Source organism: Cupressus sempervirens, chromosome 10 (genome assembly GCF_028749045.1).
Source record: "Cupressus sempervirens isolate cs-2001-9-10 chromosome 10, ASM2874904v1, whole genome shotgun sequence".
In the NCBI taxonomy this organism is placed as follows: domain Eukaryota; kingdom Viridiplantae; phylum Streptophyta; class Pinopsida; order Cupressales; family Cupressaceae; genus Cupressus; species Cupressus sempervirens.
The window spans coordinates 736,577,666-736,866,023 of NC_143127.1; the positions used below are offsets into that span (position 1 = coordinate 736,577,666).

At 34.1% G+C, this 288,358-nt stretch overlaps 1 protein-coding gene, 1 long non-coding RNA gene and 1 pseudogene across 2 annotated transcripts; 1 reads left to right on the forward strand and 2 right to left on the reverse strand.

The window, feature by feature from the left end:
• Positions 1–54,952: 54,952 nt before the first annotated feature.
• LOC149535961 (26S proteasome regulatory subunit S10B homolog B-like) lies at positions 54,953–190,622 on the forward strand (annotated as a pseudogene).
• Positions 190,623–193,034: 2,412 nt separating this feature from the next.
• Positions 193,035–231,872, reverse strand: LOC149535962 (very-long-chain aldehyde decarbonylase GL1-9-like). The gene is made up of 2 exons (XM_089804215.1): positions 231,232–231,872; positions 193,035–193,882 (listed from the first exon to the last, which is right to left on the reverse strand). The coding sequence occupies exons 1-2, from the start codon at positions 231,460–231,462 to the stop codon at positions 193,340–193,342; spliced, it is 774 nt and encodes a 257-aa protein (XP_089660341.1). The 5' UTR covers positions 231,463–231,872; the 3' UTR covers positions 193,035–193,339.
• On the reverse strand, positions 194,610–195,912 carry LOC149535963 (uncharacterized). Its single transcript, XR_016356908.1, has 2 exons — positions 195,312–195,912; positions 194,610–195,203 (listed from the first exon to the last, which is right to left on the reverse strand). It is a non-coding gene; the product is annotated as an uncharacterized LOC149535963 (long non-coding RNA).
• Positions 231,873–288,358: the final 56,486 nt, after the last annotated feature.

Consider the following 288,358-nt stretch of genomic DNA (forward strand, 5'->3'; position numbering starts at 1 on the left):
GGTGATGGTGATGATGATGATGATGATGATGATGGTGATGATGATGATGATGGCGATGGTGATGATGGCAATGCTGATGGTGATGATGGCGATGATGATGGCAATGATGATGGTGATGATGATGATGATGATGATGATGATGATGATGATGATGATGATGATGATGAAGAAGAAGAAGATAATCAATGACTACAAACATCATCACCCCTTTTGTTGATGATCTTGCATTCCATATATAAGGGAAATTTGTTCATGTTTGTGATGTTGCCTATTTTTGATGTTGTCTTCTAAGTTATTTGTAGCAAATGTGTATCATGTAATTTTTAGCTAATTAAGGTAACTGATTAACATATTCAGGAAATTTGATTACATATTTATTGTGTTCATTTCTAATGGTTACAACATATGTTATTTATAATTACCAATGTTTATATTGTGTCTGATTGTCACCCTTTTTACAAATACTCAATTGACTACAAGTACATCATCACCCCTTCTATTAATGATCTTGCATTCCATATATAAGGTAAATTTGTTCATGTTTACGCATATCATGTAATTTTTAGCTAACTTAAGATAAAAGATTAACATATGCAAGAAATTTGACCCATTTGGCATGGGTTGTGCACAGTGACATGGATCAGCAGGTATAAGTCAATAAATAGACATAATTTTCTTATATTCTTCTTCTTTATCATTGAACACATATGTTATAAATAGACATATTATATAATCATATAATGCATATATAGACAAAGAAGGTCCATATAGAAATATAATTGTATAATCAATTTCAACTTACTACATTTTATATTTGTCACTTTCACTTTCCATTTGATGGATCGTAGGACCCACCAAATAGCTACTTATCAGATTTATCTACATCGAATGAGGGAAATGAGGAAATGGTAGATGAAAGCTCTACATGTAGTACGACTAAAATAGGGACATCAACTAGAGGTCAAAAGAATAGAAAAAAAAATTGATAAATGCATGCAATTTTTCCTTGCTAATGGGGGGTCATGTTCTTATGATGATGAGACCAAAGGTGACATCAAGGTGCCCTTTCAGTACACACACATTGAGAAAGAATGGGTACCCAATGAGCTACCTCCAATTAACACAGATTTTTGTGTTAATGAGAGGATATATCGCATTGCTCCATCCTCATTACATGGTTTGGGCCTATTTTCCATAGATGGGATAAAGGTATGTTACAACAAAGTTGTCGAATTGTTCAAGTATGTCAATCCATGTTACAATTACAATGATTGGATGCAGATTGTTTGATATTAAAAAAGTATGTGTAGGTATGGGGTATCAGCTAATTATATACAATGGAAAGAAAATGATCAAAGTAAAAGATTTGCTATGTACATTGATGGAAGACCAAAAGCCATAGGTAATATTGTAGGTTTTATAAATAGTATGCGACCTTCTTCAACTAGTAAGAAACACAATTGCATATTTGAGGCGCATAAGGGGAATGAAGTTTTTTTTTGTGCAATAAAATCAATAAGTGCAGGGGAAGAACTGCTAATCGATTACCATTTAAATTGCATAGATACAAACAAAATTACTATCATGAGGGTTGTAAGTACTATTTACCATTTTGTTAATAAGTTTTTTTTGTTGTCTATTGCTTTTAGTTAGCTGAATTTTTTATGTTTAATCTTTGTGATAGGATGATATGGATCCAACGGATGATAGAGGTCACCAGGATGCTACTCCCCCCCTTCTTCAATGAGGGTAAACCTTTTTGAAATTGTACAAATTAGATAGTTGAATTTTTTTATATTATTACGTTATTTTATTTACAGTTTTTGAGTTTTTATGATAGTTTTATTGATATTCCTCTCACAATTTGATGTTCAGGATAAGAGTAAAGCACCAACAGTAAGTACCGAGCCACCAGCTATGCCTTATGATGAGGATATTGCTGAAACTCCCAATTTCACAAAAATGTTGAAGAAAAGTTTTTTTTAAAATAATTTAGAAGTAATGAAATTTTTTGATGAGGAAAATATGGAATCCGAGGAGATGATGAAGAGGTTATCAGATTTGACAGCACAAGCTCATCGTTATGAAGTAAGCTCCAATGAATCTTTAGTTATAACAAAAGTTCAATAAATATTTATATTTTATAATCTTTTATGTTATGAAGTAAAATATGGAATATGTGCAAAAATACTTTATTGATGTAATTTTTTTAAAGAGTTGTAAGAAACTTTAACTACTAAATTCTTGTTATACAAGATTTTTTGGCAACTGATCCACAACTTGGTCAAGGACAATGTGATAAGGCTGGTAGTAGCAGAGCTCTGACTCCCACTGGTAAAATAATCTTTTAGTTGACTAGTTAGAAGGAATTTTTTATTTCAAACATTCAAAATTTCTTAACTCTTACTTTTATTATTTCAGAATGTCTTTGCTAACAATGTATTGTTCAAGTCATCTAGTGCAGGAGACTCCTACGAGGTTGATGGATGCCCATACGAGATTGCCAACTACAATGTCAACAACAAGGGGACATCTAGCTAGTAAATCCTTGTTTTTCTATATTTGGTTTTGTGTTAATTATGAGTTGATAATATGTACTTTAATCTTGGGTACATCACATAGTGTATTATTTTTTGTGTGGTAGGAGATGCATCATCTGGTACTCGGCCAAATGTGGATCATAGTGCATGTATTGGTGATAATTCACCATCATTTCCTAGAGCTACCTATGTTTCTAGGATGGGAGCTATGCAAACATCGTTGTTGATTGACAATGATGAATCAATGCCTTTGAAATGTCCTAAGATTCCAGGTACTTTAAATAATTATTTGTTATATTGTAATAAGGATTTTCTTGCAAGACATAAACATGATAGGAAGTGGTGAATGCAAGGGCTTTTTATGTGGAGTGATGCCTCATGACCTTCTTTAGTATGTTGTATTTTGCAAGTTGTTTAATTATTATGGAATTCCTTTTTATTAGGGGTTTAGTAGGATCATTTAAATTATCAATGACCTTTTTTCTATACCAGTAGTTCTCTAGTTTAGTAATTTGGTACATTGTAATTTCATGCTTTTAGTAGAAGATACTATCCAATTTTTCTATAGAGAACCAAAAGTGGGAGTCTTCTTTCATAGTCAATGTTTAGTTTTCAATGATTTCCCACATCATTGCTATTGCCTGTTAGAGTTTTAGAGTGCTCATTTTCAGCTTCACTATCTATTTTAGCAATATTTGTTATCCATAATATCCCAGGTATGATCAGTGACAACATCAATTAAGAATGACAAAAAATGAAGGTCATGGCAAGTTATATGTATTATGACCTATATTTTTATTCAAGGTATACTAATTAATATAGTCACAATACATTTTTAAGATTCAGAACATTAGCAATAGAACCCTGGTAGAGTTTGACTGGTTTTAGACATTTTAAAATTTTTTCCAAACTTCTTTTTTGGTCAATTTTGGTCAAGTTGATCCTCCAACCCTGAAATAGATCACTAAAAAGATGAAATGTATCTCATTTTATGTATTTGTTATTCACCATGAAAAGTATTCTTCGCATGATTCATTTTAATGGTTCTTACTATTAATTATCCCATGACATTTTTTGTAGGAAATGATACATTTTATAGGAGGCTTTATGACCTCACGTTGTCAAGATTCAGGCCCACCATACGTAAAAGGTGGAACATCATAACTGAACTAATTTTATCCAACTATTTTTTTTCATATCATTAATCGGTGCAACATTTTTCCTTTCATTTGGGTCTTTTCTCATACTAGCTATATCTAACAATTTTGTGTTTTTTCTTAAAAGGTGGAACTAACAAGATAAAAAAATTAAAAGGTGAGCTCATCAAAGATATAGAGAATGAGTTTGATAGTAACATTTTTTATCATAAGCAATTGTTACAAAAAGCTTTCAGACATCTTAAGGTCGTGAGGGACACATATAGAAAGAGTCTTGTCCTAAACCCAAAGTACAAGCGTCCTCCCTTTGTTTTAGTGAGGGACTGGAATGAGTTCATTTTGGATGCAAAGGAGAAAGGCGAATGTCCAAAAGAAAGTACACTAGAAAATCTAAAAAGGTATGCAATAGTATTAAGTACTAGTACATTAATGAGCAAATTTAGGGTTCAACTTTAGTATCAACAATTTCAACTAGCTCAATTTAATCTATCTATTGATGAAATGTATGTAGTTCATATGCTCACACAATTGCTTTCACCCTATTATGAATGCTCTCTAAAATTTGGGCATCTAATAAATTGTGGTGGTTGATTGCACATAGAATGCCCATATACAACTGTGTATATCTCAATCTGGGCATAAATCTTACATAAGATATAAATAGTGCACTTATAACTTCACATATAGCTATATTATGTCTTGAAAATATAGTAATGCTCAACTAAATGTACCACAGTTGTATGTGTTAGCAGTATAGGTGATAAATGATGTTCACTCAATGTAATGACAAGTACAATTTTTTTTGAAAAACTTTGCAAGAATTTTACTAATGGTCACTCTCCTAAAAGTAATAAGCATCGCATTCAATGCCAGAAACACAAGTTAATGAAAACTGAGCACTCTCTTGACAATATGGTGTAGTTAAGTTATAGGATGCTAAATTGGTATTGTACCTGCAGGTGTCTAGGATGTATTTTGTCCAGCTACACTAGTACTCGATATCTACTAAGATGCATACTATCTGAATGATGGTCTACCAATCATATAGTTATGTGCAACAAAGATAAATAATGGGTGAGAGTTAATATCAAATTCGTGAAGTTTCCACAGTCCTTATGATTTCAAGATTTTTTTCCCTTTTTTATTAGACCATCTAGATTTTTTGTTGCCTATATTTTGGATCAAATTCTATGATTCACCATCAGGAAAAATGGCAAGAGAAGAACTAACATTGTTCATAATCCATGTGGTGGCAAAAACGCTATCAAAAAATAACTGAATATGATTTTGGCATGAATGTTTTGGTTCACTTTTTTTTGATCTATCAGATTCATTATCAAGATGAGAAATGATACATAGATGGTAGTTGTTAATTTTCTATTTATATGTTTGTTTAGTTTAGTTTATGTTCTCATAAACCATACTATAAAAACCCTTTGATGAATATTCCTTAATTCAATCAAAATATGTTTTACTCCCCAACCTCTTAGCCCAATTATTTCCTAGACAAATGTACCACATACAAACATTTGCATGTGGCACTAGCATCCCGCAAAAAATTTGCAACTAGGTTGAATGCTGAAACATTCCACTTTCAAGTGTTTTGGCAGTGTAACACCTCTGTCAACCCTCCCAAGCATCATAGATGAGTCCAAACCTACTATATTGATGGTAATTACCTCTATATTTTTGCTATTAAATTATTGATTGAGACTCTCTGAAGCTCCTTAAAAATTGCTCTAACATTTATCTGCATTGTTGCTCCTCTCCCACATGCAACAGCATATCAGAATTCTAATTGCCACATTGAGATTATTGTTGAAGTTTTGAGATCGCCCTTTCTTTCTTGCAACATTTCTGTGAAGGCAACTCTGTCCTTGGACACTTGGTCTTCCTCTTCTAAAGGATTAGTAATTTGCACATTTGAAGCTTTCTTAGGTGATAATACCTTGCCTTTTATTTGGTATCTCCATCTATCTTCGTTGTCCATGGAGGTGGGAACACCAAAGTGGTGATTTGACTACGACAAGATCCTATTCAATCATCACAATACAAATAGAAACCTCCAAGACTTCCTAAATTAAACCACAATCTTATAATTAATTGAAATTCAAAGATTGTGTTTCTAAGTGTGTTGTAGGATTTGAGCTCTCAAAAGATACTTATCCTTTGTAGTGGTTCACTTCCCACAATCTACAAGTCATGCAATTGCAAGAGATTGGATCAGTTTTTTTTTATTTTTTATTATAGATTGTTCCAAAAATTATCCCCTATACATCATGAACTCCATGGATAAATAACATGATTACACATGTCAATTAAAGGTATGATGCTATAATTTCTTCCCTTTTTTCATATTTTTGGTGGAACATACTACTTTATGCTAAAACCTTCATACCAATATATAATAATTGACTAATTAGTACTGATCTTTATATCTATATCATCTAACATATTTCAAACTTTTCATAGGTTGCAAGACACATCAAAGGCAACAAAGGTGAGTCTAGAAAAGGTTGGGCAACACAAACTTGGCTCTAGGGGATATTTGAAAATCAAAGCATTCGTTGTAAGTAGCAATAAATGAATTGCAAAGAAAAATTATTTATAAAATGAAAATAAAATTTTTAATTAATAAAAAAATGCAGGGCAGTGATTTTAATCTGGAGGCCACGGAAGAACACAAAAAAATTTCCTTCAAGTAAGGCTATGCAGCGATGGCTAAACACCTACAACAAGCTTCCATTGCCCCAACTGAATAGTCTCCTGCATCATGTGCACAGGTAAATATGCCAAAAAAAATTAGAAATTGAATACTTGAGAAATAATTTATTTGATAATAATGTGCATGACATTGTAATGCAGCCTATTAATCGTGACACAGATCATACACAGCATCATGAAGCCCCTGATGTGCATCGTACTATTGATGGAGGTGCTCATTTGTTATTTAAAACTAATTATGTAATTATTAATACAATTTAACATCTTTAATTGAAATTGGTGTAACCTTTTTGTGGTTAGGATATAGAATCATGTCATGTTGAACAAGTGCCAGAGGATGTTCAGACTCATCAGTAGGTAGATCACGTCGCACATTTAGGTAAAAAAAATCTATGTTTTGTTTTTTAAAATTAATTTTTTGATTTATAGTTCTTTTACTTAAATAAAAACTCATAATTCACTAATATAAAATGGTGTGAATTTAACTCATGAAGTACTTTGTATTGCAGCGGACCCCCCTTTGGTGCAGTGGGCTCATGATGTTCCTGAACAGATGAGGAGGAGACATGTGTTAGAACAAGTAGAGGAGGGGGATGAAGAGGACATTGATATTCCTCTTAGAAATTTTATGAAAAAAATAAATGGAAAGAAAGCAAAAAAGATATGATTATTCATGAATGACTTACTCTTGAATATTGTTAATGAATATTATTCATTAATGTTGGGTGCTAATGAATATTGTGTTAATGAATTATTCATGAATGACTTACTCTTGAATGTTGTGCGTTAATGAATTTTGTGTTAATGAATTATTCATGAATGTTGTGTATTTATGAATTTTATGTGTTAATGAATGTTATCATGTGATTATAATGATTGAATGTTATATTTTAAAAATGGATGAATTGAATGTTATTAAATGTTAATGGGGAATTTAGAGTGATGTTAGAGGGGGGGAGGGGCCAAATGAGCTTCCACCTTCACGTGGTTGGCCCTATCAAATAGAGAATATTTAACTATGCTTGAAACCAAGTGAAGCTCAAACTTTAAAGATAAGCTTATAGTTAATAGTGACAACCAATTAGCAAGTTGAAATGAAGTTCTTCGTTATAGGTACCTTTTTAGTTTTTAAAGCATGATGTCATGTTTTAATATTGTATAGTTTTTTTTCTTAAGTTAAAGTATTCTTTTACTATAACAACATAATTTATGACCATTTTAGTAACTATTCTAACATCGCTTTATGACAAATCCTGTTTTGGCAAAGATGGCGATAAGTGTTGCTGCCTATTCCTTGGGAGATTGGATTGCACAAGTCTGTATCTCAACATTATTTGCATGTGGTAGAGATTCATACTTACAACCATTTCATTCTATATTTAAAAACATTGATGATAATATTGCTTGTTTTAATTTATATTTTTGTCTATAGTCATTATAAACGTTGCAACCTTAGTCAGCTTTTATAGGCTATGAAGAACATAGTTGAATACTACAATAATTTTGTGGTTAGGCAATGATAGTGATTCTTCTAAGCCAAAAGATGAGACAAATATGTTTCATCTTAAGATGGCAGCAGAGTTATTCATGTATGATTCCTTTCTTTAATAGTGATTTGGATGTTTGACTAGTTCTAAATATGTTGTTATAGTGCCTATTCAACCTTGTCAGTGTATACTAATTTTTTGTAGTGTAAAGTATATAATCAACATCTTTTTGCAGCTCAAATGTTCAAACAGGTTGGGAAATACTCTATCCACATGCATATTCCATAGCAGACTACCTTTGCTTGTTTTTAGTAACCTTGGTTTCTTGGACTTTTCTGCTGTGGTCATGATCCTTCAAACTATTTGGTTATAAAAATATCTTGTGCCAAGATAAGTATTGCAAATCTGAAGGTAGTCTGACAATAACTCATAGCAATTTTTTTTTAATAGGATCAGTTGATTTTGATTTTAACTAAATAAATAACCATCTCTAGCAATTTTTCTCTAAAACATGCTAACGATTGTTTCTTTTTTGTCCTATATTTTCGGTTTAGAAATGCTTGTTGGTCCTGATGGTGAGCTTCCTGATAAGTTGCATAACTTGGAACCACGTCTGATAAAGCATGTTAGCAATGAGATAATGGACCAGGATCCCAATGTTCGGTGGGATGATATTGGTAAATTTAATATGGCTGAATGAATTGATGATAATATTATTCATGTTTATTTCTATGTACCCATTAACATTAATACTTATTTTTACAAAATTATACTGAAGCTGGGCTAGAGCATGCCAAAAAGTGTGTGACTGAAATGGTCATATGGCCTCTATTGCAACCTAATATCTTTCAAGGCTTTCACTCTCCAGGCAAAGGGCTCCTCTTATTTGGCCCTCTTGTAAGTTAGTCTGATTTATTCTCTGTTCTTTATATGTTGGAAATTCATTTTTTTTTACAATAAAGTACATTTAATTTGCTCTTAGGGTACTAGGAAAATGATGATTGGATAAGCTATGATAGGAGAAGCCAAAGCTACTTTCTTTTATATTTCTTCTAGTTCATTGACGAGTAAGTGGCTAAGTTCCTAATAAAATCATGCTTTCAAGTTCTTTTATTGTTTTGATTCTTGAATGTAGAAAGCCTTGTATAATTTTTTTTCTAGGGAAGCACTTGTGCTTAACGGAAGTCTTACATAATAAAGATAACATCAAAAAATATAACAAATGGTTTCTATTTGTGAGAAATTAGACACATATAAGGATTGCATGTGCAGGTGCAATTTCTAAAGCATATACCATGGCAGGAGTTAATGACCAACAAATTTCAATAACAAAAAAAACATTTTCCTATGATTGATTGCTGGAATTAAATATTGATTTAAGAGGAGAGCGCAAATTGAAAGAGGGTATTGAGCATCTGTTATTATTTTCTTTTCTATTTTGGGCGGCAATACAATATTGTTAGATTAGGGTATTGGGCATCTGTTATCATCATATTAGAACATGGCAAATGGTGTGAAATTGCACTTTCCTTAGTCGTGGTTGCATACCTACAACACTCTTTCGTTTGAAAAATGAATAGAAATACCATATCTAGTAGCTTCTCTATGTTGTATTCATTTATTGGTAATGATTCAATGTCATGTCATTTGATGGTAGCTTCTAGAGTTTCATTTAGTTGTAAGGCATTTCTTATCTTTTCAAGTTTGTATACTCCATTTGGTAGTTTGGTATTAATTGATGATGTCTGGGATCTTCTACCTTCACTGTAGTCTTCATCATCATCCAACTACTTGTTTTTTATTTTCCATGTTATCCTCTATTTCCATGGTCTTCAGCATGGTTGTGTATTTTATCTATCTAGTTCAAAGACTCTATGGACCTAAGGTGGAAGCCATTTAGAACTAACAGTTGGAGAGATCGTGTTCCCCCCCGTAAAACTAGAAAATGTCACAAGTTTAAGGTCAAGAAGGAAGAAGTCATAAAATTTTAAGTAGCAAAATATGCTTAAACATACATATTTAGTTGATTCTTTGGTGAAGTTTCTTATTTCAATTCAATTGATTTTGGTTGTCAACTAAATTCCTAACTCCAATGTATATTGTATTTCAGTGCTACATTTTCATAGGGATCTAAGTAAAATGATAGTTGACTATTATTTATATTTGAGAATTTGTGTTGTGCCTTACTATGATATTACTTAAAACTTATATCATTCAGATATATAATGGTTTCACAATTTATTATTGTTTTATATTTGCTTGTTTTATCTATTGGCACATTATATCAACATTACTTATTGTTATAATTATTGTAATATCCAACAATAACTTCATGAAAGAAGGATTTAGCATACTAATTTTTTTTGTTAGCTAGCATTTGTTAGAGAAAATAAACATATGGTCATATACATGGATATACTATTTTCATAACTTAGGCAAGAACCTACAACGCAAGGATAAAATTGTGAGCCTCTTATGATTTTGGGTTCAAATCTACTAGAATTTAATAAATAATAATAATTAATCTTAGCTTCGACCTCTTATCATTCAAAAAATAAACATAAGAATTTACTGATATCTTGTACTTACTATTTACATCTTTCACTACCATAACTAGATCAGCCATTTTTAGTTATTAGACTCTTTTATCTAGTTAAATCATGAGTAATCTATCTTGCGAATGATTCTAAAAACCAAAACATGCATTTCTCAACTACAGTTACCAAATTTGTGCTCTTATTTCTCTACAAATAGATATCAAGATATCTAGAAAGTTAATGATGCTCACATTGATAGTGAGGGATTATGCTTCTATGCTCTTCATTAATCTACAAGCTTTCTTGTAATACAAGAAACCATAAAATGGGGTTTTTTTTTTTTTTTTTTTTTTTTTTTTTTCCAGTTTTATCAATGCATGTTCTTCATCATTGGGTCAGGTAATCTATCCACATATTTCCCCTATGTGGTACTGTGATTACCACATGTAATTGTTATTTTCTAGAAATTGTCCTGAAAAATATTGTCCAGAAAAATGTATCAAGAAGATTTCATGTCTTTCTCATGGAAACTTTGGTTATTAATAATAGTGTAAAATTGGCCTCATTCTTTTAACAATTATTTTCATGCTATCCGTAGAATTTATTTTATCATTTAAGTTTCTTGTTCTTGCAAGATGAACTACAAGATGCAATGTTACTAGTGTTTGCAAATAAGTAGGATATTCCCAATGCAATGAATGCTGCAGAGATCATGATAAACTTGGGTTGTATTCTTTTAGGCAGCAACACTTGTGAGTATTACATTCTTTATAATTTTTAGTATTAAAAATTGTAGATACTAATAATCTATTATGCTACACTATTTCTACTTTGCATATAGTTTATCATCACTCTAGTAAACGAGAAAAAAAATGGAATGTAAGTGTTTCTTGTGAAACAACTTGTATCATGTCCTAAGGTATATACAAAGCATCTGTGATAGTTTATTAGAAATAAATCCTTTTATTTTAGTTCTTATGGCTTTTGTTTTATTTTGCAGGTTTGAAAGATTACAGTGAAATAGGGTTCAAGAATTTTGTATTACAAAAATGTCTTATTTCTTTATTGATATAGATAGATTGAGGAGGTAAAAATTTAGTTTTGATGCATACTCATATGTAGGATGCAAACTTATTTTGATGCGACATTATGTGTGTTATCTTTCACATTTTACTATCAATTTTCTATCCAATTTAATGACCCAAAACTACTGAGAAAAATTGTGAAGGTCACAATTGCTATTAAAATCTTGTACTACCTTTTTATGTTTATCACTTACCTATCTGCAACTCCAAAATTGATATTGACAATCTCTTGCCCTCACTTAGCAACTAAACTATTTAGTTTTATTGATGTAGCTAAACTATGAGTGCCTTTTGTTTTCTTGACAAATTGTAAGCTTTCAACTTTTGTGAAACCATTACGGATGCAAATGAACAACTAGTGAGGTGTCAATTTTAAGGCAATTTTTTGTTTCTATAACGTACAATTCAATTGCTAGAAATATTTCATCTAGATTGTTAATTGATAGATTGTTAAATTTTCATGTCATTTTCTACTTTGGTTGGGTAGTTCTCCTTGCATTTGTAAATCGTAAATCTTGCTGCAATATTTAGCCTAATGACAGTTTGGTATTACATCCAGGGTGATAACATAGTTGACTTAAAACTTTGCATTAAAGAAAACGTCAAGGGATAATATTTGAATTGTGGATATTTGTAAATTATGTTGGTTTTAGACATAGTTATAGTTATAGTTATATATGCGCTCTTATGATGATGTGATTGGGACTATAAGTTTTTTTGTCATGTTTATCTATTTGAAAAATAGATGAAATTATTGGCTTTCATTCCTGATAAATAATTCCTTTCTAATTTTATTCTTCCCTGTAGGAACCAAAATTTAGATGTGTTGTGCCAATTATTGCAAAGGCTTTGCTCTCATAGGAGCCTTCTAAATTGCACAAAATTTGAGTTGTAAAGCATAATTGCTCGATGGAGACTCAAGATATTGTGCAAATTTCATCCTCCTTCCCATTGTTTTGTATGAAATAAATCATGTGACAAATGAAACAATGGTGTGGAGGTAGAAATGTGCATGATACCTTAACTCTCATGTACCAAGAAATTATGCTTTAGAATCAAGTTTTGTGCAGTTTAGAAGGCTCCTATGAGAGCAAAGCTTTTACAATAATTGGGATAGCTCATCAAAATTTCTACATATCTTGGTCTCAATTTCGACACAAATACGTAGAAGGTAAGGTGTTTTGGTCACAATTTTGACACCAAACTGGTCGCCTTTGACGTCACTTGTGTGGCACCAGCATAGAAAAGTAAGGGGTTTTGGTCACAATTTAGATGCCAAATTGGTGTAGGTTTATGTTGAAATTTTGACCAGCGGTGCCCACAAATGAGAAAATAATAGTTCGGGTTGGACTAGGGAAATCGAAAAAATTCAGGTCGGTAGGTCCACCTTTATGAAGTCAAAATTTTGACGCAAAATGTATGTGGCAAAAAACTAACCAGAAAAGATCGACAGCAAGCTTGGTCTCCTTATCAACCTACTCTTGTCAAAATTTCAACCTTTTTGTGTCAAAATTTAGGCCTAAATTTACTAGTGAGTAAAGTGTCAATGTCTTGAGTCTGAGTCTAAATTGCCCATAGGATGGCCTTTCTTCTCATCATTCCTTTAAACTAACCTAATGTGGAAAGTCATATGAACAATGCACCCATCCAATGGCTAGGTGATTAGGTTTTGGAGGGTTTGTTATGTGTTTCCCTAATGAGAAGAAGGTTTACATATTCTGCTAATTCATCTTTCATTGTTCTTAATCATGTTGAAGACAAGGATTCATCTCATGTAATAGTTTTTCATGGAAGATATTGCAGATGATCAAGATTGAATGTAAGAGAAGCAAATGAATCATCATAAATGGTGAAAGAACCCAGTCAAAGGTGGTATGACTCTTGTTACAATGAAATAGATGACATATATTTAATCTATACATCTACATTACAAAGTTGACAAGTGAAATGGTGTAGAGGCTAAATCCAAATTGTTGGATAAAGACCAGATCAATGGATGATGTTTTAAAATTGGAATTATAAGTATTCAATGATGAATTTCCTCAACCATCAGATTTTAAAAAATCTATGCTTGTCTTTATGTTGCTATGCAAAGTTGCATGAAAGATAATCATAGAGACATAACTATAGAATGACATGTGTTCATGTGAGTCATTTCCTTTTGTAGTTGGTACAGTGCCAAATGAGGTGACAAGTGTCTTTATTTGATTGGTTCTATATGAAACATAGTTAGGATTATGAAGAGATTCTTTTCATCGTCAATCTCCAGATCAATCTATGCTCGTCATTATGTTTCTTTTTGAAGTTTTGCAAAAGATAACCATAGCAACATAATGACAATTTGACACATGTACACAAAGGGACCCATAGAGGGAAGTGCAAAGTGAGAAAAAAAGGAGGTTATAATAATTTAATCTTGATCATTGATTTGAGATCAATGACAAAAATTCAAAGCTCTAGTGACCGTTATAATATGAATTATACAGACTTGGCACAAAACAACATAATATGAAGAATTGAAGATTTCTACAGCATTTTTTTAAGTTGCATGAAGATGAATAGTCATCGTATGTTATTAGAAGTACCATGGATCTAGATTCATTGATAGAAAATTTTCCACATGTTTATATCATAGGATAATTTCATATTTTATTCTCTTTTCTATTTCATGAGTGTTTCTCTACTGAACTGAGGGATGAGAAAAAACTATAAATGCAATCTCATTTGACAATACAATGGTGAGAAAACTTGATGGTGAGTTGGGTCTATAATTCCATTTAGCCTATTTTCTTGTCATGTTTTTTTACCCATGCCTAAATTAGTTCTTCATTAAGTGTTGAAAGAAAATCATATCTGATTCTATGATAATCAAATGGATTTCATTTCATTTTTGTAACTACAATAAAGGTGATAGTTTCATAACATGTGAGATAGTTTCATTGGGAAGTGAAAGATAAATGTGTATGAATCTATTAGTTCCTTGTTGGATTCCATTTAATTCAAGGATAATAGTTAAAAATAATTCCACTTGTCTTCGTATGCATTTATTTTTCCTTTTCTCTTCTGCATTTAGATGGTTAATTTGCATTTAGAATAGAAATAAGAGTAAAAAATGTCAAGATAATATACTACAATCATTCCATTGGTGTGATAGGTTATTCAAATATATTTTTCTTGAATTATTTGTGTCTATGAAAAATTTGGTTATCCTTTACTTCTCTCAAGTTAAGAGCTTATAATGTCAAAACTTTCGATCTCATAAAAACATATTCATTTCTTATCATTGCAAATCATAAGGGAGTTGTACCTAGTAATTCAAAGGGTAGTGATAGAATACATACACTGACCCATTTGTTGGTAAACATCCTTTTGTCTCCTTAAAACATTTGATATCAAACAGTTAGGTTATAAAATCTAATAGGATGACAAACTATTAACCAATAGTTTTTTATGACTCTACTAGGGATTTCAAGTGAAAGCTTTGAATAATTTCCCTTCATATTAATTTGTAATCTAATTCCACATATTTGAGTTACAAATAAGGTCTTGTGGAAGTCAAGTGTTTTCCATAAGAACCTGATACCAATTTTTCAACCTCAACCTACTAAAGAGAAGAAGCAAATTCAAAGTTGAAGATTGGTAAAGTTTCCTTGATCACTAGGATTAAGGATAACTTTAAAAACACAAATTTCTAAAATATTTGATACATCCTAGATTCCAAATATATCAAGAGTGATAAAGAAAGAGGAAATATTGATCCAATATACAAAGTGCTCAAGAAGGCCAACTTTCCTATCCTAGAAGATCTTTGCAGCAAAGGAAGAGCACGTGCAAGGGAATCTGTGACTAAACAACTCTAAAATACTCACTTGTCTACAATTGTTCCTCATAATAGAGCACAAAGAAGTCAATATTATTCTCCTATTGTTGTTAGGACCTCTATTCCTCCTAATTTTTATCCTTTTTTGTTGATTGGTGCAACACTTCTAATTTATGTTACCTTTTAGGCAAACCAAAATATTATACCAGAAATTATGACACTTCCTTGGGGAAATGCTATTGGTCCTTTCACCCTTGGAGAAAATATTGATCTTCCAAGAGCATCAAGAAAGAACTTTCCAAAATTTAATGGTGATGGTACCATCTCTATAAAGCATTACCTAAGGGCTTTCCATAAAGCCTATGGTGTAGGAAATCCTCAACATGAGGATGTGGTTGTCTAAATGTTTGTAGATACACTTGTAGATAATGTTTCTGATTGGTTTCAAGACCTACCTACAGAATGCATTGAAAATTGGGATACTATGAAACAAAGTTTTGAGGAATGTTACAAAATTACAAAGGATGTACAAGTATTGTTATTTCAATTGGAACATATAAAGAAAGAACCATTAGTTTCTCTGTGATATTTTAATGCAAGGTTCAATAAACTCATCAAAAGAATGCCTACTACAAGTGCACCTACAAATGATAATAAGAAGGCTTTCTATATTATCTCTATGCCTTCTAATCTAGGATATCAAATTAGAAGAGCAAATGTAGCAAACTTACAAGCTACTTAGACACTAGCTGTGGAGATAGAGGATGACATGAGAGCATCTAGTAAGTGGAAAAGAGAATTCTAATTTGGAACCATGAGTAATATAGCTAGTACTTCAAACAATATAGAAGCCATGCTTTAAAATTTTTCTAATGAGCTCATTTCATTGAAGAAAAAAATCAATAGGCTTGCTCATTCTTTCCATCAACCTCATTTAGAAGGTTCTAGAAACCCAAATGGAGGTAAAAAATTGCAAATACAACCTATTCAATAGAGATTAGCAATTGAACCTACCCCAAAAAGACAAAATATGTGTGCTTTTCATTTAAGGGAAGATCATGATGGAGATACATGTGCCGATATGATTAGATATAGGAAGATGGTGGATAATAAAGAACAAAAAATTGAATATCTTGAAAGTGAGGATGATCATACTCCTCGTGGTGACTCTGAAAACTATTTCTTGGAGTATGAATTAGATTTAAAGGTAGGAGGTGACTATTTTGTAACTATAGAAGGACCTTAGTTAATAATAATGACTAGAGGTTAAAAGAATAGAAATTAGACCATCATTTCAATTCTTGTCAAAAATAATGCACCATCAAACAAAGTTGATAAAGATAGTGGCACAGTAACTTCAACTGCACAAAGGAACACAAAGGTAAGTAAGCTAATTCCTTTGACATCACTCAATACTATGAAGAGGTAAGAATCTAGATATCTCCATTGGATTACTTGAAGTCTAATCCTGATCAATCAAAAATATTAGTTGAGCATTGTAATAATAAGGATGGGGGCCATGTTAATATTAATGCTCATTTTTATCATCACAATAAAGCTAGCACTAGTGGAACTTCTTTGACTAATGAAGATTTTGCACTCCCTAAGTTGTTTAAAGAAGAAGAACTTGTTATCTTAGCCACATGCCCAAATAAAAAACCAAATCCCTTCTACATCTCCTTGTTTATCAATGGAAATAGATTGAGTAACTATATCATAGATTCAAGAGCCTCTTATAATGTAATGCCTGCTACTGTAGAAAAAGATTTAGGACTTTAACTGACTAAAACTTTTGGTAGATGTTATTCAATGGATGAAAAGCAAGTGCCCTTGCTTGGACAAATAAAAGATTCTCAACGTTCCCTTGTTGCCTATCCTTCCAAAAGGCCAAAACTCACTATTCTAGTGGTAGATATCCTTGCAAGTTATGGCATTCTCCTAAGTAGAATTTTCTACAAAGACATGGGGGGAGAAATAAAACTAGACTAGTCTTGTGCAACTATCTAAGTTGGAGATAAAAAGGTGAAGCTAGAACCAGAAGAAAAGGAAAAATTTACTGTCCTAAAATCAAATGATCCTAGGTCTTAAATCTTGTATCATGAAATATAGTTTGGTAATTATATGTTGTTCTCTGACAACCTTGATATTTGAAAAGAATCAAAAAAAACTAAAGGTGATCAATTGTGGACTTTGGAACTTGATGGTAGTTGTGCTAATGCTGGTTTAGGTGTAGGAGTAGTGCTAACATCACCTAGTGGGGAAAAGAATTTCTTGGCTTATAAGTTAGATTTCAAAAATACTAACAATACTAAAAAGTATGAAGCCCTTATCCTTGGTATAATTAAAACAAAAATAAAAAGGAGTTAAGATACTCAAAGCTCAAGGAGATGCAAAATTAGTGGTGAGACAAATCAAAAGCCAATACGCAGTAAAGAACTTAAGATTGAGGAACTATCATAATAAGGTGTGGGATGAAATTGAGGGTTTAGATGGTTTTTCAATTATATCAGTACCAAGGGAATTCAATTCAAGAGGTGATTCTTTGGTAGTCTCTGCATCATTTCTCTTACCACATTGTGATTTTAAAGATTAGATCTATAAAGTAATTCTATTTAGTAGGAGATGATTTCCACAGCTAGTCAAATTGTGATGTGAATATCAGGATTTAACTGTGTGATTTTTGAGTCAAACTCGATGACCCATGTTTCATGAGTAGTGATTCAACATGAATCCATCTCTCATGAGAATAAATGGAACACTTAGCACTCATTGGATCTAGGTGATGCTCACAGGGGTGAAGCACCGGGACTTCCCAGGAGGTCACCCATCCCAGTACTACTCCAGCCTGAGCGCGCTTAACTATGGAGTTTCCTCCATAGTTAAACCCAAAGCTTGCAAATGGGGTTGCAAGCTTTGGGTTTTACTGTGGAGGAAACTCCCTAGTTAAGCACGCTCAGGCTGGAGTAGTACTGGGATGGGTGACCTCCCGGGAAGTCCCAGTGCTTCACCCCTGTGAGCATCACCTAGATCCAATGAGTGCTAAGTGTTCCATTTATTCTCATGAGAGATGGATTCATATTGAATCACTACTCATGAAACATGGGTCATCGAGTTTGACTCAAAAATCACACAGTTAAATCCTGATATTCACATCACAATTCTATTTAGGCCCACTATCCCTGATAATGAAGATTTTTGGTAGGTGTTTGAAGATGACAAGAACACACAACAATTCATTGAAGGAGAAGAACCTTTTGCAATATTTTATTTTGAAGGAAGCATTAATGCAAGTGGTGATTCAATGACAGTTGACAAAAAGAAAATAGAACCTAATATGATTCAATTGAAAGGTAATAAGATTTCACCTCATCTAATTTATTTAGAAAATTTGTTTGATAGGCATGATGCATACATAAATAGAGAAAGAGATAAGAAAGGAAAAACCTATGGTGAATATGATGGAATCAATATAGGGATATAAATCAGCTCAAAAATCATAAACATAGGAAAGTGTTGCACACTAGAGGAGAGGATAGAGATCAAGAAATTACTCATTAAATTTCAAGATGTATTTTCTTGGAGCTATGAAGACCTTAAAATTTTCATGGGTGGAAATTTCAAACATGAAATCCCTCTTAAACCAGAAGCAACACCATTCAGGAAGAAACAAACAAACTATAACCCTATAGTTGAAGGAGCAATCTTCAAGGAGATTGAAAAATGTTGCAGGCTAGGATTATATATCCTACTCATCATTCCACTTGGGTTACTAATATTGTGCCAGTGAGGAAGAAGAATAAGGAGATAAGGATTTGGGTAGATTTCAAAAATTTAAATCAAGCCTTACTAAAAGATAATTTTTCTCTCCCTAATATGAATCATCTCTTACAAAATTTTGCAGGATCAAAAATGATGTCCATGTTAGATGGGTTTCTAAGATATAATGAGATTCAGAAAGATGAAGCACATTAATTCAAAACTACATTTACATTGTAGGGGTTGATAAGTGGTAGGTCACAATCTATTCGAAGATGCAATGAAAGGACAATGCTTTGATTCCCATCGAACCCAAGCTTCACACCATGGGTTACTTTTGCCTACAATAGAATTCATTTTGGCTTAATTGATGTAGTGCAAGCTTTCAACATGGTATGAATTTGGCCTTTGGTGATTTGAAAGATAGAATCATTTTCATATATCTTGATGATTTGATAATATTTTCTAAGAAGAGAAAATATCATATCAAAGATCTAGAAAAAGTGCTACAAAGATTTAGATATCATGGTGTCTCACTGAATCCAAAGAAGTCAATATTTTGTGTGACAAAAGGAAAATTGCTTGCTCATATTGTGTCTAAAGAAGGAGTGAAGATTGATCTAGACTAAGTTAAATTCATCTCGTAATTAAGTTTGTCATTAAATAAAATTGGAGTGAAGTCCTTCTTTGGCCAAGTAAACTTCCTCAGAAGATTTATGCCTAATTTCCTTGAAATTATTAGATGTATAGTTTATATGATGAAAGGTAACAAAAATTTCACATGGAGTGATGCTGGGAAAAAGGCTTTTGAAGATATCAAGGGTGTTATTTCCAAAGCTCTTGTGCTTGTCCCTCTAGACTACACTAAAGAATTCATCATATATTGTTATGCCTCAAAACATACTATGTCAACTATATTGATGCAAGAGAATAAAAAAAGAATACAAGCTCCAATTATTTTCATGAGTATACCATTGAAGAATCAAGAACTAAGATACTCACAGATGGAAAAACATGCATATGTAGTGGTGAGAGCCCTTAAACATTTTAGGTCTTATGTGCTATACTCTCATTTAGTGATATATGTGCCAGATCCTGCAGTAAAAAGTATTTTGATGCAACAAGAGGTTGGTTGTAATAATAGAGGAGTTTGGATAGAAAAAGTCCAAGAATATGATATATAAACTAAGAAAACCAAACTTGTAAGAGTTAATGCACTTTGTAAAGCCTTAGCAAAAGATCGACAAGTCAAAGAAGAAGATACTCTAAAAGTTCTTATGGTAAGTCTTTAGGATCATTGGTTCTCAAACATTGCTCATATGGTGAGTGCCCTGATGGATTGACTATTAAGAAAATAAGGGATCTAAAAAAAAAAAGCCTTGAACTATGTGATTCATGCTGCTATCTTGTACAAGAGAGAAATTTATAGAACATTTTAAAGATGTGTGGATAGGGAGCAATAGGTAAAGTTGTTTACATCTTTTCATAATGAGGCATGTGGAGGAAACTTCTCTTCTACTATCATTGCATTTAAAATTTTGAGGCAATGCTATTATTCGCCTAGCATGTTTAAAGATGCATATAAGTGGGTGGCTAATTGTGAGAAATGTAAGATGTTTACTAGTAAACCTCAGCTTTCATCCCTACCTCTTAGGCCAGTGATAATTGAAGCTCCTTTTCATCAATGGGGTTTAGATTTTATAGGTCCAATCAATCCTCCTTCCAGTCAAGGACACTCTTACATACTGACTGCCATAGACTATTTCAATAAATGGGTTGAAGCAAAGCCAATGAAGAAGACTTCATCAAAAGTAGTATGTGAATTTCTCAAAGAGCATACATTGATTAGGTTTGGAGTTCCTGTGAAAATGATAATGGGTTTTGCATCTTATTTTTCTTCCTTAGATATCATTGAGTTTTTCTATGATACTGTTATTCAAGTTGGTCATCCCTCTTATTATTTTCCTCAAGGAAATAGACTGGCTGAATCTAATAATAATAATCTAGTTAATATTTTGAAGAAATTGGTCTTAGATAATTAGAAAAGTTGGCATAAGAAGATCCATGATGCTTTATGGGCTGATAGGACTAGACCTAAAAGGGCTATTGGTATCTTACCATTTATATTAGTCTATGGAGTGGAAGCTAAGTTGTAATTTCCTTTAGATCTTGTTACATGTAAATTAAAGACTGTGATTAAAGAAGATGTTTTCAAAGATGGATTAGAGAAGAGGATCTTGTATCTTACCAAACTGCAAGAAGAAAGAGAAGAGATGGTTAATGAAATCACTGAAAAATCAAGGAAGGGTAAATAAGTTGTTTGATAGAAGAGCAAGGCCTATAAAATTCATGGAAGGTGAATTGGTGTTGCTATGGGATAAGAGACATGAGCCTAGAGGCATGAATTCAAAATTTCAATCTTTGTGGAAAGTGTCATTTCAGATCATACAAGTGAATTAGAATAATTCTTTGAAGTTGGTATATCCCACTAGAGAAACCCAATCATGTTCTTATTATGGGTAGGATTTGAAGTCATATCAAATGCAAAATTGAAAGCAGGTAACCCTTGAATAGTAGTTAGATAGGTAGGTTTTCCTTTCATGCAGTTTGCTTTATCTTAGTTGCTTGCTTTCCTAGATAGTTTGTTGTTTTTTTGCTAGTTTACTCTATTCTTTTTGTTTCCAAATTTTCACCTTTTGTGTGGAACCAGATATTGCTAGAGTAATTTCAAGAATTATCATGCTTAAATCCCTAGATAGTGCCAACTATTGCCCAAGTTTTAATTCATATCTTTTTGCTCTAGGGTTTTGAGTCAAGTCAAGTGTCAATGTCTTGAGTCAGATTCTAGATTACCCATAGGATGGCCTTGTTAGACTAACCACCAATGTTCCCCCTTGGGATTCGTGACATGGATTAACTACATCCTATGTTCTATAAGTCTAGTGGTTGTATCGGGCATTGACAGGTTGATCTTTTGGTACAATGACAACTATAGCTTGTAACAAGTGGTTTTAGAGCTTGGTCATAGGTTCAAAATCTCCTCAAGTAATGCTATGGAGGGGATTGTTGGACTAACCATCAACATTCCCCCTTGGGATTCATGGCATGGCTTAACCGCCTCCTATGTTCTATAAGTCTAGTAGTTGTATCAGGCATTAAAAAGTTGATCTTTTAGTGCAATAACAACTCTAGCTTGTAATATGCCTTTCTTCTCACCATTCCTTTGAGATAACCTAATGTAGGAAATCATATGAGTAATGCACCTATCTAATGGCTAGGTGATTAGGTTTTGGAGGGTTTGTTATGTGTTTCCCTAACAAGAAGAAGGTTCAGATATTTTGCTAATTCATCTTTCTTTATTAGAAATCATGTTGAAGATAAGGATTCATGTTGTGTAATAGTTTTTCATGGAAGATATTGTAGATGATCAAGATCGAATGCAAGAAAAGAAAATAAATCATCAAAAATGGTTAAATAACCCAATCAAAGGTGGTATAACTCTTATTACAATGAAAAATATAGATTATATTTAATCTATACATCTACATTGCAAAGCTAACAAGTCAAATGACTTAGAGAGTAAATCCATATCATTGGATGAAGACCAAATTGATAGATGATGTTTTAAAGATGGAATTATAAGTATTTAATGATGAATCTCCTTAGTTGTTAGATCTTAAAAAATATATGCTAATCATTATGTTGCTATGAAGAGTTATAGAAAAGAAAATCATAGTAACATAACGACAGAATGATGTGTCTTCCTATGAGACATTTCCTTTTGTGGATGGCATGATATCAAACAAGGTGACAATTGTCTTTATTTGATTGGTCCTATATGAGACAAATTCAGGGTTATGAAGAGATTATTTTCACCATCAATCTCTAGATCAATCTATGCTAGTTGTTATGTCACTTTCCAAAGTTGTGCAAAAGATAACCATAGTGACATAACAATAATTCGACATGTGTATACAAAGGGACCCATAGAGGAAATTGCAAAGGGAGAAAAAAGGACGTAATAATAATTTAATCTTGACCATTGATTTGAGATCAATGATGGATAGTCAAAGCTCAAAAGGCATTGAAAACTATTTTGAATGTGAAGATGGATGTAGAAGTGGTCCTAGAGTGGATTGAAAGCATTGAAAACTATTTTGAATGTGAAGAGACAATAAAGGCTCAAAAGGTAAGGGTGAAAAATTCAAGATTGAAAGGACAAGCATTAACTTGGTGGAAGTTTGTACAAGAGGAAAAAGAGAGTTAAGGGAAGATACCAATAGCCAACTAGAAGGTTAGGGTAGCCAAAATAAAAGAGAACTATTTACTAGAGGGTTATGAGATCCAAATTCACAAGCATAGGTAGAATCTCAAACAAAAGGATCTTGATGTGGCTACCTACACTAAAGAGTTCCAAAAACTAGCTTTAAGGTTAAGAGTACAAGAGGCAAAAATTATCAAGGTAGAAAGATACCTAAATGGGCTTAAGAGGTTTATCTAAGAAGAATTGAGTTTGTTCAACCTCACTATATTACAAAGTTGCATCCAAATGGATAGGAAGGTGGAAGAAAAGTTGGGAAAGAATGGTGACTCAAGCTCTAAAAGAAGGGATAGCAAAAGAGATTTTAGGGGTAACTCAAGAAGTCATTTGAGTGGAAGAACAAATGATCAGAGGGGATATAGAAAGTCCAAATGGACTGAGAAACTGATGGAGACACAACCCAAGTATAGAATGGACATAATAGGAAAGGGAAAAATTTATTAACTATGAAATATGCTAATACACTCAGTGCAGAGAGAATAGACTCCAAAACCTACCCTATGGGCTTACAATAGTATAAATCTGGAGATAATTTCTTCTTCCAGTACCTTCGCTCAAACTCCACTCTGAACTACCTTTTACAATGCTAGAAATGTTCTTAAATAGACCCCCAAAGGTTAAGGATTAGGAATACATTCCAGAAAGTGCTAGTTGGCATCCATCGCCAAAATAGAAGGCTCCAAAAGTCACATTAGAAGTCGGCACAAAATTAGACGAATCCAGAAATGGTAGCCAAACTTTTGGGAGGCATAACTTTTGAACCGTAGCTTCGATTGACAAACCGTTTACATTTCTAGAAAGTGCTCGAACTGCTTTATAGCCCTATGGAAAACTTTGCTCATCCCCCATTTTTTAGGCCTGTACAAGGTCATTTTGTGCCTTGAACTTGACTTTGAAGCATTCTTAGGAGGTCTCCAAAAATCAAAAAACTGCAATAACTTTCTAACCATGGGGCCTTTTGACCTGATTCTTTTTTTGGAATGTTCTAAATTACAATTACCATCATCCCTCCAAATTGAACCTTGTAACTCACCATAATTATGGATCAATTACATTGTCCTATTTTTTTGGCATTTACATGTATTCTAAGGTGCTTAAAAACTCTAACCCGGAACACTGATAGTGGAACCTTTATTTGACCCAAATGGGTATCCAAAAATGAAAACACATGAAACAAAAACTATATCTAAGTATATTTTTTTGGGTGAAAAAGGATTGCCCTTATACCTCTGGATGCTCCTGCATCAGAAACCTAGTGAGGCCAGTCAAAGGGGAGGTGACAATAGAGGAAGAGGATCCAATAATGGTGGCAAAAGAAGGTATGGAAAAAATAGAAGAGGATCACACTTCAGTAACATGAAATGCCACCAATTTGGCAAGTTAGGACATCCTACCTATAGATTTCCAGAGAAGGCATCAAAATCTTATGGAGAGAAGAAAATAACCTATGTCCAAGATGAAGAAAGTTATAAGTGGGTGAGGTACACCTTTTATTAGAAAAGGGTGAGAACCTAATGCTGAGGAGAGTCTTAGTTAAAGAGCCAGTAAAGGAAGAAGCTAAGAAAAGGAGAGCACTATTCAGAACTACATGAAAGATACTTAGAAAAGTATGCAAGTTGATCATAGACTTAGGGTCTACTAATAATGTGATATTGTAAGAGGTAGTACATAAGATTTGTCTAGCAATAATCCCACATGTGTGTCCTTATAGGGTAACTTGGTTAAATAAGGGGAAGAATATATTAGTTAATGGACAAGTAATAATAGACATCACTATTGGAAAGTATCAAGACAAGATCCTATGTGATGTATTTCCCATGGATGTTTTCCATCTTCTGTAAGAAAGACCTTGGTAGTATGATAGAGAGGTAGTGCATCATGGAAAGGAAAACAAATACTCTTTCAAGAAGGATGGAGTCACCTATAGAATACAATCATTGTTGGAAGAAGAAAAGGTAGAGAAGGCTACTACTAAAACATTATTGATGAGTGGGAAAGAGTTCCTCAAATATTTTAAGGAAGGTGAAGGAGTAGGGTATTCCATCATGGTGAAGCCAAAGGAGGAGAATTCATCAACACGAGCATCTATACCTGCAAAGGTACAAGATCTACTAGATCAGTTCAAAGATATTATATGTGATGGAGAACCACCAACACTACCCCAAATGAGAGCCATAAGTCATTAAATTGACTTCATACGATGTGCATCCTTGCCCAACAAGGCTGCCTACAAGATGACACCAAAGCAGAACAAGGAAATAGCAAGGCAAGTCCAATAATTGCTTGAGCAAGGGCTGATTAGGAAGAGCATCAGTCCATGTGTAGTACCAGTTGTCCTAGCACCTAAAAAGGGAGGTAAGTGGAGAATTTTTATTGATTCTATGGAACTCAATAGAATCATAATTAGATATAAATTTCCTATTTCTAGGATAGAGGATCTAACGGGTAGTCAAGGTCGAGCTAGATACTTTTCTAAAATTGATCTTAAGAGTGGCTATTATCAAATTAGGATGAAGGAGGGTGATGAATGGAAGTTTTCATTTAAGACTGATGAGGGTCTCTATGAGTGGTTAGTAATGCCATTTGGCCTTACCAATGTACCAAGTACCTTCATGAGAGTTATGAATTAAGTCTTGAAGTATTATATAGGGGTTTTTTTTTTTGTATTGTACTTATATGACATCTTCATCTTCAACAAGAAAAAATAAAAGCACATGAAACACTTAGAAATGGTGTTCAAGAAGCTTCAAGAGGAGAAGTTGATAATGACGCTTGAGAAGAGTAAGTTCATGAAGGAGGAGCTAGTTTATTTGGGTTTTGTAGTGTCCCAAGGAAGTCTAAAAATGGACAAGAGCAAGGTGGAGGCAACATTGAGTTGGCCTACTCCTAGGTCTATTATTGATGTCAGAAATTTCCATGGCTTGGCACAATTCTATAGGAAGTTTATGAGAAATTTTAGTGAGATTTTTACACCAATGAATGACACCATCAAAGGAGGCATGAAGACCAAGTTTACATGGACCAAAGTTGCAGATGAGGGTTTTGAAAGGTTGAAAAAGGAGGTTGCAACCCAACTAGTATTGGTCTTGCCAAGTTTTGAGAAACCATTTATGGTATAGTGTGATACTAGTAACATAAAATTTGGGGTAGTATTAAGCCAAGAGGGTAAGCCTATGGCATTTTTTAGTGAGAGACTCAATGAAGCCAAGAAAAAGAATTCAGCATATGATTTAGAACTCTATGCACTTGTTCAAGCCCTTAAGAAATGTAGAAATTACCTATTACCTAGGAGTTTATTATCTTTATTAACAACCAAACACTAAATTTTATCAATTCATAGGAAAATATTAGTTTGAGATACATCAAATGGATGAAATTCTTGTAGTCCTACACCTTTACTATCAAACACAAGAAGGGCACAAACAACAGAGTGCCAAATGCTTTGAGTAGGAGGTCATTGATAGTTCAAGAAGTCAAGTTGTAGAGCATGGGACTAGAAGGATTCAAGGATATGTATGATGAGGATACTGATTTCTCAGAGGCATACAAGGTATGTACAAATTTGTAAAATCATTTCATAGTCAACTTTTTGAATATATTTTGCAAAATGGCTTGTTGTTTGGGGGTCAACAATTGTGCATCCCAAAGGGATCCATGATTGAGATTATCATACATGAAAAACATAATGGGAGCATGAGTGGGCATTTTGGCCTCAACAAGAACCTAGACCTGGTGGAAAGGTTCTACTATTGCCCCAAGATAAAGAGATGTGAGGAGGTATGTAGACGTATATGTCAGAAGCCAAAGGGCATGTCATCCAATGTAGGACTTTATCAACCACTACCCATTCCTAATAGGCCTTGGGAATGCATCAACATGGATTTCATAGTGGGATTACCTAGGACTAAGACATGGTTAGATGCTATGTTTGTGGTAGTTGACAGGTTCAACAAGATGAGCCATTTCATCCCATGAAAAATAACACATGATGCTATCCATATAGCCAATCTATTCTTTAAAGAGGTGGTCAAAATTCATGGGCTCCCAATGAGCATTGTGGCTAATAGAGATGTCAATTTTATGGGGAATTTTTGGAAGTCCCTATGGAAGAGGTTGGGAACAAACTTATCTCACGGTTTTGCATGTCATCCCCAAACTAATGGGTAGATAGAGGTCATGAATAGGGTCCTAGGAAACCTCTTATGGTGTCTTACCAATGATTATGGACAAAGTTGGGAGCAAGTGATATCTCAAGAAATTTTTTCCTATAATGATAGAAAAAATAGAATAACTAGTCTAAGTCCCTTTCAAGTAGTGTATGGCACTCATCCAAGGGGCATAATGGAGTTAAGAGAACTACTAGCACATGACATCACCAGTCAACATGCTGATGATTTTGTTTAATCTATGAAAGAGATACATGATCAAGTTAAACAGACCTTGATGGAGGAAAATCAGAAGTTGAAGGAAAATAAGGATAAAGGGAGGAGAGACTTATAAATTTAGATAGGGGAATTGGTCATGGTATACTTGAACAAGGTTAGACTACAAAAAGGTATTCCAAGAAAATTACAAATGAAGAGAATTGGGCCATGCAAGGTGCTAGAGAAGTATATGTCCAATGCTTACAAAGTTGACCTACCAAAGGACATGTCTATCTCCCCCATCTTTAGTGTTAAAGAATTGATACCTTAATAGGGGCCAGATATTGATGAAGAGGAGTATCATATAGAGCTACACAAGGATATATCAAACTTGCAGGTACCTAAGAAGAAGCAACCACTAGTGGAGAAGATATTGGATTCTAGGGTGAAAAAGAGCACAAGAAACAAGGTGTACGAAGAGCATCTAGTGAAATGGAAGGATACTCCTAAAGCCAAGGAAAATTGGGTGGCTGAGAGTGACTTCAAGAAACATGGCATCAGCAAGGAGTTCCTCTCACCATAGGTGTCTTAAGCTTCTTCTTGGAGGGGGAGAATGGTTCACGAGCACCTTGGGGTAAGGCAAATACCTAAGAAAATTTTGGCTTGAAAATGGTCTATCCAACCATTTAGTGAATAAGGACTAAGTGTAAAGTCCCAAGGCATGGTTAGTAGATATGATTAAGGAGAAGTGTTTCTAGTAATTAGATAATGTTAATCCTAAAAATGCTAAAATCACTCTATAGGGGAAAATGTAGAACAATTCCTCAAATAGGGAAAGAGGTGTTTAAGGGTGGTCCTTAGGTGTTTTAGGTTTACTTTATAGGGGTTGAAACCAAACTAGACAAGTTTGGAGACCTAGAATGCAAAATTGTAAAAAATTGTCAAAATTGCTCATTGACAACTTAGCAATGGCAATTTTTGCACTATTCTAGGGAAAGGAAAAATGGGTGGTTGTAACTCAAAACAAGGGAAAAGGTAGTTATTTTAAGTTTATATAAGCAATTTCCAACCCATTTGAAAGGGTTGGTTGTGTGGATGTACAGATAGTTGATGGAGTAATAAGGGATTGCTAACAAAAATGGGTGTTTGAAGGATTTCTTGGATAGTTGGATTGTTGTGTTTACTATTTTGGATGGATTAGTTATTCTTGATCATGTGAAGAATTTGTGAAAAAAATTTCCAATCATTAGTACCCATTTTCATAGGTTTTTAAAAATGATTCAGTTTCTTGCTTCATGTTGTCTAGTTTTGAGCAATTAGCACAAAAATGACCAAAGCTTGAGTTCCCATGGTTGAAAACCTATGGCCTTTTGGAATAAAGTAATGATCTATATATTATATGTAAATAATAAATAAGGAGTTTGTGGGATTCAGTTGGCCATTTTTGCAAGCAAGCCCTAGGCAAGCAAATGAAGGCTTGGCAAGATGTTGTGATGCTTGCAAGTGAGTTTTAGATGGAACAGAGGATTGACACATGCCAATATTGAATGAGAGATAGTAGAGTAGGTTGTTAGGTGTTCAAAAATTATAGGAGAAGGTTTTATCTAAGGATTATAACATTTGTAAGATTTTTCTGTCATTGCACTTGAAACCCTCATGTTAGGATAAACCACAGATAGAAATAAAAACTACATGCAAATATAACCAATAATAGAAAATAATAGAACACACATAAATGAACACAAGGCACCAAGATTTAACATGGTTCACCCAATCCCTGGGCTACGTCCACCAAACAGCAAGTCCGATCTTATTACAATCCAATGATTACAACCTGATTACAATCTGTAATCCCTTACAGCTCAATACCGCCGCAAGAACCAATTTCGTATCATAAAATTATGAAAAATACCCAACCCTAAGCCCTTTTATACAAGTATTAAACCGCTTTAGGGTTATAACATGTCGGCCATATGTCGGCTACTGCCCAAAAAAAAATTCCACTATTTATGAAGTATGTACAGTACTTTCCTGATCAGTCACCACAATCTAACAATCTCCCAATTGGAGACTGATCTTGTAGCAATACCACTACCACATGGGGCTCCCACTAGATCAAACCATCCTAGACTCTACTGTTCTTTTATTCATGTTCAGTCTAAAAGACCAACCGAAGCTAAAGAGGAGTTCAACTTCTCCCTTGTTACAACCTTTGTCAACATATCTGTTGGATTGTCATTAGTATGTATCTTCTCCAGCTTTAACTGTCCATCCTCCAAAATTGATCGAATGAAATGGTACCGCAACTGTATGTGTTTGGTCTTAGAATGCAGAGCTGAATTCTTAGCAAGATGAATGGCACTCTGACTATCTGTGAACAAATAATTATCCTTCTAAGGATGTCCCAATTCTTCCAAGAAGAACTGAAGCCATATCATCTCTTTGGCTGCCTCTATAGCAGCAACATACTTCGCCTCTGTAGTGGAGAGAGCATTAATCTTCTGTAACCTAGAAACCCAGCTCACGGCTGCCCTACCAGTAGTAAAGACATAACCTGTAGTACTCCACCTGGTATCAATATCCCTAGCCAAATCTGAGTCAACATAGCCCTGTAAATCAGTAGTAGAGCCCGCAAAGTGTAAAAACTTATTGGATGTTCCTCTCAAATATCTGATAATCCACTTGACAGCATTCCAATGCTCAAATCTTGGATGACTCATATACCTGCTAACGACTCCCACTGCCTAGTGCATACCATAGCATACATCAAACTTCCTACAGCTGAAGCATAGGGTACCTTGGACATCTTATCCTCCTCTTCCTGTGTCTTGGGACACATCTCCTTAGTCAATTTCAAATGACCAGGTAAAGGTGTGCTGACAGCTTTAACATTCTCCATAGAGAAATGTTGCAACACCTTCGAAACATAATCAGCTTGAGATAGCATCAATGTTCTGTTCTTCCTATCTCTGCAAATCTTCATACCAAGGATTTGTTTTGCTGCCCCCAAATCCTTCATAGCAAATGCATGTGCTAATTGGCATTTCAGCCCATTAATATGATCCATGTTAGACCCAGCTACAAGCATATCATCAACATATAAACATAAAATAATGTAGCTATCATCATCCAACCTCTTAAAATAAACACAGTAATCTGAATGACACCTATTATATCCATGCTCATGCATAAAACTGTCAAATTTTAGATACCATTGCCGAGGTGCTTGCTTCAAGCCATATAAACTTTTCTTCAATTTGCACACTAAGTTCTCCTTACCTTTGACCTCAAAACCCTGTGGCTGAGCCATATATATTTCTTCATCCAAATCACCATGAAGAAAGGCTATTTTAACATCCATCTTCTCTAAATGTAAATCTTCAATAGCCACAAGACTTAAAACAGTACGAATAGAAGTCATTTTAACAATAGGAGAAAATATCTCATCAAAATCAATTCCCTTTTTCTATGCAAATCCTTTTACAAATAACCTAGCCTTAAATATTTTCTTACCTCCTTCCTCTTCTTTCAACCTATAAACCCATTTATTTTGTAAAGCCTTTTTACCTGCAGGCAACTTGCACAAATCCCATGTCTTATTTTTCATCAAAGAGTCCATTTCATCTTTCATTGAAGACTCCCACTGAATCTTAGTATCCACCTGCACAGCTTCATCATAACTTTCAGGTTCACCTGCATTAGTAAGTAAAATAGAATACAAAGAGGGAGAAAACCTTTGTGGAGGTCTAATTTGCCTTGTTGACCATCTAACATTCACTGGTGTGTGTGGTATTTGTTGTTGCAGTTGTTGCACATCATGAGGAATGGCTGGAACATCAGCTTTTGGAGTATCATCCAGCACTACATAATCATCTTCTTTCTTCTCATGTTGCTACAACAGATCTTTGTACAACACTTTCTCATTGAATATGACATCCCGACTTCTAATAATTTTAAAATTTTAAAAATCCCAAAGCCTATAACCAAATTCATTAATGCCATATCCAACAAAGACACATTTCTTTGATTTAGCTTCTAGCTTGGTTCTGTTTTCAGAGTCTATATGAGCAAAAGCTTCACAGCCGAAGGTCTTGAGAAAAGAATAACTCACCTTCTTACCAGTCCATGCTTCCTCTAGAATACCACAGCCCAAAGGAGTAGAGGGACCTCTATTAATCAAATATACTATAGTATTGACAGCCTTTGCCCACATGTGTAAGGGCAACCCAGCATGCAACCTCATGCTCCTTGCACGCTCCATTATAGTCCTGTTCATGCGTTCAGCCACTCCATTTTCCTGTGGAGTCCTTGGAATAGTTTTTTGTCTATGAATACCATTAGTGGAGCAAAAATCTTCAAATTCATGACTGCAATACTCACCACCATTATCAGATCTGAGACATTTTAATTTCTTACCAGTCTCATTTTCAACCAAGCATTTCCATTTCTTAAAAGTTTGAAATACATCATATTTCTGTCTAAGGAAATACATCAGATTTCTGTCTAAGGAAATAAACCCATACTTTTCTAGTTGTGTCATCAATAAATGTAACATAATAATGAGAGCCACCAAGGGAAGATGCCTGGGCTAGTCCCCATACATCTGTATGCACAAGCTCTAATTTCTCCTTTTTGTTTTCCTTCACTATCTTAACAAAACTCACTCTCTTTTGTTTTCCATACACACAAATTTCATAGAAATCCATATTCACACATTTTAGACCTGGTAAAACTTTCCTTGAATGAATTACTTTCATACCTTTCTCACTCATGTACCCAAGTCTATTGTGCCACAGCGTTGTATCAGAATCTACAGCAGCTATTTGTTCTCCCTGCTCAACTGCAATAATTGTTCCTGAATATTCATTTTTCTCTGAAACAATCAAAGTAGAAGGAACAATATGACCTGTACAAAGATATAAGGTGCCTACTTTCACACCTTTTTCTACTACAAGGGAACCTTTTGAAACTTTCCAATTTTTATCATTAAAAGTAACTGCACAACCCTCATCACCGAGTTGCCCTACTAAAATTAAATTTCTACTTAGTTTTGGAACATGTCTTACCTCATGTAGTAGCCAATGATTCCCATTCTGCAACTTAATCTTAATTTTTCCCTTTCCAACAATCTGACAGGTTTCATTATCCCCCAAATAAACAAGACCAAAATCCCCTTGGACATAATCAATGAAATAACCTCTATGAGGTGTAGCATGAAATGAAGCACCAGAATCTAAAACCCATGATTCATCAACACTCTCTCAAGACAGAAGCAAAGCATCCTCTTCGGATTTTTTACTTACCACATTTGCCTCCTTGTCTCCATTTGATTTATCTCCTTCATTTTTCTTTTGATTCCAGCAATCTTTCTTTTTGTGCCCTGGTTTCCCACAGTACCAACAATCATTTGGTCCTCTCGATTGAGATCTCCTCCCCTTTGACTTTCCTCTTGATTTCCCACGATTTCCAAAGTTACTTCCTCTTTCAGCCATTCTGCCCCTGCTTTGTGCATTTAAAGCACTTCCTGATGTAGATCCACTTGAGGATTTTCTACGAGTTTCCTCACTTAAAATAACACCGATCACATCATCATATTTTAGGGTACTAGATCCAAGAATAGAATTACTCACCGCCATTACCAAGCCATTCCAACTTTCAGGCAAAGAACACAAAATCAAGAGAGCCCTAATTTCTTCATCAAAATTGATACCCAGAGAAGATAATTGACTAGTAATAGTATTAAACTCATTTAAATGATCTGCAACAAATCCACCTTCTTCCATTTTCATATTAAATAAATGCTTCATGAGAAATACCTTATTTGAAGCGGAGGGCTTTTCATACAGTGTCGCTAGGGTTTTCATCAAATCTTCTATCGTCTTTGCTTTTGTAATATTAAATGCCACCAATGGTGCCAAGCATAACCGAATGCTTCTGAGTGCCTTTCTGTCCAAAAGATCCCATTCAGCCTCTAACATAGTTCCCTGATTCTTGGCTTTTCCTTCCAACGGCTTCCATAAATCCTTCTGATATAAATAGTCTTCCATTTGCATCTTCCATAACTGGAAGTTCTGCCCATTAAACCTATCAACCCTCAACGTACCCTCATCTGCCATCATTCCCACTCAACTGTGAGACTCCCACTTAACCGTGAGACTTTTCTGTAGAGGATAACTGAAAGAAAACCTTGCTTTGATACCACTTGTTAGGATAAACCATGGACAGAAATAAAAACTACATGGAAATATAACCAATAACAAAAACTAATAGAACACACAGAAATGAACACAAGGCACCAAGATTTAATGTGGTTCACCCAATCCCTGGGCTACATCCACCAAATAGCAAGTCCGATCTTATTACAATCCAGTGATTACAACCTGATTACAATCCATAATCCCTTACAGCTCAATACCGCCGCAAGAACCAATTTCGTATCATAACATTATGAAAAATACCCAATGCTAAGCCCTTTTATACAAGTATTAAATCGCTTTAGGGTTATAACATGTCGGCCATATGTCGGCTACCATGTCAGCTATTGCCCAAAAAAAAAAATTCGGGGCCCACTATTTATGAAGTATGTACAGTACTTTCCTAATCAGTCACCACAATCTAACACCTCAAAATAGGGGTTTTCTAGAATCATACTGTGCAAATATTGTGGAGACCTAAGACCTAGAAAATATTAAAGCCTAGTTTAATTGGAAACAAAGTCTAGAAGACATCAATAGACCCTGTTAAGATATTTTGTGAGTTAATGAAGGTTCCTTACTTTTAGGAGGGCTAATAGGGGCTCTTAAGACTACAAGGACAAACTAAGCAGTAATGGCTTGTGGGTGTGAAAGTTAGAAAAATGGTGCAGAATGACATAGAATGTGTCAAGAACCTAGGAAGGAAGGTTCAAACTTGATTTTTACCTACTGGTGGCATTTGATGGAGTTTTGGCTTGTTAGGCCCAAAGATGTATTTGGGAGTCAGAGGATGGAACCTTGAATTGATTGGAGAGTTTCTTGGTCAAAGGGGATTAGAAGAGAGTCCTCTAGGTTAAGGTTAGAGAAGGGACCCTCAGAAGGCTAAAAGTAGCCTTGGTAGAGAAAAAAGGCTCTAGGTGAAGCTCCCCATCAGATAATTTGAATGAAAACCAAAATTTGGGAAGTCAACCTACAAACAGTCGAACAACATGACACAATCAATACTTGATATGTGAGCATGCTACCTCTAAACACTACACAAGGCTACTACAATCACCTAAAAATATGCTACAATGATGCTTAAACAATGAAAATTATGAGGTCATATTTAATTTAATAAATCAATATTCCCTCCTAATTCATCTCATTACACTCCTTCAATAATGTAAACTTTCTATTCTCACTGAACTCTCCTCTAATATGAACTGTTCATTTGGTTTGAACTTGACCATTGATTAGTTCTGAGATTATATAAAAGAGATCCTTAGCCTCTCATTTTGGAGGAATTTAATTGATGAGTATCAAATCATTGTTGGATTTAGCACTCAATTATTTTGCATTCAAATATTCTAATTAATTCAATAATTAAATTCAATAATTAGGATAAGGGTATTTAATTAAATCAAATATATTTAATTCCATTTTCATGTGTATTTATTTAAAGGGGGGTGAATTTAATTTAATTAAAGTATTAGGACTTTATAATTAAATTAATTTGATTAGAAGGTTAATTTAGTCAATTTAAGTCAATATTTAGGAATTAAATATACTAGGAGATTAATGCAAATTAGGGGTTTTCTACATTTGACACTTAGGTCAAGTAAAGATAATAAGAATCATAAATTCCTAGTAAAATAAGACTTAAATGATCAAGAAATTGATGTTGTAAGATTGATTCATTGAAATTGGTTCAGAATGCCAATGTGCTAATTTTGGGGTATTACATTTGCCCCTCTTTGAATTGATGTGTGAGCAGTGCATTGATTCAAAGAAATTAAAAGTTTGAAGAATAGAACAAGAATTGAGATTGATTCCAAGATTGATGATAAAAAACCAATTGATGAGATTTTTATGGTTATCTCCAAAATGAATCTTAACCCTTTGGAGTCCAAGTAGAACACCTAGATATTGGTCCAAGAGAATAAAGATTGTCATGGTTCATGGGATCATTCTCAGAGTGAGACTTGACCCTCAAGAGTTAGAGTTAGAATGCCCCAATACCTATCCATTAAAAGATGACAAAATTAAGCACAATTCATAGGATTGTCCCTAGAATGAGGCTTAATCCTTAGGAGTTATGGATAGAATGAATCAAACATATCCATTAAATAATGACTAAATGAAAGCTTAGGATTATCACAAGAATGAAGCTTAATCCTCTAGAGTCCAGATAGAACACCTAAATACTAGTCCATAAAAGATATAACAAGACCTATCATGAGTCGTAGGATTATCCCCAAAATAAGGCTTAACCCTCGAGAGTCTAGATAGAATGTCTGGATACCTATCCACTAAGCTACAATAAGGACTGCTATAAGTTTGATTAGCTAATCAATAAATAAGATAGATAGCATAGGACACTAGATAGATTGAACTAAGATTCCCCTAGTAATGAGATTCTCCTAGTAATGAGGTCATTAAGTTCATATTAGATTTAAGCAATATTTGATCGATTCAAATGATGTAATCATCCTCTTAGAACATCAATTTATTGATCATTTAAGTCATATTGTACTAGGCATTTCTAATTTTGATTATCTTTAGTTAACCTAAGTGTCAAATGGAGAAAACCCCTAATCTGTATTAATCACCTACTTTATTTAATTCCTAAATAGCGACTTAAATTGGCTAAATTAACCTTCTAATTGAATTAATTTAATTATAAAGTCTTAACACTTTATTTAAATTGAATTCACCCTCCTTTAGCTAAAGACACATGAAAATAGAATTAAATATATTTGATTTAATTAAATACCCTCATCCTAATTGTTAAATTTAATTATTCAATTAATTAGAATATTTTACTTTGAGGTTATATTAAATTGAATAAGTCAATATTCCTTCCTAATTCATCTCCTTCAACTCCTTCAATAATGGAAACTTTCTATTCTCACTCAACTCTCCTCTAACTTGACGTTCATCTGGATTGATCTTGACCATTGATTGGTTCTGAGATTGTATAAAAGAGACCCTTGAGCTCTCATTTTTTAGGAATGCAATTGATGACTATTAAATCATTCTTCTATTGAGCACTCAAGCATTTTTCATTCAAGATTCCATTGCTTTCACATTTTTTTTCATATAGATTACAATGCAAACATTTAGAGTAATTTTCTCATTTCATTCTTAGATTAACTTGTATACATCTTAGCTTAATCTCTCATTCATATAGATTAAATCCTTCATTCTAGTTGGTCTGGTTACTAAAATCTCAATTCTAAGAGCACATAGTAAAACTTCATCTGGATAGAAGGCAATGTAATGCCTACCCCTAGGTTGCATTTTTGTTGTCATTGTTGAGCTCTTTTAGGGCTAGTCTCATGTTGATGGTTAGTAGCATTGTTTTGAGACTATCAGATATTATGCTCTGGATTTAGTTTATTATGTGATGAGATCACTTAGACTTTATATTTCATGTATGCATGATGATCATTACATTGCTTTCAGTTATTGATGATAATTAGATAGATGGTTTATTATCATATGTGTTTTCTTATGGATACTTACCCCATACTTGCATGTGTATGGTGTGCGTGTTTGTTCTTATGTATGGTGTGTCTAGTGTGGTTAAGGAAGGGAGTCGTAGTCATATGCTAGTTGGGATCTACACGATGCACCACTTCCTACCATTGCCTGTTTAGTTTAGTATATATTGTGCTTGTACATCCATGGTTTTTATACAGGTTGCAGGTACTGGGTATCGACTTCCCTGAATTGTCAGGATGAGCGTACCCTATTGCATTATCTCAATGGTAAGAGAGGGGAGATAAATTCTCAAGTCCAAATCCCAACCCTTTAAGTCATTTGTCCTAATTGAAAATTAGGACAAGTATCTGAGTTGAGTATCCTTTGAATACCTCAGATGATGCAATTCGTGATATTAACCCTTGGTTTGATTTTGTATGTATTTTGGCTATGATGGGTTTTTTGTATTTTATTTTGTGAGTCTTTGATGTGTTTTCTATTAATTAAGCCTAATTAAAAGATTTAATTAATGGTTTAATTTAATGGAAAATTAATATGATATTTTAATATTTATTTTATTTAATTAATTGGAAAATTAATTAAATAAAATAATTAAATTTGAAGATAAAAGTTATAAGTTTAAATTTGGAATGTGACAATATTTATTTTAATAATATATTTGGAGTTCATTTTTAAATAAATGACTAAATAATATTATTATTAAAGCTAATAAATATTTTAGCAATTAAGTTTTGAAAATGAAATTTAAAAGTGGAAAATATATTAAAATTATTAAAAGATTAAAGGTTGTGCACATGATTAAAATATAAATATATTAAGATAAGAATAAGTGGAACTACTAAAGTTAGTGCATAAGATTTAATAAATAAATAAATTAAATTGGAAAAGAGTAAAGTAAATATTATATTAATGATTGTGCATTATTTTAATGTTTGCTCACATAGGAGTTTGCAAATTCTTGAGAGTTGTCATGTGGACAACATAAGAGTTTGCACTCTAAGTATGCACTAGTTGTCTACACTTAGGAGTTAGCATTTTATTTGAGCACATGGTGTCTACAACCTTATGACTCATCTAGAAGGTTGGAGAAGACTCATGCTTATCTTCTAGTTGTTTCTAGACACATTCTAGATGCATCTTAGAGGCCTTTAAATAGAGGCTCTCTTAGTGTGTTTAGACAAGCTTCAAAGCTTACATGCATTTGAGAAGCTCATATGCTTCTACATGCTCATATGTTTCTACATGCTTCTATGCTTCTTCAAGCACTTCTAGTCACGTGGGAATTTCGGTTGGCTTGGATCTTGGAGGAATTGCGAATGTTGGAGAAGGAAGGGATTTTTTATGGACTTCTGAGGGATGGCAAATTAGCATTAGTGTACAGGTGCACTCGTGATAATCACATATTCTATTTGCACTCTTTCTCTTCCTGTCTTCATCGTGTCTGTTATATGTGTCTGAAACTTCTCTATGATTGAATCTGTAATTTGAAATTGGAATCTAGATATGTATTTATTTGGTTGCAAAAGAAATCATTAGAGAACTCATTAGAAAACCCTAGCTTCAATTTAAGAAAAAAATTAGATCTAAATCGGGTTTGGGTTTGAATTTATATTGTGAAATTAAATAGGCAAGATTTCAAATTAAAATAGAAATTCTAAGTTGAAAATTTGAATGGTTAGATGTAATCTTTCTATCAAATTATATTTTCAAATGCGTGCAGACAAACCTATTAGATGGATGAATGGGTAAATTTAAAGAACAATTACCTTTTAGGAGAAATTCTTAATTCATCACAAACTGCCCTGTCGCTACCCCTTGGATAGACCCAAACTCAGTCATTCATAACTTTTTATTGTGATCAAATTTATTCAATCGCTCTAGTCAAAATTGGCGCAACTTGGCCCTCTCCAACATATTTCAATTTCAACCTGATCCAATGGTTCATTAAGGAGATATGGCCCTCGTACTGGGATTGTTTTATTCAAGGACAAATATTTCTCCATTTCCCATAACCAAGAGTTCTTTATGCTTAAACTTCACAAAAAAAATATATCAAAGCATGGAATGAATTAAAGATATTATTGAAATCTTCCCTTAGTAGAATCTTATTTTTATGCATTATTTTTATATGATTTATTAACTAATCTAATTTAATTAAGATTAGTTAATACTGGAAGAAGTATAATTAATCTATTTATCAACCAACATAGGAGGTATTTAGTTGAGATATTAATATTGGAGATTTGTTATAATTTTTTATTAGTAAAGTAATAATTTGAACATTGATGGAATGATACATAGTTGACTCTTAATGAACGAAACTATTATCAGCTGATAATCATGTAGTTATTGACATAGCTACTAGTTAATTTAATTGTAGAATTAATTAGATTTAATTGATAATAGAGTTTTAATTGTTTTATCAAGGGAATATTAGTTGAAAGAATGACGAATGTAGGCATTATAAATTTATTAATAAGATTTCCAATATAGCTTGTTATTAAATATTAACAAGTTATTATTATTGAATTATGAATATGAATATTTGTGTACTAGATTATAGTTGACTTTTAACTTACAAATTATAGTTAGTGATTAGTCAAATGATATTAATTGGAATGTTGCCATGGACTAGTAATTGGCTCTCTTATAATTTAGACAAATAATGATCCTTGATTTATGATAAAAGTTGAAGTAATATTAAGAAGAGTCATTCAATTTGTGACATTGATCTTAGCAAAATAAAGTGAATGATTTTATTAAGTGTCAAATGATTTAATATTTATCCTTCAGCTATTCTTCGAATATTATTTTTAATTAATGGAAGGATAATGCTATCGGGGAACAAACGGGTTGACTTGTAGGTCAAATGATTAAACTTAGACCTAAAATTCAACCTCTACACTTAATTCAACTATGTGATTTTAGTAAACCAAAACATGTGTTTGCATCGTGTATTCTCTATGGTTCTTATTTTGAGTTTTTGGGTTGATTAGTGTTGACCAGTCTTAGGTTGTTACCAGAGGCTCGAGGGTTATGAAATGTGATGGCATGTTGATTTTATTTGGTCTCGATCTTTATAAACCCAACCATGGTAATGTTATCATGTGCTCTATGAAATATTTGTATTTATTGATTGTTATTGTTCATCAGTCTTCATGTGTGAAGTTGAGATGTATGTGTATGAGACACTTGAGCTAATCATTTTTGAGTCATCAATCAGTTATCCTTGGTTTATTTTCTAGTCCCCATGATGGGACTGAAGTGTTGATTTATTTATTGATGATGTCATGTTGTGACATGTTTGACTCAACCATTTTGGAATCTTCGATCAGTATTATTTTGAGATATATTTTGGTTATTGAGAACCAATGGATACTTTTGATTATCAGTGATACCTTCAGTTTCCAATAGAGAACTGTTGTGGTCATGATTTTCTATGGATGCTATTTAGATTCTCATGGAGATTTGATAATTCTTATTTTGGATATTTGATGCTTTTATCATGGATATTTGATGATTCTTATTGTGGATTATCTTTTGGTATTTCTTTCCTGTCGCTCGTATAGGAGTGGGGTGATTTTATGATTCCATGAGCTTAGGGTAGGTTATCTACTTGTAGTGTCGGGAAGTGGCTTACAATGGGGGTCGGGGCCCTAAGTGGCTGCTAGGGTAACTCATTGTAAGTTTGGTTAATAAGTGATAACATTTACACACTAAATGGGGATTAAATGAACCTAAAAAGATAATTGTTTTGGTTCTCGCCCATGCCTCGAGTGCTTGTATAGACTAGGATGGGAGTAGAGAGAATGCATGGTTGCGACCTTGCATTCCATAGTATGCCTCGTCAGTATGAGAGGATACTAGTGGCTGCATAAGGATCAGTATGGACCCGTGGAGTTTAGCTAACTACCATGGTAACTTGTACATGATATATGCGATGACACTTTTCCACTTGCATAGTAAATTTCCTACATGTCATTGTGTGCCTCTGGGAACTAGATATTGGTTTTGTGTTGAAATCTTTGAGTTAGTATACTTTTAGGATTCTTGGACTTAGAGAGTGTCTTTTCTATGTGATTTTGATAGCCTGTTTGGGACTTGGGATTATCTCCTCAGCACGGTGAGAGTGGACCACTTAGGTTCCACGTGGTCGGGTGGTAGTGTTTTTCCACTCTTATCATTTGAGATCTGTCTGAGACACCGTGGCTAGAGTATACTTGGTTGGTATTTATCTTCATTATGTTCTTGGATCATTATGATTGATGATATACCTTATGATGGATGTATTTACTGGAATGTTTCTTATATTGATGATTTGCATATGATAGATGATGTTATCTTATGCTTTACTTGCATGTTAGATTTCTTTCTGTATTTGATGTAGGATGATTTAGGAGTGAAATTCCTACTATATTAATACCAATGATCTCTTCGATGATTTGGAATGTTACGCACGGAGGGATGGCTAGGATCCACAATGGTCTAATGATGCTATTAACGGTTGGGAGGAACTGTGCACTTAGTTTATTATGTTTTGTGATATATGGTTATCTTTTATGATGGATGTTTATATCTTTATGATGATAATGTATCATGTATGACATGTGGTTTCATTTATGATGATGTACTTTATTTACATGGATGTTTATTCTTTCAAGCCTTTCATACCTTGTGACATGTACAGTGGATGATTGAGCAATCTAAAATGTAATTACTAAAAGGACACTTGTATATTTTTTAAGAATATTGGATGTAACATTGCTAAGGATGTGATGTTAGATGAATAGTTAATTTAGATGTGATACAACGTTACGGGATCTTTAAAGAATGTAACTGTTATGTATGTTATGTTTACTTTCATTTGAATTGTTGCTATTGCTTCCGTTACTATGTATAAGTTGTGAATGGTTTATATTTCATGTTTTAAAAATAAATAAAAATTGTTTTGCAAACTTAGTAAAATTTTAGATTAATTTTCTGGATCCCTTGACGAGGCATTACAGGAAATATATCACCTTGTGCAAACATTCAAGATGAATAATCTCATGTTCATTCCTTGATGTACCTAAAAACAATGATCATGTTGAAGCATGTGGTTGAATTAGAGGCCCATATTTAACACTCACAATTGTCATCTAACTTTGTATTTCCATATGCACACTTAGCTATGTCATCAAGACACTCTATAAAACATGTGCTCAACTACACATAGCCTCATCTTCAATCCTCAAACCACATGAATCAGACTATATCTATTGCTTTATCAATCTTCATAGAATAATATGCATCTTGACATCAATAGAAAACACTACCTTGAATGCAACATATGATTATTATATCATCTCTCCATTAATGCTAGGATACCCCCCTCAATAGGAATACCATCGACATTCATGCTAACAATCTCCCTCTTTAGCATTGATCAAAACATAGATGAAAAACATGTAAGTTCCATAATACCAAATACTTTGTTACAGTTGCTCACTATATTGCAATCAAATTTTGAAATCCTCTTCATCGATCAAATCTCTTGCTCAAGATCATTACTCCACTATTGACATTAATATTCTCTCCCATTTATATATGTTACTCTTCCTCACATATACACATGCAAAGGATTTTTTTTGTAAGCTACTCTACCCCATTGAGATTAATGAAAAAGGAATCATTATGTCATTTCTGATGCATACGATCTTTAATAAGCTCAAGTATACAAAGACATTGTTAAATCCCAATTATGAATATTCCTTCATGACTGAGATCAAACACAAATAATCCCCTATAGAGGAAGCATCAAGAACCCAATCCAAATAAAGAATAGGGTTCTACTACCACTGGATTAATGCAATCTTTGAATCAACCACCCAAAAGTTGGTAGGGGTATAACACCAAGCATACCTCTAAAATACTCAAATGTATCCTTCAACAAAGGCTTTGTAAATATGTCTTCTCTCTTCACCTTTGTGCTAATACACTCCAATCTAATTTCTTTCTCTGCATATTTCTCTCTCAAAACATGACACTTAATATATATGTGCTTTATCTTTGAATGTAAAACAATATTCTTTGACATATTCACTGTACTTTTATTATCACAATGTATGACAACAAGCTCTATAAAATCATTTTAAATTTCTTTCAACATTTATTTCATCCAAATGATCTGATTATAATTGTTTTTTACTATGACATACTCTGCTTCTATTGTGCTCTATGAAATAGAGTCATATTTATTGTTTTTCGAAGAAACTAATGTTCCTCCTAAGAAAAATGCTCCACCACTTGTATTCTTTCTGCCATTTATTCTACCTTCCCAATCCACATTAGTGTATGCACATATGGTAAAGTCATTTGAACTGTCATACCATAACCCAAAATCATATGTGCCCTTAAAATATTTGAAAATCCTGTCTATTTCTGCATAATGTGATTCTTTAGGATCATCTTGAAATCTTATCACAATGGTAATTGCATTAGATATATCAGGTCTTGTGTGTGTTAAATATTGCAAGACTCCAATCATAGATCTATATTTCTTTTTCTAAATCTTACATGTCTCATCTTTTCTAGATAACTTGTGAGTAGTTACCATAGGCATACCAACAAGTTTACAACTTTCCAATCCAAATATTTTCAACAGGTCTTTCAACTACTTAATCTGTTATAATAAAATACCATCATTATTCTGTACAATATACAATACCAAGAAATCTTTCATCTCACCAATCATGCTCATCTAAAATTCCTTCTTAATTTCTCTACCAAATGCTTCACTTGCTTCATCATTACCTTAGAGGATTATATCATCCACAAACACTTCAAAAATTAGTAAACCATTTTCAATCTCCTTCAAGTACAAAATGTTTTTTGTAGTACATTTAGAAAATCCAAATTTTGCCAAATACTTATCCAATCTTGCATAACATGCTCTAGGTGCTTGATTCAGTCGATACAATGCTTTCTTGAACTTACAAACCATGTCTCCCTTTTTCAAAGGAAAACCTTCAGGCTTCTCAATGTAAACTTCTTCTTCAAGTGCTCTATTCAGAAATACTAATTTGACATCCATTAGATTTCTTTTTTTCTCATAACTTCTCCTTGTTCATTCATCTTATTTTTGAAAACCCACTTAGTTGTAATAGAATTCTTGTCCTTATGTAGAGGAACCAATTCCCATATATCATTTTTTTCATTTTGATCTAATTCTTCTCTCAAAAATTTAATCCAAAAATCATCTTTGGTAGCTCCATCTACATTTTTAGGTTCTACTTGTAAAATGAAACACAATTCCTCTCTTTGTACCTTATTTCTTGTCATCTCTCCTTTGTCTTTGCTTCCAATAATATGATTAGTTGGGAGATTTTTTCCTAGATTCCTATTAGGTGTTATTGTCTCAACTCTGACTTTATCTCTAGGTCCACTCCTAGGTTCTTTTCTCTATTCCATAACTTGTATTTTATTCTAAAAATTTGTGCTAGTCTCATAAAACAACTCAATATTCTCTTGGTTAGCCTTTGGATTAGTATCTTTATCAGAATTATAGTCAAGCCCTCTTTTTTGAATTCTAAACTTCTCATCAACTTTAACATTTGTTCTCTCAATAGTAGTCTTATTTCTCTGATTAAAACATTTGTATGCTTTTCTTTTCAATGAATAACTAAGAAAGATACCTTCATCAATCCTTGAATCAAACTTACCAATATCATCTTCTCTCTTAATGTAGAACTTACTTCCAAAGATTTTTAAATACTTAACTTGGGGTGCATGTCCAAACCAAAGCCCATAGGGAGTCTAATATATACTCTATTCAAGGTGTATACTTCTATATTTATTGGTTCTCTCCAGAATATCTTTGCCACACTATTCTCAAAGATTATAAATCTTGTTTCTTCTATTACTAATCCATTTCTCCTTTTTAATATACCATTCTTTTAAGGTGTCCTAGGGACTGAAAGCTATCTTTCAATGCCATTTACTTCACAAAATATGTTAAACTCATTCAAAGTAAACTCTCCACCTCTATTAGATCTCTAAAATTTAATCTTCAAACCATATTCATTTTCAATTCTATTCTTAGACACATTAAACTTCTCAAATTATTCATATCTCTCTCTAAGAAATGTTATCCATATCATCCTAGTAAAATCATCAACAATAATCATGAAATACCTTTCACCATAGAAAGATCTTGTGTTTGTAGGACCACTTAAGTTTGTATGCAAAATTTGCTAATGTAGTAAACTTGTTTCTCAAAAAATAACTTTTATTCTTCTTTGACATAACGCATTCCTTTCATACCATGTTTTTAGGCTTCACAATTTTAGGAAAATCTCTAACAACAAGTGTAGTACTAGTCTTCACAATATTATCAAAGTTTATGTGACAAAACCTTCTATGTCATAACCAACTTTCATCAATTTTAGCAACTTAACATGTCATCTCAGTAGGATTCAACTAAAAAACATTACCTCTTGTTCTTGTATCTCTACCAATAATCTTACCATTTTTATCCTTTATAATACATGTCTTCTCTATGAACTATAATTGATATTCCTTTTCAACTAGCTTTCCAATACTCATAAGATTATGTTTCATACCATAAAAAAATAAATTATCGGTGTCAGTTTCTCAATCAATGGTAATAGATCATATCCTTGTTATGTGATAGGTTGCATTATTTCCAAATCTGACAATTCCTCCATCACAACTATTGAATTTAATTAACTTGTTCATATCTCCAGTCATATGATGAGAAAAACCACTATCTATAACCCAATCATATTTCTTCTTTCCTGCTTTTGATACAAAGACTCTTTCTTCTTTAACTTCTTATTTTTTAGGACTTTCATCCTTAATTACAACAAATAATATTTCATCACTTTCACTCAAAAATCTTTCCGTACTAGCTTCCAAATCTTCATCATTTGCATAAAGACATTCTCTAGTCTTCCTAGGCTTGAGATTCCTTCTATACTTCTTTACTCACTTAGGTAACTTAGAAGCATAATGACCATATTCATTGTAAGTCCAACATTTAGTGATTTTCTTACCTTCAGGTTATCTTCTCACAAGTAGGGCAATTCATTGTTCAATCTTCTTCTCTTCTTTTGATTTTCCTTTGTTGTTGCTAACATAATCTACACTAGTAATTGCATTTCTTATCAATGTAGGTCAAACACTTAATTCACTAAAATAAGTCTCAATTATAGAAAAATATTCACTTCATCTCAAACAAACCTTAGCAAATTCCAATCTTTCAAGAAGAGTCTCTCTTGTAAAATTCTTTGTGCAAGGTATAACATATTCAATTATTTGCATTATATTCTTATATGATGGTGTCAAAGTTTTCAAGATCTTCCACACAATTTCATCTTCATCCTTCTTTCATTAAAGGTATTTATTCATGCAACGATCTTTGATATTCTACCATAATAACTTCTTTTAGATTCATCTTCCATCAATTTTCGCTTCTTCAAATAAACATATCAAGTTTTTCAATTTGACCTTTCTAGCATTCTTATTACCTCAAAAGTAGATTCCAAGGCTTTCCAAATTTTTTATGTTGACCTTAAATATTTTACTTGAATGTACTCATTTTTCAAGAAGAGTTTTCAAAGTGTTTCTCTAGCATGCATATTACACAAACAATTCTCTATGGGATTTAGTACATTCCCCAAGCTTATCTTCTTCAACCACTTCATTCTCTTTCTTAGTGATCAACCAATATCCCAAACTCATGCATAGAAAATATGTCTTCATTTTCTCCTTCCAACTATTATAGTTAACTCATAAAACTTCAAACTTTCTTTTCTAAAATGACTTTCCAAAGTTCTCCTTAAGCTATTAAGATTTTACTTCAGGGAACTATTGTCCTGATACCAATTTTTAGAAAGTAAAGTCCACCAAGATAACTAAGAGTGGGGGGGGGGGGGGGTGGGGGGTAATTAAGTTATTAGATTAAAACAACTCTTATTAAACTTATTAAATCTAAAACATGTAATCAACAAGTGTAACAAACATAAGAAGATATGTTAGAAAGTAAAGTCCACCAAGATAACTGAGAGGGGGGTGAATCAGTTATCCAAATATTAAAACACTAACCAACATTATTAATCATTAATCATGTGAAAATATAATCAACAACCATAACAAGATACTCATATAGAATAACACCAGATATGTTAACTAGGGAAACCCTTGATCAAACGGAAAACCCTAGTGGGGATGGTACCCACATAATGATGTACTAATATAAATGTTACTTGTAAGAGGATGGACTTTGTTAGGAGCAAATGAAATACATTTGGTACATATCAATACCTATTAAGAGACTTTGAATCCTTGTAAGTATATTTGCAAAATTGGGGGGCCTCTGATCCTCACATACACTTCAACATAGTCCTTACCTACAAGATCATCCTGGAATGAACATTGGGTTGTTTATCCAAAAGATCCAATAGAACAACTTGTTACCTTCTAACTAGAAGGATTTTTCCTTGCTCTCAAAACAAGAAGTGGGCAACCAGACCTTTTAGTACAAAGGATTTTATGCAACTGTATGATCATGCAATTTAATCTAAATGAGAAATGCAGTTTAATCTAGGAATAAGAAAAAGCATTTAATCTATATGTATGCATTGTATTAAACTAGATGATATTGATGCTAAGCAATAAAAATCTATGATGACATAAAATAAGTAAGTATGCAATTCAATAGATATTCAATGCAATTCAAATTCCACCCTCTATAATGAGGGATTAGAAGTCTCTTAAATAGAATTCCCAAAATCCATCAACAATCAAGATTAATTGGAATGAATGGTTGAGACTAGAAATAATATTTAGTTAGAATGGAAAGTTTCCTTATGAAAAGGAATTTAACTGATTTCTTTTGAGTGGGATAAGGTATTAACTTATATCTTTCCTTTTCTGATTTCAATTAACTAAGAGTTTCCATTTCTGAACTGAAGAGAGAATATTGGAGAAGATATTTGATTTAAAGAAATTAAATATGACCTTATAATTGAGTGTTCTAAATTGAATAATTAAATTCAACAGATAGAATAAGAATATTTAATTAAATCAAATATATTTAATTCCTCATGTATATTAGCTTAAAAGGGGTGAATTTAATTTAATTATAGTACCAAGACTTATAATTAAATTAAATCAATTAAAAGGTTAATTTAGCCAATTCAATGAATATTCAAGAATTAATTAAAGTAAATGATTAATACAGATTAATGGTTTTCTACATTTGACACTTAGGTCAAGTAGAGATTATCAGAATTAGGATTACCTAGTGACATAAGGCTTTAGGGTTGATCAAATAGACCAAAATTGGTTAACATGGCAATGAGCCAATTTTGGGGTATTATTGTTAGGGGATTACAACCTTGTTAGGAGTAGTAGAAGGTAGAAGGACCCACTATCCAAACAACTTCAAGGGAAAGACCATTGAACTCACTGTTCAACTAGTCTCTATATTATTCCTTGTAGCATAATAAAAATGGAATAATCTCATATCCTTCTATGTCCTCTTGACTAAACCAAGCCTCTTAAGATCTTGATACTAGATCACCAACTTTGCATCCAATAATCCATGGGCTCGCTTACTCACATTTACCAAATACTTCACATATCACATGCTCAATTTGTACTTCATACTCATCAATTAAATACAGCATCAAAGGAAAATAACCTTCCTTTATACCATATCCTAAAAAAAATTCCTTGATTGGTCTTGAGGATTTCTCAATTAATTATAATAGGACTTCATTAAGATATTACAAAACTTTACATCTTTTCTTAATTACAAATCATTGTTGGCTCATAGTCTTTACAACTTTTCACATGTGTGATCTCAGAGCTTGCACACTCACTTATATAATCATTATACTATCTACTATTAGTTTCTAACTATTCTCATCACTATTTTATTTTAGTTAAGAGATACAAATCAATCATCAGAAATAACTTATTAGATACTTTATATGCTTACTGTCTTCTGTAAATCAAGCATGTCTTTAATTCTTTGTATGCACACTTATCTACATCATCAAGATATAGTGTATAACACATCCTTAACTACACTTTATCTAATCATCAATACATACTTTGTATGACCTCGTTCTTCATTTTCTACCTTGCCAATCTTCACAAAAACAATGCTATGTTGACATCAATGACAAGCACAATCATGAATGCAAGATGTCAATCATAAATAGTATCTCCAATTCTTAGGATACTCCCCCAAAGTAATACCATCAACATTCATGCTAACAATATAACTATACACAATAACACCAAATCTTTTAACTAGGAAAAACCTTGATCAGAGGGAAAACCCCGATGGGGATAGTAACCAAAAAATAATGTAGTAATATATAATTTCCTTGTAAGATGATGAACCCTATTAGGAGTTAATGAAATACATTCAATATATTAGTCTTGATTAGGAGACTTTGAATCCCTTTTAGGTTATTCCAACCTCATTAGGAGTTGTGAAAGTCAAAAGGATCCACTATCCAAATAACTTTAGGAGCAAGACCACTGAACTCACTATCTAAATGGCCTTAGTAATATCCTTCTCAGAATAATACCAATAAGAAACTATCCACAATAGGATCTTTTCCAAATATAGTCTCCCTGTCATCCTTCCTATGCCTTAACAACACCAAACACTTCTGTCATCAAAAAATATTCAATATTAGGTTCACTAGATCTCACATACAAGTTCACATACTCATATTCCACATAATTTTATTACAACTATGTTCTACCACAAAGTCCTAGAAATAATTATTGAGTCAAGCTTGAGTCTTTCTCAATTTACAATTACAATAAAGGACAACATTAAGATAATACATAATAGGTTACATTACATTACATCTTTATATCTTTTTGCAATTACAAGCAAACTGTCAGCTTACAGTCTTCATAACTCTTCAAAAGTGTCACTTTAGATTTCTCTCACTTAACCTGATCATCTTCATCATGTCTTCTTCCTTTTTACAATTGTAATTAACCAAATTCTATCCCTTTTAGGAGATATAATCAAAACATCATCAAGTACTTCTTAGGAACTCTATTTGAATGTTTCCTATAATAAATCTTGAATAATTATGATATGTATTCATATTTATGCATGTGCACTTATTCATGTCATTAAGACACTCTATAGAATACATCCTCAACTATGCATAGTCTCATCTTCAATCCCCAAACTACATAACCTTGATCTATTTCTATTGTTATGTAATTTTTTATAGAATAATAGGTATGTTGACATCACTGACAAACACTACCATGAATGCAACATATGATCACTATATCACCTCTCTAGTAATGCTAGGATATTCCCCCATAGGAATAACATTAGCATTTATGCTAAAAACTAGACACCTCAAGATTAGAGGCTTCCCTTTTTAGTCGCTCAAAATCTTGGTGCAAGGATAAATCCTAGTGGACTACCAAATCACCCCAATATTTGACTCACCATATGTGTTCATTTTTCCATGTTAATAACACTTCCATGACAAAGACAATATCTATTATGGGAAAATACTTTGTATGAGGTGAGGGGGCATCAAGTTGTTGGCCAAGGTATTGAGTAATGAGCTATGTCCTTTAAGTAGATATTGCTTTATGTGTTATTGAGTATGATAGAACCATGGAAATCAATTTAACATGCACATGAAAGTAGTCTTTATAGGGATTTTTCTTTAAAAACTTCATCAGTGTTTGTATTGGCAAGGTTTCTTTGTCCCTTGTCAAATTTTTTGAAGCTATGTGTTTGTACCACAATTGCTTTCAAAAATAATAGTTTGATTTTCAAAACTAAAACACACTCTACAATCACTATCAAATTTTTCAAATATACCTTTAAATTTAGTCAAAACATAGGTCTTTTAGGCACAAAGTTATTAAAATGTCTCTTCTAAACAACTATCGTACTTCCTTTCTGAGAAGAATTCTACCATACTTTTGGAATCTAAAAAATATCATTCTTCCCTTTGCAAGAAGTCATACTACTATATAGTTCATTGTCATACTTCCTCATAGATACTATTGTACTCCTTATTGCAAACCATCCTATGAAACTTGTTGCTGAAATTTTATCATACTACTTCGTAGACTTTGTTAGCAGGACTTACTACTTGCTAAAAAATTTCTTTGATTGCATCCTTAACAAACTTAGAGGTGTCCATACTTGGTTGTATTTCATTCCTAGGCTGAAATTTTCATGTTTTTCTATGCTCTAGGTTGAAAAGGATCACCTTTGCTATTTGGATACCTACTTGATTTGAGAGGTTGTTTACTTTCCTTTCCAAACATTTTCCATACCTACAAAATCAAAAGATGTAAGATCCTTTCTAGGACATGCTAGATATTACAGGCATTTTATAAAAGATTTCAATAAAATAGGTAGTCCTTTGTATAATTTACTTACAAAAGAAGTTGAATTTAGTTGGACATTTGAATGTGATGAAGCCTTCCTACAGTTTAAGAAACTTTTGACCATAGCCCCAGTTTTACAAGGCCTTGATTGGAATTTACCTTTTCACATATATACAGATGCCTCTAATTATGCCATAGGTGCAGTCCTAGCACAGAAATCCTAAAATCTTGAAAATGACATCTATTATATCAGTAAGAGTCTTCATGGCCCAGAGCTGAACTACACCATGACTGAAAAAGAATAACTAGCAATATTTTATGCCCTAAACAAATTTCAGCATTACATAACTGGTTATTCCATCTATATTCATACTAATCATGCAGCAATCAAATATCTCATGAACAAACCTGCTATAACAGGTAGGTTAGCAAGATGGTTACTATTGTTACAAGAATTTTACATAACAATACTTGATAAGCCTGGGAAAGCCAATGTTGTAGCTAATTATTTATCAAGAATCCATCATGATGATACTGACACTACTATGGTAGATGATGCATTTTCGGATGAGCATTTGTTTCATATTGCTGTTCAAATTCCATGGTATGCAAATATTGCTAACTATATTGTAGCCAATAAGATACCAACACATTTTTCTTATAAGGAAATAAAGCTGCTTTTAGAGAAAAGTTTTCGTTTCTCTTGGATTGATAATCTTTTGTTCTATACTAGACTTGATCAAGTTATGAGAAGATGTGCGAGAGAAGATGAGACGTATGAAATTCTACATGCATGTCATAATGAACCATATAGAGGACATTTTGCAGCCAAAAGGATAGCTTTCAAAATCCTAACAACTAGTTATTATTGGCATACACTTCATAAGGATGCAGTCAACTATACAAGGAAGTGTGACCAATGTCAAAGGATGGGTTGACCAACAAGAATAGATGAAATGACTCTTAATCCTCAAATGACATTCACACAATTTGACAAATGGGGAATGGACTTCATTAGTCCAATCGATCCTCCATCCAATGGGAAGTCCTATATTCTAGTATGCACTGATTGCCTAATAAAATGGGTTGAAGTTAGGGCTATAAAGCATGCCCATGATGAAAAAGTTGTTGAATTCTTTTATGAAGAGATTTTTACTTGCTATGGTGTTTCCAAAGAGTTGGTTATTGACCAAGGTGCATAATTTACTTCCAACCTGATCTCAGAAATAATGAAACAGTATAACATCGGGCACCAAAAATCTAGTCCTTATCATCCACAAGCTAATGGAAAAGCAGAGGTTACAAACTATGAGCTAGAAAATATTCTAACAAAAAAAATTCATTTGCATCGTTGGAATTGGACCAGTAGATTACAAGAAGTTTTTTGGGCTTATAGAACAACCTAGAAGACTACTACAGGATTCACACCATTTGAGCTCCTATATGGAAAGGTGGCAATGCTTCCAATTGAATTTGAACATAAAACTCTAAGGATAGCCTTGGCATTGGATATTGACCTTCCTGTAGCACAAAGAGAATGCCTTTTGCATCTTAACTCTTTGGATGAGATGCGTAAAGCCGCTTTGGAACATACTGAACTGATACAAAAATAAAGGAAAAAATGGCATGATTCTCATATTATTAGTAAAAAATTTCAAGTTGGTGATTGGGCATTATTATATGACTCTCACTTCAAGGATATGTCAAGGAAGCTGCAGACACAATGGTTAGGACCATATGAAATTAGTCATGTCTTTGAGAACAGAGCTGTGCACCTAACCACAATTGATCAAGTGCCTTCCAAATTGTTAGTCAATGGTCACTGACTCAAGTTATACAAAAGTCCACAAACAAAATCCAATTTCTTGCAACAATTCCAATAGCTAGATTCAAATACAACTCAAGCAACTCTTCCTACAGCCGAAGGTGTCAACCTTTCGACTATTGCTCTTCAACATTAGTTTTTAGTTTGCATGCTTATAATAATAACTTTATGTTCACATAAAGTTCATTTTCTATTCATGTTTTCTTTCCATCTCATATCTTTATCTTCCACCCATCCACCTCATCTCATTTCTTAATCTTCCATCGACCCACTTTCCACATCATCAAATTTTTCCATGTTTTCAATAAAATCTGCAAATGCTGATGGATGTTGCCACTAAAATTATTTTCACCACCTTTTTGGTATGTGCAAAAATTAACTTAACAGGTATAATATTTTCAAATTATCTTTCATTTATAAGTCCACAGATTTCATCAATTATATTTAATACTACATGAAATATATAACGGCGGTGTGTGCCAGTCCCTCACTCGTACTGATCTAACAAGTGAGGAAACTTGTCTAAAATTAGTAGGGGGTAGGGGAAGGTCATAATATCCAATGGCATGTCTAATTATCCATGATGATTTTCTAAATCTTTGCATTACCCCTTATTAATGAAAATTTGTTGCCATAACTATGCAAAGTAAGGCATTGTACTTCCTATTCTTGAATGATTTTTTTGTGTCAAGCTATGATGTGACCTATTTTTAAACTTTTTTTCATTTGAACCCTATTTTTGGATGATTTCGGCACAAAATTATGATTTACCTTCATTCAAAGTTTAATTATTGTACATAACAATTTGTTATGGCAATTAATTGCTTCCTAAAGTAAAGCAGTGTGATTAGTCTGAGGAATAAAGTAGACTGTGAAGCTTGAATTCAGAAAAAGGGGAGAAAATAGAGTAGCAGAGGAAGTGCTAAGAAATGGGTGGGAATTTGCAAAGGAGAGAGCTGGTAGAGAATACTATGTTGCTCTCTGACGTAGAAGTTGTGAGAATATTCAATGCTTGTGGATGGCTAGGTTATTGTTTAAGTTTAATGGCATATGATGAAGAGGCGGCTGTAGAATGTACCAGGACATTCAATGAGGGCAAAGCTTCTATTTGGGGCTTGACAATAGTTGCAATAGAGAAGCACATCATAGAAGTAACAGGGTTACCTATGGTTGGAGAGCACTACCCGAGCACGCATGATGCTAGGTTAGCGAGGGCCCAATTTACTGGACCACATGACCCTTAATTGGATGTAATGAAACAAGGATATAAGAGGTTGTCATTGTCACCACCATACCCTGAATTAGTGATGCACATTATCAGGTATTTTACTTGTGAAGGCAGATTTTCTCACTTGCATGCAAATAATTTCAAGCTACTTAGCTGTGTAAGGCATAATATTGTTGTGAATATTCTGAATTTCTTGTATAATATGCTTTGCATTAGTGTGGAAGAGACTCAAAAAGTGAAAGAGAATTATGTTACTCACCATGCTTTAATTATGTTGTTAATAGAGAGGTCTCTTACAGATGTATCCCCTTTAACATGGGATGAGTTTATGCAACTTAAAACCCTGCAACCCCAAGTTGGCCCTAGTGAATAGCATAGTGAGGAAAACATAGCTCCCAGTAGTGAGTATACAGAACAAAACATTCAAGGAGCTAAAACTGAAAAGACTCAAGAAATGAACAAGAAACTACCCCTATTTAAGAAAATGTGCCTCCACCTATACAAGAAATCCCTAAACCTACTACTAGCAAAGCTAAGAGGAAAAAAAAATTACCAAAAGAAACTTTTGTTCAGCAAGAACCAAGTCCTACAATTGTAAAACAAAAGAGAACAAAGAAGGGTCCTGTAGCAATTGATCCTGTGCAGTGACATCGAAGTAGAAAACTATATGTGTGCTCCCTTTTGATTGAAGTCTTTACTTGATGCAGTTTCAAAGGGATGTTGAAATTCCTAAATATGATAAGTATGATGGCAATTGGGATCCACATGATCATTTTAGATGATTTTACATTCTTAGCATAGACTTTATGCATGAAAGCACTTACCTCATGAGGCTCTTTCCATGAAGTCTAAATGGACAAACTAAGGAGTGGTTAACAAAAAAATCTCCTCCTCTTAAGTCATTTGATGAGCTTGTGCAACCATTTATTCAACACTACTAATAAAACATACAACACCTTGTTACTATGCTTGACCTATCCAACATTAAGGAAAAACAAGAGGAGCATTTTATCACATATTTGCAAAGATGAAGAAGATTACACTCTATATATCCTCAGTAAATCCCCCAAAATGAGAAAACTGATATCTTCATTAGTATTATTGTACCTAAACTATACTTTAATCTTAGGAAACAAGTTTTCCTCACATCCAATGACATGATTGATAGTGCATATCTAACTAAGGATTTCATTGTTAAGAGGGGTGATATATTCCTAAATAAAGATAAAAAATAGCAATGGGAATGATAAGGACAAAGAAAAACATTAGAGTAAAAATAAGTATCTTAATGATGGGGTTGTTGATGCACCTAAGATGAAGGAACTCTCTTTCAACTTAGCTAATGTCATCCTAGCTACCAAGAAAAAAGAAGTTGGTTAAAGTAAATCTCAAGCTTATGACAAACCTAAGTTGACTCACCTCCCTAAGCCTAAGAATAAATTCAATCCATTGTCTAATTCATATGATGTGATCCTAAAGACCTTTCTTGATAATAAGATGTTGGAATTAATAATGGGAGAGTAAAATCTGACAAGGGGGGTGAATCAACACTTTAAAACTTTAACCATAAAACATTCACCACACACCCATCTCATAGTTCAGCATGTAAATTTAAGTAATTAACTACACATGTTCATCCATAGCATGAAACAATAAGTTTTTTTACCTAGAAACCCTCCAATGAGAAGGTAAAACTAGAGTGGGGATGACACCCACAAATCTTTATTGTTGCAACTCTAAAGTGTATCCAATGAAGGTTACAAGAAATTTGACAATAAACTATGATCTACCCTATAAAAGGTCTGATGAACTAAAATTTGCCTTTATTTTGTGGTGTTTAAGATACTTTGTTGATACTCTATTTGTCTTTGTTAAAACACTTATGGACCTATGTTTACTAAACCTTTGATGAACCTATAGGGTAGAAACTATGTCATCTTTTGCTCATATTATATCTAGTATGCAGTATTTCATATAGTTATCAAAATGTGTGTTCTTATGTTTGAATTTAATTTGATAAATGTTTATTTCAAACATGATTTTTGTCATAACTAACCTATTAATGAAGATTGAAAGATGATTGGAGGGATTCAAAAGTTAGGCCTCAACAGCATTCAAGGAGAAGCGAGCGCTAAGGAGCAACCATGATGGACAAAGTTGTAATGGTTCCTAAAAACACAGTAGCGAGTAAGGAGGAGCTATGAAGATTCATTACCTTCTTTGCATTTACTTTGTGGTGAGTGGATGTTAAGACTTTATTATTCCCACCTTAAGCCATTATTTATTCTTCCCGCCTTCAGTTGTTCTTCTGCAGATCTAAAGTTAGGACATTTACTTTTATGTTATGGAATAAAGTGTTGATCTCCCATATATGTAGGAATCAACCCTAGTGTGTTAAGTTTTTTTAGGGAGTAAGAAGAAAAGTTCTAAGAGTAGACTGTTAACTTTTACAGTTGTGTTTTATAGTTATGTGTTATGTAAGGAATATCTAAATGGAATGAAATAGTTTTCTTTGGCTTTTATCCTATGTTAATAGTTTAGAGAAGCCAACCAAGGGGGGCCACTTGGGAGGTGGATTAGATTAGGATAGAATAGATTTATTTTCAAGAATTAGTAGTATCTTAAGTAGAAGTAGTAAGTTCCTTCCTGTAGCATTGCACTCTATGAATGTTCCTATAGAAAATGTGAGAACAATTTTAGTGGATGAGCCAAGTTGGAATATTTGTTATCTTTTCCATTGTATTTCTAGTATTCATAGAGTTAATTGTTTTACCTTCTTGCAGTAGTAGTGTAAGTTATTTTCCTTGCATTTTTACTTTCCTGCAGCATAAGCTTAGTGACTCATTAAGAGTCCTAGTTCACATACTATGCTGACCATTACAAGTATACATCCATGGGTTTATAAGATTAAATGCACCTCATGGTGGGGAAAAAATTCCTTAGTTTGAATATATTATTCCTAAGCAAGGTCTAGCGCATGACTATGATACACCTATTGTGAGGCAGTTCATTTTTGGCATCATTGCCAGGGATGGTGTCAAGCTAGGAGCATTTTTGAGTCAGTGTTTTTAGTTTGAGTTTTTTTTACTAGTGTGAAAAGCTTAATTGCATGCATTGAAGAGGAAGATGATGAGATGAACATGGTAGATTTCTTCAATGAGGTTCTGTTAATTTGAACAAAGAAGTTGAAGAAGAAGAAGTTGAGTTACCTTTTGAAGACACAAGTCTTGTATCTCCCACAGCATCATCATCAAGAGCTGAACCCATAGATATATCTGGTCTACAACCTTTCACTGAAGTATTGGCCAATTTCCCTGATAACACTACCCTGAATCCACTAGTTGTTAATCATCCAGTGCCCAACATTACTTTTTAGAAACAACCTCAAAATCCATTACCACTAGTCATGGCACAACCTACTTTTCCATTTCCACTTCAAAGTCTTGCAACCAATGCCAATATCAAGAACATACCTCCCACTGCTCTTCTAAAGTTCTATGGCCTTGCAATCGAGACCTTGATACTTTCTTGTTTGAGTTTGACATACTTCGTCATAGTTTTGACTACAACATTGATGACCATAAGCTTAAATTATTTCCAGCAACATTGAAAGAATCAACTTTATGATGGTTCATGGGCTTAGGAGCCAATGCAGCCACAACTTGGGATGAAATGCAAGCTCTATTCCTTGAGAAGTATAAAGAATATTGTGAAGCATCTGGTGCAAGAGGGGATAATATCTTTAGGATATCATAGAAGGAGGAGGAGACATTGGAAGACTATGTTTCACATTTTCTATATACATTGCAAAAGAATCCTCAGGACACATTGTCTGAAGACTCACAAAAGCTAGTCTTTTTGAGAGGTGTGAATGATGATTGTTTGGAAGCATTGGACATGATGGCTAGTAGTGATGTATATCAAGCTTCTTGGGATGACCTCAAAAAGATCTATCAGAACTATTCAAGCTCAACTATGAAGAAAGGTTGAGGACCACGTTCTACAGTCACTAAAGGGATCAGTCGAGGCATTTCAAAGCTTAAGATATCCAATCTATTGTCAAATTTCAAAAAAGACATTATTAATGATGTCACCACACAGTTGGACATGATGACTACAAAGAAGAAGCCAAATTACAACTAGTTGAGTACTATCCGCATTGCCAAAAGCAAAAGAAGGATTGTCAATGTAAATTGGTTGCAAGCATGGAAAACCAGCATCTTCCAACCAAATATGTTAAGATAGATGGAGATGATGGGCAAGTATTCTTTGTTGCTCAAAACCAACCATGGGCCCAATGTCAAGGTATGCCTCAGGACCCCTTGCAAAGTTCAAATTCATATGGTAGTCAATGGCAAAATCATAATACCCAAGGTCCTCCACAAAATCAATCCAATTGGAACAATGTCGGGCAAAATAACCCACAACAATCCCAATGGCCTCAAAATTCCCAACAACCCTAGCCTAATCAATAGAATAACTAGTGGCCATAGAACCAACAGAACTACTAGCAAAACTAGTAGAACCAATGGCAACCACCCCAAGGGAATTGACAATCTACGAACCAATGGAAGGGATCTCAACAATGGCCTAACCAAAATACTGGTGCTCCACAATTGCCCCCTCTAGTTCAATAGCCTACTTTAATGCCACCACTTGCAAATCTTGGACCTCAAAAGCAAACATGGTTACCTACACAACCTCAGCCAAATCTGAATAGCCAACAACAATAGCAGCCCATGTAGAGCACTGATACCCAGCAATATCTTGCTTATGCTTAAGGTGTTGCAGATATACATCTGAGATCTAGAGTGACTTTACCAACACCTAAGCCACCACTTATAACTAAAATACCAGACTCTCCTACAGCATCAGAACCTTCAGTTGCTGAACTTGTTGACTCAACTAGTGTTACCTTGACAATGCCAATTGAACCAACATTAGAACCTCCTTTTCCAAAACAACTGATACAAAAGAAACCTAAACAAACCAAGGAACAACCTTTTGACATTGTTGATCAGTTGAAAAATATATATGTCCAAATACCACTATTTTAAGCTATTAAGGACATTCTAGTCTATGGAAAAGCTATCAGGGAAGCCTGCTTGAATAAACCAGGAAAGAAGAAAAAGGACCCCACCACAGTCCATGTTGTGGGACAATTAGCTGATATCATACTAGGGAAAGTGATTACACCAAAATATTCTTATCCAGGAAGTCTAGTAGTGAATATTAGTAGAAATGGTTAGTTTGTTAGAAATGTTTTAATAGATCTTGGAGCTACTATAAATGTGATGACCAAGGATACTATGAAGAAGTTGCCAATAGAAGGATTAAGGCCTACACCAACCATTATATAGCTTGCAGATAGTTCCACAGTCACTCCTGATGGGATGATAGAGAATATTGTTGTGACCTTAGATTCTCTAGAGTATCTTGTAGACTTTATGATTTTGTCCCCTAAAGTCAATCTATCTAGTTATCCTATCATCTTAGGTAGACCATGGTTAGGCACAGCTAATGCATATATAACTTGTAGATCAGGGAACATGACCATATCAAATGGCCAAGCAATAAAGCAATTTGATTTATATCCTCCAGCCCAACCATTACTAGATTTGAGTACATCTATTTGGCCAAATTTAGGAGATGAAGAAGAAGAGTTAAATTCTATAGTACAACTCATGATGTTGCATAGACAGTCTTTTCTAAAATTGCAAGAAGAAGATTCAGTACTCCAGAATATCCTCACTAACACTTGTGTGGTAGAGAAAGATGTATCTAAAAGCTTTGTGTTAGAATTAATCACATATGAGGAATGTCATAAGAATTGTACTTTTCTCAAAGAACCTAAAATTCTTTGTTCACTCCTCCTTTGTGAATTAGAAGCAAGTCCATTCTCTAAAGTTGCTATGATAGAATCCACTACTACTATTGAATTGAGTAAAGGCCATAAACTACATGTTAATCCCAAATTAACATCCACATAGATGGAATAGTTAAAAGGATTGCTTCAGAAGCATGAGAAGGCTTTTGCATGGGACTATGGTGATATGAAAGGATTGAGCCCTAAACTGTGTACTCATAGAATATAAATTAATGAAGATTTTCTACCACTCTGTCAACCCCAGAGAAGGATAAATCCAAGCCTTAGAGAAATAGTCAAAACTGAAATCCAAAAATTGCTTGATGTTGGTTTATTCGTCCTATATCTGATAGTAAATGGGTATCACCTCTAGTTATATTGCCTAAGAACTGAGGGAAATGGATAATTTGTGTAGATTATAGAGAATTGAATAAGGCTACTAAAAAGGATCATTTTTCTTTACCCTTTATAGACCAAGTTTTGTATACACTAGCTACAAAGAAGTATTTCTCATTTCTAGATGGGTATAGTGGTTATAATCAAATCAATATTGCTCTTTAAGATCAAGATAAAACCACATTTACATGTCCATGGGGTACTTTTGCATATTCCATTTTACCATTTGGTCTATGTAATGCTCCTGCAACATTTCAATGAGCAGTTATCAGTATCTTTGTTGATATATCACATGATTGTATGGAAATCTACATGGATGACTTCACACCATTTAGAGATTCTTTTGAAGAAGCAATGATGAATCTTGAAAAGGTTTTGGTGAGATTTCAAGAACATAATTTGGCACCAAATAGTTAAAAGTGTTCCATGCTCATGCAAGAGAGCGTGGTACTTGGTCATTTCATATCCGTTGTAGGAATACAAGTGGACCTAGCTAAGATAGAGGTAATTCAAACATTGTCCATACCTACAAAATAAAAAGATTTAAGATCATTTCTAGGACATGCTAGATATTATAGGCATTTTATAAAATATTTCAATAAAATAGGTAGTCCTTTGTATAATTTACTTACAAAAGAAGTTGAATTTAGTTGGACATCTAAATGTGATGAAGCCTTCCTATAGTTTAAGAAACTTTTGACCATAGCCCCAGTTTTACAAGGACCTAATTGGAATTTACCTTTTCACATATTTACAGATGCCTCTAATTTACCTTTTCATCTTGAGCTAAAAAATACTCCTAATAATCTTACTACAAAGTGTGGAAAAGAAATTAAAGAAAGTATAGATGATACCCTAGCAGATTTACCAAACACTTCCAACCATAGGGATGAAATAGTTCCTAAGTATGTTGATTTGAATACTGTCTTAGTTATACATAGTTCAACATGGATCAATAGTTTGGCAAAGCATCTATGGTAGGAACAAAGAAGGAGGAAAAGGGATCATGAAGGAGAAGACGACAGTGTTGTCACCCTGCAGAAGCTCCTTTTTCAACTATATGGATAGTATTTATTTGCTGAAGCATTGTGGAAAGAAGAAAAGAAGAAGATAAATAAGGTTATAGTATCACAAAATGAGGAAATTACAAAATTGAAAGAACATCTAGAAAGCCAAACACAGCACATGGACCTTGCCCTTAAGCTAGTTGACCAAGCCCTTGCTTGTAAGCCACCACCTAGAGTCTATGCTCTCTGCTTGAAAGAGCAATTTCTTTTGTTTCAGTTAATGTTAGCTCTCAAGAATGTGAATGTATATTTTAAGTCATCATAGGGATTTTATGGGTTGTATCAAACTTTACCACCATGGCAGCAGAACTTATTGTGTGAATTATATGTTCATAACTTTGTTATTCCTGCAGAGACTAAGTGGAATCCTTTGCTTTACATAGGAGATGTACATTTAAAAGCTCTCATGTCATGGATTTCCAATGAAGAAAATTATGATAGGCAGTTGAATGACTATAGATATGAGGAGAGAGTAGAACCTTTATCTTTGAGAGTAGAAAGTAGTAAGCCAGAGGAGATGCTCTAGGATTGGTTTACATTGACCTATGGAAATAAGAGTCCAATAGTAAGGGAGAAGATATTTTCTGCAAGAACTAAGGTTTATGTTGAACATGGAAATTTGACCTACTTTTCATTTCAGAGAGCCATGACTGGTGTAAGGAGCAGGTGGGTGAAACTACCTAAACCTCTTAAGAAATTAGAACCACATAGCCCTATTAACTTTGAAGCCATGCTACACAGAGTTCCAAAATATTTAGAACTAGGAAAGCAGCCAAGATTGGAGTTGTGGTGTCCTTTAACAATGCAACCTCCAATGTTCTTATGGCCCTTATATGATATCAATGTTGATAGATTTGATAAGTTGCAAGAAGATCAACGAAGAGAAGTGTTGGAGAGAACCAGAGGATTTTACTACACTTTTAAGAGCAACAAAAAGGGGAGGATAGAAATTGGAGAGTTCAGGTCTCTAACAAGAAAATGCAATGCTTGAGGACAAGCATTAGTTTGGTAGGGGGCAGATGATGAGACTAAAATATGCCTTTATTTTGTGGTGTTTAAGATACTTTGTTGATACTCTATTTTTCTTTGTTAAAACACTTATGGACCTATGTTTATCGAACCTTTGATGAACCTATGGGGTAGAAACTATGTCATCTTTTGCTCATATTATATCTAGTATGCAGTATTTAATATAGTTATTAAAATGTGTGATCTTATGTTTGAATTTAATTTTATAAATTTTTATTTGCAAGCATGATTTGTGTCATAACTAACCTATTAATGAAGACTAAAAGATGATTGGAGGGATTCAAAAGTTAGGCATCAATAGCATTCAAGGAGAAGAGAGCTCTAAGGAGCAACCACAGTGGAGAAAGTTGTAACGGTTCCAAAAAACATGGCAGTGAGTAAGGAGTTATGAAGATTCATTACCTTCTCTGCATTTACTCTATGGCGAGTGGATGTTAAGACTTTATTATTCCCACCTTAAGCCATTATTTCTTCTTCTCGCCTTCAGTTGTTCTTCCTATTTTCTCTCCTATAGATTTAAAGCTAGGACATTTACTTTTCTATTATGGAATAAAGTGTTGATCTCCTATATATGTAGGAATCGACCCTAGTGTGTTAAGTTTTTTTAGCGAGTAAGAAGAAAAGTTTTGAGAGTAGACTATTAACTTTTATAGTTGTTTTTTATAGTTTTGTGTTATGTAATGAATATCTAAATGGAATGAAATAGTTTTCTTTGGCTTCTATCCTATGTTAATAGTTTAGAGAAGCCAACTAAGCAGGCCCACTTACAACCTTGTGAACAATTGCAACACTCCCACTCATATCCTAATTTTTGAGTTGTTAGAGTTATCTCCTTTGCACAAGGAGATCCAGTCCCTGCCAATATTGACGTGGATAAGTTTCAAGCTATGGTTAATCACATTTCTACTCTACATTACCTAACATTTTTGAAAAAGGATGATAAAGCACTCATCCACCTCCATAACCTTGTGTTGCACATTGAAGTCCAAATCTATCATATTTAAGTCAGATGAGTGTTGATAGACAATGGTGCAAGGTTAAATATTTTTTCTTTCAATGTTGTTCAACAATTGGGCCTCACTGTGTTTTCTATTAACCCTAGACACAAGATTATAATCAGGTCTTATCATGAAGTTAAACACTCCTCCAATGGTCTTACTATGCTAACTATTTAGGTTACTCCCATGGAAAAAGATGTGGTATTCAAAGTTCTTGACATTCCACTTATATACAAAAAATTTCTAGGGAGACCTTAGATACATGAAATGCAAAATGTTCCACCAAATTTCCATCAATGCATTATGTTCCCCTTTAATGGTATTGAAGTTTTGATTCCTATGAATACTTCTATGTTGATAAATAAGCTCACTGCTCCTGAGTCCCTAGTTCCAAATAAAATAGCTTCTAATGAAGCTAGAACTCACTTTCTAACTATGAGAAAAGTCTAAAAATGATGAGCATAGGTGTGGGAGAGTGTACCTTAGATTCTATTGTTGCATTACTAGTTTCTCCATGCTCTTATGGGAAAAAATTTCACATGAAGCCCTCATCATTGGCTATGACTATTTATGGAAAAAAATTTCAATCATAAATTCCATTAGAAGATAAAAAGGAATGCCAAGCTATTAGGGATTTGATATATAGAGAAGAAGAATTTGTTGATGAGGTTGCACTACTACAACCCTTTTTCCTAAGAGGCATAGGAAAGACTTTGTTTCTCAAAAAGATGGGTTACTCTAGACATGGACCTTTGAATGATAAAAAAAAATACTTGTATTGAACCTGTGAGTCATACCAATGGCCACAGAAGTAGAGACACAATTGGATTAGGCTATGGTGTGGATGGGATTCTTCCTATTTATGATGAAGAACCACCTAAACTAGTGATTCAGAAGACTAGATTCAAGCTATAGTTACTACTATTCTACAAGAAGATTGTATACCTTCTACCTCTATCCTTTGGGGAGAATATGCACTACGTAATGATCATGCTGCTAGGACTTCCACTTATAAAAAACTCACATTTAATGAGTTTGACATAGAGAATCCTAATATAGAATGAATTAGAAGAAATATTTATTGCCTTATAGCTCATGATCAAGGTTTTGACTCAAATGAATATGAACAGTATTCTCTTTGTGTTTTATCTCATGAAGTTGAAATAAATGTTGTGTATGCCTATACTAATCAAACTAAGGTAGTTAATGAATCTTTCATAGGGTTTGATGAGTTGAACTCTCAACTTGCTTTAGTGAACCATGCTAATTATCCTAGGTCATTTCTTGATTTGGGTACCTTTGAAGGTTTAACTATGGGTCCTAACTTTCTTTTCTCTAGAGACAATTCCCTTCATTCAATAACCTAGAACCTTCCACTTTTTTGTCCCTCATGCCCCCCATTGATATATACAAAATCGATGACCTAAAATACCATCTTTTCAAAATGACTGTGAGGTTTCTTGTTACCTAAATACTATCAAGCTCATAGTCTCTTCCACCATCAATTTTAATATCAATATGAATAAGTCAAATAACAAGTACCATGGTCAAAAATTAAAATGAAAAATGAAAAAAGGAACTTTGATGGTGGTAAGCACTTTATCATAGTGTTAGAGCCTAGGAGAAGTAAAAATAAAGATGTATTTGAGGGTGAAAACCTCTTTAAGGCACCCAAAGATGAGGTTCTTGGTAGTATACCTAGCTATTTCAAGATAGGTCATAAGTTTTGATTGAGCCTACGCATCTTATCAACCTTGGTATAAAAGAATCTCTAAAGATTATAAATCTAGCTTAGTCACTATCAACTGAAGAAAAGGAACAATTCACCCAATTTTTCAATGAAAAGAAAATCAATTTCACTTGGACATATGAAAACATTCTTGGCCTTGACACTAATTTTATCATACGTCACCTTTCTATAGGTCCTGGTGTCAAGCCTATTTTTACAAAATGAGGAATTGCATCTGTGTGTTGCCTATTAGTGAAAGCTAAATTGGAGAAACTCCTAAGGGGAAAATTTATAAGAAGTATAGATTATACCAAATGGTTATCCAACATTATGTTTTTTTCAAAGCATGACAAGTTCATTCGAGTTTACACTAACTTCTGAGATCTCAATAAAGCTTAACTTAAGGATGATTTTTTACTCCCAAACATTGATATGATAGTGGACATGACTACTAGTTATGAAATGTATTCCTTGATAGATGAATTTTTGGGATATAACCAAATAAAAATATCTCCTGAAGATCAAGAAAAGACTCCTTTCACTTGCACATACCTTTTGATGGAATGTCATGCCATTTGGGCTAAAAAAATGTTGGTGCTACCTATCAAAGAGCTATGACTACCACCTTTCATGATATGATACACAAAAATATAGAGGATTATGTAGGTGACACCTTAGCTAAGTCCAAAGAATAATTGACATTGGACCGCATGGAACAATTTTAGCTTAGGCTCAATCCCAAGAAATGTACTTTTGATGTCACCTATGGTAAACCAATAGGATACATAATATCTACTAAGGGAATTGAATTTTATCATGAAAAAGTACAAGCTATCATGGGAATTCCACCTCCTAGAACCATAATTCAATTAATAAGTCTCTAAGGACGTATGTAAGGAATGAAGAATCTAAAAAGAGACTCAATTATATTAAGGAATATTTGGCCAAACCTCCAATACTTATGCCTCCTATTCCAAGGTAGCTCTTAATTTTATACATTTCAGCTACAACTACTTCCGTAGGGGAAATACTAGCACAACATGATGAGAATGGGAAGGATTGAGCCATATATTACATCAATAGGACCTTAGCTAATTATGTGATCAATTACAATAACATTGAGAAGGTTTATCTTACTCTAGTATTTGCATCACAAAATCTTCATCACTACATGCTAGCTCATACTACACATTTGGTTGCTAAAATTGATTCTCTAAAGTACCTTCTAAGTAAAGTTGTGTTTATGGGTAGAGTTGCTAAGTGGATGATAGCTATATCCAAATTTGATGTTTAGTATGTTGAACATAAAACCATTAAAGGACAAGATATTGTAGACTAGATTGCTAATTTTCTACTTCAAGATAGTACTCCTATGCAGATAGACTTCCTAGATTCATTTATTATGTATATCACAGAAAGGAATTGGAAAATGTTCTTTGATGGATCCCATACTCAAAGTGGATTTGGTGCTGGAATTTTGTTCATTACATCTCATGGAAATGTGATTCCCAAGTCTTACAATTTATTTATCTCTTGCACACATAACATGGAAGAATATGAGGCTCTGACAAATGGTATCAAATTGACTATTGAGTGGAGAATTATTGAGTTACATATTTATGGAGACTCCCAACTTGTCATAAATCAAATAAATAATGACTATGAAACCAAGGATGACAATTTGATTCCATATAATAAATTGGTTGATTCTCTATGGAATTATTTTACACTTTTCACTTTTCAACAAATTCCTAGGGATAAAAATAAGGCTGCAGATGCTATGACTACTTTGGAATCTATTTTATAGTTAGAACATAAAGCTTGGTTTGAATTCTTGTGGAAGAGCTACATTATCCCACCTATTATTCTCCTAACAATGAAGTCATTTTTACTATTGTTGGACATGACTCTTCTTGTTATGCTACAAATTATACCTACCTTCATGACCAATTTTTTTGTGATAATGTTGCTTGCAATGAAAAATGCCAACTCATTCACAATGCTTCCCACTATACCCCTCTCTCAAGTGACTTGTATAGGAAGGGTCTAGATGGAATTCTCCTTAGGTGCTTAGAGACAAATTAATTTGAATGTGTGTTATCTGAAGTCTATGATGAAATTTGTAGGTCTCACTCTTATGGCCTTGTGCTTGCTCAAAAACTACTTAGGGTTTGTTACTACTGGCCTACAATGCAAGCATATAATGTGCATTATGCTAAGTCCTGCTAAGTCCTATAAAAAATGCTAGCTACATGGTAATTTGATTCATTCTCATGGATGTGAATTGAGACCATCTATCATGCATTGACCTTTTTAGTAGTGAACCTTTAATCTATTTGGAAAATATGTCCTAGTTCTTTAAGTAGACATAAGTTTATTATAACTACTACAAAATAACTCACTAAATGGGTTAAAGTTGTTCCACTTTCTACTACTACAGGAAGACATTTTTCTCTATTCATACTAAACAAACATCATTTGTCTCTATGGTATTCCCTCTTCTATAGTCACTAATAATGAGGGAAAATTTAAGAATAAGAACCATAGACAACTTTGTAAGAAGTTCAAAATTATAAAACTTTGGTCTTCTATCTACTATCCTCAAGGGAATGGTCAAGCTGATGCTTCCAAATAAATATTTCTAAATTTTTCACATAGAATTATACATAAATATAGGATAGATTGGCATCTTCAGATTAATTCTTTGATATGGGCCTATAGGACTAGCATACACATACCTAATGGGGCTACACCTTTTGCTTTTGTTTATGGTTTTGAGGTTGTTCTACCATTAGAAGTTGAGATTCCTTCTTTGAGAGTCTCTTTGAAAGGGATAATTATTGTTGAAGATTATAGAGCTATGAAGATACATAATCTTGATGTCCTAGATGTACATCGTAAGGATGCTTTTGATCATCTGATCACTAGCTATAATAAGAAAGTTCATCCAAGAGAATTTGTAAGACCTTGCCTGATCAAGGAACTCTTCAAAAAATGCTTCTTAGGAGAATTAAGCTTTAATATACTTTCATTAGATTATAGTGTCATTATTAGTTATAATGTGACTTATATATCCTTCTTCATAAATGATGGGTCCCTTGTTCCAGTTAATAAATTGATTAAGGAGGTGTCTTTGTAATTTATTAAAATTATCTAAGATTTAGTCGGTACCCCATGCATTTTTATTTAATAAATAGATTAGTATTTATTGTTTCTTTGAATTTATTTTGGAGCGGCCCCTTTTATTATGTGATAGAATTATAGTCCATGTTGATATAAGATTTTTTTGAAGTGAAGAACATGTAATGGGACAATCATTATTTTATTAGTAATGTCAAACTTGCTACCTACTGGTGAGATAATTGCTTATTGGTTTGAAAGATATTATTTAGTTGATTGATGAAGTGGATTTGAAAAGAGGAGATAACAATAGCACCTAGAGAAAGGTTGATTTATTTGGTATGTAAAATAAGCACTAGGACCAAGTAAGGCATTGATACTATTATGTATTGTTTATTTACTTAAAGTCTAAAATGAAAGATTACTCAAGCTAAGATTGGAAGAAGATCAAGTAAGAAAAGTGCCTGCCAAGCCTTGCCAAGTAGTTAGTGCAAGCCAAGCAAAAATTAGTAGAAGTTGAGTGAAAAACAAGAGGTGCTAAGAAAAGATGAAAAATAGTACAAGTTGATTGATTGTTAGCATATGTTGAGTAAAGTTTAGGTAGTGTCAAGTATCAGTAGACTTTAGTGTTAGCCAAGTGAACTAGTGTTGGCCAAGTGACAGAATATTATAGATGTTGAGTGATAAAAAACAATGTTAAATCAAATATTTCATGAATCTGAGCTGACTATTTTGTTTTCTTCAATTGTGTGAAGTATTTGGAAGATAACTATGATGAATTGGTGGCACAAAATTCAAGGTAAACCATTTTGAGGTGAATTCAAGGAAGATTATAGCAGAAGTTTCTGGAGGAACCAGAGCAGATTCATTGTATCCTACCTAACCCTAAAATGGATGACTGTGGTTAAGTGGAAAAGGATCTAAATTCTCTATTTATACAAATAGTTGGTCAGGAGAAAAGGTTGTCATGTGCAAGAACCTAAGGAATAAAAGGAGACTACGGTGTTGCTTCATTTAGTGGCCAAATAAAAGTGACCATAGTTCACATGCAAAACAAGAAGGTTGAAGAGTATGAATTCTTGAACAAGCTATGAGAGCTAAAGAGTATGAAAGCTAAGCAGAATGGAGGACTAAAATAGAGATATGTAATTTGCAAGTGAGTTTTAATTTGTTATCAAATCAAGCCTTACTGTTGCTTTCTAATCATTGTATCAGTCTAGGATAGATCTTTTGAATTAAGGTTGACCTAACAATCATTTGTAAATCCTTTAACCAGGTGACATTCTAATGGAATGGTCAAAAGTCCTCTAACAAGGCTCACTCCTAATAGGTGATTAAAATCCTTTAACTAGATCACATTTAACAGTGTGTATTGTAACCTTTAATAGGGTTGGCCTTTCACAAGAAGTCACTTCAGAAGAGTGAGAATTAATGGCATATTACTGGTGGTTTTTTCTAAATTGGGTTTCCATGTAAAATCCTTGTGTCAAATTATGTGAATTTCTTATGTTGTTTCATGTTTACATTTTTGCAAAGTTGTTTTGACCTAGGAGAGTAACCTACAAAGTTTAAGTATTGTATGATCTAATGGGTGCATGCATGATAAGGTTTTATGGATATAGGTCTACTAAGCATTGAAAAGTTTTATTTGTACAATTGGACCTTGGATAATTGATTCACCCCCCTCTCAGTTATTCTAAAGAATTCAAATAATTGATATCAGAGCCATAGTGCTTAAGAGGACTAGTCTGAAGGTACTAGAAGCAAAAGATCAAGATGTCCAAAAGAGAGGTACCCAAGCTTAAAAAGGAGAACTTCCCTACATGGAAAAGTTTGATGAAGCTAAACCTAGGAGGTCTTGGAGATCATGCACAATCTACCATCATGACTAAGCATGTTGACCTTGCTGGAGCCCTAACTGTCAAGGATCTGAAAAAGAAGAAAGAACACAAGCATGCTATGTTAGAGATTTCATCTTCCCTAAGCTACACTGAGTTTGATGACATCAAGGAATGTGACACTACTAAGAAGATGTGGGATGCTATGCAAAAGATCTATGGAGGAGATAAAAATGTGTTGAGGGCCAAATATAAATTTCTAAGAGGTAAGTTTGATGATATGAGAATGCAAGAAGGAGAGAATATAGTTCAATATTGTGCCAAAGTAGAAGAAGTAGTTAATGATATTAGATGATTAACTGGTAAGATTGAAGATGAGATTGTTATCAACAAAGTACTAAAAATCCTATTGCCCATCTATGCTATTAGAGTCTCTTCCATACAAGAACTAAGGTGCACACCTGGTAATGATATAACTCTTAAAGGATTGATAGGTAGACTCACTACCTTTGAACTCTCTAATTTTGATAATTTCAAATCTGAGAATGTTGAATCTTATTTCAAAGCTAAACTATCATTAAACTAACCTAAAGAGAAGAAGAAAGAGATCAAATATGTTTCTAGTGATAGTGATATAGATGAGGAGGATGTAGAACAACTTGAAGTATTGATGGCAAGGAGATTTCATAGAGGCAAAGGAAAATTTGAAGGTAAGTTACCTATCATGTGCTTTAATTGTAATGGGATTGATCATATTGCTACTAGATGTCTAGAAAAGAAGAACAATAGAAGTGGAGATAAATACAGAAGTAGAAGAGATGACGACAACAAAGATTACAAAGGCAAATGCAAGAAGTCTTGCTACATTGTTGAGGAGAAAACCAAAGATGGATCTGACGACCATGATGATGAAGTAGTGTATGTTTCAATAAAGGATAATTCTGACGAGGATGAGGAAATTGTACTAGTATCTTATGTAAACAAGAGTGACAGATGGATCATTGACAGTGGTTGTTCACATCACATGACTGGAGATAAAAGTAAGTTCATTACCCTTGATTATTATGATGGAAATAGTGTAAGGTTTGGTAATGGTGCACCCTGTCTAATAAAAGGAAAAGGATCAATCAAACTCACAGAAAAGATCATTTGTGACAATGCTTATTATGTAGGAGGACTTAACTATAACTTGTTGAGTGTGTCACAACTGAATAGTTCAATTTGTAAAGTGTGGTTTGAAAACAAGATAGAAAATATCTATGACACTAATGGGAAACTAATTGGGAAAGGTGATCAGACTAGAGGTAAACTATTTTATCTTGATATGAATGATGCTACTTGTCTTGTTGTAGAATTTGATGATGTGTGGTTATGGTAAAAGAAGTTATGTCATGTTAACTTTGATAACTTAGTATCAGTAACATGAAAAGAGTCAAATGTTTGCCTAAACTAAAGAAACCTGACAATATGATTTGTAAACAATGTCAATTAGGAAAGATGACAAAATATAGTTTTAAAATTAAGACTCACACCTCTAAAAAAATTCAAGAAATTGTTCTTACTAATTTGTGTGGGCCAATTGATGTGAAAAGCTACAAAAGTGACAAGTACATTATCCTATTTGTTGATGATTATTTTAGGATGATGACAGTTATGTTTCTAAAATAGAAATATGATAATTTCCAAATGTTTAAGTGGTACTTAGCTAGAGTTGAAAAGGAGACAGGTAGAAGCTTGAAATGTATGAGATCTAATAGAGGTGGGGAATTTACATTAAATGAGTTTAAGATGTTCTGTAATGATAAAGGAATCAAAGAACAAACTTCTACATGTAGGACCCCTCCACAAAATGGAATTGTTGAAAGGAAGAACATATATGTAATGGAATGTGCTAGGACACTCATGATGGAGAAGAATGTTTCTTTGAAATAATCGAGAGAATTTGTAAATAAAGCTATCTATACCTTGAACCATGTACAAGTCAAGAAAGGTAGTCATTCAACAACTTTTGAATTATGGTATGGATACTCACCCATTGTAAAATATTTTAAGGTATTTGGAAGCAAGTGCTATATTTTTAAGGATTTTAGGAATGGTAAATTAGATGCTAAAAGTAAAGAAGGTATATTCCTTGGCTATTCCACAAGAAGTAAAGCTTATAAGTGTTTAAATACTAACACTAACAAAGTTGTGGAAAGTGAAAATATGAAGTTTGATGAATATACAGAGGTACATGAAGCTAAACCTTTGAAGGAACCTAAAGAATACAAATCATTTGTATACTTTTATGAAAGTATGTCTATTGATGAAGATGTTGTAAATCAATAGCAAGTTGTAGTGACTGTTGAGTCACATACAATGAATGTTGAGTTGCATTTAGAAATTGAGTTGCATTCAAGAGTCGAGTTGCAGATAGAAGCTAAGACTCATTTTTATTCTAGGATAAGTATACATGAAAGAGATGTTGAGTTACCTAATAGAGAAGTGCACAGTGATTCTTAAGTTGATAGACCTATTGAAGAAAGAAGAGCAGAACCAAGATTGTCAAAGTATGTCAAAAGACATCACCCTGTTGAACAAATCACTAGAGATAAAGAAGCTAGACCAATGACAAGAAATAGGCTGACAAGTGATAAATGTTTTTTGAGCATGCATGAGCCTAAGATAGTGAAAGATGCCTTAGAAAATGAGGACTATAGTAAAGTAATGAAAGAAGAGATTAAGCAGATTGAGAAAAATAAGACATAGACTCTAGTTCCTAGACCAAAGGACAAGAATGTGATTGAGACCAAGTGGTTGTATAGAAACAAGTTAGATGAAAATGATGAAGTCAAAATGAATAAGGCAAGATTAATTTGCAAGGGGTATGCAAAAGAAGAAGAATGGATTATGGAGAAACATTTTCCCCTATTGCAAGATTGGAAGTATTAAGAACTCTGCTTGCTTACTCTACATACAAAGGTTTCAAATATTATCAAATGGATGTGAAGTCAGCATTTCTAAATGACATATTAGAAGAAGAGGTTTATATAGAACAATCAGAAGGATTTTTTTATGGTAACAACAAGAACATGGTGCGTAGACTACACAAAGCTTTATATGGTTTAAAGCAAGTCACAAGAGCATGGTATAAAAGGCTTCACAATTATCTTGTGAAGGTTAGTTTTGAGAAGACTGATGATAACAACAATCTATACTTGAAGATAGAAGGAGTTAAAGGTAGTTTACTACCTAAAATTTTTGTTGACAATATCATATTTAGAGGTCAAGATGGATTATGTAAGGCATTTGCAAATGAAATGAAGAAAGAATTTGAGATGTCTATGTTTGGAGAGATCAAGTTCTTTGTTGGTTTGCAAGTATATCAAATGAAGTATGGTATATACATCAATTAGTCTAAGTGTGTGAAAGAAATATTGAAATTTTTTAGATTGGAAGTGTGAGGCCTCACCCTGACCCATCGTAGCATAGTGATACATTACCCTTATTTTGTTATTCACGACTCGAGATGTCGAGACATTATCTAATGCTTAGAACATATTTTATTATTTCATGTTGTGTGATGTTATTTCCAGATATATTTGATGATTGTCATTTAATGTTCATGTATATGTATGTTGACAAAATCAGTAGATGTAGGATTGAGATTTGATTTATGATATTCTAATGGTTAAGAATTATGAAGGATGAAGAAACTTTATTGATGTATGTTTTAAATTAAGAAAATTTCTAATACGTATACATATATGTACATGTGATTTTACGGGATTACTGATGTGTGCAATGAGTGTGCAGATATTTAGCCAAGAAACCCTATGGAGGAACAAAACTGATCTCCATGTGCTAAAATTTGGAAACCCTGTTGTTTGTAATTATGTTCTTTCAGTGTCGCTTGACACTCGTAAAATGTTTATGTTCTTATTTTGCTAGTTAGATGGACCTATTTTATTCCTAGATTTTATTTTGTCTCTAAAACTCCTTCCTAAGGCTTTTAACATGTTTTTATTCTAACCATAGGGTGTGGGTATGGGTTAGGGGTCTTTTCCAACCCCTAAGCCCCTAGCTTTGACTTTTGAGGGCACTCAAAAAGTCCCTTTTTGCCTTTGTGCGAAAATTGCAAGTGGTTGTCATGAGTTGTCTTACCCCACCTCCTTTTAAGGTTTAACCATGGTGTAGGTTGAGTTAGGAGTTTCTAGTGTGGCTAGTGGGTGGAAATAGTTATTGCTCCTTTTGGGTGGTTGAGTTGGAGGCTTATTTAGAGGCCTTCCTTGGTCTGGGGGGGGGGGGGTGTGTTACCCAATCTCTACATTTAGAGATTTTTTTCTTGAAGCTTGAAGGAAGGAGGGATACTCTACTCAAATTGGTTCATTGTCATTACCTCTTTGTGAAGGTAGGAAACTCCCATCTCCCTTATTCAATTTTTATGATTTGTTTCATGTTCTTGTTACCTTGTTATTGTTCTACTGTTGTATGGTTGTGGGTATATTGGGAAGATTTGTAAACCTTGTTATTTTGCTTGTTTCCTTTCTTGTTTTTGTTTGAATTTTTTGAGTTTCCTTGCATGGGTGTTTTGGTATTACTCACCCTAGGAGAGGGTAGAAGTGACCAATTTTGGGAGAGGTTTGTTTAGTTGGACTCCAAACTGTGTAGAGTCTCTTCTCAGGATGAGAAGAGGGATAAAGGGTAGGGTGTTATGGGCCCTTACCCGTCAGCACAAACTTGGTATGAGTATGGTAAGTTTAAATGGAAGAACAAAAGTTCTTGGTTATTGGCCCCGATTGGGCATCTGAATTGGTGTTGTGCTTGACTTCTCCAGTTGGAAGAATCCACCTCTCCCTAGTCTTGATTCATTGTGAATCCTATTGTGTAAACCATGTATGATTATGCATGCTTGATGTTCCTTTGGTTCTGCTTGGTTGTCACCCAATCAGTTATTGGTTTCCTCCATGGCTCTTGAAATGAGATTCAGAAAACATTACAAAATTCTTGATTATGATCATGAAGAAAATTGGATAAAATTGTTATAATTGGGATTGAGATCCTATTGAAAATTGTATTTTTAAATCTTATTGTATATGGCAATGAAGCCAGGTTTTCTTCTTGATTCTTTCCCGGCTGAGCTTTGAATTAGGTTAGCCAATAAAATAATGGTTGAGTGTATTTGGTTCTCATAATATTTGATCATAATGTTCATTTGTTAGAGTGCTCATCAAAATAGAATAAATTAATTTGCATATATATAAATGGGAGAATGGAATCATAGAAAATGTCTTGATTAATGAATTTTCAAGTTTTAATTATGATAATGAAGAGTTGAATTGATATAGTGAGTTTCAATTTTGATGTATAAGTATTATGATGAGATCAATCAAGAGTAAACCATATATTACGAAATCAAAGATAGTTCATTTCTTGATAAATTTCATGGTGGTTACAATCAAATTTGAATGAGAATAATCCACAACCTTTTCTTTTATTATGTGTATAGTATCATTCACCTTCTAAGTTCTTCAAATATGATCAATTGGACTGAGAGGTTGTATTATTGATAATAATCAGAACATAGAACTCATACCATGTCCTTGAAGAATTAATATTAAACATACATGTTTAACTAGAGATTGAGAGACTTTACCTAATGTACTCCTTTGCATTGGTATACTTGTATTAAGGAGAAATGTTAATAATAGATTTATTCATATCCTTAGAAACTTGAATGAAATGCATAAATTAGCATGACCATGCCTTGTCAAAATTTTTTCCTTCAAAAAAAATATGCACTCCCAGGAGTAAAAACTCTCTGGAAAATACATGGAGAGAAAATTCATTGCTTCCAAACTATAGAGCATATTCTTGCTCAGATTCCTTCCTAAATGGATAAAGAAACAAAATAAATATCATGTTCATCTCTTGGGTGCATAATTTTGAATATATAAATATGTACATTGTTAAACAAAGTCAATACTAAGTATCCTATTGTTACCTATAAAACTTTATTGCATTTATAACCTAACTTCTCTTGGACGTCAGTTGAATGGAGGGTTAAAAAAAAAAAAAAGAGATAAAATGTTTTATTGCAAGTCAATGTCATCAGGGATGACATCACCCCCTGCACCACTCTCCCTGACTTGGTGCAAAATTCTAACCTTCTTGCCTGCACGTCTCCTCCCACTTGGCCAGCGCTTATCTCCTTGCATGGATGGGATGGAGTAATAAAACATTGTCAGGACACTTTCAACTGCTTTTCTTTCCATCATGCATTTGATATTGCTCCCATTTTGTTTAAGTTTTGAACTTTCTTCGTACCCCCATCATTGCTAGACAGTGGTACTTGCGTATGGAGAGTGGAGGATAGATCCTCTTGCAAATCAATTGCTCTAATCTTGTCCTTAGATTGCCCCTCCTTGGTTAGCGCTCTTCTATTTGGGAGATGTATTAGTTTTTATGTAAGATGATTTTTGTGTAGCCTTGGGTTTTCCTCTGTGCCTCCACACAATTTGTGTCAGTAGTGGGCGGCCACGTGGGTAGTAAAGGTGGGTTAAGGGTGTGGTAGGAAGGTGGGCGGCTAGGGTTAGATTGTAGGGAGTTAGTAGGTAGTTAGTATAGTTTGTATTCATATTAGTAGTGTGTTGGTATTAGAATTAAGTTTGGTTTATGTTATGTTGTTAGCTTAATTTTATAAAGATCATAGGTTAGATGATTAGGATAGTTTTTATTTTAGTATTAGTTTGTTAGGTTTTGTTTTTGTTTGTTAAAATTTGTAATTAGTTAGTTAATAGTTTAGTTGGAAATGTATTTTTTAGTTATTAGTATAATTGTAGATTTATAATGTAATATGTAGTTAAATTTCACATATTTAGTTGATATTTAAATTAGTATTACTAGTTAGAAAATGTTTTATTAAATTATTCGAATTTTTACATTTATTTTATGAAGAAAAGTTTCAAAAAAAAAATTGTTTAGATGGGTTACTTTTATTAAGTATTAAAATTAGTTAGTTTGTTTTTTTCAATTCTTCTATTTTAGATTTAGTTAGTTAGTTTTAAGTTAAAATTAATTTACTAGTTAGTTAATTTAATATATGACAAGTTAAGATTCGCAATTATAACATTTAAATTGATTATTGATATTAGTGTCTTACTATGTTCTAAATTAAAATTCATACACGCAATCTTGGTATAAATTAGATAATGATAAAATAGTTGGTAGATGTATCATTTAAGTCTGGCAAGTGATTAGTCGATAAATATTAATTTATTTAGTACGTTCTTTTATTGATCTAATATCAAAATATTAGATTAGAAGTTGGCGAGAAATGTTAATAATGATTGTTTAAAGTATTATCATAATTATGTAAAGTGATTTTTGATGACTATTAGTTATAATTAAATGTATGATTGATTAAATAAGAAAATTAAGATAGTATTCAATTGGAGTTAGTTTAGTTTTAAATTAATTTAATTGTTTTACTATCTTATAAAGTTTTGAATTATTTAAGTATAGATATTAGATTTAGATAGTTTAAGTTTTTAGATTTGTTTTAATGGTTTCTCATTGTTGAAAGTTAATGTAGAGAACCTGTACTAAAAATTTTATCTATCATTTCAACTTAGAGCATGCTTGATTATTATTTATTATTAAAAAAAAAAAAAAAATTGTGTGTGTGTTTTTGCTTTCAAGTTTTGGACATGACAGGAAGATTCAAAACCAGTTAGCACATCTATGGTGGCAAGACACAAACTGTCAAAGAATGATGATTTTGCTTATGTGAATCAAACATTGTACAAGTCTATAATTGGCAAGCTGCAATATGTAGTACATAGTAGACATGACATTGCATTATTTATTGGGATTATTGCAATATTCTCTACAATCTTTAAAGAGAATGATTTGATGGTTGTTAAGAGAATTATGAGATGTCTAAAAAGAACAAAAGACTATGGTCTATACTACAAGAAAAATAAAAAATTTGAGTTAGGAGCCTACATAGATGTTGATTGGGTTGGAAGCATTGATGACAAAAAGAGCACAAGTAGTGGAACATTTTTCTTAGGAAAGAGGTTGGTCACCTGGACCAACAAGAAACAAAATTGCATATCTCAATCTATTTTATGTGGTTATTGCAGTAAATTGTAAAAATGTGGTATGGATCAAACAACTACTCAAAGGTATGAAGGAGGAAATCACTGAACTTGTGGTACTTTATTATGATAATACAAGTGCTATAAATGTATCAGATAATCTTGTGATGTAGATAAAGACTAAGTACATCTCAATCAAGTATCATTACTTGAGAGAGTTAGTTCAAGACAAAGAAGTGAGGATAGAATATGTGAATACAAAAGAATAGATAGCTTATATATTCAAAAAATCTTTGCAAAAGGATGCACATGAATATTAGAGGTTAACTAGGGGTGATACCCCTATCCAAAGCTACTTAAGAAGTATGAGTAGTGCCCTACATCAACTGAGCTGAATGTTGTATCTTAATACTTGATGCAGTAGATATTACTTTAGGAGCTGCCTAAAGTAATGAAGGAGCTAAAGTAGAAGACTTACAATCACATGCAAGGTGACAAAGGGAGAACTTGGAATTAATTATATTTTCATATAGAGATGAAAATTCTTTGGCATTGTCGTCAAAGAGGGAGATATAAGACAAGGATAAATAAGTATAAGGAGATATAAGTATAGAAAGAAATAGATACATGAATACCTGAAAGAGGGAGAGATAGTCTAAAGAGGGAGATATAAGATAAAGGGAGCAGTAAAGGAACTTGACAAAGCTCACATTACCCTATATAGAGGAAGGACATATATTATATTGATAGAGGGAGAAATTTCAAAGATTTATTTTCATTTTGGTATTATTGTTGGTATTGGTTTTCCATCAATGCCAAAGAGGGAGAATGTTGATATAAGATTGATTTGAAGTGGACCTATAATGGAACAATCATTATTTTTTCAATGATGTCAAACCTACTACCTACTAGTGAGACAAGTGGTCATTGGTCTAAAAGCTATTATTTAGTTGATTGATGAAGAGGATTTGAAAAGAGGAGATAACAATGGTTGAGTTATTTGGTATGTAGAAGAAGCACTAGGACCAAGTAAGACATTGATACTATAGTGTATTTTTTATCTACTTAACGTTTAAAATGAAAGATTACTCAAGTTAAGACTAGAAGAAGATCAAGTAAGAAAAGTGTATACCAAACCTTACCAAGTAGTCAATACAAGCCAAGAAAAAATTAGTAGAAGCTAAGTGAAAAATAAGAGGTGTCAAGCAAAGATGAAAAAATTTGTAAGTCGAGTGAATTTTAATATATGCCAAGTAAAGTTTAGTTGGTGTTGAGCATTAGCAAACTTTAGTGTTTTCTGAGTGAACTAGTGTTGGTCGAGTGATAGAATAGTATAGATGACAAGTAATAACAAATGGTGTTAAATCAAAGATTTGATGAATCTAAGCTGACTATTTTGTTTTCTTGATTCTTGTGAAGCATGTGGAAGATAACTATGATGAACTGGTGGAATAGAATTCAAGGTAACCCTTTTTTAGGAAAATTCAAGGAAGGTTGTAGAAGAAGTTTTTAAAGGAATTAAATGGAAAAGTGGGTAGATTAATTGTATCATACCTAATCATACCTAACCCTAAAATGGATGATTGTGGTTAAGTGGGAAAATATTTGAATTCTCTATTTTTAGAGAGAGATGGCCAGAAGAAAAGGTTATCATGTGCAAGAACCTAAGGAAGACAAGGAGTCTGGGGTATTGCTTCATTTAGTGGTTGAAAAGAAGTGACTGCAGGGTGCATGCAAAGAAAGAAGGCTTAAGAGTATGAATGCTTGAAGAGTGAACACGTTATCAAAGCTAAAGAGTATGAATACCAAGAAGAATGAAGGACTGAAATATAGATCTGTAATCTCCAAGTGAGTTGTATTTTTTATCAGATCAAGCCTTACTGTTACTTTCTAATCATTGTATTAATCTAGAATAAATCCTTTGGATTAAGGTTGACCTAATAGTCATTTGTAAATTATTTAACCACGTGAAATTCTAATGGAATGGTCAAAATTCCTCTAACAAGGCCCACTCCTAATAGGGTGATTGAAATCCTTTAACTGGGAGGCTTTTAATAGTGTGTATTATAACCTTTAACATGGTTGGCCTTTTCTAGGGCATTTCTTCAAAAGAGTGAGAATTAGTAGCATGTTGCTGGTGGTTTTCCCCAAATTGGGTTTCCACATAAAATCCTTGTGTCAAATTGTGTGAATGTTCTTATGTTGTTTCATGTTTACATTTCTGCAAATTTGTTTTGCCCTAGGATAGTAACCTACAAACTTTAAGTATTGTATGATCTAATGGATGCATGCATCATAATTTTTATGGATATGGGTCTAATAAGGATTGAAAATTTTTATTTGTACATATGGACCTTGGATAATTGATTCAATCCCCTCTCAACTATTCTAAATAATTTTAATAGTCCATACATTGAAGGGAATATGATTGTAGTTATTAAACTTATGGATAATTTCATATAATTTATGTTTTGAATAAAGCTCCATTTTTATAATGAAATGTTATGGAAGCATAGGAACATTAGACTCACTAATTGATGTATATTCTTGATAGGGATTGGGACATTAGTTTTGTTACATCTCATATTCTAATTATTTTCTAAATTAATGTTGGCATTATCTTGCATATGTCTCGATTAGCTGATACAATTAGTTTTATGATTAAGCATCTTATCTTATTTTTAATTATCTCGTGATGATGATAATATACTTTTAAGAATCACATTTTGGTTAATTATTTTAGATATTATGTTTGGTGAATACATGAAATGACTCTTTGGATAGTCAGAACTTTTGAGTATATGTTCTGATGATACATTATGGACTTAGACTCTAATGTGTAGAGACTTACTCTTATAGTTATGTTAATTACTATACTTGATGACAATGTGAGTGTTGTCAGTTAGATTGCACCCTTATGCTAAAAAGTAACTTCCAGTAACCTAGTCAAACATGAGATGATCCTTGGCCTATGGGTATGCCATAAAGAGGATTAACCTCCAATATGAAGGGTCAACTTCCTTGAATCACCTCTTAGAAACTTAACCTTAACTTGGAAGGAAAAGGGGGGAGAGAGAAATCATAACAAAAAATGAAAATGAAGGTTATTCACCAAATCTTTAAGGGTGATGCAACTTTGATTTAACAACTCACAATTTGGAAAGATTGTAACAGTTTGATCATAGAAAGATCCTATTAACATTAGGAGCAAAAAATATCACAGGGTATGGATGTTTAGAAGAAGGAAAACTATGTTCACAACTTCTAAACTAGATTACACACAAATTACTCTAATTTATGTCATAAAAATACTTTTGATATGCCTCAAAAGCACTTAAATAATCAATGATTGATTAAATCACACTAACTTAAAGTTAAAAATACTCAAAAGACAATGAAATACTCATAATAGGGCCAAAGAGGATCACTATTATATTATTTTTAGAAGGAGAAAAAGCTTGAAAACTGCATCACAAAATAGGACATGAGCTACAAACAAGACTATATTTCCAAGGAGAAAGAACAAAATTGTATGTAATGAGATAGGATGCAAGAACTCACAAGTAGGTAGAATGTAAGAGCTAACTAAAATATGCCAAGGAGAGGGGTATAAATAAAATCAAAATCCTTAATCTACACCATCCTCTAAATTAGAAACCAATCCATGATTTCCATCAAATTAGCTGGTAGGTGAAATTTGTCATACTCATGAATCATGCTAAAATTCCTCAAATTTAATTGGTAGGTATATGCAACAATACAGAAAGCATATAATTTTTCCTTTGAAAACTTTCACTTCACCAATTACCAAACTCCCATGATTTTGGCATGATTAAATTTGACCATCCCTAATTTGCACCAAAAGATATACTTAAATAGAATGATTTATAAAATCATCATCTATTAAGTATTTACAATATGAACATGTTCAACTAATAAAAAGACCAACCCCCTTACACTCAACATGCATCATATATCCCCCTTTCCAAAATTTACAAAATCTCACTTAATTGAATCCTTTCAATTTTGCATTTGAAATAACATTTAAATTAAATGATTTATTATTATTATTTTATTAAATGTTTTACACTAATGGTAAAAAATGAAAAATTAACATCCCATTAAACCACCTTTCCAAATATCCCCCCATGTGGATAAATATCCACCTAGCACTTAGATATTTTAGCATATCCCCTCATTTACATCATTATACACCCCTTTATTATAAAACTGCTCATAAAATTGACATCATAAATATGCAAGAATTATTATAAAGGATAAAATATGTCTCTTACATGTTCAAATCCTTCAAAAATATGTCCAAGTTCAAACTGAAGATGTTTTGGGAAAGTCTCCATGACATGAGATAGTTTAAGTCAGCTTCTTGTAGCTCAAAAATTAGAAACAAAACTCTTCAATCTATAAAGTAGCATTTTAATTTTTATCTCTCCATTTTATCATTTTATTCTGTATGTTTGACCTTTGAATCTTTCTATACATTTATTTCTACAATTTTTAGATTTATATATGCTTTCTTCTTGAATTCAAGCTTTTATCACCATTACATGTGCCATTTTTACCATATAGCATTGATGCATTTGAAAAGGGTTTTATTTATGTAGGCTCATGGCCTAAATAATACCTTCATTCTTTTACTTATGCAATATTTTTTTGGCTCAGTTCATGGAAGCCATGGGCTACATTTTTTGAATGCACACCTTCTACTATAGGAATGACAACTTTTTCCTCTCTCTTCTACATGCATGTATTTTAAGGGCATCACTTTGATGTGATTGTGTGTTTAAGCAATGGTGCATTTGTATTCCTTTTTTTTATTACATGTTCATGTAAATTTTATTATGTATTCTTTCATGGCTACATGTTGAAATGCATGAGTGGGTGCCCAAGTGCTCAACTTGTATTTATCATATTGCTTGTATTGATGCCTTTTTTGTTGATCCATGAACACTTAAAGTTGTAATATGCTCCATTAATGCTTGTAGGGATTTCCTTTTTGCATCTAATTCTATGAGATATTCATGTTATATTTTTTAAATATTTCTAATTTTTCTTACTTCTACTACTTCATGTTACTGATAACAAGTTTGCATTCTACATTCTTCTTTTTTCTACAGGAACAATGCTTTGTTCTTGTCACCACTGCATATTTTCTTCTCCATGATTCATATGAAATTTATAACATGTTTCACTTTTTGTACCTACACATGCAACAAATAAATTAGATAAAAAATAGGCTTCTATCATTCGGTATCATCTTTTGGGTCTCTTGTGCATGCCTTGAGCATAGTCATCTAAGCATTTCATTGAGCATATGTATGCATGATATTTAAAAGATATCAAATGTTTCTTAGATCTTTATAGATCTAATACCCCTCATTATCTTCTTGTAACCCTTTTAGGTTCTAAGTTAAATGAGGTGTTGGAAGGAAATTAGAGCCAGTAATCAATAATCTGCATATTTAACTCAGGCAATGTATGATCCCTTGTATTTTTTCTTTCATTATACATACATTCATCTTTTAGCATGCTCTATGTGTTGGCTATATTCATAGCCTATGTGGGCCTATCTATTTTATTGATCATCATCACATGCACTTTCTCTTGTACACATTTGACATTTTTCTAAATGATTTTCAGAGCTGCACATATGATGTTGTGTTCTAGTTTTTAGCTTGGATTTTCAATTCAGCTCCTTTATTTTCATGTAGATGTACTAATTTTTCTATTATTATGAAAATGAACACAAATTTAATCATGATCATAATAATGAAAAACTATGGGATTGTAGAGGCAAATTCACCTAGTAATTAGGCTACTAATTGTCACCAATTGGAATGATGTGAAAATTGGGAAAATTTCTAGTAACTTCTACTTATTGCTTTCCTGTTAAGCATCTCTTTACTAGTTTTATTAGCTTGACCATTGGGCATAGATTCTCCTTTAAGTAAAATCGTAGCAAAAAACTAGAACTAAATTTGAAATTGAATATGTTCTCTCAGAACTTAGGGAAAACACAAAACTGAAACAACTCTACCTTACCCTAAGCTAATCAATCATCAAAAAATCTGCAAGCACATCTATTTACTGATTGATTGAAATAGCTTCCATTTTTTACCAACATAGGGTAGATTTCATGCATTAATGAAACTGAAATAGCACACCATATGACTAAAATAGTCAATTCTACTTTAGGTACATCATAAAAATCACAAACTAGATTGCATACCTTTTGAATTTGGTCAAAATCATTACCAGTTTGGGGTGCATATAGAGGTAGTAACTAATTTTCAATTACTAGCTCTTCCTCCTTAAAATTCATCCTGGAAAAATGTTTGATTGGGTAGCCCCTTGTAATGAAGAACTCTATCTTTTCAACTCTATCAATTTTCCTATCAATATTCACATCAAGCCTATTTGGAATATTAACCTCAAGAGAATCAAGAGGTGTGAAAATCATTTCATGTTCCTGATTTTGATAATGAAAGCATGAAAAATCTGTTAGTCTTTCTATACTCTCATTATTAACAATAACATAATTATCAAGCATTAAATTCTCTTGAACATGAACATTCGTAATAGTCTCCTCAACAAGAACTTCTTGAATTTTATTTATCTCTTTTGATGATATACGAGGGGTGTCTAATTCCAAGATGAAAGTTTCCAAATCATCCCAAAAAATATCATCATCATCATCATCATTTTCAAACTTGGTATACATAAGACTCTTACATACCTCATGAGGATTATCTTGAATAACCAAAGCAATCAATTGATCATATGCTTCTAATTTTCCTAAATTCAACATGAGCAAGTCCCAGTTTTCCTCTTTTTTAGCATGAACCTCATCTTCTTCCTCACTCACAAAACTAGGAAGTTTGTCAAAAAACAAATGGACTTTGAAAAATGTCAAATTTTCCTATATGAGAATCCTCTTGTAGAGAATCGTATTTCTCAACTTTAACCTATTGTTCATGAAGGAAATATTTAAAACTTGGAAAATCAAAATCATAAACCTCCTTCTCTTGTTGCATTGGAACGTCAGAAGATGACTAATCCTCTAGGATGATCTTTTTATAAGGAAATATCTTCTACAGTACATGCTCTTCTTCTTCATGGATGAATGTAGGTTCCTAGATTGGGTGCTCATTTGGATTTGTATTATTATTTTATTCTTTTGGAGGATTTTAACTTAGGAAATTGGGAATCTTAGGTTTATAAACCTCTTGCATTGTAGGTTGAACACTTGGGATATAAGTAGCCTCTTGAGCCTCAATCTCTTGTGCTGGTGAAAATAATATCCTCATTTACTCTTCCTTGACTGCAATCTAATTAGCAAGCTTCTCCTCAAGTTTCCTCTATTTTTGGTATTCTTCTTATTTTTGTAGCACAAGAAGGGCTTGATGAGCCTCCTTGAAAAAATTAATGTCTCAAATACCATGCTAGAAGTATATGGGTCATGCTCCCACATTTCATATTCCCCATATAACTCCTTAAGCCAAGAATTCATAAGGAGCATAATAAAATAAAATTCCCCACAATCCATTTTTTGGTATGGATTTACAAAATAGTTAAAAACCTTACCAAGGTTAATAAATCATAATCCCAAACTATCCCAACACTCCTTGAGCTCTCTAAGATTTGACTTGAGGTCTAATCTGATCTTTCTCTCTTGTTATTCTTGATAAAGAGCTTGGAACTCTTGAGCTATGATGAAAATGGTGGGTGGAATTTATGCATTAAATATGTCATCTCATCAATCCTTATCTTTCATGCATTTTGACTAATTCAAAATTTTAATTATGTCAGTCTCAAATTTAATTCTTTCTCAAACTATAACTTTTGTTGTAACTTGACAATTACTATGTTCTTCTACTTGGTCATCATTGTATAGCTCAACATAGACTATATTATCTTTCTCAGCATCAACAGGCTAGCTCAACCATTACTGTATTTGGTTGCTATTAACACTTCTTCTCATTTGTTTCACAATAGCTAGCACTCAGCTTGAACTATTCCGTCCAACTTCTACTTTAGTTCCTTTGTCATTTACTTTATATCCTTTATTGACCGACTAAAAATGATACTCATTCAAGTGTAACCTTTTGACTTGTTCTAACTCTAAGTTGCATCTAACTATCTTCTTCACTTCATATATTGATTGAACAAGACATTTTCTTGTCAAGAACTAACTTTGAACAAGACATTGTCTTGTCAAGAACTAACTTATCAAGTGTGTATTGTATTTCCATGATATTTAACTTCTCATCACTTATCAACACCATTAGCTCACCTTGCAATCTCTTCTTTTAAAATATTCATCATCAATCAAATTATATGGCGCTCTACATTATTATTAAAATATGTCTCCAGTAGGTTTGACATTATATCTTACCAATAGGTTTGACATCAATGAAAACATAACAATTTCTCCAATTGTAGTTTTCAACAATCTCCCTCTTTGGAATTGATGGAAACACTATCACCATACAATCCAAAATCTTCAATATTGTACTATCAACTCCCTTTATGTTTGTATTCTCTCTTTCTTAGTTTCATTCTGATTTTCATTCATGCAATCTCAAGATTCTTTATCTATAAGTTTATTACATACTCTTCCTCTATAGCAACAGCTCACAAGTTCAATAACATATGTCTCCCTCTTTGAAAAAAATTTTCCTCTCCCTTAATATATAAATGGTAACTAACATACATCTCCCTCATTGTATCTATACTTCTAAGATAACCTAATCTTACTCTCCCTCTTTAACTGATCAATATTGTATGGTATCTTAATCATGTTAATCTCTCCCTCTTTGACAATAATTCCAAAAACATCAACCATTCTCTTACATCTTCACGTCACTACTATAACTGATATAGAAATGTCACTTCAACGTTAACTCTTTATAGCTTCATCTTCTCATAGTTCAATTTCTTAATTTTCACACCTTAGGAAGCTCCTAAAATATGACCTCCTGCATCAATATTAATGACAATTGTGTTTAAACATTTGATGCAATGCAACATCTCTACTTAGTTTTCTTTAGGTAAGGGAATGACCCCTAAATTACCTCTTAGATACTCATAAGCATCATTAGATGGTGCCTTTGTTAATATGTCAACTTATTTCTCTTTTATGTTTACATATTCCAATCACACTTCTTTGTCTTATACCATCACTCTCAAGTAATGATACTTGATCTCTATTGTAAACAATTGATTAATTATGTGTTGTCTTTTATATTACACAAAATATCATATCATTTCCATTGAGTGTATGTTGAGCTTACTTGGGCATTGAAGATAGTTTCTTGTGTTTGTCGAGCATTCTAGAGTTTTCCTAGTTCAGAAGATAGTGTCTACTAAGTTCACTCAGGTGACAAAAAAATTTTTGCAGAAGTTAAGTGTTAACCAAGCTCACTTCATTAATGAAGGAAATTTTGGATGGAACCAATGTTAACCAAGCTCACTCGATTACCAAAGGAACTTTGTGAATATACAGCGTTAACCAAGTTCACTTGGTTAAAATAGGAAAATCACTTTGAGTTAGTATCCACCAAGCAAGGTCAACTAATGAAGGATTTTTTTGTTTTGGTATATTGAGTTAAATTGAATTCTCTATTGGTTCTAGCCAATTGAGAAAATGAATATTAATTATTCTACGTTATATTCAAGCTGGCTTGACAATATGTTGGATATAAATATAAGGTCAAGTTGAGGACTGAATGTGTGGATATAATTGAAGATTTGATGATGCTAAGAGGAAGCGAATTAGAAGGATAAGTAGAATATCCTTGTTGAGATGAAAAGATACATTCAATCAAGAAGGATCAAGTATCCAAAATTGAGATCTATAATCAGCAATTCAGTTGCATTAGGAATCAAGTCATCTCATTGTTACTCTCTAACCATTGTAGCAGTGATATAAATCTCTTAACAGAGTTGGCTTAAAAACTATTTTTAAATCCTCTAACAAGGTGGCATTTCTATCAAATTTTCTTAAGACCTCTAATAAGGCCACTCCTAACAGGGTGATGAAATCCTCTAATAGAGTCACGCCTAATAGTGTGTTTTGTAACCGTTTAACAGGGTTGGCTCCTAACAAGGCTCACTTCAGAAGAGTAAAAATCAATAACTAGTTGCCATTGGTAGCTTTTCCCAAATTGGGTTTCCATGTTAAAACCTTATGTTCATGTTATTTCTCTTATCTATTTGCAACTAAGTTAAAGTAATATCAATCACAGATAATATCTTAAGATTTTCATGTTAAGCATTTGCCAAGCTATTTCAGTGTTTACCAAGTTACAACATTTTTTCTTGTGTATTTATTGAGTTACAACAAAGTTCAATTTTGATTTATATTGACATCTAAGGGATCTAGGATTTATTTTTTTAGTAACTGATTCACCCTTCCCCTCTTAGTTACTCCTCTTATATTTCTAACAGATCTCAATATACTTATTCTTTGTATGTGTCATATAATTATTTGATATGTTTATAGTACTTGAATTATCACAATATATCAAAATAGGTTCAGTTATCTATTTCTTCATTCCTTTCAAAAATTGCTTGATCCATACAGTATTTGAACAATTAATTGTTATAGCAACATATTTAGCCTCTGTTGTAGATTGTGAAATACAATTCTACTTCTTTTTTGTGCAATAAATCAATCTTCTTAAGAAGTGTATCATCTTAAAATGGAATAACTTCCATGTTAAGAGTGTTTAGACCTCTGATTAAGTGATCTAGGGTTATTTCAAGCACCTTGAATAGGTCTTTGCATGGATTTGGTTGTTTCCCCCCTGTTTTGCTTCTCTCTCCTTGTTTCCAGCCTCTTTTTGATAATTTTATCTATGAAACTGAAGACTTTGACTTTTTGGATCAAGGATGACCTGAAGGGTCAAGGTCAAACTTGACCCTAACCTAGGTCAAGGATGACCTCAACCCTCACCTAGGGTAGGGTCAACCTTGTCCTTAACCCTAGGTCCAATTTTCAATATCTGGAGGTTTCAGGATATCAGGCTTTGGAAAGTTTCATTTTCCCACTTCTAGGTCTGTTGTTTCAAGTTTTAGAATGGTAAACTCTTAAATTTCATTTAATCTAGTTCCATTTTAGGGGTTAAGAGTTAATTGGGATTTAATTCTCCAATTTTGTCCTTCTCTAGAAGTTTGTGCCCTAGATCTCTATATAAGGAAGTCGTTCTCTCTGATTTTAGACACACAAGAGATATTGGACAAATAGTTTTTCTATGAAGTGAAGATTTACTATCCATCAAGAGTTCAAACATTCAAGCATTCAATTATTCAAGCGTTCAATTCATCAAGGAGCTCCATTATTAGCCATTGAAGAATTCAATCTCTATGGAGCCCTCTTATTAAAGGTTACCCCATCCACATCCATTTTTATCCAAGCCTTTTCTTATGCAAAGATACATTCAAGATTGGTGTTGAAGATCTAATTCCATTTATTTGAGACATCCTACACAATTTTACATTCATTTGGAGCATTTGTACTTGTGGATTCAAGGATTCAAATCCTCCATAAGGATTTCAACATAAGCAAGGTGAATAGTTCCATTTACTTTGTTTATACATATTGCAATTTCAATTACATTTCAAGGTTAATTTCAAACTGGGGTTTGACCAAGGCAAACCCCCCATGCAAACAAAAAAACTATTTTTCTTCTAGGTATAGGTATAGCACAGTGAATTAATGTGCATTTTTGGATACCCTTTTTGTCAAACTTGCAGGATCTATGAACAAAATTTTTTTCAGAGCTATGCAAGTCAAGGTCAAATTTTTGGGTTACAATTATGCCCCAGGGTAAGATTGTGCCTCACTATTTGGGTCAAGGTCAACCTACCCTCAGAAGGACAAAATTTTTTTGGGTTTTCTCTATCTCGACATTTCTAGTCCAAAGCAATTTGCAAAATTCCCTAAAACTGTACATAGGCATTAGAAATCAGTATTTTCTAGATTTTCTCTACTTTGAGGTTACTATTTGTCTTTTATTCATTCAAGGTTTCAAGTACTTAATTTCTATTACAAATTATAGGATTTCCTCCTTTCTTCATATTCCCCATTGTTTGATTCATTTGTGCAATGATCACTTCTTTGTGATTAATCAATTTCAATCATTCCTTTTCAGAATTCAGGTTAAGGATAGGTCCTATATTCCCCCTCTTACATCATACTCACATATTATCCCCTATTCACATTCACATCATTTTTTCCTTCTATTCAAGAAGAAAGCTCCTCCACTTGTACTCTTTTTGTCATCAGCATTCTCTACCCAATCAGCATCTGTGTAAACCTTTAGTTCAAATTTGTTACTTCTCTTGTACCATAAACCATAGTCTTTTGTTCATTTCAGGTATCTCAATATTCTCTTTACTATCATCATATTATTTTCTCTAGGATTAGCAAATATTATAGCAATAATTAAAATAACTAATGCAATGTCGAGCTTTCTATGTACAACATATTGTGGTTTTCCAATAATTTACCTATATAATATTTGATTCACCGCAATAGAATCATCATTCTTTGACAATTTTTGCCCAGACACCATAGGTATTCCAACTGGTCTTGAGTCTTCCATACCAAAATTCTTCAAAATTTATTTGATATACTTGGATTGAATAATGAAAATACCTTTATTCATCTTATATACTTGCTATCCAAAAAAGAATTCAATCTCTCCAAATATTGACATCTCAAACTCTTTTTTCATTTGATCAGCAAATGACTTGCTCAATGAGTCTTTTCCTTCAAATATGATGTCATCAATAAAAATTCCAGCTAGCGATTTCTTATTTTCAGCTTCATTTGTAGATATAGGTTGCTATTGTCATTAGTTCTTGCAAAACCATTTTTTACCAAATAAATGTGTAACCTTTAATACCATTCTCTAGGGCTTGCTTCAAACCATATAAAGCTTTTTGTAACTTACATACCATGTTCCTTTTTATTAGATCAACAAATCCTTCAAGTTTTTTATTGTATAATTCTTCCTCCAAAATTCCATTCAAAAATACAGATTTTACATCCATTTGGTAAATTTTGAATCATTTGTAAGATGCATATGCAAGAAATGTTCTCATTCCTTCCAACCTTGCAACTAGGGAAAAATTTTCACCATAGTCAAGTCCTTCCTCTTGTGCATATCCCTTATAAACTAGTATTGCCTTGTTCCTTGTGGATTCACCTTTTTCATTTAGCTTGTTTCTGAAAACCCACTTAGTTTCAATCACATTCTTGTCCTTTGGTCTAGGTACCAATGTCCAAGTTTTTTTCTTCTCTATTTAATCAATTTCTTCATTCATTGTCTTGATCCAATCTTCATTCTCCAAAGCATCTTGAATAAATATAGGCTCAAACTCACATAATAAGCATGTATCATTCTTTAGTCTTCTTGTCATGACTCCTGGATGTTTATCTCCAATGATTTGATCTGATGCATGATATCTTCTCGCATACTTAGAAAATACATGTTCAGGTACTCTTTCTTCTCCTTATTGTTCACTAGATTCTACATGTTCAACTTCTTTAATTATTTCTAGCTACAACTCAACTTCCTCTGTCTATTGGTCAGTAGTCACAATCTGTGACTCGACTCCTATAGCCTAAATCTTGGCACTCTATTGATGCTCGATAGAACTCTGTTGTAAAACCTCAATAGTTTATAGTTGTTGATGCTTAGCTATCACTTTTTCTAGTTCAAGTAAGGTGCTAAGTTCACCTTCATATATATAGATAAACTTTCTTTAGTCTTCAAGTTTTTTCTTGCATTCTTCTTCATTTTTCTTTGCAAATTAATCAACTCTAATATTTGCACTTTCCACAATTTTTGCATTGTTATAATTCAAACACTAAAATCTTTTCTCTTAGTGGAATAATCTAGAAATATACCTTCATCACTTTTTACATCAAGTTTACATTTTGTGCATCTTTTAGAATGTAACACTTGATTTCAATAAGTTCTAAATAATTCACATCCAATGCATATCCATACTAGAGTGAAAAAGGTATTTGTTTGTACCTTTCTTCACTTGCACTCGATTTAGAGTATAGATTGTAGTACTTATAGCCTCTCTCCAATACTTCTATAAAACATCCTTCTCCATTATCAAAGTTCTTGCACAATCCATAATTGATCTATTATTTTTCTCATCTATACTATTCTTTAGTGGAGTCCTTGGTGCACTCATTTGTCTCTTGATTCCCTTGTCATTGCAAAATATGTTGAACTCGACTAAAATAAATTGACCACATCTATGTGATCTCAAGAATTTTAGACACTTTCCAGTTTCTTTTTCAACTCTAGCCATATACTACTTAAACATTTGAAATGCATCATATTTTCCCATAAGAAACATCATGGTCATCATTATATAGAAGTCATCAACAAAAAGAATAAAATATTTATCACCATAATAGATTTTCACTCCAATAGGACCACATAAGTCAGTATGAACCAACTCCAAAATATCATCAGAAGAATAACTCTTTCTCTTGAAACTAGACTTTGTCATTTTAGCCATTTGACATTTTTTTCCCATCACTTTATCAACTTTTCTTGGTCTTGGTAACCCTCTAACTCTTTTAATCTTACTAATGCTTACCAAATTATCAAATTTCACATGACATAGCCTTTTATGCCATAACCAAACATCTTCACATTGTGAAAATAGACAAGTATCTCCATATAGGTCTAGATAGAACAAGTTACATCATGTTTTCTCTCGACCTACAAGTAGTTCACCATTAGCATCATAGATATTTTCTTTCTTGTTTTGGAAATCAACTATGTAGCTTGAACTTATAAATTGTGCCACACTCAACAAGTTATATTTCAAACCGTCAACCCAATATGCATTATCACACTTGATCTTATCATTCAATTTAATTTATCATTTACCTTTCACATAACATGAAGCATCATTGCCAACCTTAACACTACTCCCATTAAAATGATCTAGCTTCTTAAACTTAATTGTATCACCAATCATATGACATGAGAAACCACTATCAATTATCCATCTAGCATTGTTACTCACATGTGAGATCAATGCATTTTTCTCATCTTCATAAGAATTGTCTTTAATTGCAACATAAACAACTTCTTCAGCATAATCATCAAAATTATTGTCAGAACCATCTTCTTTAGCAATGTAACATGATTTATTAACTGTGTCCTTGTAGTCTCTTTTATCTTTGTTGCCTCCATTGCTATCACCTCTCCTTCCTTTTTACTTGAAGTCTTTCCTTTCCTCTTTTTTATCTCTATCAGAAAATCTAGCAACAATATGACCAACTCTGTTACATGTAAAAAATATAATAGGAAGTTTACCTTTGTATTTGTCTTTTCCTCTAGGAAGTGTAGTGCCTACCCCTACTTAAATTTTTTGATTATATTGCCGAACTCTTTTAGGCTAGTTTATGTTTATGGTTGATGATTAGTAGCAGTGCTTTCCAAATTATTGGATATTATTTTCATACTCAGTTGATTATATGATGAGACCACCTTGGTACTAGTTACTTCATGTATGCATGATTATACCTTGATGATGATTATTGTTTATAGTGATTTCAGATATTTGATAATGTTAGTTAGATGGATTATTATACATGTTTTCTTATGAATACTTACCCCATACTGGATGTGTATGGTGTGCATGTATGTTTTCTTTATGTATGACATTTATGATGTAGTTAAGCAAGGGATGTCATAGTCACCTGCTAGTCGAGATCTACACGATGCACCACTTCCTTCCATTGCCTATTTAGTTTAGAATATGTGTTTGTACATGTGTGGATTTTATGCAAATTGTAGGTATCGGGTATCGACTTCCTTGAATTGCCAGGATGAGCATACCCTATTATCTCAATGGTAAAGAGGGGAGATAAATTCTTGAGTCCAAATCCTAACATTTAAAACAATTGTCCTAGAAAATTAGGACAAGTATTTGACATGATTACCCTTCTAAATTTATTGTATGACATAAATTTGTGATTATAACCCTTGATTTTGATTTTGTATGTTGTATTTTATGATGGGTTTTCATATTTTGTCTTTTAGGTCTTTGGTGATTTTTATGTTAATGAAGTCAAACTAAAAGATTAATTAATGATTTAATTTAATAGAAAACTATTAAGATAATTTCAATATTTAATTATATTTAATTAATTAGGAAATTAATTAAATAAAAAGAATAAAAATAAAGACGAAATTATAGTTCTATTTTGAGAGCATAATAATATTTAATTAATTTAATAATAATATATTTAGGAGATCATTTTTAAATAAATGTTAAATATTATTATTACTTAAGTTAATAAATATTATATTAAAAAAACACTTCAAAAATTATTATAAGAGAGTAAGCAATTATTTAATAAGGTTTATTTTAATTAAATTGCATAAAGCTTATGCATGAGATTAAAATATAATAAATTAATTAAAAAGAGAAAGCAAGTAAATTTAATAAAGATATTTATATTGCAAAAAACATGTATGAAAATATAAAACAAAAGTTAATAAAGAGTTAAAGGGTTGTGATCAAGGAGTTCCCTCCGGTGATCGCACAATCAATGCCCTAAATTTAGGAGAGAACTCCTTATCAGTAATTGAGGGTTCATTTTCCAAGGACCGGGAATTTTGGAGAAGGAAAATTTGAAAGAGAAGGTTTCTCTTGCAATCTTCAAGTGATTGCGAATTAGCATCAGAACCAGGTAGAGCCTCATGTTTTATTTACCTAGTGAATTATGGTTCTTTGACTTTCCTATCTTCATCATGCTTGTTAAATTGTTTGCCCAAATTTCATTGTGACAAATCTTTCAATATTTCATTTTGAAATTACTGGTATGCATATTGATTTCTTTTGTATATGTGAGGATTAAAAATATCGGTAAAACCCTCGTTCTATAGATTTAAAAGTTGTTAATTGAACTGGGAAGGGTTTTGAAAGAAATGGAAATTTTAGAATATAGATTTGGCTAGTTGGTTCTATTTTCTCTATCAGAGTATTGATAGAATTTTTGTAAAATATATATATATATATCAAAAAAATAAATTAAATAAAGGGTGGGGGACTTGTTTTGTTTTTTCAAAACAATTTTTGAAAAATAAAATAAAATTTAAAAATTTAATAATAAATGGTGGGGCTTGTTTTATTTTTTCAAAACAATTTTTTTTTTAAAAAAATTTAATAATAAATGGTGGGCAGGGGCCACCAACCCCCCACCCACCTTTCTTCTTCTCCCAGTTTTCTTTTTAGCCGACAGCGGCCTTATTGTCATTGTCGCAGCAGTCTGCTCGGTAGTGCTACTATGGACAGTGGATGGATCGGTCATGCAAACCTAAAATGCATCTTAAAATTGCATTATTTTATTGTTTTAATCATAATTAATATTAAATTTAATTATTACTTGTTAATAATTTTATTGATAAACTTTATTAATAATTAATTAATTAATATATTATTAATATAGTTTGGTTTTTAATAACTATTAATTAATTTAATTAAATTTAGTTTAATTAAGTTTAATTAATAATAAAATTTATTTAATAAAATTTAAATTTATCTATTTTATTATTATTAATGATTTTGATTTTTAATAAAATTATAATTATTTTATTTTAGAATCAATAATTATTATTTTTAATATCTTAATAAATAATCACCTTTAAATTATTTTAGAATATTCAACTTTTAATCAGATAAGGGTAATTCTCCATTTTGTTCAAATATAAGAAATGGGTTAAATAGTAAGGGTTAAAACGTAAATGTTATGTACTCAAAAACTTGACCTTACTGTTAACTCAAACTATGTGTTTTCAAAATCAAACCAAACTATGAAACTACACGGTTAACTGTGCGTTGTCTTATGTTTTGGGTTTGGGTTGACTAGAGTGTTGATCAATCTTAGGACATCTACGAGAGGCTTGAGAGTTTTGTGTTTGTGATATTATGATGATTTGATTCTGATCTTATAAAGTCAACCATGGTAATGTGTCTAGTATGCTCTATGATGAATTTGGATTTATTGTTTGTTATTGCATTTCAGTGTTCTTGTGGGAAACTGAGGTGAATGGTATGACCTATTTGACTTAACCTTTGAGTCTTCGATCAGTTATTTTTGGGATATTATCCAGTTGCTTGTAAAGAACTGAGTTGATATTGTAGATTATCTTTTGATTCTTTCCAGTAACTTTTTATAGGACTGAGGTAAAAATTGTGATTCTTTGATTTGTACTTTTATGAGCCTAGGGTAGGTGATCTATATGTTAAGTTGGGAAGTGGCTTGCAATGGAGGCCAAGGCCCAAAGTGGCTACCAGGGTTACCCATTGTAAGTAGTTAATAGGTGATAACACTACACTAAATGAGAGTAAAATGAATGTAATAAGTATTTTTTTCCTTTCCCATGCCTTGAGTGCTAGTACAGACTAGGATGAGAGTAGAGAGGACGATTGGTTGTGATCATGCATTTTTAGTATGCCTTGTAAGTACGAAACGATACTAGTGCTGCATAGAGTCACTAGGGGACTGGAGGATTAAAAGACTAGCTGGGTAACCCTAGAGTTGGTTTGTGTGCCCACTAGCAGTATAGATTTCTTACATGTCTTTGTTTGCCTCTAGGTCTAGATGTTGTATTATCTTGGAACCTTTGAGTTAGATTACTTTTAAGGTTTTCTTTGACTTAGATATTACTTTGATTTTTGGGATTGATATCCTATTTAGGACTCAAGACTATCTCCTCGATGGATTGGGAGTGGACCTTTTTGGCTTACCACGAGGTCAGGTGGTAGTGCTTTTTACTTTTACCATTGAGATCCATCCGTAAATGTCGTGGTTGGAGTTCCTTGTCTACATTTTGTTTCATTCTATCTTTCTATATTATGATGGATGGTTATATCTTTATGATGGATGATTTCACTTATTGTATTGTACTTTGTTTCATGGATCCAAAATGGATGATGTAATCTATTTTTATAAATGTATATTTTTTTAACCTTTCATACCCTGTGACATGTACAATGGATGATTGTGCATTCTGAATTTTATTGCCAAGTGGTGTTTGTAACAAATGTATATTATTTAAATGGACTTGGACTTTTAGTTATTATTTTATGTGGACGTGTTATTTATTGGACTGAGTATTATTTAAATTTAAATGTGACTCAACGTCTTGGGATCCTTAAGGAATGTAATCTATTAGGTTTTCTTATATATGATTGTATGTTATTATTTCGGCTACTTCATGATTGTTGTGCATGTTATTCTTTAAAAAAATGTTTGGCAAACTTAGTAAAACTTTAAGTTAGTTCTTTTGGATCCCTTGGCAGGGCATTAGAGGAAGTGTTCTAATCAACAATGTTTCAGTCTCATCAAGGTCATCATCAAATGCACCATCACTTTCTACATACATTATTTTCTTCCTTTACTTAGATCCATCAAGGGTTAGTTGTGATTTGAATGTAGATTCAATACTAGTATGGAAGTAATTATCAAAATTTAATAATTCAAATGCAGCAAGTCTACCAATTAGACTATCCAAGGTCATATCATTACCAGGTTTACACCTTAGTTCTTGAACTGTAGATACTCTAATTGCATTGATAGGAAGTAAAGTCCTCAAAACCTTACTTATCATAGTTTCATTAGATATGTCTCCTCCATCTCCTATGATAGCATTCACCACTTCTTTGATTTGGCCACAATATTGTGAAACATTTTCACCTTCTTTCATTTTGATGTCAGCAGACTTTCCTGTCAGGATTTCTACTTTAGCTCTCAACACATTTTTGTCTCCTCCATGTATTTTTTTGATGTATCCCACATTTTCTTAGGAGTAGTGCATTCCTTCACATCATCAAATTTTACATAACTTAGGGCTTCTATAAGATCAATCATCATTTGGTTCCGCTCCTACTTTTCTTTTATTTGTTCAATTGTCATAGGTTTAGGCACCTTGATGTATTTGTTGCCTAAATAGTAAGATATGGAATCTCCAATACTAGATAAGTGCAATCTCATCAGTCTTTTCCATGCTGGGAAGTTGTCCTTATTCATCTTAGGTATCTCTCTTGTACATCTTGATATTTGTCTTGAGTCCCTTCAAACTTTCCTTACAAGTACTAAAGATCTGATCGAATTTTTTATAATGATTATAATAATTGAGAGGGGGGGATGAATCAATTATCCTCATGCCTAGACGTACCAATTTAGGTTTTACTAACTTCATAAAAAATTAATCAATCTCATATACCGACTCTGTCTATATAGCATATCATCAACAAATCAAATTTTCATACAATTTCTTAACTCTTTGTTCCCTATATGTGTTGATTTTCATTAAATAAACTACTAAAAATATAGCATCCATAAAAATAACATCCACATATGAAAATAACACTTTGACACCAAGATTTAACATGGAAACCCAATTTGGAAAAAACCACCAAGTAACATGTTACCAATTTTTTACTCTTTTGAAGTGAGCTCAGTTAAGAGATAACTGTGTTAATGGTTATACAACACATAGTTAAGTATGACCTTGTTAAAGTATTTAATCACCCTATTAGGAGTGACCTTGTTAGAGGACTTTGTATAATTCCATTAGAATGTCACCTTGATTAAAGGGTTTACAAAATGAATGTTAGGTCAACCTTATGGTTAGAATGTAATAGTAGGATTGATTTGCAAAGTGTAACTCACTTTGTAAATCCAGATCTGCATTCACTCATCTATTGGTTGATTGACTGGCCTCCATTAACATCTCCATTAATGGTCTACTTGGCATCTCCTCAAGCAATCACTATTCAGCAAACTCTTCACACTTCACCTCTGTTGTCATGCTCTTTCACAACTTTTGTAATGCCTACCCCTAGTTTACTTTTCATGTTGGATTGTCAGATTCTCTTAAGCTAGTTTTATTATTATGATTTATGATTAGTGATACTTGGTTACCATATTTGATTAGATGTTATTTCATATTTAGTTGATATATTTGATGAGCTACTTGATACTCAAATATTTCACGTGTTCATGATTATTCCTTTGATGATTATATGTGTATGTTCATATAGTGATTTTAGTTATTTCATGATGATAGATAGATGGATGTTTTATATGCAATTTCTGTGGATATTTACCCCATACTTTCATGTGTATGGTGTACATGTATGTTAGACTTTATGTATGATGCTTCTAATATGGTTGAGGGAGGGAGTCGTAGTCACCTGCTAGTTGGGATCTACACGATGCACCATTCTCTGTCATTTCCTATTTAGTTTAAATTATATGTGTACGTACATGCTCAAATTCTATGCAGATTATAGGTATCGAGCATCAACCTCCCTGAATTGCTAGGATGAGCATGCCCTATCATAGTATCTTAGTGGTAAAAGAGAGGAGATCATTCTTGAGTCCAAATCCTAACCTTAAACCAATTTTCCTAGCAAGTTGGACAAGTATCTAAGTTTTACACATCTAAATTCATCAAGTGATGTGAATTCATGATTTTGACCCTTGAGTTTGATTTAGTATTTTGTACTTTATAATGGGTTTTTGTATTTAGTAATGTGGGTCTGTTGTGATTTTCAGTTATAATTAAATCAAATAAAAGATTATTAAATGATTTAATTTAATGAATATTTTATAAAGAAAAATCTATATTTAATTATATTTAGTTAATTAAGAAATTAATTAAATAAAGGAATTAAATTTAAAGATGTAATTAAGGTTCTAATTTTGGCATAATTATATTTATTTAATTTAATAATATATTATTTAGGAGTTTCATTTTTAAAATAAACTCTAAATATTATTATTAGTTAAATTAATAAATATTTTATTAAAGACATCGTGTGAATTAATAAGATAGAATAAATTTAATAAAGATTATTTTAATTAAAATGCAAAATGCTTGCAAATGAAATTAAAATAATAAAAATAATAAAGAAAAAGGTTTCATGTGATTACAAAACTGAAGCCCTAATTGAGCTCTTTATTAAAAAATTAGAGCTCATTTTTCCACACAAATTTGGAGGAGCCAATTTCTAAGAAAGTTTTGAAAGAAAAGGAAATTGCTTGCAAGTTTTGTGCATCTATTGTTTAGCATTAGATCTAGGTAGGATCTTGTGGGTTTTGTGCAATAGTTATTTCTCTGAAATCTTTGTCTTCTCCGTGTCTAAATGGAATTGTTTTCATAATTTAATTCGGATGAAACCCTTGGTTGTGACTTCATTGTTCATTTCAAAAACATCTATAAATGAATTGAAGATTGGAAACCTTATTCGATAAATTTTGGAAATTCGTATTTAGTTTGGTTGAATTTGGGTGGGGGTTTGAAAAAAGGAATACAAGAGATTAAAAATTTACAAATTTGATAGTTCCTATTTATTTTTCTATCAAATCTATGCTAGTTTTTATTTTTAAAAATATATATTTATAATATAAATTACCACAGTAAATAAATTACTATGATAATTTTATATGAAATAGAAATTTCTTTATACAAAAAAAAATTGGTCTTTTGCATGCATTGGGGAAGGAATCATTTTATGGTTTTATTGGTGCATTGAAGGAAAAAATAAATTTTATATATTATTGGGTGGTTGGGGGCCACTACACACCCCCCCACACCACCCACCTTCTCCTTCATGTTTTCATCACATGACTGTGATGGTAGCCAAGGCTATCATGCAGTCCTTGACTGTCGTGGCAATTGAGGCTACCAAAGCAGTCAATCACATGCAGGCCTAGGGCCGCATAGTGACTACCACACTTCAGTGTTGTCAAGTTGTTGTTTTCTAATATTTTTAATTTTTATTAATATTTTAATATATGTAATTTTAAAAATAGTTTTATTTTAAATAATAATATTAATTATTAATAATTATAAATATTAATAATAATAACAATTAGTATTTTGTTAATAGATTTCTAATTATTTTATTAATGATTTAATATAAATTATTAGTTAGTAAATAATTATGATCATTAATAAATTAATTGATTATTGTTATATCTTAATAATATTTAAATGGAAGATTGCTAATTAATAAATTATATTTGGAAAGTAAATTTGATAATTGTAACTGGGAAAATGATTATTTTAGTAAACTCAGGTTTTACTTGACAGTTCAATTTCATATGAAAATGATTTCTATTATTAGGGGACTTCATTACATCTTTTGATATTTCAAAAACCTTAGTAATTTTGATACTTTGGTAATGAAAACTAAAACCCTGGTTGTATATCAAATCTTTGTGTTTTGAAAACCTAACGAACTATGAAAAAATTGTTCAAATTCTAATGTGATGTATGTTTTATTTGATGTTGGGGTTCAGGTTTGACTTAGTACGTTGACTAGTCAAGATGTTTACCAAAGGTTTGGGAAGTTATGTTCTATGATGATGTTATGTATATGATCTTTTCTACCCAACCATTGTGATGTAGTCACATATTTTCTATGATGAGTTTGATATATTCTTTGCTAATGCTTTCTAGTTGTTTGTATGGAACTGAGGTGTATGGTATGATTTTTCTTGGTGTAACCTTTGACTTTCGATTAGTTGTCTTGAGATGATTTGCAGTTGCTTGTATAGAACTGAGGTGATTATTGTGATTGGTCTTTAGGTGCTTTCTAGTTGCTTGTAAAGGACTGAGGTGAATACTGTGTTTTATATATAGGTTCTTTCCAATTTCTTGTAAAGGACTGGGGTAAAATTGTGATTTTATTAGTTGTACTTTTTATGAGCCTAGGGTAGGTAATCTATGTGTACATTGGAAAGTTGCTTGCAATGGAGGTCGGAGCCCTAAGTGGCTTCCTGGGTAACCCATTGTAAGTCGTTTTAATAAGTGATAACATTTCATTAAATGAGAGTAAAATGAATTAATAAGAGTTAGTGTTTTCCTTTCTCGTGCCTTGGGTGATAAGTATGGGCTAGGATGGGAGTACAGAGCATGCTTGGTTGTGACCTTTCTTCGTTAGTATGCCTTTTCTATAAGAAAGGATATTGGTGTCACATAGAGACACTAGGGGGCTAGAGTTCCAAAGAGGCTACTAGGGTAACCTTATAGTTGGCTCATGTGATGACACTTGCCCATTTACATAGTAGATTTCTTACGTGTCTTTGTTGCCTCTAGGATTAGATAATCCTTGTGTCTTGGTACCCTTTGAGATATTTTTCTATGAACTATTCCCTTGACCTAGATGTTGGTTATGACTTGAAGATTGATATCCATATGGAACTTGAGACTATCTCCTCAACATGGTGGGAGTGGGCCATTTAGGTTCCACGGGGTTAGGTGGTAGTGCATTTTTCTTATACCATTGAGATTCAACCATTGGATGTTGTTGTTGGATGTATCTGTGTAGTTGTACCTTTCTTTTTTATCTTGTATTTTTGTTGGATGGTTATATTCTATTATATTGTATTTGATTTATCAGAGATCTTTTGAGATGATGTATTTTATTGATGATGTATATTCTTTGATCTTTTCATACCCTATGACTTGTACAATGGATGACTATGCATTCTGGTTATGCCAAGTGGCATCTTATATAATTGTATATTATTGGATTTGTATTTATGTTCTATCTATGATGTTATATATCAAATTTAATATTAATAAAACTTATTTAAATATGTGATTCAATGTTATGGGACCCTTAAGAGATTTAATCCATTTATGATGGTTGTATGTATGTGAATTATTTCTTTTGCTATATTATCTCTTGGTGTTATTATCTTTAGGAAAAAATTATTTTCCAAACTTAGTGAAACTTTAGGTTAATTTATTTTGGGTTCCCTGGTGAGGTGTTATAGCTTCTCCTTAAGATCGTTAATCAACAAAGAACCAACCTTAGAAAACATCTCTTATGCCTCCTTAAATAGGTAATTTTTATATTTTGCCTCCTAAAATCACCGTTGCTCTTAGGGTAAGATCAGATTCATTGAACCTTTCCATCTTTATGTTCTCCTTCTTCTAAAATTTTTTGATCAAATCCTTGCTTTTGATCATTTAAAAAACTCTCATCATGCATTAAATACATAAGCTCATCAATCCATATCTTCCACTCATTTTAACTAATTCCAAATTTCAACTGTTTTAGCCTCAAATTCAATTATTTCTCAAATAGTAATTGCTATTGTCATTGGGTAATCATTGTGTTCATCTTCTTGGTCATCATTGTGTAGCTCAACATACACTATACTATCCCTCTTTACATCAACAGGCTCACTCGACCATTGCTATGCTCATTCGCTACTAACACTTCTTCATTCATTTTCTCAGCAATAACTAGCACTTGGCTTGAACTCTCTTTTTTTTCTTCTACTTAAGTTCCTTAATCTTCTACTTCAGCTCCTTCATTGACTAACGAATACTAATACTTGGTCAAGTTTATCCTTTTGACTTGTTCCAACTCTAAGCTTCATCTAATTGTCTTATTCACTTCATGCATTGATTGAAAACACATTATCTTCTCAAGAACTAACTTATCAAATTCTCATTGTATTTCCATGATATTTAACTTCTCCTCACTTATCAACACCACTAGCTCACATTGATATCTCTTCTTTTAAAATCCTCTTCATGAATCAAATGATATGGCACTCTACACTGTTAGTAAAATTTCTCTCCAATAGGTTTGACATTTTGTCTTACCAATAGGTTGACATCAATGACAACATAAAAATTTCTCCAATTGTAGTTTCCAACAATTGATGCAATCTGAATCCGGTGTTGCAAAAACCTCACATAAAGAATATGTGGCAGTATTCCTTAGACAAAAAGAAACATTTTTTGGCAAGACAAAATAATCAAAATCAAATTCATTGTAGCCTATATGAAAAATTCTGAGAAAGGAAATCTTTGTAACGTATATCATATGAAAAAGACATGGTATCAAAATCCCAATCCTAACTTTGCTAATCCAATTAGTATGCATAGTGAAGGAGAATGGATCATAGTTAAAAAATAAAAAAGAGAAAAGGAGTAATCTTGGCAACAGCACTATTCCCATGTCTTTGCAAAGATCTCCGCAAAAATGAATCTTTGAATTTAATAGTGCTTATTTAGGTTTTAGGGACAGGAAATCATTAGACGATAAGGCTCATAATCCAACATTTGCAAGTCCATCTAGTGATAGCTTTAAACCCTCATTTAGAAATTCCATGAACCTTAATATCTTGATGGTTGATTATCACACAAACATCCTCTTCATTGAAGATATAAATTGGTCCCATCCTAACAAATTCCAAAACCCTTATTCTAGATGAAGGTTTAATAAAGAAGCATCAACCCAGAAATAATTAGTTGAGCAACTATAGGAAAAATCACTTTACCCTAAACTTAAACCTGTAAGATCCCCTTCCAAAAAGATTAGTCAAATTAATGGAAATTTAAACTCAAATGAAAATATATTAATTATCATAAACCAACATTTCCAAGAATAGTGGTTCAAGTGTGAGAATCTAGGGGTGTGCACATTCTAGAATGGCCTCAAAGAAAAGGACCCAAATTTGGTCAAATGATTGAATAAGTTATGTGCTAGATAGCTAAATATTTCTCTCCTTTCAAATTGTCTAGCTTATCTTCACTATAAGATTCAGTCCATAAAAAATAAATTTCTTTCAGGGCCCTTGTGTTTTTATAAAGGGTTCAATATAAATTTTGTTAAATAGATGCATAGTTATAGTGAAGCAACTACAAAATCTATAATCTTTCCAACCTAGGTTGTAATTAAAGCTTTACCAACATAACTTTTAATTTTTTGCATACTTAAAAGTATAGGTGGATGTATTGGAGTTCCCTTAGGTGTTTAAGCCAATTACAAATATCTAAAGATATTAAAATTTTGTTAAATTTAAAACCAAAAGAATAGGAATTCAAGCCTATTGAAGTTATTACCAACATATTAGTTTACAATTTAAACTATGCTAAATATGAAGAACACATTTAGGAAATTATTCTCTTAGAATAAGAAATCAGGAGGGGCTCTAAGGTTGAAAGCTTTAAATTCATCAACATAAACTCTAATCTTAGTAGAGAATTTTCAGCGAAAACTAACAAGGATAAGGATTACTTCAAAAATTTATAGAGTAATAGCCTACATTGATGGAAGATTCACCAAATCATAATAATAATGTAACACTAAAACCTCTCTTAGAAAGTGAAGTATGTAAACTAGATAGGGAGATAGAGGAAGAGGAAATTGTAGAAGAAGAAATGGAGAACAACAAATATCCTAACAGTATCCTACACTCTCCTTTAGAAGATAATCAAGGAATAAACCAAAATGAGATACAAGGAAATAATGGAAGAAATGAGGGAAATTAAGTAAATAAATTCATTATGTTTGCGGGAAAATTTAATAGATTAGTGCAATGTGAGTACTCTATATCCAACAGCTTATATATTGAAGACATTAAAAATAACGTGCTTATTTATAGATGCCTGGTACAAGAGATCATATTAATTCAAAATTACATAACTGACCAATTAATATTATGGGATGTGTAGAAACTTAAAATTGTACTAAACACTATATTAATTGATTTAATATCTCCCTTGACACTATAGTTAATTATTTATTAATTAATTATATTTTGTCATATTCTTCTACTTATTTAATTAAATAGGTTCACTTCCCTAATGTATTTAAATTAAATCTGAATACTCCCACTAATGTGTTAAATTTATTTAATGCATAGTGCTCCATAAATCCACTTTTAAATAAATTTCAATTTATTTAATTCCCTCCACTTTATTAATTCTATAATCCTATGATTAAATTAAATCCTATTCAATTTAATCTTAATCCCACCTAAAACCTAGCCTACCATCCATCACTCTCATCCTTCTAAGCCTACCCACTAGTTAATCCCACATAATTATCCTAGATACCCTCCTAAACACCTTTTAGTCCCTAAGTGTTTTCTCACACATGTGTGAGAAACTCAAAATCCAAGAAAGCCTCCCTTTTATTATTTTATCTGAAAATTCTCTTACACCCTACACATTGTAGAAGTTGAGAAAACCAACTTCACATATCCTCAAGAACACCTGCATGCAAATATCCTGCAATGAAGAGAAACCAGAAAACAGAAAAAGCGGAGCTTAGAAGTTCTCAACAATATGAGAGCAAAAATGTATTTTAAGTTATTGAAAAAGAAAGTACAAAGGTTCAACCTTTTTTTAATTTTTTAAAAAAATTTCCTCGAAAAATGTGTCAGTACGGCCTCTTGGGGGGCTAAAAAAATTTCCAAATGCTCAGAGACCAAAAACAACAAATTTTTTATGTATTTTGACTGCAAACGACCTTCCAGATCCAATGGCAGTGTCCGTTTGGGCCCAAAGTGCCCCAAAAATTTTCCCTTCACTCTTTTGAAGAAACTCTGAAAAAGCTAGGGTTTCAGACTCTAAATCATGGCTTCAAGAATCCTCAGACGAGGAAGCAGTAGGTCCACTCTGATATCATTTAGAAGTTGAGAAAACCAACTTCATAGATCCTCAAGAACAAAACCCTAAAGGAAATAAAATTAGGTTTGTGCAATATAATCAATATAAAATATTAATTATATGCACCTAAAAGAAAGTTTAAGTAACTAGAGTAATAAATCACTTAATTAACTAAATCAAGATGATCTAATTAATAAGTGAAACAAAATAATTACTCTAACACACATTTGTCCCTCTTTCCTTTCTCCAAGGTTGCTCACACATGTGTGAGCAAACCATGAGCCATCTCTATCACCAAAAAGGCTTATGTTGTCCTTTGAATGGCTTGTCTCCTTAGCCCATGTATCTCCCTTTTAGCACCTATGTGGATGCCACATAGATGCCACCTCCCCAAGGCCTCTCTCAAACCTATAAATAGAGCCATTGTCTCAATCATTCTTCATCTCCCTCAGTTACATTGTTGTCATGCTAGTATAGTTCTAGAGCCCATTAGTGATTTCATGCATTGTTTCTAACTCTTTGGTAGTTGATAGATTTTATTTCTTGCATTGATAACTTAGTTTATTTTCTTGCATCAACATTCACCATCATTGACTTTCTTGAGCATGGTTGTATCCATAACTAATGTTTGAAGCATTCTCTTCACATCTAGCAAGTTTCATACACATTACATTTTATTTCAAATTATTTTGGGATTCATGCAATAGTTGTGTTTGGGAGAGCACATCCACATCCCTCACTATTAAGCACACCAACAAGACCTCTTATGGGCACCTTTCTTGAACTACTTCAAGGTTGCATGAGGACTCTTTGTTTTTAGTTTCATTAAGTTGTAAAACTCAAGCATAGAATTAGTTGTATTTTGTTTTACTTTGAACCTTTGATATACATGTGCAACTAATGTTTTCTTGTTTACGCATGCTCCTGATAGGTTAGGTTTTCTTGCATACATGTTGGCATGCCCAGTGGGACCCACATCCCTCTAAACATTCACATTTTAAGATTAAAATCATCATTTTTTTGAAAAAATCATGGTTTTTGATATTTGTTCACGCACAGTGTCGTCTACGCAAACAAACTATCGTCTCCATTGTTTAGCATCTCCATCATGTAAAATATCATCTCCGCCATGTAAAGTTTCATCTCTTCCTATAGAGTAGCATCTCCACACCTAAACTACTATCTTCACCTTTAGAATGCCATCTCCACCTTTGAACTAGTGTCTCCGCATGTAGATTGTCATTTATGATTTCCTGACCACCCAATATTTTGGTCTATGCAATTTTTTGGTTCATTTAAGGATGGTGTATTGCATTGTTTTGTTGCTCTTGGGAAATGAATTTGGATGCTTAAATACTTGTCTTTGAATGTATGTTTCACTTAATTGAATAAATCAAACACACTCTTGAATAGCTAAACTTAAAACAAGAAAATCTAATCTTGAAAGCATAATCAATTGAACAAAACCTTTCATTTGGATGAATTTTGGTAAAACAAAATCTTGAATGCCATAAGAAAATTGAAATATTCCATTGGAATGAATTTTCTACACAATCTCGAGTGACTAATAAATCTACATGTATCATTTGAATGAATCTCAACACACAATCTTGAATACTTAAGGTTCAAAGATCATTGCAATGAACATTTGGATTTGGTGCTTAAAATGAACACTCACTCAATCTTGAATGCAATATAGGAATTTTCTCTATCCCTATTGAATTCCTTGTGTTGATTTCGATCAATTTATTTTTGTTGATGAATCCTTGATTTATTACATTGACAACATTGTCAACTTGGGAATAACATTGTATTCTATAAACACAAGTGTCTTCAAGAATAGATTACAAAACCTAAAGCTATACTTGAAAAGAACAAGTGTCTTTTAAACCCAAGACCACTTACATATTCACTCCTCTTGTGCCTTTGGGTGATCTTGAGTGCACAAGAAATAAGTGGCCTTAGTTTATACTTTTTTAGGAGGCCTGCTTGAGGATTTTCATCACCCCTTGGGATGAACTCAACTCTAGCATTCTAGCAAAGTATAAATATTAGGAGGTGAATTGAAAGACACCTCTCTTGGAAGTAAAATATTGTCACTCTTGGCTAAGCCCCAAAGAACTTTATACCTTTGGGAAGTGAAGGTGGAGATTTGGGTTACCATCTCCTCCTAGTTATGTGGTATTATTTTCTTTCATCTACAGATTTGGGCCTCATGTACCTTGCATATATCAAGGATGTTAGAAATATTTTAAAATAACTGAGAGGGGGGGTGAATCAATTATTCAAGGTCCAAATGTCCTATTCAAACTTTTCACTAGGTATAGTGAGCCCATTCAACCATTTATTCATCCAAGCTTTAACTTATCTAATCAACAAGTTACTATAAATCAACATGCAAGCATAACACATAAGAAGTCAACACATAACATAGTGATTTACGTGGAAACTCAATTTGGGAAAAACCATCAGTAACATGCTACTCAATTCTCACTCTTTTGAAGTGATGCCCTATGAAAGGCCTACCCTGTTAAAGGCTTACAACACACTATTAAATGTGACCTTGTTAGAGGATTACCACCCTATTAGAAGTGGGTCTGGTTAGAGGACTTTAAAACATTCATTTGGAATTCCACCCTATTAAAGAATTTATAAATGACTATTAAACCAACCTAAGTCTGTAGGATTTTCATATCTAATACAATTGCTAGAGAGTATTAGAAAATCTTGACCTGACTACAACATACAACTTAACTTGTAGATCTTAGATCACTTTTGAGCTCATATCATTGCCTCACCTTCAATCTCTGCAACTCTGACAGCTTGCCCTCCTTTCAAGCTTAGTCTCCTTGAGTCTCCATACTCACTATACTAGTACAATCATCTCTTCATGACCACTTATAGAAGTAGAGGCTTTGTGCTTTTCCTTCTCCTAGATGTCTTCTCCTTGACACCCTTCTAACCACTTCGCAGATTTGGCTCTTCGGCAGCAATAGTATCAGTAGTGTTTGCTTCTTGGTCTATGACTCCTTAAATAGAAGTCTTGGAGTTCTTTTTCTACTTGATTCTTCCTTCCTTTAATTTCAATTAGTATGGGTTAGGTAGGATTCATTACATCTAACCCATATTTTGTTTCCTCTAGAAACTTCTTGAATAATCCTCTTGAATTCACCCAAAAATAGTTTACATAGAATTTTGTGCCACCAGCTCATCATCCTTATCTTCCAACTTGTTCAAAAAATTCAAGGTAACCACTTTGTCAGCTTAGATTCGGTGAATCTTTGTCATTTGAAATAATGCAACAGCTTGGCACTATTGAAATATTGGTGCATGACACATACTATGTTACTCTGCATTAACTATGTTTTTCCTGATGCTCGGCACCTAAAGATCACTCAGCACCAACTAAGATTTTCTAATGCTTAGCACCTTATCTTCACTAGGCATCTGAAGATCACTCGGCACCAACTAAGATTTTTTGATGCTCGACACCTGATCTTCACTAGGCACCTGAAGATCACTCAGCATACACTAGAATTTCCTGTTACTCAGCTCCAACTGAGAATTTTCTTAGCTTCAAATAACTTTCTTGGAACCCACTAATGATCTTAGTTTAAGCTTTGTAGTCAGCCTTGTTACAACTTCTTCCTCCAATGTTTCTAAGTGTGACCAACCTCTGTATCTTTGAGTATGTTATCAATACATCATTTAACCATTGTCTTAACTGATCCTTGCACTTTATTACAACATCATAACTCAACCTTTCCCTTAGGTTCTCTTGTTACATCTTGTTGATCAAATCCTCTTCATCAATCAACTAAGTGATAGTATTTGGATCTTATAAGCAAATATCATTCCCACAGATAGTAGCTTTGACATCGATGACAAAACAATGATTGAAAACAACAATATTCCTCTTTGATCTTCAACAATGAGCTTTCCAATCAGATTTCCAACAATCTCCCTCTTTGGCATTGATGGAAAACCAAACTGATCAACCATCAAACTAAACTATTCAACCAAATGCTAACTAGGTTAGAATAGTAAGTCAAATTCCAAAAAGTAAATTATAACTTCACATCTCCCTTTACTATTCTGATTGCTTCATTTCTACTTCTCTCTCTTAGCTGATGTGTTGTTATGCTTTATTTTTCTCCCTCTGTATTGCTCATCATCTGTTGTTCTGATCAACTTCTCCCTCTATCTTCATTCTTTGTCTTCAATAGTTTGTTGATCAATTTTTTGCTATTTCTCCCTCTTTGACAATAATGCCAAAGACAATATTAGCATCGTAGTATGTAGGTGTAGCTTTTTGTAGGTTCATTCTATTTCTTCCTTTTTCACCTTGCTTGTGACTAATTTGGAACTTCAACACTTCAACTACTTTAGGAATGAATCCTAAAGTAAACATCCTCTACATCAATGTGTGATATCTTCAATCAATCAGCTCATTTGATGCAGGGCATTCTTGCTTTTGCTTCAAGTAGCCTTGGCTAGGGGTATCTAAGATACTCAAAAGAATCTTTAGGTAATTCTTTTGTGAAGATGTTAGCAATTTTTTCCTTTGAGCTAACATATTCTATCTTCACCTATTTGTCTTCCACAAACTCTCTTACATAGTGATACTGGATTGCAATATGCTTGGTTTTAGCATGCATTACAGGGTTCTTTGATGTGTTGATAGCACTCGTATTATCACAATAAAGTATCACAGGCTCAGTTACCTCTTCCTTCATACCTTTCAACAAATGTTTGATCCATACAATATTGGTTTAATTTATAGCAATTGCAACATATTTAGCTTCAACAATGGACTATGAGGTGCAGCTTTGCTTTTTGCTGGTCCATGTAATCAACCTTTTTCCTAAGAAAAGTGCTCCTCCACTAGTAATTTTTCTACCATCAATGTTTCCTCCCCAATCTGCATTAGTGTAGGCTCTTAGTTCAAACTTTTCACTCCTCTTGTAGTATAAGCCAAAGTCATTAGTTCCTTTCAGGTACCTTAGTATTCTCTTCACTACCATTAAGTGATTTTCTCTTGGATTTGCAAAAAATCTTGCCACTACTCCAATAGCTAATGTAATGTCTAGTCTACTATGTACAACATATTGCAGCTTTCCAATCGTTGATCTATACAATGTCTGATTTACTTCAGCAGACTTATTATTCTTGGATAGCTTGTGTCCCATTGCCATTGGTGTGCTGACTGGTTTTGAGTCTTTTAATCCAAATTTTTTGATTATCTCCTTGATGTATTTGGATTGGGTCACAAATATCCCACGCTTCAATTGATGTACTTGCAATCCAACAAAAATTTTGATTTCTCCAAACATTGACATCTCAAATTCATGCTTCATTTGATCATCAAAATCCTTGCATAGAACATCTTTTTCTCCAAATATTATATTATCAACAAAGATTTTTTATATCAAAATATCTTTACCTTTTTTAGCTTTGATGTACAACTTGTTGTTGTCATCTGTTCTCTCAAATCCTATCTTCACAAGATATTTGTGCAGTCTCTCATACCATGCTCTTTGTGCTTGCTTCAATCCATAAAGTACTTTGTTCAGTTTGCAGACCATGTCCTTGTTCTTCTCATCAAAAAATCTTGTTGATTGTTCTATGTAGACTTCCTCTTCCAGTATACCATTTAGAAAAGTAGACTTCACATCCAATTGGTACACTTTGAAACCTTTGTATGCAACATATGAAAGTAATGTTCTTACTCCTTCCATTCTTGCAACAGGGGCAAATGTTTCCCCATAATCCATTCCTTCTTCTTGTGCATAGCCTTCGCAAACTAGTCTAGCTTTGTTTCTTATTATCTCACCATTTTCATCAAGTTTGTTTCTAAACACCCATTTGATACCAATCACATTCTTATCAGTTGGTCTAGGAACTAGAGACCATGTTTTGTTCTTCTCAATATGATCTATTTCCTCTTCCATGGCTTTATACCAGTCATCATCTTGTAGTGCATCTTTCACTGCTTAGCAAAAATGATTCATTCCTAAGTCTATTCCTTGTCATTGGTCTGGCATCCTTGTCACCAATGATTTGATCTACATGGTGATGTCTTCTCACATACTTGGCTAACCTTGGTTCTATCCTTCTTTCCATGTTTGATCCTTTAGCTTCAGAGTCATTTTGTTCTTCTTCATTTGGAATTTCATCATTTCTTTCATGTATATTGTTTTCAAAACCAGAGTGTGCATTTTCTACATTCTGCAGCTCAGCTTCTAAATGCAGCTCAGCATTCACAGGCTGAGACTCGGCAGATACTGAAATTTATTGCTGACTCCCAACTTGATTTGTAGCATTTTCTTCAACAGTCATTCCTTCATAGAAGTATACAAAGGATCTATAATCCTCTGATTTCTTGGACTCATCAACTTGAACTTTTGTATGTTCATCAAAATTTACATTTGCACTCTTCATAATCTTGTTTGTGTTAGTATTCAAACACTTATATGTCTTGCTTCTAGTGGAGTATCCAAGGAATATGCCTTCATCACTCTTTGTATCAAACTTTCCATTTCTAGTATCTTTTAGAATATAGCATTTACAACCAAATACTTTGAAATGTTTAACATTAGGTGAGTGACCATACCATAATTCAAAAGGTGTTGCATTTGTACCTTTCTTGATTTGAACTCTATTCAGTGTGTAGACTGCAATACTTACAGCTTCTCTCTTGTATTTTAGTGTAACATTTTTCTCCATCATCAAGATTCTAACATAGTCAATTAATAACCTATTCCTTCTTTCAGCAATACCATTTTGTGGTGGAGTTCTTGATTTTGATGTTTTCCTTTTGATACCTTTTTCATTGCAAAATATTTCAAATTCTTTTGATGTGAATTCACCTCCTCTGCCTGACCTTAGGCATTTTAGGTTCTTTCCTATTTCCTTCTCAACTCTGGCCAAATACCACTTAAACATTTGAAATGCATCAAATTTTTTCTTCAAGAACATAGCAATCATCATCCTGGAATAGTCACCTACAAATAACATTATGTATCTATCTCCTAGGTAGCTTTGCACTTCTATTGGACCACATAAGTTTGTATGGACTAACTCTAGTACTTCTTTGGAAGTGTATGGTTTCCTTTTGAAGCCAGACTTAGTCATCTTCCCTAGTTGATATTTTTTGCACATTGTGTTCTCACGTTTCTTTAATTTTGGCAATCCTCTAACTTTCTTCTTCTTTCTGATGCTAATTAGATTATCAAAGTTAACATGACACAACCTTTTATGCCATAACCACACATCATCAAATATAACAACAAGACATGTTGCAGCTTCCATATCTAGGTAAAATAGATTACTCCCAGTTTGTTCAATTTTTCCTATCAGATTTCCATTAGTGTCATAGATCTTAGCAATTTTTTTTCCAAATTCAACTTTGAAACCTGCATTACCTAATTGTGATACACTCAACAAGTTGTAGTTCAATCCCTCAACATAGTATGCATTATCACATGAAATTTTCGTTGTGAGTTTATTAGACCCTTTTTCTTCGATTTTACATGGAGCATCATTACCAAATCTAACACTATTTCCATCATATTGAGTAAAGGTAATGAACTTACTTTTATCTCCAATCATGTGATGTGAGCATTCACTGTCTATGATCCACTTGTCATTTTTGTTTACACAGGTAACCAATGTTGTTGCTTCATCTTCATCATTATCTAATTCATCCTTCATGACTACATAGACTACTTCATCATCATTCTCATCAAAATCTTCTTCAACAATGTAGCATCTTTTGTCTTTCTCCTTGTAGTCTTTGCTATCATCTTCTCTTTTGTTCATGTACTTGTTTCCTTCTTTGTAGTTCTTCTTCTATGTACATCTTGCAGCAATATGACCTACTTCATTGCAATTGAAACATACGATAAGGAACTTATCTTTGAATTTACCTTTGCCTCTATGGAATCTCCTAGCCAGTAGTGCTTCTAACTATTCCACATCTTCCTCATCTATGCTGCTATCACTAGATGCATGTTTTCCTTTTCTTCTCTTCTTTTTTGATGTCTCCTCCTTAGTGTCTTTTATTTTCATCTTGGCCTTGAAAGCAAATTCAAGGTTCTTAGGTCTATAGTTATCAAAATTGGATAGCTCAAATGCAGTAAGTCTTTCCACTATTCCTTCAAAGGTTAGTGTGTTTCCTTGTGCACACCTCAGCTCTTGTATGGCTGAAACTCTAATAGCATAAATAGGGAGCAGAGTTTTTAAGTATTTGTTGATGATAGTTTCTTCTTCCAATTGACCACTTAGACTTCTTATTGTCCTTACCACTTCTTTCATTCTTGCAGCATATGAAGTAGCATTTTCACCTTCCTCCATTTTCATGTCATCATACTTTCCTCTTAAGCTTTCTCTCTTTTCTCTTTGAACATTTTGATCTCCTTCATAGATATCTGATAAGGCTTTCCACATCTTGAATGCAGTGTCACAATCTTTGATGTGATCATATTCTATAAAATTAAGTGCAGAGGCAATTTCCAACATTGTTTCATTGTGCTACTTCTTTTTATTCAAATCATTTGTAGTAAGAGGTCTTGTTGGATTTACATGTTATTTTCCAATTAAGGTTTGTGCATAGCCACCTATTGATCCAAGGTGCAATTTCATCAAACTCTGCCATGCAGCAAAGTTTTCTTTGTTGAGCTTGGGAACTTTTCTCTTGGACATCTTGATCTTCCTGCTTCTAGTACCTTGAAACTAAATCAACAAATGGCATTGATACCAATTGTTAGAAATACTTTAGAATAACTAAGAGGGGAGGTGAATTAGTTATTCAAGGTCCAAATGCCCTATTCAAACTTTTCACTAGGTATAGTGAGCCCATTCAACCATTCATTCATCCAAGCTTTAACTTATCTAATTAGCAAGTTACTATAAATCAACATGCAAGCATAACACATAAGAAATCAACACATAACACAGTGATTTATCTAGAAACCCAATTTGGGAAAAACCTCCAGTAACATACTACTGAATTCTCACTCTTCTGAAGTGATGCCCTGTGAAAAGTCTTCCCTGTTAAAGGCTTACAACACACTATTAAATGTGACCTTGTTAGAGGATTTAATCACCCTCTTAGAAGTGGGCCTAGTTAGAGGACTTTAGAACATTCACTTGGAATGCCACCCTGTTAAAGGATTTACAAATGGCTATTAAACCAACCTAAGTCCATAGGATTTTTAGATCTAATACAATTGCTAGAGAGTATTAGAAAATCTTGACCTCACTACAACATACAACTTAACTTGCAGATCTCATATCACTTCTTAGCTCATACCATTACCTAGCCTTCAATCTCTACAACTCTGATAGCTTGTCCTCCTTTCAAGCTTAGTCTCCTTGAGTCTCCATACTCATTGTACCAATGCAATCATCTCTTCATGACCACTTATAGAAGCAAAGCCTCTATTTTTTTCCTTCTCCTAGATGTCTTCTCCTTGACACCCTTCTAAACACTTTGTAGATTTGGCTCTTGAGTAGCAACAGTATTAGTAGCATTTGCTTCTTGGTCTATGAATCTTTAAATAGAAGTCTTGCAGTTCTTTTCCTACTCGATTCTTCCTTCCTTTAATTTCAATTAGTATGGATTAGGTAGGATTCATTGCATCTAACCCTTTTTTTTCCTCTAGAAACTTCTTGAATAATCCTCTTGAATACACCCAAAAATGGTTTACATAGAATTCTGTGTCACCAACTCATCATCCTTATCTTCCAACTCATTCACAAAATTCAAGGTAACCACTTTGTTGGCTCAGATTTGGCAAATCTTTGTCATTTAAAATAATGCAGCAACTCAGCACTATTGAAATACTGGTGCTAAGCACATACTATGTTACTCGGCATCAATTGTGTTTTTCCTGATGCTCGGCACTTGAAGATCACTCAGCACCAAGATTTTCTAATGCTTGGTACCTAATCTTCACTAGGCACTTGAAGATCACTCGGCACCAACTAAGATTTTGTGATGCTCGGCACCTGATCTTCACTAGGCACCTGAAGATCACTTAGCACACACTAGAATTTCCTGTTACTTGGCTCCAACTGAGAATTTTCTTGGCTTCAACTATCTTGCTCGGCACCCACTAATGATCTTAGTTTAAGATTTGCAGTCAAACTTGTTACAACTTGTTCCTCCAATGTTTCTAAGTGTGACCAAACTCTGTATCTTTGAGTATGTTATCAATACATCATTTAACCATTTTCTTAACTGATCCTTGCACTTCATTACAACATCATAACTCAACCTTTCCCTTAGGTTCTCTTGTTACATCTTATCGATCAAATCCTCTTCATCAATCAACTAAGTGATAGTACTTGGATCTTATAAGGAAATATCATTCCCATAGATAGCAGGTTTGACATAAATGAAAAAACAATGATTGAAAACAACAATCTTCTTTCTTTGCAAAAATCTTCCTCTTTGATCTTCAACAATGATCTTTTCAATCAGATTTCCAACAAAGGACACCCCTAGTTGAGCTTGTATATCCTAGTCAAAACCTTATAGGATTTTTGGTGGTTTCGATGTGCTTTAGTGTTTGAAACCCTCCCTATTTGAATGGGACACACTGTCTAAACTTTTCTTGTATATATTTCATTGTACGCTTTACATGTTATGTTTCAAAAAAAATCCAAAAACATTTCAAACACAAAAAGAAGCTCTTGTTTTCCACATCATTTCTTCTATTCATCCATTTCACCGCACTCTTTAAAATCTCAACCCTCCTAATCATTTCCTCATCTTCTTAATCAATCAAATTCCTAATCTTCATCATAGTCATGATTCATAATCCACATCAAGATCCAATTCCCTCATTCAATGATTCATCCTCATGATTATTAATCCAATCCCTTTTCAAATCCATTCCTTTCTAATCAATTCATAATTCAATCCATTTACATAATCATCCAAAATCATTCTTTCTAATTTCATCTATTCAAATCTTCTTCTAATTCAGTTTTTCATAAAATCTTTCACTTTGGACATAGGAGCACCATCATTAACCTTGGACTTTAATCATAGCTATCTTGATTGACTCAAATCAATATCATCAATCATCTTTCTCCTTCATCAAGATTCAATCCAATCTTTAGGAAGGAAGATTTATGCAACATATGATGTTGGACCTTCATCCTTAGCAAACATTGCCATAGTTACAGTCTCTCCCTTGGGATCATTTGTCCATCACCAAGTATTGAGTCATCTATCTTGTATCCTATTTCAAATAGTGTTCATTTGTCTATCTCCAAGTGGAAAACTATATCATCATTCAAATCCAACATCCAATTGTTTGCAATATCAACAAGGTCTTTATTTACATCAAGTTTATCTTAAACCTTCATCGAATATCAAGCCAAATCAAATCAAATAAAAATAAATTCCAAAACTGCTCCTAGTCCTATGGTCATATTTCATACATCATGAAATCTTTCACCATTCCTCATCTAAGTTCATGAATAATGATTGGCTTAACCAAATGGTTGAAGATCTTTAAAGGAAATCTAGAGTTGTACCTCTCATTCAACCTACATACCAAATCAATCCTCAAAATTACATGTCCAATCCTAGTCCATCTCACATTTCTTATACTTCTACTTTGACAAGGGAAATCCACCTCATTATCATTCATCCACATATAATTCTAGTTATAGCCCACATAATTCCTCAAATAGAAATGTCATTACCAAAGAAGTTGAGGAACTCAAGAATTCTATCTTGAGCCTAGCAAATCAAAAGAAAAAAATCTACCTTCCAAAACATATGTCCTCTTCCCTCATGCTTCCAAGTCCATAATCCTCATGTTCCATCCAACCCAAATCCTCCATGTAATTCCCCATACTTTGAGCTTAATGTCCAAAAGCACCTTCCCAATCCCCTAGCCATGCCTCAACCTCCACATAATGCCAATTTTCTAAAATCAACATCATCCCCACCTTGTAATAGGTTTATCTCGCTAGAAACTTTGTTTAAATACAAAATTAAAAATAAAGTGATCTAATCACCCATAGTCATATGCCCAATGCCATGTCAAGCACTTGTTCTAAACCATTCTATTATGGATTCATCCTCTCCTTTGGGTCCAAGCAATTCCCCATCCCATAATTCCTTTATCCCTCAAAATCTATTTATCCCTCTTAATCCATCTCATGATCCTCTTCCTGATCAAGATCAAGACATTCCATGTACCACACACATTATTGATTCCCCTCCATCTCATGAGCTAGCATCCATTGATCCTCCACTTTGTCCTCTATGATTCCTCTGTGTCAAGATCAAATCACTCCATCTCATGGTTCCATTCCCTTCACTCTATTATATTATTATATTTCATCTCATGATCCAATCATTCCACCACATAATCCACTTATAAGTCAAGATAAAAGCACCCCTTCATTTTCACTTCATGATCACAATCCATCTCAAGATCTATTTATCCCTCATAATCCCCCTCATGATCCTAATCCTCCACATGATACTATCACACCTATCCAATCCACTCATGAACCCCATATACATGGATTTGCATCTTGTATTGAAAATTATCAGTATCCCATTGAACAAAGAATGTCTCAAGATGTTGGTATGCCTTCCACTTCCTCCAAATGAAAAATTCTTTGGTCCAAACCTAAATTTTCCCATCATCCATATTCCAAGTCCATATCCATATTACCATTCCTTCCCCATTTCCATCCATTTTGGGTCCTTATGCCCAAAATCCAAAATATTCTCCCTTTCCATCCATTTTGGGTCCTTATGCCCAAAATCCAAAATATTCTCCCTTTCCATCCATTTTGGGTCCTTACATACATCCATCCATCATATCCATGTTTTCCACTTCATCCCCTCATGCTCCTAACAAAGATCAAGAAAGGCACACATCCTTGAATTCCTTCCAATATTCATCCTCCATAATTTCATCCATCATCTCTCTATATCATTTATCTTCATGTACCCATACCATGGCCAATGGAAGCAAATTGGATGCTAAAGATAAAGTGAGTAAAGCCAAATATCCATAAAAGTCCAAGGATCAACATGTCCCCTCTAAAAGACATGTTCAAGAAAAGAAAATTGTGATCCAAAGGAAAGAAATAATCAAAAGGCCACAAAGGTTGAAAAAAAAATGCAAAAATTATGTGGATTCCAAAGCTACTTAATGAAGCCATGAATCTCAAAGAAAACTTCAAAATGGCATCCGGTCTTGCTAATCCAAAGGCTTCCTTCATCCATAAATCCTCAAAACTTTCATTTACCAAATCCATTTTCAGTCCTATGTACTCAAATCCATCATCCTAAATCTATCATCTCCTTCATCCATTTTGGGTCCCTATATCCCAAAATTCAAAATTTCTCCTACATATCCTCCAAAATTTCCTCATTTCCATCACCCTTCAAGGTGTATGTCAATGATGATCTTTCCACCTCCTTCATCCACTCATTCACAAGTCTTCCAACCTAGCATCCATCAACCATGTCTTCCTCCCAACCACTCCAACCCCTTAATCCAAACTTTGTCATAAGTCCTTGATCTCCATTTCCCAACCCATTTCATCCTTATTTTCACCATCCTACCAACATGTGTGGGAAAATAGTAAAAATTCCTTGAAAAAAAAAAAGAGATAAATAAATATCAAGTGATACCAGATCCATGTATCTAGATGCTTAAGTCCTCCCTTTATTTCCCTATCGTGTATCCAATGTCTTCCAATTCCACTTATCCATACATCCACTTTTCCTCTTCCACTTACACTCTATATTGGGGGAAGCTTCATCTATACCACATTTCCTTACATATCTTCCATATTTCTATCTATCATCCATCATCATTTCTATCTTTGATCTTGACTATCATTTTCCTTTCATCCATCCACATACACCTGCCATATCCCTTTTTGATTATCTACACATTATCCTACGTACTCCTACAATTCTTTCACATATTTGATCTTGACATCCTATACATATCTTGCATCTCATAGTCCTTGTCATGTTCATTTCATCCATCCTCCATCCATAATCCTACATAATCCCATCATCCTTTCATATTTCCTTGATCTTGATTATCCCATACATTTCCTCCATTTAATACCCTCCCTCTTATGTGATGTATTCATATCCTTTGTCAATCCATCTTCCATTTTCATACCTTTCCTTGAGATCAAAACTAGAGGAGCCGAAATAACAAAAAAATGTAATAATATCCATGTATGCTTTGGAAACAATTCATGAACCTCCATTTCCTCCATGTGTACCCTTTACAAACCATATTTTTATCTCCATGAAACATTTCCCACCATATTTCCTTCAATTTTCCTATCCTTGGTATGGGGCATTTTAACTCCTTTGAAACATGGTCCTTGGCTCCCCATTTTTTGATACCATATCATTTGGTCCCGCATATTCTTTCATGTTTCCTTCCATCCATTTATCTCCCATCCATAAAAGTCTCCCCACCCTTACCATTCATTTACAATTCCTTGGCTCTCCCTTGTCAGTGGTCCCAATATAGTCCTTTTCATCAATTCAATCAATTCATTTATTTTCCACTCTAATCATATTCCATTCTTCTACTCTTTACATACGAATCAATTTATCTTGTCTCAGTATATTTTTTCTTCTAACTCAATCTTAACAGCATCATGTAGCTCATTCAATCATGTTCTTCCTTCATCCACCATCTTGTCCAAATTATTCTATTCATCATCTAATCTCATGACGCTAAGCTTCAACCCATCAAACTAAGCTTATCAAAATGGTTATTGCAAACAAAACTTACACAAATTCACACTGAGACTAAATGATTTGAGAACTTGGTTCTTTTTACACAATTTTCAGTGAATAATCACAAATATTTCAATACAATTCAATCAAACCATTTTTTTTTTCCTTATAGGATGCATCTAGTGAAAATAGATTGATATAAGTATGATAAATGTGTTTTAATCACTGTTTTGTCACTAATGTCAAACTTGCTACTTGTTGGTAAGGCAATTGCTTATATGAGTTAAGTACTATCATTTATTTGATTGATGAAGAGGATTTGATCAAATGAGGTAACAATAGCACCTAGATGAAAGGCTAAGTTATGATATGAAAAGGAGTACAAGAATCAGTTAAGACAATGATATTATAGTGCATTGTTAATCTACTTAAGGTTGCAAAGGTTGGCTACACTAATTAAGTTTAGAAGAACAAGTTAAACAGAGTTTTTCTATCAAGCTTGATTGAGTAGATAGTAGGTGCTAAGCAAAGTTAGTGCAAGTTGAGCAAAAAATTAGTTGAAGCTAAGAAAAGTCAATTTTAGTGTAAGTTGAGTGAAATAGTGTAAGCCAAGTAAAGTTTAGTTGATGCCAGCACTAGTAAACTTTAGTTTGTGTCAAGTGTTTTGACAATGGATGTAGAGAAATGTAGTATATTTTAAGCATTAGAAGCCAGTTGATGCCGAGTGTCAGCATTATGAGAAAGATCAAGAATTTGATGAATTTGAGCTGACAAGTTTTATTTCTTGGATTGTGTGAGCTATGTGGAAGATAAAATTGATGAGATAGTGGTACAAAATTTAAGATGAGTCATTTTGAGGTGAATTCAAAGTGAATTGAAGGAGAAGTTTCTAGAAGGGAATGAAATGAAATGAGGGGTAGATTCATTGAATCCTACCTAATCTAACCTAACCCTAAAATGGATGACAGAGGATGAATGAAAAATATCTTAATTCTTTATTTATAGAGATGGTTGGTCAAAAGCAAGGTTTTTCATGTGTGAGAACCTAAGAAAGACAAAGAGTCTAGGGTATTGCTTCAGTCAATGACCTAAGAGAAGATTCTACTTTGGCAAGTTAAAAAGAAGGCTTAAGGGTATGGATGCTTGAAGGGTAAACAAGCTATCAAAGTCGAAGTATGTGAAAGCCAAGTAGAATGGAGGACTAAAACAAAGATCTATAATCTACAAATGGAGTTGTAAGTTGTTATTAGATCAAGCCTTACTGTTACCTTCTAATCATTGTATCAGTCTAGGGTAAATCCTTTGGATTAAGGTTGACCTAATAATCATTTGCAAATCCTTTAATTGGGTGGTATTCCAAGTGAATGGTCTAAAGTCCTCTGACAAGGCTCACTCCTAATAGGGTGATTGAAATCCTTTAATCAGGTCACATTTAACAGTGTGCATTGTAACATTTAATAGGGTTGGCCTTTCACAAGGCATCACTTCACAAGAGTGAGAATGAGTAGCATGTTACTGGTGGTTTTTCCCAAATTGGGTTTCCACATTAAATCATTGTTTCAAATGTGTTATTGAATTTATTATGCTTCATGTTTACATTTCTACAAATTGATTTGACAGTAACCTACAAGTTTTAAGTGATTGCATAATCTTATGGATGCATGCATGATGAAAATGTTTAATGGGTTCACTAAGCTATGAAAAGTTATAATAGTACATCTATACCTTGGATAATTGATTCACCCCCCCTCTTAGTTACTCTATATAATTCCAATAGCATCCTTCCTATACAAGCTTAATAGATTCACCATCAAAATAATGTTCATGGAAAGAACTATGGATTGAATAACTACTTGGTCATAAGGTCTTTTGTTGATTTTATCTTTGTGTATCAGCTATAGTCTCCCCAAGTGTTCCTCAATCTTCAATATCTTGGTATCATTTGAATGGTTTAACCTGATTACATAGGCCATTTTGAAATATGATTTATTTTCATGATTCTTTAGTACATCTATATCAGTTTCTAAGTTATGGTTCTGCATTGCTCACTATGGGAAATGTTTTAGCACACTTTCCACCAAGATCCCTAAAAAGAATTTAGGTGTGCCCAAACCTCTCCAGTGCATACATGTCATTTTTTCCATCATAACTATGAAACCTACATCTATGTTACTAAAGTCTCTATTATGTTGAGAGTCTATTCCACACAAAGGAACCTTGTCATCTATGCTATTATAGTATTTTATGCATAACTCCTTTTGCAATATCAAACTAGGGTGTACTCTCCCATATGAACACAATGGAATCCCATGCATTCATGTAGTTAGGATGCATTTAGATTATCCATTCACCTTTCTTCATTGTGTTCTTACCAACAAGTCATGCAAGGTCATCTTTTAAGCCTTTTTCCTTCCCATGTCTATTTTCAAGAAAATTGGGCAAAATATATTCCTCTTTCACCCCATTTCCTCAAGGGTGCACCATCCTCCCTTGTCATCGCTATGGCATGACTCTTGCAACTCCTCTCCTTGCTAGGGTAACCTGTATTTTATTTTCTTTGATGCAATGTCACCCTCCTCCCTTATCGTCGCTATGACACAACACTTGCAACTCCTCTCCTCACTACGGCAACCTATATTTTATTTTCTTTGATACAATGCCATCCTGACACTACATCAAAGAGGGGGAAAATGTAGACACTTAAGTCCTAAACACTATATTAATTGATTTAATATCTCCCTTAACACTATAGTTTATTATTTATTAATTAATTAGATTTTTTCATATTCTTCTACTTATTTAATTAAATAGGTTCACTTCCCTAATGTATTTAAATTTAATTGGAATGCTCCCCCCTGATGTGTTAAATTTATTTAGTGCATAGTGCTCCATAAATCCCCTTTTAAATAAATTTCCATTTATTTAATTCCCTCCACTTTATTAAATTCTATAATCTTATGATTAAATTAAATCCTATTTAATTTAATCTTAATCCCACATAAAACCTAGCCTATCATCCATCACTCTCATCCTTCTAAGCCTACCCACTAGTGAGTCCCACTTAATTATCCTAAATACCCTCCTAAACACCTTTTAGTCCCTAAGTGTTTTCTCACACATTTGTGAGTAACTCAAAATCCAAGAAAGCCTCCCTTTTATTATTTTATCCAAAAATTCTCTTATACACTTACACACTTGTCCCCCTTTCCTTTCTCCAAGGTTGCTCACACATGTGTGAGCAAACCTTGAGCCGTCTCTATCACCAAAAAGGCTTATGTTGACCTTTGTATGGCTTGTCTCCTAAGCCCATGTGTCTCCCTTGTAGCACCTATGTGGATGCCACATAGATGCCACCTTCCCAAGGCCTCTCTCAAATCCATAAATAGAGCCTTTATCTCAAGCATTCTTCATCTCCCTCATTTACATTGTTATCGTGCTAGTATAGTTCTAGAGCTCATTAGTGATTTCATGCATTGTTGCTAACTCTATGGTAGTTTTTAGGTTTTGTTTCTTGCATTGATAACTTAGTTTATTTTCTTGCATCCACATTCACTGTCCTTGAGTTCTTTGAGCATGGTTGTATCCATAACCATTGTTTGAAGCATTCTCTTCACATCTAGTTGGTTTCATACGCATTGCATTTCATTTCAAATCATTTTGGGATTCATTCAATAGCCGTGTTTGGGAGAGCACATCCACATCCCTCACTATTGAGTACACCAAAAAGGCCTCTTGTGGGTGCCCTTGTTGAGCTTCTCCAAGGTTGTATGAGGACTCATTATTTTTTGTTGCATTAAGTTGTAAAACTCAAGCATAGAATTAGTTGTATTTTGCTTTACTTTGAATCTTTGATATACATGTGCAGCTAACGTTTGCTTGTTTATGCATGCTCCCAATGGGTTTGGTTTTCTTGTATACAGGATGAAGCACATAGAGTACACCAACAAGAAGAGGTTATAGATAAACATATGCATTTGCATGAAGTAGAAACCTAAAACATCAAATCGTCAGATTTAGTGTTACTACAGATTTGAGAGTCCACAAAGGAGAATTCCCCACAAATCAAAGATGTTATGGAGAATTGTATAGAGAAAGAGGATCCAACCACTAAGGTAAATAAATAGATACCAATATTAGAGGAATTATTAAATAAATAATGTAGCCTAAATGTAGACTCGTAGAACCAAACAGGGTTGGAAAAAGATTGGTTAGAAAATCTAGAGATCGATGGTAGGGTAGTGGACAAAAAGAATAATTAGGTCAAGTAAAAAGAGGTGGGTACTAGAGAAAACAAAATATTAAAGAGAAAGATAATAGTCCTCTAACATTTATAATAGAAATCCAAATGGAAAACTAGGTTATCAATGAAAAAAGGAAAAGAGCTAAAAAAACTAGAAAGAAATCCTACAAATCTTGGCAAAGCCCCATTGGTGAAAAAGATCCCTTTGAAGTTAACAATCAAGACAATACTCCCACAAAGTTGGAAGAACCAAAGGAGCAAAGTAGAAATCTCATTCCAATTGAGATTGATACTCTAATTAGTCAACTCAAGATAATAAATTAGGAAGAAATAGTCAATAATAAGAATATAGATGGAATTGAAATAGAAAAGACATATCATAATCAATGTTGGGAGGAGTTTGGTTTCCTAATGCCAAAAGGAAAGCTATAGGATTTTAAGACATAAATTTAGGAAAAGCAATCAGAACCTATTGTTAAAAAAAAGGAACAAATATTGTGATGATAAAATTAGTGAAAAGAATTTAGTAGGACTGAAATAAGATGAGAAATAATATGAAGATGAATCAATTACAAACACCACATAAAATTTCAACAATCACTTAGATAATATGGGAATTACAACTTTTATGGATGGTTTAGAAACCAAGATGTGGAAAATAAAATAAAAAAAGAGGGAGAAGAACTCAAAATAGTTATAGGAAGAGAAGGTAATCAGAAAAATATTAAATACTTAGTTAAAGTTGGGAAGGGGAAGAGTCTTCCCATAGAGTCATGAGACTCACAAATTGGAATGTTAGGGGACTAAATGCACCCAACAAAAAGCACTTACTAAATAAAAAATTAACCTTATTTGAATTAGAAATTATGTTAATTCAAGAAACTAAATTAAATAAAGAGGAGGGAGAGAAATTAAGCAAGAAACTAGGACAAGAGAAAATAGAATTAATTGAATCTACAGGAGCCTCAGGAGGCATTGGAATAATATGGGATCCCAAGAGGATAAAGTTTAAAATACTAGTCTCTAACAATAACTTGATGGAGGCGGAAAATAAAAAAGTTCTAGAACTAACATCCATTGCAATCTTATTAACATTTATGGATCGATATCAATAGTAGATAAGAAAACTCTTTAGAATGAAATTAGCACTTTCATGGAGGCCAACCCAATAGAAAAATTCTTTTTAGGGAGATAATTCAACATTCTATTTAGTCTAGATGAAAAATATGATGGGTGCCAAATAGTAACACAAGAGATGAAAAACTCTAGAGATTGGTATATAAGGAATAATCTACTAGACATTCCATCCTCTAATGGGGTCTACACTTGGAATAATACAAGAACAGGGTTCTTCCACATAGTAGAAAGACTAGACAAATTCATATGTAAAGGAGATCTAAGTACTTTCAACTACTCTTTCAAAACTTTAAATCTACCTAATTTTGGATAAAATTATTTCCCAGTCGGGATAGAAATAGAAGAGTAACAAAATTCATCAACAAACCCCTTCAAATGAGAGAAAAAGTGGTTTTTAGATGAAAAAATATTGGGAAACATTAAGCATTAGTAGCAAGAAGGCAAATTTGAAAGATCTAAAATGTTCTATTTTGTAGCAAAATTGAAAAAACGCTAAAAGAAAAAATACTACAATGGAATAAAGAACACTTTAATAACATTTTTAATGAGAATTTGGAAAACAGAGAAGAACTTTAAAAACTTAATGAATAATAGCAAAAAATATATACTAGAGTAAAGGAATTTTAGAAAAAAAATAAAATATTTTAGATAAAGAAGAGATTTACTAGAAAAAAAATTCTTAAGGGACTTGGCTAATAGAAGGAGATAGAATTGCAAAATTCTTTCATAGCAACATACTTAATAATAGAAATATCAATAGAATATCGAAAATAAAGGACAATGAAGGGAATGTCATGGAAAATCCTAGTCAAATAGAAAATGATTTTGCAAAATATTATATAGATATACTAAATAATTTTGAGAGTTCTAACCTTGCAGCCTAAAATGAATAGAAAAACATAATATTCAAACTAATAACAAAAGAAGATAATAGATACCTTAACAAAAAAAATTCATTAGAAGAAAGTAAAGATGTTCTTTTTCACCTCGACTTAGACAAATCCCCAGGGAAGATATCAAAGCTACTAGAAATTTGGAATCTTTTCTATCAAAAATTAATAACACCTTCCTAGCTATAATTCCTAAGAAAACAACTCATGGGAAACCAATAGATTTTTGACCCATAGTCATATGTAACACTATTTACAAAATATTGTCAAAAGCTCTAGCTAATAAAATTAAAATTGTTTTGCCTAAGATAAATATAGATGAAAAAACTAGCTTCATTCCTAATAGATCAATTTTAGATGGAATTATCATTATTCAAGAATGCATACATTCAACACAATTAAAACAAAGAATCATGCATGCCTATGAAACTAGATATACAAAAGGCCTACAATAAGGTAGATTAGAGATTTTTGTGTAGACCTAGGGAAACCTTCAAGTTATCATGCCAATGGATAAATTTAATATATAATTCAAATCAAAACCTAAAATTTTGCTTCTCATTAATGACACTCTGAAAGGTTTTTTCAACATTTCAAGAGGTAGAAGGCAAGGAGATCCAATTTCACCCTTTCTTTTTATCATTATGGTTTAGGCATTTGGAAGAACTATAAAAAAGGAACAATCAAACAGAAAAATAAAAGGAACTACAATGACAAAAGAAATACCTAAAACAACACATCAACAATTTTCATATGACACTATTCTTCTAGGTGAAAGTACATTAGAAGAAGCCCAAAAAAAATTAAAAATAATAAAACTTATGTGAAAGCTCTAGGGCAAAAATTTAATGAAAAAAAGTCAAAGATTTTCTTCATTAAAACACACCTAGATATGAAGAGAACTATATGCAATATGATGGGATACAAAAAAGGTTCCGTCCCTAGTAAATATCTAGGTATATAGATGGAAAAGGGAATAGAGATAACAAATCATGGAACCTAATATTTGATAATTTAGATTAAAAAATTGGACAATTAGAAAGTGTCATTCCCAAAATTTCAGGGCAAAACATAGCTAAATTATTTATTTTTTATTTTTTTGAAAGGTAACATAAGGAATCACATATTGACATAAGCATGTTTCAACAAGGATAACAATAGTTAGGTTTTTCAGATTACCTCTACTTAGGGCCTTTGAATAACTATTATGTTCAAAGGGTGATACAAGCTTCTACTATAAAATTGAAAGTGGTCCTTGAGTTAGTTGATTTGGCATGGAGTAATATAGTTAATAGTTTTCAGATTTCATTAATGTTTACAAATAAGTCTTAGGTAAGTAATCAAGTTTCGTGTACCTATAGTGTTGGAAATAGAAGAGAAGTATGAGGGGGGAGGAGTAAATTAGTTATTACTAAAATAAATCCCAAATCCCTTAGATGTCAGTACAAAAATGTAAACTAAAAAATTGAATACTGCTAAAGCTTGATAAACACACACAGAATGTTGTAACTTGGTAATAACTGAATTAGCTCGGTAAGTGCTTAACATATAAACCTTTAGATGTTGTATGTGATTAACATTACTTTAAATAAGTTGCAAAAAATAACAAAAAATAGCATGAACACAGTAAACACTAGAATTTAACGTGGAAAACCAATTTGGAAAAAACCACCAATTGTAACTAGTTACCATTTTTCACTCTTCTAAAGTAAGCCTTGTTAGAAGCCAACCCTATTAAAGGTTACAAAACATACTGTTAGGTGTGACCCTGTTAGGAGTGGCCTTGTTAGAGCTCTTGAGACAATTCAATAGAACTTCCACTTTGTTAGAGGATTTACAAATTTTTATCCTAAATTTTGTTGGAAATGATTGAAAAGCTCATGAATGAAGAGTAATGGAACTGGTAAAGAATATTTTCAATCATTGTTTTGGCATTAATGTCAAACTTGCTACTTGCAGGAATGACAATTTCTTTAGTGATCCAAATACTATAAGTTGGTTGATTGACAAGGAGGTGGCAATCAATAAGATGTAACTAGAGTACCTAGAGAAAGGTTGAAGTTATGATGTTGTAATGAAGTATAAGGATTAGCTAAGCCATTGATGAAATAGTATATTGATGACATACTCTAAGACACAAGGATTAACTAAGTTCTAGTTAGTGCCGAACAGATTCTTAGTTGAAGCCGAACAAGTTCAATTTTAGTGTGTGCCGAGTGATCTTCAGGTGCCGAGTGAAGATCAAGTGCTAAGTGATCTTTAGGTACCAAGCAGTCTTCAAGTGCCAAGCAAGAAACAGGTGCCGAGTGAAGATACAGGTGCCGAGCAAGATACAAGTGTCGAGTAACACAAAAGAAGTCGAGCATCATTAAATCAATAATGTCGAGTTGCTGCATTATTTTGAAAATTGAATATTCGCCAGATCTGAGCCGACATGGTAGTTATCTAGAATTTTGTGAATCAGAAAGAAGATAAGAATAGTGAGCTAGTGGCACAGAACACTATGTAAAATGTTTTTGGCAAATACAACTGGATTCTGGATGAAGTTTCTAAATAAGAGCAAGATATGGGATAGATACATTGTATCCTATCTAATCTATTGAAACCCTAAAGTTGGAGAGGAAAAATCGAGCAGGAAAGGTATCCCAAATTTTTATTTAAGGAGTCATAAAGTCACGAAGCAACGAGATCGTTAAGCATGAAAGCATGAAGTGTTGAAGAAGGTGCTAAGGTGAAAGAGAGCACAGATACTCTGCTTTGATAGGTGACCATAGATATGATTGCATTGGTATGATGAGCAAGAAGACTCAAGGTGACAAAGCTTGAGATGAAAAGCTATCAGAGTTGTAGTGATTAAAGCCAAGAAAAGGATTGAACTAAAGTGTGATCTATAATCTGTAAGATATGTTGTAAGTTGTATCAGATCAAAAGTCATTATTGTTACTCTCTAGCAATTGTAACAGTTAGAATAAATCCTATGGACTTAGGTTGGTTTAATAGCCATGTTGTAAATCCTTTAACAGGGTGACATTCCAAGTGAATGTTCCAAAGTCCTTTAGCCAGGCCCATTCCTAATAGTATGGTGAAATCCTCTAACAAGGTCACATTTAACAATGTGTTGTAGCCTTTAACAGGGCAGACCATCAAAAGTGGTTGAAATCAATTGCGTAGTTATTTTGTGGGTATCATCCCCACTCTAGTTTTACCTTCTTATTCCTGGAGGGTTTCTGGGTTATCAAATTCTTAGTGTTATGGTGTGTGTTTACCTTCTGAATGTGTTTAATGACATTGATTTGTGATTATACCCCTTTAGTTTGATCTTGTATGTGTTCTTCTATGATGGGTTTTCGTAATTTTTTTATGAGTCTTTGGTGATTTTTCTATTAATTAAGTCAAATTAAATGATTAAATTAATGATTTAATTTAATGAAAATTTATTATGGTATTTTTAATATTTAATTATATTTAATTAATTGAGAGATTAATTAAATAAAAAGAATTAAATTTGAGGATAAAAGTTATAAGAATAATTTTAGAATGTGATAATGTTTATTTAATTTAATAATTATATATTTAGAGTTCATTTTTAAATAAATGCTAAATACTATTATTATTTAAGTTAATAAAAAATTTATCATTTAATGTTAGAAAATAAATTAAGAAGTGAAAAAGATATTAATTTATTAAAAGTTTCAAAATTGCATAGTGCGTGCATGAGATTAAAATTTAATAAATTAATTGAAAAGAGAAGTCAAGTGAAAATTAAATAAAGTAATTTTATAAAGGAAATATAATAAGAGTTAAAGTCTAGTGAGCAAGGAGTCCTCTCGGGTGAATGCACAATTAGTGCCCCAATTTTAGGAGAGAACTCCTTATCACCAATTGAGAGTTCATTTTCGAAGGACCGCGAATTTTGTAAGGGAAAAGAATTTCGAAAGAGAGAAGGTTTTGAGAGGAGAAATTTCTCACACAATCTTTTTGAGTGTAGCAATTAGCATCAGAGTCCAGGTAGATGCTTGTGATTGTTCACATAGTTTATTACGCTTTTTCTTTTCCTATCTTCATCGGGACTGTCGAATGGTTATCTATATGTCGTGATGAATGTTCAGTATTGCGAATTTTCTACTATGTATGTTAAATCTTTGTACACATGAAGGTTAAAAGATCAATATATTCTTTCTTCAGTAGATTTAAAAGTGGATATCGAACAAGGAAGGGTTTGTATTGAATTTGAAAAATTCTATTGAGAATTTGATCGGTTGGTCGTATTTTCTCTATCAAATTTATGGTGGAACTTTTTTTTTTTTAAATCATATAATTAAAAAGGGTTTTGTTTGTTTTTAAACTTTTATTAAAAAAATTATCAAACAAAATTTATTAGTAAAACAAAAAAAAATTAAAAATATATTATATAATATGGAAGGGGCGGGGGAAACCCCACACCCCCCCTCCTCTAAGTACGCTGGCAGCCAACTGTTGCCACAAGTACTGCAACAGCAATGTTGTCACAGGCCCTGCAACAACAGGAGGTCGTGTGGCTTTAATGGTCACACGGGTATTTTAAAGGGCCGACGGGCCTTACCAAAAATGCATGAGTTTTATTTTTTTATTTTATTTTTTTATTAAATTTTATAATTTTTTTTTTTTTTAATTACTAATTATTAGTTTTATTAATAAGTGTTATTAATATTTATTAATTGAATAAATAATTAAATAATTTTAATAAGGTTATATATATATATATATATATATAATTATTAATTAATTTAGTTAAATTTAATTTAATTAAGATTAATTAATAATTGAAGTTGTTTAATTAAGTTAAAATTTTATTTAATTATTATAATATTGATTTTAATAAAATCGTAGATCTCTTTTATTTGAAATCAACAAGAATGATTTTAATGATTTAAATAAATAAATAATTATCCTCAAAGTATTTTAGAAAATTGATTTAAAATATTATGGGGTTAATTCTTTATTTTATTCAAATAAATGAATGGGTTAACTTGTAGGGTAAACTGAGAATCTTATATACTTGAAAACATACACTGAAACCTTACTTTTAACTCAACGATGTGTTTTCTAAATCAAACCAAACTGTGAGACCATTTAGTTTTCTATGTGTTGTCTATGCTTTGGGGTTTTGGGGTTTGACCTAGAGTGTTGACTAGTCTTAGGGCGTTACCAGAGGCTTGGGAGTTCTAGGTTTGTGATGTTATGATGTTTGATTTCAATCTTTTATACTCAACCATGGTAATTTGTCTGGTATGCTCTATGATGTGTGTTGATCCATTTATTGGTATTGCTTTTCTGTGTTCTTGTGTGACGCTAAGGTGAATGTATAACATACTTGACTTAACCTTTTTTATTCCTCTATTAGTTATATTTGAATTTTTTTCTAGTCACTTTTATAGGACTGAGGTGTTTGTATGATTTGTTCTTGGTGGTGTCATGTCATGACATATTTGACTTAACCATTTTGAGTCTTTGATCAGTTATTTATGGGATGCTTTCCAGTTGCTCATAGAGAACTGATGTGTTATTATGAATTATCTTTTGATTCTTTCCAATCACTTGTATAGGACTGAGGTGATTTTATATGATTCTTTGATTTATATTTTTATGAGCCTAGGGTAGGTTATCTATATGTAATATTGGGAAGTGGCTTGCAACGGAGGCTAGGGCCCTAAGTGGCTACCAGGGTAACCCATTATAAGTTGTTTGATAAGTGAAAACACTACACTAATGAGAGTAAAATGAACCTAATAAGATTCTTTGTATGTTCTTTCCCATGCCTCAAGTGCTAGTACATACTAGGATGGGAGTAGAGAGAACACTTGGTTGCAACCTTGCATTGTTAGTATGCCTTGTCAGTACGAGAGGATACTTGTACCACATATGGATCACTAGGGGGTTGGGGTCTTGAGAGACTACTAGGGTAACTCTAATGTGATTCATACAATGACACTTGCCCGCTTACATAGTAGGTTTCCTATGTGTCTTTGTGTGCCTCTAGGTCTAGATGTCGATTTATCTTGGAACCTTTGAGTTAGATTACTTTTAGGGTTTCGTAGACTTAGAGAGTACTTTTGATATTTGGATTGATATCCTATTTTGGACTTTAGACTATCTCCTTAGTGCAATGGGAGTGGGCCTTTTTGGGTTACCATGATGTTGGGTGGTAGTATTTTTACTCTTACCATTGAGATTTGTCTGTTGATACCGTGGCTGGAGTTTCCTTGTTTGCATTTCCTTTCATTCTATTTCTATGTATTATGATGGATGGTTTTATATTTATGATGGATAGTTACATGTGGTTGGGTGGTAGTTCTTTTTACTCTTACAATTGAGATTTGTCTATTGATACCATGGCTAGAGTTTCCTTGTATGTATTTTCTTTCATTCTATCTCTATGTATTATGTTGGATGGTGATGCAGGAGCATCCAGAGGTATAAGGGCAATCCTGTGTCACCCAAAAAAAAATATACTTAGACTTAGTTTCTGTTTCATGTGTTTTCATTTTTGGATACCCATTTGGGTCAAATAAAGGTTCCAACTCTCACAGTTCCACTATCAGTGTGTTTGAAAATCTTGAAAAAAATAGGAGCATGTAATTGGGCCATCATTTTGGTGACCTAGAAGGTGTGAATTTAATAGATGAATGTAATTGTGATTTAGAGCATTCCAAAAAAAGAATTAGGTCAAAAGGCCCCACGGTTTGAAAGTTATTGCAGTTTTTCGAGTTTTGGAGACCTCCTAAGAATGCTTCAAAGTCAGGTTAGGGGCATTAAATGACCTCAAAAAGGGCCAAAAAATGGGGAACGAGTGGATCTTTTCCATAGGGCTATAGAGCGCTTCGATATCTTTCCAAAAATGTAAACGGTTTGTCAATCGGAGCTATGGTTCAAAAGTTATGCCTCTCAAAAGTTCGGTTACCATTTCTGGATTCTTCTAGATTTGCACCGACTTCTACCGCAGCTTCCAAAACCTTTTATTTGGTCGGTGGATGCCTACTAGCACTTTATAGAATGAAATCCTAGTCCTTAACCCTTCGGGGTCTATTTAAGGAGATTTCTGGCATTGTAAAAGGTAGTTCGAAGTTGAGTTTGAGAGGAGGTACTGAAAGGAGAAATTATCTCCAGATTTATGCTATTGTAAGCCTTAGGGCATGCTTTGAAGTTTATTTTCTCTGTACTATTTGTACTAGCTTATTTTCTCAGTTAATACAATTTCCCTTTTTTGTTGTATCTATTCTGTTGTTGGGTTGTGTTCCCATCAAGTGGTATCAGAGCTGGTTTTCCTGAGAGTGTAGACAGAGTGCCGACTGTGAGGCAGTTTGCACCAGGACTGTGTGGTTGTGGTTTTGAGTTAGAAGATGCCTCCATGAAGAGAGTGTGGTGGAAGGGCCAGAGCTATTAATCCTAAGGAGGTTAGAGCCCTCCAAAGGCAGGTACAAGCATTGTAAAAGGAGCTCCGTAAAGGAGCAAATGTTGCCGCTGGTGACGACAGTGAGGATGACAATGAAGAAGAAGTTATGGGACCAGAAGGGGAATTTGATGGGAAAGTTCTGAATCATGCAAAGGAAAGTCTTTTTAGGGCCATTACTAATTTTGGGAAAAGAGCCACAATTGAAGTGGGTGTATTTTCAGGAAATCTGAAACCAAATGAGTTGATTGATTGGATCAATGAACTGGAAGAATACTTTAAGTATGAGGATATCAGGGACCCAGATAGGGTTAAGTTTGCAAAGGCCAAACTGAAAGGCCATGCCAAAATATGGTGGCAAGAGGTTCAATTGGAAAGAAACAAAAGAGGAAAGGAGAAGATCACAAGATGGGATCGCATGGTGGACAAATTAAAGAAGCAGTTCATTCCTGTGGACTACAAGCTTGATTTGTTTAAGAAGATGCATGGGTTAAAGCAAGCAAGAAGATTAGTCCAAGAATATACAGAGGAATTTTATTGACTCTTGATTAGAGCGGGGCATGCAGAAGCAAATAAGGAGAAGGTTGCTCGTTATATCAGTGGGTTGCAACCTAGCATCCAGGAGGAATTAAGTCTGGTAAGAATGACCAGCGTTGAAGAGGCATACTAGTTTTCCCTACGAGTTGAAGAGAAGCTAAATAAAAGGTTTGAAGGAAGCAAAAGAGGGCACGGTCAAGGAGGATGGGGAAGCGATAGATCATCTGGAGGCCACAATGAAACCCAAAAGAAAAATGAAGATGTGGGTACTAGCAGGAACCAGAGGAATGAGGGTTTCAACCGCTCCCATGATCAAGACTTTGAAAATCAGAGAGAAAGAGGTAGAGGACGTGGACAAGGAAGAGGAGGCTTCCATGGTACCTATTTCCATTGCAATGAAGAAGGTCATCGTGCCTTTGAATGCCCTCAACGACAAGGAAGGATAGATAGGAGAGATGAGGGCCAAGCTAGGGTTGCTCATGTGGATGAGGATGCACAATCATCACATTCAGAGGATGCAGAAAGAGGAGAGACCTTGGTAAATGAAAGAGTCCTATTAAGTGGTGAGATTGAACTAGGACAACAAAGGAGTTTGTTTCATACCAAATGCAAGTGTGAGGATAAATGTTGTGACATGATCATTGATGGTGGTAGCACTAATAACTTGGTATCAGAAGAGATGGTCTCTAAGCTAAAGCTCAAGAGGGAGAAACATCCCCAGCCCTATCGGATTGCTTGGGTAAAAGATGATCATAAGGTCCTGGTAAGTGAACAATGTTTAGTAAAATTCAAAATTGGGAGTTGCCATGATGAAGTTCTCTGTGATGTTATTTCGATGGATGTTTGCCATCTATTGTTGGGTAGACCATGGCAGTTTGATAGACATGCAGTGCATGATGGACATGCAAACACATACTCTCTAACAAAGGATGGAGTTTGCCACAAATTGAAGCCCATGAAAAAGGAAGGTGAAAAGGTATGTAGCAGTTCTAGGATTTTTCTTGTTGATGGAAGGAAGTTTTTAGATGGCATGAAACATCAGCATATGTGCTATGCTTTGATTCCTAGGAAAGATAAAGAAGGTAGTAGTGAAATTCCACTTGAAGTTTCAGATTTACTAGGGGAGTTTGGAGATATTTTCTCTAATAATGTTCCAGATGGATTGCCACCAGTAAGGCAAATCAGTCATCAGATAGATCTGATTCCAGGAGCTAGTTTGCCTAACAAAGCTGCTCACAGGATGACTCCTACTAAAATAGAGGAGCTTAATAGACAGGTCCAGGAGTTGTTGAGGAAGGGCTTGATTCGAGAGAGCCTGAGTCCATGTGCAGTACCTGCAGTACTCACACCAAAGAAGGATGGAGAGTGGAGGATGTGTACAGATTCTCGAGCTATAAATAGGATCGCCATCAAGTACCAATTTCCTTTGCCAAGGATGGATGATATTATGGACTGCTTGAGTGGACCTCAGTACTTCACAAAGATAGATCTAAAGAGTGGTTATCACCATAAATGGATTTGAGAAGGAGATGAGTGGAAAATAGCCTTCAAGACCAAGGAGGGTCTTTATGAGTGGTTAGTCATGCCCTTTGGATTGACGAATGCCCCAAGCACCTTCATGCGGCTCATGAATGAGGTACTTAAGAAGTTCTTGGGAAAATTTGTTATTGTCTATTTGGATGATATTTTAATTTTCAGAAAGACTTTGGAAGAACATTTACTGCATATTCGTAGTGTCCTTGAAAGGCTAAGGGAAGAGAAACTGTTAATTAATCTAAAGAAGTGTAACTTTGCAAAAAGGGAGTTAGTCTATTTGGGGTTTGTTATATCACCTGAAGGTCTCAAAATGGATCCGAAGAAGGTAAAAGCCATCTTGGAATGGCCTACTCCAAGGTCTGCTACTGAGGTAAGATCATTTCATGGTCTGGTTAGTTTTTACAGGAAGTTTATTAGGAATTTCAGTGGCATATGTGCACCCCTAACTGATACAATAAGAGGGGATAGAAAAGAGTTCAAATGGACTGCAACAGCTGCGAGAAGTTTTGAATTGTTGAAGAAGAAGGTAACAGAACAACCTATATTGGCACTTACAAATTTTAGAAAAGTGTTCCAGGTGGATTGTGATGCTAGTGGCAGCACTATTGGGGCTGTATTAAGCCAAGAAGGTAAGCCTATTGCATATTTTAGTGAAAAATTGAATGATGCAAAGAAGAAGTATTTTTTTTATGATCAAGAGTTCTATGCAATAGTTCAGGCCTTAAAGAAATGGAGGCATTATTTATTGCCAAAGGAATTTGTTTTGTATACTGATCATCAGGCATTACAGTACCTAAATAGCCAAGGTAAATTGAATCAGAGGCATATGAAGTGGGTAGAGTTCTTGTAGAGTTATACATTTGTGTTGAAGCATAGAAGTGGAAAATCTAACAGGGTTGCAGATGCACTAAGTAGGAGACAGTTGTTGCTTACAACAATGCAGGTTGAAGTAGTTGTGTTTGATGAACTCAAGAATTTGTACCCCGAGGATCCTAATTTTGCTAAAGCATGGAAAGCTTGTAAAGAACCTGTCGCTGTAGATAGAACCAAGTGGTTAGACTATTTGATTCAGGATGGCATGTTGTTCAAGGGTAGTCAATTGTGCATTCCAAGGAGTTCCATGAGGGAAAATCTCATTAAGGAGAAACATAGTGGAGGGATGGCAGGATATTTTGGTCGAGATAAGACCATTGCCATTCTTAGAGAACATTATTTTTGGCCTCAAATTTCACAGGATGTGAAGAAGTTTGTACAGAGTTGCCAGGTTTGTCAAGTTGCCAAGGGGTTTAGTCACAATACTGGCCTCAGCCATTGCCTGTTCCATCAAGGCCATGGGAGGACATAAGTATGGATTTTGTTCTTGGATTGTTGAAGACACAAAGGGGTAATGACTCAGTATTTGTGGTGGTTGATAGGTTCTCCAAAATGGCACATTTCATTCCATGCCACAAAACTCATGATGATGTCCATATTGCAGACTTGTTTTTCAAAGAGGTGGTAAGACTACATGGTCTTCCAAGGAGTATAGTTTCTGACAGAGATACTAAATTTATGTGGTATTTCTGGAGGACATTGTGGAAAAAGTTAAGAACGGACTTGAAATTCATTTCCATGCATCACCCACAAACTGATGGCCAAATAGAAGTGGTAAACAGAAGTCTAGGCAATTTGCTGAGATGTTTAGTTGGGGATAAGCCCAAGGGATGGGATTTCATTCTACCATAGGAAAAGTTTGCTTATAATAACTCTGTAAATAGGAGTACTGGAAAATCACCATTTCAAATTGTATATGGGAATAACCCAAGGACTGCACCAAAATTGAGGAAGATAGAACAAGGGGAGAGGACAAGTGTTGAAGCTGAGGAATTTGCTGAACATATCAAGTGTCTACACGAGGAGGTTCAAGCACACATTACCAAGATGAATCAAGAGTATAAAGCTAGGGCTGATCAAAGGAGAAGGTATAAGGAATTCCAATTAGGGGATCTAGTCATGGTGCACTTTTAAAAAAAAAGATTTCCAGCCGGTACTTACAACAAGCTGAAAATGAAGAAATTTGGCCCCTGCAAAATTTTGAAAAAACATGACTCAGGAAATGCATATGAAGTGGAGCTGCCAGACGGTATTCACATTTCTCCCATTTTCAACATTGTAGATTTAACAGAGTATCATGATGATGGTGCAGATGAGGAGCTGGTGTTAGAGCCATGTCCAATTCCTGCTTCTAAGAAGGAGGAGATAGAAGACATTCTAGATCATAGTGTGGGTAGGAGTACCAGAAACAGGCAGTATGAAGAGCATTTGGTCAAACGGAAAGGACGGCCGATCGAGGACTCAACTTGGATTTCAGCAGCTGAGGTTTCCCAGTTGGGATTTCCTCTACCATTCATAAAGTGACAGGGTCACTTTTCAATCTACCCTGGGTGTCTAATGCAGGAGCATCCAGAGGTATAAGGGCAATCCTATGTCACCCAAAAAAAATATACTTAGACTTAGTTTCTGTTTCATGTGTTTTCATTTTTGGATACCCATTTGGGTCAAATAAAGGTTCCAACTCTCACAGTTCCACTATCAGTGTGTTTGAAAATCTTGAAAAAATAGGAGCATGTAATTGAGCCATCATTTTGGTGATGTAGAAGGTGTGAATTGGCCAGATGAATGTAATTGTGATTTAGAGCATTCCAGAAAAAGAATCAGGTCAAAAGGCCCCACGGTTTGAAAGTTATTGCAATTTTTTGAGTTTTGGAGACCTCCTAAGAATGCTTCAAAGTTAGGTTAGGGGCATTAAATGACCTCAAAAAGGGTCAAAAATGGGGGATGAGCGAAGCCTGTCCATAGGGCTATAGAGCGCTTCGAGAGCTTTCCGAAAATGTAAACGGTTCGTCAATCAGAGCTACAATTCAAAATTTATGCCTCCCGAAAGTTCGGTTACCATTTCTGGATTCTTCTAGATTTGCACCGACTTCTACTGCAGCTTTCAAAACCTTCTATTTGGTCAGTGGATGCCTACTAGCACTTTCTAGAATGTACTCCTAGTCCTTAACCCTCCGGGGTCTATTTAAGGAGATTTCTAGCATTGTAAAAGGTAGTTCGGAGTGGAGTTTGAGAGGAGGTACTGAAAGGAGAAATTATCTCGAGATTTATGCTATTGTAAGCCTTAGGGCATGCTTTGAAGTTTATTTTTCTCTGTACTATTTGTACTAGCCAGTTAATACAATTTCCCTTTTCTGTTGTATCTATTCTGTTGTTGGGTTCTGTTCCCATCAGATGGTTGTATCTTTATGATGGATAGTTATATCTTTTATGGTGGATGGTTTCATTTATTGTATTGTGTTTTGTATCATGGATCTGAGAAGGATGGTGTAATTCTATTTTATAAATGTATATTCTTTTATCCTTTCATACCCTGTGACATGTACGGTGGATGATTGAGAATTTTGAATTTTATTGCCAAGTGGCATTTGAAACAAATGTATATTATTTAAATGGACTTAGGACTCTTAATTATTCTTTCACGTGGACGTGGTATTTATTAGACTTAGTATTAATTAATTAAAAATGTGATTCAACATCTTGGGATCCTTAAGGAATGTAATCTGTTATGTTTGCTTAATTATGATTGTATATAATTGATTCTGCTACTTTATGTTTTATGTGTACGTTATTCTTTCTTTAAAATAAAAAAAATGTTTGGCAGACTTAGTAAAACTTTAGGTTAATTCTTTTGGATCCCTTGGTGGGGCATTACAATCGATGAGAGACATACAAAGTTATGTAATGTCTTTCTCAGGAATCGAGTCACCTAAAAGGCTATCAGGCATAGGCACTTATGCCAATTCAAAGCCCGCAAATAATTAATTTGAAATTGATATAAAATAAACACATCTTATGAATATAACTAATAAATTATAACAAAAAGATCACTTGTATATTTGTATAAGAAAAGACCTCAGATAAACTATCAAGGTTATGCATAAATATTCTATTTTAATGATAGAGGTAGCTTCTCTCATATAATTAATAGTAAGACTATGATTTATGTTTAGAACATCATTCAAATTTAAGTTTCATTCCTTTTCAAGCATAAAATAAGTATAAGCATTAATTTGGAGTTTTAGTTGAGATGGGAAACTAAAATTAAAATGGTTAGGTAAAATTTAAATGGAATTTGTATCCTTGGTTTGAATTCAGAATCAATATTGATTAAGCTCTCAAATATAATATCCTAATTAGAATTATTTAGAAAACAATAAATAATAGTGTTTAGAATGATAACACATATTAAATTCATAAGGGATAACCGTAAAAAGGTGCAAACATTATAAGCACTATGATAATTAGAGTAGTTAAGAAGTTGGTCTCTTGAAATCATTGACTAAGAATTAAATTTTTAAAAATATTATTTTTTCAATGATAATAGAAAGGTTCATCTATCTAAAGCTAGAAATATCAAATCTTTAAAGTCTTTTTAGAAGTGCTATTGACAAAGATCTTATCTGAAATAAAATATGTAGGTGCTATGGACAACAATCTAAAAAAGGGCCCATCCATCTCGAAGGGAAAGTAAAATCCTTCTCGAACAAGAGAAAGACAGGCCTCTTAAAATGCCTATGAAAGAGAAAAATCAAATCTACAAGCTAATGTAAAACTTCCATAAACAATGTGCAAAGTTTAAACTTATTATGAACAAAATGTAAGAGAAGGTATGCTTTCTCAAAATTTATGTAAACATTGAGAATATGTAAAGGTGTAATAAAATGAACGTTAATGTTAGAGAGGGTATGCCCTCTCTAAGACCTCTACTAAGAATCAAAGGCAAATGTAACAACATGTAGATGGGACAATAACATCTTGGGAAATATTAGGGGTTTTCTTCCATGTTATTTTCCCCTTAGTTACCGTACTTTGAACAAGGATAAAAATATTATAATTTTCAAAATATAAATGAAATATTGAAAAAAATATTTTTACCAATAAAAAACAAATGATAAAATATGAATGTTTATAATTTTTTGTATATTTTAAATTTATATTTTTTAAGTAAATTGTAAATTTATATTTTTGAAATAAATTTTAAATTTATATTTATAATACTTTAGATTGATAATAATTGTATTTTGATGAAGATCAAGGTGAATGGATTGTTCTTTGATCCTGTCGATCATGAAAACACGTAGCTTCTAGAGTTAGAGGTTCAAGGTTAGCAGGCAGAAGGAACTTGAAACCATATGAAAAAGCCCCTCCTAAGTATGGAAGCAAAAGCAATATTTTTCCCAAGCTCCACTCAAATTATTTTCCACTGCTCTAAAGAAAAAACCAGATCCCTAAGAAGTGTACAACAATGTAAGCCCCTACTTCAAATCTGATAGAGTTTTTAAGCTACAAACCTAGGAATAATAAGGATAATCACCTTGTTTTGAGTTTAACAGACTATACAATTAAATACATCTAGTGTTTATGCCAGAGATATGAATTTTTTTCTTGATGGGTTGGCCCAAGTATGGATATAGATGTTGTAATTGAGTGGATTAAGAAGCTCTTTTAAAATCACATAGACTTAGTAATTATGGAAAATGATTTTCTTTACATTGCATATGAAGTCTAGATTTTAAAAATAGTCTTCATAATGGGGAAACCTTAGGTTTCAATGGATACCCTTGAAGGATTGGGGCAATACGCAAAACAAATCCACTAAGCCCTCGAATACCTGCACATAAAAAACCTGTCACGGAGAAGAAAAAGACAAGAGGAGGCAAGGGTTTGCTCTAAAAAATATGAAAATGTACTCTTAGAAAAAGAAAAGATGCAAGATACTTACAAATGATCTATCCTTATAGAAGGAGATTGAAACCAAAAAAAGGTAACCTAAAAGGTAAATGTTATTTAATAATTATTAAATAATTGTTAAATGAGAATGAAAAAGGTGCATAAAGTGAAATCTTAATATAGAAGAAAAGGTATTTTAATAAATTAAATTAAATTAAGCTTTTCCTCTTACACCCCCCTTAAGATGAGCAACAATGTAGCTACAAACAATGCAGAAAGACCAAGGAAACTATAATGCAATGTAGGAAGAAAACTTGGGTCCTAACAACAAGGCCTGATAAGGTACCCAATCATAAGAAAATCTCTATGAAATGGAGAAATAAATAAAACCTAGTGGGAAAAACTCTACTCCAAAAAGAGATAGCTAAAAACCTAGCAAAGGACTGCAAAAGCCTCCAACTGAAGGATTGTTCCAGAAAATAGGAACAAAGAGAAATCATGAAGAAAAATTATTGAGGCATGAAGAAGTCACAAACTCTATCAAAAATAAATTGCTGATCTGTAGAACATCCACTAAAATAGAAACTGACTAGGTAGAGAAGACTATAATCTGCATCAAATCAAGAGGCAAACAAAGGAAAACAACTAAACTCGAAGATACAAATGGCATGAAACACCAAAGCTTGAAGAGCTAATCAATCAAAACAAGGAAGCATAAGAAACAACAAAAGAATCCCCCCTAATGCTGACAAGGGTGAGGTGACAGGCACTAAGAAAGTGAGCCAATAACTCCTACAAAAAAGAACCAAGAACATCAAGAGTGAGGAAGAGGTATAGACACCTATAAAGGCACATGTCATTTGTAATGCCCTGCCAAGGGATCCAAAGAATAAACCTAAAGTTTTACTAAGTTTGGTAGCATTTTTTTTTTTTAAATAGACATGGAAGTAAACATAAATATTATAGGTTACATTCTTTAAGGATCCCTTAACGTTGAATTATATCTAAATCAACTAACATTATTAAATCCATCTAATACAACAACCACATGAAATAATAATGATAAGTCCAATGTTTATATATTACATTTCTAAATGCTCAATCATCCACTGTACATGTCACAGGGTATGAAAAGCTTTAAAGAATATACATATGTGAAATAAGGTACATCATCCTATTCTAATCCATGATGCAACAAAGTAAAGATAATCACATGTCATACATGATACATCATCATAGAAGATATAGACATCCACCATAAAAGATCAAACATAATAAACTAAGTGCACGGTTCCTCCCAACCGTAAATAGCATCATTAGACCATCGTGGATCCTAGCCATCCCTCTGTGCATGACATTCCAAATCACTGAAGAGATTATCGGTATTAACATAGTAGGAATGTCACACCTAAACATACTACATCATATACAGAAAGTAATCTAACATGCAAATGTAAGCATAAGATAACATCATCTAACATATGTTAATCATCAATGAAAGGATACATGTCCACCATCATAAAGGATGCATCGGCCACAATGTCTCAAACAGATCTCAAATGATAAGAGTGGAAAAACACTACCACCCGACTGCGTGGAACTGTCAACCGATCAACGGTGACCATGATAGCATCATGATGACGAACAGTCATAGGTAATCCTACAATGAAGTCCATGGAGATGATGTCCCACTTCCAAGAAGGAATGAGATTTGGTTGCAAAATTCTTGCCTGGTGCTGGTGTTCTGCCTTGACTCTCTGACACTCAAGACACCTAGCCACATAATCAGCAATGTCTCACTTCATCCTAGACCAAAAGAACAAACGTCTCAAATCAACATGCATCTTCTTGACATCGAGATGTGCTGAGTAAGGTGTACGATGGGCTTCTGCTAGGATCAGGGATTGAAGATCATCTAGTAATGGCACATAAATCCTCCCTAAATGTCTCAAAAGATCATCTGACTCTCGAACATAGCCTGTAAACTTACCCTCCAAAGGTCTTCCTAAATCTATCTCTCTACACACTTCCTGATACCAAAAATCTGTAAGAAGTGCCTGAAGAATCTGACTTCTCAAATCCACACTAAGAGTCATAGATGATATCACATGTCTCCTATGACTCAAAGCATCTGCCACTACATTCTCCTTTCCTTGAATGTACTTTACCTCAAAATCATACTCGCATAGAAATTCCATCCATCGCCTCTGGCAAGCATTCAAATTAGGCTGAGTGAAAATGTACTGAAGACTGCGATGATCGCTATGTAGGTTGAATCTGTGCCCCAACAAGAAATGTCTCCACCTTGTCAAAGCATGAACTATTGCTGCTAACTCAAGATCATGCGTAGGATAATTTAGCTTGTGGTCCTTGAGCTTGTTTGATTCATATGCAATCACCTGTCCATTCTGCATCAAAACTACTCCAATCCCTTCAAGAGAAGCATCTGTACACACCATGAAATCACCTTCTAGATCAAGTACAGCTAAAATTGGTGCACTAGTCAAAAGCTCCTTGAGCTTCTGAAATGCCTCCTCACATTTCTCCATCCACACAAACTTCTTTCCTTTCCTCTAAAGAGAAGTGATAGGATGTGCTATCCTAGAGAAGTTTTGGACAAATCTACGATAATAACTAGCTAGGCCTATGAAACTATGAATCTTTGACATATTAGTCAGTGTAGGCCAATCTACTATCACCTGAATCTTTGTAGGATCTATTGAAATACCATCACCTAAAATGACATGCCCTAAATACTGAATCTCAGATTTGCAGAATTCGCACTTAACTGCATTGGCATAAAGCTGATCATCTCTTAAACACTATAAAACAATTGCAAGTGTTCCTCATTCTCCTTCTGAGACTTAGAATATATCAATATGTCATCAAGAAACACAAGTACAAACCTGTCAAGATATGATCGAAAAACACCATTCATCAAACTCATGAAAATTGATGGAGCATTAGTCAACCCAAAAGGTACCACTGTGAACTCATAATGCCCATAGCAAGTTCAAAAAGTGGTCTTGTGAATATTGGCTTCCTTAATGCAAAGCTAGTGGTATCCTGACTTAAGGTCAATCTTGGAGAATATTGTAGCTCCCTTGATCTAATCAAATAAGTCATCAATCCTAGGTAGAGGATAGCTATTCTTAATAGTCACCTTATAAAATTGTCTATAATCAATACAAAGGCATAAAGAACTATTTTTCTTCTTCACAAAGAGCATTGGAGCTCCCCATGGTGATACACTAGGTCGAATGCTCCCTTTGGCCAGAAGTTCCTCTAGCTGAAGACATAACTCACCCAATTCCTATGTAGTCATGTGATAAGGAGCTTTAGAGATAGGCTCCACTCTAGGAATCAGATCAATGCTAAAATTGATGTCCCTCTTCGAAGGCATGCCTGGAATCTCACTTGGAAAGACATCTGCATACTCCTATAAAATCAAGTGATCTAAAGTCTTCCTCATAGAATCTTCCTCATCGAGATCATTTACCATAACAAAAAAATCTAACATCCCTTATGGAAACTCCGCTTCAATTGCATAGGATAAATCATCCGTAGAGATATAGGCCTTAGTATCCCAACTATCTTCACATCATCTCCTTGATCATCTTGACACATAATCATCTTCTTTCTGCAATCTATACTAGCTCTATGAGAGCCAAGCCAGTCCATACCCAAAACCACATCATAGGAACCAAGGGGTATGACTCGAAGATCCACAACAGTATCAAAGCTTCCTAAGCTAAGCCCACACTTATGAACTACAGAATCTGTGGGGACCTTAATGCCTGAGGCTAGTTCCACTTGCCACCCATGATCTCGCTTCACCGCATCCAGCTTACACTTAGAAACTATATATGGTGAAATAAATGAATCTATAGCTCCTAAATCAAACAATACTAAAAGAGATATACCTCAAATAGCACCTATGGTCTCAACCACTGTCCCTTGATGATCTGCCCGACGGTGATCTACTGTTGCAAACACTCTATGAGCTCTACCTACATCACCAGCTATAGGCTCTGAAGCTGTAGGCCTAGGTCCTAAAAATTGAGGTGCTCATTGTGGAGATTGAGTTGCATAATGTCCAATCTATCCACATGAAAAACATTTTGTATTTCTGCCAGATCCTTTACCCATAGGTGGTACATTTGATTGTTGACGGCTATTCCTGCTAACAAAAGACTGACTGCTCTGAGCTGGCTGATTGGGTTGATTTTTTTTATTGCACTGAGTATTGCGATTGTTCTTGGAGTTAAAACCTCTACCACCACCTTGAGCCTAAGAATTTGATCCCTTCTACTACTGCATCTGCTAAGACTATTGCTGATACTGTTTCCCCTTAGAAAAAGAAGGCTTCCTATTACCACCTGAATTGTAGTTGCCTTTAGATCTTGATGCTGCTGGCACTCCTACAAAGCCTCCTTGACCAAGGTTGACACTATGTTCAACAAGGATGGCTCGACGTACAACATCCTTGAGGGTTTTTGGTTCAAATACCTTGACACCCCCAATTATACAATTATTCAAACCCCTAATAAAGTGATGTGTCAACTGAGCTGAATTTCCATTGAATCCTAAAAAAGACATGAGCTCATAAAATTTGCGCTCATACTCAGTCACTATCATAGTATACTACTTGAGATTATGAAACTCATCTGCCCTTTGCTACTTCCATCCCTCTGGTAGGAATCGTTCGTGAAAATTTTCTAAGAATAGTTCCCAAGTGACACTGCTCATATCAATACCTAGCTTCTTCTCCTCAATTGTCCACCAAGTGGCCCCAAAATTCTCCAAATTAGTAATCGCAAATCTTTCCTTAACATTGTTGTCAAAATCTTGCATGGCAAAAATCTTGTCGAGGGAAATAAGCCACTGTTCGGCCACATAACCAAAACCTTTCCCATTGAAAGGCTTGGTCTTGGATCTCAAAAGATCCTTCATCTGAGTGGACACAATGGACCTCTATCGATCTTTCCAAGGACTCCTAGACCTGGGTCTATGCTCTTGTTCTATCTAATGTGCTTTAGGCTATTCATGAGCAGGAGGTAGATGATCAAGGATGGTCTGCATAGTAGGTTTCCTACATGTCATTGTGTGCCTCTAGGAATTAGATGTCAGTTTTGTGTTGGAACCTTTGAGTTAGTATACTTTTAGGATTCTTGTACATAGAGAGTATTTTTATGCTATGTGATTTTGATAACCTATTTGGGACTTGAGATTATCTCCTCAGCACTATGGAAGTGGACCACTTAGGTTCCATGCAGTCAGGTGGTAGTTTTTTTCCACTCTTATCATTTGAGATCCATTTGAGACATCATGGCTAATGTGTCCTTTATGATGGTGGACATGTATCCTTTCATTGATGATTAGCATATGTTAGATGATGTTATCTTATGCTTATATTTGCATGTTAGATTACTTTTTGTATATGATGTAGTATATTTAGTTGTGACATTCCTACTATGTTAATACCAATGATCTCTTCGATGATTTGGAATGTCATGCACGGAGGGATGGCTAGGATCTAGGATGGTCTAATGATGCTATTTACAGTTGGGAGGAACCGTGCACTTAGTTTATTATGTTTGATCTTTTATGGTGGATGTCTATATCATCTATGATGATGTATCATGTATGACATGTGATTATCTTTACTTTGTTGCATCATGGATTAGAATAGGATGATGTACCTTATTTCACATATGTATATTCTTTAAAGCTTTTCATACCCTGTGACATGTACCGTGGATGATTGAGCATTTAGAAATGTAATGTATAAACATTGGACTTATCATTATTATTTCATGTAGTTGTTGTATTAGATGGATTTAATAATGTTAGTTGATTTAGATATAATTCAACATTAAGGGATCCTTAAAGAATGTAATCTGTTATGTTTATGTTTACTTCCATGTCTATTTTTTTAAAAAAATGCTACCAAACCTAGTAAAACTTTAGGTTTATTCTTTGGATCACTTGGTGGGGCATTACATCATTGACACATCATGGGGCTAATATCATGGAAGGGAAACTCACTTGACAAAGGAATATGGCACTAAAAGGAAAACACCTATCCTCCCATGGCACTTTATAATGTATTGTGAGTACAATAAGTCATAATGATGAGCAAGATCTCAAAAATGCGAGTGGCACTTTATCTCAGTGTGTTGCATAAACATGCTTACAAATGATATCAACAATGATCAAAAAGGGAAAATAGCTATTACAACATATAGTACATCCCAAAAGAAGAAATTCCATGCCACAAAAATGATCCCTGGACCTGAAACACCCAAGATATCCACCATAGTACAATAAAGAAAAAACCATAATAGAAAGAATTTGGAGTAGAATCTGGAAGATAAACTAGCATTTCTGGAAAGAGTACCAAATAAGTTTTCCAAAATATAATGTTTTTGAAAAATGGAGTTGGGATGCTCAAGATATACCCTCTGGAGTGAAAAATAGAACACCTGGCTTTGACTACCCAAATAGGCAACCAAACTACATCAAAACCCAAAAATTTCTATGCCATCATCTTTGTCTTGGAACCAGCTTTTTGTTGCTCCTTTTGGATTGAAAAAATACCTCTATATGCTCAAGATACAGCAAAACAACCAACAACTGGTCTAAAAAGGGACCTAAAGGGCATGCAAGTGGGATGATGCAGTGTTGACATCATGCTAACATCAGTAGGTTAGTGCATTAAAATTGACGGCTAGGCAATTGTTGCAGCGAAAAAAGATTAACACGTGCCATTTACGTGGTAGTGCATCCACGTGGTAGTGAGGCAAAAATAATGACATGGCACCTGACAGGTTGTAATTGTCAAAGGTGCCACATGAGTGGTGGAGCTCAGGCAGAGGAGAGTGGTGGTCGCAGGCAGTGGTGGTGGTAGAGCAGTAGCTGTAGGTGGTGGCACTACTAGAATGGTGACCACAAGTGGCGTTGGGTTGGAGAACCAAACACAATGCTAGAAATGTTGAGCAGTGTTGGAAATACTAATGTTGAGCAGCGCTAGAAATACTAAGTGGCACTAGAGCTGAAGTTAGCAACAATCGCCAGAAATAGTAGTGGTGGCTAGAAATAACTACGGTGGTTGGATTTTCCTTTTGTGGATTAGAAAATGGCACTACAGCCATTTTTTAAATTTTTTGAGATACGTGCAGGAGGTTGTATGGCTTTTTGGTCAAAAAAAATTTGCCTTCCAGATCAACATTGTCCAAAATGGACAAACTTTATATGAAAATAGGGGTTTCAATGCCTTGTAAATCCAATAGTAAGGTTGGTTTGGCCTCAAAGTGCTCTGAATTTTAGAGACCCCCCCATTTTCACAAGAAATACCCAAAAAAGCTCCAGATCTGATCTTTCAAACCCTCGTTCTCCTTTTTCTCCAAATACCAAACAAGCTATAGTAGATCTACCTCTAATACCATGAAGGATTTGAATAATACGTAAAACAAATCCACGAAGTCCTCAAATACCTACATGTAAAAAACCTATCACAGAGAATAAAAAGACAGGAGGAGGCAAGGTTTTACTCTAAAAAATGTGCAAATGTATTCTCAAAAAAAGAAAAGATACAAGATACTTACAAACGATCTATCCTTATAGAAGGAGATCAAAACCCAAAAAGGGTAACCTAAAAGGTAAATGTTATTTAATAATTACTAAATAACTATTAAATGAGAATGCAAAAGATGCATAAAGTGAAATCTTAAGAAGGGAGAAAAGGTAATTTAATAAATTAAATTAAATTAACCTTTTTCTCTAACAACCCTTTCAGAATTCTAGACAGGGAACCTCTTTTATCCAAGGAATTTGGTAGATTTTAAGGTAGATCGAGCAATAATATTACCAAATCTTCCAATAGAGTTGATAGTGAGGGATGCACTTAAACTTATAGGTAATACTCTAGGATATTTTACAAGATTTGAAGAAATTGATCTCAAGTGCTCTAGTATAATTATTATTTTATTAAGAATGTTAATGTATTAAAACCTAAACCATTGGATATCAACATAAATGGAAAAATCAACTCTATTGAACCTAGATTTGTTGAAGGTTCCTTCAAGCAAGATCTGACTCCTTATGATTTTCCTTCTCCAACTCTAAAAAAACTAGTAGATTCTACCCTGGCCTTGAATATTCACATCATCCTCAATGAGGAAGGAGGGGGTTTTTTTTTCAAATAGATGATGAGTGGGAATAAGGGGAGATTAGGGATCCCCCCATCTTTGATCAGTTATTGTTAGGATAGAGAGACCCGTGGAGGAAGAATCCTCCACTTTAAAAGTGGACATAACTTCTATTCAAATTTCCCTAGTAAAAGATCAAATAGAACTAGATTTCTTCCAAGAACAAGAAATAACCAATATTAACATAAAAGATTGAAATGACTTTGACAATCCTCCAAGGCTGGAAACCAGGGATTCCCCAAGCCGAGTTGAAAGAGAGGTTAATATTTTAGTAGAAGCCTTGAATAATATGGTGGTTAATGATCTAATGGATCAATTTTAGATAAAATGTGTGGGTAAGTGCACAAAGATGAGTCTCAATTTCATGGATTGAGATCATGTGCTTATAGAAATGGGCACCCGTTTAAAAAAACCACCTGTATTAGGTTGGGTGCCTGATCCAAATTTCAAAAAATGGGCACCCATATTTTTAAAAATTGGGTGCCTGACTTTGATTTAAAAAAAAAAATTGAATTTTTTAAAAACGAGCACCCATTTTTTAAAAATAAATAGAAAAACGGGCAACAGTTTTTTTTTTTTTTTTGGGATTGAAAATACTTTTTCAAAACAGGTGTATGTTTCTTACAACATGGGGCAGGATTTTTTTCTCACCTCAAACTTCAATTCGAGATAGGCTTGGTGAGACCAAGCCTATGCCTTGACCTCTCAAGATTTGGCTAAGCATTGAACTGACAAATTCAGGCCTTGCCATAATTTTTAGAGGGTCTTCCCGATCAATTTTTTTTACAAAAAAAAAAACCCATTAGAGTTCTCATTGTCCTAATTTCAGAAATATAAATTTAATAATGTTATGATTTTATTTACTAATTTTTCTTTTTTTTTAAATCAAAGGTGGTACCTAAATGTAAAATAGCGAGGTTCATTGAAATTTTAATAATGTTTTTAGTTTTTAGTTTTTCTTAAATTAATTTATATGTCATCAATCTACATACAATGCTTTTGAAGATTTTTTAAAAAAAGAATTTTTGAAAAAGGTAAAAAAAATTATCAAATTATGGTGTCCATACATGAGAGGTTTTAAAATTCACCTTTGTAGCCAATTAAAATTTAATAATAATAAAATTATTCAATTAAAAATTAAGGAAAAATCTTTGCTCAATCTTTGGTGTGTTAGGTAACTTCATTTAAAAGGATTTAAAAAAATTAATTTATTTGTGTCAAATTATGGTGCTCGTACATGAGTGTGGTATGGTCTCGAAAAAGGCATTTTGAAAAAGTGAATTTTAAAGATCCATACCAAAAACAAAATCTATCATATGAGTACACAAATAAATTACATATTCAAAATGTAGATTCCAAGCACTACAATATTTATTTCTGAAGTTTTTTATATTCAATATTTAAATGCCTCAAATTTTGATGTCAATTGACAAAAAATTTCAAAAAATAGGAAAAACACTTCCACTTTTTGTCCAAAAGTGAGATCCAACTTCTTGCACTTATCCTGTGATGAAGAAGAAGTTTAGAGACAAAAATCAATTCTTACGAATTTGATACTTAAGAATGAAGAGGATCATGAGGAAGATCCCTCCCCTAGCCCAAATGATGAAACATGTTTATCAGATCAAGAGCTAGTGTTAGCTAGCAATTTGGAACTTTTAGGTATTTCTTCCCGTCAACCGAGCTAAACCAATACAGATTGTGCCAAATCCGAAATGAGGTCATAAATCTCATCAAGAGATAAGATCCAGAGATGGAGAAGCATGAGGTCAATCAAAATTAATAGATTTATTTTATGGTGGGAAGGTGAATATCCTTCCCATGACATCATGAATGTCTTAACCTATAATGTTATGGGTCTCAATGCCCCTAAGAAGAAATGTCTTCTTAAAAATTTTATCTCTTTGGCTAAAGAAGATATTATGCTTCTCTAAGAAAAAAAATTAGCTAAGGAGCTGAAGGAGATGGATAAATTTAGGAGATCCCTATGTTGGAGGGAAATCAAGGCAAAATCCCAATTATCTCTGGGTGCATCTAAAGTTTGGATCTAAATTTCCAAATTAGTTGTCATGTCCACTAGACCTTCTTGAGTTGAAAGATGAGAATCTTTCTTCAACAATGTCTCTACAAATGCTAGCTCTTTTTGAAAAACTTCCATGTAAGGGGTTAACATGTACTGAATACTAATCAAAGTAGATCTTATGTTTGTATCCTTTTCTTGCAACTCAGCAAGCCTTACTTGTGTTAGCAATAACCTCTAAAAATGTAGTTGACTAGTGCCAGGAGATGTCTTCAATGATTTTATAGTTGACTTAAGATCTCCTTGCAATCTATCAATAGTTTGTTGAGATTCTTGAGTAAAGAAATTGACATTGCACTCTTTTATACATAGAGAGTATATGTTGTTCAAAACTTTCTTCACACTCTCCATCTTTGTTGATAAATCAACTTGTCTAAGTTCAATAGCACTGGATATTTTATCCATTACCTTAGTGTGAAACTTCTTCTTAGACCATTCCAATAACTTAACATTATTCTCTATATCTTCCTCTTTTATCCTATCAACTATATGTACAATTTGTTCTACGATAGGCTTATTGGAAAATGAATTTGAAATGTCAAAAGCATCTACAAAAATATCTTTAATCTCATGCAAAACCTATTTTTCTTTTTGCTCCCTCCTGAGCTTTTCTTTCTTTGACCTAAATTGTAGAGCTTCTTGAAGAACTTCCATCTCTTCAAGTTTGATTGTAGTAGGATTGAACTATGATAATACAATCACTTCATCCAAACTAACATCCTCTAGTGATGTAGTTTTAGAACTCTTTGGTGTGCTAGTACTCGACATTGATATCTACAATGGAATTTCTTGAGTACTTGGTCTATGAAGAATTTGGTTGTTGGGAGGTGATGTAGTTATTGGAAAAGCAACCAATATCTATACAGCTACTTGTTGCTCTATTTCAATAGTTTTCTTATCCTCTTCTCCTTGTGTATCCTCTTTGTGATCTTTAGTAGATTTTAGTGAGGTGGGTGCAGGACTATCTTCTTTACCCTTATCTTCTATACTTTCCTCTTTATCACTTACCACAACAACTAGTAATCTTAAACTTTGTAGAGTAGGCAGTGATATAGCTGGTGTATCTACCTCTTTCACTTTCATCTTAATGACAAATGTAGGCATTGAAGATGGTACCTTATTAAGTTCATCTTTCTTCTCCAAAACCTTATCCTGACATATTGGCTTCACTTTTGGTTCTTTCTCCTTTTCTTTTGTAACATGTGGGGGCTCAATGGATGTAACTTTCTCTTGTGTTTCAGTGGGTGTCTTAGAAAGTTCATTAATCCTTACCAATACTAGAAGTGCTTAAAATTAATCAATAGTTTTTCTTCCTTTAACCTCTCAAAGAACCTTTGAGTTATAACCTTTGAGTTAGAAATGTCCTTGTCACATTCAACAAACATGGTAAGGGCAAGGAACATGGAAGTGATGTCTGAATCCACCTTCATTCTGTCCACATTCACCGGGTACTCCTCACCAAGGAATTTCATCACTTCATTCAACACCAAAGAGCAAGGAAAAATAAAATGCCTCTAAAATTTTCCTTGGTAACAAACTTTGTCACCTCCTTATGCTGCTTTACACCGTTCAGACATAGAATGACATCCATATTCACATTCTCATGTACTCTATTGTTGGGATTTCCTTCAAATTAATAGCCAAGAGCTTGACACAATAATAATTACCTCCTAAGAATTAGTGTGTGTGACGATAAATAAAAAATTAACACACCCTAAGAGAAATCATGCAAAGTACAAGTATTTCCTAGCTCATATATTTATGAGCTTGGTAATCATTATTCAAACTTAGATATTAAAGTGGGTAAAAGGAAATAGTAAATTTAAGAGAAATGTCATCCTATGTGCCTGAAAAATAGGAAAATATCATCATACCAAAATAATTTTTTGTATAGACATATCTATCTTGTATTAATTCGATGTGAATCAACATACTTACCTTTTTTATTATGTTTTATCTCTTCATTATTTATCCAAATATTATCCTCTTGAGCTATTGAAAAATTAATTTCCTGACTAGCTAGGTCACCCACAATTTTATTCCCTTCACAGTATATGTGATGATTAAAAGTTTGTCAAAATATTTACACATTGGGTCTTTGATAGTTTTGAATCTAATATTCACTTAGTAAGAGAACCTTTCATGAGAACATTGATAATTATGGATGAATCACCTTCTATTTCTAGTTTCTTAAGACCCAATTCCTTACATCGATCCAAAACCTCTACCAAAGCTGAAATTTTTGCCCAATTTTTGGTAGCTTCCCCTATAGCTTTAGCTATAATTTCTATCTCTTTCTATTTATTCCCTTCATCATTATGAATGATGCATCCTATTCCTGCCTTCCCAAGATTATCTTTAGAGGCTCTGTTAAAATTGAGCTTATACCATCCCTTCTTTGGAGCCTTCCATACACATTCTTGCCTACTTTTGTTTCCTTGAAGGTCCTGCTTCCAAAGGAAGGGAGGGATTTTCAAACCTATCCAAAGACCTCACATTTTCTCATCCCAATAAGACATAATTTCTCCTTTGAGATTCAAAGACACCAATCAATTATTTATTAATTCAATGATTGAGGCTTCTATTTTATTAACAAAATGATCAACCTCCATTTTCCTATCTTGAAAAATTCTTCTGTTTCTCTCTTTCCACAGTTCTGAAAGAGCTATGGAAGGAGAAGAGATCCAAAGGTTCCTATAAATGCTATCTAATTTTAGTAGGGGACAAGTTGAAATAAAATTGATGATGGATTTAGGGATGGCCAAACTCCATCCTAACTTAGAACACAACCAACTCCAACATTGGTTTGAGAAAGGATAATTAAGGAAAAGATGATCCTCTTATTCATAAAGGGGATATCTACTAGGTCCTTGGTAGCCCATATTCCTAAACCTATCAGCTATAAGGGGCCTATTTTGAAGGACAATCCAGGTGAACACTCCTACCTTGGGAAGGAAAAATTTATCCCAATAGATATTAGTAGGTAGTATAATCTTATAAAACCCTAGAGAGGATTCTATAAGCTTATAACCCATCCTAGAGTTATATACACCACTCTTGCATCCATCCAAAATAAGGAAATATTTACCTCCTAGAAATGAAATTTTTATAGAAGAAAGAAAAATCTTCAAGAAGTCCTTCTCACTTAAAGGAATGTCCTCCCCATCCATGTTCTTCCAATTCCATTTGAGATCTCCTTGTTCAAAGACCACATAATCCTTGACTCTAGAACCCTACTTGGATTCTTAAAAACTCATTTAATGGAGGAGACATAAATTTATTTAAGGCTTTGTAACTTCCCCAAGAGTCATGCTAAAAGAGTGCATCATCCCAGTACCCTAAATCCCATGTTAATATTTTTTGAATGATAGATCTACATTTTAGTGGGAAATTCCAAATTCTTGATCCTTTTGGGGTTTTTCCTCCTCTAGACAAATTAGAGAGATCCAAGGAGGCAAGGTATTTATGAAAAACAATCTTTTCCCATTTTAGGTTTAGTAACTTCAACATTCTCCATGCCATCCTAGCTCCCAAAGCCACCCCTTGTAATTTGATACTAGCTTGAAACTTCAACATTCTCCATGCCAGCCTAGCTCCCTAAGCCATCCCTTGTAATTTGACATTCTTAATACCCTCTCCACCTTTCTCTTTCAATTTGAAAACTTGGTCACAAGATAAAAGGGAGAAATTTTTCATATCATCTGAACCCTACCAGAAGAAAGTTCTAAGTAGCTTATTAATTTCATCTAGTTTTCTACCCAAAAAGTCAAAACAAGAAAATTGATAGATAGGTTGGGTGAATAAAATTGATTTTACTAGAGTAGCCCTACTTGGTGATGAGAGTCATTCTAGGAGGTAAATATTCCCTTATTTTGGATGCATGCAAGAGTGGTGTATATAACTCCCGGATGGGTTATAAGCTTATAGAATCCTCTCTAGGGTTTTATAAGATTCTACTACCTACTAATATCTATTGGGACAAATTTTTCCTTCCCAAGGCAAGAGTGTTCACTTAGATTTTCCTTCACAATAGGGCCCTTACAGTTGATAGATTTAGGAATATGGGCTACCAAGAACCTAGTAGATATCCCCTTTATGAATAAGAGGATCACCTTTTCCTTAATTATCCTTTCTCAAACCAATGTTGGAGTTGGTTGTGTTCTAAGTTAGGGTGGATTTTGGCCATCCCTAAATCCATCATCAATTTTATTTCAACTTGTCCCCTACTAAAATTAGATAGTATTTATAGGAATCTTTGGATCTCTTCTCCTTCCATAGCTCTTTTGGAACTATGGAAAGAGAGAAACATAAGAATTTTTTAGGATAGGAAAATGGAGGTTGATCATTTTGTTAATAAAATAGAAGTCTCAATCATTGAATTAACAAATAATTGATTGGTGTCTTTGAATCTCAAAGGAGAAATCATGTCTTATTGGGATGAGAAAATTTGAGGTCTTTAGATAGGTTTGAAAATCCCTTCCTTCCTTTGGAAGCAGGACCTTCAAGGAAACAAAAGTAGGCAAGAATGTGTATGGAAGGCACCAAAGAAGGGATGGTATAAGCTCAATTTTAACGGAGCCTCTAAAGATAATCTTGGGAAGGTAGGAATAAGATGCATCATTCATAATGATGAAGGGAAGAAATAGAAAGAGATATAAATTATAGCTAAAGCTATAGGGGAAGCTACCAACAATTGGGCAAAATTTTCAGCTTTGGTAGAGGTTTTGGATCGACGTAAGGAATTGGGTCTTAAGAAACTAGAAATAGAAGGTGATTCATCCATAATTATCAATGTTCTCATGAAAGGTTCTCTTACTAAGTGAATATTAGATTCAAAACTATCGAAGACCCAATGTGTAAATATTTTGACAAACTTTTAATCAATCACATATACCGTGAAGGGAATAAAATGGTGGGTGACCTAGCTAATCAGGAAATTAATTTTTCAATAGCTCAAGAGGATAATATTTGGATAAATAATGAAGAGATAAGACATAATCAAAAGGGTAAGTTGTTGATTCACATCGAATTAATACAAGATAGATAACTCTATACAAAAATTTATTTTCGTATGATGATATTTTCCTATTTTTCAGGCACATAGGATGACATTTCTCTTAAATTTACTATTTCCTTTTACCCACTTTAATATCTAAGTTTGAATAATGATTACCAAGCTCATAAATATATGTTCTAGGAAATACTTGTATTTTGCATGATTTCTCTTAGGGTGTGTTAATTTTTTATTTATCATCACACACACTAATTCTTAGGAGGTAATTTTTATTGTGTCAAGCTCTTGGCTATTAATTTGAAGGAAATCCCAACAATAGAGTACATGAGAATGTGAATATGGATGTCATTCTATGTCTGAAGGGTGTAAAGCAACAGAAGGAGGTGACAAAGTTTGTTACAAGGAAAATTTTAGAGCCATTTTATTTTTCCTTGCTCTCTGGTGTTGAATGTAGTGATGAAATTCCTTGGTGAGGAGTAATTGGTGAATGTGGATAGAATGAAGGTGGATTTAGACATCACTTCCATGTTCCTTGCCCTTACCATGTTTTTTGAATGTGACAAGGACATTTCTAAGAATCTACAAGAAAGTGTGTTCTACAAGAAGTAACTAATTAATATGGAGGTGGTTTTACACAACATAGACAACAATCTCACTATGCTAAGAGTTAGGAACTACAAAAATTTGGACTTGGATGGCAAGCCAGTCCCAAAAATTTTCATTTTTTGGGTCAAGGATTGGAACTCCTTAAGGGACAAGGTAAATGTAAGGATGAAAAACCTGAATTTTCTTTTGGGTTTATATCATGTTAATAGGTTTGATAAACCCAACTAGTTTGTAAAGTACTTGAAAGAGGAGGGGATCGCGGGTTATGAGGAGATCACAAAGTATGCAAATGTCACCCTTTTGGACTCAGAGGATGAGGTGGAAGAAATGGAGATAGATGGTGTTGCTAACAAGATAAAGATTAAAAAGAAGAATAAGGATGATGTAGCAGGCTCAAGCTCAAGGAAGAAGGACCCAAAAGGAAAAAAATACATGTGGTTACTTAAGGATTGGTATCTAGGTGTCCATAGTATTAGATATTAGTTATCTGGGACTATAGGAAAGTAATAGGAGTAAACCCTATTTTTGGTAAATGTATAGGTTTATCATTAAGTTCTTTAATAAAATAGCAAGGGTTGTAATGTTATATATCTACACATGGACAATATTGAGTATGTTATGATAGTATAAGTTCTCAGAATATTTTTGGGTTTTGTAAAATGAAATTTGAAAGTATCATTGGAAGTTTACGAAATAGATTATAAATTTGTATATTAGTAAATCCTATGCATAATATTTCATTCGTTTCTCAGCATTCTTGGAATACCAATTTCCTAGGGTTTTTTTCCTTTGTTGTCTTCTTACTTTCTTCATTTTAAAGTTTGACTTAACATTTGAGAGAATATGCATTCTCCATTATTATTTTGTTATTTCCTTTTATCTCATATTTATAATGTTATTATACCCTTGTGGATTTTGAGTTTATAATTTTATTTATAAATTGAAGACATGTAACGCCCCGCCAAGGGATCCAAAAGAATTAACCTAAAGTTTCACTAAGTTTGCTAAACATTTTTTTTTTTTTAAAAGAAAGTATGACATACACATCAAACACATAGTAGCGGAAGCAATAACATGAAATCATCGACAAACATACATTGTAAGTTACATTTCTTAAAGATCCCAAGACGTTGAGTCACGTTTAAATTTAATTAATTCTAAGTCTAACAACTATCACATACATATGAAAGAATAATCAGAAAGTCCCATGTCCATAATATACATTTATTTCGAATGCTCCTTGGCAAATTAATTCGGAATGCTCAATCATCCACTGTACATGTCACAGGGTATGAAAGGCTTAAAAGAATATACATATGTAAAGATCAAGATACAACATCCTCAAATCCATAATACAAAGTATAGTAAAAATATATGAAACTATTCACCATACATGATACATCCATACATCCATAATGATAAAACATCTATCATAAAATCTAACCATCCATCATAATAATCCAAGAACATAGTGAAGGTAAATGTCAATCACGAAAACTCCAGCCACGGTGACCACGGAACGGATCTCAATGGTAAGAGTAAAAGCACTACCACCCGACCGCGTGGAACCTAAATGGTCCACTCCCACCGCGCTGAGGAGATAGTCTCAAGTCCCAAATAGGATAATGAAACCTATAATCATAAATACTCTCTAAGTCCAGGAAATCCTATAAGTATGCTAACTCAAGGGTTCCTAAAAAGATCGACATCTAACTCCTAGAGGTACCAAAAGACACGTAGGAAAACTAATATGCAAGCGGGAAAGTGTCATCGCAAAAGTCACGTAGAAGTTACCCGAGCAATCCCTTAGGAATCTTGGGTCCCTACTGATCCTGCGGCCACTAGTATCCTCTCGTACTGACGAGGCATACTATGGAATGCAAGGTCATAACCAAGCGTCCTCTCTACCCCATCCTAGTCTGTACTAGCACTCATGGCATGGGAGAGAACATACAATTATCTTGTTAGGTTCATTTTCTCTCATTTAGTGTAAATGTTTTCACTTATTAAAAATGACTTACAATGGGTTTCTCAAGACAGCCTCTTAGGGCTCCGACCCCCATTGCAAGCCACTTCCCGACTCTACACATAGATAACCTACCCTAGCTCATGAACTCATAAATCAAAGAATCATAATAAAACCACCTCAGTCCTATACAAGCAACTGAAAAACATCATAAAAAGATAATCCACAAAATTACATCAGTTCTTCATGAGCAACAGATAACATCAAATAGTAATCATGTAATCACGACAGTTCTCTATCAGCAACTGAAGGCATCAATGATAAGTCACAAAATCCAATGGTTCTCCAAGGAGCAACCAGAAAGTAATACAAGTATAACTGATCGAGACTCAGAAATGGTTATCAAATATAACTGATCGAGACTCAAAAATGGTTAAGTTAGGTATTCTCAAATACATACACCTCAACTTCACACAAGGAAACTGGAAAGAAATAACAAACAGTAAACACAATCATGTCATAGAGCACTTCATCACATTACCATGGTCAGGTTAAGAAAGATCGAGACCAAATCATCATGACATCACATTCACAACCCCGAGCCTCTGGTAACAACCTAAACTGGTCAACGCTAAATCAACCCCAAAACATTCAAAGTACAAAGACAACATCAAAGTCTCAAAGATTGGATCTGAAAGTATATTATTTGAGTTAAGGTAAGGTTTATGTTTCAGTTTAATGTCAAATTCAAGTAATTAGGTTTTCACAACTACCCTTTACGATTAACCCTTTTCTATAATAACTTTCATTAAATCAATACTCCAAATTTATAATTTAGTCAAATAAAATTCATTATTAATTAACTTAATTAAACTAATTTTAATTAAATTAATCAATAATCATTTGATCTAATCACTTATTTTAATCTAACCATTAATTGTTAATTTATTAATATTTAAGCAAAATTATTAATAAATTAAAATTTACAAACTATGTCTATGCATTTAATATTTATTTATTAAATATTAATAAAGTTAAAACTATTATTAAATTAAATATATTATAATTTTATTAATTAAAAATTTTAAATAATATAATTTGTTTTTAATAAATTAAAAATTATATTAAAAAAAACAAAAAACAAAAATCGAAGTTTCATATTTTTTTTTGTTTTTCATGCAATAACGTTTATAGCCCGTCGGCTTGGCCGCAGGCCTGCGGTCGCAGGGCCTACGGCGGTAGGTACTCTGTACCTGCGACGCAGGGTACTGTCGGCCTCCGACAGTGGGGGGCGGGTACGGGGTGATTCCCTCCCCCCCCCACTATATATATATATATATATATATATATTTTTTTTTTTTTTTTTTTTTTTTTTAAATTTTTTTTTAAATTTTATATATATAATATCTTATATTTTTAAAACAAAAGAATACCATTTCGTTATTAATAAGACTTTTATTAATAAACAAATTAATTAAGAATATATATATATATGTAAAAGCATTGAAAAATTGGTCTCCTTTTTTTTTAAATTGATATATAAAATATATAGTCAACCAATCGATCTTCTAATTTAGAATTTCGGTATTAGATTCAACCCTTCCCATTTAAATCTTATGTATACAGAAGTTTATTGGCAAGCATCTGATAAATTCCAATATCGTAATGTTTTAACATTCATCACAGAGAATTCCAGATTTACAAACCTCAGACACGAAGAAGACAGGAAAGGATAATTGCGTAATAAATCGATAATCGAAAACACAAGACCCTACCTGATCCTGATGCTATTATGCAATCTCCAGAAACTGTAAAAGAATTCGCTCCTCTCAATAACCTTCCTCTAGAAAACTTTCTTCGTATCAGCTTTCTGAAATTCACTTCCAAAAATTGTCTCCCAAAAATTCCCGTCCAAATTCCTCTCTCTCAAAAATGAACCCCCAAAGTTGTGATAAGAAATTTCTCCTCAAATCGGGGCACTAATTGTGCGTTTACCCGAGAAGACTCTTTGCACAACTCAGTTAACTCCAAATTAACTTTTATTATCTTTTCTTATTCTTTTGCATTCAACTTTTAATTTATTTTAGAACTTAATTGATAACATATTTAATTAATTTAAATAACAATAATATTTAGCATTTATTTAAAAATGAACTCCAAATATATTATTATTAAATTAAATAAATATTAAGCCTAAGTCTAGGGGGGGTGGATGTAGTGCCTGCCCCTAGTCTACATTTTCGAGCTACATTTATGATATGATTGCCAAACTCTTTTAGGCCAATTTATGTTTGATGATTAGTATTATTATTTTAGAGATTATCAGATGATGTTTACACTCAGTTTATTATATGATGAGATTACTTAGTACTCTATATTTCATGCATGTATGATGATTATTCAATGGTTTCAGTTATCGATGATGATTAGTTAGATGGTTTATTATTTCATGTGCTTCTTATGGATACTTACCCCATACTGCATGTGTATGGTGTGCTTGTTGTTTTATTTATGTATGGTGTTTCTGATATGGTTAAGGAAGGGAGTCGTAGTCACCTGCTAGTCGGGATCTACACGATGCACCACTTCCTGCCATTGTCTGTTTAGCTTAGAATATTGTGTTTGTACATGCGTGGATTTTATGCAGGTTGTAGGTACCGGGTATCGACTTCCCTGAATTGTCAGGATGAGCATACCCTATCGCACTGTCTCAATGGTAAGAGAGGGGAGATAAACTCTTAAGTCCAAATCCTAAACCCTTTAGCCAATTGTCCTAATTAATAATTAGGACAAGTATCTGAGTTAAGTACCCTCCGAATGCATCAAATGATGTAATTTCGTGATTATAACTCTTTTTGTTGATTTGGTATGTATTTTTCTATGATGGGTTTTCGTATGTTGCTTTATGAGTCCTTGGTGTATTTTCTATTAATTAAGTCTAATTAAAAAGATTAATTAATGATTTAATTAAATAAAGAATTATTATGATATCTTTATATTTAATTAATTAATTAATTAATTAAAAGAATTAAAATTGGAGATTAAAGTTCAAAGATATATTTAGAACAGGATAATATTTATTTAATCACTGGTTTGTGCTCATGTGAGAGATGACATGGTTATTCCTTTATATCTTTCCTCTGTTGGTTGTGGAGAACTTGGGAGAAGTGTTGGAGATTTTTTATGAGATTTTTCTTATAGGTTATTGGTTTATGTCTTGTGGATGTCCTTGATACTACATGGATTCACTTCTTTGAGATTTTTTGAATGGATTGGTTATAGATTTGACATTATCTTTTGCAATGGGAGCTTCTTGGTATATATGTGGCAGGTAATGCTCTTGAGGCTTGTGATTGCAATTTATATATTGAATATATTGATGATGTGAGATTCATTTGGTATACCTTTGGAGGTATGGATAGTTGGATGGGTTCGGCACTTGTTGTGGGTGCTATTTCAACTATGGATATTTTGACAACTATAGATACATGTGATTACCTTTGGATCAGGGTTTTCTTGTGCTTGACATTTCAGTTGGTACATGATTTTATGATCTTCTAATACAACAGGTTGGGTGGCTTTCTATTTGGATGGCTTCTATGTATTTCCAATGGCAGTGGCATAATAGGAGGTGGCTTCATTCATGTTTGAGATGTTGGATACTTTGATTTTGTTATGGGTACTAGGATAGAGCACTTCATGTACTTTGATCCATGATGGTGGATGTGCTAGGAGTGATTGTACCCTTGTTTATTTATGTGGCTACAGATTGACCCTATGCAATGTATACAACAAGTGGGAGATTGTTGAGATTATGGGTGTTGCACACATTGTGTAATTGATTGCTATATTATTTTATTACGTAATTTTATATCTAGGACCACCTAGATGGGCATGCAATATGTAAATATTCCCATAGGATATACTTGATGAGTTGTATTGTAACATTGTGATAATATTTCATGTAATTACTTAATATTGGGGAAAAGAATTATAATTTTCAATATTAAATGTTGGGTCAATGGGTTAGGTAGCACATGGTTTATGTAATACAACCAATGATGATGTCGATGATGATGATGATTGTGATGATGAGATGGATGAAGAATAAGACCTTGTATTGCAGTTGCAGGGGATGCAGAGGTTCTTCTTGATGAGCTTGTTGAGGTCCAAACTAGTGGGCAAGATGATTTGGTTGGACAAGGTAAAGAGCACTACAATGTTCTTTAAAATCTTTAAAGTCTCAACTTTTTAAAATTTTACCCTTATATTTGTTATTGCAAAGAACCCACCTTTGCAAAAGACAATGATTACACATCCATGAGTGAGAAGAAATATCGATGATGACATGGATATTCCTCTACAATAATATAGGGAAGGACAAAAGAAGAAAAAAAGAAAAAAAAGAAATGATTCATATGAACAATGTAACTTATTTGATAATGACTGATGTTTATGTCTAGATGTTTTATTTATGTTCTATTAAATGTTCATGTGAATGTTCTAATGAATCTTATGTTCTATGTTAATGTGAGTGTTCTAACGAAACTTATCTGTTAATGAATGTTATCATGTGATAATTCATGAATGTTACATTTTATTAATAGAATGATTGAATTTTAGATGTTAATGGGGGATTTAGATGTTAGAGGGGGGGTGGTGGAAAATGAGCTTCCACCTTCACGTGGTTGGCCCTAATTAGTAGAGAATATTAAACTATTCTCAAAACCAAGTGAAGCTCAACATTAACCTATGATTGCATGACAACTAACTATGTGAATCTCTTGGTTTCAGGTAATGTGGAAGGACACCATAGTCAAACTCATTGAATTATGAAATTTAGTTGCAATGTATGAAGTATTCAAAAGAATGGTTTTCTATGGGATTGCCTCAAATTATTCCTCTCTAAGGTATTATATTGTTTCTATTTATCTGCAATCATGTTTGATTGCATTGTTATTTTTGCATCAATGTCTTGGATCACATTCTATGATTCATCATATAAATAAGAGAAAGATATTAGAAAGCATGATCTAATGTAAATAACATAATTAAAGTATTTAACTTGATTTCTTCTGAATTTCTTGCAGAATTGATGTTGTTGGGATTTATCTCGCTTCTGCTTACTATTGGGAAGATAAGAATTGTAGATATTTGTATAACTGAGAGCTTAGGAGACTTTTCCTTCCATGTCCAAAGGAGGAGAACTCAAAAGAAGAAGAAGATAGTAGTGTTGAGGAGACTAAAATGTTTTCAATAAATATAAAGCTCATGTTCATAGCTTCTCATGAAACACCATTAAGGCAGAGCTTGGCAATAGATGAGGTTGCAACTGGTCATTGTGCTTCAAAGGTAGAATTTTTTTCTTGTATATTTAGATCGAATGGAGCTATTTTCTAATAGAAATGAAATTAGATGATCTTTTCCTTTCTTATTTTAGTCAATAGGGACCCCTAGAATAGGCCTTTCCATTGACATTGCACAAGTAGTTATACAAAAGAGAATAACGAAATTGAAGTTTTGAAAGGAAAAAAAAATAGTTGAAGAAAAAAATGGTCCAATGAACCTTTTAAATTTTTAGCTTTTCCATGTAACCTTTTCCATTTATTATGACTTCCAAATAACAACTGAAGTGTAATTATGTCCTATAGATACACCTTTTTTTTTCCATAATAGAGCAATATGTAGTTTCATGTTTAATCTCTCATTTTATTTTATGTACTGGTGTGTATGGGTAGTTTATCTTCCTTTGAATGTGACGAAGTTCATAGAGAAACATACTAGCATCTTGGTTTATTACTTAATAGTTTCCTTAAATTTGTACTTGGTTCATTGTCATACATGGTTAGACTTGAAAAATTGGTCAATCACCATTAGATAGTTTTTCCTCGATTGTCATTTTTTGTCTCAATAGTCCTGACATTTACATATTTGATGTGTAATCAACTGGTTAAATAGTTTTGTAAAGGTGACTAGATGATATAGTAGAGTAAGTATGACATGTTTTAGCATGGGTATAATCAGAAAAGTATGATATTTTTTAAACATAGGTACAATCAAAAAAGTAATCGAGGTCCGCTAGATAGTTTTTCCTTGATTGCTTCATATCAATATCACACATTTAGTATCCATGATATTTACATATTTGACATGTAATCAAATGCACAAATATTGTTGGAAATGTGACTGATTGATATAATATTGTAAAAATGACATGTTTTGGCATGGCTACAGTTGGAAAATTAATCAAGGACCATTAGATAGTTTTTTCTTTATTGCTTTGCATCAATATCATACATTCTTCTATATGATATTTATATTTTCAACATGCAATCAAATGCATAAATTTAGTTTAAAAGGTGAAGAAAAGATATAATTTAATAAATATGCTCATATTTATTTTCTAGGTTTCTTATCCCCCATTTGGATGTATCCTCATCTATTGCTCCTATCCTTGATCCTTGTTATTTCCATTTTGAAATATTTTTCCCATAATTTTTAGGTTACTTCAAAAAATCCCCTTCAAACATTCTTACATTTCTTGAATATTCATAATAGGGAAATGTGGATGTGGTAGGATCATACTTTATTTCACTATCATTCTAATTTTTGTATCACCTATGAATCTATGATTCTACCTCTAGTGGATGTTTGATTTTTTTAAAAATAATAGTCAACTATTCATGCTTGTACTATTGAAGTAAATTAGTTTTTCTAATTTTAGGATTATGAAATTTTCTTTGTACAATAGTTGTGAAAGCTAATAGTGAGCCAAGATATGTTGTTGGGTGTCAGAAAAAGGTAGATAAAGATAAGCTCACTATAGGCACATGTTTTGTTCCTGACATGACAACACTTACAATAATGAGGGCTCTTCCTCATGAGGTACCTATCATTAGAATCTCACATCATCAAGTTGTTAATAAGCACAAATTATATCAGAATCTTTGAAGGGATTTTCTAGAAAAAGGCTAATCATTTTGTTTATGTATATTGGATGCAAGTGGACCCTGTTGTTTATAATATGCTACATGAGGATCTTGGCAATGTGAGCTACTCAGCAGTAGGAGGATTAGTAGATCAAATCAGGGAGCTGAGAGAGTCTATTGAACTTCCTTTAATGAATCATGAACTCTTTCTTAAGGTTGGAATCAAATCTCCTAAGTTAAAATTTGTGTGAGGTGCAAATTAATCATGGTAATTAGTTGTTTATGTAAAGTTCAACTTGCATGTTTTTTTTTTCTTGTTGGAATCATAGAGGTTGATTATTTTTTCTCCAATTTCAGGGAGTACTTCTATATGGTGATCTTGGAATGGGAAAGACACTATTGGCAAGAGATATTGTTAGTAACATTGATGCCAATTTCCTTAAGGTTGTAGCTTATCTTTTTTGATATCCATTTTATGCAGTCTAGCTTTCTTATTTTTTGTACCTAAGGTTTGATTTATGCCTTCTTTTTGTAATACTATTTTTTAGGTGGTTTCAAGTGCTAAAATAGATAAATATATTAGCAAAAGTGCAAGGTTGATCACATAAATGTTTGGTTATGCACAAGATGACCAGGTATGACTTCTTATTCATTTGAACATCAAAAGACTATTTTTTGGTGTTTGTTAATATAATTACAAATGCTAATATTTTTTTTATATATAATAATAGTTTTATTTTATTTCAAAACATTGTGTATGTTGAATTATTACCTCATCACATCTAAGAATTTGAAGGTATTGACACTAAAAAGTATTTCTCTATATGCCTACAACCCTATTCCTCTTAGTAATTGCATTGCAATCTCCTAACAAGTATTTTGATTAATATAAATGAAATGCTTAATGTTATAGTGAGGCTTTGTTGTAGCCATGCATCATATTTATGGATGAACTTGATGCAATTGGTGGACGTTGTTCTTAGTAAAGGAACAAGTGTTGATCAAGAAATTCAAAGAATTTTAATGGAATTGCTTAACCAACTAGATGATTTTGATCAATTAGGAAAGGTATTTTGTTTTAAGGTGCTTAAGCTACTGAAATTGTCAATCAACTGCATTAAACAAGAAACTCTATTATTTAACTTACTTAAGATTCTTCAAGGTAGTGTATTTTTCATTGTGACCTAAAAATCTTGTTAATTTTAACATTAAATGTAGGTAAAAATGATCATGGCAACAAATCATCCTGATTAATTGGACCCGGCCCTTATTAGACCTAGTCGTTTGGATAGAAAGATTGAGATTCCACTTCCAAAAGAACAAGCAAGAATGGAAGTACTAAAAATACATGATGCAAGGATTGCAAAACATGGAGACATAGATTATGAAGTTGTTCTAAAGCTTTTCGAGGTCTTGTTCTATTTCTTTAATAATTTGAAATTTATCCAAAATATTTGAGTTTTAATCAATGCTACACTGGTCTGTTCTGGAGTTGGTGATTGTTGTTTGATTACTTACAGTATAGCTGAGATTATTTCAACTTTTATCAGGGCTTCAATTGAGCAGATCTTCATAACATTTGTATAGAAGTTGGTATGGCAGCCATCCGTGCAGAGTGTGATTATGTAATCCAGGAAGATTTTATGAAGGTGAATTTTCTTTCCCTTTCTATTTAGCAAATTATAAAATTGGAGTTGCTTGTGCTCTCTAGCCTATAACTTGTACTTATCTTTTACATTCAGGTTGTTTGCAAGTTGAATGAAGCAAAGAAACTGGAGTCAAGTTGTTCAAGACTTGATATATGTATTAAATATTTATTTTTTAATTCAAAACAAACATACAAAAGTTGTGTTTGGCCTTATTTGAGAAATATTGTATGTTCAAGTGGTAGACAATGTGATACAAACAATGTGATAATTGCACTAGTGTGGTCCTTATTTTGCTTAAGACTTAAGTCACACTTTTCTTTTCAAAATTTTGATGAAATGTTGTTAGGCATTGTTTTGAAATTCCAATACAATCCATATTGTTTCAATGTCAATCATGCTTTAAAATATATTAAAATGTTGATTTAAGGCTTTTCCTTTGGCCCATAGGTTGAAATGAGATTTAGGGTGTGTCTGCATGCATGGAGACCTCAACCAAGGTGGAGAAAATGTAAAAGGTGGCAGGATAAAACTTTATTCACTTTGTGCACTTTCCTACAATTTCACCTTGCATCTGAAATAACTACTCACAAGACACTTTATCAAATAGTCCAGTACCTCATTCCTATCGTAACTATAATGGAGAGAAGACATTATAAGTGAGAGATCTACATATGTTACACACATGCTTTTTACAATTTGTTCTACCAACTTCTTCATCTTTTCGCTACCAAAAATTTACGAGTGAAGTCCACAATGATAGATGAAATAGGAAATTCAACCCGTGTGGAATTATGTTGAAGATGGTTGTGTCAATTTGGGGAATTTAGCTAAAACGGTATGCAAGCCAACTTTATTTAAAGGTGGAAAATGAAAACATGGTTACAAATTCCTCGGGATGCCTATGCCTCTAGAGTTCTCTACAATGGTAGGAACTAACAATAGAATATTGGAACTACCAAATTATTTTTTTGATAATGCAATGAGTCATCACAATTGCAACGTCTTACCTGACAGGAAGTCATCCCTCTCATAGCATTTTCGTCACACATCATCACACCTATGTTTGTAACTTATGTCAGATTGCCATCACTTGAATAAAATTTTCATCATTGTGATGTCCAATCTAACAAATGCCCATCAAGCTTGTAGCAACTCTGTCTCAAGTGCGACGACACACTAAAAATGTAGGTTTTCATAATTGCGACATTCGGTCATCCCAATTACGACGGTATGAAGAGGTACTCTTCCTCTTTATTTTTTCCAAATTGTGACAGCTTTAGGTGTCCCAATTGCGATAGACTAGCTTACCATCACAATTTGTGATAGCAAAAGTCTGACGGGGGCTACTATCACTCAGGTGACAAGTGGCCATCGCAATTGTGACGACATGTCGTCACAATTCAAACCCAAATCTAGTAGTGTGGAATGCTCTAAAGTCCTCAAACAAGGCCACTCCTAATAGGACCTAATTAAATCCTTTAACAAGGTCACATTTAACAGTGTGTTTTGTAAGCTTTAACAAGTTGGCTTCTAACATAGCTCAATTCATAAGAGTGAAAGATTGGTGACATGTTACTGGTGGTTTTTCTCAAATTGGATTTCCACGTAAATCCTAATGTCAAACTTGTGTGGATGTTATTTGTGGTGATTTATTGTTAATGTTTACATTCTACAAGTTTGTTATATTTAAGACAATGGATTGCTAGTTTAAGTTTACTAAAGAGTTTACTATAGAGACTGAGCTATTGAATGTTAAGATGTGAAGTTGTTTAAGTGTTTTTTTTTTCAATACCTTGGATAAATAATTTGCCCCCCCTCCCCACCCCTCTCAGTTATTCTAAATATTCTAACACAAGTTGCATCAAGAAGGTATTGAGGAGAATGTCACTTCTTTCATGCGCATTTTACAAATTTGATATTAGAATTTCCTAATGTTAATCAATTACTAAAATTATTTTGAGTACATTTTGTAGATTTGCAAAAGTCATGTCACTTTATCTTGTACAAAAAGCTTCAATTACTTGCATTGTGAGGGGTGATCAATTGTTCTATTGTACTAATTCATCGTGGATTTGTCAAAAGTTTTACTTTTAACTGTGTATAACAATTATAAGTGAAAAAAGAAAATGGAGATTTTGTTTCTAACAAAAAAGTTGCATATCCAATCCCCTTATAGCTACTAAGAGAATGTTCCCATGCCATTGCTTAGCTTATTTTGGCTAGCAGTGACCACTCAATATTTTTAGGAAATAATTGTGGAGCTAGTGGCCCCATGAATATATATTTGTCACTTATTTTTAAGCACAATATTTGAAATCTGAATTAATTGAAATAATGATACTTTTACAGAGAAAAAATTAGAAATAAAATATTTTTTAAAAAGAGGGAAAGAAATTTGTGGAGCCACATGGTGCTTTTAGTAATAAGCAGCCACTGCTTATTTTCAGCCCCTCCTCTTTTACCGTAGCTTATTTCCAATTGCTACATAATAGTTTCTCCACTAAAATAGCTAAATATTCTAAATTATCCTTTTTAGACACTTCAAAAATTTTATGGAAACACTTAACTGCTTAAATTTAAGCACAAAATATACGTAAGCAATAGCATGGGAAGACAAGGTAAGTGTCACAGTGGGATTTGATTTGCTCCAAGTGTTTAAAATAGACATTGTTTTCCAAATTGGTGTAACTTTTACAAACAATGGTGTAATTTTACAAATGAGATATAGATGTAAAGTTGATTCTGCCAGCTTCATCATGATGCAATTATTTTTTAGTTATTTTTTGTTTTATGCTTTTTTTTTAAATTAAAGTTAACTCTTTTTTTGTGCTCTCTAGCTCATAACTTTTGGTTTTGGACTCCATTTTTTGTGATTCAAGTTACACTAAGAAGGTATTGAGGAGAACGACACTTATATTCATGCACAATTTGCAAATTTACTTTTAGAAATTTCTAATGTCAACTAGTTACTATATTGATTTTGAGTTCATTGTTGTAGATTTACAAAAGGTTGGTCACTTTCTCTTGTATAAAGAAGTTCAATTCCTTGTGTTGTGAGGGGTAATCAAATATTCTATTCAACTCTTTCATTGTGGATTTGTCAAAAGGTTTACTATTAAATATGTATAACTATTATGAGTGGAAAAAGAAAATGGATAATTTTTTGCTAACAAAAAAGTTGCATAGAATCACTTTTGATCATGATCCAAAGCTCATGGGTGCTTTAGAAAAGAGGAAATTTTTTGATTGAAGAGATGAATTTATTGGCACTCTTATTGTGTATTTCTCCTTATTTGAGATATCATGTGATCTTGGAAACATCATAATGATATTTAGACTACCTTAGAGATTCTTTTTGGTAAGCTACATAAGGTGGGAAATTTCAAGTTAGAAGATGAACTATAGGGCCTCAATCCTAGTCATTTTGAAAATATCTAGAACTTCTCTAAACATAATTATCTCATATTGTAGCTATCTAATATTAGGGTTACTCGAGAATATGAATAATTGATTATCTCTATTCTCTCAAAGTTAGACCCTTGTTATTCAATTTTTTTGTCTACATTTATGCTACTATGGATGCTCTTTCTAGTGCAGGCAAAAAGTATTCTCTTAATGGATATGCAACCCAACTAACAAGGAAAAAAGAAAAGTTGGCACACATGGGTACATTGAAGTTTTCAAAGCCTCAAATAGTTATTGCAGAGGACTCAACTCCGTAGGCTTTAAGTGGAAAAGAACAAAGGAAGAATAAGGTTTCTAAGTTTAATGAGAGAGCTGAGGATTCTCCCTCACAACATACTTCTGAGTCTTGGGGTGAAATAGGATTTCCCACTCTCACCCACCTTTTTTGAGATCTACATTGACAAGCTTGAGGCCTTTCTCAGTGACTCCTCATCCCTAGTGGCAGCTGCCATCTACACCAGGTATTGATCTTTGTCCTCCTTTTTTCTAATGATGTAGCTCTTTTAGCTTCTTCTCCTAAGGGGCTTCAAAGGCTCCTTGATAGAATTGCATCTTTTTGTGACTTAAGATAGTTGGTTGTGAACCTTGAGAAGACCCATGTTATGTTCTTCAACATTCTAAAGCCCTCACATCTCCATTTCCACTTCTAGGGTCGAGAAGTTGAGATTGCTTCATCTTACACATACCTTGGGGTTAAGTTTTTTGGGCCCCATTTCAGCTTGCGATCAATCATTCAACCTTGAATTTTCAAAGGTTTGGGTTCCCTTGCTATGCTTGAGAGACAGTGCTTTACAAATCACTTCTAGGACACCTCGACTAAGTTATCCCTCCTAGATTCCTTAGTCAGACCCACAGTGCTCTATGGTTCAGTGGTATGGTGGCCTTCTTTGTTAGACTCGTATTAGGCCTCAATCAAGAATATTCAATTTTTTCTCCTCTATTGAATTATCAAAAACCATTGATCCATCCCCCATAGTGTTATTTTGGCTGAGTTTGGTGCCCACCCTTTCATATTAGAGGCCATTTTTTACTTGATCTAGCTCCTCCACCACCTTTGTGGCTTTGCGGACTCTACCAAAGGCCAACATAGATACCCTCACTTGGCATGCTACTCTTCAATTTCTATTATAGATTCTAATCCTACCTCTAGGGCCTATTGTTGGTATGCTCAGGCTACTATCCTACTAAGATCAGTCGGGATAGACATCAACTATTTCCTTCCCTACCAATTCTCACTGGACACTCTAGCTCACCTCCTCCCCTCTTGATAGGAGTTGAACAAATATGTCAGACTCGACATCTACAAACAATATATTATCCAAACCTGGGTTGATCCTTCAAGGGGTTTACGCCTTAGGATGGCATTCTATGCCGAACACTTCTTGGATATTCGAGATGGGATCATTTGGTGCCTTGACTACTTACATAGATAGTGGACCCATGCCCTACATATCTCTCTTGGCTCCTTCAGGGTGGACTCTCACCCACTCCAAATTCAGACCGAGCACCATATCAATAGAGAGGATCAGGTTTGTAGACTTTGTACCATGGCGGAGGCAAAATCTAAGACCCATTTCATTTTCAGATGCCCCATATACTACAAGATCATAGGGAGATTCTATTGTTTGTTTAGAGAGTGAAGATCCCTCTCAAAATTCTTCAGGTACACAGATCAATGTTTCCTTGTGCTCTATCTTCGTGAATCCATATAGCTTCATGATCACACTTTATAGCTATCTTTTCTCGTGGGTCAGACCCAGGTACAACTTGTCACGATCTTCTTCTCACCCTTATTTCTTGTCTAGGGTACGAAGTGACCATAAAGTTTCCCTAACACCAGCCAATCTAGATCAATGAAACCTTTCATAGTGCTCCTCTTCGCCAATGACACTCCTCCTATAACAATCAGCGACAAAACATAGCCCCCATCCTCTCATTCATTGTTGCCCTTCTTCCCTTCAAGGAAGGATCCCTAATCTGGTTTGTGTGACTCTTGCTCTCTTCTTCATCTTCTTTTTTAGGTTTAGGTTTGTTCTTGCTCTTTTGTCGACATCATTTGTATTCTGTTTGGTGTTATCTTCTTGGTTGTAAGCTGCCAATCCCATAGACCCGTGTTGTGGTCTCTTGTTGGACATTAATATATTTATCTTATCTTATCTTATCTAAAGAGAATCATCTAAAAAGAAATTTAAATGTTATTATTGTAAAATTTTAGGACATGGTGAGAATAGGTGTCACAATACAAAGATTGATGAACTCACAAACCTTCTTTAGAAGAACAATGTCATGTTGACCTAATTAATGTCTCCTTCTTTATTATATTTAGAAATTTTTTCATATACACACTCAAGAATTGTAAGACGTCCACATGACATGATAAGATGAAACGTAAAGCACCCATGGATTGCATACATCCTAAAGAAGGGAGATGCCTTCTTGATTCAAATGTCTCTAATAATACAACATCTTTTATGGACATGTTCTCTTCTGTTGAGTCTTCTAATTCTCCCAACATATTGATGGGTAACAACACATACATTAAGGTTTTTGGGAAAGGTTTCATTGACATGGGTGAGGTATTGCTACAAGTGTGGTTATCATTGCACCAAAAGATCAACCTCTCAATGTATGATACAACCATTATACTTGTAGAATTCATAGGAAGCAGTTAAACCATGTCATGAATCACATGAGGGACATTGGCACGCTATGAAAAATTTGCCTAGTTCTACTCATTGTAGGCTCATGTCACTCATGAAGGAGATTCAAACATGTGACAAAGCTCTAATACGACTTGTTACTAATGTGGTTGATGTTTCTCTAGGAATATTGACATGTTAATGTTTGATACAACCATTGAGGATGTTAAACCATGTCACGAATCCAACAAGGGACATTGGTGCACTTCCAACATAGGGGACATTAATGATGCTTATTTTGTATCATCATTGACCACTAATCTTCTTTCAGTTTATCAAATTAATCACAGCAAAAAAGGTAAATTGATTGAGTTCACTCTTAACTGTGTCTAATTAGGGACATAGAGATTAAAGATGTCATAGCTACATGTGTTGTGGATTGTTCATCACATTTATCTTCCTTTTCAAAAATTTCTCATGTTGATGATGATGTTTCTGATATTTTTCATCAACGGTGAGTTATGTTTGTAAGTAGAAGTTTGGGCATTTGAGTCATTTTTCTCTTGAGCAAGTGTTGAGCTTCATAATCCACCTCCTACTTATTTGGACTTGAGTTCTACTCTTTATCAAGATAGTCATAGTGTTTCAGACCTTACAATGGTATGAATACTTGGATGACATTTTTAAAAAGTTTTATTGAGACTCATATTGCAGATTTGGGAGATGTACTTGAGAAGGGTTCTTTTCTCTTTGATGGAAGCTTCATCATACTTAGAGATTCTTCTCCACCTTCTTTGGAAACCATCATACATTATTCTTCTCATTTTCTTGGTTTGCACATTCATGGTCTAGTTTGATCATGCCTATGTGATGGATCCTTTGAGCTTGGAGATTCCTATTCAATTTTTAGAGATGTGCATTTGGGGACTTCCTCCTTTTATTTGGTCATGGAGTGACTTATCCATTAGTCAGTGGACTTGTTTCTTCCTAAAAGAAGATAAGATATGGTTTTTATAGATATTACATCATCTTTTATTTCCAAGCATACTTCATCAATCTTGGAGCTTCTTCATTGGGTGTGGGGTATCATGTCTCTCTTTTTCCTTCCTATGAGGATACTTAATTGCAATATACCTGATGTATATAGTCCTTGATGCATCATTATTTGATTGTTTATTTTCTCTTTTTTGGAGAGGAGCTTGTTTTCTTGTAGTTTTATGGTTTTCTCTATTTGTGAGAGATTGTGTTTGCATTGTACATGGGTGCTTAACATGACCTAGCACATGAGACCCATATTACATCCATGCATAATAAGTGTACTCTCTAAGTTGTACTTGATGCGAGTGTTGGTGTGATTAATGTATTGTAGCTAGTGATAACCTCACTTAGGCCCTTACTACACATTCCTTTTAAGTTTACTTAGCAATCACATTATACTCTAGGACCATCTCAACTTTCAATGGCTATGTTATCACTTATCCACCTCAACTAAAGCTTCCCCCTTTAGTAGGGTTATCAAACTAGGTCATTTTTCCACCTTATGTGGTGATAGGTTCTTAATTCCATATGATTAAAACACTTGCCATGATCTTGTCTAATCCTCCATATTCATCTTGCCTATATATGCAAGGTTCATTATGTACATTTTCATGTCCACTAGCAATATCACCATCTTGCATTGTGATGCAATCTTCTTGACATTCTCTTATGGAAGTTATCTTGGTATTTCTTTGATCTTGGGATTGTTGTAAAGAAACCAAAAACTCTAAAAGATAATTTGTTGGAAGACAGGAGAATTTCACCTTCAATAGATGGTTGTGGATTTTGGCTACCTAAGGGTGCTTTTTCTTGTGGATAAAAAACACCAGTAGATAAGACTATGTTATGGCACCAAAGACATGTATACATTAGAGAAAAGGGTCTAAGTATCTTGAGAAATAAAAACCTTGTTTAAGGATTGAATTATTGTGATATTGATTTTGATTTCTATGAGTGTTGCATTTATGGAAAACAAAACCACATTCATTTCTTACCTTTCTCGTAAATTTTGTGGTATGTTGAATCTTATTCATTTGATGTGTTCAATCTTGTAGATGTTCCTTTCATTGGAAAATCCACATATTATGTTTCATTTATTGATTATTATATTAAGAGATGGGTTTATTTTTAATAAAGTTAATATAAAATTTTTAATCTATTTAATGATTATAAAGAAATGGTTGCGCTGCAGATTGAAAAGAAAATAAAATGATTCAAGACTAATAATCGCAATGAAATTTGTTCTAGTGATAAATTTTGTTCAAATTATGACATTCATAGACATAAGGCAACTCTTTGTTCTCCGCATCATAATAGAGTTATAGAAAGAAAGAATAGGACATTGAAATCATATAAATAAACAAGCCCCTATAGAACCTAACATTTTTTTCCTCCTTGTGTGTAGGAATTTAGATGTAGCAATGCAATATTGCAGATTCAAAAGGCATAAAATGAGATGAATAGACTTAGACTTTGAAGGGGCAGAAAACTCAAGACTATGTGGCTTGGCCACATAGTTCAAAACATTTCTAACAAAATTTCAAGGAGATGATAAGTGTGACATCTTGATCTTGGATCCATTTTAAATATATACATCAGACACCTTAGGCACTATGTCTACACAGTCCAAACATTTTTATCCCAATTTTGGCAGCTAGGTCCTTTTATTCACCTAGCTACTATTTGTGTTGATTATATCCAATTTACATTTTATGCCTAGTCTTACATTTTCTCATTATTGTTAGTGTAGTTTTTTATTTTTCCTATTTTGCTAGGTTTTTCCTACACTTTTAATAATCTCGCTTAGGTTAATAAAGCATGTCTTATTAGGTGAATGGTTGTGAGGTGTCACCTTCCTACATGTGAGCATCCATTAGCTATCTTGGAAAGATACTTTGCTATCTTTAGTCCGATAGATGGTTGCTCCTCATTGGTTGGTGTTGCCACCTCCTCGCTCTTCCTAGCCTATATAAGCATGCTACCTAGCTTGTATTTGCATCTCTTGTTTTTACATCCTCTTAATGCTATTTTGCTTCCAGCATTTGCATTACTTGGAGACTAACTCGATGATGCTATTTTGATTTTGTATCATTTGCATTCATAGTTTAGATATTTATTCTTTGCACTAGTTTTATAGGTTATTAATCTTTTCAGATTCTAACATGGTATCAGAGCTTTTCTATGTGCAAGAGTAGATTTTAGTTTCCTTAGTCGAGAGATTTTGGGTGGGGCTAATAAACTTTATTGTAATTTTTTGAAAAACGAAGTATGCTCTTCTCTTGCATCTTTGGATGATCCTGAGAATCAGAAAATTTTTGACAAAAATGATTTTTCTCTAGGGTTTCAATCTCAAATCTGACAACCAACTTGCATATTTGGAGGTTTCAATCAGTATTGCAGGTTCCAGCATGCCATTGATGGACTTAGGAAGCTGATCTAGCATTTTCATGTCATAATTTGGTTGCTAGGGTCGTTTCTTGATTTTTGGAGCCATTTTTTACTATTAAAGGCGTTTGATTTACACTACAGCAACATCTTCTGTACATCAACAAGGAAAACGCTTTTTGAGTTTTGTTCGTAGCACCAAAAAACCATCTGGGTATCTTTTAGATTTTGCATGCAATCTCTATAATTTGCAGGATCTAGCGCAGAAAGCTACAGCAATACCCCTCTCCGTTGGCAGTCGCAGATTTGAACGTAGTTTTCAAATGTCTCGTTCTTGCTCATACGGACTCCGATTTTCATGATTCTTGTTATGAACTTGGCTATTTTTTTGTGCTCTATTCACTAGTGGAGTTGTTTTTTGATTTTCATGCATGAATTCTTCAGAAATTGCAAATTCTCAGTCGTGACTGTGCACAGTTCTCGTTTTGGAAACTTCGGAGGATCATAACTTTCTCATACGACCTCGTATCGAGGCGATTCTTTTTTTGACAATGCATGATTTTTTGAGTAGATCGCAGTGGTGTTATTTATTTCTTTAATTATTGTGCCCAAGTTTCACTTTTAGCATATGCTCTTCATGAGGGTTTGTAATGCATTGAAATCAAGACGACTAAGTATTTCTTTCTAGTGGTAGTTGTAAACGCACTAAAATAAAGTGCCAAATCATATTTCTTTTTTTTTTTGGGGGGGGGGGGGGTTCTTTGATTGAGTAAAAAGGGGGGGGGCAGCATTGTCGTGGCTGGGTTCTCTTCTTTTTTAGCATTTCTTCATCATGGATCAAAAAAATATGCCCATCCTAACTCCATACAATTACTTTGAGTGAAAATCACACATGAAAAATCACTTAAAGAAAGTTGGATTAAATAGGGTAACTATGGGACTTGAAACTGAACCTACTAAAGATGAAGACAAGCCTAAGTGGTTTAACAAATGTGATGAGGCATACGGAACATTGTGTTTGTATGTTTCTCGTGACTTTCTATTTCACATTGAGTCTTTGGATACACCAAATGAAGTATGGACAAAGCTAGAGACACTATTTGGCACACAAGATTCAATGAGGGGTCATATGTTGGAAAATGAATTAATTAGTTTAAGTCCAGGAAATTTCAACACAATCCAAGATTTCTTCACCAAATTAAAATCACTAAGGCTACAGTTAAAACAATGTGGAATTGAAAAGAAAGATGAGCAACTGATTCTTAGTATTCTCTCTAAGCTAAGTTCAGAATATTTTGTGTTTGTCTCTACCTTCTATGCTACTAAGGGTGCACTTAGTACTCAATTCACCATGCCATCTTTAGATGATTTTGCTATCAATCTCACTCGAGAACAGGACAAGCTAATCCAGATGGGCACTCTTACGTCCTCTAAGTCACATGCCTTAGCAGCCAACCAAGGCACAAAAGAACAACAAGGACAATGTAGTAACAACAATAGTAAGGACAAGAAACAAAAGAATAGCGAGGAGAAGAAGGATCAAATACCGATTTCTTTAAAAGCAACTATTGATACACCATCTTCCAAGGGTGATAAGCCTAAGAAAGAAAAGGTCAAATGTGCCTATTGTGAAAGACCTAGTTATGATGAACATAAATGTTTGCAGAAACAACTTGATCACTTGACATACATTCTTGAGAAGAATAATATTAGTGTTCCTGAGTCTATCAAACAAAGTTCTAATGAAGGGTCTAACAAGGAAAGAGAAAACAGCAAGGGGAAAGGAAAGGGCAAGGCCCTTTTTGCAGTTGCTTCCTCACCATCCACTTGGGTTCTTGATTCGGGTGCTTCACACCACATGGCTTCATCTAAGGAAGAACTTGCATCCTTGGAGCCATGTACTATGCCTTCTATTTTGATGGGTGATAACACTCTTGTTGAGGTGTGTGGGAGAGGGTCTGTTGATGTGGGGGATGGCACATTCCATGATGTTCTTTGTGTACCCTCATCGTCAACTAATCTCCTATCGGTACACCAGATCACTCACACAAGTTTAGGCAAGCTGGTTGAGTTCACTCCTGATTCAGTGGAGATACGTGAGTTGCACAATGATTCTACAGTTGCAGTTGGAAGAGCAAATCATCAGTCACGACTCTATATGTTTTCTCACTTTGTTCTTGATCCTCCTTTGACTATTTCACTCACTCACTCTAATGATGTGAGAAGATTATGGCATGAGCGGTTTGGCCATCTTAACTTCCACTACTTGCATCAGCTTAACCAGCAGAGCATGGTCACAAGGTTGCCTTCTACTTTGACATTGGAGTCACTTGGAATACATGATAGATCTTCTAATGGGTCAGATTCACTTGAGCAGTCTTCTACCTCCACTTCTGATGCAGAGACTGATTCAGAGGACTCACCCCCTTCCTCTCCTAGTCATCATTCACAGGTTGATGATTCTCCTCTAGATTCTCCATCTTCTAGTCCACTTTGGGCTAGATAGATCTTGTAGTTTGCAGGTGATTGGGTTGGGGATCCATCAGACACCAAGCAGACTCGTTCACAATTCCAGGATGCTCTACATATCTTCATTGCTACTGCCTCAAATCCACAGTCCTTTCATGAGGCTTCTGATATTTCTGAGTGGGATACAACTATGCAGGAAGAGTATAGTTCTTTGATGAGGAACCACACTTGGGATCTTGTCTATTTTCCTAAGGGAAGAAAACTTGTTCGATGTAAGTGAATCTACCGTACAAAATTTGCAAGCTTTGCTGGGGGTGTGGGATGCTTCATCTTTTTTTTTGGGGGGGGGGGGGCTCTTCCTCTCACTTGGAGTCCTAATTTTCTTTGGGGAGTCTCTTTTCTCTCTCTTTTGGGGGAATTTTATGTACATGGGTACCTCATTAGGCTTGACTTGTCGGGACCCATTTCTACATCCACCTAAGCTTCGCTTATGGGGGGGTGTTAGTGTAGTTTTTTATTTTTTCTATTTTGCTAAGTTTTTCCTACATTTTTAATAATCTCGCTTAGGTTAATAAAGCATGTCTTATTAGGTAAATGGTTGTGAGGTGTCACCTTCCTACATGTGAGCATCCATTAGCTATCTTGGAAAGATACTTTGCTATCTTTAGTCCGATAGATGGTTACTCCTTATTGGTTGGTGTTGCCACCTTCTCCCTCTTCCTAGCCTATATAAGCATGCTACCTAGCTTGTATTTGCATCTCTTGTTTTTACATCCTCTTAATGCTATTTTGCTTCCAGCATTTGCATTACTCTCTTGGAGACTAACTCTATGATGCTATTTTGATTTTGTATCATTTGCATTCATAGTTTAGATATTTATTCTTTGCACTAGTTTTTTGGGTTATTAATCTTTTCAGATTCTAACAATTATATCTTATCAAACCATATTAAACACTTTAAACAAAGAATAATTCATTCACAGTACCATTTGAGCTCAACCTTTTCAAATAAGGTTGAAGTTGGGCCAATCATATTATTATTTACTGTATGTTGATGTGAAAGAGTTTTATTCCTAGTTAAGAGTAGTGAATCATACTCCAAAACATCACATTTTGGTGAACCCAATACGACTTACATATACATATTCTAAATTAGAGTTTCCAAATATGATTTTTCACTATAGAATTCATAAAATTTGATTGGTTTGTGATTTCATGTATGATTCCATTTTTCATTAGTTATTTATCAAAATCACATGTTGAAAGGTTGCTTATTTGTAAGGGAAAAAAAGTGGCAGAACAAGTTCCTACTCTAACCTTGGGATGAGGGTTATGGAAAAAAAAAATCTTTATCTTTAAAAATAATTAAAGAAATTCAATAGAAATAAACAAAAATAGCATACATCACAACACAGTGATCTACATAGGGAAAAGTCATCACTTTAAAAGTCATCCCTTTAAAAGTCACCTAATATATTATTAAAAATCAACAAAAATACATTATACTTGTGGAGCAAGCTTCTCATCGAAGTATCACCTGCAAAAGATCCTAAGGTAACTCTATAGCTATAAGGCTCTTATCCACAACCTCCATCTCACACACCTACTATATATTTAGAAGATACAATGCTTAAAACCATCAAACAATATTATGAAAGGTGTCACCAATCTTATCTTCAATCTAAGATGCCCTATAATGTGTTTAAACACACATGTTTAACTCCCTTTACAACGCATTCATGTGTCCAACGTGTTTTTATATTTCCTATTTCATAATACCCAACATCTAAGCACCATAATTTATAAACCAAATTTTTAATTGACTAAATATTTAAAGCACTCGAAAAGTTGTGGCATGTTTAACCAAGTTATTTCTTGCTATGTTGGTTTTTGACACTTTCAAGCCTCTTTGGATTCTTCAAGGCCTTAAAATGTGACTTTGAAACTTCCACTATAAAAATGAAACTGCAATATCTTCAATCTAAACATTATCTTGCAACAAAAATTTACCATATACTTATCTACTCAGTTCATAGCTTTGGGAAAACCAATACATATTCAAATGTAAAGTTATTAGATATAGTAATCGTAAGTAAATACAAGTTAGAATAAAGTTATTAAAAATATTAACCTCAAGTACATACAAATTTGTAACACCATTTTTCTAGCATTTTTCACTTCATCGTGTTTGCATTGATCCCTTACATTTTAATATATTTTAAAATAAAGGTTCCATTATGTGTCCTCTATTCACCTCATTTCTTAAAACTTTCATACAAGATCCGCATACGCTATTGTGTTTATCTATTATGTTTATCTATTAGTATGCAATCTTCAAAGATGGAACTAAATATTCTCTATCTTCAATAATTATTATTTATAATATGATTGTGCTTACTGTTTATTGTTGTCTTAACTACTTGATCTCATTTTCACACAGCACCTTTAGGGAGAGGCTAATCTCCATCCAAAATGTACTAAAGACAAAACAAAGTCAAATTTATTGATTTTCCAGATTCACAAAAAAGTAATGATTTTTTTCCAAATTTTTTTTGTTGTTTTTGTCTACAAACTATGCAGATCATGAAAATCAAACGCTGAAATTTTAAAAACCCATGATATTTTCGATCTTTTGAAAATTGGTCAACTGCAAAGTTTTAATAGAGGATAGTCTCGTCGGAATCTTTATGTAAATTTGTACTCAATTATGCATATTCGGTATTTTTTTTAAATACAATAGACTAACAAATTGTGTTCAAATTTTTTAGCCGGTCCAACAAACCAACGTCAAAACTCTTGACAAGTACAATTACCATGAAACACTGGTGTTAAAATTTTTATTAATCAATTGATCACCCAATCACCAATTTATTTTGCGATGGCATTTTATTCAAACTCAAATTTAACGTCTTATGAGCTAGTATACTCCCAGATTTTGTCGGGGCATACGCTCAACCTTTGTTCACATGCAGTATACTTCAGGCTGCTTTGACGTAAAGAACATGGTTTGAACAACGACTATAGCTAAAAGCTTCTTGAATCACAATCCCCATTTAAAGATAGTACGAACATAGAACTTAGCAACCATCTTACTTACAATGGCGAAACATACTTCTCGCATTACAAGTGCTTTAAGTAGAGAGACGGTACAACAAACATGAAATAAACCAACCAAGAAAGAAAGTTAATTCCAATATTAATGTGCAATGGGGCAGCAACGTGAATACAAATGACCCCGATATGTGCAGACACAAATGATTCCTAAAATCAAAAGGCAATCAGGCACTTCCACTTCTCAGCTTTTATAGAATCACTTTATTTATTAGATGACATCCAAATCTGACGTGTTGTCACACACAGCATTATTAACTTATCCACTAGTATGATCATTCATTCCTATAATTAGTTTTCTTACCACATTGGTTCAATTATTCCAATTACAGCATATCAAATGAAGTTCTGAAAATACCACTCATGGTGCCAAGGTTACCTCAAACGTCAAGGATTAATATGAGTATGCCCGTATTCTGACACATTATTTAATTTGATGATTAGGATAGGAACACAGTCGAAAATAATCACAAGATATGCCACATGATCCCTTGACCAACAACAACAAAAAAACAATTAGACTTCCATAATCCATAACCAACAGCTACAATCAAACGAAACTTCTATAATGTTCAAAGCACTGTCTATGATGACATTGAGCTGGATGATATGCATTATCATCTTGGTTTTCCACAACCAAAGCATAGTTAGTAAGGAACCCAATGGCACTGTGTTTAGAACTTGCATAAAGAAAATATTTTCAAGAGAGGTCAATTTAGAGAACCCAGCTTAGCCTTAGAAAATAGTACTTGACATTTACCATGGATGATAATGCCTAAGGTAATGCCAAGAAGATAGCTAGAAAATTACGCGAACATTTTCTTTAAAATGCATGTTATTGGATGGGGATATGCATGTATACAGGACAGCTCAAATAGCATAAATGTTACCAGTACTAAAAACTTTAATGATCATCCAACTATCTTCTCCAAATGTTTAACCTTCAAACCAATTATCGCTCTAGGTTCAATATCAATACAGCATCAAGTTATAAACAGACCAAAAACCTGTAATACAAACTGAAACAAAAACTGGTGACATTTTGTTTAGTACAAGGCTTAAGAGTATCTTCTCCAAAGATGCCATGTGTTACTAAGATGCACAAGCACATAAATGCCTCAAAGATGAGCTCTATATGTATTTTGACGATCAACGGTGAAGAACTCGACAAAATATCAGACATAACAACTCCTCAAGAAATAGTGTGCAAAATTACTAGCATCTTCAATTTTCTTGGCATTTTAGAATATCTTCTCTATAAAAGATGCAATAAGTGCTCCTTGCAAGCCAAAGCATAGACATGCCTTGTAGATGCAACATGAAATATCTCAAATGGATATTTGCTCTACTGCTGCTGTCATGTTTAATTATATACATTATATTTTTCTGTAAATTTTTCTTTGATCTTATAGAGCTAGACAGAAGTTGCAAAAGAATGTTGTTTCTTTTTATTATTTTCAGAATATAGGAATTACAATGAATAAATAACAGTAATTGATAAAATAAAAGTGATAGAAATCATATGCAGCAATACATACTAATCTGAAAATGATTTTAAAATCATATCAGTAGAGTGTGATTTCAGAATAGTACCAATACAGATGTACTTCAAACAAGGTTGACAACAGCTAAAGATGGGAACCAACTACAGCCAAACAAGTTCAAATGCTAAAGTCCAAGCTGCTGCAATAAAACAACTCCAATCTGCTGCAAATAAGCACTCCAAAATTCCTCATGTGAGATGTTATAAAGAAATGCTAGGTTGAACCAAAGTGGCTGCCTTCCCTAAAAATGTACTACCTGCAAAGTGTGACTGCAATACTAAAAATTGATCCCCTGCCTTGATCAAACTGTATGCATAAGAACCTTCGAATATGATCTTGTTGAAAGCTACGTCCCAACAAATTTGCTCTTAGCACTAGGGTTTGCGTCCTAGGTGAGGAATGCTCTTCCAGAGCAATGGCATCCAAAATAGGTTGACAAAATGATAAAAGATACTCACCATTAGGTTACCATCTCCTTGTATCCCCTCTCCAAGGCAAATGGAACCCTAAAAGAACCTTAAAGTGGATTTCATTTGAACTTTATAATGTAACATTATTTCCCCAATAAAGGCGTCCAAATAGAAAGAAATCATTACTTTATTAATGACAAATAGCTCCAAGCATCAAATAAGTCCCGGCAAATGATAATCAAATAGTAGAGATTGAGTTTTTTCCAACGAGCTATCACACATAAGCAAATTGATCCAAATGGAAATAGAAAACTCCTTATTACTCCAAAATGGCTAAACACTTAGTCTTATTTAAATTATTAAAATGCTAACTTAGGAGAATATTTAAATATATATTAAAATATTTCTCAAGTAGCCAAGGAACAACCCAAACACCTCCAAAACAGAAAATTGAATTTGTCACCTCCTTGTGACTGATGCCGGACAACCTAGGTGAACTGGCAGTCTCACCCTCAAATCTAGGGATACTCCTAGAAAAATAGGGAACACACCCAAATCTCCTGAAATTGAGATCAGGGGTGACCTCATAGAACCTCAACTCTAGAAAACGTCACAACCTCCTAAAAGGTAGGAATCTCCTCCTAAAATCAAGGAATTGCTTCCTACAATCAAGGAATTGCTCTCAACCGATCTACTACTACCTAAAATACCAAATCCAAACACTGGAAACCCTAACTGAGTCCCTGATCACCGCTGCCAGCCTATGAGACTCCATAATAGACTAACTCTCATGTCACTGCTAGCAAAAGCTAAAGAGGGGACATGACAGTCCTCCCACTCTGAGATGTTTGCCCACAAGCAACTGCAAAGTTGGATGCTATAAAATAGTCTCGCCCTCCCAAGTGGCGTCCTCTATAGGGAGACCTCTCCAGTGAATCAGATACTCTCAAATCACCTTGCTTCTCAGCTAGTGTTCCCTCTCTTCTAAGATCTCAAGAACCAATGTTAGCTTACCTTCCTCATCCAATGGAGGTAGATCTGGAGATGGTATAATATGTTGTCCCAGTGCCTTTTTCAAACACGACACGTGGAACACATTATGAATCCTACTGCCAGATGGTAACTCAATCTAGGAGAATTGGGAAAACGTCCCTAACCTCTGGGGGCAGAGCTCTCCACTCAGTTGTGGCTACCATGACGGATTCCTGAAATCCCATCTTGAGTGGATCAACTTGTGTTGGTCGCTCACCAAGTAAAAACTGTAGAAGCAAGGGTCTATCCGTAGCAAGTATATGAGTTCGTTCCTGTCTTTGGGAATGAAAGGAGCTCCCAACTGACGCATGGGATCTATGACTTCCAACAACTAGCACAAATCTATTGTGTCCCTACCTACCTCTTTGCCTATCCAACTCCATCCACTTCAAATTTTCCTGTAACCTCTCAAGCGTCTAGACTATTATAGGCTGAGTATTGATGAGAGTCCTCATTAATTCTCTTTCATCCTCATCAGTGTTGTTCTATCTGTTTCCTCTCTATTCATCTGCCATAGGATTTCCCTATTTAGTTCCAAAACCTTGCTCAAGTTGAGTTGTCCTATGTGTAAAATCTGGGTATTTCACCTCTTGGATGCATAGATTTGTAATCAAATCCACAAGCTAGCAAGATCTGGCTCTGATACCACTGAAATATCACAAATGGCTATTTGCTCTGTTGTTGTTATAATGTTTAATTATATAAATTATTTTTTCCTATAGATTTTTCTTTGATCTTATAGAGCTAGATAGAAGTTGCAGAAAAAGAATGTTTATTTTTGTATTTTTAAGAATATAAGAATTACAATGAATAAATAAAAGTAATTGATAAAATAGAAGTGATAGAAATCATATGCAGCAATACATACTAATCTGGAAATGATTCTAAAATCGTACCAGCTGTTACAAGATTCAAGAAGAGTTGGCAGATTAACGGATTTCCGGATAAATGTGTTCCTTATAAAGAATTACAAGGACAACGTAGACTGAAGACAGAATTAGAAACAAAACTAGAGACAGGATAAAAAACATTCCTATCTGGACTGAAGAAAAAAGAGACGGGATAGGAAACATTCCTATCTAGACTGAAAGACGAACTACAGACAAGTAGTTGACTATTATAGAAAGTATAAGATATTATCTTAATACCCTCCCTTAATGGTCAACATACGAATGTCGGAACATTCTGTGATAACTGAGACCCTCCCTCAATCTACAAAATGCTAAAACCAAGAAGCTTTGCCAGAAGAGTGCTATGACTCAAAATAAGTTGCAATTACAAAATTTCGTTTTTGTGAAAAAAACGGTAAAACCCAGAATCTCACACAACCTTGCGTATTACAGACAACTTGAACTAATTTTTGAGGAGAAAATCAACAAATCCAGAATCTCACACAACCTTGCGTATTACAGACAACTTGAAATGATTTTTTAAGAGAAAATCAACAAACCCAGAAAAAAATAGAAACAGATTCAAAAGGTGAAAAATGTAGCTTCGCCTTGATCAGGACCCGGAGAAGTCGGACACTGCCTAACACCCAAAACAAGTTGATCGATGTTTCAATATTTGAAAATTGCGATGTGTTGCTTCCAGGTTCCATAATTGCGACCATTGAATTTGGAATTATACTCTAGCAGAATATTTGTCAGAGATGCCATGGCACGTTTTTCAATGAAAACTGTGAAAATCTGTGAAGGCACATTTTTCGAGGCAAAAATATGAAAGACCCAAAAGAATCAAAGAATGACCCAGAAGAGAGCTCAAAAAACCCAAAAAGAATCTGCTATCGTTTTTTGGATCCGCTAGCTCGAAAATCGAGACACAAAAATCAAAGCACCCAAAAAAACGGACAACCCGATTGGGCTCTCGAAAAACCCACCAAGAATCTACAAACAAAATATTTTTTCGACCCCAAAAATTAGGGTTTCGAAAAAAAAGCCCTGGCTGAAAAAAGCTTGAAAAAAACTTCAAATTTCTTGATAAAAATGGTCGTTTTTTGTTACAGAGTTCTATTAGAGGCAGAGGCCACACTGAAGATTGGAGTTTTAACTCCACAAATGGTCGAGATTGCAGGTTGTTGCAGATAATCGTCCACGATTTCCACACGTTTTGCAGATGACGGGAGTTGCAGGAAAACGTGTTTGGAAGTCACGATTTTTAGGGCAGACTGGTCAAAATCTCAGACACAAAAACCTCAGACAAAAAACCTCAGAAAAAAACCCTAGTTGAAAGCTCAAGGTTTTTAGAAAGCAAGGATCACAAAATAATTTCGAAAATTGGCTCTGATACCATGTTACAAGATTCAAGAAGAGTTGGCTGATTAACGGATTTTCGGATGATTGATTGATAGAGGAACAAATGTGTTCCTTATAAAGAATTACAAGGACATTGTTTCTAAAAGAAACAATGTAAACTGAAGATAGAATTAGAAACAAAACTAGAGACAGGATGGAAAACATTCCTATCTGGACTGAAGAAAAAAGAGACGGGATAGGAAACATTCCTATCTAGACTGAAAGACGGACTACAGACAAATAGTTGACTATTATAGAAAGTATAAGATATTATCTTGATACCAGCAAAGTGATTTATTTCAGAGTAGTACCAATCCAAATGTACTTCAAACAAGGTTGACGCCAGCTGAAGATGGGAACCAAAGACAGCCAAACAAGTTCAAATGTTAAAGCCCAAGCTGCTGCAATAAAACAACTCCAGTCTACTGCAAATAAACACTCCAAAATTCCTCACGTGAGATGCTGTAAAGAAATGTCTAGTTGAACCAAAGTGAACGTCTTCCCTAAAAATCCACTACCTGCAAAGTGTGACTGCAATACTAGAAATCAATCCCCTACCTTGATCAAACTGTATGCACAAGAACCTTCGAATATGATCTTGTTAAGGGCTACGTGAAGAATGCTCTCGACACTAGGGTTTGCACCCTATGTGAAGAATGCTCTTCCAGAGCAATGGCGTCCAAAATACATTGACAAAATGATAAAAGATACTCGTCATTAGGTTACCATCTCCTTATATCCCCTCTCGAAGGCAAATCGAACCCCAAAAAGAACCCTAAAGTGGATTTCATTTGAACTTTATAATATAACATTATTTCTCCAAAAAAAGCATCCAAATAGAAAGAAATCATTTATTTATTAATGACAAATAGCTCCAAGCATCAAATAAGTCCCAACAAGTGATAATCAAATAATAAAGATTGAGCTCTTTCTAACGAGCTATCACACATAAGCAAATCGATACAAATGGAGCCAAAAAAAACTCCTTATTACTCCAAAATAGCTGAACATTTGGCCTTATTTAAATTATTAAAATGCTAACTTAGGAGAATATTTATATATATTAAAATATTTCCCAAGTAGCCAAGAAACAACCCAAACATCTCCAAAATATGAAACTGAGTTTGTCATCTGCCTGTGACTGATGCCAACAACCTGGGCCAACTAGCAGTCTCACCTTCAAATCTAAGGATCCTCCTAAAAAATAGGGAACACGCTCAAATCTCCTGAAATTGAGATCAGGGGTGATCTCATAGAACCTCAACTCTAGAAAACGTCACAACCTCCTAAAAGTTAAGAATCTCCTCCCAAAATCAAGGAACTGCTCTCAACTAAACTACTATTGCCTGAAATACCAAATTTGGACACTGAAAACCCTAACTGAGTCCCTGAGCACCACTGCCAGCTTACGATACTCCATAATAGGCTAACTCTCATGTCACTACTAGACAGAGCTAAAGTGGGGACATGATTCAATATAAATGCATTTTGATAGAATATGAATCAATTAGAAAATAAAACAATAAACATGCTTTGGAGAAAGAAAAATAAGCTGCATTTGCAATTTTTCCACAATATCAAAAATGTTCATAACACTCCATTAGAAAAGTCATCCAATTCCAAATACCAATACAGTTATTTATGTAAGCTTAGCAATGCATATGGAAAAGACTATTAAACTATGACTCTATTTCACTACAATGGCAGAAAACTTTTGGGAGAATCCTGGTGCACTAGATTGAAAAAACCACCAGTGAGAAAATTTAAGAACCCAGATGTTAGCATTCATAGCTGTCTTAGAAAGAGCATTTCTTTGTACCTCTGATGGATGCTATTGATTGTTCCTCGAAGTAATATAAGAAGATTACTTGAAAGAATATTAAACAAAAAAATATAAAAAATAAAGTTTGAGAACATAAATGCCATTAGCCTCTTTGAATATTTCCAATGGCGATGTAATTAATATTTTTATCACCAGACCTTCTGATGGGAACAACAAAATGTATCTCATATTACAAGCCCACAAATAAAACATAAAATGACTTTTTGCATCATTTTAGCCCTCCTGCCCTCTTCTTCAATTAAGTCCACAAAAGTAAACAGGAGAGGGAAGCAGAGAACGAGCTGCAGAGGGAGATCCTCTGCCCAGTGGTAATAAAAATCAATAAGACTCGTTCTAAATTTGAGGGAAATGTTTGTACATTGTTTTTCTAGCCATTGCATACATACATAGCCAATACTTATACCCAGTGAACTTATGTGAATGATGGTCAACTGCAATCCAACTACAAAGTTATTAGTGGATGAAAAATTAAAAAATAATGCTCATATGAACTAGTAAACAATATGAAAAAAACACCATAATACACTGCATTTTCCCAAAGAATCTGAAACCGTGCCTACAACAGCCATACACTTACAAGCAGGCTATAAAACTGAATGTGGGTAAACTTTTCACTCATAGTATAATTTCAAACATTTGGAAGGCAAGTAAAGCTATACGCTACACTGTATTTCCATGATGACTTGCCTTTCATCTAAGAAGTATACAAGCTACATCTCAAATACTCAGCAAATGAACCCCAGAAACACCAAATTACCCACCATCATCTTCTCATGCTACGAAAAACATGTTACAGCAGCTCACATGCATCAGTCTTTGAAAGGCCTTGCTTCAAAACCTCCATCAGGTCGCCTCTCAAGCGTGTATGGCATATGGGTGCCAAGAAGCTTATCCCACATGATGAAAAAGGGCTGAGAATAATTATACTTGGTCCCATGAAGCTGGTGATGGATATCATGATAAGCAGTGTTATTATGAAATAATATATGTAGAATATTGCCAGGCAACCAAAGCCCACAGTGATCATCAACAGTTTTAACTACTGCAAAGGAAAAAAAAAACACAGCAGTCTGTGCTGTCATTCCTGACACAAGATATGAGATTGCACCACCTAGAGTATCAAGCAGAAGCCCTTCAAGTGGATGATTGTACAAGGCACCAATGGCATATGGCACTACTAGCTTGTGATGTTGTGAATGAACATGACGGTACAAAAATTTATTGTGATGCATGTACCGGTGCACAAAATACTGCCAGGTGTCCATGACCACCATTCCAATTAATACCTGAAAAATTTGAACCAGGAAAGAAGGCTGTGCTGACTTTCCTGTTAGACCCGCCTTTGACGTCATCTGTTAGACAATAAAAGCATTGTCAGGAGCCCAACCTCGCAAAATTAAAGTTACTCTGATTCTTTCCTATCACTTTAATCAATTCTGGAAAAGAGGTAACATAAAGAAACATACATAAAAAGGCCTATCATAGACAAATTCAAGAAACCATTATTGTTTAGAGCTCACTTCTGATTTTCATGCTTAGGCAACATGTATTCGTAAAGTGCCTGTAGTTCATAAAGTATCATGTTTGATATGGGATGCAACCTAACAAATATATAAAAACAATCCAGGAACCAGCTTCAATTCATCTCTTCTTCCAATGTTTTCCAAAATAATGAACAAATAAGCCAATACAACGATTGGAACAATCTATAAACCAGTCTCCTTTAATAAGAGTAACAAAAAAATTTAAGTACAATTTAAAAAGTTAAGATGGTGTAAGAGATGTGGTCAGTCTATTTTTAACATAGAGATAGATATTAAAAGTTTGATTCATGTTACTCTGATTTGGGAATGGCTTGGCAAGCAAGATTGTAAGCTTACCCCTTGAAAAAAGCTCACCATCTTACAGAGTGCATAAAACATTCAATATTGAGGCATTTTAAGTATTTTTACATAATGATATGTAGCTAAGTGTTGTGAGTGACAAGCAAGGAAGCAAGATTTTCTCCAAATACTCTGATGCATTGCCAAATCAAGCTGACATAGCTAGGACTCAGCATGTAAGATAATGTAAACCATATTGATAAAAAAGGCAAATGTGCTGATGCTATTTGAGTATTTATTTTATAAACTTCCCAGATCACGGCATGTATTTTACATTTGCAAAGCTACTATATCCCAACATTACAGAATTGTCTTCTACAAGAAGCAAAAGTCATATAAAAATATCCCAAGGCATCACACTAATAGCGATAGAGCATTTAGCATTTTATATTTAATGGCAGCACTGCTAGCCCTTGTAGGCTTGTAGCAATGTTTCTCACTTCAAATTTATATTCATTGTTATAAAAAATTTCAAAAGAAAAACAATTTTTTCATTGCTTCTTAGCAGAAGAACTGCACTTTTCTCCAGCTGTTGCTTCTGAATACCATGTTGATCTCTTTCATCATTCTTTTCTGAAGGCATAGCTTTGATCATATACATCATACGTGACTTCTAGCCTGTGTTACTGTGTTCACAGGAAGCCCCTGATCAATCCAAAGCAGTCAAGGCTCGATTCTAATCCTGGTTCAGATCTGGCCTTGGTCTGGACTGGGCCTGACCATTCTCTGGGTACATATAAGAGCCAGAGTCCTGACAGGGCCCTTCCTTTATGCAAGCCCAGATCAAAAACTGGTATGTTTTTAAAAACACATCAAAATTTGAAGTAATGCATTTTTAAAAGGAGCCTGTTAAAAAGCAGTAAATTTTTATAAAAAGAGGCATGAGCCATGAATGTACTTTTTAAATTGAAGGTCTTAATTTGGACTTGGTGGTGTGGACTTCAGAGAACATGACTGGCGCACTGCCCCCATATCCTGCAAGAAGCTCTGCCCTTACCCTGCTTGGGCCTGCCATCCCCAAAGCCCTGCTTTACTTTTAAAAAGCCAAAAACGAAATTGCTTTAGGCTGCACCAAATGGAAAAACTGCAATTTTTCCTGTATTTTCCCAATTAAATCCTGAGTTATTGAATTCCATCCCAAGAAATGCCACTATAATATATATTATAAAATATGTCAATTTATCTTTAATATTTATGATTTAAAACGTAAAGTTATATTATCAATTATCAACTGTGCTCTCAATTCTATATCACTTTTTAACATTTTGTGTAAATCATGTTTATTTATACATATCATAGTTACAAGACTTGGACTTGGTCGGACTTGGTAAGTTGAATGACTCGACTTGGCAAATTGGAAAAACATGAAATGTCAAGATATTTTTAGGATTTAAAAATTTACCATGCACACTTCAATTACCAACTTTGAGACGATAAACTTTTCAATTAGAAGCTGCTTTGATCACATACACAAGTATACATCAGTTGTTAAAAAAATACAAAAGCGTATTTCAATGAAAAAAAAAGCATTTTTAATATATAAATATTCTCAAGTGTTTTATGTAAGAAAGACTCATGAATCATGGTATTAATTGCATCCACAGAAAAAACACATGAACTATGTCAGACAGGAAATTACACACTTGGTCCAAAATCACTAGCTCTATGTGGAGTCCTACACATATAATTCAAACCAATCTGCAAATGTTGCAAAACCATAGGGGGATTACTTAGAATACAGATTGACTCAGCAAACCAAAAGCATAGATGTATTTAGTAAATTAATTAGTTTGGATTTTTATTGGTAAAAAGTCGGAAGAATTATTAAAAGACATTGCTTTTCCATCTGGCAAGGCCCAAAATGATCTTTATTTTTGCTTTTTATAACTAGAGCAGACATCTATGGGCAACTCGGTCCTATACTGAGGGGCAACAAACTTAACAATTCACATAAGACACAGTCAAGAGGTGCAATATTTCCCACCAAGCCCAAATAAAGCCATTGTAACCCACAAAGCTTCATGGTGTATGCCATTTTTCATGAGTTTATTGCTATTAAGTATTAATAACTAAGCTCCAAGACTCCTCCAAATCCATGAAAACACAAGTGTAAAATCACCGAACAATAATCAGCCAATAGGCCCTAACTATGTTTGCTGCCATCGTGTCAGATTTGGGTGTTCTTTATTTTTTGTCATTTTTTCTTTTCCTTTCTGATTATCACACCTGACACCTGTCTTGATCAAGACTCACAAAATTTCCTTAAATCCTGGGTCTTCTGTACTCGTTTATGCTCACCAACCTTAAGACTCCCTCACTCTCTAACTCTGATATAACCACCAAATCCGAACTGGCAATACAGCTTCTTGCCCTGAAAGACATGGCTTTGCAATGCACTCTTGTAATCCCACCATTTCTGGTTCTGGAGTTTCCTTACACTAGTTTATGTGTTTTCCTGTTTTCGTGCTTTGCAATGGTTTCATTTGCTCTTATGCACATGCCATTAGAAACCTGAAAAACACAATTGTGTGACCGTGTCATTTTGGGATCCAATTGTGTCCTTGGAGGGCAGTGACAAATATATTGTAGCTCATTCACCATTAGCTTTGTGAAGGGTACAGAATGTGGACTTGTAGCCTTTACTAAGCATTTAGTTGCAGAACGTCAAGGTCAGCTGCATTGCAGGCATGCTATTACCAAGCTCACATGGAAAAATTGGTTAGTCAACTTAATTCAATCTACCATTTTGCATAAGTAGCATAGATGCAAAGTAACCTCAACAAATTGGATAAGTTCCTCATTGATTTCCTCTATCTTGTCATACAATTTACCAAAATAAAGAGTCACAGAAAATATGTGAACATAATAAATATGATTGTCTTCTAATAGTAAGTTGCATAATTCAAGACATGCTAAACAAAAATATATAATTCAAGCGAAAGACTTTAGCAAATGTGTGCTACTTCTATTCCCAAAAAGTGAATGTTTACAAACAAAACTAAAAGTGGTTAGGAATGAAGATTCTATTGACCAGCATGTTTAACACTTCAAATTGGCTTGCCTATGACTATGATATTCACCATTGTCCTCGATGTGAGGGAACACAAATACTTGAATACATTACGGTTACAGAAACGTGAATCAAAAGTTCTAGTAAAATATCTTGAACTGTGGATCTTTCAGCTGCCTATCAATTTTGCATCTTAATAGTTGGTCTTTTACTCTAGGTTACCGGGTTCATACCCACAGGCCCCAAGCCGGGTTCAGGTATGCACCTGGAATGGGTTCATCTGTGGCTATTTGATATAGCTGATTCGAATATTTTTCAACTATCAATTGGTATTTGATATTTATCTTTGCACTTGGCATTAATCAATGATCAAGTATCAAACTATGAAAAAAATTAATTTTACAATTCTGTATATTTCTATTATTTTTGTATATATAATACACTCACATTTCTTTAATACATATATGGCCGCAAATTATTAATATAAAGATATGTATATGTATATATCTGTAGTTTAATATAAGTATCAGATAACTACTCAATCTTATTTATACACACACACATTTCTCTCATACATATATGGCTGCAAATTATTAACATAAAGATGTGTGTGTGTGTGTGTGTGTGTGTGTGTGTGTGCAGTTTAATATAAGTACCAGATAACTACCTAATCTTATCTATATATATAGACACATGCCATGCACCTACTGATATATGCACTATATTAGTACCATAAGTCTGCTATATGAATTGCACGTGATTTATATATATACTCGTCAATCTGTAACAACTTAGAGTACTTAATAGATTGGTACCTCACAAAGTAGGTAAGACCTGCTGTGGAATGGACTGTGCTGCATCATACAAAGGCACTAGGTATGGCTTGCAGTGTAATGGGCATGGGCTATATCATACAAAGGCATTAGATAAGACCTATGGTGGAATGGGATAATCTATATGGAATTTTAAATTCTGTAAGTAGGATTTCTAAAATCCAAATATACATTTATTACTGCTGTCTTGCCACTAGTTTAGAATTGTATATCTCTTTGAATTATCAAACTGTAAAGCTGAAGGTGGATTATATTATGCTAACAATATATATATATATATATATATATATATATATATGCATCTGTCCCTTATTTGGTAATTGCAAAACATAAACCAGGACTTCATTTGTTAAAAACTTAAAAGGCATTTTAAGTGACAAAGTCACATTTCTAACCATCTTACAGTCTTATTTTAATAAAAAATTGTTATTCTAGGGCAAAATTAGGGCAATCTCAAAAGTGGGGCATTACAGAGAGAAACCAACTTTTATGATTGTGACAATGGACTTGCCACTTTCAATATTATTGTGGGAAGGTAATTACCATAAGTGGGATTCCATTTCTTGCCTCACTTTTGTTTATATCCTTCTTATGGACAGATGAACTATACTGTATTTCTTTCTCTCAGTCTCCAAAAACATATGCTTTAAAATAAAGTTTCAATCAAATTTCATACATTTCTATGACAACATAATTAGCCTGGGCCCTAGAAGAATTCCCACACACAGAAGAAGCTAAATGGCAACACTATATTTCAGATTCTGAATTTGAAGGGCTCAATATTGGTAGTAACTACCATGGTTATAGTTCCAACCAGGTTGTTACTGCAATTGCAGTCATAGCTCCAACCAGTTTGCTTCCACACTTGAGGTCTCATCCTCCTACAATTTTCTGTCACTTTCTATTTTTAACCTCTGTACCTTAATTTACTAATCATGTTTTTGTTCCTTGTCCATTTTCCAAGTCCAATATGGATGACACCCCCCTTCTTAGAGAGCTTTTGGTCCCAGAAAAGCTTAACGAGACAATGATAAGTGCGGAAAGACTTCTCCTACTCTTCCTTTGAGTTTGGAGTACCACTTTGCATGACTCAGCTTGTGAGTTAAGCCTTGTTTACCATTTTTCTTGAGTCTATTTCAAGTTTCCTAGTCTTAATTAGCATTTCATCCCTTGTCAATATGGTTCTTCCTTCCACGGCCAAATCTTCCAAGGAGAGTAGTTATTGTTCTTCAACGAGCATGGAGAGCTCATAACACTTCAAGTAATTAAAATTAACAACTGAGTATATCTTTAAGAAAAGTGGGCAATCACATTTGAATGCACTTCCAATGGCCGCCAAAATTGTAAAAGGTCCATATCTTGATAGCTTGAATTCCTTTGCTTATCCCTATAGGCTTTCTCCCAAGGAAGCCCAAACTTTACCCCCTATCTTAAGTTTGTGACCCTCTCTATATTGATTGTATCTCTGTTTACACAATAGTTGTGTTCTTTCTGCTTGTTCCTGGCCTTTGAGTTGGATTTGTACAATTTCTCAACAAACTTTGATGCTTTAATCACATCATTATTACCCTACTGATTTGTACTCGGTTGAAGACTCATCAAGATGACTAGAAAATGGTAATTTGTTGGTAGACAGTTGCAATGTCCTATTATAAGAATGCCAAGTGTAAGGAAGAAATCCATCACATGCCTTGGGACACTCCTTGGGACACTATTGTACCCTCTAATGAGTTGCACCAAGGTCATCCTGACCATTTCTGTCTATCTGTTCGTGGATTAAAAGTTCTGCTTTTCTTTAGCTTTGTATTCATCATACTTGATAATGTAGACCAAGACCTGCCAACCAATCTTGCTTCTCTGTTTGAAATTATGAACTTGGGAAGCTCAAATGCACCAAGAAATAGAGTTAACTTCTCCCATCTACACCAGAACAATAATTGGAGTTCTCAATTTGGAGAGCGGCATAAATTCACAAATCATATAAATTAAAGACTAGGCTAGGCTCAATCTATTACTGGTGGAAACTTTCGGCTTGAGCTTACCAAATTTAAAAAGCCATCAGAGACACCAAGTTTCTACAGTTCATGATAATGTGCTTGAGCCTTGAAGGCTTCTGCATTAACTGTGTATATCTTTTATTCAAATAGATATACACAGTTGAACCAGGAGCCTTCAAGAACATTAAAAACATCATTTGAACAGACAATGATAGAAAAGATCATTGATTCAGTAATTTCAGGTACGAAAGCCAAACAAAAAGGTATTGAAAATTTGATAGAATTCCGTGTTCACAAATGCTGCACAATGACATGTAAATGTTTTATACAGTGAACATGTTTAGAACAGTTTAGAGCAGAACATCATGAATCAAATGAAGCAAAGAGAAAGAATGGAAGAGAGATCAGAATCAGAATCAAGCACTATAGCAGAGCTAAGGCATATGTTATGAGTCTATTGATAAATGTTACAGGTGTGGTAAGCAATGCTATGCCAATAGGAAATGCCCAGAACAAAACAAAAATGTTAAGAAGTTGTGTAAAAGATGTGGTCCCAGGGACCATGGCAACACACATTTAACAAAGAGTGTGAACCATGTTGTTAAGGCTGAAGACCCAATGACTCTTAAGATGCTGAAATTTAATCATGCCAAAAGTTTTAGATAAATAGGATGCTGATGGCACATTACATTGGCCAGAATGTGAAGTCACGGTAAATATTAAATACTACAGCTGATATTTCTTGTACAGGTAGCTTAAGATGGGATGCCATGCGAATTTCCTCACAAACTTAATTTTCTCATTAAACATTTAATGAGCCACATATGGTTTTGGTGGTTTAACTTTCACCGACTGTTACCATCTAAATTATTGATCATCTTAGTGTTGTAATGTGGAGCCTAATCAGACTTGGAGGTTTGTTCGGCGCAGTTTCCCCCCAGAATATTTCTACGAGGGTAAGACGGGGTCAAGAGGCAGCGCCCCTTGCAAGGTCCTGGGGTAGCGCCAAATGACTCTGCCATTGTAAAAGGTGTCGGCTGTTATTTTCTATTGGACGACTTATTCTAGCCCTAATTTTGTAAGTGGCAAAAGCTTGTATAAAATGGCTTAGAGTTAGGGATTTCATAATGTATGATGAGATTGTAACTTCTTGCAGCGCTATTGAGCTATAACGTATTGCAGATTGTAATCACTAGATAATAATAATATTGGACTTCTTGTTGGTGGACGCAGCCCAGGGATTGGGTGAACCACATTAAATCCTTTCTGTCTTGTGTTCTCTTCTGTGCGATCTATTATTTTCACATATTGGTTATATTTGCATGTAATTGTTATTTCTGTCCGAGGTTGATCCTAACACTTAGTCTTGTTATCTTTGTAAGTTGATTGGCAAAAGAAAAAAGAAAACATAAACAACCTTTGCAACCAACGAAAGCAATAATGGAGATTATTCTTACAATATTTGCAGTCATTCTTTGAGTGCTACATATAAATTGGCTCTATAAAAGCTTACCAATGCACAGGTAAAATGAATGTAGTTTCCATATTGCCCATATAAAAGCTAATTGGGATTTCATGAAAGCTCAATGCAAATTATTAATATACCCCACTTATCAGTTGCAATAGTACAATCAATAAGCCTTGTTTTAGCCACTCAAGTTAGCTTGGAGGGAGTTTTGGTAATGCCAACTCAAAATGTCTATAGGCAGACAAGTTTGCCAGGAAACTCAAAATGTCTAATGGCCTATGCCCCCTGCTAAGATAGTGACATAGCATTAGAGAAAGACCCAAAGAAAGTCATCGAGAGATTTTATTACAAAATGTTGATGAGGCTGGAAATGAAAATAAATAAACATGTAAGAAAGCAAAAGTTTCTTGAAACGATGACATTTTCTTTCTAGAGACATGGATCTAGTAATGAATTTGACTCTATTCTAAAAGATACACTAGCTGCAAATGCAATACTACAAGCAATCAAAAAGTTATTTTGAGCCACTTGAATTGGCCTGAAGAAAGCGTTGATAATGTTCATTCAACCTGTCTCTAGGACGACAACAGTTTAGCTAGAAAAGCCTATGAAACTTTATGTGCTACATTAATTGATCAAAAAAAAGCTTCATTAAGGTCAATTACACTGCTCTCTAATAATAAAATAAGTGAGCTAGGGGAATCTCCAAAAGATTTTAAGCCATTAGATTTAACCCAAAGAAAGGCCTGTTGAGGTTTACTAGTAACATTTAATAAGCCCAAGGATGAAGAATAGTAAACAAGTGTGACCATAATAAAAAAAAATCTTCCCAAAGATCAAAAGGTCACAAAGAGAAAGAAAATGTTTTACCAAGTGTTGGCTTAACCCACGATTATTCAAAGCAATGGAGCCATGGTGTGTGGATTTGATGACATTCCCTATATGTAGGGTTTTCCTCCTTTGAATGTCAGATCTTAAGGCAGGACAAAATATCCATGCACCTCACATGTGACATGAACACTTAGCTGCTTATTTCTTTTCTATGAGCATTGCTTTCATCATCTTTCCATGTCTTTAAGAAGCACTTTCACTGCAATACCTTTCCATGTCTTTAAGAAGCACTTTCACTGCATGGTAAGACATTCTTCACACAATCACCTATTAGAGTTGTACTCAATTGCAATCAAACTCCTATACTAGTGTTAAATCTCCTTTTCCACAAGGCATTAGACAAGATGGATAAGGAGATATATGGAAGGGAACAACTACAAGTCTACTTCAAATGGTGGTTCACTATTCCTTCAACACTGTCTTAATGGCCAGGAGTGCTTTCACAAAGGTAGGTCACTTTTGCAGATACTTCTCTTGAACCTAGCTACGAGGGCTTCTCATCACATAGAGAAAAATTCTTTCATTTCTTCTATAAGCATAGTTATTTGTATGCTCATTAGTTTAAATTGCAACTTAGAAGCTAGTTTATTTCATACATTTTATGTAGATGTCATTTCCCCCTCTACTCTAGTTTTCGATGTACATGATCCTACGTCTATTGGATCAGCCTGATAAAAACATATTAGATCAATGAAATCCCAATCAATAAGTATACAATCAACAAACTGAACTACTCAATACTAGATTCCATGAACCCTTTTTCTATTTTTGTATGATTACCATTCACTTAGCTAGACACAACCCTTCCAACACACCTCCCCCTGGCACCTTCGCCCCTTCACTTTCTACCACCTTGACATCCCTCCCTTATCAATCACTCACATTCATCAATAAAAAAAATCCATCTACATATGTCATGAAAGTTACATTCTAGATGAATCACTCCAATGATGCATGTTGTGCTGAGTCGAATGGCTCCAAACAGATTTCAAACAACTTGAGCTCCAACCTTTGACTCTCATAGACAAATAAAATTGCCTTCAATCTAATAAAACTTTAGGTCCAACAGGACTTTGAAAAAGAATGCAACAACTATTAATGTTTTAATAGTTGCATGAGAAATCATTCTTACCTCAGGGACACTATTTGTTTCTTTGAGATTGAGGACAGCTCTTTCAAGTACGCGGGAATGATCTCTATGTTTTCTTGGGAATATGCAACAAGCCAATCTAAAGCAAAGGTTCATTCACTCGTCTTACTGAATTGGAGGTGGTTGTCAGTAGTATTTGTAAGGTCTTTCGGGAATAGTTAATAATTGATTATGTGTTAAGTAGTGTCCATTACCGAAGGAAGTTAGAACACGACAGTTGAGTCGTGACCCTTCGGATACTATATGTACACTCTTCTGAACAGGAATAGAAATCATCCAAAATCTTGAGATCATTGTCATATGATGTACTGGAATGAATATTAATGAAAGTAGTAAGGTTTTCTGAAACATTATGTTATCTTATTTCTGTGTTATGCTTCATTACTTTCCTAGTATGCACTACACCAGTTAAGCTATGACAATAAACATTTGGCGTCGTTGCCAGTTGAATCTGGAGAGCAACAAAGGGAATGGAATACGACAAATAGATGGGAATACTTGTTTATGAAAATATCACAACCAATGAAGGAGTGATTGAGCTTTTTGAAGGCGAACATGCTATAACAGAGAACTTCCATATTTTGTTTCGGGCGACTATAGAAACATTTGTATGAATGGGAGCCGTAGATGTGGAAGTTGCCAAAGATATGGTGTGGGATGCCTTGAACATGAGCCCCGCAGAAAACAAGTTGTTGCATTACCTTCCTCGTCTACTCGTGCAAGCATCCATCACACAGACGAGACAAAGAAAGGAAACTAAGCGAGAAGAATGCTACCAACAGATCTTGCAAAACTTTGTTGAAAACAACTGTCGGGAGGAGGAAGAATGGGGATCCAGTCGAGGACTAAATCATGAGCTTTAAGTCGTAGGAAAGAAGAATAAATAGACACCTTTTAAATCCATAATGACAAGGTTGCAATTAATAAAAAGTGTTACCTTTCATCATGATGTTTTATTTGAATTCATGCCCAACTTATTAAATAAGGATAGAAATAGGATGGAGCAAACAGATGCCCTGCAAGCCGCACGCCAAGCTTTAATTCTTGCACAACAAGTCGCACGGAGATGGAAGTTAAGGCAATTCATCGAGGGACAACCAGTTGAAGGGTTGTCCGAAGGGGACCACAAAGGTGTCACAGAGAGTGACCACTTGGGTGCCACAAGAGGTGTAGTAACCAAAGGGGAACACTATGGTTCGCTAGAACATCGACAAACAAGAAGTAGCAAAGAGTTGCTTGAAGAGACACGATAGAGGCTGAATTTGTTGGAGGAAATGTGAGACAATTCATAAACTTATCTCACAACCCGTGCAAGGGTGAAGTAAGGGAAACCCAAGACAAAGGTAGAGAAGAGACAAGGGAAGAGGACAGTAAGGCAAGGAGCGTCAGAGTGACACCGCATGGTGGTCAAGGTAACTCGCCGAGAGCCAATCCTACCAATTTGGGAATACATCCAACTGGTCTACAACAGACAAGAGGAGAAAACATTTCTCAAAAATAGAAATTGCCAAAATTCACTAGCGACGAGAAGGAGGATCTCATCAGACACTGTCGTACATGTGAAACCATTTGGACAGCGAATGGAGTTTCAAATAAGGACAACTGGGTCCAACAATTTCTAGTAACCCTTTGAGGAGTTGCGGTGAATTTGTACTTAGACATGGACAAGGAAAAGGTAAGTTAATGGGACGATCTAAAGGAGTTCCAAGTGGAGTTGAGACTGCTTTGAGACAATACGAAGTAGTAGCAGAAATATACAACTCGAAGCAGGGGAAGAAAGAAACTTTATGTGCATATAACCGAAGGCTCAAAGAGTTACTTGGGAGAATGGCGACTCAGCGAATGAAGACCGAAAAAAACATACTACGTCAATTGTTACAAACAGAAGCGCCAATCAAAATCCAAGACCTCCAAACTATGCCTCAACTAAATACAGCACTATTGAATACCTACACAGAAAAACCGAGCACCACTGCTCAAACCAGTACCCTACAACAGACATGTATTCTGAGAGGGTTGACAATGGACCCAATGTTACTAGCAGTAAACAATGGTCAACACTTGGCTATAGTCGAAATGAGCATCCTAGGAACAATTTTGATAGATACCATAGTTGACAATGGATCGGGGGTAAATGTCCTGCTGGAGGAAACATGGAAGAAGCTTGAGAAGCATACCCAGTGGTCACTCACCTTCAACTTATTGGGTGTAGACCAATAGGCCATAAAATCCCTCAAGGCACTCATGACTCAACAAGTAACCATCGAAACGTAGTCGTTTGTGCTAGACTTCGTAGTGATCCCACTGAAGGGGTATGATGCCATTCTCGGTAGAAGATGGCTGGTGACAATGAGGGTAAACCATAATTGGAAGAAAAATATGCTCTCAATGGAAAATGGTGTAAGGAAGTTCGTGATCGACCTTCGTACATAAATGGCCAGTGAGGAGCTTTTCTTGTCTTGATTGCCTTGACTTCAGAGTGAGTCAAACAAAGAATGTGGCAGAATATATGAAGGGAGAAATTGAATGGAACCTAACGAGGAAGGTGTGTTGGAGTTGGAAGAATGCTTGGAGGATGATGTAAGTAGAGGAGTAGAGGAATTAGAGGAAGGTGCAGAGATGGATGTGTTTCCACTGGAGTTTGGGGAATACAAAGAAGGCGAAGCTCTTGTAAATGAAAGCCCCGTTCACAAATTTGACGCCAGAAAGCCAATCAAGTACAAAGAACCATCCATACAAGTTACTAACCTCAGGGACGAGGAGAACCCGCACAACATATTGGTTGGCAACAATTGTGATCCTATGTTGAAAGCAATAGCATTCAACATCTTCATGGAATATAAGGATGTCTTTGCCTGGACTTATAAGGATCTTAAGGGTGTGCCACCAGAGATGTGCATACATCGTATACTCTAGTACCTGGAGCCATACCCATAGGGAAAGGCCGTCAGAATGAGTAAAAATTATGCCATCAAGGTCGATGAGGAGATCCAACACATGCTAGAGGCAGGGATTATATTTAAGGTTCAAACAAGTGAATGGGTGTCACCCAATGTAATATCATAAAGGAGGCAAACCAAATTAGAATCTGTGTTGATTTCCTATGCCTGAACATCATCACTATCAAGGATCCCTTCCCTATCCTTTCCATAACTATATGTTGGGAGTAGAGGAATTAGACCAAGGTGCAGAGATGGATGTGTTTCCATTGGATTTTGGGGAATACAAAGAAGGTGAAGCTCTTGTAAATGAAAGCCCCGCTCACAAATTTGACACTAGAAAGCCAATCAAGTACACAAAACAATCCGTATAGATTACTAACCTCCAGGATGAGGAGAACCCGCACCACATATTGGTTGGCAACAATTGGGATCTTGTGTTGAAGGCGATAGCATTCAACATCTTCATGGAATATAGGGATGTCTTTGCCTGGACTTATAAGGATCTTAAGGGTGTGCCACCGAAGATGTGCGTACATCATATACCTCTAGTACCTAGAGCCATACCCATGCGGAAAGGCCATCAAAAGGAGTAAAAATTATGTCGTCAAGGTCAAGGAGGAGATCCAACACATGCTAGAGGCAGGGATTATATTTAAGGTTCAAACAAGTGAATGGGTCTCACCCATTGTAATATCATAAAGGAGGCAAACCAAATTAGAATCTGTGTTAATTTCCGATGCTTGAACGTCATCACTATAAAGGATCCCTTCCCTATCTTGTTCACGGACACAATACTGGAAGAGGTTTCCAGACACGAGAGGTGTTCATTCTGCGGCTATAACCAGATATCAATTGCAGATCAAGACAAATTGGAAACAACATTCGTGGTAGAGGACAAAGTCTACGCATATAACTGGATGTTGTTAGGGTTATGCAATACACCAACAACCTTCCAGAGAATAATTCTACATATCTTTGATAAAATGTCTATGGAGAACTTTTGAGCATTTCTAGAGGATTGGTCTATTTTCAGTGGGCAAGACACACTTAGCAGCATTGGGAGAGTGTATGGAAAGGTGTCGACAAGCCAGGTTAGCACTTAACCCGAAGAAGTGCATATTCATGGTCCCTCACAGCAAATTTTTCGAGGCACATTGTGTGTAATATGGGACAAAAGATCCGATCCAGACAAAGTACGTGTTAGGAATCGAAAATCCGCAAGGATTTTGAGTACCATATTTGAAAACTTTGCAAAAGTACCCCTTATTCATGCTTTTCATGCCTATGTACTGGATTATCACTTTCAGGCCTACCAAGAGTTTCAAGTGTTCATTGTCTTGCATTTAGTATAAATGCATCTCAGGTTGTTAGTTTGAAGTTTCGAATCATTTTGTGAGATGTCATTTAGAGCATTTGAGAAAATCTGCATTTTTGCCCAAGTGACAAACAGTGTTCAGAGGGTTAGTTTGCATTTGAATATCTTGCACCCAGTTTAGTGTCATGACTAGCTACTTTGGGAATGTTTAGCATGCATACCAAAGAGCTTATGTTTGAGATTTTGAGGCATTCTAATATGTTTTGATAAGGTTTTGAGTTCCCCAAAGTTGGTTGTCCACTGTATGTCATGCTGATACACTTTGCACATTAATCCGGGAAGCCCTGTTTGACAGTGAATATTTTGTGACCCATGGAGTATTTTGAAGAAATGGTTATATCATTGTATTGTAGTCATAAATGACATCCACCATGTGCAATTTGAAGCCCTAGCAAATCCATCTGATAAGTTTTCCAAGCCAATTCCATTTGCAAAAACTTAAAACTGCACAATTGTCACTTGTAATAGTTACCCAGTAGCCCTGTTCGAGATATTATGACTTTGAATCCGTGATAGATGAACCTAAACCAATCACACCTCTGTATTCTACACTGAAAATACTCCAAGTGTGCCAATTTGTAAGTCTTGACCAATCCATCTGCACACTCTTCAAAGCTCATTCCATTTGCAAAAAACCTCAGTTTTACAAATTGTCCAGTTCTGCAATTTTCACTGACCAACTTTGTATACTTGTCAGTTGCGCCCATATTATTATCATAAGCCCAAAATGCAACCATATATTTTCCATGTCAAAGTGATGCTATGCCTCAGGTTTCAGTCTTCCAAGCGACCATTTGACTGGTTTTTGAAGCCAAATACAAATGCAACTTTATGTTTCTAACATGTTTGAGTGCAGATCAATTTCAAAGGAGCATTTTCAACAGTTGATATCTTCTGATCCTGATATAGTCGTAAGAAAAAAATTTGCAGGATGCAAGAGTTTGAACCAATGAACATGTTTGCCAAGTGTCGGACCTCAGTCATTTGATTTTGTAAGTCTTTAAAGCTGGTCAAGCCAGCAATTCATCAAATGGGGAGTCTTCTTTGAAGTAGTTCGAAATGCAAATTTTAATGATCAGTTGGTGACCAGAGGTGATCAAAACACGTATGAAGATTGTGCAGGGTTCAGTGGATCAATTCGAGGGGTAAGAAAAAAGGTAAGGTGGTTTTATAGTCCACGACACTATGTCATAGTTTTTGGGTTTACATATGGTGACAGTGATATGGGACTACCTCGTACTCTTTTTCGAGAGGCGCTTGGCGCTACAAACGAGGCGTACATACCCTACCCCCCAGTGGGATTTGAACTTGTGACCTCTCTTTCAAGAGTACAAGTTCTCCACCACTAGGAATTTAGCCAGATCCAATTGGGACCCGACTTTATTTTACTGGGACACTGCAATAGAGTTTAAGTGACACTTTTTATTCAACTGGAAAGTTATTAAAGGAGTGAAAAAATTTCTTACTTGGGCATGATGGAAGGCAATTTATTATTGATTGATATATTCAACTTGCAGGATAAAATGAACTAAGCGGTTTCAGTGACTTAAATACCTTGATTAGTCAAATCATCATATTGCGGTTGGTGCAATTTCAAGTTATAATTAAATGAGTTACTTCAGTAGTTAGAATTTCTTCATTAGGTTATTATCATGAGTTATAAATTTCAGGGTAAGAGTTTGTATGTCAGGATCATAATGCCAGATTAAAACCTCAGAGGTAGCTAGTTGAGCACTAGAATATTAGTGCAGCGATCTAGTGTATTCATAAAGGGCATCTATTATGAGCGGAGAGCTTTGATAGTCCTTGAATTGAAAGCCAGAAATTAAATGGAGTATATATTTTTTTTAAATTGACACTATCCTGACTTGGGGCACGTACTCTATGGGCATTGGTGCAGGTTTTAACCAAAGGTAACCAGGGTAACAAAATGGTGAGCAGCAGTTTGTAGGGCCCGATCCATGTTGTAAATAATGGATGAGTCAAAGTGCATGTCATTTCTTTTCTCTTGCCAACAGATGTTTGGAAGGACGATATGAAACGAGTGCACTGTTTCCAATACAGAGATATGTCAACCTGCACCGAAAATCGCAAAGAGTGTTTTCTTGTTTGGACAATCTTTTATCATTTTGTGAGGAGTGAGGCCTGATCATGACCAAGTTGACTAATAGAGATGCTAGTTTGGCTTACGCGCATCCAAATAGAGAAAATCTGCTGCCATTCATCAAGTCACAGGCCAAAGTAAAGTGTGGAATGCAAGATTACAATGCAATTTCTTGTTGCAGAAAATACAAATGAGGCCCGATGAATCTAAGGGCACATTTTTGGAAATATTCACAAGGAAGTTTGATTGGTTGTGGAAGATGTGGTTTAGCAAAACAAAATACAAAGGGCACGTGATGTTGATGCACCAGGGAGCTGCGTTTTAGTTTGGTAAGGCTTGTGATTCATGGACGAGGGCATCTTTGCCTATTGAAGTAAGGTCAATGGCCCATGCTGCAACATGTTTTGGATATTGTCAAATTTTGGTAAAAACGATAGCAAAATGAGGGCAAGCAGCGTTAGAACCAAAGGAAATGCACAAAGCAAAGATGAATGCAGTTGAATCGTATTGCCATGTTTGAATGGCTTCTTTCTTCTAGCGTGTGTATCCGTAAGAAAAGCATGTTTTCTCCACGTATTGGAAGGCATCAATCAAAGATGAGGTCGGATGGACTTCATTAATAGTCTATTTTGTTTTCATAGCCTAGGATTATAAACACAATGAGCATAATTTTATGTAATGGAATATCCCATGGAGGTCCCAGAACTCACGATTGTTGATCATTCCTTCAGCAGTGGCGCTTTCTAAAAGTTGTCTAAAACGTTTCATGTGAGATAACATTTGTAGAGGTTGTTGTTGGTACCAGTGGAGCGGCGTCTTTGTAAAAGGGAAAATATCAGTTTTTTGAATTATCCCATATTGACAAGGCTTTGGGGATATGAAACGTCTTTATTTACCAACGCTCACTCAATGGTTGTTTTAAGTGCTTGTCTTGAGACATGAAGATGAAGATCCGTGTGTGGGGTCCACTAGGCTAAAGCGGTGCGAAATAATAATTTTAAATGACTTGGCACACAGATGTGGAGATGACCTAGACTTCGAGTAGGCGAGTAACAACATGACATGTGGCACACCTCCCAAGGTAGACCAACTAGGCAAGCGGAACAAGTGTCGCGACATCGTGTTTCCAGAAGAACAAGGGCGATTCAAATAGAAATAACACAAGAACACGATACGATGACACGTGGCGATGGGACCCCAATGGTTGGTGATGAGGCAGATGGACACATGGCACAATCTCAAGTTTTCAGGACAGCCTGGAGAAGGAACACGAAAATGCGAGATGAAGACACATGGTCAAGTGGGTCCCAAGCAATGGAGGTAGAGACATGGTGAGGTGGGGCCTAGTGGCAATTAAGTTTGCAAGTCCAACGAATCAGTGGATGACACGTGGCAGGTGACCTTGTAGATGATGACATCAGTGGCAGACACATGGCAAGATCAAGTGATTTTGCAAGAACCTATGACATCATTACGAAAACACGAGATTGCACCATTGGCACCGGCACCCAAATGGCAAGAGATGATGAGGTGGATCTGCAAGCTAATCAGATTGTGCCATGTGGCGATGACGTGGCAAGCAATCTACAGGCAAGATGACTGGACAAATAACAAGGACAAGCAGACCAATCATGGGTTGCTACGTGTCATCTATAGGTTGACCGGTTTGACTACATGCCAAATTGTAGAGGGAAAAGGGTAAGTTCTAAATATTAATTTGAGTTCATTCCCATAAGAATGTGAGTGCACATACCAAAATGTGAGAGGAATTAAACCTTTATAAGATGAAGATTGTAGGCCCTGCACTTGAAAACTTCCACCAATCACATTTTATTTACAGGTCTGCATATTTTTAATGAGAAGGGCCTGCACACAATTTTTAGACTACTATATCTTCCGAGGAGGGTTTGTGCTTCAAATCTTGAGCAAACATATGTCATATACTGTTGGAAAGGGGAGAAGATGAATTTTCCATTTTTGCTGGTAGAATGAGTGCAGATCCAACCATGAAGGAGATATTTTGAGGTTTATTCAATAAGGGCTTTCTTCAATTGTATTCTCTTGCCTTTTTCCATGGCATCTTTGTAGTAGTTAAGAGGCATCATTTTACAAATCTGCCATCTGGGTTGTATCCAAATTTGGAAAGGAGAGTGCCAGCACCATTATTTTGTTGTTGTGATACTTTGGTGGGCTTTTTAGTTAGGTTTTTAGCAACAGATCTGGTATTCTCCAAGAGGGGTTTTCTCATCATTTTGGGGATCTTTTCTCAAGTTGTTGCAACCAAATGATGGGATCTGATCCATTTTTAGTTGGGGGGACAGGAGAGAGGCTTTGTTTCAAAAGATGGAAGAGATTCAAGAGGACAAATGGCATCATCAGATCAGATCCAGGATTTCTTCTTCTAGTACATATTCTTCTCTTCTCTCATTGTCTAGGGTTGGTTCCAGCTTGTTGGGCAAGTTTCCATGGCTGTGTTTCCACCATTTTCAGCATTTTCTTGTGTATGAACAGCACATTGTATATTTCTTAGAGCAGAATTATGAATCTGGTATTGAATCTTTGGTAGTGTTTTGTTTTGTGAGTCATGTACGTGTTGGAAATATTATGACAAGCTAAGTTACTGAAAGGGGAGGGATGAATCAGTAACTTCCAAAACTTTTATCCGAAATAGCAATTAATCCTTTAGATGAATTATGATCTAACTGCATGCATGAGAAATTGAAAACATGAAAGCATACATAACACTTTAACACAAGATTTGGTGACCCAAAAACCTTCCAAATAGAAAGTAACACTGGGGTGGGGATGATACCCACAAGCTTTAGTACTGCAGTATAAAGTTGGCCTGTTAAGGCTTACAATGATCACTTCTGATGATCTGCCCTGTTAGGAGCAATAAGGATTGCTAAGTCCACCTTGCTAAAGGATTTACAAACATACAATGAAGTATGCACTCGGTAAAGAGATTTACATAAGACTGTTAGGTCTACCTTGTTAAAGGATTTGACTGATCCACCTATTAGGATGAAACAGTAGCTGATCTCTAATCTGCAACTTGTTTTGCTGAATGAGATTTCTCTGCTTGTACAAATCACCTTGCTGTGATAGATGTATCTTTGCTGCTCCTTATACTGTTGTAGCAATTGTAATTCGCTCTTTTGCTCTTCTATTATGATTACATTACTTCTCCATTCTATATTCTACTTATTTGAATGTGATACAATACATTACATATATATCAATCCAATTACACAATTACAAAGTCCGCCACAATACAAGTTTACACAAATATTACAAAGTCGGCCAAAGTGTAGAAACTCGAGCTCTAAAGACTAACTCAATGAGGTTCTGATACTTGGCATCCACTGTCAATGCTTGGCATCGTCATGCACTCAGTAGACATAGAAGCTCGGGCCATACTGATCACTTCCAAGTAGTCGTGAACTCGGTCTGCATTGGTGACTCAGCGAATACTGTGAAACTTGGCATATGAACTGAATCATTTGATTCACGCTGTATAGCTCGATAAACGCTATCACCTTGAGCTCGGTATAAACTAAGTCTCTTGGTTAACATTGTGTAGCTCGGTTAACACTAAACTCACATCACATCAACTGCAAACTCGATGAGCACTGTCCAACTCAGTTTGCACTGATAAATTCAGCATACACTGAGATGCTTGGTATGAGCTCACAATCTGAATAAGTGTATGTCACTAATAACAAACATGATTGGAATGTCAACAGTATGCATTGTAAATGAGGAATAACAGGGTTTTAATGGAAAAGATTTCAAATTTGGCTCTCTCCATTGTTGTGAACCAATTAGGTTTCCAAGTGAAATGAACAAAGTTCCCAGTTATTTTCAGTGTCTTGCTGTGAGATACACCTTCTTTAATGCTTCAATCTAATGGATTGAGTAATTCTCTTGATAGAGGTAGTGGATCTGTTGGTATTACATGTGGATTTTGATAAGTAGGCCAAGTATGAATCACTGTTATGAAGTGTTGTAAGGCAGCATTTTGTAGATCTAGGTCATTTCATAAGTTTATGTTACTTTGCTACATCTCTTGTGACTAGAATGCCCAATTGATTAGGCATTGATCTCAGTTGGGAGAATGCATGTTCTTGTTGTCTCATTCAGGGATCTAGCTGCAATCTTTAATCAAAATGACATTTCCCTTTTATGTTGTAGAGTTGAAAGGAAGACCCCCACTTAACTTGTGAATTCATAGGTTGTGTAACCAGCTATTGCACATCTATCTTATTGCATGAGTAAAGAAGAATCAAGGGTCATATCTGTTTTGTTTGGATTCTAGAATATGTTTAGCACTTGTCATGTTTATGTGAATCCAAGGTTTACCTGCCTAGGTCCTGCAGAGCCTAAAGAGTAGGAGGAATTGTTGCCTTGTTAGTTGGCCCAATTTCTACTCAAATGCATCAATCATAGGAATTAGCTACCATTAGATGTATTTTGTTTCAGCTTCCTAGTTCTTTAAACACTGTTAAATCAAGAGCCAAGAGTACGTGTGATAGTAGAGATGGAGGCCTCGACTGATGTCAACAAAGTTAAATCTTTCCTAGGGCACATCTGCTATTACAGACGATTCATAAAGACCTTTGCCCAAGTTTCCTTGCCCCTCAACAAGATGACAAGAAAAAGGGAACCCTATGTTTGGGGTACAAAGCAAGAGACTTATTTTGGTGAACTAAAGACCAAGTTGTTTAGTGCACTGATCCTAGCATATCCCAACTGGGATAAAGAAATTCACGTGCATGTAGACACGTCCAATTTTGCAATAGTTGCAACTCTTGCACAGACAAGTGATCATGGCATGGATCATCCTATCTATTTCGCCAGCAAACTATTGCCTAGGGCCGAGAATAACTATAGCACAATTGAACGGGAAGCTCTAGGGCTGGTGTACGCGGTGCAAAAGTTCAACCACTATTTGTTGGCAACGTCATTCACGTTTTACGTGGACCACCAGGGATTGACGTACTTGGTGAACAAACGTATCATACAAGGGATGGTAAGCGGATGGTTGCTACCGCTCCAGAAGTTTACTTTCACCACTATTGTGAAGTCAAGGAAGAGCCATGTCACCGCAGACCAACTTTCTCAAATTAAATCAGGAGAGCCACCAAAAGGAATCAATGATGACTTCCTCGATGCAAATTTATTTCGAATTGCTATCCTTCAGGAGTGGTACAAAAGTATTGGCGAATATCTATCAACTTCACAGTTTCTAAGGGATATGTCGCCAAGGCAGCAACGGAAACATGTACTGAGAAGAGGAACGTTCCAATTAATCAATGGACTCCTATGCAAGATGGGCTCAGACCAAGTGTTGCAGAGATGCATGATGGAGGAGGATGTACACAATGTCTTGCAAGAAGCCCATAAAGGTCCAACAAGGGGCCATTTAGGACCAGGCACGACGAGGTGGAAAGTCCTCCTGGCAGGACTATGATGGCATATGTTGTACAATGATGCTAGGGAGTGGGTGGTTAGTTGTGACACTTCCAGCGAACAGGCAAACCATTAAAAAGAGATTTTATGTCGCTCAACCCCTTACAAGCCCAAGAATTGCTTGAACAATAAGGATTTGACTTTGTGGGACCGCTGAAGGTGAGCAAGGCTAGAAGGTGTAGATATGTGGTGGTAGAAACGGAGTACTTGACCAAGTGGGGTAGACGCATGGGCATTGTTGAATAACTAAGCCATAAGTACGGCAGAATTTATTTGAGCAGATCATCACACGTTATGGCATTCCTATCCACTTAACCAATGATAGGGGAGGTCACTTTGTCAATTATGTAATTTGGCTACTCACAAATGAGTTTAAAATCTTCCATTCCTTGTCGAGTTTGTACCACCCATGAGCCAATGGCCAAGCGAAGGCAATAAACAAGATCCTCCTATCAATGATATACAAGTCATGCGAGGTAGAACAGGCCGACTAGGAGGAAAAGTTTTTGTCAGCACTAAGGGCGTACTGCACAACGTACAAGGTGACAACGCCATTTCAACAAAAGTTCGGATAAGAAGTTGTAGTACTAGCAAAGTTTATGGTTTTGTACCTCCGGATAGCAATCGAAAATAGACTTGGCGATATAGAAAGCCTCCAAGAGAAATTATACAAGTTGAATATGTTAGAGGAACGAAGACTAATGGCACAATGGGCAACAGAGATGGCATAACTTCGTCGTAAGGCATGGCATGATAAACATCTAAAGCGAACAATGTTTCAACCCGGACAGTTAGTGCTCAAGTACAATGGACGCAATGAGATTAAACATGGCAAGTTCAAAGTGAAATGGTTAGGAGTCAAGACTATACAAGGTACGGATCATTGGTGATAATGGGGGAATCAAGTTATAAACTCTTGATGGAAGGTAGATACCAAACTCCATCAATGGTTCAAAACTGAAAATTTATCATGAGAGGCAAGAGGGTCTGAGGAGAAGCACCTCTCGTCTTGATAGGCGAAGCAATTTAGACTTGGGCAAAAATTGAAAAAAAAAAAGAAAAAAAAAACTCAAAATAAGGAAACCAATTCAGAAAAGGATAGGTGAAAACGGCAAAAGCCCACCATACGAACAAAAATGGGCCCGCACTACAAAAACATAGGTGATGGTATATCACGCGTGACTGAGAATGTGTCATCGTACATCATCGTACGATCAAACAAGGTGTCAATGTGCGATGAAGTAATAAAAGTGAAGCATTCGGAAGGGAAAATACTATCTACCGTATGCCTGGGACCCGAAAGCACGAAACAAATCAACAAGCATTGTACGATGTAAACCCATGTCAGAGGTAACATTGTACAATCGAAGAACAACACCGAACAATTGAAACAAAAACAACACCGTACAGCGTAGAGGAGGCCCACAAGTTCACACTTGTTCACCATACAACAATGAAAAGAGGAAAGCAGCCAGCAAGGCCATTCGACCAAACATCACTGGAGGATAAGCGTTGAAAACATACACTGCTAAAGGGACCTGAAATGACACCGTACAATGATGGAGAAGACAAGAATCATTCAAAAAGGGATGATAAATTCACCGAGTGATACTTGGGTGTTGAACAGTAACCCAAGGGATGGAGTGTCTATACACATATTGTGTTCAAAGTGAAGTACCAATAAAGCCGCCAAGAGCACACATACAATGTTAATTGGAAAAGGGACAGTGGTATATGATAGTCCAAGGTATAGCGATAGGGCAGTGGCAATTGTGCACACAACGACAAGGGTTGCAGCACGATAACTAAAAAGCATAACACAAAGACAGCATGGGGGGAGGAGCACTAGAAGGACCAAACAGGGTCGAGCATTAGAAGGACCATACAGGGTCTTGTAGGGCACACGAAGGTGTTAAGAAGAAGTACAAATACAATACCATACGCAAAGGGCAAAATAGACCAGCTTGCTCCATGTACCAGCACACTTGGCTCACGACAAGAGGAAAATTGGAGTTGTACAATTCATTTCAAACCCTAACAATTTTTCTTTTTCCTACACAAAAGATAAAAAATAGTTATGCAATCAGCTAGAAAATGAACTTGGAAGGCAAAGTTACAGGTGGGTGGCTCAGATTCTAGTAGCAGCAGAGTAAACATGAACAAGGGCACACAAGTCTTGCCCTCAAGCATGCGAGTTGCAGGTCGCACGGACACAAGAAAGCAAAAAATAAGACCAAAAGTACAAGGGCAGCATATGGCATCCGCAAATTTTGCGGAAGATTATGTAACGGCCTAGACAATAACCTTTGAAGGCTTGAACAAATTGGACTATAGAAGATGGTGGCATGAGAGTGCTGAGATTGCAGACAATAAAGTCATCAAAGCCAATTTGCGGCGAGCACGAGTATAGTGGGTTATCCAAATGCCTATATTTTAAGTTTTTAAGGATTGCTTGCAAATGTAATTGCACTGCCATGTTTGTTGTATGTGTTTTTCAACTGCAGCAATCTCTTTTGTATTTATATTGGGAATAAGGTTATGAAGAGACATATCCCTTCATTAATTACATAATTAATATAATAACAAATATATATATATATATATATATCATTATTAATTTATCTCATATAATAATAACCTTGTATATCATATATAATTATTCATACGTTTATCCAACTAAAGCTACAAAACATTAACACTCCCTCTTAGCTAGGAAGGATAAACACAGGATCAATATTACACCATTGGCAATATTAGACATGTCAAATTTTAAAGGATATCTTTGATCAGAAGATATCCACCATTTGATATCACATTTGATAGCATGAGTATTGGCCTCCACAATATCAACATATGATATTCACCAAATACTCTGATATCACATTTGATATCATGAGTATTGGCCTCCAGAATATCAACCTATGATATTCACCAAATACTCAATAAGATTTGATATCATGAGTATTGGTCTTCCAGAATATCGACATATGATATTCACCAAGTACTCAATAAGGTTTGATATCACATCTAATATCATGAGTATTGGTCTTCCAGAATATCGACACATGATATTCACCCAAGTACTCAATAAAGTTTACAAGGTATGTGCACACGCACTCTCACAATGTGTACCATATAAACATCCACCATACAAAGTATAATCTATCATGATCTAAATAGATATTGTAAGATATACATCATAATAGAAAATTAAGTTATTTTAAGATCGTCACCTATCAAAAACTTTTGCAAATACAAGTGATAATCATTCGGAAGTCATCACTTCCTCATGATGTACACAGGGGGTAGACCCATTAAATCATGCAATCATTCGCATGATACCAAATGTTTACATGAAGTTAAAACTCCCTCTAATTCTGATATGATCAAGATCTTCAAGGAACTAAAACATATCCTCTATCCACTCCTTCAAACGGATGTGTTAGACTCCCTCTTAACATCAATCGTCTAAGCTCATTTACCTTTGAAGAAGTGTTTGACTCCCTTTGAACATCAATCATCTAAGCTCCTTTACCTTTGAAGAAGTGTTAGACTCCACCTAAATTTGATATCAATCCTCCTTTTCTTGCAAGAACATTCTTGGAGGAAAAGATCAAGGCACATAGCTCTTATAGTACGTCTAAGAAAGAGACTAATATAATACTCAATGATAATAATTATATAAGTTCCTTTCTATACAAATATATATCCCATTCTACTAGGTCAACTTAAATTGGTCTTTGAGAGCAAATGAGATCGTTTAGAATTCAATTTTTGGTAGAATTAATCATATTTAAACTTAGTAAATATTCACTACATACTACTAGTAATTATGGATAATAGCAATATTCCCCATGTATCAATTTGTGTAATGGATGGTAGATTTACAGCTGCTCGAGTTTGGACACAATCTACATGGGTCCCATATTGCCCCAGCATGAGCGATTTACACACTCCCTACCCATTACAAAAATAGACAAAGAATTCTCATGATCTTTTAGATTACTACTGTCATTATTATATTGTCAAAACCCAAATTTGGTAAGTTGCATTAATTAGTCTAACAATATAACTAGAAATTTATAATTCATGTTTATTAAATATCATTTTTACTTTCCAATTAACACAACTAGTAATTGTACATAAGACTTCAATTTTAACTTAAAATGCTATGGGTTATAAACTTATCTTTAACCCCATGTAGTACTTTGGGGTTTGGTGGCAAATACAAAGTACATCGTCACATGCACGAACTCCATCGATCCTCTTCTTGGTCTATCCAAAGACCGATGCAAATTGGGAGGCTCTGCATTAATACCTTTTATTTTTGTCTCCGTTTGGAATCCGTGGACTGCCAAGTCAAATCGATCTGTTACCATAGGCACATTACCTTTTTTTGTCATGGGCGATGATCTTTGGATTTTGACCTAGTCGTGATTGTCAGACTCGGGTGTCAAAGCCCGTTTGCAAACCGCAACCAAACATATGCATATTATTCTTTGACTGCCCTAACTGCCACTTGGTGACTGCCCGAACTACCACTTGGACAAAACACTAACATGTCGATCTATGGAATGGCTTTATAACTCCTTAATGAATTGGTTTCCTTCGGTGTTACTCCATGTCAGACTTATCACCATGCTTTCCATCATATATATTTGCATAGGTGCATTTCATTGGACAAGGTACTCTTTTTTAACAAATCTTCCTTAATTTATGTGCAACATGGGATTAACATGGCATGATGGGTTTGCCCTCTACTTTTTTTATTAACTCCTTTAGATATGTCCCCAAAACACCCAATATGCGCACCACTACAATACTTGTTTCCCTTACTTCGATTTTAATGTCTTTGCTGGCAATGTATGTCATTTCATAGCGGGTACAACCGTGGTCTTCTTTTCCAATGTCATTTCTTCCCTACAAATTAGAGCCAACTAATCCTTGAATTGAAAAGCCAAGTCCCACCACCATATCTTTGCCAGGTTTGCAAGCTAGCCATACAAATTTATAGGCCAACCTCTAAATTTATCAGGAAACCTATCGTGATGATTGCTTTCTCCACTAGCTTTAGCTGACATGACAGATGAGAAGTAGTTGATCTTCCTAAAATATGCTCAAAAGCGAAAACTATAATAAGAGCAATTTGACCAAAAACATCTGGTGTACAAAACGAGTTGTGACTTACACAATTGTTTTTCTTAGCGAAGATTCGATGACCATGCATGCCTTCCAACAATTAGATTGTGTGATTATATTCTTTGTAATCCTTATTTCCGATTTACATCTGCAAGTAAGGCTCTGATACCATGTTATCTAAGGATTGCTTGCAAATGTAATTGCACTGCCATGTTTTTGGCATGTGTTTTTCGACTGCAGATATCTCCGTTGTATTTATATTGGGAATAAGGTTATGAATAGACATGTCTATTCATTAATTACATAATTTATATATATATATATATATATATATATATATCATTATAAATTTACCTCATAATAATAACCTTATATCTCATATATAATGAACACTATATCTCATATATAATTATTCATAGGTTTACCCGACTAAAGCTACAAAACATTAACACTATATTCTATACCAAGGATTTTAAAGGTCCCTTGAAAGCAATGATTGAGACATTTGACAGTTTTTTGAAGAAGAGAACCATCACCTACATGAACCATCTCATAGAGATTTCTTTCACTGTGGCAAAATTTAGAAGGGTATTTGGATTGCTAGCAAAAAGGGAACAAGATCGACTTGAAGGCACCGAGAATAACTCTAGAGGCAAAAGATTTCTATATTCAAATGCTTTGTAGGGATGACCTCACCGACGTAGAGGAGTCACTCAGAAAGTCTTCACAAAATAGGGGAATAAAGAATTCATTTATTAAGCAAGGCCATTGGAGATGTTTAACGGACGTAGTTAAGAGTCGACAGACAGGTTCCAATTGTGCCTTTGATATTTCTTTCCCGCAGGTCTCCCTGATGAATAATTTATTTTGCGATAGAGTATATAATTGGGCCACATTGTTATCAGAGTGTATGTATGAGTTCATGACTGTGTAGCATAAGACTTTTTATATGTCGTACTACACCATCGGGCTACTTCTAGACGTTTTGGTAGACAGAACTTGCATGTAATTTTGTCGAAGGAGATTAGAGTGGGAGAGTTGGCACATAGCGAGCCCCCCATTATGAGATGGTGGCACTTAGATACGCCTGGTGGCTAGAAAGTAGCGGCAGGTCAAAAACATGCCATACAGGAGATAGATGCAAGATTAGATCACACAGACACCGATAGTGGACAATAGGATACATCTAAGAGCGAGAGTGCCAAAGATAGCACTCAAGTTGACAAGGAGGAAGAGGTAGAGTTCGTGTCCGAGCCTCCGTCACTATTTGCACGCCCTATGTTGTCTTCCACAATGCATTTGATGCTCATAGCCAGTACTACCCCCATCCCAACATTTGGCCAACTAAAGGCACCTGTTGTTATGACTCTAGCGGCAGCAACGACAAAGAGAGCCCCCTTGGTCATACCAGAGAGGATGACCACAATAACGAAGGAAGCCCCAGTAGCAGCACTTGACAGGGGGAGTACTCTATTGATTTCTGGGATGCCTCAGACGACAAATAAAGTTTCAGTAGGAGGAGGGGTTACATAGCTACAACATTTTCCATCCAGAGATGTGACTAAGAAGGTTGAGGTGATGGAAACTCAGGAGATAGAGGGTAGCAGGCCACAAGAGCCACAAGTCTAACTAGAAGTGATTGGGTCAGATGTCATGGTGATAGTTAATGCAACACTATTGGTCAATTAGGTGAGTGACAACTCCATGGCTGTGACTAAGCAAGTCAGAAAGCATTCCACAACACCTAGGCAGGGACACATTCCACCAGTGATGGGGCGTGCGAGTGATTGTCTATTGCAGCGGTTTTAGGTTTACATCGATGACTCAAGGACCTTCTATCCAATCCCCAATGAGAGAAAACCTTCATCCTGATGAGATGATGTTGAATAGTGCAGCATAGGAAGAGGTAGTCGTACCAGAGTTGGAGGGTACAGGAGGCGAAGAACAAACGACACCTGCAGTGGTAGTAGATATAGCGGAGGGAGGATGTCCTCCAAAAGCGATGGTAGAGGTTGAGGTACAAACGGTAAAGGAAGAGCCAGCACATGATACATTCGACAAGGATGGAGAGGCATATCCCATTGCTCTTATCAATGTGGTTGATAGAGGCAAGTGGATTGTACAGAGTGTGTTTGCAGCGCAGCGTGAGGAGGCTAGGGAGGAAGCTAGGGTAGCCGCAAAGAGATCTCGGGAGGAGATAGCTAGCCACTCAGCAGACAGCTTGGGCAAAGGAGCCAGCAACACTCGTGGTACAATTAGAGGCAGCCACAAAGGGTAAGAGTATGGTAGAGACACAACTAGAAGCGGTTACACATGAGAAGTGTATGGTGGAGACATAGTTAGTAGAGGTTATAAAGGAGAAGTGTGTAGCAGAGATAGTTAGTCGCAGCCAAGGAGGCATGCAATAGAAAGAAGGTTGAACTACAAGGTGTTGCATTAATGTTAAAGGAGGCAGTCGAAGCGAACTCTCAGGCAAATTTGGACATCCATACTTAGCAAGTGTATCAATTGTGCAAGAAGTTGAACCCTCCAACATTCCAACCAACTTCAACGACACTCCCTTCCACTTCATCTTAGCTTGTTTTCTTTTATGTTATGTATTGAGAATTGTCTCCATTTTGTGTTCATCATCAGGAGACGACTTTTTTTTTGGGAGGGATGATGTTGCCAGTAATATTTGTAAAGTCTTTCAGCAATAGTTAATAATTGATTATGTGTTCGGTAGTATCCCATACTAGAGAAAGTTAGAATGCAACGGTTGAGTCACGACCCTTCGGATACTATATGTACATTCTCCTGAACGGGAATAGATATCACCAAAACTCTTGACAGCATTGTCATATGATGTACTAGAATGAATATTATAGAAATGAACAGTAAGGTTTCTTTAAACATTGTGTTATCTTATTTTTGTGTTATGCTTCATTAATTTCCTAAAATGCACTAAACTAGTTTAACCGTGACAATAAATAGAGGCATCGTATGCTATACAAAAGTTGCATTGTATTTCTCTTGTAGCCATCACTGGTCATTGTGTGGCATTATCATGTTGAGCCTATCGTGGATTTCTATCAAACACCATTGACCCGTCTTCCCTAGCAATTACAGGTGTTATATGATGTACTCGAATAAATATTAAAGAAATGAGCAATAAGGCCTCTTGAAACATTGTGTTATCTTATTTCAGTGTTATGCTTCATTACTTTCCTAGTATACACTAAACCAGTTTACCCGTGACAATAAACAGAGGCACTATATGCTATGCAAAAGTTGCATTGTATTTCTCTCGTAACCATCACCGGTCACTATGTGGTGTTATTATGTTGAGTCTAGTGTGGATTTCTATCAAATGCCATTAATCCGTCTTCCCCAGCAATTACGGGTGTTACATTGCGTTCAATGGATATGAAATGATATGGCATGGTAATAGAGATGACTTGGCACCGTATGATTACCGGTAATGTATTTCCCAGCACCATTATAATTATCCCTGGCACTATGCGATCACACATTCTATGTCGGCATTTTTACTTGTCTTTTGTGTGACTCAGCCGCCACATTACATCCATGATCTTCATATTGTTGTCCTATGTTGCCCCGAGTATCCGGGATGAGGATGGCAGGACGGGTTTTTGGGACGGAAATTTTTTTTGGTGATTTTGGGGATGGGGTGGAACGACAAACGAGGACTGCTATATATATAGGGAAATTTTAAAATATACACTAAAATTTGCAAATATACATGTTATTCATATGAAACTAAGCACAAAGCATGTCATTTAAACATTATAGAACCTTAACATACACCATTTCAACGCCATCTAGGAAATAATAACCGATTTTAATACTCAATTGTCAATATGCATATCAATATGTGAATAAAAATATTTAAATATAAGTTTAGCAGTGAAAAATATCATAAAAATCTGGAAATCTATATATGCCCAAAGGCTACAGGGCTGCCATAAAGTTTCATCATCATGTTCAAGTTCAACATAGAAAACAAAATATAGAAAAACGAAGCAAACTGCTCCTCCTATTCTGCCTCTGCCACCATGGAAGCAAAAAAAGTCACCTCCTCTTCTCACAAAATGAAAACCCCAACAAGCTGCAACACACTCCAACTTCAAGCAAAACAAAACAAATGCCAAAACAACCACAATGTGGTTGTTTTTGACCTTTTAGGGCATTTGGAGGGGCAGGGCACATTGGACCACCACATAGGGACAAACAAAATAAAGTTTTTTGTTTTAAATTTTTTTTAGAACAGGAACGACTGGTTGTTCCCGATACAGTCGAGGGACTTTTGGACGTCCCATTTCTGTACCAAGGCCTTTTTTTCTCCCAGAAGTCCCCAAGTACCAAGGACATCTCCTGCATTTTTTGCCTAACTGGGGACGGCAGGGGGATGTCCCATACCTGTCCCCCCGTCCCAGGGATGTCCCCGTCTCGAAAACCTTGGCTTTTTGGGTGAGTACGTGTCCCAAGGGTACGTAGTTGTTGTCTGTTCATTTGGTGTTAACTTGCAATACTCTTTATGAGTGTGCCTTTTCACAATTACCTTACCCTGCTGCAGTGGATGTTTGTGACGGCAGGAGTTTCTTTGGTTCCCATTGCTCATACTTGGGATGCTGCGACCATTAAAATTTTGGTATTCATTCTCGCATGGTGAAGATTAATAGAGTCTACCGGAGATTGCATGTTAGTGTGTAATGTTGAGAGGAAACTCGACTGTATTGGAGATTTGCAGACAGTTTGTGATATGCTTTGTGTGTTCAGTCAATAACAGTATTAAGGGAGATATTCTATATATTGTTTTTGTTTTTATCTGCAGCCAATCTCTGTCTGTATTTCTGATTTAAATACTTATTGAACCTAAATCTTAGACATCAATAAGAAGAAGATTTGGTGATTGATTCTGTCATAATCGACGAAGAAGTTTCCTTTTGTAATCAGTTTTTTGTGAAGTCCATCACTTCTATTGAAACTGTGTGTATATGCAGAATTTTTTTTTAAAGTAATTAACCTAAAAGAAAGTAATTTCATGTGTCGTAAATTAGGAACACGATACAATGTTTGAGTTTATGAATTCTGATCTTTGCATGATCATGATAAATTGAAGGTTTTCTGACAGTGCAGAGATATTGTAATATGATTTTAAGAAACTTAATAAAGGAATCATCTTTTGGCATGGCTGGGTTTTTCCCTCGGTGAGGAGGGTTTTCCCAGGATAAGAACATGTGTTATCTGTTCTTGTGTTTTGCATTTCAGTTATGTTATTTTTGTTCTCTAAATTTTAACAACAATGACAATCTCTGTTCCAAGAACAATCCATGCTCCAAACCCAGCAAGGGCAGTAGCTTAATAACATAGAGCCCAACACGCTAGATGGAAGGTACTAGGCTAGAGGTTTAACTTCTAAACTAATGACTATGAAAGAGGCAAGTTGAAAGATGGCAATATCCGTGAAGAAGCAGTCTGAGGTGGGCAATGTCTGTGACAGGGAAGTGTGAAAGAGAACAATGGCCATGACAGGGCAGTAAGTGTGCAATGATCATAATGGGGCAGAGCGCAAGGCCAAGAAGAAGCAATGTGAGAGTAAAAGATGACTGTGAAAGTGCAGGGTGAAAAAGAGAATGACCATTAAGGAGCAGTGTGAAGGCGAGCAGTGACCAGGATGAGGCATAATGGTGATATGTGAAAGATAGCAATAGCCATGAAAAGATAGTGTGTTGATAATGTCGAAAAGAGCAGACACCATGAAGGAGTAGTGTGAAAGAAAGCGAATTCGCAAAGAAAGAAAGTGAAAAAGAGCAAGAACCATTAAAGAGACATGTGAAAGAGAGAAGCAATCATGTAAGGGCAACGCAGCTCATTGATTGAGTACCCCCAACATGTACATGGAAGCTCATGACTAGCAGTCTTAAAATAACAGCTTCCTCATCTATGTAAGTTGGCACACTCATTTTTACAATTGCAAGAAAAAGAAAAGTGACTATGTAGCCACTGGTGGTAAGACATTCTTCACACAATCATACATTAGACCTCGAGTTAATTGCAATCAAACTCTTATACTGATGTTAAATCTCAACTCCCACAAGGCACTAAACAAGATGGATAAGGAGATATAAAGAATGGAACAGATGCAAATCTACTTCAAATAGTGGCTCTCTATTCCTTCAACACTATCTCAATGACTGCAAGTGCTTAGACCGAGGTAGGTCACTTTCGCACAAACTTCTCTTGAATCTGGCCATTAGAGCTTCTCATTACACAAACAGGAAATTTCTTCCATTTAATATATAAGCTTAACTATTTGTAGGCTTATTAGTTTAAATTGCAACTTACAAGCTACTTTAATTAGTACATAGTACGTTGGATGCTATTACCCCCTTCTTCTAGACTCTAGTTTTCATCTACTCTAGTTTTCATTGTACTTAGACTTATGTTTGTTGGATCATCCTGATAACAACATATTGGATCAATGCAATCCCAATCATTATGGAGTTACTCACCAAACTGGACTACTCAATACTAGACTTTATGAACACTTGAGCTATATTTGTACGATAACTATATACTCAGCTAGACACATCCCTCCCAACACACCTCTCCCCCTCACCTTCCCCACTTCCATTTCTATCACCTTGACATTCCTCCCTTATCAATCAATTGCACACATCATTGGAATTTTTCCATCTACATGCAACATGAGAATCACATTATAGATAGACCACTCCCATAATGCATACCCTGCTAAGTCAAATGGCTCCAAACAGATTTCAAACAACTTGTGCTCCAACTTTTGACTTTCATAGACTCAAATAAAATCGGCTTCAACCTAAAAGCTAGATCTAACAGGACTTCAAAGAAGAATGACACAATGGCAATCCTCGTTGAGAACATTTCACGTGAAAAAATTGGCAAGGGTAGTAGCTTAACGAGAAGGTGCCTGACAACCTAAATGGAAGGTACTGGGCCAGAGTTCTAAACTAAGGCCCAAAAAGAGGCCGTGCGAAGTGAGCAATGACCATGAAGGGGTGGTGTGAAAGAAAGCGAAGGCAATGACAGGGCCATAGGTATGGATTATAATGGGGCAGTGTGAAAGAGTACCAGCCAAGAAAGACCACTGTGAGAGTGAAAGATGAGCATGAGCAGTGTGAAGGAGAGCAATAACCAAGATGAAGCATATTGAGGGCATGTGAAAGAAAGCAATAACCATGAAAAGGCAGTGTGTTGGCAATGTGAAAAAGAGTGACCCCTATGAAGGAGCAGTGTGAAAGAGCGCAACTTCGTGAAGAAGGAATGTGAAGGAGAGCAACAACCCTGAAGGAGAAATGTGAAAGAGAGAAACAGTTACAACAGAGCAATGTAGCTCATTGGTTGGTCAGCCCCAACACATACATGGAAATCGTGAGTTGCAATCCTATAGTAACACATTCCTCAACTGTATAAATTCGCACACTCATTTTTTCAAATGTGAAAAAGATATAGTAAATATAAAGCCGCTGATGGTAAAACATTCTTCACAAAATCATCCACTGGAGCTCTAGTTGATCGCAACTAAACTCCTATACTAATGTTCAATCTTCTCTAACACGAGGCATTGCACAAGATGGTTAAAACGGAGATATAAAGAAGGGAACAACTATAAGTCTACTTCAAATGGTGGCTCTCTATTCATCCAACACTACCACAATGGCTGGGAGTGCTTAAACCGAGGTAGGACACTTTTGCACATACTTTTCTTAAACCTGGCCATGAGGGCTTCTCATCACACTAAAGAGAAAAACTCTTCCATTTATTCTATGAGCTTAATCATTTGTACATTGTATGTTAGTGTAATATCCTCCCCTGATTTGAACTTTGACTTGCAGAAATTTAACTTAAGGAATATTGTCAAACACTTTGTATGCAAACTCATAAAGCTGATTTCCTCAATAAATTGCTTTCCAATGAGTAGATTTACGAACAACTATGAAGTGACATTAAAATGCATAATACACATCATAACATTTTCACAAACACTTGGCACACATTCAATAGTATATGGAATATCTGGAAACTCTTTCAATCTGCTAATAAAGGGTGATTTTTAAATGTAGATGTGCACTTACAGCTGCCTTAAAGGCTGCAACAACTATTCAGACTTGTATTCAACAATTATTATGCAAAATATCAAAATTTGACAGAAGAAACCTGGAATTAGTTGCCGTAGTATTTTGCAGATGTAGTCGGCCAGCCCTCCAAACTTCTAATCAGCCGGAAAAACAAGTAAACTTGATACCAACACTGTTCACGCCGTACTGTAGCAAGATACTGTTCATGCCCACTGTAGCAAAATACTGTTCATGCGGCACTATAGCAATAACTAACTTCAGATCTGCACCTCAAACCCTTGTAAATTTCTTTATGCAAACGCCCCAAATGAAACCCAGTGTGTTTCCTGAAGTGAAAACACCCTTGATCCTCCTGACTGTGTCTTCCAACAGCGAAGAGAATGCTAGCAAAGAGGGATTCCGTCCTCCAAGCCCGATAATCAGATATCCAGCAACATAACATTAATCTTCATCCAAGCATACAAAAAAAAAGCTCTTCCATTTCTTTTATAGTGTTCTCACAAGAGCTCAATCCTTCGTTTTCTCAATGTGGGATAAAACATAACTCCCATTATGTACCTTATGTCTCCAATGTGTTATAAAAATAAAGGGAACTCTTTTAATTTAAATATTTCCCACAAACTATAGTCTATGCATTAATAAAGTTAAATATTTAAATTTAACTTTATAAAATGGCTTTATCAATGCATAACAAATCTTATCAATGATAAATAAGTTTTCCTGTCGATTTTAAACAATTACCATCGACATACCACTGTGACTGAATGTCCGGCCATGTCCAAGATGACTTACTATAAATAGTAAGTATGCCCAAAGTTGCCTCAGAACCCCTCAGAAAGACCTGCAACTGAAACTGTCTAGGCCAAATGGCCTCTAAGCCCCTTTAATGTCCTAGTTAGCCTACGGGACTGTGGGGAAATAGGCTAACGACAACATCATGCTATGAATGCTAGAAAGGGGACATTACAGTTAGATGTTATTTCCCCCCTTGTTTTCAATGTACTTGGACCTATATTTATTAAATCATCCTGATAAAAACACATTAGATAAATGCAATCCAAATCATTATGGATATAATCAACAAATTGGACTACTCGATACTAGATTTCATGAGCCATTTTGACTAGACACACCCCTCCCAATACACCTCTCCCCGACGCATCCCCCCTTCCCTTTCTACAACCTTGCTGTTCCTCCCTTGTCGATTGGAATTATTCAATCTACATGCACAGTGAAAGTTGCATTCTAGATAGATCACTCTGATGATCCATACCCTGTTAAGTCAAATGGCTCCAAACAGTTTTCAAACAACTTGTGCTCTAATCTTTGATTCTCATACACTCAATCAAATTGCCTACAATCTAAAAAAAATTAGGTCCAACAGTACTTTGAAAAGGAGTTCCACAATGACAGTCTCTGTTGTATGAACAATTCATGCTCCAAACCTGGCATGGGCAGTAACTTAACAACAAAGTGCTCAACACGCTTAACTGGAGGTACTAGGCTAGAGTTCTTAACTAATGACCATAAGAGAGGCAAGGTGAAAGACAGTGATACCCGTGAAGAATGAGTGTGAAGTAAGCAATGAACATGATGAGTAAGTGTTGAAGAGAGCTGTGATGATGACATTGCAATAAGTGTGCAATAATTATCATGGGGCGGTGTAAAAGAGCAACGACCAAGAAGGAGCAATGTGAGAGCGAAAGATGACTGTGAAAGTGCAGGATAAATAAGAGCAATGACCATTAAGGAGCAACGTGAAGGAGAACACTGAGCAGTATGAGGCAGAATGGAAACATATACAAGAACGCAATAACCATGAACAGGCAATGTGTTGGCAATGTGAAAGAGAGAAACCATTATGAATGAGCAGTGTGAAAGAGAGCAACTTTGCAAAGAGGGAGTGTGAAACAGAGGAACAACCCTGAAGGAGCAATGTGAAAGAGAGAAACAGTCATGACAGGGCAATGTAGCTCATTGGTTGGGCACCCCAACACAGACATGGAAGCTCATGAGTTGCAGTCCTAAAATAACACCACCTGCATACAGCACACGCATTTTTTCAAATGTGAAAAAAAGAAGTGACTGTAAAGCCGCCGGTCGTTCAGCTCAGCACCAATGCACTCCGGCATTTTAAACGGTAGGTCCAAGGTTCGAATCTTGAGCTAACAGCCTCTTCATGTGTTTTACAATATGAAATAAATCAAAAGTATCTGATGCCCAGTTCTAAGTTATGTGGCACTAACAAGTCAAATTCTTCAATGCATTCCATTAAAGAAAGACTAAAACTAAAATAAGGAAGTTACGAGGATCTAACCGCGAAAAGAGAGAGCGCAACTGTGGCTTGAACAAGCTGCTGCAAAAGAACGCCTTTAATTACAGTGGGAAGAGCGACCAAATTGCGCAGCTCCTCCTCCTTGCGAGAATGCATGCGATAGCGATCCAACGGTGGCAACATCTGATATGCCCCCGCATATATCCAATACACCACAATGGGCGCCAATGCCCCCATCGCTTCATCGCTCACATAACCTTCCCAAAAAACCATCTTCTCAATAAAATAATTTTTAAATGGCCTGATGAACTAAAATGTTGCTGCAACCTCAAAACCTACACATTGCTATTTCTTTCAACGTCTGTTCTCACGCCTAGCTCAGATCCAACGATCAACGACACTGAAAAGAGAAGTGTAGCCCCATTAATTGATAGAATTAAGTGTCGGATTAGCAGATGCGTATGGTAGATCCATCTTTCTACTCAAATTTTTAACGGAAGAAAATACCCAGCTAAAGACGAGAATTTGACAAGTTAATTTCGGGCCCGGGATGAAAACAGACGAGTGATCTTTCTGGGTTTTTCAATGCGGATTCGAAAACCCTTTCTCTTTCTCCGTTTATAAGGGATTTTCTTTCTTTTTTTAATCGGATCTATTTGACAAAAACAGGGTTGAAAATGATTGGAGTGCTTGTTTTGAAAGTACGGGCAATATAAACCTTTGGTTTGCCTTCAAATTAGGATTAGGATTAGGATTTGTATTTGAATTTGATGGACACATTCACGTGGTCGATCAATCTTATTGGCTCCTTAAGGATTTTTCCTATATTTATTATTATTATTATTAATTTTTTGATGTAATATGAATGTACCAATATTCTTTTGGCAAGTGTTATTACATTCTTTCAATTCAAAGCTAGCTAGTGGGTTGAGGATTATGTTGAAATTTTATGCGCTTCAAAATAGGCGTCACGAGGCAGAGGTTTGGTATTGGAAAACTATTCAAACTTTGTTTGGTCTTCTTGTGTTACCAGCTGTTCTTTATGGATGTGAAATATGGGCCAGCAGCACTTCAGCCTTACGATGGAAACAAATTGAGAGGATTTAGAAGCGTTGGATCAAAAACAAGTTTAAAATCAAGAACACTGTCTCATATGATATTATGTTAAGTGAAGTGGGGGATGTACCTATTGAGACAATCGCTATGGTTCGCCTCATTAGCTACCGAAAAAGGACTGAAAAAATGTGTGAAGATAGATGGCCTAAAATGGTCTTTGATGATACATTGTGCAAACGTAAAAAGACATGGATGCAACAAAACATCAAGTGGATGTGCAAATGGAATATCCATTTTAATATGTGCCTCGTTAATAATAAAGAAATAAAGCTCTTTGTTATGGAGAAATTCTATAAGAAGATTTGGGGTAAAGGACTTGGAAGGAAAAAAACTTATTATATCAGCAAGTTCAACCCCACATGTGATCAACTTTAAAAGGCATACATAGGGGCCAACATGTCTTAGAGAGCTAAAAGTCTCATTGCACGACTCAGAACCAACTGTCATCAACTCTGATGTGAGACCGGTCAGTGGAAGAGGCCAAAAGAGTCTTGGAAAGAGAGAATTTGCACATTTTGCAATGCTAGGAAGGTTGAAACAGAACAACACTTTATGTTAGAATTTGATGTGTATAAGTAAATTAGGTTCAAATTTGCGGACATTATATCTGGAAGCTCTTGGCACGATTTATTCAACGAGGAGTACTTTGATAAGTTAGGTGGGCTCATCATCAACTCGCACAAAAAAAGATCTGAATTAGTAAAGCTAGTTTAGTCAGAAGGTTGTCCCATAGGCTATTTTTAGCCTTGTGGATGTTAAAAATCTATCTATATATCTATATGTGTTTGATTCAAATAAATGTCATGTGATATTATGTAATAGTAATAATAATAAATATAATGTTGTTATTAGTACTTGTATTTTAATGAAGTACAATGGTTACACTAATAATAATAATATATAATATATATGTAATAATAGTATTTTGATAATGACATAGAGAAAATCACATTTTCTATTTCTTCATATATTCTTAAAGAGTCATCTTTTCTAATCAAGTTTCCTCCATTTTATGCTTTAACATACATGATGGATAGTTGACATGAACATTTTTATATAGGTGTTGACAATTCTATTGAAAGTAATGTATTTGATTCAAACAAATGTCATGACATTATGTAATAAAGAGTGTTGCTACTAGTACTTATATTTTGACAAGGTGAAATGGTTACACTAATAACAAGGACACAAAGCGTCAAAGTTCCTGCCTAAGTATAGTTTTTGCATATGATAAATATCAATTTAGATAGTGTTTTATACATTGGACATGTAATAGGATAAAGCGTGTTGTGCACTTTTTCATTGTATTTCAATAATAGTTTACATTAGCAAAGCATCTACTCAATCATGTTATACAATTTGATAGAACAAAAGTATGTCTTATAGCATATCAAAGCATATACATTATTTCATTATACATATATGACATAGAGAGTGTACTTGGATATGAGACTCATGCATATACATTGTTTGTTTACACACTTTATTTTATATTGACTAGTATCTTTTGTAACTGCCATTATTTATAGCTTGATATGTCTTTATAGCTATTCATGATACTTGCAAATTCCATTTTGTGCATGTTAGTATATTGTAATTGTCTCATAATAACTTGCTTTTAATATTTTAAATAAATGCTAATTTGTGACTAGTCATATTTACCTTTTGTTGTGAGAAATTGTTAAATCTCCATTTGTTGGGAAGGAGTCAATAAACAACGTATAAGGTTTTCAATTGCATGAAGCCCTCTTTTAAAAGTGATCTTCATTATAGGTCAAACTTAAGGTGCACCACTCTTCTATTCATGATGTATTCACAACCATTGGTTCTCATCTTGTTTGCTATACAAATAGTGGAATGTAGAATCTGACTATTCTCAAGTCAACATATTTTAATGGAACAAACATTAAGTAGTGGAATGTAGAATCTAACTATTGGTAAGTCATAGTGTGGTTCTTTTGCTACAATTGTCATGTCATCAAATATATGTCTAAAACATTAATATTTTTTTATTAGTATTTCAATAGCAGACTATCAATCTTGATGATTAATTCACAACAATAATAGATTAAATATATGAATTTAATAAAACATTGCAAAATCTTAATGAGTAATTCAAAGTAATAATATATTAAATAATATACTATATTATTATCACCTTTTATTTGAAAATCTCTTATTTCAATCAAAATAAAAACTCATACTTCAAAATACATAATCCAAATTCTTTCTTAAACAAATAGAAAATTATGTTATATTTAGACCATTTTATGTTTAAAGGCTCTAAAATTCATTTCTAATTTCAGTTCTATTCCTCATTTTCCATTTATTTATGTATTTTATATGAAAAATCATGTATTTCATATTTATTTGAGTAGAAAACTCCATAGGCCTCTTCCTGTATCACTTCTGTATTCTCTACAAAATGATCTACTCTTTCATTCAACCCTTATCTCCATAAAACTTGAAGATATTTCTAATGGCAAACATTTGTGAATCATAATGTTCCAGTGGCAACAATCACAAACACATTGGAATCACAATATACTACTAGTGATGCTATGTTAGTTCATTGAGTTTGGCTTTTTAACCTTTCTCAAGAGAGTTTTCCCTACAACTTCACCATATCCATGTTTGATTGTGTTTTGGTAAACTTTTGAACCATTTTGTACATTAAATTATTGTGATCTTGGCTTTTCAACCTTTCTTAAGGGAGTTTCCCCAACAACTTCACCAGATCCATGTTTGATTGTGTTTTGGTAAACTTCTGAACCATTTTGTGCATTAAATTATTGTGATCTAAAATATCTACACAAATCTTGGCAAAAAAACTCAATTCTTTTACAAGAACTTGATTCTACACAATAGATCATAGATCTCAAATTTTCAAACAAAAAACTCAATTCTTTTACAAAAAATTGATTATAAACAATAGATTTGGACCAGCTTCCATAAATAGATTTCATGTTAATATGATGATGACAAAAAACAATGCAACTACAACACAATATATTCTAAACGATACATTTCAACAAGATACCATGTAAACATGATCATCACAAAAAATAATACAACTAGAACACAATATAATCTCAAATAAAAAGAATAGAGAAATCTCTACAAACCGTGTACTCTAGTAGCAAAAGACAAAAGCCTTTAGAAATGTGAATTATAAATAATCAACCAATGCTATAAATAAGGAAACAACAATTCTAGAGAATTCCCCAATTAATGCTCACACAGGACGAATGTTGACCCATATGTCATCTCTGAACAAAAATGAAAAACTTTCAAATTCATGACTATACTATTATTATTTATTATTCTTAGTATTAATATCTAAAGTTTGGAAAAAGAGAAAAATAAATTATTTTATGTGCAAAAAATAAAAATTAAAAACTTTCAAACTCATGACTGTAGCACACATAGACCAATCAAATTGCATGAAAATAAACTACACTAAATTTGCAAAAATGTCAAAAAAAAGATGTCTATAGTGAAAAGTGGATATAAATAAATAAAAGCTCCTGATTGGACAAACTAATAAGATCATTCACTTTTAACGAATGCATAAGTTTTCTACCATGGCAGGAACTAATAATATAAAATGTATAAGTAATAATAGTATTTTGATAATGACATGAAAAAAATCTCTCTCTTTCTCTCTCCCTCTCTCTCTCTCTCTCTCTCTCTCACATACACACACACAATATATAAGATATGTATTTATTAATAATCAAGTTGTTATCTTCCCAATTTTAAAGTTTGGTTTTTAATATTGTTTGGATCCCTCTAGATAGATGCCTAGTTTCTTTGAAGTTGTTACTTCTCCATTTAGATATTTGTTGCACAAGTAACATCGTTTGCTAAATAGTCTGCCAATTGGCCTTGTGTTCTTCCCACAAGTCTATGTCAAAACATACTAAAATTGATTTTAAATTTTTTTTTAAATCTTTGAAATTAAATAGTAGCTATTATGAGTTGAAAATCTTCACATAATTTTCTAAGAAGCATTAAGTGATATATTTTTCCTCTTTATATATTTGAGAATTCCTTTTACCTTAAGTATGTAAAAAGCTTTAAATTTAAAGTTGAAGTTTAAATATTGAATCTCAAAATTTTAATTTTAATTTTAATTTTTATTGAAGTGCTTTGATATGGTTATAAATTTGATTTATTCATGACTTTTCTATTGGATTTTACTTAACTGAGAACCAATATTTTCATAGTCCATAATATTAAAACACATGTACCTAGATAAGTTCAAAGCATTCTCAATTACTAGAACTTCTAAAGTAGAGATGCATAACATCAATTCATCATCATTTCATTACCCATAATTCAAACAAAGATGCAATACCTATAAAACAATGAATTTAGCCATTACAGCATACATGTAATTCAAACATGGATGTAATATCTAGAAAACATTAAATTCAACTATTACATGCTACCAATTATTCAAATAGAAATTCAATAATTGTATAAAATTAAATTCAGCCATTATGTCATGCCTTGTAATGTCCCCTTTTAGGGAATGCATGTTTATTACAACACAATATTATGCCTTGACATTAATAAGGAGATAGTTAAGTGATTTGTAATATAAATATTAAACATTATATTTGATTGTGTCTTAACTTCCCTTCAGCTCAATGGAGGATGAAAAAAATCATTTTATAGAGCACAAATACCTTCTTCGTAATTAGATCCAAGGGTTTTGTGAACTCATATCATTGCCACCACTTGGCCCAAGGTTTTCATGAATTCTTATCAAAACCACCCTTGGGAAAACATCTAATTTGTGAAGAAAATCACCCTTCTCTACACATATCAATCAATCCTTCCATCAATATTATTAAATATTTAAGATTAGGCCAACATAGTTTTCATTGTAGTTTTCCTATTAAGACAGTTAAAGATTTGATACATAATCCACCTAATGTTGAAGAGTTTAGACTAGAAGTAGTCCTATATATCCATCGTTACATCAGTATTCCATATAATTTATAAAAATAAGCCTTATCTGTGATCTTTTTACATTGAGCTAACATTTAGATGATATACAACATTAGCACCTTGGTTAAAAAAATGTATAAAACCACAATTATATCATATTAACTTCTCCAAGGATCACAATTGATATTGTTCCATCCATCCTGGTCTCCTACATTAGCCTTGCTAACATAACCATCAATCAATTTAAAAATGTGTATGCATATCAGACCTATAACTAGAAGGCACAAAACACCAACCACTTTCATTACCTTGATCATCATCAATTTTGAGGTCTATAATGTACTAGTTCAGAGGATCTATCTGTTAGGCTAGTGTGGTTGGCTTTTTGCACCTAGTTTTGGTATAGCGGCTATTTTTTATTTATTCTCTTTTTTCAAGGTTTTCATAATTGGACCTTGAATCCATTTCATATGATGGGAGTTGTTGGAGTATTGGGTGTTTCTCTTCTATGCATTATTCACGGTGCTATTGTGGAAAATACTTTATTTGAAGACAACGATGGTGCAAATACATTTCGTTCTTTTAACCCAACTCAAGCTTAAGAGACTTATTCTATGGTCACTGTGAATCATTTTTTGTCCCAAATTTTTGGGGTTGCATTTTCCAATCAACATTGATTACATTTCTTCATGGTATTTGTGTTGGTGATCGATTTATAGATGAGTGTCATTGGGTTCCTTATGGTTTAGCATATCCTTGTGAATGTTGAAGTACTAGAAATAGTGAAAATCACTTTTATGAATCAGCAAATGTCCTTCTGTCATGAGAATCATACATCTCCAAAGCAACAAATACTTGTGACATAATATGGTAATCTATGAGTTTAAAGCTAAACCTAGTAAGTGGCCTTTTGTTGTTTAGAAGAAAAAAATTCTCCATTTCTTTCCTTCCATAGGAACCACAAAATTTCTCAAGCAAGAACACACCAAAACTTATTAGATTTAAGATCAAAAGACATCACAAAACTAGCTAAGATCACACTCCAAGAAAGTCTCTAATGATAATTCCAAATAATAGGGAACCCAAAGAAGATAGACTATATATCACAAGCATAGCTAATTTCAAAAGACAAATGCTCAAAAGTTTTAGGGATAGACAAAACACCACATTTTTCATTATATTATAAATGTATATATCTAATATATCTGTGTTAGATTTAATATGGAAACCCTATGAAGGGAAAAAAACACCTGGGACTGGCAACCCAAAAAAAATCACTCTTCTAAAGTGAGCTCTTTTAGGAGCCAACCTTGTTAAAGGTTACATACACATTATTAATGTGACTTTGTTAGAGTATTTCATCAAAAGATCATCTAGACCTTATCACTTCTTGTGCCTAACTAAAGAATGGCCTAAATTAAAGGACTTACAAATACTACTAATCAATGTCACCATATAGGATTTCACAACTTGTTAGGTGCACTCAGTAATTCTGAGATTTTTTGCTACAATGGTTAAATAATAATAGTATAAATGATCTATTAAGAATAACAACTACCTTTGGTTGTTCAAATCTATGTTCCTTGTTCTTTTTATGTCTAGTCTCTCTCTTAGATCTCCTTTCACTCTATACTTTGACTTGGTTTATTAATAAAAACCTCTTTCTCTTCCAATACTCGATTCACCTGGCTCAACAATCTTCTTTCACCTTCTTCAACTTTGCATAAACAACAACTTAACACTTTAGCAATATGATCAGCTTTCAAATTAGTAACCAACAACATTAGCCAACAACATAATGAAACCAACAACCTAAAATTGTCTTTGTCTCCTCCTTAAATAATCATCTCCAAGCTTCTAGATTCGTCCATCTTTTAATCAAAGTCATTGATCTTAGGTTCATACAAAATTTTTAGATTCCAAACTTCATACAATGAATCTAGACACTCGAAAAATATGACTTTCATAGAACTTTGTGCACATCTTTATCCTTCTTCAATTTCCATTGTCAAATTCTTCTTGAATTTTCCCAATCGTTCATCTAGCAAAAAACTTTGACTCATGTCTTTGACCATCTCAAACTTTCCAAATTTCTATTAAAAGTTGGCCTCGAATTCCAATTCTCCAAACTCATTCATCCAGTTGTTACTGTAAACATGACATTTACTTGGGTAATATAGAACTCGATTATTAATAACTTTCTCAGGAAACACTACATATCTTAGTTTGCTTTGTCAATCACTCAAGAAATATTGTAGTCACTCGATGAATACAGTCTCCCTTCATTAACCTTGTCACTAGGTTAGGCTTTAAATTTTTTAATATATTGCAACAATACATGATTGTAAAAAAATAAAATAATAATACATTATCAATGTCCAACTCATTCAAGTACCCATTGAATACCATATACATCACTTATGTCTTCATCGTACTTCTTCAAATCCTCTTCATAAGTCAAATCCTCTTCATTAGTTAAATTATATGGCACTCTACTAAGTTAGCGTAGTGTTTAGCCAACTAAGACTTTGATATCAATGACAATATAACAACTAATATGACTCTTTTACATACATTTATAGCATTACATATTACATTATCAGTTGGAGCTAACAATCTCCCCCTTTGGCATTGATGGAAAAGCATAACATAAGGTTTGACATTACAAAACATTACATAAGATAATCAAGTGATGCATTGACAACAATACAACTTTTCAGCTTGTGTCTTCAATTGCAGAAACTCTGTAACTTAGAGTGTATCTTCAGCAGGAACAACTTCTTCAACATTTCCAACATTTCTCCCCCTTAGGATATGATCTCTTAGTATAGGTTCAGTCTTCAATCTCATCTTCATCTCTATAGAAGTTTTCTCTCTTTAGTGTGTGTTCTCCCCCATTTGACAATCTTTTCTCTTACTCATTCTCTCCCCTTTAATTATTTTTTCCTTATGATCTTCTTGATACACTTCTCCCCCCCTTTGCAAGAATTGTCTCCCCCTTTGATAACAATGCCAAAAGTCATTATAAATTTCATGATGAAACTTATAAAACCTTGTAGTTATCCTAGTACCTTGTATGTCTTTATTACATTAGTTTCATCACATTCTTTTTTCACAACTTTAGAAATGCCCCTAAACTGTGAACACTTATGCATCAACTCCTAAAAGATATTTCAATTCATCCATGAATTGATGCAACATGCCTCTTCACCTAGTGAATTTTGGATAGGGGTAAGACCCCCAGTTTACCTCTAAGATACTCAAAAGCATCATTACATAATGGCTTAGTCAATATATCAACAATTTGTTCCTTAGACTTCACATGCTCAAGCCATACTTATTTCTCTTGAACTTATTCTCTCAAATAATGATATTTGATTGATATGTGCTTTGTTTTTGTATGCATCATTGGATTCTTTGAGATATTTATGGCACTAGTATTATCACAATAAATGGTAATAGGTTTGATTACCTCTTCTTGCATTCCTTCCAACAATTGCTTAATCCAATCAATATTTGAACAATTAATTGCAACAACAACATACTCAACTTCAACACTAGATTGTGAAATACAACTATGTTTCTTGTGTATCCATGTAATCAATCTTTCTCCTAAAAAGAATGCTCCACCACTTGTGCTTTTTCTATCATCAACATTTCCAGCCCAATCAACGTATATGTAAAATTTAAGACTAAATTCATCCTCTTGTTTGTACCATAGGCCATAATCGTTAGTTCCTTTGATATATTTGAATATCCTTTTCACAACAGTCATATGAGTCTCCTTTGGTTTAGATGAAAACTTTGCAACAATTCTAATAGCCAGTTTAATATACAGTCTATTATGTACTACAACTATAGCTTTCCATTTGTAGATTTGTATAGTGTTTCATTTACCTCAACAATGTGTCTTCTTTTGATAATTTTACACCGATCACCATAGGTGTACTGACTGGTTCAGACTCATCCATCCCAAATGTTTTCAAGGTTTCCTTCACATACTTAGACTAAGTAACATAGATAACTTTCTTTGTTTGATAGATTTGTAATCCAATAAAAAAAATTATCTCTCCAAGCATAGAAATCTCGAGTTCAGTACTCATTTGTTCAGCAAATGTCTTACTCAACACATCATTTCCTCCAAATATTATGTCATCAACAAATATTTCAGCAAACAACACCCTATCTTTAGATTCATTTTTCAAATATAGATTATTATTTTCACTTGTTCTAGCAAATCCAATCTTAATTAGATAAGAGTGTACTCTTTCATACCATGCTCTAGGGGCTTGTTTCAGCCCATAAAATGCTTTGTTCAACTTGCAGACCATGTTCTTCTCCTCATGTTCAATGAATCCTTCAGGTTGTTCAATATATACTTCCTCCTCAAGTATTCCATTCAAAAATGAAGATTTGACATCCATTTGATTTACTTTGAAATTCTTAGTAGCATAGGCTATAAATGTTTTTACTCCTTCCAATCTTTCCATAGGTGCAAAAGTTTCACCATACTATATTCCTTCTTCTTGTGCATATCCCTTGCAAACTAGTCTTGTCTTGTTCCTTACCACTTCTCCATTCTCATTTAGCTTGTTTCTAAAATTCCATTTCATTCAAATCACATTTTTATCAGCATGTCTCACTACTAGTGTCTAGGTATTGTTCTTCTCAATCTGATCAATCTTCTCATTCATAGAATTAACCCAACATTCATTTTTCAATGCAACTTGTAATGTTCTTGGTTCAAAAACAACAATTACACATGTACCTTCTCTTAACTTGCTTCTTGTTTGTACTCCAACACTTTTGTCTCCAATTATATATTCAAGTGAATGATTCTTCCTCACATATGGCCAACATAGGTTCAATTCTTTGATTTTCAACATTTCCTTCACTTAGTAGGGGTTCAACTTCCTACTCGAGTTGAATTGTTTGGTGCTCAGGTATAGTAGTCTATGACATGGTAACTACTATCTGGTTCTCAATAGCTCTGTATTGTAACTCGGGTAGAGTACTAGGAGTCTCTCTATAGACATAAATAAACTTGTTGTCATCTTTAGGTTCCTTCTTTCTTTCCACATCATTCATTTATGCAAACTCGTCAAATATCACATTTCCAATCATCTTGTTAGTAGGTTTATTCAAACACTTATAATCTCTAATCTTAGATGAATAAGCAAGTAATCTATCTTCATCTCCTTTAACATCAAGTTTACCATTCTTTTCATCCTTATGACTATACCATCTACTTCCAAAGTTTTTGAAATAACTTACATTCGATGTGTGACCGTACCACAGTTCATAGGGAGTCATGTTTGTTCCTTTCTTTAGTTGAACTTAGTTGAGAGTGTAAACAACAATACTAATTACTTCTCTCTAGAGCATCTGAGAAACCTCCTTCTCAATCATGAGTGTCCATGCACAATCCATAATTGATCTTTTTCTCCTTTCAACAATACTATTTTGTTGTGGTGTCCTTGGTGCAGATAGTTGTCTCTTAATACCATTCTCAACACAAAAAGCAAGTGAATCCAATAGACATAAACTCAACACTTCTATCAAATCTTAAACATTTCAAAGATTTGCCAGTTTCCTTTTCATCTCTAGCTTTATACCATTTGAACATATAAAAAGCATGTGATTTCACCTTCATGAACAATATAGTCATCATCCTTGAAAAATGATCAACAAATAATATGAAATATATATCACCATAGTAATGTCAACACCAATTAGACCATATGGATATGTATGCACTAATTCTATAATATCACTGATGTGTGTATCTTGCTAGAAAACCTAGACTTTGTCATCTTACTAAGCTGACATTCTTTGCACATAGCATTCTCTAGTTTTTGCAAATTCAACAAGCCTATTACTCTTTTCTTTCTACTAATTTTCACCATGTTCTCAAAGTTCACGTGGCACGACCTTTCATGTTATAAACACACATCCCCAATTCTATCAAATAAGCATGTTTCAACTGTAGGATCAAGATAGAATAAGATAGCTTTTGTTTGGAATCTTGTTCCAATCAGATTATCCTCATCATTAAATATCTTGACCTTCTTTTTCTCAAATTCCATCTTGTGACCTAATTTATTCAACTATGCAACACTCAAGAGATTATATTTAAGTCCTTGAACCCAATATGCATCATTACATATGATCTTATCATTCAGCATTAGTGATCCTTTACCTTTCACTAGGCATGGAATTGTTGGAAATATAAGAGGAGTAACTAAGAGGGGAGGGGTGAATCAGTTACCACTAAAATAATTCCAAATCCCTTAGATGTCAATACAAACTTCCTTCAAACTCACAGCTTAGTTAGAACTAGATATTCATTGTAACTTGGTTAACAAAGCAATTTGATATATTAATGTGTATTAACCTTTAGTAACTTAGTTGCAAAAAGATAAAGCAATAGAAAATAACATGAACACATGAGACACCAAGATTTAACATGGAAACCCAATTTGGGAAAACCACCAATGCAACTAGTTACAACTTTTTACTCTTCTGAAGTGAGCCATGTTAGGAGCCAACCTTGTTAAAGGTTACAAAACACACTGTTAGGTGTGACCCTGTTAAAATATTTAAATCACCCTGTTAGGAGTGGCCTTTTTAGAGGTCTAAAGACACTTTAATCTAGAAATTCCAGATGGTTAGAGGAATTACAAAATGACTATTAAGTCAACTCTGTTAAGAGATTTCTTCACTGCTACAATTGTTAGAGAGTAACAATGATTGACCTGACTTATAAAGCATCTGGATTGCACATTCAGATCACTATTCTAGCTAATCCTCTAGATCCTCTTTGATCAGAATATTCTTTGCAACTCCTTGGATACTCTGCTCTTAATCAAATATCCTTCTCTTTTCACATCTTATCTTCTTTTCTTCTTACACTCTATTCAATCTACATCTTGACCTTTCATATATATGAAATCCAATGTCAAGTTGGCTTGAATACCCTTACAAACAAACAAATAACATCTATTGAGTGAGCTTGCATAAACCAACTAATGAATAAAACTAATCGTGTTGAAGGTTGGCTTAAACTAAAAAATCTGGGTCACTTGGTTACCATTGAGTTCCTTGGTAACCGACCTGACTTGGTTTACACTGAACTCCTTTGGTAATTGACCTAACTCTATTTATATAGGAATCTCTAAACTTGACTTCTTCTAAACTTTTTCTTGGTGAATACTGAAGTCTTCTAAACTCGGTTCCAACAGGTAGCACTCGATTAGAGTATAACAGTTGTGTAACATCAATGACAATATACAATTGAAAAATTATTATCGACAGGAATATCATTACCAATCTTAACAGTTCCACCATCATGAATTTCTTCAAAATTTTCGAACTTACTTAGATCACTAGTCATGTGATGTAACCAACCACTATTAATAATCTATGAGTCATTCTTACTAATATGTGAAATTAGGGCAGTTTCATTCTCATGCCTTTCACAATTTGGATCTTCCTTAATTACAACATAAAGCATCTCAACTACCTCCTTACATCATCATCAAAACTGGACTCGATATGCTTTTCCTCAGCAATGTAACATGACTTCTTTCCTTTGTCTTTGTAGTCCTTGTTCTTCCTATACTTGAAATATTTCTTATCATTTCTATCAAACTTACTTTTGTTAGGACATTTGGAGATAAAGTGACCAACCTCATCACATTTGAGTAGCTCACCTTTGTATTTACCTTTACCCCTTGGCAACCTTCTGGCGAGCAATGCTTCAAGCTCATCTAGATCATTTTCATTTTTAGACTCACTTCTTCTTTACTTTTCTTCTCTTCCTCTAGATTGTTGATGGTTGATGAAGACTTAAGTGCATTTCCTATTGTAACCATACTTTTATCATAATTGCTCAACTCAAATGTAGTCAACCAACCAACTAAACTGTCAAGTGTCAGATCATTTCTAGGCATAGATCTCACTTCTTGAATTGCAGAGACTTTAATAATATCAACAAGTATAAGAGTTCTAAGAACTTTACTTACAATTTCAGAATCAATGATAGTTCCTCTAGCAACTCTGATTACACTAACAACATCCTTTATTCAGTGCACATATTGTGCATCATTCTCATCTTCTTTCATTCTCATCTCATTGTACTTGCCTCTCAGACTCTCTTCTTTGGCTCTTCTCACATTTTCATCTCCACCCTGCATAAGTTTTAGTTTATCCCACATTTATTTAGCATTGGTGAAGTTCTTGATATCATCAAACTTGGCATCATTAAGAGCAGATGCAATCTCAATCATTAGACTATTGTGATTTATTTTTTGTTTCATTTTCTCCATGGTCAGGGGACCAATAGGTGCAATATATTGATGTTTCAACCAATGTGTAATATTTTCTCCAATACCAGAAAGATGTAGCTCCATTCTATCTTCATGATGAAAAGTCCTCCTTATTCAATCTAGGTACCTCTCTCTTATACATCTTTGATCTTTCGCACAAATTCCTCTAAATATTTTTTTTCAAGCACTTGGCTCTTATACCAATTGTTAGATAACTAAGAGGGGTTGAGGGGGTGAATTAGTTATATCTAGTTATCGTATAGTCCCTTCAAACATTTTAGTACCAATTAAACATCAAAATCTCTAACAACAATCGCTCGGTGTAATAATACAACTTATCATTTAACTTTTCCATTCACTTTATTCAAAACCATTATTTGCATTACCGTCTATCAATACAATTACTCAATGATTACTGATCATAAACTTAGTTGTTAGCGAGTTGCAATAAATTGTAGAATATGTAAAATACCTTGCAACACAAATAACATTCACACATTTGACACCATGATTTAACATGGAAACCTTGCGAACGAAAAAACCACTTGGGACATACAACCCAAAAAAAACACTCTTTCAAAGTGAGCTCTACTAGGAGCCAACCTTGTTTTAGGTTAAATACACAATTTTAATGCGACCTTGTTAGAGGATTTCACCAAAAGATCATCTAGACCTTATTGCTCCTTGTGCCTCACTAAAGAGTGACCTAATTTAAAGGACTTACAAACACCACTAATTTATGTTACCATATAGGATTTCAAAGACTTGTTAGGTCCACATGGTTCTTCCAAGATTTTCTACTACAATGGTTAAATAGTAACAATATAAATGATCTATTGAGAATAACAACTACCTTTGCTTGTTCATATCTATGTTCCTTGTTCTTTCTCTATTTGATCTCTCTTGGATCTCCTTTCACTTTGTGCTTTTACTTGGCTTAAAACACCTTCTCTTTCTCCTTCCACTACTTGGTTCACCTGGCTCGACAATCTTCTTTACCTTCTTCAACTTCGCATACACAACAACTTTACACTTCAGTAATATGATCAACTTTTAAATTAGCAACCAACAACATCATCTAGGAACCTAACGAAATCAATAGCCTAAAATTGTCTCTATCTCCTCCTTAAATAGTCATCTTCAAGCTTCTAGAGTTGTATATCTTTTGTCGCTTAATCACAATCATCAATCTTAGGTTCATGTGAAATTTCTAGATTCCAAACTTCATACAATGAATCTAGACACTCAGAAAAAATAACTTTCATAGAACTTTGTGCACATCCTTATCCTTCTTCAATTTCCATCATCGGGTCCTTCTTGAATTTTCCCAATCATTGATCTTGCAATAAACTTTGACTCAAGTCTTATGCCATTTTGAACTTTCTAAACTTCCATTAAAAGTTGACATCAGATTCCAATTCTCCAAACTCGTTCATCCAACTATTACTCGGTAAACACATTTACTTAGGTAATATAGAACTTGGTTATTACTAACTTGCTCGAGCAACATTGTGTATCTTTTTTTCTTTGTCAATCTCTCGAGCAATATTGTAGTCACTCGGTGAGTACAATTTCCCTTTGTTAACCTTTTCACTTAGTGAGGCTTTGAATTCTTCAATACATTGCAACAATACATGATTGTAACACAATCACACCAATAATACATTATCACTATCCAAATCATTCAAGCACATGTTGAATACCTTAAACATCACTTATGTCTTTATTATACTTTCTTCAAATCCTCTTCATCAATCAAATCCTCTTCATTAACCAAAAGATATGGTACTTTAATGAGTTAGTATAATGTCTAGCCAACTAAGACTTTAACATATATGGTAATATAACAACTAATATGACTCTTTTATATACATTCATAACATTAACTATTAAATTATTGGTTGGGGCTAATAATCTATGTGTGTGTGTTAGAATATTTAGAATAACTGAGAGGGAGGGGGTGAATCAATTATCCTCAGTTCTAGATGTATAAAATCAACTTTTAACAACTCCATCAAACTCAATCAAACTCATCAATTAAAATTGTTCATCACCATTCAACTTATTCATTCCAATCTAGCTCTTTGTTCATTATATGTGTCGACTAGTAGAATTATATCACATTTAACAATAAATTTCAAACTTAAAATGGTAACTATTATAAACACATAACAAACATCCACACAAATGTTTAACACTAGTATTTGACGTGGAAACCTAATTTGGGAAAAAACACCAAGTAACATGCTACCACTTTTCACTCTTTAGAAGTGAGCTCTATTAGGATCCAACCCTATTAAAGGTTACAAAACATATTGTTAGGTGTGACCCCGTTTAAGGATTTAAATCACCCTATTAAGAGTGGCCTTATTAGAGGTCTTTAAAACATTCCCTTAGAATGTCACCTTGTTAAAAGATTTACAAATGACAATTAGGTCAACCTTAATCAAAAGGATTTTACTACCACCACAATGATTAGAACATAACAACTAGGTTTAATCAGATAACATACAACTCACTTTGAAAATTTAGATCTGCATTCGACTCAATATTGGTTCATTAACTAGACTTCATCTCTCTCAACAACTCAAATCTACCTGGCAACTCTTCAAGCAATCTCCCACATCACAAACTTCACACATTTCCTTTGCAAGTTTGTTTTCCACTTATCTTTGCAAATTCTAGTTCAACAACCCTCAGACATCTCATATGCCTCCTTAAATAGGTAGCTTTGATCTTTTCCTGCTTAAACACAATTGTAGATCTTCGGGGTATGATTACTTTCAACAAATTCAATGAATCTATCCATCTTTTGTTCTTCTTCTTCCTTCCTAGAAGTTCTAGAGGTTTCCCTCAAATCTCAACCTTTTATCTCTCAACTAATCCTTTCCATTCATTAAATAATCCATCTCATCATTCCTTATCGTCAACACATTATGATTATTTCAAGAATTCAACTGTGTCAGCTACAAATCTTGATTTTTTCTCAAACTTTTAGTTTGTTGACTCTCGGTCATAACTACATCATGTTGCTCGGTCGTCACTAGATCACCCAGTCATTATTAAACTGTCTTTTTTAGTTTACACTATGCAACTCGGTCATTACTAACACTCAAAATTCTCTATCACTTGACTAATACTAACACTCGGCCAACATTTTTATGCTCGACAATGCTTAAGTTCCTTAATCTTCTGCTTCAGATACTCGGTTGCTTCACAACTATTTTGCTTCTCAACTGATCTTTCTTCCTTTCTTATTGTAATGAATAAACAACACATTATCTTGTTGAGTACTAACTGGTCAAGTTCCCATTGTAATTCCTTCATACTTTCACATCTCAACTTCATCCTTTCACTAGGTCATCTCATGATCTTTTCTTTTCAAATCCTCTTCATCAATCAAATGATATGGCACTCTACATTATTAGTAAATATCTTACTAGTAAGGTTTGACATCAATGACAACATAGCAATTATTCCATATTTGTAGTTCCAACAATAGCCCTCTTGGGAATTGATGGAACACCTTCAAAATGCAACATTTTCTGAGTTACCATCCAATCCAAAAAGTAACCAACACCTCAAGTGTTTCACTACTCAGCTCCCTCTATGTTTGTGTTATTTCTTTCTTAATTTCATTCTTATTCTCAACCAATGCATTCTTAGTATGCTCCCTTTATCAGTTCAACACATATTCTATTTCTCTCCCTCTTATGGTAACTAGATCTCTCTCTCTCTCTCTCTCTCTCTCATCAATCATAACAATCTCTCCCTCTTTGACAATAATGCCAAAGACATTTCAGTCACCATATCAGGGCCAATGTTAGACAACTCTATCTTCATGCAAATATCATTTGTTTCTGATCTACAAAATTACTTACTTTATCATCAAGCAACAACTTCCATTTTAACTCTTCTAACTTCTTCACATCACACCTTTAGGAAAATCCTAAAGTATGATCTCTTGCATCAATATGTAAGATATTATGATAACAACGTTTGATGCAAAACTACATCTCTTCTCTATTTGTTTCAGATAGGGGAATGACCCCTAACTTGCCTCTTCTACATATTTTCTTCTTTAGGTAGTGCTTTAGCGAATATGTCAGCTATCTACTCCTTTGTGTTCACATATTCAAGCCTCACTTCTTTATCTTGCATTATCTCTCTCAAGCAATGATACTTGATCTCAATATGCTTTGTCTTTTTATGCATCACAAGATTATTTGAAATGTTTATAGCACTTGTATTGTCACTAATAGATCACTACATGTTCAGTAATCTCTTCCTTCATACCTTTCAACAATTGTTTAATTCAAACAATATTTGAACAATTTACTGCTATAGCAACATACTCAATTTTTGTTGTGGATTGTGAAATGCAGTTCTAATTTTTACTTGTCCATGAAATCAACCTCTTTCTGAGAAATAAAATGCCTCCACCAGGGCTTTTTTTGTCATCAACATTTCCAGCCCAATTAGCACATGTATATACTTTCAGCTCAAACTTGTCATTCTTCTTGTACCATAGGCCATAGTCTTATGTGCCTTTTAGATATCTCATTATTCTCTTCACATCCATCATGTGATTCTCCTTAGGATTAGCAAAAAATCTTAAAACTATTCCAACTACTAATATAATGTCAGGTATGCTATGAATAACATATTGTAATATTCCAATCATTGATCTATACAATGTTTGATTTCCCTCTATAGAATCATCATTCTTTGAAAGTTTATGTCCAATGGCCATAGGTGTTTCAACTAGTCTTGAATCTTCCATACCAAAAAAATTTAGTATCTTCTTGATATACATTGATTACGTAATGTATATTCCTCCTTTCTTTTGATAGACTCGTAAACTAACAAAGAATTTAATTTCCCAAACATTTAAATCTCAAACTCTTTCTTCATTTCATTTGTAAAAGTTTTACACAATGAATCTTTCCCTCCAAATATGATATCATCAATAAAAAAATTAGTTAACAATACCTTATTCTCATATTCACTTTTTAGGTACAAATTTCCATTGTCATTAGTTCTTGCAAAACCAATCTTTGTCAATTAAGTATGCAACCTTTCATACCATGCTCAAGGGGCTTGCTTCAAACCATATAAAGCTTTTTGTAGCTCGCATACCATGTTTCTCTTGCTAGGCTGAACAAATCCTTCAATTTGTTCAATGTATACTTCTTCTTCTAGTATCCCATTCAAAATTGGAGACTTTACACCCATTTGACAAACTTTAAAACCTTTGTAAGAAGCATATGCAAGTAGATTTCTTACTCCTTCCAACCTTGCAACTGGAGCAAAAGTATCTTCATATTCAATCCCTTCTTCTTGTCCATATCCCTTGCAAACTAGTCTTGCATTGTTCCTTGCGACTTCACCTTTCTCATTCAACTTGTTTATGAATACTCACTTTGTTCCAATCACATTCTTATTCTTTGGTCTAGGTACTAGTGTCCATGTTGTGTTCTTTTCAATATGATCAATTTCCTCATTCATAGCTCTTATCCAGTCTTCATTCTCAAGTGCATCCTTAGTTGTTATGGGTTCAAACTCAAACAACCAACATGTATCATTCTTTAGTTTGTTTCTTGTCATAACTCTTGAATCTTTATCTCCAATTATTTTATATGGTGTGTGATGTCTTCTTACATACTTTGCTAGCACATGTTTAGATCTTCTTACTTCTTGTGGTAGTTTAGTTGGTTCAACATGATCAATCTCTTCATGTCCTTGTTGTATCTATGGTTGTATCACAAGTTCATCCATTTAATGGTCGACAGTCATTGCATGTTACTCATCTTCAATATTGTGACACTCAATAGGTTGTTGTTGCTTGATAACACTCCTCTACTGAGACTCAACAATGTCCTCAATCTGTATCACTTTAGTTGGACTCTTAGGTTTAATGATGATACTAGGTTCTTCTTTATAAACATATACAAATTTTATGTAATCTTCAGGTTTTTTCTTGTATCTGACTTCATTCTTTTCTGCAAATTCACCAACTCTAACATTTTCACTTTCCACTATCTTGTTAGTGTTAGCATTCAAACACTTATATGATTTACTCTTTATGGGATATCCTAGGAATATGCCTTCATCACTTTTTACATCAAGTTTACCTTTCCTAGTATCTTTCAAAATGTAAGATTTTCTTACAAAAACTTTGAATTAATTCACATTAGGTGCATGACCATACCAAAGTTCAAAAAGGTGTTTTATCAATACCTTTCTTGACTTGTACTCGATTCAAGGTATAAAAAATAGTACTTAAAACTTCTCTCCAAAACATTTGTGAGACATTCTTTTCCATCATCAATGTTCTTGTACAATCTATGATAGATCTATTCCTTCTTTTATTTATATCATTCTGTGGTGGAGTTCTAGGTGCAAATATATGCCTTATGATACCTCTTCTATTATAGAATATGTTGAATTCTTCAGATATGAATTCTCCTCCTCTGTCAAATCTCAAGCATTTCAAAATCTTACATGTTTCATTCTCAAATCTAGCCAAATACCACTTAAATATTTGAAAAGCACTAGATTTTTCTTTAAGAAACATCATAGTCATCATTCTAGAGTAGTCATCAAGAAATAAGATAAAGTGCTTATCACCATAGTATCTTTGCACTCCAATAGGACCACATAAATCAACATGAACTAATTTCAAAACATCGTCAAAAGAGTAAACCTTGCTCTTGAAACTAGACTTTTCCATTTTTCCCAATTAACAATTTTTGCACATCATCTTATCAGGTTTACTCAACTTTGGTAATCCTCTTACTCTCTTCTTCTTACTATCTCAACAAGATTATCAAAATTCACATGACACAATCTCCAATGCCACAACCAAACGTTTTCAAATTGTGCAAACAAACATGTTTCATCATATAAGTCTAGATAGAAAAAATTACCTCTGATTTGTTCTCCACTTCGAATTATGTCACCACTAGCATCATAGATCTTCGTTTTCATGTTCTAAAACTCAACTCTATAATCTGAACTAATCAATTGTACCACACTCAACAAGCTATATTTCAGAACTTCAACCCAATATGTATTATCACACTTGATCTTATCATTTAGTGCAATTGATCCTTTACCTTTCACAAGACATGGTGCATCATTTCCAAACTTCACAATACTTCCACTATAATGTACCGGCTTATCAAACTTACTTATATCACTAGTCATGTGATGTGAGCATCCACTATCAATTATCCATCTATCATTCAAGTGCTTATATGTGAGATTAAAGTAGTTTTCTCATGCATTTCATCATCAGATCCATCTTTCATAGCAACATAAACAAATTCTTCATCATTCTCATCTGTGTCACTATCGGTAGTTTCTTCAACAATGTAACATGATTTCTTACCTTTTCCCTTGTAGTCTCTATTTTATCATTTTTCTCTACTATATTTCCTTCCTTAGTATTTATTGTCCTTACTTTCATCATTTTTTTGGGACACCTTGCTACAGTATGACCGACCTTGTTACATGTAAAACAAATAATGAGTTTACCTTTGTATTTGCCTTTTCCTATTGGTAGCCTTCTAGCCAATAATGCCTCAAGTTCATCAAGTTAATCATTTGATTCATTGTCACCTTTCACATGCTTTCTTTTCTTCTTTCCTCTAGATTCATCAAGAATTAGTTTTTCTTTAAAAGCACTTTCAACATTAGTAGGTGTGTAATTATCAAAAATTTCCAACTCAAAAGTTGTGAGTCTACCAACTAGACTATACAATGTCAGATGATTATCAAGTGTACATCTAAGTTCTTGTATTGCAAAAACTTTAATAGCATAGATAGGAAGTAAAGTTCTCAATACCTTGTTGATCATTGTTTCCTCGGATATGATACCACCAACACTCCTGATTGCATTCACCACTTCTTTGATTCTTGCAACATATTGTGCCACATTCTCACTTTCCTTCATCTTCATGTCATCAAACTTTTCTCTTATGCTTTCTTCCTTAGCTCTTAGCACATTTGTGTCTCCTCCAAAGAGTCAATACCAACTTATCCCATATTTTCTTTGCATTATCATAGTCTTTCACTTCTTCAAATTGAAAATAGCTCAAGGAGGACGCAAGTCCAATCATCATTTAGTTATGCTCATGCTTCTCTTTCATTTGCTCAATTGTCATAGGTCTAGGAACCTTAATGTACTCATTCTCTAGATATTAAAGTGCAGAATCTCCAATACCAGATAAATGCAACTTCATCATCCTTTGCATTGCAGAGAAGTTCTCTTTGCTCAACTTGGGTACCTCTTTTTTATACATCTTGATATTTAGCTTTAAGCCTTTCAAACTTTCTCACAAGCACCAATGTTGTAATACCAATTGTTAGAATATTTAGAATAACTGAGAGGCAGAGGGGAATTAGTTATCCTTAGGTCTAGATGTATAAAATCAACTTCTAAAAACTCCATCAAACTCAATAAAACTCATGAAATAAAATTGTTCATCAACATTCAACTTATTCATTCCAATCTAGCTCTCTATTCAATATATGTGCTGACTAGCAAAATATATCATAGTTAACAATAATCTTCAAAATTCAAATAGTAAATAGCATAAACACATAACAAACATCCTTACAAATGTTTGACACTAGTATTTAACGTGGAAATCTAATTTGGGAATAACCACCAAGTAACATGCTACCTCTTTTCACTCTTTTGAAGTGAGATCTACTAGGAGCCAACCCTGTTAAAGGTTACAAAACACATTGTTAGGTGTGACCCTATTAAAGGATTTAAATCACCCTGTTAAGAGTGGCCTTGTTAGAGGTCTTTAGAACATTTCCTTATAATATCGCCTTGTTAAAGGATTTACAAATGACTGTTCAATCAACCTTAATCAAAAGGATTTTACTACTTCCAAAATGATTAGAAAGTAACATCTAGGTTTGATCTAATAAAATACACCTCACTTTGTAAATTCAAATCTTCATTCAGCTCAATACTAGTTCATTAATTGGACTCCATCTCTCTCAACAACTAATATCTAATCTCCCACACCACAAACTTTGTACATTTCCTTTGTAAGTCTGCTCTCCACTTGTATTTGCAAATTCTAGTCCAACAACCCTTAAAAAATATCTCATATGTCTCCTTAAATAGGTATCTTTAATCTTTTACCATTTAAACATAACCATAGATATTAGGGTTAAGTTTCAACAAATTCAATGAATCTAGCTATCTTTTGTTCTTCTTCTTCCTTCTCAAAAGTTCTAGAGGTTTCCCTCAATTCTTAGCATTTGATCAATCAACTAAACCTTCTCATTCATTAAATAATCTAGCTCATCAATCCTTATCATCAACACATTTTGATTATTTTGAGAATTTAACTAAGTCGGCTACAAATCTCTATTCTTTCTCAAATTGTTTGTTTGTTGACACTCGATCATAACTACATCTTGTTGCTCGATCATCACTAGATCACTCAGTCATCACTAAACTATCTTTTTTAGTTGATACTGTGCAACTTGGTCATTACTATCACTTGACATTCTCTATCACTCGACTAATACTAATACTCGACCAACATTGTTCTACTCAACAATGCTTGAGTTCCTTAATCTTTTGATTCATATACTGAGTTTCTTCACAACCCGTTTGCTTCTCAACTGATCTTTCTTCCTTGCTTATTGTAATGAATAAACAACATATTATCTTGTTAAGTACTAACTGATAAAGTGCCCACTGTAATTCCATCACACTTTCACATCTCAACTTCATCCTTTCACTAGGTTATCTTATGATCTCTTATTTTTAAATCCTCTTCGTCAATCAAATGATATGACACTCTACACTATTAATAAATGTCTTACCAATAAGGTTTGACATCAATGGCAACATAAAAATTGTTCCACATTTGTAGTTCCAATAGTGTGTGTATGCATGTATGTATTCTGGGTGAAGGTGGCAAGAAACCAATATATATTAATAATAATTAAATCTAGTTCAAAGGCTCATGTAAGAAATAACTAGTACCAAAACCTCCAATCATGACCACGATACAAAAAGAGGGACAAAAAACTATTACCATGAGGATACAAAGGATACCCTATAAATCAGGCTACATAATGCAAAAATTCTTTATCTAGAAATATTCTACAAATGACTAAAATATCCATGAAAGAGAAACCAATAGTTCCCATAGAGGCTCATTATAAAAGCTTACATAAAATCAAGTACTCTATTAACATTTTAGACACATACAACCTATAAAGTGACTTTGTATAGTAATTAGACTGATAGAAACTAACGTATGAACATGTTGCATACAAAATATTTATGTATTTACACTATTGAAAGATTGACACAGAAAAAAAGGTTGTATCAAATAGTTATGTCCTTTTTAGTGTGAAATCAAAACAAGTTATGGCACAGCTTGACAAGTGAGTTGGAAAATCTTCATTAGCATACTTAGGATTACCAAGATATCAGCTAGATGTCCATAAATTGTCACACCATCCTCATAAGGGCATTTTCCCCATCACCTACCCAACATAATATTTAAAAAAGAGAGATTCCAAATTTGTAGAAATTCACCCAAGTCTTTAGAGTAAAATAGAGTAGGGGACAATAATCAAGAGATCCCCAACCATTCACAACCACACCTAAGCAATATCACCAAAAAAACTTATGGAAAGTTTCAAAAAAGTGAGACTCAAAATTTACCATGCCCACAAATGTATTCCTTTATTGACAAGGAACCTTCTTCATCATCCTACCCACCAATGTTCAAGTTTTGAAGCTCATGGGAAAACATATCCACACCATCCTGAAAACTATTGGGAATTAGGGAAGAAAGTTGTGATGGGCCACCCAAATCTAGTGGCAACTATGGATGAAATCCTTACAACAAGGAGCATGTGGAAGATGCAGAAGTTGAGGAGAGACTGATGGCCATCTGAGACCCTAACTTGAATCCAACCTGTGAATGTTGAGCATGGCCAAGAATGACAACAAAGGCCTGTGACTTGACAAATATTTTTCATATCTCCTCATGATGCGACTCTCGACCAACCACCCAAGAAACATATTGAACTGGACCAATATCTTCAATATGGACAACTTTCTTCATGCTATTCAAAACTAGCTTAAATTTCCACCTAGTTTTTAGTGGCTCTCAGGGAAATATACCTACAACATGTGCATCCCATTTCCATAAATCATACTCCCACACTATTTCAAGGATATTAGAATTATCCACAACTAATAATGTTGTTAATGTATGTGAAATAGTCATACCATTTATTATGGTGTCATTGATGGCAAGCCTTAATTGATTAGAAATTATGCTAATTCAATAGAGTGCCATATCATTTGATTGATGAAAAGGTTTTGAAGAAAGCATAATGATCATGTAAGTGTTGATAAGTGTATGGAGTTCAATAAGCACTTGAATGAGTTAGAATCTGGTAGCATAATATTGGTTTTATTTTACATGATTTAATTAAGTATTGATATCATATATAAGCAAGATAGTTTGGTCAGTGAATGAAGAACCATAGTACTAACCAAGCTATTACAATTGTCATTCACTGTCTAATGAAGAAGTAAAGATGTGTAGTATCTATCAAGAAAATATAATGTTAACCAAGTCTAGTGTCAACTGAGAAAAGATGTAATGTTAATCAAGCATAAAAAGGAAGAACAATTGAGAAAATATTTTGATGAAAATAAAGCTTGTTCAAGAAGATTTAAAGATAAAAATAAAGTTAGTTATAAGATCAATGACTAGAGAAATTCAAAGAAGATTTGATGAAGGAGATTTAACAATGTGAATTGGAGCACAAAATTCAAGGTGGAAGTACATTTCCTAAGTGTCTAGATTCAATCAATTTGAGTTTGATGAAGATTTGATGATTATAATTAAGATGAAAATCCTAGTAGATTCTAGAGGAGAAGAAAATTTTTTTTTTAAGGGATGAACTCAATGTTCATTGTTGTTGATTTTGTTGATGCTGATGAAGTTGAAGAAGCAAGTGATAGCTAGAAGGATAATTGAGCATAATTGTATTATAAATATCAATCAAGAGAAGTGTTGAGTTGATGTGTAAAGTAAGTAAATTATTCATAAGGTATCAGAAGAAAGAAACATGATTGAAAGAGGAAAGAGATTGATCTGAGTGCTTGAAGGAAAAGGTTGAAGGTACTTAAGCTAAAGATATGAAGATGTATAAGAGAGAGGTATTAAAGCTGAACAAGGATAAATTCTCTTCATGGAATGGAAAATTAGAATGAGGTTACATCTATCAGGGATTAGAGACAATGCATTATATTATCTAGAAAACCAATATATCCCTCCAAACCCTCCTATGATAGTTGAGGAGATGAACCAAAAGAAAGAACACAATAACTTGATGATTGAGATTGCTTCTGCACTGAATGATGTCAAGTTTGATGATGTCATGAACTATTCTACTACTAAAGAGATGTGAGACAAGCTGATACTTTTGCATGGTGGATACTAGAATGTATTGAAAGCCAAAGTTGAAAGCCTAAGAGGTAAGTATGATGACATGAGGATGAAAGAAGGAGAAAAAAATTATTCAATATAGTAACCGAATCAAAGAAGTTATGAGTACCATCAAAGCTAATAGAGGAGTGATCAATTTATATGTGAAAAACCTACCTATTGGAAGCACACTTAAACAAGGAAAACATTAATTGTACATGTTCATATATCGATTCAAATAATGAAAACAACTAAAGCTACTTGCATTTTACAAAGCTAATCAACCAATAGATATGAGTCCCACACAACCTCAAAGTAGCTCAACAAGGGCACCCGTGTGAACCTTGTTACTGTGCTCTAGTTGGAGGGATGTGGATGTGCTCTCCCAAACACAATGATTGAATCCCAAGATGATTGAAATGAAGTGGAAGATGCATGAAGCTAACTAGATGTAAGGAGAATACTTTAAATAATGGTTTTGAATGCAACCATGCTCAAAGCATTCAATGATGGTGAAGAAGGATGCAAGAAAACAAACTAAGTTAACCATGCACATAAAATAAAGATAGCAACTACCAAAGGTTAGGAAAATGCATAAAAATACTAAGAGCTCTAGAATTATACTAGATGATGATAACAATGCAAATGAGGGAGATGATAAATGTTGGAGACAAGGACTATATTTATAGGCTTGAGAGAGGCCTTGAGGAGGTGGAATCTATGTGGCATCCATATAGGTGCCACAAGGGAGACACACGGGCTAAGGGGAAAAGCTATCAAAAGGTCAATATAAGTCTTTTGGTGATTAATATGGCTCAAGGTGTGCTCACACATGTGTGAGTAACCTTGGGGAAAGGAATAGGGAGACAAGGTTGTACTAGGCTTTTTGGAGGAATTAATGAAAGGGGGGCTTTCTTGGGCTTTGAGTTGCTCACACATGTGAGTAACCACTTAGGGGATAAAAAGTGTTTAGGAGGGTATTTAGTATAATAAAGTGGGATTAACTAGTGGGTAGGCTTAGAAGGATGAGAGTGATGGGTGATAGACTAGGCTTTAGGTGGGATTAGGATTAAATTTAATCATAGGATTATAGAGTTTAATAAAGTGAAGGCAAATTAAATAAATTGGAATTTATTTAAAAGGGGATTTATGGAGCACTATGCATTAAATAAATTTAACACATTAGGGGGAAGTATTCAAATTAAATTTAAATACATTAGGTAAGTGAACCTATTTAATTAAATAAGTAGAGGAATATGACAAATGTAATTAATCAATAAATAATCAATTATAATGTCAAGAGAAATATTAAATCAATTAATATAGTGTTTAGGACAAATTTAAGTGTCTACAATCAATAATGAAGAAGTTGTAAGTAAAGTTCTCATAACCTTATTACCTATTTGTGCTATAAGAGTGTCTATTAATGCGGAATTCATAGCTATGTCTAGTAATGATCTTACTCTTATGTTAGATAACTAAAAGGGCGGGGGGGTGTGAATCAATTATATCCAGTTATCATACATGCCTCAAAATAAATTTAGTACCAATTTAGACTTCATATACTTTTAAATCAATAACTCGGTAACCACATTCAACATCTCAAATCAAACTTGTAAACTTTGTGTATCAAGCTATTATCTTACTATTCCTTAGATATACTATCACAGTAATCACTAAGCATATATCGAGTTGCAATATTATGAAATTAACATGAAAATAAACTTTCAACATAATAGAAATCACACATTTGACACATATATTTAACGTGAAAACCCTGTAAAGGGAAAAACCACCTGGGAACCGTTAACCCAAATAATTTTACTCTTTTGCAGTTAGCTTTGTTAGGAGCCAACCTTGTTAAAGGGCACATGCATATTTTAGTATGACCTTGTTAGAGGGTTTTCACCAAAGATTATTGACATTATTAGTCCTTGATATTTCTAAAAAGTGCCCTGCTCTAAAGGACTTACAAAACATCACTATTGGAAGCTACCATATAGGATTTCAAAGACTTTTTATGTCCACTAGGTTAAGAAATTTTATCTGCTATAGTGGTAAGAAAGTAATAGTCAAGTGATCTATTAAGTTTTAGCACTATCTTGCTTGTTTAGTGATGCAGGAGCATCCTAGGTTTCTTTGTAATCCTGTACATTAGTTCATTCTACCTAGTTCCAGTTGGGCGCAAATTTGCTCACATTTAATTTTGGTATAGTTAATTATATTTGATGAGGGCCGACTTGTGGTTTCTCTATGTTCTAGAATTATCCGTAAGCCATTTTGGCAAGTATAAGTAGGGTGTTTAGGTTTAGGGTTAGGGAGAATTTTTGGGGGAGAGTTCAAAAGAAAAGAGATATGTGAATTTAAAAAGCTAATTTGGAGATCTGGAAGTTGTACATTTGTAATTGGCCGTAACCCAGAAGGCCTTACAGCTAGGTATGTATGCTGAATATTTGATGAATCAATAAATATATCCTTGTTCTCTCTTTCCTTGGTGTTGTTCCTCATGTTTGCTTCCATTGTGTTAACTCTTGTCGGGTGGTTTGGATAGCTGGGTGTGCCTTTGGCCTAGTTATTCATCCCTTGCTTGCATCATTTAGATCTTCACTTTGCTATGTCTCTTCCTTTTGATCTCTTACGAGCTTATTCACACATTTTCTCTTTTGCTTAGCACGTCCTCTTGCTTGATCTTCTCAATTACGTTCTACTCAGTTCACCTTCTATCTTCTTTAATCCACATCAATAATAACTCTCCAACAGTCAACACATAATCAACAACCAAAAACAATCGTTATCATCCCCACAAATAGTTAACTTGTGCCTTGCTAATAACTTCCAAATTTTTCTACTTAATCACAATCATAGATCTTAGATTCATTGCATTTAGTCACTCAAAAAATAGACTTCCTTCTTGAACTTTGTACTCCATTTTAGATCGTTAAATATCCACCATTAGATCTCCTTTGAATTATTCTAGTCATTGATCTCATAACAAACTTCATCATTATCTTTTAGACTTCTTGAACATTCTTGATTTTCATCAAATGTTGGCCTCAATCTGATCTATTTTTAACTTTTTCTTTTGTTCAGGCTTGGTGAACACTACAACTTTTCTTGGTCAATACATCACCTAGTTAACACTAAAATGATTTTCTTAACACTAAACTTTAACTCCTCTTTTCCAAGCACTCGGTGATAACTGTAGTAGCTTAGTTAATACTGTGTTCCTTCACTCAATGTACAATTTAGTCTATGTAACATGAACATACATGATCTTCAACATTACACGATTATAAAAAAATCAAATAAAAATTATAGTATTAGAGTCTAACTCATTCAAGTACCCATTGAATACCATACTTATCATCTTACTTTCTTCAAATCCTCTTCATCAATCAAATGATATGGCACTCTATTGAAGTTGACCCCACATGCATCTTTGGCATAAAGAATGAAGAAATATTATGTGTTATCATTGATGGCCAAAAGTATCTGATTAGACAAATGTGTGACAACATGTCAGAGGAAGAAGAAGGAGAAGGAAGCCTACATTTACCAATCATGAGACACACCAACATACAATCTAGCACACCACATTGGTACGAGAAGTCAAATATGGACAACCATTGATCCAATTCATCAACACGACGAGTCACCCTTGATGTGAGAAAAAGTAAAAGTAAAACAATGCAAACATGCAAGGACGATAAGATGCCATTGGTTTACAATGACTGGCAAGGCTACGAGTCTAGACCCTAGTCATAGGGTTCATGGGTCTTCTATGAAAAAATCAAGCATTAAGTTTGAAATTTGATTTCAAGAATGAGTGGGATAATTTAGTCATGGGTGGTTGTGCCCTAACATCTATAGAAGGATTTATGAAACAAAAATTTAGACTATAGAAATAGGTGAGAAAGGATTTTTGAGAGAGTCACTACTATTGAAGAAGGAGAGAATATAGAGAAAAAGTTAAGGAAGAAGAATATAATAGAAGAAAGTGCAGTAGAGTAAGGAGAGAACAACTACAGGTTGTTGTAGGCAACCAAGGGAGAGGTGAGAATAGAGCACTCACCAAGCAAGCAAAAAGATCAATGCATCTTCAATGAAAAGGAACAAAGATCTATATGGAAAGACATTGCTACACTTAAAGGTCAAAACACTTAGAACACTTTCTTATGATTGCATCTATTTGTAAATTCAAGTACCCATTAAATACCATACTTATCATCATACTTTCTTCAAATCCTCTTCATCAATCAAATGATATGACACTCTATTGAATTAGCATAATGTATTACTAGTTAAAAATTGACATCAATGATAATACAACAAATGCTATGACTCTTTTACATACATTAACAAAATTATCAGCTGGGGCTAACATCTTGATGCCTTGGTCAGTATATTAACTGCATTTGAGTAAAACAACTTTGATAATAGTGTGCCTAAGATTGTGAATGCTTTTAAGAGCTCACTAATCATTGTAAGTTCAAAGAAAGAGAAGATTAGCAGGGATGAGAGTGATTTAGATTCAGAAGATAAATAAATTGATGAGATTGAATCATTGCTGGGAAGGAGGCTACTGAGAGATAAAAGAAGATTTAACGGTATATTGCCTTTGATATGTTTTAAATCTAATGAAGTTGGTCGTATTGTTGCTAGTCCTAACAAGAATACGAGTGAAAAGAATGACAAAAAGGAGAACAAGTACAAAAGAGATAAAGACTACAAGGACAAAGGAAAGAAGTCATGCTATATTGTTAAGGAGGAGCACATCGAGTCATATTTTGATGATGATAATGAAGATGAGGAAGTGGTATATGTTATTGTTAAAAAAGCTTCAATTGAGGAAAGGTATGAAAAAGGAAAAGCCCTTATTTCACATGTTAGTAAAATGTTACATGGATTATTGATACTCGATGTTCACATCACATGATTGGTGATATTAGTAATTTTGATAAGCTAGAGGAATATGATGGAGGAATTGTTAAACTTGGAAATGATGTTCCATGTCATGTGAAAGGTAGAGATTCATTCATGCTAAATGCTTACTGGGTTCATGGACAAAAGTATAATTTGTTGGGTGTTGCAGAGTTGAATAATATAGGTCTCAGATTGGAGTTTCAGAATAGAAAGGTGAAGATTTTTTATGATAATGGGAACTTGATTGGTACTAGAGAGAAAACAAGAGATAATTTATTTCACCTAGATCCTACTATTAGTACATGCCTATTTGCTAGAATTGAAGATGTATGGTTGTGGCATAAGAGACCACATCATGTAAATTTTGATAATATGGTCAAAGTGAGTAGAAATAAGAAAGTAAGAGGCTTACCAAACCTACATAAACCTGATAATGCTACGTGCAAATAATATCAACTCAGTAAGATGACTAAGTCTATTTTGTCAAATAAGTCACATTCATCTAAGGATATTCTGGAATTGCTACATACTGATATGTGTGGTCCTATGAAAGTTAAGAGATATTAAAGAGATGGATATTTTATATTATTTTTTGATGATTATTATAGAATGGTGGCAATTATATTTCTGAAGTTGAAATTTGATGCTTTTCAAATGTTCAAGTGGTATAATGATGGAGTTTTAAAATAAACTAGTAAACAACTAAAGTGTTTAAGATGTAATAGAGGTGGTGAGTTTATGTCTGATGAATTCACTAACTATTGTGTTGAGCATGGAATTAATAAATAGTTGTCTGCACCAAGAACCCCACAATAACATGGAATTGTAGAGAGAATGAATAGATCGATTGTTGAGTGTGTTAGAACACTACTGATTGAAAAGGGAGTTGTATAAATAATTTGGAGAGAATTTGTAAGCATTATTATTTACACCCTCAACTAAGTTTAGTTGAAGAAAGGAACAAACAAGACACCATATGGTATGGTCATACATTGAATGTAAGTTATTTTAAAATATTTGGAAGTAGGTGTTATATTCACAAAGACGCGAGGAATGAAAAGTTTGATTCAAAAGGCAATGAATGTATATTCCTCACTTACTCTACTAGGAGAAAGGCTTATAAATGTATGAATAAAGTGATTGAAAGTCCAAATGTGAGAATTGATGAGTTCGTAAACAAAAATGAAGAGGATAGTAATAAAGAACCTAAGGATTACAAAAAAATTGTCTGTGTTCAAGATGATGCACTTGCTACTATACCTGAGAACCAAACTAAGTCATTACAATGGTATACTAAACAACAACAAAGAGCTATTAAAAAATAACCTGCAGTACCTAAGCCTCAGACAAAACAACCTGAGCAGAATGTTGAGCCCCATCCGAGTGAATATAATATTGGAGATCATAGAGCCAAGCATGTCTTAGCAAAGTATATGAGAAGGAACTATTCATAAGATCAATAATTGGAGACAAGAGTGGTGGAATAATGACAAGAAGTAAGTTAAAGGACAACACATGTTTGATTGCTCAGTTAGACTCTAGAACTATGAAAGATGCACTTGACAATGATGACTAGATCAATGTTATGAATGAGGAAATAGATCAAATTGAGAAGAACAATACATGAAAAATGGTACTAAGACCCAAAGATACACATTTGATTGGAACCAAGTGGATATTCAACAAAAAATTGAATGAGAAAGGAGAATTTATGAGAAACAAGGCCAGACTTATTTGTAAATGTTATACCCAAGAAGAAGGATTTGACTATGGAGAAAACTTTGCACTTGTAACTAGATTAAAATGAGTAAGAACATTGTTGACTTATGCAACTTACAAGGGATTCAAAGTGTATCAAATAGATGTTAAATGTACATTTCTAAATGGATTTTGGAAGAAGAGCTATACATTAAACAACCTAAAGGATTTGTGGAGACAAATTAGAAGCACCTAGTATGCAAACCGAATAAAGCACTGTATGAATTAAATAAATCACTGAGAGCATGGTATGAAATATTGCATTCATATTTGATCAAAATTGGATTTTTTAGAACAAGTGATAAAAATAAATTGTACTTGAAAAGTGAAGATAAAAACAAGGTCCTATTGCTAAGATATTTCTTGATGATATAATATTTGGTGGTAATGATCTATTGTGAAAATTATTTGTTGATCATATGAGCAAAGAATTTGAGATGTCTATGTTTTGTGAGATTAAGTTTTTCATTGTTTTACAAGTTCATCAAACAAAAGGTGGTATATGTGTGACTTAATCTAAGTACATAAAGGAGATATTGAAGAAATTTGGTATGGAAGAATCAAGGCTAGTTGGCACCCTATAGTCACTAGATGTAAATTACCTAAGAAATACAACCCTTCTAAAATAAATGAGACACAATATAGATCAATGATTGGGAAGTTACAATGTGTAGTACACAACATACCTAATATTACACATTCAGTTGGTATAATTGCAAGATTCTCAACTAATCCTAAGGAGAAACATATGACTGCAGTTAAAAGTTTTTTCAGATATTTGAAAGGAACAAAAGAATATGGACCGTGGTATAAGAAAGAAGGTGATTTTGAGCTTAAAGTTTATACTGATGTTGATTGCGTAGGAAATGTTGATGACAAAAAGAGCACTAGCGGTGGAACTTTCATTTTAGGAGAAAGATTAATTACATGGTTGAACAAGAAACAAAGTTGTATATCATAGTCTATAACTGAAGCTGAGTATGTTGGTGATGTTATTAATTGTTCAAATACATTTGGCTCAAGCAACTATTGGAAGGTATGAAAGAGGAAGTCACATAACTTGTTACTATCTATTGTGATAACACAAGTATTATTAACATATCAAAGAATCATATGATGTATTAAAAAACCAAGCACATATCTATCAATTATCACTACTTGAGAGAGAAAGTATTGTTGGAAATATAAGGCAAGCTAGGTTACTGAGAGGGTAGGGGTGAATCAGGAACCAAAAAAACTTTATCTTCACCAATTAATCCTTCATATATTATTATGATCTAATTGCATGCATGGAAGAATGAAAGTAATAAAACATTCATAACACTTTGACACAAGATATGGTGACCCAAAAACCTTCCAATTAGAAAGTAAAACTAGGGTGGGGATGATACCCACAAGCTTTAGTACTACAGTATAAAGTTAACATGTTAAGGCTTACAATTTACTACTTCTGGTGATCTGTCCTATTAGGAGCAATAAGGGCTGTAAGGTCCACCTTGTTAAAGGATTTACAAACATATAATGAAGTATGTACTCTATTAGTAGATTTAGAAAAAGACTATTAAATCCACCCAGTTAAAAGATTTGACTTATGCACCTGTTAGGATGGATTAGTGGCTCATCTCTAATCTATAACTTTGATTTACTGAATGCGATTCCTTGAATTGCAATGATCACCTAGCTATGATAGATAAATCTCTATTGTCCTATATTCTTCTTGTAGCCTTCTTCATTTCATACTTATACAATTTATATTCCTTCTTAATGAAGTACTTGGATATGATACAATGAGTTACATATATATCAATCCAAATAACTACTCATTAGAGTTGGCTACATTACCAAATTCATCATAATTCACAAAGTTAGCCCAACTACTGTAACCCAAGTTCTGCAGACAAAATTAGTGATGTTCTAATACTCAGAAAATACTATCAATGCTCGGTAAGCTCTAACACTCAGTTGAAGTTGAGGCTCGGTCCATGCTAATCACTTTCGAGTAGCTCAAACTCTGTTAACACTGTATGACTTTGTGAACACTAAAATTTGGTAGCTGCTAAATCACTTGGTTGACATTGAATGACTCAGTCAACACTAGATTCACTTTGTTAACACTACAAGCTCAGTAGACACTATCGAAATTGGTTAACACTACAGAGCTCAGTTAACACTAGAGTCTTCATCGCTTCTACTGGATAGCTTGGTAGGCACTGATACGCTCAGGCTATACTGCAAACTGTCTCAACTACTTGGTAAACACTATGTAGCTCAGCATGAACTGTAAACTGATTGTTTAACTTAGTAGCTACTGAAACACTTGGTGAACACTGCTAGATGAATGATAAGCTTAGTAGCAACTATAGAGCTTGGTAGCAATGTAACCAACTAACTAAGTGTTGAGTCACTAATAGACAATTGACCTTAATGTCAACAATCTCCACCTTTGGCATTAGTGACAAAAACACTTATCATACCAAAAATTTGAATTGTCAAAATTACAAGTCAAAAAATTTCTTTATCAACATTCAATGTCTTCAACTCGATTTTGACTTCCTACTACTATAGCTCGATAAAATACTCTATTTTTTTTTTCAAAATTACTTTTGTAAACATATTTATAGCTTATTTGTACATATTACTAATCCCCCATACATATATCTCTCCTATACATGTATCTGGAGTATAATATTCTTCTCCCCCTTTGTCAATAATATCTACATATCTTCTCCCATACTCTATACAAATAATCTTCTTCTTCCCCTTTTTGATAGGAATGCCAAAGGTGTATAATATCTACAAACTAATATCAAAATGTGACAAGAAATTAGAATGTACCTTTAGAATTAGTACCATAGTCTTGTCCCTATTCTCTTGCAATACCTTACTTGCATGCAAGGCTATCTGTACCTCTACTAACAATTCCATCATGTGGTCAACTAGGAAGAAGTTGTTATCATGGATGAGAGTCTTTGCATGTTCAATGTGTTTTTGCAGTGCATCCATGTTTGGAAGAATCATGCCTTGAATTTTTGCAAGTGTGACCCTAATTCTAGCCTCTTCGCTCAATAATTTTGCCTAGAGATTTGTCAAATATATGATCTTTGTGAAGTGTACAGAACTATAACTTGGATCAAGTGACAACTCGTGTGCACTTGCCTTCATATCCTCATCTATCTTGGACAATTTATCCTTGATCTCGTTTGTGAAGATATATGTGTCACTCAAATTGATTAATAAAGAAACAACATTACTGATAGATGTTTCTAGTGTAGCAAGAATGTTAGACAGTTCTACTTGATCTATATCAATCTTCAGTGCTACTTTCTCCAACACTTTATTTTCAAAGTTTCTTTCAGCTCTCTGCAACATTTTTCCTTTTCCATTCAAATCTTTATTATACTTGTGGACAATTTCAGCTAACTACTCCATAATAGGTTGTTTTCTATCAACCTCAATATTTAGAGCATCAACGAATATGCTCTTTATATCCTCAAGGACTTTTTTTCTTCTTCTTTTCTTCTCTAAGCTTCTGTTGCTTATTAAAAGTTCTCCTAGGGCATCCATTTGATCAGGAGTGAGGATAGAGATATCCCAATTTAGAATAAAAATGTCCTCATCTAGATCAATTTCTTCCTCTTCACCTTTTTCCTTTGAAATTATTGATGAAATAATTTCTTTACCTTTATCTACAACTTCACTACTCAGTTGAGATTGATTCTCAACTATCATTGCATTGGCCATGGTGGAAACAATAGTGGAAAAAGTAGGAACAACATCAAATGTAGTAATAGTAGAAATAGCACTAACAACAGTAATACCTTGTTGTTGCTCGGTCAAGTTTGATGTTAGAAGAACTAGCTACTTAGCAGATGAAGTACTAGGCACTTTAGTCAATGAAACACTCAACAATATAGATCTAGAGATTGGTTGGGTGCAAGGTGATCCAATGGTAACCATAACTAGCTTGGTAGAAGCCTTCTTTGAGCTTGATTGCACTAAGGCTTTGCTCGAAGAGTAAGGAAATGAAGTCATAATCTGTGTTGCAATTTTTTTCTGCATCAAATTCTTCAATACTCTATATTTATGGAAGGCTTCCTCTAGTGGCTTCCTGTTCTTCCTCACCATCAAGATTAACATCATCTATCTCATCATCCTTTATTTCTACTTCTTCTTTTGCATCCTCATCTTCACCATTTTTGTTATCAACATGCATAAAAAATTCACTGGGTTTGTGCAACCCATAGATGTTTTTCCATGTGGTAGTAGTAGACTTCGCCATAGATTCAATGTCCTTAAGCGATATCATACATGTATTGAATTTGAGAGTGAGCTTCTTCTCATTTTGCTTCAAGGATTTCTTCACCTCTTTCTCACTAAGACTCAGCATAAGTTGTCTCAAAGTTTGTTCACAGATGTCCTTAGTAGTCTTCACTGCACTTTCCCATTGAGGTTTAACTACTTCCAAAAGTTCATTAAGAATTTGCTGTAAAATCTCATAAGGTGAGTATTTCCACTTACCCAATTTTGCTACAAGGATATCCTCAATCTTCTTTTTCTCTTCTTCATTCCTAATCTCATACTTAAGAGACTTAAAACATGTCATACCAGATCCTTCTTCCATCTTATTCAAACTTTCCTGAAGGGTAGGTGCAAACCTCTTAAAGATAATCTATTTAGCTTCATCTTCACCCAACTTTAGCTTCTTCTTGGTCTTTGTTGTTCTTCTTGTAAACACTGTAGGGGAGGACTTAGCAAGTTTGGTTATTATAACCTTCCCTTTTTTCTTGGGAGGCTCCTCTTTCCTAGATTCAGTTTCCTTTACTTCATCCTCTTCATCTTCATCTTCTACATCATCTCCTTTGCCTTCTATAATCATGAGAGGAGAGCTTGATGACTTGGTATACTTGATTATTTTCTCTATCCTCTTCCTTCCTCTATTCAGTTCTTGAGGTAACTTGATCTCAAGCTTAATTATGGCCTTAGCCTCATCATATGTCCAAAATAAGTTGTCTTAGGATCCACAGGCTCATTCAGTAGAGCCTTAACAATACCTTTAGTGTCATCAATGTTAACCTCATATTCTAGAGGCTTAACCAATGCCACTCTTGGTTTGATTGCTTGAATGCAAACCTTGTCACAGTTAACCATAAAACAAATATCTTTCTCATAATCTTCTACAAGCTTCTTGAGAATCCTAAATCCTCTTTTCATTTTCTCCTTAAATGTTTCAAAATAGTTGTCCATGATACTATTAAAGTTTTCTCCCATTTCTGTTATGAATCCATTGATTTGGTACAACACTAGAGTATCTTTCTTCCATACTATAGATCCTTTAGAAGGGAAAAACTTCTAAATGTAGAAAAATAGACATGTCAAGAGAGAACCAAACTCACATAGATTGTTCTTTGATACTTGGATTCTCTCCATGTTCTTGTTGAATGAATCAGCAATAGCTCGACAAGGTTGAAAGATAGATTGTTCTTCACAACCTTGTATGCCAAGTCAACCACTTCACATGACATGTTGTTCAACTAGCTTGAGCCATAGATCTTTTGAGTAATTACATGGATTCCAAACTTTAATTTCATGTTAGTCACACCACTTAGCTTCATGCCTCTTCCATCCCACTTGACAAGATTTTTCTTTGTTAGTTCAACTTGACCCAGGGTTTTAGTGATCTTTGCTTTATTCAATGTGGGGAATCTAGTAATCTTATCTATCAACTTCTTGGTTATTAGAATAGGATGATCTAGCCATAACTGTCTATTGTGAACACAACTCAGGATAAATTTGATCCATTTCACTTGAAAATCCTTCAACATATGTAGAATGTGTGTTAAACCTTTTGTCTCTAAATGATTATGCTCAGGTTTGAGAGTGCCATCCATACATAATTTATTGAACGCTTCATTCATCTCTAGGGTTCCAAGCTCCTGAATAGAACAACAATAGAATGAAAAGATATCATGGACAAGAAGTACCTTCAGTGGAATTTGAGATTGCACTCCAATGGAGTTTAGTGTTTCTATAATTGTTGGACTTAGTTTGAATGCGGGAGCCTTGTAATCCACTCCATGAACCAACATTTCAGAACCTTTCTTGATCTTTCTACTTAAAGATGCCATCGCTCGATAGGGTTTTGAATATGGGAGAATCTTCAATAGAAACTACTTAAATCACTCAGAGGCTCTGAATTCACTCTTCACTTAGTGCTCTGAAATTTCACGGTGAAACAATATAATTGATTTCTTCTCTTTTAAAAAAAATATTTTTTAAGATTGCCATTAATGCTTCATACATATACTCGTTCAATGAGAGGCTATCCTCCACTTAATTTGGTCTTTAATACTCAGAAGACACCTTCAACTTGGTAAGGTCTCCTAACTCGGTAGGAACTACCAACTCAGAGAACTTTGAACTTGGTAAAATTACCACCATTCAGTATGAACTTGGTACTCGGTAGAGTCATCAACTCAATGTATACAATATAAAATGATATGTAACCTGACCATGCTCGATAAGGTCTTGTGACCTGACCTTGATTGGTAAGGTCTTGAATTTCCATAATCACTCGATGATCCTTGTGCATCTTGAATGTTGATATGGATCTTTCTACTTGCTAGCTAGAACTGATGTTAGATGACTTCTTCTAAATCACAATTCTAGTGACCTCCATAAGGAACTAAGTTGAAATGGTTGGGCCACCTAGCTCATTGACTTGGGTATCAACAATTTCATTATTTTGGTTTGCATTCTCTAGAGGTTTCTGTACTTATTGTTGCCTCATTTATTTTCTGATGTTGTCAGCTTTGGCCTTGTTTTCATCTTCAATTCTTCCAGTGTTCATACAGTTCTATACAAATAAAAGACCTCTTTGTAATATCTCTTTTCCTCATGTGATGTTCCACATAGTTTGCTCCAATGTGCCCAAACTCACCACATAGTGATATCTACACCATATGTTGTAATCCCATCCAAATATTGCTTTCACAATTTGTTCTACTGGGTTCCACTTCTTGGTCTTACACTATGAAGTTTTGTGTCATTTTTTTTTTTGCAATTGTGACACTTTCCTTCAAACTTAGGTTTCTATGTGCATTCACTTGCTCTACATCCATGCTTATTGCAACTGTAAAACTTTCCATTGAATTTTGCTTTACCATTGCTCCAATATTTGTTTGATGTATGACCTATCTTACCATAATGGTTGCAAGTAGGTCTTTTTTTCTTTTGAGATCCTTGCTAAGATGATTCACCTTCTTATGTATATCCTAATCCAGCTTTGCCTTTGTGTCTATACTAATTTTTCTCATTCAATTGATGCATGCTTTCTTGAGATTTCATCATTCTCTCATTGGTTTTCTTTTTAATGCTGAGATCATTTTGTAGTCTTTCATTCTCTATCCTTAGATTGATAAGCTCTTGATTTGCATCATTGAGTTGATCAATAAAGTCTGCTTGCTGAAGGAATAGTTGTTGAATTTCATTGTCTTTTTCTTCTATCTCTTCTTTGGCTTTGTCCTTTTTTTCCATGACCTCACATAATCTGACTCATTGGATTTCTTGCCCTCTTTTTAGCTTTTTGACTTCTTCTTGAAGATTGGAATTCTTCTCTAGTAGGTCTTTGATTGCTGCATCAGCTACATTTGAATTTCTTTCTAGACAAAAGTCTTTAATTCTTTCTTCAATGTAGAGATTGTCATCCATTTGTGCTGCAAGATATATCCTTCTTTTCAATGATTGAGAGAGTTTCTCCTTTGCTATATTGAGTTGTCTAATAGCCAATTCTAGATCCAAATTTTTATTCTCAATAGCCTTATCTAACCTGTATACCTCCACTACCTCTAATCTTATCTCAAGTTGTTAAACTTATTTTGTGAGAACCAAAAGCTCTAATAAAAATTGTTGGAAATATAAGGTAGGCTAGGTTACTGAGAGGGGAGGGGTGAATCAAGAACCAATAAAACTTTATCTTACTTCACCAATTAATCATTCATATATTATTTTGATCTAATTACATGCATGAAAGAATGAACATAATAAAACATTCATAACACTTTGACACAAGATATGGTGACCCAAAAACCTTTGAATAAAAAAGTAAAACTAGGGTGGGGATGATACCCACAAGCTTTAGTACTATAATATAAATTTAACCTATTAAGGCTTATAATTGAACACTTTTGGTGATCTACTCTATTAGGAGCAATAAGGACTATGAGGTCCACCTTGTTACAAGATTTACAAACAAACAGTGAAGTATGCACTCTATTAGGAGATTTAGAAAAATACTGTTAAGTCTACCCAATTAAAGGATTTGACTAATGCACCTGTTAGGATGAATTAGTGGCTGATCTCTGATCTTCAACTTTGATTTTTTGAATGAGGTTCCTTGAATTACAATGATCACCTGGCTATGATAGATAAATCTCTGTTGTCCCATATACTACTTGTAGCCTTCTTCAATTCGCACTCATACACTTTATATTCCTTCTTAATTATACACTTGGATATGATATAATGAGTTACATATATATCAATCCAAATAACTGCTTACTAGAGTTAGCTACAATACTAAATTTATCATAATTCACAAAGTCGACTGAACTACTGTAACTTAGGTTCCAAAGACAAACTCGGTGATGTTCTGATACTCATAAAACACTATCAATGCTTAGAAAATTCTGGCACTCAGTTGAAGTTTAAGCTTGGTCCATATTGATCACTTTTGAGTAGCTCAAACTTGGTTAGCACTATGTGACTCAGTGAACACTGAAAAACTTGGTAGCTTTTGAATCACTCAGTTGACACTGCATGACTCGGTCAACACTATATTCACTTTTTTAGCACTACAAGCTCGATAGACACTATAGAACTTGGTTAACACTACAAAGCTCAGTTAACACTAGAGTCTTCATCACTTGTACTAGATAGTTCAGTAAACATTGTTATGCTTGGACTATACTGCAAACTATCTCAAGTGCTCGATAAACACTGTGCAGCTTGACATGAACTATAAATTGATTGTTTAACTTAGTAGAAATTGAAACACTTGGTTAATACTACTAGATGAATGATAAGCTTGGTAACAACTATAGATCTTGGTAGCAACACAACCAACTGACTAAGTGTTGAGTCACTAATAGAGAAATTAACCTTAATGTCAACAAGTATAAGAGAAACAAGTAAGATTGGAGTATTTGAATTCAAAGGAACAAATTGTAGATATATTCACAAAGCCACTACCTAAGGATGCTTATGAGTATCTAAGAGGTAAGTTAGGGGTCCTTCCCCTATCCAAGATTCACTAAGAGAAGATGAATGTTGCATCAATTCATGGATTATTAGAATATCTTTGTGGAGTTGATGCAAGTGTTCACTCTTTAGGGAATGTTTCCTAAAGTTGTGAAAGTGATTGCAATGAAGCATACATAATTAGTACATGCAAGGTACAAGGTATAACTATAATTTTTTATAATTTTCTCATTAAAGCTTATAGTTTCCTTTGAAATTGTTGTTAAAGAGGGAGATATTGTGTAAAGAAGGAGAGAATTGGTGTGGACATAATGCTTATAAGTCAAAGGAAGATATGCTACAAGAAGTAAACCCAACGGGAGAATGTTGAATAGAGAAGTATATTCTAAGGGGGAGTATATGATGTTGCAAATTGAGAAGAAGAACTTGATATTGAATAGAGAACTAGACAACCTGAATGAAGTTAGAGAGATGAAGATGTGTTGACATTCGATGTTTATTATTTCATAATGTAATGTAATGTAATAATGTCTTATGTGTTTCCATCAATGTCAAAGGGGGAGATTCTTATCCCCAACTAATAATGTTGTTAACGTATGTGAAAGAGTCATATTAGTTTTTATGCTGTCATTTATGTCAAGCCTTAATTGGTTAGACATTGTGCTAATTCGATAGAGTGCCATATCATTTCACTGATGAAGTTGATTTGAAGAAAGCATAATGATGATGTAAGTGTTGATAAGTGTATGGTATTTAATGGGAACTTGAATGAGTTAGAATTTGATGGTATAATATTGTTTTGGTTGTTTTACATGATTTGATTAAGTATTGAGATCATGTATAACCAGGATAGTTTGGTTGATGAATGAAGAACCACAGTACTAACCGAGCTATTACAGTTGTCATTAAGTACCTAATGAAGAAGTAAATATGTGTAGGGTCAACCAAGCAATTTGTTGACCTCTAAGCCTATGTTGTCTATTAGTGTCCAAACACTTAGTCATTTACTAGGCAAGATTACACAGTCATCACTACGACTGAGTTCTCTATTAAAGATTGATCATACAAAGCTCATACTGAGCATGACAGTGATTATCGAGTATTCAGTTGAGACTGATCACATGGACAAGCTGAGCAATATAGTTGGAACTAAGAATATTGACAAGTTAATGATTGTTGAGAAAATAGGTATATGGAAGTTGAGTGACAATGTGAATGAGCCATCATGACTGAGTGTTAGAGCATTCAAGTGCTCAGTAGTTTATTTTTGTCATATGAGTTTTTAAAGGCACAAACAAATATGTAAACCATTTTGGCCAACTTCTATATGATATTTGATACTTGTAAAGCCAACTAATGAGTTGATCACATGTCATTATAGAAGGAAATTATCCCTAGATATGCAATTCAACCAATCAGAAAATTAGATAGAAATGGAAAAAGATGATGAATTATAAACTGTCGATCAATATCTAAAACCTTCGCAAAACATCTATTTAAGGAGGATTCTAATCCTAGAATCAATGTGAGCAAGTGTATGCATGAAAGAATGAATGAATGTAAATGTGCATGTGAAGAGAGAATACTAAATCTAAAAGCATATCCGATAAAGAGTAATCAAAATAGTGAAGGATTGAGTAGAATATCAGATTATAAGATCAAATCAGAGACATAGAAAAGAGGAAACACAAGATCTACTTACAGAGAAAATTGAGGATCAGGTACTAAATCAAGTACTATTAATTGAGTCAGGGTAGTGGTCTTAATAGATCTATGTAAACCTCCTAACAAAATCCTTACTTCATTATGAGTGTAAAATCATTTAACAAGATGAGACCTAATAGTCTCTAAATCTTTTAACAAGGTAGATACCTCATAGGTTATGATCAAACATTGTAACCCTAACATGTTAACTTTATTGTTGCAACAATGAAGATTTGTGAGTTTCATCCCCACCCCAGTTTTACCTTTACATTGAAGTGTTTCTGGGTTACCAAACCATTGTGTTATGTGTTGAATCTTTCATGGATGTGATGAGTTTTACCTATGTTTTAGCATTTTAGTTTTGAATGTTAGACCTGAAGTATGAGATGTTATAGGTGTGAATTCAACATTTTGTTTTATAAGTTAAAGTTTAAGATCCTGATTCAACCCCCCCCCCCCCCCCCCCCTCTGTGTCTTGTTTCCCATTAATCTCCCAACATAAATTATAGTGTTAATCAAGTCTAGTATTGACCAAGCAAAGATGTAATATTAATGAAGCATGAAAATGAAGAATAGTTTATAAAAATTTTAATCTAGGGCCAACATTTGATGAAAATAAAAATTGTTTGAGAAGTTTCAAAGATAAATATGAATTTAGTTACGAGATCAACGACTAGAGAAATTCAACAAAGATATGATAAAGGAAATTTAACAATTTGAATTGGAGCACAATGTTAAAGACGGAAATACATTTCTTGAGAATCTAGATTCAATGAATATGAACTCGATGAACATTTGATGATTGTAATTAAATGACAAAACCTAGAAGATTCTAGAGGACCAACACAAGTTTTCTATTTAAGGGACAAACTCAATGTTTATTTTTGTTGATGCTAATGAAGTTGAAAAAGAACTTGTGATAGCAAGAAGGATAACCAAGCATAATTGTAATCTGAATATTAAGAAAAATAAGTGCTAAGTTGATGTGTGGAGTAAGTGAATTAGTCATAAGGGTTAGAAGGAAGAAATATGATTGAAAGAGGAAAGAGATATAATGACACAAAGATCTAAACAAGAAAGGTAGTGCTAAAACATAATAGATCATTTCACTGATATTTTCTAACCACTGTAGTAGAAAATCTCTTAATCGAGTGGACCTAACAGTCTTCTTGAAATCCTATATGTTCACATTCTATTAAATGTTTTGTAAGTCCTTTGAGTAGGATACACTTTAGATATTTAAAGGAGTGACAAGGTCTAAGATGATATTTTGTGGAAATCCTCTTAAAAGGTCACATTAACAATTATAAGTAGCCTTTAACAAGGTTGGCTCTTAATAGAGCTCACATTAGAAGAGTGAAATTTTTGGGTTGCCATATCCTATGTGGTTTTTCCCTTAATAGGGTTTCCATGTTAAATACTTGTGTCAAAATTGTGTAGATGCTTATTATGTTGCAAGTTTATTTCATGTTTAGTGTTTACTATTGCAACTCAATATAAGATATAAGTTTGCTTTGTTACTCAGTGTATTAAGTGAAAAATATGATATGAAGTTTATACCAATTTATGCTATGATGTTAGATTTGGTTATCGAGCTAATGATCTAAAAGATTAAAGAGTTTGAGTTGGTGAAAATAATTTTTAAGGCCTATAGGATAAGTAGTTATAACTGATTCACCCCCCTCTCAATTATCTAATAGTTAAAGTTGCATTAAATCTTAGTAGTGAATAAATTTGCAATAATATCCTCCATCATGTTCCAATACTGCACAAAGTCCATAATATTTGAGAGAAAAATGGAAGAAAACTGAGAAGGAAATATGAATCACTTCTTAGATGAAAGGATAATCTCATCACCCAGAATGTGTTTGGCAACCTAGAAGCACTATAGACATCAATTATTGAAAATTAACTATAGTTGCATATCTAACAAAGTATCCTCATATGGTCACTCCAAACCCATTTATGGAAAATATATTCTATAATTCCTTGGGTAGCAATCCATCTTCAAAGTGAGCTAATCAGGATTGGAATAACCGCTAAGATAATTTGGGGGGAATAAAAAACAATGAGAAACCAACAACATAGTATATTAGGGTTGTAATCATGGATTAGAGTGAAATTAATTTCTCACCACATACTTACAAGACATTTGGCCATTGTACTAATAAAAAAATTTAATACTTCTAAAGATAGTACCAAAATAATGACAAAGACATCATATCAAAATTAGGTGATTGACTACCTAGTTGTGAATGTGATTATTGGCCTATGTAAACATTGTTAATTTTGGCATATCTCATTGTAATGCCCAAGAGAAAATCAGAGTAGTCAAGGAGCAAGACCTCACAGTCGTTAGTGTCACAAAATGGTCCCCAAAAATTTAATGGGCAAATGTGATAGAACAACATTTATTAATATTCTTCCACCTTACATTCACACATATAGATCTCAAAGTTATGATAACTTGATTGTGTTGATATCATGCTAATAACATGCTTCCAATAATCAAATGGAGCTCATGTTGGTTAATTGAGCCCATTGATTTGTAAAAACTTAATTACACTTCACCCCACTTCCATTCATGATGTTTGTTGGTAAACAGATTTGTTCTTTCAAATTATAACTCTTAAATGCCCAACTTGGAACAATATCTAATTACAAATAGTTGAAAAGCCACTTTTGGATAAATTGGCTTCTCTTTGAATTGGTAGGTACAACTCCCTAAAATAGATCTGCAATGAATTATATTTTCTTCCTAAACTAATTTGGGGGTATGTTCTTGACTTGAGAACAGAAGAGGTACAACCAAGCTAGACCTAAATAGAATCTAACTTAGGTGAATAGGAATGTTTGAATACCAAAACAGGTTTATGCATTCACACATCTTATGAATTCATAAAGCTTAACCAAATAATAGCTAATACTGAACTAAGCTAATTTGAAAATGAACTATGATTAATAAACCGAAAATGCTAAAGGGATTTCTCTTTGAACGAACAATAACAACACTTATCACATTCATTCGTTGCTTCAAAAGAAGGGAAGTGAAACTCTATTCTTTCTTCATTTTGACTCAAACAAAAGAGGAAAACATAAGACTAAATCTAATAGCAATTGGAATAGAAAATAATTGACATAAAATACCATTCAATTGTCTCTGCAACAAAAAGTACTTCACACCAAAAATTTTCTAGCCTTTCATTAATCTTTCAATCTCATTCATATACAATTTCAAGATGACCGTTACAATGGAAGCTCAATCGGTTCATCTTCTCAAAAGTAACAAATGGCAAGGCACCAATTTGTCGTATTACAATAATTACATAATAAAACAAGAAAAGGAGGCACAATGTGAATCACTTCAACTTCTTCCCCTTTTTTGCTTTTTCTCTATAGGCCTTGGCGGAAACTATGATCAAGATGAGTTCTTCATGCCTAGGCACGTAGATATTGGTATACCTCAAGAGCCATTTAGAATGCTCCCTAGACAACTCCTTCACAACATTTAATTGACCTGGCAGTTCCTCTTTGGCCACGTGTATGCATCCACTAAGTGCCTGTAGTTTAGCAACTCTATCTTGACTATGGAAATTTATATCAGACAAACTATCCAGAAATTTGGAAAAGTTCTCCTTCATGACATTGACTCCAATAAGTGCTTTTCCTTGGCCACTAGTTTATGAGTTTGTATGTAATCCCCTCATAAGTTTGAATCCTTTATTGTGTTTCTTCTTCACCTTATCCTTTGTTTCTCTGAGCCCATTCTCTGTAGACTGGATCATCTTAGTCTTAAATTGCATACTTTAAAGCCACTTGAACCGAAGCTCATCTCCCTTTGGCAAGATTTTAGCTTCCACCAATTCCTTGGCCTTCATTTGGATGATCATCTTCAAGAGGGAGATGCAATCATCACATTTCACCCTTTCTCCAGCTAGAGTATTGCTATTTGATATAATGTTATCTTTTTTGTCTCCAACCTTAAGATAATGTTACCAATGTGCTCCACAATTTGGCTCCTTCTGATTTGAGCTTCTCGATCCATTCTTTACCAATATGGCCATAAATCTAGCTATCTCCACTAGCCCACTTCCTCAGAGCTTCTCAGTTATAGGGTGAATTGGCTCTGACCTTAGCCTCCTTTGAAAATCTTGCATGTCAAAGAAATAGAGTGAGGTGTTTGTGAAACACTGTAATGTGGATTTGATCCCATTAAATCCATCAAACTGAACAAATCTGGTTGCCATTTTATTTGAGGTAGAAATGAATTGAAACCTTGAAATTGAAAGCAGTGCAAAGAGTAGAATTTGCAAGTATAATAGCTTTCAAAATATTGTACAATTCAATAGCATAACAGTTCAATAAGAAGTAGTAATTTGAAAAATTGTTATGTTTTTCTCTATATAGAAATCCTAATTCACCTGTTAATCTTCAAGATCCGCGCCACACGAGTGAATTAAAGGATAAATCCATTGGATTAGTAAATGCAAGAGTTTCTAACGAACTTTTCCATGTCTTTTTTTCTGTTTTCATTGGCCCAATGGTAACTTTCCTTTATTACACACTTACCTTCCTATTTTTCACCTTGTTTTGGATAATTAAGAATGGAGTACTCCATAAAGAAATATCGGCTCAGCTAGATTCTGCTCACTACACTTCTCCAACCACGATTAGCTTGTTTCCATTATCATCTTAAGGTGTCTTACATACAATTTGTGTACCCAATTTGCTTACAAATTTGATTTCTTCATAGATGTGGAAAATCACCTTCATGAGGCAAAAACCCACTGAGGAGAAGGCGATCTTTAGTTTTATGCTAAAGCTCTGTTTACCTTCTAACTCTTGGGTTAGCCTTTTCTCCGAGTTCAAAAAATTACAAAAGGACTATAGGGATCAAAAGTGGGTCCACTTCTTCGTTCTTTCCTTTTACGAATGCCTTTAGCAAAAAATTGACTTCATGAGTTGAAATCCCACCATGTAGAAGTCATTTTAGAGTTTTTCGCTTAATGTGATTTTGAGCACCATGATGAATTCTCAATGTTTTCCAAGGAAAAATACTATGAGGAAAGTAAGGCTTATCCATAGAACAACTCATTCTCTTCTTGTTTTAATCTGCAAATCACATTTATTAACCTTTGCAAAAAATCACCTTCGTGGGTTGAAAACCCGCCGAGGAGAAGGCAATGTTTAATTCTCTACAAGCTTCATTATTATTTATGTGTAAATCATGATAAGCTGCAAACAAGTTCATCCTCGAAAATAGCTTTGTAAAACTCATTATAAAACACAAGAATCTCAATCAAATTAGGTTCTAGACTACCCACAAACTCATGAAATCAAGGAAAACCCACCGGGTTGTGTAATATGGAAGAAGGAAAAGGTGGAAAATCTGATGGAAAAACTTTTCACCTGAGGAGGAAAGAATAGACTAAGACATACTTAGACCAAACTAAAACACAAAATCTTTTCCACTTTGCAAAATGGGTACAGGATGAAAAGTGGGGCAATACCTGGCTTTGACTGGGAACTTGGGTAGAGCATACCCAAGTGAGGAACTCAAAATCTCTAGTTTTGCAAAGAAGGTAAAAGGTGGCAACACAACAAAACAAAAATGAGGAAAAGAACATGAAAACAAAAGCAAGGGAAGGAGACTAACTAGGAAACACAAAAAGAAACTAAGCCTAAGTATAATATAATACAGGGGTTACCTGTTCTCAATTTGCAATTTGGTAAAGCTTTAGATCTTGACCATTATAGGTCAGGGGTGGTACTTTTCTATCTTCATAAGCTAATTTGAAAGAATTATTCTCAAATGCATGATGAATTCTGAATGGACCTTTCCATAATGTGTCAAACTTCTTATGCATACCTTTTGGGGCACTTCACTTATCCTAGAGTAGCACACTATCTCCTACCATGAATTTCCATGGTCTAGCCTTCTTATCAAATAGATCCTTCACTCGCATCTGATGTTGTGTGATGTGATCCACCATTTCTTTTCTTTCCTCTTCAAGTTTTCTCAAATACAAAATTCTCTTCTCTAGACCATCTTTGCAGATATCATCTTTGATCACTATTCTGAGTTTGTTTGCAACCAATTCTAAGGGTAATGGTAGATTAGCTTCAACCCCATACACTAATTAAAAAGGAGATATACCAATTTCTCTTTTAGGTGTCACCCTGTTTGCCCACATTGCCTCATGAATTTTATTGTACAAGTCTTTTGATTGTTTGAGACCAGCTTCTTAACAATATTTATCAAATTCTTGTTACTAGACTCGGCTTGACCATTTCCTTGTGGGAAATAATTAGATGAGTGACTAATAGTGATTCCATACTCAAAGAAAAAATCAATTATCTCAATTGAAGAAAAGTAGGTTGCATTATCCATCACTAATTTGATAGGGACACCAAATTTGACTAGTATGTTCTCCTTAATGAATTCACACACTACTTTAGAAGTAGTTTCTTTAGTCGCTTTAGCCTCCACCCACTTAGTGAAGTAGTCAGTTGCAGTTATCACATATTGGTGACCAGCACTGGATGTTGGATTAATAGGACCAATAAAATTAAGACCCCATTGTTGAAAGGGTCCTGCAATGATGACAAGTCTTAATGGTAAAGCAACCAATTTGAGGACGTCCAATGAAGATCTTACATTTTTCACACTTTGCCACCTAGGAATAGGCATCTTTAAACATCCCAAGCCAATAATAGCAATGTCTCAATATTTTGAAAGTTGTGACTGAGGATGAAAAATGCCCTCCACAAGCTTCATCATGAAATGTTTTCAACAACTTTACTTGCCGTTGTTTGCCTACACATCTAAGAAAAGTACCATCAATAGCCTTTTAAAACAATTTACCATCCCAAATTATGTATTTGGCTGCTTTCAACTTAAGATCTCTCCATAAGTTAGTAGATAGGTAATATTTTCAAACCATGAATCATGAAGACCTACTGCTAACACTAGTTGCTTTTCTTCTAATTCTTTTGATCCCTCAACGATCTTATTTTTTGCAATTGCCTTACATAATGCATTACCCCTTACTAGCTTGGTAGGCTTAATTTCAATATCATATTCTTGGGTCTTTGCTATCCATGCTCCTCTAACATTGCAACCTACATCTTGCTATGTCAACACACTTTTCACAGCGACATCTGGGACAAAAACGATAGAGTGCGAATGCAAGATATAGAATCAAAAATTCTTTAGTGCTTTGACTACTACATAAGCATGCTTCTCAATCTGTGAATACTTCAATTCATGATTTTTTAAAGGTATGCTCATGAAAGCTATTGGGGCCTGTACCCCTTCATCATTGTCTTGCATAATTATCGGCGATAAAGTATGTTCCGAAGCATAACAGTAAATGAAGAAATTCTCACTTATAATTTGGGTGACTCAAAACTAGGGCATGAGCAATAGCAATTTTTATATTTTGAAAGGCCTACTTTCCCACCTCATTCCATTTGAAATTTAAATTTCCCTTCATCATATCCACAATATGTTTAGTGGTTTCTACGAAATTCGGTACAAACCTTATGAGGAAATTCACTTGCCCAAAGAATGACTTAATCCCTATTTTGTTTGAGGGTGGGCTTAATCTTTGAATGACCTCTACATGTTCAGGGTCAATTCTAGTGCCCTCTTGAGACACTATATGACCAAGGAGTTTTCCTTGCATCACATAGAAAATTGATTTCTTTGGATTGAGTGAGATTCCATGCTCTCGGCATCTTTGTAAAACTTTCCTTAAATCTTCCATGTGATCTTTTCTCTTTTTTGAAAACACAGTGAGGTCGTCCAGATATATAACTATAATCCAATCCTTTAAATCAATGAATATTTTGCTCATACACCTCTGAAATGTGGCACCGACATTGATGAGTCCAAAAGTCATTCTATGATATGCAAATGTCCCCCAAGGAGTAGTAAATGTCATCTTTTGTTGGTCTTTCTCTTCTACCTCTACTTGATTGTAACCCAAAAATCTATCAAGCATAGACATCATTTCAGATCCAACCACTATTTTTAATAAGTGATCCATATTAGGAAGGGAAAAATTATCTTTCAGAGATGCCTAGTTCAAATTGTAGAAATTGATGCAAATCCTTATTTCTCTGTTCTTCTTTCTGACTAGTACTATGTTAGCAATCCAGGTGGAGTGATGGATGGGATAGATAATTCTTGCTTTCAACATTTTATCCACCTCTCAAAAAATGGCATTTGCAACCTTAGGATTATAATTCCTTTGTTTTTGCTAGAAAGGAATTGCATCGGGTTTAAGTGGGATTTGATGTTTTACCTTCCCACCTCTATAACTTTTTAGATCTTTGTAACTCCAAGAAAAAAAATCCCTATATTCCATAAAAAGTCATTTCGCAGCTTCTTTTTCTTTAGGCGAACAATATTTTCCAATATTGATCATTTTAGGATCATGAGTGTCTCTGAAATTTACCCCTTCATACTCTCTAGTAGTAGGTCCCCTTTCTTCCCTCTTTTGCTTTATGTAGGCATCATGTCTATTAAACAAATTTTCCAAAGCTACAAAGTATGGGGGAATGATATTACCTTGTAGCTGAATTTTATCATTTTGATTTGTCCCAACATTAGAGCTTTCATGATTTTCATTCTTGGGTTCGTGTAGAATTGGATTTGTCATTTTCTAGGAATAGTTGTAAGCTTTTGTCATCTTCAAAAACTTGCTAGGATTCTACATTGTCTGGAATAGAAGGTTGATACACAATTTCAATCTGGTATTTGTTATCCTTAAATTCTGGGTGGGGAAGGAGCAAAGAAGCAAAGACTGCTAGAGAATCATATTTCATGTTCATCTCCCTTGGCATAGCTTCAATAGAGAAGGCATCTAGACCTTCTATTTCATCCCAAACTCTATTTCTATAGCTCTTTAACTCGTGGTTCTTCACAAAATATTGTCCTCTAATTTGCCTGACAATGAGTTCTGCATCACCCCGAGCTTTTAGGATCTTTACTCCTCTTTCTTTTGCTGATATTATCCCCAATAATAGAGCCTCATATTCTGCAATATTATTTGTATTCCTAAATTCTAATTTGAAAGCCAAGGGCTCAGGTTCTCCCTCAGGAGGTATCAACACTACGCCCGAGCCAAATCCCAAGGAAGCACAACTTCCATCAAATTCAAGTGTCCATAGCTCACCTATTACATCGTTGTCCCCATTCAGAATTCATTTGCTTTGATCCTCTTCCCTTTGTTCATCTAGAGCCTCTTCAGTAAATAACATGTAATTACCAAATTCTAGTTCCTGATAGAGGATCTGGGCCTTAGGATCATCTGATTTTAGAATCGTGAATTTTTCCTTTTCTTCGGGTTCTAACTTAACTTTCTTATTTTCGACAGGTATGACTACTTGGGACCAATCTAGCTTAATTTCTCCTCCTAAGTCTCAGTAGAAACTCCTGCTTAAAAGAAGCCCATAGCTTCCTGGAATATCCGCTACCAGTATAGTTAATAAGAGTTTCTTCTCTAGATGTGAGGCTAAGGCTACTTGAGCACCTTTGATTTGTCCAAGCAAAGGGATTTGTTTGGCATCCATAGAACAACACCTCCCATGCACTTTAGTAAGATTGAGACCTAGGGCTTTAGCTACAAAATATGGCATAACATTATCTGATGCACCCGAATATATTATACAATTACTGAGTTTACACCCATTGATATACAATGAGATATAAAAAGGGTAAGGTTTTTGCCCAGATGTTGCTAAAATAGTAGAATCTTCTTGATTAAACAAACAAGAAGTCAAGGTTTCATCTCCTTTCTCAACGGTCACACTATGATTCAAGTCTGATGTGTTTCCTTTACACCGGCCTACCAGTCTCTTTAACTCCTAAGGGTGAGGCTTCAAATAATCGATAGGGGAAATTTGAATTTTTGATTCTTCAAAAAATTGGATGAAATCAAAAGGTATGTTATCCTTACCTATTTGTGAAGTGTTTATTCCTTGATCAGTATACACATTACTTATTGAAGGACTAGAATCATTCTTGTGAGCATGACTAGAAGATTGATTCTTCAGCCTTTGGCCCTGAGTAAGCACTGTATATGAAGTTCCATCAATGGTTGCATAACATTCACCATTTGGTTTAGAATTTGATTCATATTCTAAAAATAAGTTTCCAGAGTTGCCATTTGAATATGAATCAAATTTTGGACAAGGAGTAGCAGTATTCAATTCAAAGGTAGATAACAATTGCATCATACGAGTTGTCTCTGGACAACTCTCACTATCATGATTTGTGGTCAAGTGAAAGATGCACATGTTTCCCTTCTTTGGTGCTACTTCAATCTACAACCTACGGATATTTACCATCATTGTTCTTTCCCAACAAGTTTTGATAATTCTACTGATATGGATTACTAAACCCAAGTAATTATCTTTTTACTACTATCAATTCATTTGACAATTTTTGAATCATCTCATCAGATGATGTAGTATTATTGGAACTTTCCTTAGTTTGAAGTTCTCACTTCCATTTTCCTGTAGAAATCAAATCATCTTCAAGTTCAATTGCCTTCTTTTGTGTGTCTGCTAAATCCATGGGATGTGCTCTTCTCAAATCATAGTTGACATTTGGAGGCATAGCACTGATAAAGAAGGTTTTCAAATTACCGGCTGTAGGTCAATTGGCAGTTGGAATTCTGCTAATAATCTTATTAAACTTAGCTACAAAATCTCTCATACTCATTGTAGATTGCTTCTTAATTGAAGTCAATTGTGTTAATAGGGCATGTTCATCTTCCGTAGTTTTGAACCTTGTCTCAAAGGTCGTTCTCATTGTATCCCACTTAGTTATTGAGCCATCATCTAAATGATAAAACCAGTCTATCACACCATCTACCAAGGTTTCCACAAATAACCTTACAACAACATCCTCATGCCCGACACCTAAGATGTGGGTAGTTGCGAAGAAAGCTTTAATATGTTCATCGGCGGTAACTTTCCCATCTCCTAAGAATTTTGGGAAATTCTTCCTTGAACCAGCTAGGAGGGGATGGTAAGTTGTTAGTGCTAATGGTCTTGTTGCTGCAGCCCATGGGGCAGCCATGATTGTTTTGGTAGAGTATGGTGAGAAATTAACAACTGGAGGAGCAGTAATTCCATTCAGGGCCAATACTTGACAAGTAGAATATGAGATGCTAGTGTCTTGATTTCTAATAGGGGAAGGTGGTCTACTCCAACTTTTCTTTTCACCTTTCCACCTTGGAACATCTAAGATGGGAAAACCAAGCTCTGTAATTATATCAAAAATAGGGTCTTGCCCACCCTATTCCTTGGTACTTCTGAGGAACCTTGTTTGTTCCAAGATGCTAAGTTAATTTTATCTTTGAGCTGTTTGTCTTAATTGTCTTTTTGTTCTTCAAACGTCTCTCCTTTGAACAACTCTTTCCAAAGCTTCAACTCTTCTTTCTTCCTCCTCCAACATTTGACTAGCATTCCTGTAATGTTCAACGTTCCTACTATGTTTCTAAACAAATGTATTTAGGGATGAAATTATGTCTTCTTGATCGTCTTGAAAACTAAGATTAGGTTGGAGTACTGGAATAATGTTTTCATGAGGTAGTACCAGTTTTCCTCATGACATAGGATTTTTAGTCAAGCGACTGTTCGTATCCCCAATAGAGTCACCAAAAATTTGTTGGTAAACATATTTCTTCTTTGAAATTATAACTCTTAAATGCCCAACTTGGAACAATATCTGATTACAAATAGTTGAAAAGCCACTTGTGGATAAATTGGTAGGTACAACTCCCTAAAATAGATTTGAAATGAATTATGTTTTCTTCCTAAACTAATTCGGGGGTATGTTCTTGACCTAAGAACTAAAGAGGTATAACCAAGCTAGACCTAAATAGAATCTAACTCAGGCGAATAGAAATTTTTGAATACCAAAATAGGTTTTTGTATTCACACATCTTATGAATTCATAAAGCTTAACCAAATAATAGCTGATATTGAACTAAGCTAATTTGAATCTAAACTATGACTAATAAACTAAAAATATTGAAGGGATTTCTCTTTGAATGAACAATAACAAAACCTATCACATTCATTCATTGCTTGAAAACAGGGGTAGTAAAACTCTATTCTTTCCTCATTTTGACTCAAACAAAAGAGGAAAACATAAGACTAAATCTAACATCAACTAGAATAGAAAATAATTGACATAAAATACCATTCGATTATCTCTACAAAAAAAAGTACTTCACACCAAAAATTTTCCAACCTTTCATTAATCTTTCAATCTCATACATATACAATTTTGAGATGACCGTTACAATGGAAGCTCAATCAGTTCATCTTCTCAAAAGTGACAAATGACAAGGCACCAATTTGTGGTATTACAATAATTACTTAATAAAACAAGAAAATGACGTAGAATGTGAATCACTTCGACTTCTTCCCCTTTTATGCTTTTACTCTATAGGCCCTTGCGACAACTATGATCAGGATGAGCTCTTCATGCCTAGGCATGTGGATATTGGTATACCCCAAGAGCCATTTAGAATGCTCTCTAGCCAACTCCTTCACAACATTTAATTGATTTGGCAGTTCCTCTTTGGCCACATGTATGCATCCGCTAAGTGC

Excerpts from the sequence above, each read along its gene's own strand:
- LOC149535962 (XM_089804215.1), bottom strand. The coding sequence starts at position 231,462 with ATGGTTTTTTGGGAAGGTTATGTGAGCGATGAAGCGATGGGGGCATTG. Across the intron at positions 193,883-231,231 it reads TTGCGCTCTCTCTTTTCGCG|ATGACGTCAAAGGCGGGTCT; the intron begins GTTAGATCCTCG and ends ATTGTCTAACAG.